We start from the raw sequence: 249983 nt of genomic DNA on the forward strand, positions 1-249983 counted from the left end.
AGAATGACTTAAGCCTCTACTCCTCCCTCTATGACCAAATCTCCAGCATTTTAGCAGCAAGCTCACAGGGGGTAATTGGGTCTTAAAAAAACAACTTGTCCTATCGCTATGAGGAATTGATCTTAATTATGGTGAGATTTATTTGGGCCTATTACCTTATAATGGATTATAGCTCACAAACTTAATGCAGCTGGCTATCAATCATATCGATGTGGAAAGATATACCTTAGGTATTTTATATAGCTTTTAGAAATGTTATTATTCCACTTAGAGTCGAGTCATTTCACAGAAGAATACGAGAGGTTTCATTTCATGGAATTCATTAAGGACAATAACAGGGTTTTATGAAACCATTCATGTTTAAGAGGTCGAATTGCTTTAGTGAGAAGAATCTGCCTACAGAAATTGTCATCAGTTTGTTTAAGAAATTTTGACATAATGAAGTTGGGATTTCTTAGGGTCTAGGTTTTGGTAGATGTGTGATGAGACACTGCTAATAGCTGATAAAAGTATTTTTAAAGTTTTCTGTGTGGGATTCTACAAACATGTGAATATAATTTTACCAATATTTGACCAAAATATTGATATATTTCAATTTAACAATTTCAATAAGTGGGATACTGATTTTCTTCTGATTGTGTACATACAAATTCTACACTTGTTTAACAAAATATTTTTATATTAATTTCCTTCAGCACATCGTCCAAATGTATTTCTCTGTGTTCAACCAAACAAATACACTTATACAGATTTGGAGAGTGATTAATTCATGAAATAACTTTCATTTTTGGGTGAAATATCCCTTTAACTACATGTAGCAGCATAAACTGTGTAATAGTGCTTACTCTAGAAATGTATTCTCTTAAAAGGTTCCCTGCTGGAAAAAACATATGATATCAGGTTAGGGTGGTAAGCCTGTTTATTAAAATAGGATGGCAGGTTTGTCCACAAAGCTGGTCCAACTGATCTATCATCTGTATCAACCTGGCCTGGTTAATAAACATTAAAAATCAGCAAAAAGTTGTGCCACTTTTTATTTATTTATCTTTATTCTAGTTCCAGTTAAAAGCATTTTGTATTTTCTGATTAGAGTGCAATATAATAGACACTCTATAACACACTATCACAGTATAATACATAATGTAAAAATATGTAAAAATGTAAAGGATTTCCAATACTCTATTGCTTTTTTTATTCAAAATGCACACCAATTTTGAGGCAATATGTCTGAAATATTTAATCTTAACAGATGAGGGATGAGAGGACTACTCTCCCATTAAAAGACTATGGGTGCCTCCCTGTGGAGGGTTTTTACATCTTATAATTCGTTGACCTTAATAACAGTTGTATAGCTGTGGCACCTATTAAACTGCCTTATTCACCAAGAGAGAAGCACATTATATTTTTTTGTTTGTTTATATTTTTAAAACATAACTTTGTGTATAATTGCAGACCAATAACCATATGACACATTTGTGACATTTCAATAACATGTCTAGAGCAAAGAAAGGCAGTTTTGACATTCATAAATCAATAACCTCCATTTTTACAAGATAGTATTCTACATTGTGTTGTATTCAATCTTGGTACATTTTTGCATTAAAAGGGCGTTGATACAGAAGATGACCAGCATCATCAAAAGTAAGGGTTTTTCACCCTCTACCGGCCAAATAGAAATACAGCACTTGTTTCTTGGAAGGCAATAATTTGCAAGAATACGGTGAGGCTTTCCAAACATTATCCGATGTAATGACAACTTCTTGCTATTATCATTAAAGTTTGCAATGTTAGCAACCTGTACGGCTTCCTTTAAATATAGGCCTATTTACAAATAAACACTAAATATAACATAAAAATTAAACGGTTTAAGGTAATAAGAACATACAAATTATAAAACATATCTAATACTAAGCATTAAAAGTATTATGTTTTTTTTGAAGAATGTTATATTTTAAAAACCTTTATTTGCATTTACATTTTACGAGAAAAACACTATTGATATATAATGAACTGCGGCTCTCCCAAAATGTCAACCTAATGTATTTCCGCAGAAAAACAATAGTAGTGTTTACTTAACCACTCTCTGTGCGAGCAAAAGCAATGTTTCTCCTGTATAATATTCAGCAAGATGAGAACAGTAATCAAATGCTTTCAGACATTTACTCTCTCGACAAATCTCACGATTTCTTGATTTACACGAAGAGGTGTTTCATTGCGGAAGCACCTCGAAGCGTTTTAATGGGAGTCAGGATCTCATTTAAAATACCACAGTGTTACCTGAGCCTACACAATCCATCCTGTTTCACCTCTACTGTGCTAAAGTCTCGCCCGACCTGTTTGTGAGATGAGTTTAAATCTTCCGTGGCCTCACCCTTCTCTCCACCTGTGAATGTGAAAGCTACGCTTTTGTTCATGGCCACATCCCCTTCTCCAAAGCCGTGACCTTCAGCACGTACATCAACCTATGTCCTCTGCGTCATTCAAATGGTTTCCACGTCGCTTGACTTAATAAATCGATTTTGAGATAATGACTGGTATCTTAGGAAAGTAAAATGTTTGTACCCTAACCATGAGATTGATTAGCATTTTAACAAAGCATCATCATGAAACTGGTGGGACGATGTTAAATGTTTTATGGCGATGATTTTACTTTAAATGTCGAATTTATGTAATGATGCTAGCAAACCCATGTTTAACTTTAACATAACGTTGGTCCACATTGCGTGAATGGTTTCATCATAGGCTATCGTTGGCCTCTAGTGGCGCAATGGCATCATTGTTGAATTAGTTTTCATCAGATCGGCTTCTGACATTTACATGCATGGCATACCTGACACGCTTCAGCTGTTCTTTAACAGGAAGTGACGAAACCGCACTAGAATCCAATGAACTCCGGTCGCTTTTGAGAGGTTGGCAGATTGTTGTAGAACATTAGCGGCAGCCCGATATCGGGGCAACGAGTCTTTATGTTTCACACCGGGAAGTTCAAGAGTAGTTTGTACTGACAGACCTCGGAGCGAACAGTTTGAAACCCTGCAGGAATATAAAACCGACAGAGGAGAGAATCTTTCACCAGTGGGATTCGGAGAGAAGGTCCACATAAAGAAGAGGGAGAAGGACACTTGTCTCAGTTACATATAAGGTTTGTTGCTTAACATCTGAGATTATATATAATACTGGTTATTCGGTTAGCTTTTGTTTTGTTTCAAAACCACGTCAGTCGCCTATACGGGGATTTTGAGCATCGCGTGGGCGTTCTATGATGCCCAAAGAGGCTTCTGTATACGTAGGCTCGTGGGATTTGAGACACGGTATTTGGACGCAGGGGAACTCATAAAAATACAACAGGAGAGAATAAAAAAAACGTAATATTTATATACAATGACAGAAGACAAGCGACTTGACGCATTGTAACCAGCTGTGGCATTTCTTTTGACGTCCGATTCGTGACGAGTGTAAATACGAGCCGTGTTAGTGTAGATTTTGTGACACGTGCAGGTAAAATCCCCGAAAGCATTTCTAGAAATTTCCATGTCTCATCACATCTTCACACCAAGCGCCGCAGTCCGTCTTTTGAGAAGTAATACAAGTAATCACAAGACAAAACGAAGTGTGTTTGCGAGCTTCATATTGGGTATTGTCTCAAAAGTTAATAGAGCTTTCTGGGTTAAATAACAAGATGGGTTGATATTGATTGAATTTACATTAGATTAATTATAGAAGAAATATAGGATATTTTGCATTTCTCCAGCAGTAGAAGTAAATTGGTTAAAGACATTTTTAAAACAAAAAATTGAATTCTGTCATCATTTACTAACCATGTTACTTACCTGTATACATTTATTTGTTCTGATGAACACAGAGAAAGATATTAAGAAGAATTCTTCCGACCAAACAGTTATTTAACCCTATTAACTGTTATAGTAGAAAAATAACTATATATTTTTGGTCTGTTGAACACAAAATAAAATATTTTCAAGTAGGAAGGACAGAGAACAGTTCTGAGGCACTTTTAATACCTTGTAATCTCTCCTACTATGGTTATCAATTGAGCCCAAGAACTGTTTGGTTACAAGCATTCGTCCAAATTTCTTTCTCTGTGTTCAACCAAACAAAGACATTTATACAGATTTGGAATAACTAGAGAGCGAGTAATTCATGACAGAAGTTCATAACTGTTTTATGTTTTAAGTTCATCGAACCCATGACCTCTCTACAGCTAACATAATATTTTGGCAACAGATCTACAGGAACACTAAGTGACTAGAGTAGTGACACAATCACAAGGCACCCGTCACATGGGCTGTGGGGCTTTAATTATGATACAGTTTTTTCATGCTTAACAACAGATGAAACAAAAACTAAATATTTTGTGCAGCTCTTTGTAGATGGTTCTTTTCTAAAATAGAGAGGGCTTGATCATCAGTAAGAAAACAATTTGTTTTTGTTTTATATCTGATACTTCTGGTCAATTGAAGCTATTCAAAATCTTCAGTATAATCAGAAGTGACACTGTGACTATAAAAAGAAAGTTTCAAAGAAAGGCCTTTTGTTAGTTTGTTCTTGGAATTTTTTTCTCTACATTCTTTGGTTGCAGAGAAACCACAACAAGGAAGTGTTCTTCTAACGCGAGCAACCACAGTAAACGTGTCTCTATTTGTTTATAGAATGAAATACTTAATTGTTCTCTTCTTCAATAACAACACCGTCTGATACTTTAATGATTGATGTTCTCCGATAAGTTGCCAAAGCAATGTGCATTAAATCAGTGACAACTCCGCCAAACAATCATGTCTCATCTGGTATTTACACTGAAATGGCTGTAGAATAGTAATGGACTTTTTATCTTTTTCTTATGCTTTTTATGAGAATTTTAACGTTATTTGTCATATAAATAAGCACTCAAACCACTTAACCATAATGACCACCACAAACACTTGTTAAACTTTAGTCATGTTGAGTCTAGGTTTGGAAAGATCAGAAGTGATCTGCTGTGGGTTGGGCCAACAGCCGCTTCTTAATGCCCATGTGTGAAGCCTAGAAACAAGTTCCAGAGACTTCAGCAGCCCTTTCACATCTGTTCACACATGTGTGCGTTTGCCCTGAATGCTATTTCATGACATGTAGGAAAAGAATGTTCAACATACCATTTTAGAGATCGGAGGAAGGCAGACAAGAGGAGTGTTGCATGAATCTGTATTTCATGGATGATTTTAAAAGTCGGAGTCAGGAATGTAGTGGCAGGCAGGTGTGGTGAAAGAAAAGCTGCTTAATGGTTCTCAAAGTTGGCGAAGACTGGGTGTGTCGGTGTAGGTGTATTTTGCAAGAAATTAAAAAGAAAATGAGTAATTAACAGGCAATTTGTTTCGTTGCATTATGCAATAGGAGAGTGACATTTGTGTTTAACAAAGTACTGTACCATATTTAAATACATCCATCAAGCTGCTCTTTTTTAGATTTACTCAAAGAACTGGTTTAAAAATTGTGTCCTGCCTACAGTTTTAAACATTTAAATATTTTGGTTTGAAACCAAATCCTCCGCCTTGTTCTCTCACCCTGAACAGTGGAACACCACAAGGGTGTGTTCTCTGTCCCCTCCTCTACTCACTCTTCACCAGTGACTGCTCCCCCAGTCATCCCACAATCACCTTTGTCAAGTTTGCTGATGATACCTCCATAGTAGGGCCAATATCAGACAACAGTGAAAATACAAGGAGGAGATTCAGAATTTCACAGATTGGTGCTCTTACAATAATCTGGACCTAAACATCAGCAAAACCAGGGAAATCATTTTGGACTTCAGGAAATCAAAAGTAAAGAGCACTGCATACATGGAGAGGAGGTAGAGAGGGATGGGAGCTTTAAATTCCTCCGCCTGCAAACATCGGGTGACCTCACCTGGTCCACACACATCTGGGGAAAGCCCCAGAAAGACTTTACTTTATCTCAGGAAGTTGAAACACGCTCGCCTACCTCAACCTGCTGACCAACTTCGTGTTGCCAAAGAGAGCCTGCTAACTTATGGCTGCGCGGTAGGGTACTGCGGAGGGTAGTGAGGGGAGCTGAGTGTTTGATTGTCATTTCACTGCCAAAAATCCATGACATCTACACTTGCCATCTTCAGAAGAAGGCCAACTGCATTTCAAAAGACCCTGGACATCATCTGTTCTCCCCCTTAGATTCTTGGAGAAGGTATGGACAGATAAAAAACTAAACCAATGGACTGACAACAGTTTCTATCCCCAAGCAGTTAGATGCTGATCTTTACTGCGACACTCGTTCTTTGTTATTGTAGTCACTAACCGAATAAAGTGCTTTATTGCTATAAAACTTTTAAACAACGGTTGGTACGGTAGGGACGGTGGCGCGGTGGGCAAGTGATGTAACCAGTAGGTGGGTTAAACACTGTTTATCACTGGTAACACAAAATATCGCAACAAGCCTACTACAGTGTTGATATCCAGAACATCATTTCTTTATAATAATCTATTTAAATGTGTATACTCTGTAGTACAATAGTTAGATGTTTCTAAAGCAATACCAAACTGCTGTGAACTTTGAGCATGTTGGGGTAGCCAAAGTTTAAATCTTGGAAGTAAGATACATTTTTTCGTAGGGTGGATCAACCTTGGGAACTAACATTTAGACTGTATAGCATATTTTTTTTTGTATAGCACATAGCCTGGGGTCTTTCAGCTCTGTCAACCCTCCATGCAGTCACTGTAAGTGATGGGTAAAATGAAGTAGATGTCCTGGCAGCTACATTTACTAAAGATTTGATTTGCTGTTGTTCAGTTAAAAGCGAATGTATGTAATAATTTAAACAAGAAGTTAAGAACATAAATAGCAATCTGTAGATCCAGAAAAAAAATCAATTCAAATGCTGAGGAAGAATCAGTGTTGTGCCATGATCACCTCTGAGCCTGTCCTGAAGGACAGTGCAGATATAAATAACACACAGATGAGATTCGGCTGGACAGCTACTGCTACTACTCATTTGGTCTCTGTTTGTTTATCATCATAATAATTTGTTCCTTAAAGTAAAAAGTCTAGATCTAATATTATCGAGAAATAGAAAGGTGTTGTTGTAAACTGTGTAATCACTGGGTTAAAGCACAGTATGGATATGATCAAGAAATCCCGGAGTGGACAACAAATACAATACGAGGTGGTACGTTTTTTGTGTACGATATAATAGAACTTGAACTTGCACGTAGTTGGTGGTTTGACTTCCTCACATGGACTACCCACCCGCACAAAAAACAAAACCCGCCCTCTATCAATGACCCTCCCCAGCTCTGTTTTACAGTGTTTGTTACTCTCTTTTCAGGGCCACTTGGTGGTTGCTTTCCTCCTCACTTTTGGGAGTGGAAAACCAAAAAAGTTCCGTGCCATGGAGGATTATTACAAGATCCTGGGTGTGCTGACAAATGCATCCCAGGATGAAATAAAGAAAGCGTAAGTACCCCGTGTTCTGTTATGGGCTGCTATTTTTAGACATGATAGCGGCAATATTGCAACACAGGGGTTAGTTTATACTGGCAACTGGAGACCTATGCTTTTTGCTGCTGGATCTTTGACTCTGTTAGTGTGTGTTTTCACATTATCTCTCCTGTGATATTCACATTCCTGTGTGATTTGATATGGAGGGTGTTTATGGACATTCAGAGAACATTAAGCATTTTGTGGTTTTCAAACACATTGTATCCTTAAGCTCCGCCTTTTTCATTCTGGGTTCATTTACTCTTTGGAAAGCGTTCTTTGTCCTCTTTTGTTTTTCAGGTAAGCAAACTTCTATTGAATCGTGATTGTGTAGGTCATTGAAAGTGCTGATGGTTAATAGGGGAAAATCTAAAGCACATAGCTATGGAGGGCAGACTCTATTAAAAGATGTGCAAAGGACAAATCCCCATGTGTATGGAGTGTTTGGTTAAGGCTATTAACCCTTCTGTATGCTGCTGGGTTTGTATCGCTGATTCAGGCCTAGCGTTCGGAGATGCTGACCTTCTGTCACACCTACTAAAGTCGTATTGTGAGACCTGACCTTTATTGTCAGTGGTTGTTCAGGTGTATGACTTCGGAATGTAACAATGTTTTAAACTGCCCTCTTTCATGATGACAGTGTTTCACAATGAAAATATTTCTGTAGGTTTTTTTTGAGTTATGAATTTATAAAGTGAAGCATTTCGGTTAAACCATCACAAACTGTTTCTTTTTACTTTTAGCAGTTTTCATCCTTATTGAATTCTGATTTCACATCAGTTCTAAATGTTTGCATGTTTGTTAACATGATACCGTTCATGAAGACACGGCTTCATTCAGACTGAAGCATTTGAGTTTTGCCTATTCACTTCCTGTTTGTTAACATAACATTTATGAAGACACAGCTTCATTTAGACTTAAGCATTTGAGTTTGCCTAGTCTGCTTAGAACTAAATCGTATCTTAATTTTATTTTGAAATAGATGTGTGTGTGTTTGTTTCCGACAGGTACAGAAAACAAGCATTAAAGTGGCATCCAGACAAAAATCCAGACAACAAACATGAGGCAGAGATAAAGTTCAAAGAGATCTCAGAGGCATATGAAGTCCTGTCAGATGGTATTGGCTCCTTTTATTGTGTTATTGTGAAATAATTAGAAGTGAATTATGTCAGTGTTACTTTTGCCAATTGTCTTTGCAAGTTGACGTTTTATATTTTAATAAATTTATGTAAAACTGATGCCAAGAAAACATCCACAATATGCAAGTAAAAATGGCTTGAGGTTCTCGTATGCCATTTAAACTGTGAGTGGTCCGGAATGAGCTGTCCTAGTCTAATAAGGCATCATTAGTGTGAGGATTCATGTCAAGAATCAGGAGCAACTGCTTATAGAGTTTCAATAAATGTCTATTTTTATTGCAGACACTTTAAAAATAAATGACAGTAACATATGCGGCCACATAAACATGCACTGGGTCCCAACATCTCCTGGGACTCCCAGGTCAACTAATTGCCAGTTCCGAAATGACCCCATTTTTACCAGTCGGGCAAAAACATTGAATTCATATGGGGGTGCCCACATAATTACCAAACCACACTCTGTTTAAACAAATATATATAAAGAAAATATTTTCCACCTTCATATGAAAGAAATACAAAAGTAATAATAATAATACAACAGTAAAATATAATATGATAATACGAAATACAACCTGTTTAAGAATATCGAAAATATTTTAATTAAATAAAGATTTGAAGTTAAATCTTAACTTTTTTAGTTAAAGGAGTCAAATGATTATTTTGCATATAGTAAACAAAATTAGCCTAAACATGTTACTATCAAAGATTATTTTGTAATTTGACTGGACTTGTTTGGCCAAAATGCATCAGAAAGTTTGCCCAATTTACAAAACAATAAGTTCTAACAAACAATATTGCAAGAGTTTGAGATGCATTACAGCATGTTCAATTCTGAGGTTCTTATTTTTTTTCTTTTAAAGATGAGTGTTTTAGTTGTTGTTGGCATAATTTATGATTTAATATTGTTGTTACTGTTATCTGTTTGGAGTTTTTTAATGAATGATGGTTTTTGATTGTTATCATGGTCGAGGTTTGTGTGTTCAATGTTGAGGAGTAAGTGCATGACACAACAGCAAGACTAGTATAAATACAGTCAACAAAAACTGTGTGAGCAGTTATTTGATCGAAGTTTTGGTCTGTTTGAGCCAGAAAAACATACAATTGTAGTAAAAGACGAACAAATTTGTTTATTTTTAAATAACCAATCTATATTCTCTATTTATGTTCAACCAACAAACATATTTTGTTCTGTTGTTCATTAGGGAAACTTGACTATGTTGTGACATCTAATGACTAAAACATAATGTTTTAAGTTGGGTGCACTTCAATCTCCGTTTATTGAGTTAACTCAAAAACATGCTTGTGATGGGTTGCATTATTATTTAAAGTTGACTCAACATAAACAAGGTTTAAATCTCAGAGCTAAGAATAGGAAAGAATTTTGAGCGAAACCAGAGAGTGACACTCTTCTGGCCTAGATTGTTACTCTTCAAGCCAACATATCTGAACCGTTCAAAATTGATCCACTGTGTTTGTCCTTTGCATGGAATTCTGCTTTTATAGTCTGCTTTTGTGTTAGCATGTATATAGATTCAAAAGAGCAATGTGACCACGTGTTGGAATGTTGTTCACATATGAGTGAATAGATGTTTACACAAGGATCATTGCCTGTACTAAACAGAGTTATGCATTTTGTTAGCATCAGACTGTTTGTGCAATTCCATGTATAACAGGACAAGAAGTTTAGCTAATTTTCCTTTATTTGTTTATATTTAATCTGAACTAAGTAAGTGGGCAATTACAAGTTACATTTTTGACAAAATGGTTAAAGGTGTGGGTTGAGGAGTGTGTCATTAATGTGAATCATATTATCTTACTTGTATAGAACCTGTTTATGTGAATCTAAAAGCCAAAATCTTCTCATTAACAGAAAACAAACGCATACAGTATGACAGATATGGCAAAGAAGGATTATCTAATAGAGGTATGTAAAACAGCATTTCTATTTTGTTTTATCTTTATATTTTGTTGTTTTTATAATTGCTTTTGTTAAATAAAGGAGGCCATTATGACGAGGACTACATGGGCAGATTCTCATTCCGTAATCCAGAGGATGTCTTCAGGGAATTCTTTGGAGGCAGAGATCCATTTGCAGATTTCTTTGGTATGTGTCATTTTATTGTTGATTTAATTGAGAAATATGCGTAGAGAGATGGGACATATACAGTAGGAATTGCATATTGAGAATGGTGAATTGAATGTATTTTAATGTTTAAAAGTCGGACAGTTTAACTTGCGTAATTTCAGCAAAAAGAGGTGAAAAATGTTCTTGAGCTAAGTGTTAAAAATAACAATTTAATTCTCAAGGCGAGAAAATGAAGGTCGTGCTTGGAGTTATAATTAGGTAATTAGGCTTTGTATGAGATTATTGTAACATAGGTTCATTAGCCGATTAACTCTTGACAGCAAAATGTGCTTGTAACTTGAATGTGTTTTATAGCAATATATTTTGATATCAAAACATGATATTACTGCGCTCAATTTAGGGTGCATAGAAACCAGTGGTGGCGTTTTACCAAAACCTAAGGTATGGCAAAATGTCCTCTGGCCATACAACAGCGACATTCCAAAGTAACAGAACCATAAATTATACAACATCATATCTAACGTTAAACCAAACGTGTACAAGAATCCACGAAACTGAATGAATGCACGAACATGCACAAAGACTTGCAGATAACAAACCCTACACCCTCTAAAGTTTAAAATGTGCTCTAATTTCTGCCAGGTCGACTCCAAAATATTTACTAAACCATCTGCCATGACACTGTGTGTGTCAATCGCTTTAGACTCACAACCAGATGTTGTCATAACAACTACTGAAGACCGCATTAATCGAGTGCGAGTCTAAAATATTGACCAAACAAAAAGGATATTAACAGCAAATAAGATTAAATGTAGAACATGTCTTACCTTGTCGCAGTGCAGTTTATTGCATAAGATGTGCAAATTCTGTGAAAAAAAAGTTCATTCAACTGAAAACACAGCTAATCCAAAAGATGCCAATAGTCCAATAAACATGCAACCGCACAACACCGGCACATGGACTACATTTTTATATTATTCACAGATAACATTACAAATAATATTAATCTTGCAATTTTTATACATCTGGCTTGAGCAGATGAGATTGTTATGTGAAATAATAATTGCCAATTTATTGGCATATGTCGATTAATAAAGACCTCCCTACTACCCCTTACCTTACCATACACTTAATTATTAAACACCTGTTCATTTTATTGAGCACCTTCATTTTGTTGAAAATAAATGGCTTTATGATATGTGATTTGAAAATGCAGAGAAGCGAAAGGTGAATTTAAACCTCCAACACGATAGTTAAAAAAGAACTGGTCACATGCCTTACTCGCGACACCATTTAAGCTGTTGTATGTTTTAGAGTGTAAAGGCGGGCGTACACGGTGCGATTTTTGCTGTCGTACGAGTTCGCATGCGATTTTTTTCAATCGTGTGGAAATCGTGTATGCTCGTATGGTCGCGGCTCGTATCAAGTGCGAGGAATTACAATCCGAGCAGAGTGCCTTACGAGCACTTCCCGACCTCCCGAACATTTTTAAACATGTCTAAAAAGTTTGTGAGCTATCGGTTTGAATTCGTGACATGTGTGCGGTTGAACGAGCCGATTTGTTGATCTATCTGAAGTTGACCAATCACGAACTAGGAAACCACAGAAGAAGATAGACAAAGATGGCAGCGCCACAGCGAATGTGGACTATTGAAAAAGAGGATAAACTCGCCGAAGTCTGGCAGGAACAGCGAGCGCTGTATGATGTTTCCAGCAGCGTGTACCATGACAGGGTCATCCGTGATGATATTTTACAGCGGATTTAAACATATAACAAAAGGCCTGAAGGCAGTTTTTTGCATCATGCTGACTCTGCATCACTTTTCTCCCACAATACAATATGTAGGCTATTCCATATCAAACATTTGGCCTGTAAAAACAGTATGTATACAATTATTATACCTAGACTATCCAGCAATAACATTTGTTCAAAAAATATATAAAAACGACGTTGCTATATGCACAAACTTGCGTGACACGCTATCGTTATATACTTTGCCATATCTTCCACGACCACATCAAAGCATGCGCACACAGATACACGGCTGTTTTTGAAGAACTGAAAGTCCATGCTTTTCTCTGCTCTTCAGCCAAACTCTTTGCCATGCCCTTCTTTATCTTTTCTTTTTTATTCTTTCGCAAGCCATTGCTGCCACAAAAAAAGCAAATCTTCCTCTGACTCCATGTTTTTGGCGCGGAACTTTGTGCGATTGCTTCGGAAATCGGCAGGTCGTAAAATCGTGTCGTATATCACCTCGTCCGTATGATTTTCAGATAAACTCACTCGTGACGTGTGCGTGGACATACGATCTTCCGACCATCAGAATTCGCACCGTGTACGCCCGCCTTAAAAATGACACTCACACAACATGTTTCCGACACCCATGCTTAAAATGTACAGCAGTTTAAAATATTTTGATTATCTTTAATGAGCATCAATATGCACACTTCCTTTTCCACTGTTTTGTCTGAATACAAGGGTATGGCAACTGCCGTACACTGCCATAGGCAAACGCCGCCCATGATAAACCAAATGGCGAAACTTTGTTCTGAAAAATGGTGGGGACTGAGCTGACAAAAGCCATACTATTACAATACAATACAATTGTTTCTGTTATAACTTGTTAGGAATATTTATCATATATAGTGGGTACTCCGCTTTTTGACTCCGGCTTTCACAGTATGTGGTTCCCAAACTGTCATTTGAGAAAGGTCACTTGGCTGTTGTGCGGCCTAACACTTAAAAACAGTTCATTCCTATAACTAGAAAAAAATGACTAGAAATGTCACTTGTTCATTGGTTTACTTGTTTTTGTGCTTGGACACTAGATGCACAAGCAAGCGTTGCAAGTGCGGATAATGCACATATTTTTATACTGGCCTGTAGTCACAGCTCTCTGTTTTCTGCAAATATAACTTACAAGTGTGAGAATTTGTATATGTTAATGGCCCCTAAACATTGCCGACCTTCTGCAAGCATTTCTTCCAAAACCCTGTCTCACCTACAAATAACGCCTACGCATGGAAAACAATTTAACTAACACTTTTATTTGTAATTTCATTATACATGCACCAAATTATTTATTTGTTGCAAATTTCCAATTTGTCATAAACAACATGTTTACCTGAGACTCAAACATTACGGGGTGGTTTCCCAGACAGGCCTTAAGCTTAGTGGCAGACTTACTTAAATGTTAGAGGTGTCTTTATAAATAAAAAAAACTTGCACTGACATATCTTAAAAATAATGTGATTGTTTTGTCTGAAGATGCACACAGTACTGTTTCTTTGTAAAGACTGTAACTATATATATATATATATATATATATATATTCAAAATAAGATATTTATACATCATCTGAAAGCTAAAAAAAGATTTCATCGATTTATGGTTTGTTAAGATTGGACAGGATTTGGCAGAGAGACAACTATTTCAAAATCTTGAATCTGAGGCCGCAAATAAATTTAAATACTGAGAAAATCGCCTCTAAAGTTGTCCAAGTGAAGTCCTTAACTTTATTTCTATGGGTAATGTTCTATGCTTTTATATATTTATGATAGGAAATAAAAAAATATCTTCATGGAACATGGAATTACTTTGTGATTTTGAAGGTCCTACTTTGGTTTATTCCACTGCAGCTAAACGTCTTGCAAAGGTTAGATTGTCATTCAATATGAGATCTTGTTGTTTGAACAATTACAGCTTTTTCTTTACGCAAGAAACATTATGTCTAAAATGTTAATTGTTATGTTTTATTTGGTCCAAGACATTTGGGACTGGGGAGGGCTAGTATTGCCTGCAAATCGACCCAAGTCGGGACGCATACCGAGCCTGGAGCCCACTTCCCAGACAAAGGGGCGGGCCCTCCGAGTTCGGGGGAACTAGCAAGCTCGGAGCCCTCTCCCCGGGACGGGACACCAAATACCCATACTATCCGTCCCTTATTATCTGTACTTATTAGCTGCAAGGCGAACTCGTGAAAACCCTGTTACGTTATCTGCATTTGAGTTTGACACAAAGCCACTGTGTATCGTCACTGTGGTCAAATATATCTAAGGAATTTTGTTTTTAATTTATGATTGATGCACATAATTCATTAATCAATAGTATTGTATGGTTGCATGGTTAATTCATGTTCCTGACTTGTAAAAAAGCTTGTTTCAAGCCCCTTCCATGTAATCAAAACTTGTAATATGTTTTCCCCATAAAAATTGAAATTGCTTTCCCGCTCATTCTCCTTCACAACTCTTCCTGGTGAAACATTCTTCCTAACTCTGTCCGGTCAACCACATCTCTCACAACCTTCAAAAAACTACTTAAAACCCAACTCTTCTGTGAATACTTGACAGACAAATGAAAAATAAAATAAAGATGTAATATACACCAACCCTCTCTTTTTCTCTCAAGAGGTTGTGTGGTCTAGCTTTTGTTGAAACTAGTAACTTTGTATTAGCACCTAATGTATTATTGCTCCTGTATGACATTTCGCTTATTGCTCCCTGAACTCTTTGTGTCCCTTTGGATAAAAGCGTCTGCTAAATGTAAATGTGCCCAGCTCTGGTTACCTTACTTCTCCACCGACTCTCAAATGATTCGTTGGGCGATTAATCTGTCTAATCCCCTCCTTTCTGTCAGCCCACTCTGATCTGATTGGTCAGATTATCTAGTCTGCTGTGATTTGTCTACCGCATGCAGTGTCGCAAATGGAACATAGGTCGTCATTATACATTTGACCCGTAACCGAAATAAGAACAACAGACGACTAGTTCGCTTGATTCAGAGTCGACTCCTTTTTTCCCCAAGCCAGTAACTGTGTTATTCGTTCACTTTCAGCTTTACAACTTTGCAGACTGCTTACATTCACACACAGCAACATTACACACTGCATAACATGTAATTTTAAGGACATCTAATAATTTTTGCCATAAAATAAATATCTATACTTTTGACCCATACAAAGTTTTTTTGGCTATTGTCACCAATATATTCCCGTGCTACTTAAGACTGGTTTTGTGGTCCAGGGTCACACATGTTATTTTATTGTGACCTTAACCAGCGATTCCACAAACTTACAGCAGAGATTTCCATCTTTACCATTGACGTAGAAAGGATTTGGTCTCGTATGACTGAAATAGCTGCCTGGAGGTGTTGCAAATTTGTGTGCCAAGTGAAATAACTTCCCTTAAATGGAGTTTGACTAAATTTGTGCGTTTTAGGATAAAATAACATTTTAGCAAAAATAAATTTTTGTTTGTGATGTTTTTAAAACGTTTTTAAAAGAATGCTGATCTCTAATACTAAAATGTATAGTGTTAGGCACAGCAGAACTTAGTCATCGATTGAACACTAATATGCCACCCTGTGCCCACTGGCCCTAATGGCTGGGAGCAGATGGTAGAATGCCATGTGTGTAGAACATACAAGCACTCTAAATATGGAGAGGGTGCTCAGACCAGCAAGTGGGTCGAGAGGGGACCATGCATCATCCATTTGGAATGTTCTCAGAAATAGCTTCAGAATAAAAGAGGAGCAAGAGAAAGGGAATGCTAATAGCTCTAGGGGTGGGAGAGAGAAAGAGAGAGAATGTGTGTATGCATTCTAAAAAGAGGGATAACATGCATGTACGTGCATGTCGGTGCAGAATGTCGGAGGGCTCAGAATGATTTTAATGCGAGTTCAAAAGTACTCTCTCTGAAACCGTTTCTCTGCTGACAGAAGGTCATTGGTGTTTACTTGTGTTTGTGTAGCCATGACAAGGTTGGGGGCGAGTTAGAATAACAGTGTGTGCAAGAACATAGCAGACAGGGCTTAGACTGCCAAATCAAACTACTTAGAGGAGATGGAAAAGGTTCTAGTGCTTAGTGCTGAAAAATGGAGTAACCTTGATCCAGGAGCAGGAATGTATGTCGAATTTCACTGGTGGTGACAACATTATGGGGATCAATTAGAATTTCCCCCACCCACCTAGTATTTCTGTTAAAGGTTAAAACCAACATACTGTACAGCCACGGAAATAAATGAATAGTCCATTTTAAACACCATTTTCAGTTTTTTTATTTACAATTATTATTTTTGTTTCATTCTGAACTACTAACAATATTTCTCCCAAATCTCAATAAAAATAGAATGTTTCTATTTGTATCTATTTGCAGAAAATTAATCCGGTCAAAATAACAGAGAAGATGATCTGTATTTCTTCAGTATTTTTGTGGATCAAGGTTATCAATCACATTTTCCATGTGTCTTGTCATGCTGTCAGTCTTTCACATTGCTGTTAGAATACTTTGTTCTACACTGGAATGGCCACAATACATTTGGAGTGGACTCTTAATTTTTTTCCACGGCTGCATTTATTCAAAATTTGGGAAGGTTTGGTCCCCTCGAGGAGTGATTCATGAACTATTACTGTTGTGACCTTGAGCTATGTGCTTTATTCCCAGGTTGTTCCTGGAGAATGTTCCTTTAGTAAATGTAGTTGAGTAACTTTGAATACAAACATCTGATAAAGTCAGAAAATTCCATTCATACAGTACATAGTCAAGTAGCTTCTTTCTGTCCTGACAAAATACTGATGTTGCCCTCACACTTATGAGGATTATGAAGAAGGGGTTTTTAAGTGTGCCTTTATTACATCAAGCCATGTGTTTAAAGGGGCGAACAAAATCTATTTTCCATCTAATGACTGTAAACAGTTTGTTCACTGGAAAAGGGTGCGAGTTTGTGACAAACAGAAAACTAGTGATCTCTATATGGTAAAGCAAGTTCTTTTTGGTTTTTAACATGAAAAGCTTTTCTTTTTATTCACTTGTCTACAACCATGTCTACTTTATTAGATACACACTTGAAAAAATGAACTTTGTTCTGTCTTTGGATTCAGCTGATGACCCCTTTGAAGATTTCTTTGGTGGGCCGCACAGAGGTGTAAGCAGGAACAGGATGGCAGGTTCATTCTTTCCTGGAATTTCACCATTTGGTCCCTCCTATCCTGCGTTTGACATGGGTATGTTCATGTCTGTGTACTGCTTTTTATTGGCATACGTTTCTATATTTGTGTATCTATGTGTGCCTCAACATCTCTGCAGGTTTCACCCAGTTTGGCCCGGTGGGTGGAGGGGGCTTCACCCCGTTCTCCTCATCTTCATTCGTAGGCGGAAGACAAGGAGGACAAGGAATGGGGGGAATGGGAGGAATGGGAAACTTCCGCTCTGTCTCGACATCCACCAAATTTGTCAACGGACGAAGGATTACCACAAAACGGTACCAAAGAACATCCCGCAGTTGCTTTTCATTTATTGCTTGAATACAATTATTCAACACTTTATGCATGTTAAGGCATTTGCATATAATGTTAAACGTTTCCCACAAAAAACTGCTTGTACGTTGGTTGCTTATTTGGTTAAGATTTTACTACTCCGAAAGCTATTTTATGAAAATAAGACTTCTCTAACTGTACCGATACTGACTATATAACGTGTTATTTCAGCATTGTAGAGAATGGTCAGGAGAGAGTGGAGGTAGAAGAAGATGGTCAGCTTAAATCTCTCACAGTCAATGGTAAGCTTCGTCAACTGGACATCAAGTGATCGCTCAGTTCTTCAGCTGAACATTTGAAATGTGTAATCCAAACATTCCTATACATAACCAACCCTCTCAACCAGGCAGGTGGCAACCAAAATTGCACTCCACTAGTCAACAAGAGTAGGTCACATTAAAGCGCTGTGTGCTTTTAGATGGTGCAGTTACCTTCCGTGACGTGAATCGCACAGAAAAACAGGGTTAAACTTCATTCCAACTTAAGCTGTATATATTTTTATTCTTTGTGGACCATTTACTTCTCACAAGATCTCAGTTTGAACAAGAGCTATTCATTTATTTCTATCTGCTGATGGTCTTTCATTGTTGTTCTTTTACCCATAAGTGCTCATTACCCTTCAAACTGGAACTAAACAAGCTGTATCTGCTTTCTGCTGTTGAGCTGTGCTATTGTTCAGCTAAACTGTTCAAGTCTTAACATCTGCATACTTAATATTTAATATGAGCTAACTGGTGTTAGCAGTTACCATTTGTTCATGATACTGAACTGTTGATAAATTATTAAGAGCTTGTGATTCTCTTTTTGGCTTCTCATCTAACTGTTGCATAACCTGAGACTTTTCACTAGTAAGAATATAATATAATGTGTGAGTTTATATGCTGGATTTTTTGTGTTCTTTGTATGAAAACAAGAAAAGCTGGAAAAAGTTTCAGGTTCAATAAACCTTACTTTCACATGTATGGAATTTTGCATTTCTTTGCATAAACTGACATTTGTGTGTAGATGTAGGTGTGTCCTGTTGCTCTCGCATGCGTTTCATAACAGCACTCACAAAATTAAAAAATACCCCAAAAATAACACATTGCTTTTCAAGATGCATCACCTTGTAAATTCTAACCTAAAAATAATTCACACAGGCATGTGCACACAACCAATGTTTGTGGTTTATTTTTGTCACTTTACATTTAACAACAGAATTGCACCTTTTATTAACAGCAAGTGTGTTTTCGTAAAAGTCACATGCTCCAGCAGCCTTTCAACAGCATTGCGAGTGTTTAGATCAATCAGCAGATGTTCATTTATCAAAATTATAAAGCTCATAGTCATTGACCCTGATGATTAAGTGAAATAGCATTTAGTTAATAGCCAGGATGACAGTGAGATACAAGAGTAGATTTATTGGATATTACCTGAAGTTTAAACCATAAAATAACATTTTCATTTTAACCGTCAGGAAGAAAACATAGAATGCTCCAAAGACCGTTATGAATATGCACAATGTATCATTTTGTTAACACAATAGTGAACTGTTAATTTTGTGTGATTGTAAATCATTCTGCATATACATTGTTTACACCCTCACTGAGTCATACTGTACTCACTCCTATATTGACATCAAATTTTCCACAGACGTCCTCTGTAACATTCTAGGGGAATATTTTTGTAGTTTGTTTGTATGAGTTGTCCTAGTGAGAGCAAATTTAATTTTAAATTTCTTTCCACTGAGCATATTGTGATGACCATTCCAGTGGACGCACGTTCTGAAGGGGTTAATGAAAGACGTTCAAATTAAGAGTTTGGTGCCAAAAACTATGTTTTTTATTATGATATTGTGTTAGTTCGCTATAGTTTTTTGTTATTATGGCTTAAATCAAAACAAGTCAACTGCAGTTTGATTGATATTAATTGGAATGCACAATAAAACATGATTTTGTATTTATGTATTTATCTCGGTTTGGAACCAAACTCTCAAATATACAGTAGGCCTATACAATTCTCCAACAAAGCAAACCAGATATTTAAAAGGAAATCTAATCCGCACGTTTATACATTTTCAGTGGGAATACAGTTAAATTAAACTGAATTTCAAGCAAAGGTGGCCATATCCTATATATCAGGAGTATCAAATCAGAAAACTGATTATGGGATGTGGAATAAAACCTATGGCCAGGGGCTGTTATTTGTAGTACAATGGCGCTCCCTGCAGTCAAAGTGTTACACAAGCATCCTTTTCCTATTTTACATTTACAAATAGACTTCAAACCAACTTGCAAATGAAGCAGCAGCATTTCCCTTGTTCCTATTTTTCTAATAATTAAAGTTATCCTTAAATAGTAATAAAAACCAACAGTTGCTAGTATTAAAGTTGATGTGAAGGGCAAAATGGTGTGTTTTCCAAGTATTGTCGGCAGACAATCGACGATTGGGTAATTATACTCGACCGCGAGGTGGCGCCGTGTCTTTAGTGATATGACATGATGTGGAATAAAGGATCATAATTGTTTACAACAGGTTTAAAGAGACGCATCTATTCGCAAGTTTTTACTATTTGTCATTCTGTGACAAACACAAAAGGAAAATAAATACCAACATTCAAAACTTTTTGTCAAAGCAAATGCGAAGAATTTCTGAAGAAATTTTCAGAAATGGGTTTTGGTAGAAAGGTTCAAAAGTCAAAAATAAATGCCAGTCTTATTATTAGAGTGTGTACTTTGTAACCATTGGGAAACATTTTGTAAGGTAAGTGCACGGCCAAATTGAAGATGCACACTATTGGCTGTTACTGTATTAAAAGAATATTACAGGTTTTAGGACAGTTTGGTCAATAGAAACTATACAGTACCCATGTAACTAGTTATACTAATAAATTGGCTGATTCTCCCACACCTGTGGAAGTAATACATTTCCTGTTCAAAAGCCATGGGTTCCAACTTCCATGCACGTCCTGAGAGCAAAAGTAATATCCAAGTCTTAAAATAATCCATGATTGTGATAAAACCGGAAGGTGAAAGCATCCAAAAGCAGATGAAGATTTTTTATTGCTGTCCTCTCCAGGCTTTATGAAAGATGGTAAAGATAAAAAATAAAAGAATAATGTGTCCAGCTTTGGTGTGATGATATCAGATTGTCAGAATAGTAGGAAGTGTCTAGATGCTGGATGAGGAATATGCTTCCCTGGGTGTGCAAAATGATGCTTGGTGTTAGAAAGGTGGGCTGGAAGAGTTCCAATATTTTTTTCAGATGTCCTGTCTAATCTCTCGGTGACTGCTATCCAATAACCGTATTGTTATATGTCACCTAAACTAGCATAAAACTTTTATCTGGATAGGTAATACATTGTTGAAAAAAACCTAATAGGATCATAGCCAAGACAAAATATATTAGATAGTCTGCACTGAGATCATGATCATACACCCCTGTTGATCTCAGAAAATAGAAACAGAAATTGTAATGGGTTTATTGGTTATAATGAGAATGGTATGTAAATGGAAACTATAATGTGCTGGGCTCCATTGGTGGGATGTTGTCTGGGCAGAAGGAAAACAATAATGGTTTTCATGTGGCTAAAATGAATATTGAAGGCAACGGAAAATAAATAATTAATCAGAAAATTAAACCCTATGTTGGTATTAACAGAATACATTTATTACCATTTTCATTTTTGCCTTATATTTCTTTATTTATCCAATCAAAGTCATTAAATGATAATGGATTAGAGAAACATTCTCTAGATATCATTAGATATCACCCCAGTCTTCGTCATATAATTTAAAAAGAAAAAAAGGACGCTTTTAACAAGGAAAACACCACCTTGAATCATCTCCTTATAGAATGCACCAGGCCAGCCAATGACTATATATTTAAAAAGCTAGACATCATCTCTACTGCTGCCTTTCACAGATGAACACGCTGCTTGTTATTCAAAGCTCGGTGAGAAAGAGAAACCTTAACGCTGAGAGCTTTTACACCATTGAGAACAAATTATTGGGACACTTCTATTTACCACACAGTCCCTTGGATTTAGACGCCAAACTATGATTTGCTTGAATGCATTTAAGGGAAGCATCTGAATGCGTTTGTATGACGGTGTGCAGTTGGTAATACAATAGGAATGGACGGGGACATGGAGACAGTAATAACACGTCCAATCATATGGCTGAAAAATGTAGTCTTGAGCGTGGCGCTTTTGTCTCTGTTTGACCAGGCTTGTTATTCCTTGTGCTCTTTCTCTCATCTGCTGTCCTCCTCCTTTCTTTCATTGATGTGTCTTATATCCCTGCAGAAAAACAGCTGTTTACCGTCGAACCCATTATAAAAATCTTTCTTGCAATATATTTCGAGCTTTATTTCAATACGCTAGACATAATCTCTATGGGTGTTTTATTAGTTTCCATCTGCCAGATAACATCCCACCAACACATTACCAGTAAAGAACCACAGATCATTATAATTTCCATTAAAACAAATACAATTCTCATTAAAACCATTACAGTGAATTCAACAGAACTTCTGTGATGGTTTTGAATGTTGTTGCTTTTAAGCTGGAATGTCTGTTGTTAAAAAAAATGGTATGATGTTATCACTGTAATTGCTACAACCTGTTGATCTTAAAAGGTTTTAGGAGATCCATATTTGTCACGAAATGGTTTTGACAGAACCCAGATGCAGGCAGACGAGGGGTTAAATATAAATGTTTATTAAATCAAACACCCGCAATGGGGAAAAACAAGAACAAAAACACACTAGAAAACAAACACTAGAAACAAAACACTTCACAAAACCGAAACAGGAAACAGGGTAGTCCAACACGACAAGAAACTGTGATACTACCGTGAGACAATAGCCATAAGACAAAAGATAAAGACAATGCACCAACACTCAACAGAGAGAAAACTGAGACCATATAAAGGGAGACACTAACGAGGAGTGATTACATGGGGAGAGTGGTGACAGCTGATGGGAATGAAACCCTAACGAGGTGAATGAAACCCTAATGAAATTACAGGACATAGGAGGGTGGGGCTGAGAGACATAACAGGAAGACACGTGGCATTAAGTAACAACATAAAGCCACATGTCTCCACACATAACACAACAGAAACCCGAAAGACGTGGCAATGTCATGACTCTGCCCAGGGAGCTAGAAAGCTCGAGACAGGAAGGACAGAGTCCTAACATTACCCCCGCCCCCAGAAACGCCCCATGGCGTCTCAAGGGAGAAACTTCAGCGGGCCAAAACACCAAAGCACAAAGACAAACACCACAAGCACAACACAGAACAAACTAAGGGGAACATAAGGGAGGCTATGAAGGGGTTCGGGTGGGTCAACAAAAACAACAAACATGGGAGGGGGGGTGGGGGAATGGGAGGCCAAACCTTGGGGACACCAGAAAAGGGTGGGACAGGTTGAGGAGACTTGAAACAACCGGACGAGACCGGCGGGGACTTGAAGCAACCGGACGAGACCGGCGGGGACTTGAAGCAACCGGACGAGACCGGCGGGGACTTGAAGCAACCGGACGAGACCGGCGGGGACTTGAAGCAACCGGACGAGACCGGCGGGGACTTGAAGCAACCGGACGAGACCGGCGGGGACTTGAAGCAACCGGACGAGACCGGCGGGGACTTGAAGCAACCGGACGAGACCGGCGGGGACTTGAAGCAACCGGACGAGACCGGCGGGGACTTGAAGCAACCGGACGAGACCGGCGGGGACTTGAAAAGGCTAGGGAGAGGTGTGTGTCCAAGGGGGAAAAAAGTTTGAGGCGATGCCGGCCGGGGAACTGGCTGAGGCACCGGCTGGAAGTCCGGCTGAGGCACCGGCTGGAAGTCCGCCTGCGGAAGGACAGGCCTGGACGCCTGCGGATGGGCAGGTCTGGACGCCTGCTGATGGGCAGGTCCTGAAGCCTGCGGAAGGGCAGGTCCTGATGCCTGCGGAAAGGCAGGTCCTGATGCCTGCGGAAAGGCAGGTCCTGATGCCTGCGGAAAGGCAGGTCCTGATGCCTGCGGAAAGGCAGGTCCTGATGCCTGCGGAAAGGCAGGTCCTGATGCCTGCGGAAAGGCAGGTCCTGATGCCTGCGGAAAGGCAGGTCCTGATGCCTGCGGAAAGGCAGGTCCTGATGCCTGCGGAAAGGCAGGTCCTGATGCCTGCGGAAAGGCAGGTCCTGATGCCTGCGGAAAGGCAGGTCCTGATGCCTGCGGAAAGGCAGGTCCTGAAGCCTGCGGAAAGGCAGGTCCTGATGCCTGCGGAAAGGCAGGTCCTGATGCCTGCGGAAAGGCAGGTCCTGATGCCTGCGGAAAGGCAGGTCCTGATGCCTGCGGAAAGGCAGGTCCTGATGCCTGCGGAAAGGCAGGTCCTGAAGCCTGCGGAAGGGCAGGTCCTGACGCCTGCGGAGAGGCAGGTCCTGACGCCTGCGGAGAGGCAGGTCCTGACGCCTGCGGAGAGGCAGGTCTGGACGCCTGCTGGATCGCTGGCTGTGAACCCGGCTGGAGAACCGACAGGAGCGCCGGCTGGGCTGGGTTACGTGCCCCCCTCCGTTGCCTCTTCCTCTTCTGCCGAGCCAATCTCCTGGTAGTCGGCTGGAGGAAGGAGGTGAAGGACGGGGCTGGCTCCGCATTGGAGGCCTCCGAAGAGGACCCCCAGGACTCTCTCCTTCCACGCTTGCCCTGAAGACTGGTAGGTGGTGAAGAGGTTGCAGGGTCCGAGGCTGATGGTGCGGTGGTGGTCACCACCCCAAGCTCCAGGGTGTGATCCTCGGGGATGGGGCCCAACGGAGAAGACAACCTCGGACAGACGGAGACACTGGGCTCCGGTCGGCTCATGGCGAACTGGAGCACACCCTCGAAGCCAAGCGGTCTCAGCCTCATCATCTCCGCAGGCGATAGGGGGACCCTCAGTCCGCTGTTGAATGCCGCCGTCACCTCTTCCTCCCCGAAGAGCTCCTCCACTGCGGCTTCCAGGAACCTGTCCAGGTACTCGTCCCGGTCCAAGTTCCCCTGGCGAATGCTGGAGAGGGGACCAGGCTGGCGAGGCCTTGCAGGGAAAATCGCCGCCTGCTGGGTTCTTATGGGTTGGTGCATTCTGTCACGAAATGGTTTTGACAGAACCCAGATGCAGGCAGACGAGGGGTTAAATATAAATGTTTATTAAATCAAACACCCGCAATGGGGAAAAACAAGAACAAAAACACACTAGAAAACAAACACTAGAAACAAAACACTTCACAAAACCGAAACAGGAAACAGGGTAGTCCAACACGACAAGAAACTGTGATACTACCGTGAGACAATAGCCATAAGACAAAAGATAAAGACAATGCACCAACACTCAACAGAGAGAAAACTGAGACCATATAAAGGGAGACACTAACGAGGAGTGATTACATGGGGAGAGTGGTGACAGCTGATGGGAATGAAACCCTAACGAGGTGAATGAAACCCTAATGAAATTACAGGACATAGGAGGGTGGGGCTGAGAGACATAACAGGAAGACACGTGGCATTAAGTAACAACATAAAGCCACATGTCTCCACACATAACACAACAGAAACCCGAAAGACGTGGCAATGTCATGACTCTGCCCAGGGAGCTAGAAAGCTCGAGACAGGAAGGACAGAGTCCTAACACATATTAAAAAGAACAATAACATCACCGGATGTCACCTTTGCCATCTGCTCATTGGTTCTTATTATATGTTGATTCTTTTTTCAAAGCTTAAGTGTCGCCCAGACAATATGAGATTAGTTAAGGTTTTTCTATGAAATGTATTCTATTTTTCGTCGTTTTAGGGGGGTGGAGGAGGTTTAGCAGCAGACGCACGCCTTTTCCGGAGATGAAAAAAGGTCCGGTAGTTTGAGAAGCAGCATCTGTCCCTTTTCTTCTCCTCTCTCCCCTCTAATTACACAACACAATAGCCACGAGATGTGCCCATAATCTGTTCGCATAATCAGCCTCTCTTGCCTCTCTTCTGAGCCCCTATTCCGTACGCTAATTCAATATAAATGTAAATTAACACGCGAAAAGAATAAAGAAATCTCAATCCATTTACATGACTAATCACAATAAAAGCGTTCCACATGAAATATGAATGAATGCATGACGATTATGTGTGTGTGTGTGTGTGTGTGTGTGTGTGTGTGTGTGTGTGTGAGTGAGTGAGTGCAAGTAGTGTCTTAGGATCGTTTTGAACTTTCTTATTTTAAATGCACACAAAACACCTGTGTTATGATGCTCAAGGTCTGTGAATGGCTGGTTAAGTCTCAACATTTTTTGTACAGGCTGCTTTTCAGGTAAAGGCTCTGTGCAGAATTCACACAATCTAGTGAATGGCATTGTTCCTATTTTGGGATGTGATGCAATTAAAAACTAAATAGGAAGGGCAGTAGAGAGTGCACTCCATCGTTCAGGTACACTATATGACAATGGTAATACTGCCTGTTCCCCTTTTCATGTCACAACGTCAAACTTTTTATTGATTTGATTATTTATATGTTTAAGGAAATGCTGACAAAATATTGCCAGAATCACTGGTTGGACTACCATGGGTGCATGGTTGAAAAAAGAAATCAAGATTTGTCCATATTTTTTAGGTATTCCTCAAGACCTTAAAGGATTTTTTAGTTGAATCACTTGAATAACCCATTCCATTACTTTGGTATCATTGACTTCAGAAAACTGCGGATTGGAAAACAGGCAACCAAAGAAAACACGGCCATTGAAATAATATATATAAAAAGAATCTAAAATACTTCCGAAGCTACGACGTGTAACTTTTTTGTTGTGCAGGATAGTCAAATCTAAAGGAAACTAATTTGTATAAATACAGTCAAATAAACAACCACTTAAACAGACAACTACAACTTAAAATATAAAAACCTAAACTTTTAAGTTTACATAAAAGAATAAAAAAAGTGTTGGGAAAACAAATTTGACTATTATTTACAGTTTTACTTGTATTACTTGACATTATTAAATGTAAAATTTACGCTCAATAGCTCACAGCTTTTGCCTAGTGGCAGTTGGTCTGTTCCTAGAGCCTGTCCAAGAACAGAGCCCACTAAATAACATTTTCTGAATCAAGACGTGAATGTAAACACTACCGACCATAAACTTGAGAGGACTTCAGATGTTTTGGTATGTTTTGCAAGGCATGATCTGTTAATGCAAAACAATGTGTCGGTTATTCAGATTGTGTCATTCTAAATCAAATTCAAAGGATTATGTCTGATGTTTATTTTCAGATGTAGTAAGGGAACACTATTTCATTAATGCAGAGCATGAAATGTTGTAGTTTGCTCTTTTTCTTTATTCATCCTTGGCATATGCAGATTATTATGTTCCAGAAATGCCAACCAACCTTATGTTTCTTCTAGGTGAGCATGTAATGACAGAAAATTCACTTAATTCAACTTAAATCATCAAACCCAATGTTCCAAATCATCTCTCTGTTTATGTGAAAGGTTCAGCGATTAATTAAATTAACATAATTCATGATGGATGACTGAATGTTTGTGTATTTTATATTTTCATCACAGATAATTGTGATTGAGTATGACTTTGCATAGTTTCGCGTCTTTGTGTTTTATATCATACAATGTCATGCATTAGATCCGTATCTGAGCTGTGTTAGGTTCTCCTCACAGGTATCCCTGATGACGATGCATTGGATGAAGGCCGCAGACAAATTGCTCTCCCCGGCCCTGCTCCACACAGCCTTTACCTCAGAAATGTGCCCCAGAACCCTGTGGAAGAAGACGATGAGAGAGGCCTGCCAAATCTGGGATTTGCAAAAGGTTTGTATCCCAACTTGATGTGCCTGTAAGGTAGAGCAGGGGTTTTCAAACTGTGGTTCGGGACTCACTTGTGGGTTGCACAGTGGCATGAGGTGGGTGTTGAAAAATCACTTGGCTGTTTAATTACTGGCTATGACAACAGCTTTGATATTTTACCATTAGATCGTTTGGTATTGCAGCTTTAATTTCATTTATTCTATTTAGGGAAAATACAAACTAATCTTCTAATAGAGACGAAAAAAGTTCTTCGGATAATAAAATGGTAAGAAAGAGATGGTTCGTTAAAGAACCTTTAACTGAATGTTTCTTTGTGGAACCAAAAATCGTTCTTCTAAGGCATCTATTAACTGATGTAAAACAATATAAAGTAAAGCAAAGTCTAGACACACCATGTTTTGGACAGTTGAAAAACATTAGATTATATTACAATAAATACTTTATTGTTAAATGTTTAGGCAGACTATTATGTCATTTTGATTTCTGTTTGAATTGGAAATGGCCCGAGGAAAAACTTAGTTTTTTAGGGACAGCCCTCTTTACTCGTTTCGAAACTTTTTTTGCTGATCGTATCCGTTCGGAATGTGCCCTCTGTGTCCATCAGAACCAAAAAATGGATACAGATCTGGAACAACTTAAGCATAAGTGAAGACAGAATTTTAATTTTTGGATGAACTGCAACTATAATAGGGCCTAATTAGTAATGTGTCATGTAATTATTGTGGTCATATTACAACCAGATTTTCTATTTTCTAGGTTTTTTTGACCCTAGAAGAAAGAAACTCTTGCTAAAGGAGGTGGACACCAAAAAGAAACGGATGCCGAGACTGGCTCCTCGAATTGGAGTTTGGTTTTAAGAGTTTGACAACTTATTGTGTTAAATTTGCATTATTTTTCAAAACACTGAAGTGATATGAGGATATGCCTATTACAAACTCTTACACAGGCTCTTTTTAATAGCACACATACCTTGTTTCTATCACAACATTCTGCTTTTATTACTACACACCTATTGTATTAAATTTAATAGTATTGGTATGCATCACAATGATACAGCATCACACTATTTATAATAACCCCATATCTGCCTATTGCAACAATTTCTTGCACACATTTTATTCATTTACTGTACTCTACATTTTTATTTGGCCGAGAACAATTGAGATCAAAATAAACGTGAATCTGGATGCCTTAGTTCACAACTGATAACTGACTACATACGAGCAGCATGAGTCATTTCAGTTCAGATTAGTTTATTTCTATAGCATGTTTAAAAAAGCAGTAAAGCTGAACCAAAGTGCTGCATCAAAATAATAAAACATGATTGTAAAGCATTTTTGAGGACATTCTCCTTCAATTTGGTATCAGTCATAGGACAGTTAAGGCCACCTGAAATACATTTGTTGATGTTTTAACAATTTAACTGATCTTATCGTTCGGTACAATACTGTATGTTTACTGGCTGATATTACTAGCTGTCTGTTTCCAGTACTCTGATAAAAATGTAACGACGGTCATATATTGATCAATTAATATTATACATATTTAAGTAAGGCACTTTAAAATGTGTATGTTTGCAATACATTTGGTGCTTAATGCTTTTTTTTAAGTAAATAATGGAACAAAAACTTAATATCGACATATGTAAAGGATGTTTGAAAGCAAACTCATGGTTCTGTCCCACCTTGTCTTGCTTTTCTTGACCTAGTGGCAGAACTATGATAGAACCTCATGTTTTACGTGGAGAGAGGCAATTATGGTCCTCATGGCCTTCAATACACTCTCTCTCCGGTCTCATCTCTGTTCCCGCCCTCTCGTCTCCTTGTTATTGCTTGTTATTGATTTAATGCCCTACACCTGTTTGTTCTTGATTTGATCTCTTACTTAATGCCCCTATGTTCTCTGTCTTGTCCTGGTTTATTTCGTTTCATGTGGTGAGTGCCTGTTTGAGTTCAGTGTAGTTTAGGCCAGTTATTGCTAACTGTCAATGGTTATCTTTAGTCCAGTCCAGTCCAGTCTAGTTTAGTCCGTGTTCCTGCCACTCCACCATGTTTTACCTTGCCCTTTGTATTTTATCCCTCATGGGTTTTTGTTGTCTTTTTTGTTAATAAATGTCTTAACCCCTTACCCGCTGTCTGCGTCTGGGTCCTCTGTCCATATCTCACCTCAAGATCCTGACACAAACAATGGAAGTGGCAAATAAAGGACAATGCTGAAGAAAGAACGATGACATGTATTCGAGAACAGGTCGGTAGGCTGAATGTGGAAAGCTAAGAGCACAAGAGAAAAAGAAGGAAAGATTTTTGAATTATTTATTCACCGATGTGAGAGAACACATTTTCAACAGTATGTCTTTTGATTCGGTCTTAAGCACTGTATCAATATTTTAGAGAATACTCCAGATATGGCATGTTCCTTTAGAACTGGGTTTAAATATAACCCCATATGCTGCATGTATATTTTTATACATGAAACAGACACTTAAATCGGCATTGAATCACAATGCATATTTAAAGGAAGCTAATATGAAAAATCTACATGTGATTCAGATGCTTATAAGATGCCTTATCGTCAGATTTTGCCTGTGATTTATGAATATGTTTTACTTGTACATGTTATTGCTTCTTATTGTATCTGTACCTTTCTTACAGATGTGATTTTCTTTTTCAGTATTGGCAGCATCATATTTCTATAACTTGGCAAGTGTTTGTGTTTAATGTTTTTGCTAAAATACACAAATAAAGCTTAATATAATTATTATTTTATTCATTAATTTGTAAATTAGCATTCATTTGGAGAAAGAAAAAAAACCTAAGATATGGTGAAAAAGAAAATTGGTGGTGTATTGTTCATGGAAAAGCATACATGACATCCTGTTCTGTTGATTCAAGTCTCACCGGGTTTAGATATTGTGGTACAGCAGCAGGTGTAATGGTGGCTCACCTTTCTTCCATTGCTCTCAGTTCGCAAGCACAGATTAATATTTGATCATGGAAATGCTGCTCCAAATTCAAGTGCTTAATGATTGAGATAGGGAAATGTCAGTGGTATCCATCCAAAAATTGACACTTTATATCTGTGCTATTCTAATCCAGCAGTATACCAGTGTGCATGTAATAAGCATTGTTATGGAAAGCATTGTGCATGGAGAAACACTAGGTGGAGATGTTTGTCAGTGCACTGTGCAGAGAACCTTACTTACAGTAAACTCTAATATTACTTGTAACTATTATGCAATTTGTTCAATTTTTTAAAAACGTTTACAGTGATCTGTAATGTTGCATTTATTTATCCTTAAATTATGATACCAATAAAAAACATCAGAAGACCAAGAACGTAAATGTAATAACATTTTAACTGTCTTATTCAAAATATAACGTTCATCAAAATATTCCATCTGACAATATGGCAACTTTTTTTCTCATAGACTATGTATTTGTTTAAAACCTATATATTTTAACACTAGAGAACATTTTGTCTACATGTGTGTGTATCTATGTTGATATATGTTCCGTTTCAGCAACTGATTTAATATGCAGCATTCAGAGGTTAGATCATGTAAACATCCAAAACATTTATTTGGAAAAAACAAACCAAAATACCAGGAAGCACCGGTGACAGAAAATGTTCCACATACTTTGAATGACATTGGTTGTTCAATAACTCTTATTTATAATTCCTCATATAAACAGCGGTGAGATGTAGACTAAGCAAAAGGAAGATTTACAGAGAAAGGAACAACTTCAAGACTAGCTACCTGAGAGTGCCATCTAGTATTTTCAATCAAGTAAAAAGCAAGTTGTCCCCCTCTTATCAATGCTACAATCTTTATGTAATATTGAGGATATTTAACCCCTTTTTGACAGATTGAGTTAAATAATGGGTGTTAGAATTCCTTAAAAACAGAAAATATGAGTCTGAAGTGTGCTGTTATAACACTATGGCCGAATAACACCCGTCGTCTAATAACCTTAAAGTTGTTTTTAGGTAATTACTTTAGACTACCTCCTTTATATACATTTATAGTTTAATTAAGAATGAATAAAAATGTATATTTTCATAACTTAATTTTGTCCTAATAACAACACACTTTAATCTATTAAAATGTATTTCATGTGTGTTTAATTTACATATAGTTTTGTTTCCCATAAAGGTATTACAACAGTGCATAAAGACTTTGCATCCTTTTTGTCTGTCTTCTCTTGGCCAGCATCTCTGCTGTGAGAGAACTGGTTCATTTTTATGACGTGAGAAATGTTAACTAATATGGAAACAAATAATGCCCACTTTTGTAACATGGGATTTTTACAGCTCCTACTACCCTGAAAACATCATAGACAGATTAGTTGTGTCTGACATGCAAAACAATCAAACAAGGATAAGCAGGGTCTTTCTCACATCGCACATTTACACAGAACAGATTTACAACACAAGACCGATCCTCAACTAATACGGCAGATCAGACGCCCAAATCATATCAGCCTATCAGAGCCCCAGAGTATAAAAATTATCTATTTAATAAATTGTCTCACTACATCAAAGATCACAGAAAATCTTAGGTATAGCTTTGAGGATGCCTTGAGGATTTATCATAAGCCAAGTCTTGATGGTATTCTGGTGTCAGTTGGACATGATGTCTACTACAGCTACAGTAACTCATTTTGTTGCAGTACTTCACCAACTTCAGTGGAATGAAATTGTCTTAACAACCACGACAATATGATGAGTTCGGGGACCCTTAAACAAGAGAACGACAACTTAAGGTTTGCAAAACTCATTTGGGAAAACATAGCAGTACTGAACAATTACGCAATGCAAGTTGCAGTTTGTGATGCAAAACAATATTGAAGCTATGTGAACACAGTGATGGAACTTTCCAGCTCTTCAGATCAATTACCCTGAATGGTGGTCTTCAACCCCAGCTTCTGTTGCAATATATTTGTGTTTTCCGGCCAGAATTTGCTGAAGCAAAGAGTGATTCCTAATGGGTTTGATGCTAGTCTACAACACTGAAGATGGATGAGCTTGTGCTGGACCCTACATCAAGAAGACCTTCAGTAATTGGAAAGACATGTTTTACTACTCATGTTTTACTGGAGTAAAAAAACTGCAGACATGTAAGACAAATATCAATCCGTTGTAAAATTTGAGAAAATCAAAGATCATCAAGGGGGGTTATGATTATGATACTTATCAGTACAAAACTTACATTGAAATTGTGTGAGGAGTATACGATTCTTTAGGGATCAGACATGATTATATGATGGAAAAAACTATTATATGATGGAGGAGACTTAAACCACAAGACATCACAATAAGCCAATGGCGATGGTATATTTTGCTCATCCATTCTGGCTTTCATTGATTTTTGTGTATTCTAGAATTGATTTTAGTTTAAGTACATTATTTTTACTTTGACTAATGATCAGCTTGCTTAAGTACAAATAATAATTAATCTAAATGTATTTTCATGAAATTATAAATCATCATGTTACCATTCATATAAATCATGGTAATTTTGAATTTAATTGACACATTTAGCTGATAACAATTTATTTGAAATGTTTCTCTTTTGTCTTTTTTTTATGATACCTGGTAGCAGATATATAAGATTCCACAACTGAACAATGAGTAAATCCAAAAAGTCCTCTTTAAGAATTTTAAACTTTACCCAAGAACAGTAAACCTTGTTAAGATCTGTTATGTAAGAATGCTTTGTGTTTCAAAACGTTATGTAACGTCACTGTTCTTGATGTGTGTCGTGCATTTTGTAAAGACATGCCCTTTTCAAAAATAAAACAAACATAAAAGTGTGACTTAGACATGAACACATTCACAATAATATAGTTGTCAATGCAGTAACATTTTGGTTTGTATCTGGCACAGCGTTGGGAAAAATATTTTAACTGTCCATTTAGATTTTTCAAAAGATATAATGTTCAGGCATGTTCACTGAACTTAAGTTGGACAAACATGACACAAACTGAAAATACTGTAGAACAGGGGGATGACTAACACATTCTCAGTCTGTGAAGTTGCTGCCGGAGGCTTGCAAAGTTTAAAAAACAAAACATTTTCTTTGTGAAGAGAATGAGAAAAAGAGAGATATATATCCTGCAGAAAGTGGTATGCCCTTTTTTTTTCAACCCACACACACATACCCATGTCACGAGCTCCCCTGTGAAATATTTTCCTCATTCCTTTGATTTGACCCTTTCTCCTTATCCCCTTCTACTCTTCACAGTCCTTCTCTTTTGTCTTACCTGTTTCAAGTTACCAGTGAGTTTGTAAGTGGTTTACGTCTGACATCTATTCTTACTCTAAAATTACATTGGACTACATTTTATTAAGCTCTCATCTTTCACAACAGGAAAAGATATACCTATTCAATTTTAGCATTTTCTTGCAAAATACAAGGATTTTGGAAATGATTATTTACAGCAAAAGCTGTATTAAGTTAAATGCATCATACAACTAAGATGGATTCAATTTCAAATTTAGCTAACAGTAACAACACACAAAACATACTGGATATACAGTAATTTATGTATTTCTAAATACAGTAAATAAAATCAATTAAAATGAAGCAATTTGGTGTAAATACAGCAGTATACTGTTATTATTAAAAAGTACAGTTTTCCCTGTATTCTTTGATTACAGTAAATGTCTGTAAAATAAATTACAGTACTGTGGCTGTAACATGTACAGTAATTGGCTGTAAACCATGCTGCCAGTGATTTAGTGTAAATTTTACAGTATCCTGCAGAAAGAAAAATTCAAGGTTTGTTAATTTAATCAAGCTTGCATCTTTCACAACAGAAAATATACGCCAGGGACCCGTTTCAGAAAGCAAGGTAAGTGCAAACTCAGAGTAAGTTAACCCCAGAAAACGGATACTCTGGGTTTTCAGTTACAGAACGCGAGGTATATCAAACCTGTGACCGTGGGGTAAGTCAAGCCAGTTTCAGAAATCATGGTATCTTATACTTAGAGTGAGTAACCATAGTAACATACTCTGTGAACCTAACCTGGTCAGGAGCAGGTTTTATTCCACTAACCCGAGGTTTGTTACAATCTCCGCCCCCTTTTCGAAGCGCGAGCGGTGTTGAAATTGCCTACGCCGTTTGTTTTTTCATTCGTTTTCCTTAATCGCGCTCAAGTTTGTAACACAAACATTAAAATGGCATGTCCGTTTATTCAGGAACCCGTAGATGAGGAAGCTGCATTCATTCAGAGAGAGTTCAATTTACGTCGGGAGAGAATATATGGTGAAGCCCCGTTTGGATGTTTTATTATATCCGGAGGATTCTTTATTTGAGCGATACAGTTTTTCTGTTCAGTCCATTAAATATATCCACAATCTGCTTCATCCTTACATCACAAACTTCACTCGTCGGGGTCGCACTCTGACATATGAGCAGATTCTCTGTATGGCTTTACGTTTCTTTGCTAATGGAAGCTTTCTTTATAACACCGGGGATGCAGAACACGTTAGCAAGGCAACTGTATGCAGAGCAGTAAGAAAAGTGTGCATCGCTCTCAAGCACTTTTTGTTTAATTTTGTTAAGTTTCCTGTGAGAGCCATCAAAGAGGAGGTTCATAGGATTGCAGGTGAATGGTGAACGTCTTTCTGAATTAGGCTGATCAAATAAATGTGGTCTTGCTGCCACCTCTAATAATTCAAATACCCTTTAGGATTTCCCATTGTGATTGGGTGCACATTTAAAAGGTCCCACTCGCCCCGATCTGCGCGGGCTTCGAACGGATGTCGGTCTGAATGAGAGACGAGCGTCTGTCGCTAGAGCGTCTCTGTTGGTCAGGGAGTGAGGCTTACACACTGCGCAACTCTTCACTAGCTGGCCTCCGTTACACATAGCTGGAGCAGGGGCAAGCAAGGCCAGTTTTTTATCTTCTATAGCCACAGTGCTCGGTTCTCATATCCTCATAACTTTCAAGGCCAGTTTATTAAATATATCAAACATTTCCCAGTCAGGCATCCTACTAGCAAGAAGATTTAAACTCACCGGACTGAATGATGCTTTTATATTTCATTTTCAGCTGCTGCCATGTTCTTTTTATTGCAGGATTGCACCTACATGACAAACATCGTAGGTATATATGTGTGTATATATATATCTATACATATTTATATGTATGTATATCTTACATGTAAATGTATATATAGCGCTTTTTGTCACGTGGCGTTGCCATGGTGAATCGTGTTGTCTTCGCTCAATTGATGATGGCTTTTTAAAGCCGCGATGAACACGCGTAACCTAGAGTAAACTTACTCAGAGTGGATTGAACTCATTGAAACCTGCTGTTCTGAAACAGAAAACTCAGAGTAGCGATTATCTGAGTAAATCAACTCAGAGTTCATATTTTAACTCAGTGTTGCTTGAATCTCCTTATTGAAACGGGTCCCTGTTCATATGCATTCACCACAACAAACAAAATGAAAAACATACTTAAAGGAAAAAAACAGTAATAATAGAATGAATAAAGAAAGATAGAAATCTGTATTGTCAACAAGTGTGGTTTTAGATGTTTGAACAATCCATGGCTTTAACAGTAACTACATTTGTTACTTCTTGAAGGTTTACATTTACTGCATTTGTTTGTGCACGTTCAGTAGTTTACACTTTTGCAAAAGAAACGTTGACACAGCACCTTCTGGGGCATAAGGCTCAATTTGAGTAGACATGATTTATGAATGGGCTTTACACAGTTATTAGCTTGCTGTTTTATGTATCCACAGGGAAACAGCCCACTGTGGCCAGAACTATATTGATGATGAGGATGGACAGCTACAGTTTCCCTATAGTGTGTTCCGACTTGTGGGAACTTTGATCTGACACATCTCAAAATTTCTCAGTAGTATGCTCGGAAGAAAGTAATTTTTTTTGGAATGATATTTAATACAGTGAAATTAACTCAGACGTTATAAAGCAGTATTGTGGGGATCAGATATAGTTGTGTTTTGGCAGAGTGTGACAGAATTTAAACTAAGGAGCAGAAATACATCTTAAGCCGAGTTCATATTTTCAAAATTCATGTTTTTTATTGTGCATTCCAATTAATATTAATCAAACAGTTAGTTTTTTATTGTTTTTATTAACCAACAGTAACTGAAAAAGAACACAGCTACAATAAAACATAATAAACACATGAAAACACATACAGGATGAAATATTTTAATAAAGGAATTATCTTTTGCAAATAAACTATACTATGTTCATATATATTAAGTACATGTTCAGCTAATTGTAAGCATTTTGCCTGTCTCACTACCAGTTAGCACATAGTCTTCACGGTTAAGCTCGTTGTCATGAAATCTTAAAGCATGAAAAACTTCAGGCAGACTGCCGGTGTTACAGCCATTTTGGGATTGTTGTGAGTTGGTCTTAGCAAGTTAGGAGTCCTCGTTCACGACTCCTAACGTCTCACAGGTTTATAAGCTAGTTTTAGCGCTAAAATGCTTTGTGAAATACTCTTAGCACAAAACCTTTGGACTGATACGCCAATTATCTTTAAGAGTTTCTCCTAAATTGGCAAGATAGGTGCTACTTTTAGCCTCAAGATGTTTGAAGGGCCCTGGTGTGGTAACCATAAGAACTTTGTGAACAGGAGAGTTCACCTGTCATTATTTAGTTTGTTGTAAAATAACACTTTCATGCAGTAGTTTTCCATTTTATCGGCTTGCCAATTTTCATCTGGCACAGGAATGATCTTCATATGTCTCACATGGGTTCCTCAACTCTCATTTTCATTCAACAGTGTAATATGATTGAGCACCTTAATTTACCAAGGTCATGTTTGATCTAACTTTTACTGTGGGACAATAGATCTTAGACCTTATCTATATGGCCTGCTAAAGTCAGAATAACACTGCATGACATTAGACCTGACTCTGAATTGCATTTGGGTTGAATCAACACCAGGGTCTGTAATTTTGAACACACTGCAGTTTTTGGGCAGTTGGATTTGACAGATTTCACTGAAAGTCACAGTTTATGATGGACAGACTCAAACTCTCATGGTTTGATTCTCTTCAAGATGTCAATCATGTTTTGGAGAAAATATCTTAGTGTATGATGAAAAAAGTGCTCCTTATGACTAAAGTGCTTTATGACGCTACTTTCATTAATCTACACACAAATAATTATGGGCTTTTAAACAATGCATGCCAACTAAATATATCCAATAACAAATATATTAAAGTGCCATCCCTTGTGGTCTAGGCAAGGGCAATAAGTTGATGATATATTAAAGGACCTACAGTAACAATTCCACTCTGGTCCACTCCTTTAAATACTAGGATTTTCAGGCTTTTGAAGGTCGATGACAACACACTGTCCAAATTCTATTGCAAGTCTTGTAAATCCGTATCCTCCATCTGCTTCCACCATCTCCATATTAAAAGTACAGTCTCATCCTATTTTCATCTAACTACAAGTTTAACTTGTGTTCATATTGGGCCTCATTTATCCATCTAACATCGAAATAAGCGCCGATCCGTGCCCAGAAATCATTTTATGACAGGGCACACTTATGATTCTTCAAACATTTGTATGCCGCCAATCTCATCGTACGAATAATCGTACCTTGATAAATGTGGCGGCTGAAATCGATTGTTATTTAATTTACATATCACGCCCCGTAAAGTCAGGGTGTAGACGCCTCGCCCCTAGATTTCGCGACATGGAGAAACGTTATCCAGCCAAAAACGTTTACGATGTTAACTTTAACCTTGGAAAGCGAAATCACAATAAGTAAAAATAATTTTGCCAACATTTTCTTACTAGATTAGATTAGATTCAACTTTATTGTCATTACACATATACAAGTACAGTGTAACGAAATGTAGTTTAGGTCTAACCAGAAGTGCAATTAGCAAATGCAGGATATACAGTTAAAATAAATACAGAATACAATATTGATAAAATATCATACAGTTATGAAAATATTTTACAGTAGGTATGTACTTTGAACAATATATAGAGATGACTATATACTATGAACATTAACACTATGAACATTAATGTACAGAGATATGAGCAGATAATAATTTAGACTAAACAATACTGCAAGTGATTTAAGTGTGCATAGATTATTGACATTAGCTGTTACAGTTGCAATGCAATAGGTGAGTTAATGCAGTTGTTGAAGTAAAAGTGCAGTGGATGAGTTATGCAGCTATTAAAGTTATGGTGCAGTATAAGAGTTAATAATAGGTTGCAGTCCAGAAGATGAGTTCATGCAGTTAGTTAGGTTACAGTGCAGTAGATTAGTTAATGCAGTTATTGAGGTTACAGTGCAATAGATGAGTAGGCCTACTCACAGAACAACTAAATTTTTTTAGAGTTAGGGTTTGGCAACATAAAAGTTCTTTGCAGATTTCTGTCAAAAGTCCTCTTAACATTCTGTTAGAACAGTTGGTAAATGCATTTCTTTAATTCGTCTTCACTGGTAAGACTAATTATTGATGTGCATTGGTCTCTTTGTCATCTGGCGTTTTTCAGCAGGTAAAGTGGAGTAGAAAAATATAAATTATCTGAAACAGTTATAAATTCATTATTATTTTTATGTACTGGCCTTTTTGTTCTTTCAAGTTCCTGTAAGATCTAAAAGGGTTCCACTATAATAACGTATCTTTTAAAAACAGTGTGTTTTATTACTGACCTTTTCTCCCAACAGACAATATGTGTTATTGTAATAACCATTTTTTTATTTTGCTTCTAGTGGTGAGTTTCAGAGAAATTATCTTTCCCAGGTGTTCATGTAAATGACAATATTTTGAATGTAAAGAACTGTAAACAATACAATACATACCTATGTTGTCACATGTCTGCCTGTTTTCCTCCATCTTGTTTGTGCAATCCTCATTTGGAACCGTCTCTGTAGCCCCGCCCTGATTCTTTCCCCCTGACGTATCACAGTTTACAGTTTATCCTTAATCTAAAATGATTTGAAAAAGCATTTTACTAATCCTTTTGTAATCATTATGCATTCAGACCTCATCTTAAGGATGAGACTACAATATTTGGACAGTGAAAGAAATAATGTCATAAAAATAAGGAACTTGACTTCTACGAAATAAGACGCATGGGAAAATGTATACTTTTCTTTATACATAAACTTTCTAACTTAAAATGTTGATGTTGATTAGAAAATGTCCACAGACCTGTTATGCATCACCTACTGTACTTATACTGCAGCACCGACTAAGCGTTCACTTTTTACAATTTGGAATCTCACCTAAGATGTCAGAATACCCGTAAAGTTGACTTTTTAGTGGACTGTCAGAAGACTGGAACATACCCTGACTCTGCCAGCCTTGTCTAGCTCAGTGGCAAAGAGAAACCCACAATTCTCCCTTTCCCACTCCTCTCTCTCGCCCTATTGGCTGAATTTGATGAGACCTGAAAGTTCCCTATAGGCTGAAAACCTGATGAGGAGTTGTTGCTGTTGCTAGGTTCCTGTTGCTAGGATGGGCTGTCGTGCTGGAAGAGGGGTGGGACACACACAATGAATTATGGATGAATGGTTTTTTTCACATTTTTTGTGCAACAGAGAGAGGACTCATCTGTGATGCAGATGAGAAATGAGTGAGATAGAGAGAGCGGAGGGGCGGGGGGGTTTGGTTCGGGGGAGGTCTCATCCCCTAGGGTAGGCGTTTGGCAGAGTCCTGGTTGCTGTGGAAACCAGCTGCAGAAAACTGATGCTGATTCTCATGCAAAGGCGAGGTTCAGAGTTCACTATCTGCTATTTGTTCAGCAGGAGCACCAGACAGTTGACCCTCTTGATCTTACCCGACCTCCGGTTACCTACGAGATTAGCAACCGATGAGTGACAAGGCAGTGAGAGAGGAGAGGAAGAGGAGAAAAAGAAGAGAGGTGAAGCGCAAAGGGATACACGTACAGTAGTGGTAAAAAGAGATTGGAAAGAGAAGTTATGAAGTTATGGAGGTGAAATGTGACAATTGTAGGTATGACGAGGCAACAGTGAAATGTGATTTACTGTAACGGTTTCATTATGAGGCTGTTATTTGATCACTTTGACAGAGTTAGACATATGGACATCCTCCACATTAAGGCAAACATCTGGGTTACCACCAGGTATTAAAATGAATGCCAAATCTGAGAGAGCTCCTCATGGCAGCCAGACAGCCAAACGGCCCTTTCGGGTGTCATGTAAAACATGTAAATTTGTCATAATGCAGATTCAATTGTGGCAGCTTATTGTTCTGCATGCCGCATTTTGTTTTTCACTCTTTTATTCACCTTTTCTTGCCGTGGATCACAGTCTCATTAAAATGCGTAATCAGCTCTCCACCTTGGTCGAAACGTGCGGGTCGTCTTTACAATAGCTGCGAGCATTTTTAATAACACGTTATTGAATTTCCACACAATGAACATAGGGAGGGATTTCGCAGCGACAAGTACTTGTGATATTTCATCTTTTATATAAGGAAAAGAAAACACACAAATGATTGATACAACGTTTTTTATTTTACTTTTTTTAACTAGTGCAGCTGTTCCCCTATAAAGCATTTACACCTCTCATATGGAATAGGGGCAACTAGCCTCCTGTGCTGAGAGGATATTAGAGCCGTAATTACCATAAACAGATGAAGGACAATATGGAGCCTGCTGTTTCAATGTTACAAACACAGAAACACATGCACATACATCTACACAGTGTCAGCACAAAAAAGCTTTTTGGGGCGGGCTTTGGTGGGGTAAGTTCAAGTGGCATACTATCAAACCTACCAAGGAAACTGAAAAATGTCATGGGAATGGGAAACTAACCTACACATCATTCTGTTTCTGCTGAGCTTTTGTTTGAAACTAGTTAACCTTGAAACTAGTTAAGTCTAATGTCTAATATTTTGTCTAGCCATACTTAAGTTGTCTGTGTCTAAATGACACCTCTAGAAATGTCCCATGAGCAGAATCCTATTTCTTTAAACACACTGATCTTATCACGTTCTGAATCGTAAGAAATCACTTTAGCACACCCAGTGTCATCGCTGACCTCTGACTTTCAGCTGGAGAATCCGTATCATTTAGTTGCCTAATGTGTCTGTGACACTAATATACCATGACATTCTTGTTAGCATCGCTTTTTATCTTTGATAATTATGCGAGCATGGGGTAACGCCCCTTCAACTCTGAACAGGAAGGGGAGGGAAAAGCCAATCTCAGTATGCAGATGGTTAAAGTCCCCGTGGAGAGGCTGGCCGATTAGATGCGTGTTGATAAACTCACTTACTCTGAGTGACAGTTTGCAATATTGGGGTCGCGGATGTGACCTCCGTCGACGACACTGATGAAAACGAGGAAAAAAGCGAGGACAAAATGCCAGAAGTGTCCCCTGATGCATGATGGGACAGGGATGAAAGCTTGTGAAATGTCACTCTGTCGTTTTTTTCCTCGTTTGTGTTGTCAGTCTCTCCTTGTGCTTCCTGTATGGTAAATAACCATGCAGGAGAATGAGATGAAATGAGAAAAAGTGCCTATTGAGATCAGGAGATGTTCCCATATCTAAGCCTCAGCTCCTCAACATGGGTGTCATTTTGTGTTTTAAATAGTCTCATGTAATCAGATGTGTAGCGTGAAGTCATATATTATTATAAGTATTTCATATAAAAAGTCTTACATTGCACACAAGATTTTTTTTTATTTACTGCAAGACACAATAGTATATTTTTGGTATTTTAATCCCAAAAACTAAAGCTAAATATCCAAAAACCTCCAGCACAAAGTTATATTTTGTTCATTTGTTTCCTTACATAATACCAAATATTTCCAAATAACATAGACTTTTTTTTATGTAAGTGCTTAAACAGATTGATGTAAGTCCCTAACAGATATATACAGTATAATGTATCTGAAGAATATACTGTATATAATTGAAAGGATGTACAATATATACAGTATATTTTAAGTACTGTATATATTATATTTTGAGTATACTTTAAAACTATAAACAATCTCTTTGGCTTAAGATCTCAGAGTATAAATTGGTGAGGACATTGAAAAAAGCTCCATCCATATTACAGCTATTAAGGCATTGAGGGAATGTGTAATTTGTGTGTAAACTTCTATTCATGTTCACTGTATTCACTGGGTCCGCTGTAGTAGAGAACATGGTGAGTGCTCCTGCCTTGTAGCACCATGTTTAAAAAGCTTGTTTGCGTTTTATAGTAGATCAAAGCAAGCAGGGATCTTGGCCAGACATGAGACGCTACTGCTGCAATCTGCTCCCCTCTCATTACAGCCCTGCGCATTCAGATGGGAGAAAACAACCCTAGCTTCAGTCAGCCATCTCAAGGAGACCTGGATCACATCCCACATGCCCCTTCTGGAAGCCGCCCAAGCCAAACATCAAGGTTCATCATTGTTTTTTTATGAGCAAAACTGGCTACCTTTGTGTAGATCTATCATGTAACAAGTACCTTTAAAAGCAGCTATTTTCAGAGATGCTTCATAGGAACGCTGCGGGTAAAGTAAGAAGCATGCTGGATTAGGTTTTAAGATTAAGGGAGATTAAAGATTAATGAATCTTAATTAAAGATTTTTGTCTTAAGGGATGTATTGTATCCTAGAATAGTTCACTATAGCTTGTTTAAATTATCAAATTGACTTAAACAGCATATTTGTACATTTCCTTTGGAATTGATTTTTAATGCAAGATTCTCTGCAATGTTTTTTTCTGGATGGCCTCTGCCTATCTTCAGAGGGATATGGGTGCAAAGACATGATTATGAGCTGGATTGGAACGGAGTTTGAAGTGCTATTGAAAGGATTCTGCTATTGAAAAGGGTCATTTTAAAGAGCCGGGATACTGGGCCAGTGATTGTCAGAAGGGACTTGGACATAATATGGAAAGATAATTGGGTTTCTAAGTGAGCTTCACAACAGGGCTCTGATTGAGTCATACTCTTGAGGACTTTTAATCGTAAGTCTTAGTCCCTGCACTGTGAAAAGTGCGAGCTTGAAAATCTCGGTTTCTTCACATGAGCAAGACGCATCAGAATATTAAGTAATATTATGCAATTTAGCTTTTAAATACTACACTGTAAAAACTTTCTGTAGAAATTACAGTATTACTGGCCGCAATTCGCCAGTTACTTACTGGGGATATAGATTTATGAAATTTACTGGCAACAGTTTGTTAAACGATAAATAAATAGAAAAAAACAGAAAAATACTGTAAAATAAAAGCCTCATGCAAAGCATTCTGGGAACCAAAAAACAGAAAAAGGTTGACGAGGATTTCTGGTTCTCAGAATGTTTTGCATGAGGCTGTTTTTTAGTTTTGTTCCTGTAAGGAAAAATACTTTTTAATGTGTTCATTTATCTTTGAGCAAACGGTTGCCAATAAATTAGATAAATCTACAGTAAGTTACTGGCAACTAGCTACAGCAAACCTTTTCACAGCTTACAAAGCTTGCATACATAGAGTTCAACCATATGACAATAGCATTAAAAAAAAACAAAGAGTACATGCAATCAAATCAAAGTTGTTGCGTGCCATGATACTAAAATGAATATTTCTAAATATTTCTAAAACTAGGAGTGAATTCTTGTCCTATTCCATATCTTTCTTGCTGCATTTCTGATATGCTATATGCAGTTTCTAACCTCTATATCCTTTTTATTCTGCTGTCTAAGTGCCGCATTGGCACCCAAGGTGATTTGCGATTCCTAATAGTGAAATGATTACTTACAGATTCAATCAGAGCTGGATGCAATGGGAACCCTGTATTCACTTCTCCATGGCGGTGTACCTGATAAAAATGACCAAAGCTACTAGCCTGGATCAGTCAGGGAACACCATTTAGTTTAAATCTGTATACATACATATTTGTATCCCTTAATATGCTATTTCACTAAACTTGACCTCAGTTTGTTGGCAGGGATGTGAACTATAAAAAAGAGGCCGATGTGTTTCAAAAAGGTTTGAAAGTACACTTGGCAGAACTGTATAGCACAGCACTATACATTAAACAATATACAAGTCTCCATTATTTAACAGACCTGATTTAAATCAACAGAACTGAATTACGAACCACCAGTAGTTTCAGGCCAGTAGTTCTCAAACCTGTTCCAAGAGTGCAATTAACATTTTAGATGTCTTTTTGACATACGTTCATCTTTCAGGTTTTGGAGAATTGTTCCAACAAGCTGATGAGTTAAATCACGAAGATAAAATATGTTGTCTTAGGGGTCAGGAACAGGGTTGGCAATCACTCATAGGGAAATTGTGGATTTTAGTAAAGGGCAAACACACAGTAAAGCAGAGTAAAAGATATTCTGTGCAACAGCATAGCCAGTAAGTTCTTAGGACTTTTGCTATTGCTGACAATCTGAAGAAAATAACATGCAAATAAATCATTATTTACCGTTCCAGTGTGTCATTGAATGTAATGAAATTTAATAATTTTGTACTAATAGTAATAAAAGACATCTTCATGATAAAAATGAGATATCTGAAGAGAGTAAAGAAAATGGATATTGACATTCTGATTTCAGAAACTTGGAACAGACGATAATAATCACAAGGCCAATCATCACGGACAATCAAAATGGAAGAATTTTAAAGAAAGACGGTGAAACTAAGTAAAAAAATAAGTAAACTAAGTAAACAAATCTGCTCGAGTTAAACTAGTTGTCACCAAACGCTATGATTAATCACGTTAGCAGTGCTGAACGATACCAAGAAATATGAATTCGCCGAAAGGGAGAAGACAACATATCACAATCCTGCATAATAGTCTAGTTGCTACAGGAAGCAATTAGATTCTTTAATGTTTTTTAATAAACTTGTATCCCTCTGATGACGACCAATTAAATGTGCACAATTATGGTTAGCATATAGTTATTCATAAGATGATTAACATGTCCCCCTTACATTCAGATTGGCTGCATACTGATAAGATGCAGGTTAAGCGGCAGATACATATGCAAATCACATGCAAATCAACATACAGAAATAGCAGGAAGACACATCAACGTCTTAACGCTGTTAATAACGGCAAAGCAGATAGAAAACCAAAGCGTTACTTTTGACTCATGCGCCTACATAAAATATGTTTCTATAATATTAAATTTTTTATTATTTGAATATAAATGATTTGTTTTTCATAATATAAACCTTATTCAGTAGCTTAAAAGAGAGAGAGCGCATTAAAATAAACTGTCCATTTTGTTCAGCTCCAGATATTCCAAATGAAGCATGTCTGAACAGATTCGAGAGAATTAAGTGACAATTCATGTGAGAATAACTGTTGCTACGCTTCCTCCTTCTGTCTTCTTTCAATACACAACACGAATCGTGGATGCAATTAGTACTCAACCATCAACACTTGGAGATGTTGCTTCAATTTGTTCACACAAAAATACATTTTGGCACACCATTATTAATCACATGTGTAATCAGTTTCATCTATATGTAATATAATCTTTTTATTAGTCAAGAAACACAATATATCATAATAACGAATGTGGATTTCAAATGAGATCACAATTGTTAGAGCTGTAATATAGTATTCTCTTCATCGCATTTATATTGGTCATCACAATCCATAACTTAAACATTGAACTTTATGTTAACGTAATTGCAGCAGACTAATACAGTGTCAATCAACACTGCATAAATCACATCTGCTTCATAGAACACATATATCTGAGATATTTTATACGCACAACTAGTTGGTACGCAAACACCAATCCGAGTAGCAAATACAATCTACTGTATGATTGCATGCCTAGTTTAGTATCTTCTAAACAATCATTTCAAGGCTAAATCATTTCACACACACTTAGGACAAATAAATGTCTTATGCAATACGACACATCAGAATTTGGATAGAGCTGGAAATATACATTTGTCCAGATTTCATATTTACGTTTTCTACTTTGCTCATTGCTTTCTTTCACTTTTTTTGCAAAGAAAGGAGAACCACAGGCCAAGTCACACAGAAAAGGTATGAAGAAAATATGTTGGAAGTGTTTGTGAATGTTATCCTTCACTGAGGCAGAGCTTTGAGAATGGCGTTCACCTCCTCTGCTACAGCAGTCAATGCAAACTCAAACTGTTCCTAAAGACAGACAGAGAGAAAGCTGTTTTTAAAAACGTACAAACATCACTTTGCAAATTCAGTCGGCTAAGCACTCTTGAACACTGCTTAGGAACACAAACTCAAGAGAGTGGATTCCAGTCATGCAGAATAAAGGGAAAATGTGAAAATCTAAAATGTGGGGTTGTGGATGAGAAATAATAGTTGGAGATGTAACTTTAAAACTATACGCACGTTGTCTTTTTGTATAAATTTGTGTGTGTTGCAGACCCAGCTCTCTGTTTAAACTATGACTCAAAACCTGCTTCTTCCCTATAGGGAGTCACCCCATGAAGATCGATCATTGTCTAAAGAACAAGCCTCAAAACTAAAGCTGGAAATTGACGTTTCTCACTGCAGGCCATGGTAGAAAACAAACCGATGTTGGCGTTTATCTGAAAGCAACGCTTTACAAAACCACAAAAAGCATTAAAAATATCTTTTGAATTTGAGAGATTAGTCTTAAAAAGCAAATAAGTCAAAAATGACTTCGTTTTTTACAAACAAGTTTGTGATATTGGTGAAATAAAACCCTGTATAATAATAACACACGTTATATAACGACTTGAAATCATATTTGACTTGTAAAGCAAAGATTCCTAAGACGATCATCTGGAGAAATATACTCATTTAATTCATAAGAGGGAATCTGTCATTTGTAAAAACAATATGCACTGTCATGTGCAAGGCGTTTTGGAGACAGAAAGGCAACATTAAAGCTGTGCAGCGTAACATTTGCCACTAGGTGGAGTCACATTATGGAACATGCCTCAGTGTTATCCAGACTGGAAGAGATTCGGCTGTGGATATTTATCTGATCAGTCAAGCTGTTTATGAGGTTCTCTTCCAAAGTAAACAAAAGCCGGAAAGCTCATGTAGCCTCTAATGCACAAAACATTCCCATTCTGGACTAGAAATAGAGAGGGTAGAATGGATTTTTAGGAGCCAGATCAATTTCACACACGAGTACCTGCTTTAAGTGCGTTCTAAAAGCAGAGCTGCACTTACTGACTATCTAACATTTCACGAAAAGGTGGAATTTTTGTCCAAATATTCACAAAAAAATGAACAGAACAGATTTTAAGAAGCAATTTAACTCAAATTGACAGTTCGTAAAACCCCGCCACCCTCAGCCATGCGCTCCCAGTGTAAATTTGTACACTTCCTGGGGAAATGGAATTTCTGGAAAAATGACACGCTGATTTCAGACATAAAAAGGCCTTCAATATGAATTCGAGGGATACATTCAGGATTTGAGATAACTGTAACAACAATTACACCTATATTTGTAACTGCAATCCACTGCAAATGCTCCTCTCGCACTCACCACATCACAGGGATGCAAAGATAATACTTGTAATATGCAAGTAATATATCAATAAGTATTATATTCCACCTTAAAACACAGCTTCCTGAAAGCTTCTGACTGTAAATTATACATTAATGATTCCAACAATCTTGTGTCATGTATCTGTATTGGTATAGTTGTGATGTGAACTCCGTTATTCTACTTCATTTATAATGATTTTTAAAAGTTATAACTTAGTTATCGTTTATCATTATAGTGTGAACGTATATTAGATCTGGGTTTATTTCTCTCTGGTTTCTATCACATTAATTAAAAAGCGATTTTTTTCATATAATTCACCAAAGCTCTACTATGGCAGGTTTGTCGCTCGGACAAAATGGCGGCCAGTCACAGGGGCACATAATATTGGCTTTATGAGTGGTCAGATCGCCCGTCAATCAAACTGCTTGCGAAGGATCAATTACATGTTCTCAGAATGAAATGAAAAACCTGTGAAGTACATAATTATAGATCACAAAATATACAGTTAGTCATAGATTTACTCATGTGCCAGCTTCAGAGACCTATTTTGCTAAGAAATATGACTAAAATAAATGTTGCCAGCATCATTTTGTACAGACTATTTTTGATAGTCGTTTGCACATTTTGTTAACTTCCAGTTTCTATAGGGACCCTTCAACAGCTCTGCTCTTCATTTGTATATTATGAAATTAACCAATGCATGACACTACATTTGACCCAAGAAGCTCTTTTTATACAGGTTGCTCTTTGTTTGTACAAATAAATTAATGTGTAAAAATAAAAGAATTAAAATACAGTATGATGAATGCCCCTACATTTACTAACCTGAACAAATCTGACAAACATTAAGCTAATATATACTGTCTATATCAGTGGTTCTCAAACTATTTCATTGTTAGGTCCACTTTGTGTAAGGTGCATTGCTTTGCAGCCCTCCATAATCTTAAACCAAAAATTTTAATTAAACCAATAACATATTCAGTTACACAATGCTGAAACATCAGTTATTTTGGTAGGTGGGCTTATTTTTCTGATGTTTGATTGCATAAAATCTATGATAAATGTCTATATTTTATAAAATGCCACAAGTTCTGTGGGCCCCTAGTTTGAGAACCACTGGTCAAACTATTTTCAGTGTGGTTTAAAGAGATTTGCTCCGGTAAATATTTGTAATACTTCAACTGAAGGTTTCATATCCTAGTTTATATGCTCTGAATGGTTAACTGGCTGGGGTAGCAAGTCTCGTATAGTGTTATATGTAAACAGCAGCTTTGTCATCTGCTTTGTCATTTGTCATCAGGATTGTCATCTGCTCTTGTTATCTCTGAACAGAAGTCTTTTAAATATGTCACTTTAGGAGAGTTTCTAAGATCGTATCAGTCAACATCATAATTGTGCAAAACATTGATGGTTGTGGCATCAACCGAGCATTTATTAGTTTATATTCTGAGCCTGGCTCTGGTGCTATATAGACTGATTTGTTTATTGGGGCAGTGTGGTTTGGAGTTTAATGTACAGGATGCTCTATATTAGAGGTTATGGCAAAGCAAAGAAGTGCCATTAACAACGCATTCAAAATTTAAATTTTCTCAAATATATATTATATTAACTGCATATTAATCTTTATTCAGACAAAAATATGTAGTTTTATTCTCGTTAAAGAACAAGAGTCTCCTCTTGCACTTCACACAGTTCTTTAAGGAAATAGTTTTGATGGTGTCTTACCTTAGTCTGTACCATGCTTGATCTCTGGTCCCTCAGGTGCTCCAGGGTAGCAGCAATATCAATCTCCTTCGCACCTGTAACATAGTCACATAGCACTAGTTCAAAGCACTCAGCTTAATCCCAGATACATCAAGTCTTTCTAGCTCTCTCTGGAATTACATTCACCCTTCAATGCTGTATAAAGCTTATAGACTGTGTCCCTACCTTGTTTTAGCTGACATGAAAGTCAGGGGCGGGGAAGAGAAATGGAAAAAAGAAATGGCAATCGAACCGTGGCTAAAACTAAAACAACTCCAGCGCTAAAAAAAAATTGGAGATTAATTCTAGTATTTGGGGCTGGGTATTGCGACTAATTTGGCGATTCGATTCCATTGTTATTTATATGGTTTTAAATCAGTTTGATTCCATATCACATTTCATTAAAAGTGTTAATATAAAGCCTCCAACTTCGTTATATTACTGAAATACACATTCACATTAACAAAAGGCCCAAATAATAATGGCCAATTACTTTATAGCATAACTAAGAAAATAAATCATAAATATGCACATAAAATTCACACAATGAGCAATTTTAGTACTTAAAATATGACAACTAACAACGGATCTATTCCATGTACTGTATTTACTTAATGCATTTGATGATGTACAGGTAAATATATTTTTCTTGTCTATATTAATGTACATATACTTTCATATTTATCAGATGTTACTAGCATCGACTACAGGTCATTTGAATACATAGAGATTCTGGCTAGTAACCACCTCTCATGAGAACACACTTGATGTTGTTGTGCACCCTGCAAACTCACAATGGAGCAACTGAATGAACCACAACTGTATAGTGAATATGAAATTTTTCACATGGCGAGAAAGGCTGATTAGGACAAATATGCCTTTCACCTTTAGCTTGAATGACTTCTACAGAACCCTTGTTGCTTCCCCTCATAAATAAGAGGAGAGCAGGAGAGGTCTAACAAGACCTTATTTCTCCTTCATTCATTCTTCAAAAAGAAAAGAAAAACCACCCCTCCCTTCTCTACAGACTGATAGAGAGAGAGCGAGTTTAAGAATGAAGGAGTAAGAAAAGCGGGAATCCTTATAGATGCATTCTGAAAGGGAGTGAGTGCAGCTGGGGTTCCAGCCTCAAAAGTGCTCCAACACTTTCATGTCTTAAGAAGTGCAAGATTCCTAAGTTTAGGGGATAAGAGAGAGAGCGAGAGAGCGAGAGAGCGCGAAGGAGGGGGAATCTCACAAGAAAAGGCTTTGGAATTAAAACAGCATTCTTCACTAATTTACAATTCATTCCTAGAGATGAAGAAAAGAAAAAGAAAAATACGACAGGGGTGTTTGAGAAAAAAAGCGAGCGAGAGAGCAAGAAATGAAGAACGGTAGAGACAGAGCGAGAGAGGAATGGAAGAGTGAGATTTCCGTTGTTTAGGACTTTCTGGGGCTTTGATCAAAAGAGCGAACGCTGGAAAGTGGGCAACCTGGGAGCCCCTCCTTCAGAGAGAAGACAAAAGGGAGAAGGAGGGGGCCCGTGAGGACCGGGGCTCTGGGTCTATGACAGCATGGGAACGAAGCACAAATGCGGTGAAGCTCTCCCCTGCATCTGGCCTTTGATCCCCCATGGAGAAATCTATGGACTATCAGGTCCAGATTTGGGATGGACTGCCGATGAGAAAAGTGAGAAAAATGGGGGGAGATGCTGCTGAGGGGAAATGCATGGGTGACCTCACCAGATGGAGTCAGAATAAATGGTGCTGGTGGCGCAACGGTTAGGCCAGGTTATAAAGGTAGCATCTGTCTCCAGTACTGAACAACATGCATTGTCGATATTTTTTATTCTTCGCAGTGTTGAAATCTTTTGAATGAGAAATGTGAATTGTATATGGCAGTTTCAAACTGTCACATTCGCTTACAGGATCAAACGCAAGACCGCATTTCATAAGTCTAAACGGAAAACAAAAAACGAGATGGATATCTGATTCTGTCTTCCATCTTTTCTTTCACTCTTGTTCACATTAAATCTTGAGATCTTTGGCTGTTCATTACAGTTCTCACTCATCTCCTGATACATTTACCTGCAAACATTTCAACTCCTCATTCGTTCTGGGCGCACTTACCTTTGGCCATTTTATTAAGAACCATGTCGATCAGAATGTAAGTTCCACTTCTTCCAGCACCATCACTGCAAATTAAGAGAGAAACCTGTTATCATTTGAGAAAAGAGCATATGTGTGTGAAATAGCAAAACAAAGCATTTGAATAGAAAACAAAGTGCTCATTTCTGTGTTGGGTTACTGCCTTATTGTTTGCTGTTGCATCATTCTTCCGCATTCACAATAAGTCTGTCACAGTGGACTGTACTGATAATAACTGATGTAATTAAATTGAATTTGTAAAAATGTATACATTACAATATAACACAACACAGCTCTTTTAAGAGAATAAACAAAAACCTGAATTCAAACATGCAAAACATACGTTTTATGAGGTCTACTATAAATGAAACAAATGCGGTAGCTATGCTCAGACACATTTTGAAATTCATGGTACATGCATTTAAACATTATAAATGTATCCTTGAATGAGCGTTTTTTAGCTCACTCAGGTTGAATTCTCAGATTTAAGTGGACACAGGCAAATACCTAGAATTAAGGTCATGGGGAGAACTATTAAGGTCTAACTCTTTTCACATCTCTGATAACATAATTATTCAAATATGCATGACAGCTGTGAAGCCTGTCTCACCCCACAACGGAAAACTTCTGGATGATGGGTTGGTCATTAACCCTTGGTCTTAAAGATCATTAGGGCATTATTATAGCACACGCAAACTCTTGAATCCTTCCAGTTCACACTGAGGATAAAGGTAACCAATTTTTACCATAGTCATATACAGCATTTATTGAATACTTAATTCAAGTGGATAAATTACACCAGAGAATCAGTGCATTTAGACAACTCGGCTGGATACCGCTGTAATGTTTTGATCTTGTATAAAGGCCCAAATAAGTATTAATAATAATAACAGCTGGGTTGGGCCAGAACTGGACAAACCAAATGGTTGGGTTAAACTTACCTAGAAATACTTGACCCACCAATGGGTTAAAATAACCTAGCACAGGTTACAACCCAACGACTGTAAGTTACATGAGATCAGAAGTAATAAATTGAATAATAAACTGAACCAATTCATAGCCCTTTGCTTTTTTACATTACATTACATTACATTTAGCATACGCTTTTATCCAAAGCTACTTACAATAGCTAATACAAAGTTACTAGTTTCAACAAAAGCTAGACCACTACCTTTTGAGAGAAGACGTTAGTGTTTTTAACCTGTGTAACTAGCTAGCTTACAGTATATGCCGTTTTTTATTGTGGTACTTGCCTGCAATGAACAATTATCGGACAAGACCTTCCCCGGTAGCACTTGTTAACCTTTCTGTAATGAAAGAAAAAAGAAACTGTTACTGATGGAAGAATAAAAAAAATTTGAATTCACTATGTGATTTGAGATGTCATAAACTGCAGTGTTGCGATCAAGGTGTGCATACACATATGGCATTACTTGATAACACATCAGTAAAGAAAAAAACAGGTCTATGCTTTATACCTGTCTATGAAAATAGTTTACAGACAAAACAAGTCCATGTCCAACAATTAAAATCATTGGAGAGGCCTGTGCATTGTTACAAGCCATTAAGGAAATGATGGATGCTGTGGTTAGGTGTCATCATCCAAAACACATTAACCTTGCACAATTATCATGCCTGCAAAACCATGAGGGCTTACAAGATTTTAACACACACACTGGTCTTGTTGCCATGGAAACCTACTGTGTTAACTCATATTGTTCCTCTCATCCCACAAATCTACTTTGTGCATACCTCAAGGTTGATTTTTCAAGAGACACAGTACTAAAAGAGCATTTTAGGAGATTAAACCGATTGCAGGTGTTCAGATTAGTTATTTTCTGGAGTTTTCTGATAGTTCAAAGACAAAGGATATACTATGCAAATTCTGTAAAGAAAGTGTGCAGTTCCCTACACAAGAGATGTGCAATAAATCAAATGGCTAGATGTGTTTTAGATGGGGCAGATCTGCATCTGCATGCATTCGGGGCATCAGTGTGTGTTTTTGTGTAACAGAGAGGGGTAGAGAAATGGGTACGGATCTGGTGAGTGTGAGACGAGGGTGGGGAGGCAAGGAAAAATCAAGGGCCTGGAAGAGGAGATACAGTTTCCAATGATCACTTTTGTGACTATGCAACTGGGCTCATATAACTAGCTGCAACATCACAAAAATGACACTGGCAACCGCTAATAAGCTGGCCAACCAAAAACTAGAGAGGTGAGTGAGGAGCGTGTAACAGATTCAGTGTGATTCAAGACAGCTTCTATGAGACAAGACTGTGTCACAGGCCTTTAGGGAAAAAATTCTGAATGGCAACAAATACCAGCGCACAAGGGTTAGATGCATCTCACCAAAGCCTCAATGTCTAATGGGTCACTGAAACTTTGGGACAATGTTCCTTGAAATGTGCTAAAGGAACTGTAACAGGTGTGCGGAAGAACATTGGCTCTTCAGCAGGTGCATCAAGTGGTTTGTGTTATATTATTAAACACACATTTCAAGAAATGGAATCAGGGATCATATATAAATGATCAGTCGACAGCTGATGGAGGATCCGATCCACCTTAACCACTTTTGTATCAATGCATAATATCCAACTTCAGCTGTTAGAATTTAAACTGCTTTGTACATATGATCCAACATGATTCCAAGCCAAATGTCAAAAACATCAGCCTTCTATACATTTCACATCAAAATAACAAGTCATTTTTAAGGCATTCACCTTTACATTTAAAAGAAACATAAGGTATTTCCCCTTCATATAAGTAGGTGAACAATTTTCTGAATAACTGTTCCCCTGTACTTGTATAAAAGGTTAGCCATAATCCATTAATGTTGCACAAGGTTTCATTTGTAAGCAATTCAGTGCGATCTGTACAAAGTAAGAGTCAACAACAGAAAATTCTACACCAGATTACACAAAAAAAACAAAGAGCGGACAGTCAACTGTCACTCAATTGTCAGAAAAAAACATGTCATACATTTTTATAGTAAGAGCACACATGGGGAAAACAATAAATAAAAGGAATATCAAAGCACTTCATGTGTTTTCACACTAATATGTGTTTTCAAACGAACAATAAAAAGGAAAGACTTAAAAGAATTTCTTATACGGTTATACTCTAGAAGCCGATTACGTTTGTCCAGAATCCTTACAACTCGTGAAAAATATGAGGGATTTTGCTGCAATTGGCTTTGTTTCAAATCTAATTGAAGTGTCAGGATTATGGAAGGACCACCACTATAAACACAACATTATAGGGAGCTATACAGCAGTATTTGAGATAAAGGGTTCTTTTTCATTTTACACCATGAAAGGATATTAACCCCACAAATGTTTAGTGTCAAAAAGGTCAACAAACCAAAACTCATTCGAAAGAGGAGAACCATATAGAGACTGACATTCTGGCAGTTTCATGATGGTGAAATTTAGCAAGATGAAACATACCTGCGGAAGTCCAGCAAAGTTCTAGCGGACTCTGGAACGTTCTGGTCCATCCATGACAGGAAGTGGAACTGAGTAACTGTGCGGGTCTCATTAGTCTGAACGTTCTTTAGGTAGAAACTGCGCACCAGGAAATCATCGCACCATATATGCTCGGAGACCAGGTTCACCTTCAAGAACAAAGGGAGAGTGTGATTATACACTCACAGTAACACAGAGCTTCACTTCAATTTTTAAAGTCTAGGCATCAGTCAATCGCAGTATAAGGGCATATGTAATATAACCTAAATTAAGATTCACGTATAAATTTATATATTGGGGAATATATCATCAGCTGCTCTTTTAACGTTCAACTCATGTACAGTAGCATGTAAGCAACCAACATACTTTAATTATAGTAAAGAAGAAAGATGGTTAGACAATGGTTAAGTCTTATACATACATCTATATGTTTAACAGAAGAAACACACTTACATTATAAATTATTCTTTCAAAATAACTAAATTAATAAATAATTTATGAATATGTTAATATATCAAAGATAGCATACGACACAAGTGATTACCTCGTATATATGGTAAAGATCAGACCCTTCATCTGGCCAGTACTGATGACACTGTTTGATACCATTTTCAGCGAGAGGTGTCAGCATGACAATCACCACACAGCCACTCTCCCAAACCATCTGAAAAACAGAGCAAACATGCAAGAGAAACATTACAGTAGAGACGGGGAAGACTAAGGCAGAATGAGGCAAAAAAAATATTAAAAACAAGGCATCTCCCCCTCTACAGTATAAGGGAGTTAAGCTTTTTAACAAAGCTTTCTCTTCAAAGATAATTGGTATGAAAATCCACTCGTCACAGAGGTTTAGTTTAGCCTTCCCACCTCTCTCCTCCTTTATCTCTCGATCTCACCTTCCCCTGATATACTGAACTTCCTCAGCCTTGCTCCATTTCCTCTAATCACACTTTTGCTGTGTCCTTCAATCACGGAACGGCCCACAGTGGCCATTAGGAAAATGAGGGAAAACACTGACTTTTATGGGGGCAATAAAATACAATGGTCTTGCTCATAAAATAATCAAACTCGTGTGCCACACGTCCCCAGAGAGTCATTAACAGAGAAATGTAGAGACATTATACTGTGGTAATAGTGATTCAGAAAGCAATATTAAGTTAGCATTATGAATATGTTATCATGTTTAATCTGAAAAAGATTGAGATGAATCTGATGACATGTGCCATGATCTAAAGATGATGACAAAATAGCTTTCATTGACATGAAGTTTTAATAGAATTAGAATTTTGTAAGATGCTTAACCATAACATAATTTATGCCACTCCTATGCATAGAAATATTAAAAGTTTAGACGTATTCACTGGGCACATTTCCTGTGTGATTTAAAACAAAGATCACAAGGCTTCATTCTTCTACACAGAAAAGTCTAGGAATTGAAGGTCATTAGAGAAGCTCACTCTTATGTTCCAGACCAGGTGATCAAATATTGTGTTTAAGCTTTGCAGTGCAATATGCTGAAAAGGTCAAACAAAACCAACAAACAAATATGTTTCTGAAACAAAACAAACAGCCTCCTCCACAGTGAACGGCACTTTAGGGTGCAGTGTGGAGCGCTCTGTGCTTGGTCAGAAATTTGAATGAAATATTGTATGAATAAAGACGACGAAGACCTTCCATTCTTTCAAAAGCACAAAAGTACAAATGTTAGATTCAGACATTTATGCTAAAACATCGGATTCATTACAATTTGAATGATCACTATTACAGATTGCTAATCCAATAGAGTAAAATCAATATATTTATTATCTTATAGTACAGCAAAATAGCCTAAATCTGCATTATTAGTACATTAGAAATCATTTGTACCAAAGAAATCAGCAAAACCTAAGCTGTGAATATTTTGTTTGTCTTTTCTCAAATCTGAATCTTCAAAGCTTCTTGCTTTGGCACATATTATAAAAGTCCTAAAGTTAATGACAAAACAAGTTAAGAGATTCTTGTTTATTTCATGAAAAATATTGCACTTAAAATTTTATACTTTTTCATTCGGTGTTGAGAAATCACAACTCTGTAAACCTTTAAAAGCTCAGTTTTGTTATACAAATAATTTTCTCTTTAATAAAAGGAACACTGAGACAATGGAATGTTAATTGACATGGATTAATGCACTCGGAAAATTTTACCTTCTATAATTCATCTGTATGAAATTAACTTAATTTAGACTATTAATTTTTCTGCCGGTAATTCACAAAATACAAACAACCAATAACTTCAATTAGTGCACACCCACATCTGTTAGTAAACACAGCTTTGTGATTATAGAGGGTCAAGTGACAGCAACACATTACCGCAGCCAATTTATTAAAGTGCAGATTCTATCTGAGGTTTCCTTTTAACACCATCTACTTTTCCAACCTTCAATAAACCAATAAATACAAACAGACTAAAACTTTCAAAGTTGTTGCTACATATGCAGACTATTAAACTCTGGAGCAAACATTTAATTTACTTTAAAACATTCTAACCCTCGATGAATAACAGCATTTTGGTGTTGCCTGGAACCATTAAAGCCATTAACGCAAACCTTAAAATAAAACAAACAAGTGACACAAATCCATTTGCTGTTGTAGACATTGAAACTAACTTACACTGTAAATGAAAAGTAACTGTATGTCTATACTTAATTCAATTAAATACATCTTATATGTTTAAAAGGAACTCTTGAACAGTGGTGGAAAGAGTACTGGAAATTTGTACTTAAGTACAAATAAAAGTACTGGTGTTAAAAAAGTAATTGGTTAAAAGTAAAAATTACTCTTTTCAAAAACAACCCAGAGTATTAGTTTCTCGTTACTTTTCAAGCGGTGTAATTTAATGAATTATAAATCATTATTAAAAATACAATTTTGAGATTTATATAGAAAATAGCTACTTTTAACAAAACACATCTTTACCTTACTGATAAAGCATCTAACTGGCTACAACTCAGACAAAATAACCATTCAATGTGTGAATATAAAAATAATCCCTGCAGCTTCTTTAGATGTATCAATGACGTCTTCTTTAAGCGAATCGATCGATCTGCGCAATAAATTGAGCGTTATTTACAACTTTATAACTGGTAATGCACACTTTGTCACTTATAATGGCAGATCGCTTGATGTAGAGACTTTGGAGAGAGATGGACAATTTTACCACATGATATGGCCGTTTGGATGACCCTTGGCGAACGGAGTGATACAGGAACTCAATATTTCTCCATATCTTGGACGAGCCTTCGTATCGTGTCCCTTTCCCGCAGGGACTTTCAAGCGCGCAAAACCGCCGTTTGATATGCACCCTGCCTGCCGCACACTTTCGTTCTCCTCCATGATTCAATTGGCGCAGTCTGGATATCCGTGTGACGCAAGTTTTCTATGCGCGAGTGGATGGGGTCACGTGACGGGACTGATTATTCTCCTTAGCCAATCATATGAAAACTAAACATATAAAGTAGCGACAACAATGTTTGGAAAAATAGCGCAGTAAAAGTAGCGATACAGCACTACATTTCCTGAAAAAACTACTCAATTACAGTAATTTGAGTATTTGTAATTCGTTACTTTACACCACTGCTCTTGAATATGAATTATTATTTAAAAATGCAAAGAAAACTAGTACCTAATTAGCTCTTAAAGGTGCCGCGTTCTTAAACGTGCTGAATGTTAATCAACGAACAAAAAATAAAAGAAGAAATCATTGTGATTTTGTAGCTCTAATGAGGATTCTTCTGTATTTCATGTATTTATCAGTACAGACTTAGACAGGTAAGAACTAAGAAGGGCACACTTATTATAATGAATTGGATTAGTAGAAGAAATATATTTAATAAAGTCATCAGTTGCAAAGCCAACAATGTTAGAATGTTGGCTTTCATTCATAAAATGATGTTGTTAACGAAATGTGTTGTTTCTACATTAATTTGGAGATAAAATGTGAAATTATTATAATGTAAAAGCATATTTAAAAACATAAAAGCTGTGTGTGATAATATAGTCAATTTTTTAAATCGATTGACAGTACTAAGATAAACATGTTAAATAAAATAAACAGTGTATGTTTAATTTCACTATATGTGTGATAAATCGCAGTTAATCGCACGAAAAAGGGTGCCATTAATCATGATTAAAATGAATCTATTGACAGTGTTATGTACTCTTTATGTTGTTCATTCTTATACTTGTGTTTTCCAGGAGATGTGAACACTGAATATCTTACCTGCCAGAAGTCCGCGACAGTGGCGGGAAGAGGACCTTGAGCACAGATATAGGCTGGGTTTCGGGGATCGTGGTCCATCTAAAAGTGAAAAGATAGTCCATTAATATTCGTATTAACAACTCTATAATAAAATTTAAACACCACGGAAGAAAGACATACAGTATACAAGTTTGTGTCTCTTGGGACTATTCTTGAATAAAAACATTATAGCTGAATGCAATGTCGGTTGGAATTCAAGTTCCAAACACGTTTCAAATGCCAGTGTCTAGACCCAAAACCGTTGAGCTATAATATGTCAAGTTACTATGGTGCTCCCTTTGAGACGAAGCATCTATATAGCCGCACAGTTTCGGTTTTGTTGTTTATTTGGTTTCTGAACGTCCCTCCAATCTTTGGGGAAGGGGTAAACAAACACGCTGCCAAGAGAAACAGAACGTCCACGACATTCTGGACATGTTTGCAGTTAAAAGCTTGAGAGGAAAAAAACGCAAAAGGAAAAGCAAATCTAATAAAGAGATGGCACAGAGGCATGTCACTAATGAGAGCAGAGTCTTCTCTCTCACGATCACCTCCCCTCTACCGACCTCTCTCTCTGCCTGTCCTTCTCTTTCTCATTTCTATCTACTCCACATCCTCCCTGTGTTCCATTTCTATATCGTTCCATCAGCTTCACTCGCCCCTTCTTCCTCTCTCTCTGCTCTCCTTCCACTCCGAGCATGTACATTCTTTAATACCTCTGATTAAAGCTGGCTCGGGGAGTAAAGCAAGGCATCTCTCTAATCAAACACATTTATTGATGAGCAGCTCAGTGGCTAGAGGAGGGTGTCTGTGTAATTGTGTGTCAGTCTGAGTGAAAGCTGTCCCGACGGAAAAAAAGCTAATGATGCGGAAAAAAACTTGATATGGATATGGACATTGATGCGCTAGCCACAATTAAATAATAACAGACAAGATCTTTACCAGCACTTTAGTCAATCACCAGCAAAACTGTGACAAGCAAAAGTAGATTTTTAACATCTTTAATCAAATAGCTTTGCCAAATATCTATACCATACAGGCAAGCGGGTCATGGAACATCCATTAGAACACTGATTCATGCGCAATGCTTTACTCTTTTTTTTAAGCTTAGAAAAATGGATTATCCATGCACAGTCTGAAAAATAAAGGTTCTTTGTCAAGCTGTCTGGTTTCACATAGAACCTTTAACATTCTCATGGCCAACGAAATGTCAACCTTAAGATGAAAAAAAAACTTGTCTTTTTATCACATCCATAACGCATTAATTACCCCCCCCCTAAAATAGAAATCTTGTATATAGACTGATATTTTTCTGATGTCTGGACTATATCATCAGGGGTTTGGTAAAGTATAAACAGGTGATTCATATATTGGTAATAAATACATTCTCAGAGAATTTATATTTCAGGTTTGACCAAAAATATCACATCCATAATACTAGAATTGCCCACCTCCAGAATCTTTCTGGTGCACCAAGTATTGTACAGTATTAGTCAAGTTCTATAGAAAATATAAAAAGTTAAGAAGTATTTATTTTAACTGAAAGGTTCTCTGAGTCCTTCTCTGGAATTGCTGTAAAAAACATCGATTTTCTGTTAGAGTGATCACAAGTTATGACTACTACTGAGTTTGCGCTGCTATACTGTCTCTGTGTGTGTATAGCATCTGGTCTTTCACCCTGACCATTAGTCCAGTACACAGCACACAGCACACAGCAACCAACAGCCCACTCTCTATCTGTCATCAAGTCTAAAAAATCCCAAGCAAATAACCAAACTGTTTACCGACACATCTTGTCCATGCCGATGTTACAGCAAGCATATTGTCTCGATGCATTACAGGTGAACATCCATATGACCCGAAATGCCATGATATAAAAGAGGAAAAGGCATCATGAGGTTGGAATGTGCCCATTTTGAGCTGTAACAAAAGCTTGTTTTCTGTAAGGAAGTATGGTATGCGGTCTTGTTAGGATGTCAGACCTGCAGCTAATAATACAAAGGAAAGGTTTGAGAGGGGATGAGACTATAACACTTCAAACATTTCTGCTGCTCTTTCATGTGTGTTGTGTGCCCACGTGTCCTTGAAGCTTCAAGCTAAGAACATTAAAAAGGCACAGCACTGCTGATAAATACCGGTTTAGGCCATTTTTTGCATGTCCAAAATGCTGTAATTTGACGAATGCTGGTCGTGCCTTGTTATACTGATCAGATGCTACAGCTGCCTGTGTGATATGGCAACGTGTATGTCTTTCTTTGAGAAAGTGTTTCAGAGTATGTATGTCTTTAAAGAACAAAAGCTAATCACAAAGCCTTTCAAAACTTTTGCTAAAGTAATTGCACGGTTCAGTACTTCTGCACTAATTTCTCTATAGCTTCACAAAAAGATCAAACACCACTGCATGAGAAAGACAGATACAAACCCCATGGTTACAGTGAATGACACGCACACCCATTAGCATGGCAGAAAATGGATATAATTGCTTTGCACAACCTTAATTGTTGGCAAGAGCAATTTAAGGGGAGAACAATTATATATACACAAGACGACTAATGCCGGCAGTCTATATGAAACTGCTTTTGACTGCCCGCTCTCTATAAAGGGAGTTTTTATAGTCGAACTGTCATTTCATGCTCTTTAATTCAGATTACCTAAACTTTTGCATTTAACAGAAAACCCTTCAAAGGAGGAAAAAATCAGAGAAGATCAAGAAAGATAATATTTTATAAATATGTTTGTGAGATATTTTATTTTTTGTCAGTATACAACTTCTTGATATGTGGATTATTCACAATAGCAAAACTAAATTCTTAGGAGTTAAAGTTATTCACCAAAAAATGAACATACTTTCATCATTTACACACTCTTGTCTTTTTAAACCTGTGAGACTTTCCTTCTTCTGCAGAACACAGAAGATATTCTGAAGAATGTTGGAAAACTGGTGACCAAAAACGGTTATTCCACATTCACTTCTATTGTATGGACACAAAACCACTGCATGTCAATGGGTACCAGAGGTTTTCTGATACCAACGTTCTTCAAAATATGTTCTGTTGTGTTCTGCAGGATAAAGAAAGTGAGGCAGATTTGAAATGACAAGACGGTGAGTAAATGCTTACAGAATTTTCCTTTCTGTATGAACTATTCCTTTAAGATCAATCTACATTTAAATGCTCCAAGTTACTACAAAATAACTGTATTGTTACCTGTTTGCTAATCCCTGAATCTTCTGCCCAACATTATATATAAGGCTTTGTACCAACTCAACAAGGTTTTGTGTGTGTGAACGAAAAGTGGAAATAGAGAACATGACCAAACCACAAACAGTCACGAACACTGGGTGTGGGTATGAGGAGGTTAAGGAAAAATATCACGAATTATTTACTTTGAGGCCATTTTGCTTTCTTGCAGCTAATGAGAAAGAAGCTACAAACATTGACAGACATAATTATCACAGTTTTTGAAACGCACATTGCCAAATCCCTGCTGCGCATTAATTACCGCGCCTCCATGCATTTTCCTCCGCACCAGCGGATCAGTGCACCCAACCCCGACTGCAGCGCCAAGCCCTCAGGGAGGGGGGAGGGGGCGGTTGCTTGTGCCTTTTGTTTCTCTTTTTGATGATTTGGAGTCCAAAAATAACAGCATGTAAAATGTCTCAGTTTGACTTTCTCGATGTGATGTTGCTTTACAGGTATTAAACTGATTAACATTATGTGTACGTACTGATTAAGAGGGAAAAATAAAAATTACAGGTCTCGTATTGTCTCTGTGTTGCCGATGACATCACACAGTTGTCCCGGTGTTCTTGCAAGAAATGCTCTTAAGTTTCCTGCATCATTTGTGGATATGATTCAGTCTTTGGCGTGGACTTTCTTACATAATACATTTCCCCCAAAGAAAAGTTCATTTATATTTGAAAGAAAACACAGCTTTCCTGTGGCTCAGTGGTTAGAGCATGGCACTAGCAATGCCAAGGTCATGGGTTCGAGGCGATTGAACATAGTCAGAATCAAATGTATAATACAATGCAATGTAAGTAGCTTTGGATAAAAGCGTCTGCCAAAAGCATGAATGTAATGTTAAATGTAAATAATTATTGCATATTTGAACTTTTTCTTAGTCTGTCATAATTGTACCCAGCGTGTGTGCTTCTGCATATACAGTACATGAAAGAGCATATTTAACAGTCTTGAAAACAGTCAACCATAACTGTGAATGAACAGTATATAAAAGCAAATTCTCATCTAATTATAAATAAGAAAGTCTTATGGAGTCGTTTTAATGAACAAACTGAGCATGTGTACTTACGATGGGACTGGCGTTGATGTAATCAGATCTGGATTGGTTATTCTCTGCCTTCAGAATGACTCTGGAGTGATCATCTACAATATTCACAGACAGACACTAATGTAGCATTAAATTCTACAATACAAAACCTCTTATTATTCTTTCAGTACAGTCAAATAACAATATTAAAACCCATACACCATTTTAATCAGTCTGTTATTGAAGAGGAAAGCCTGGTTTACTTTGCATTAATGCCATTTTTTTCTTAATTGATCAAACCAGAATGCATTAGCCTGTGACAGGCTGTGCTGCTGGGTTTACACCAGGAAAACAAATCTTCACTCGAGGCTGATACAGTAGAATTTGTGAAACACTCACACACAAGGACACCATGTGGGCGGTTGCGCTGGACGTTCCGTTCCTGCTGACCCACCGTACATGCTGCTGGCTCAGCCTGGTAACTACAGAGAGCCTCCCACTCCTTATCCAGACGATCTTTTTTCTGCAGGTGATCCTCCATATACGACTGCGTGAGAGACAAAGACAGAGTGGGGGCTTGAAAAGTTAGCCTGCTGGTTTCTAATAATGATATGGTTAAAAGAACAATCATGTAAAAGTATGTGATGTATTTACAATACAATACGACTTACGCAGGATAATAATTGTTCTGTTAAAACAAGGAAACAAGCGTGTGTGTACCATGTTTACGTGCATATACGTTTCATGAGCTATCTGCTTTCTCATGTAAACGTTTTTGTATTAAGTCTCCTTCCCTCCTTAAATCTGGCGAGTAAAAAAGCTCTGCAGCAAGTTTCCATTCGTCTGCTATAATCCAGCTTTGCCTCCAAGGCCAACCTATCGCTTTCTGTGCTTTCTTTCTCCCCAACAATGCAATCGCTCACCTATCCACCTTCAGACAGACAAGAGCTCAAACCCGCTCAGCACGGGAATCGCAGACAGTAATCCTAAACACGCCCAACAAAAGTGGAGAGGGACAGAAAGAGAGAGAAAGCGAGGGAGAGAAGGGAGGGGGCTTGTCCTGACAATCACACATGCAATTAAGACTCCTGAAAGGGCCGGGCACGTCAGTGCCTCTTCAGACTGCTTCAATCACTCCTTTTCACTGCTTGCAAAAATGCTGATAAGATTGTCTGCGCTTAAGCCGCCTTCCCAAGAAGCCCAAATTGAATTCAACTGAGACAAAGGGGAGAGAGAGAGAGCTCCTAGGACTGTGTAGCTGGCCAGAGTACGAGAGTGTAAGTGTTGTTTGGCTGCTTAGTTCTGGCCTTTCATTGTTAACCTAGAAGATGGCTTTACCTTGTGGCCATGTGTTTGTGGTATTGTGCATGTGTTTATGAGTTTATTGTGTGAAAACAAATGACACACTCATACCTTAGTGTCAAGAATCATCTTGGCCCTTTAAAGTGAAAGCAGTCATCTTCTCATAGGGCATCACTGTCTGACAAAAGCTTTCTTTGCAAATATATCTTTAAATGTGTAATTGAGGCAATAAGTGACATCAATCAAACATGTGAATAGAATATTGCATCTGGACAATGGCCAGTAGGCAGTTGGTCACCCAAAAATAAAAGTTCTGTCATCATTTATTCACCCCCACATTGTTCCAAATCTGTATGACTTCCTTTCTACTGCAGAACAAAAAATAATATATTTTGAAGTACGTTGGCAAACATACAACAGTGACCCCCATTGACTTCTGTTGTATAGACACAAAACCAATATATATACAGGTTATGAACAATGTGAGGGTGAACAAAGGATATTTGTTTTTGGGTGAAATATACCTTTAACATAATATATTGAGGTTCATGTTCATCTACAGTTCAAATTCATTAGTTACAAGAGAAAATACTTTGAGTAAATGTCACTGTAATTGGGTTAAATTAAAGAGATTTGTCCTAGAATGTTTAGTATTTCAGGACACATTCACCCTTGCTTCAATTTCAGAACGTCACCCAAGCTTTCCAAAACACCCCCATACTTGCATTTACAGATCTTAGTGACAATATCTTAAATTACCACCTCACTTGAACAACTGAATAATATATATCAAAGCACCTTACCACAAAACCCCTGCCATTTTTCCCAGCATAAATCATGACAGACAGCTGCACTCATCAATATATCACAAGAGAAATAAATAACCCTGCAATCAGTTTACTTCTCTTTCTGAGTGCTGTAATTCCAAATGCCAACTGCAAGTGGCCATATATGGCTGTCATGAGGGTAGTTTGTTCTTCTGGAATATATTTGACCTTCTGCTTGCTGCATGCTGGGCATGTTTTTTCTTCTAGTTTCTCTAATGTCACGAGACAGGAGCAAAAGGTGTGTGTGTGTGTTTCTGAGCCATGTGTAACTGTAACTCTCTCTATTTGCCTTCTCTAATATCACCTCTATTAGCAAGATGATGCGTGATTTAATCAGAGACAGAGGGATTTGGCAACCAGCCAACCATTTAATCACCAAGGTACTTCTCTTTCTGACAGAGAACTGCATATTCTATGATTTTACACTGAAAAGAAATCACAAAATTTCGTCTTTAAGCAGGTACAGCGATATACAATAACGCACTAAATGCATCCTTCATAATAGGAATATCAAAGATCTGTTGGTTTACTCAGACTGCAAAAAGGTTCAGATGATGCCTTTGTCTATCTCTGCTTTAACTTTCACACTGTCCACGTTAAAGATACGTACACTAAAGAGAACAGTGGAGCTGTCCAAGGTTCTGAAATGGTTTCTCACAATCCTGCAACTGCTTTATGCGTATAGACGGTTTCAAAACAACATAAACAAACGTTACTGAGCATGCACGCGTTCCTGGACTGCCCTTAACTTCCGGTAGACATTCGCAGTAATAGAGTGCCTGTAGATTATTTCTTATAATAAGCTAAAGAGACTGAGAAGAACCGTTACTTCGCTAAACTTGTCTCTCCAATATTTAGAATGTAGACTGTGATACCAAGCTCAACCACTAGATGTCAATGTCTCGAACGGTTTCTTAAAACGCCACAAAACTACAGAACCCCTTCTACAAATTGTTTATTTAATCAAATTAATATAAAACAAAATTCAACAAATTGTTTATTTATTACAATTATTATACAATAAAATAAGAATATAAATTAATATTAACATAAATTAAGCTGAATTAAATCTAAACAGTCAAATTATTTGAAAGAGCCAGACGAAGTTAACTGCAGTCCAGGCGCGTGCGTCCAATGAAATGGTCTATGGGGTCAGATATTCCTAAATACCTTACACCAATGTATTTAAGAATGCAAAATGTGTCAAAATATGTGATGCAACTCTCCCATTCGTATGCACACAAACACTCCCCTACATTAGACCCATATAAATGCATTAAACCTAAAAGAAACCCATCTATCATGAACTGTAATAATTCATAGATGCATATAAATATTTGGCTGAAAAGCTATATTTTTATGTGATGAAACGTACAGCCTCTGAAAGAGAAATAGCTGTTTTGGGAATTGAACAGACCTTATCGTACAGCGTGCCGGTGGACGGAAATCAAATAAACAGTATATATTAAACCAAAGATGGAAAAAATTGTATAGCTGTCAATCAAAATAAGATGGGAAAACAGAAGGCCATTAGAATGCTGGGCAGCTCCACTGCAGATGAGACTGGGCTATGGAGAATGCATTCTTTTGCTTTGCTCTTATCTTTGAAGAAGGATGAAAAAAGATGCCGTATAGCAACCTGACATACTGAGAGATTACGCTATCAGAATAGTTATTATTTCATAACCTGCTTTTGATTGCACCCATTGCGAGATGGATAGTGTACAAGCAGTAACCTCTGACAGTACATTGCACGAGCTTGTAGTGCAGCCACTGTCTAGAGATCAAGACAGAGTGTAATTTTGAAAGTTTTTGGTAGCACAAAGCTTTATTACACTGAACACTGGGAAATCATAAGAGTGGTAGTGTATTGAAAATAGATCCTACGGATGTTCTCAGGGTGCACTAAATAACACAAAGTGAATTGTTGATTTAACACTGGTGGTAAATGTAAATGTCTATAACACAGCCTCTGGCATGAAACTGCCAAATGTTTAACTATCCTTGCTGTGTGTCTATGACAAGTTACATGAAAAACATTAAATTACTGGAGGCCATCACAACACTTTCCAAACTTTTGGTTAAACAGTGGTTTTATAATTGTGCCAACTTCAGCACATGCCGCTCTACCTAACACGCACATGGTTTTATTAGCTGCCGAGAAAACTTCAACAATCTCAATAAGAGCCATCCATTACAGGAAAACACAATCCACTAAATGAATCAACTCAGTGGCTGTCTTTGGCTCCACTGTTGGATGTATGATAGATTCCCTGCTCGGTAATGAACACAGCGCTACCAGGCACCTATCAGTCTTTCCTGTCGAAGCTGTGCTGAGATGAATAAAACAAAAGTTGGGACAAAATTAAAACGATCCATTGTGTCAGAAAAGCCAGAGCCCATGGGGCCTTCCAGACCCTTTCAGAGCAAAAACAAGCACAAAAGTCTGCAATAAGTGACTGATGTGAAATAAAGGGAAAGGAAAATAGAGAGAAGCAGGGTGAAAAGCAAGTGTAAAAGAGAGTGCGTTTTGATGTACGGAGAGGATATTTAGGTTATTGCTCTGTACCAACAGCATGACAGGTTCAGTATATGATTCAAAGTGTGTTATATGTTTGCATATATAACTTATTATGTAAATCAGTACTCAGTTTACCAGTATCATGTGTCCAGTGGAGATGTCCATGTTGGTTTGTGTAGGTTCCTCACTCCAGGAAGATGTACTGCTGCGGGCCGATGGACTCTGCATTGGTCCATCACTAAACTGTGAGGATACGCTGTTAATGCGTGACGTGTGCGATGGGTGGAACACCTCAGATTTCTCTCCCCGCTCTGATGTCTGTACCGCCATACGCTGGCGACAGAGATCCTATCGAGGCAGTGGAAAAACAGTCTTATCAGCAAAGATATTATCTGTGGTAAATCATAAAGCCGTTCAAAACACAATCAATAAACTACAGCATCAGAGCTTTGCTGATTATGCAAGTGCTAAAAAGCAGGCATTTACTGTTTATAGAAAATCCTCTCTTAATATAAACGCACATAGATGTTACATCAGGGTTTTTGATGGAATAAACTCTAGAGGCAAGATCAGACTTGGGATTGCATTTATTTCCACTTCGCACAAGATGTCTGTTAGATAATCTCCATTTCAAGAGACACAACCATCAACACATCTCGGTCTACTCGAGAATACCGGCAGACAGAGGGAAGATCAGGAATTAGTAGTGTGAAACAACATTCCAATATAACATCAACCCTTACAGCTGAAAAACATCATCTGTAACATTCCACACCCAGCAGACTCACCACAATGAATGTATAATTTTCAAAATGATGATGAAACACTATAAGCATTATATTCATAATATAAAAAGTGAATAAAACTATCTAAAATAAGTAATAATACTGATTTCCTGGTTGTTTTAATGTCAGCTCAGATTTAGCATGTCAGTGGTCTAGATGTATAACTTTGACATTCTCGGTAGATTCTGTTAAGGGTCAGAATAATAGTTTGATCATAATCAAAGTTAAAAGAGATCTGTTGAAGCAGCAACAGTGGAGTAATACTAATTTGTTTTTAAAATGTCATTAGAAACATCCCCAAGTTAGCAATTTATTTACAAAAGCAATAGGACTGAGCTGAAAATAATTGCTCTCTCTCCCACTCTCTCTCAGGATGTAGGCCTATCCAGATAATTTGTCATGCAATTGCAAATACTGTATTTGCGGCTATAAGTGCTTCTTTAGCCCTTAATGGTGCCTTCACTGACATCATGTCTTCCCAAGCTTGCATCAGTTTGGAATTATAATTTCTAAGCTTCATTCTACTAAAATCTAGCAAAAACATGGAGGGAAAGAGAAAAAAACAGTCCTTTGCTTTTCGATGGCTTTGATTACATCTTCCTTGGTAGTGATGGTTGCATCAAAGGAAGATATTTTTTCAAATGATCTTTTCAAGGATCAGTGACAGTGAGAATATCAGATGATTTTACAAGCTGAATTCTGAAAATGATCTTCATCTGTGATTAGGAAGCATATTATACTTTCACAGAGATACAGGTGTCATTAGATCCCGGCCAACTTGACTCAAAACGAAATGTCCTGTACGTAAAAATGTCCTTACAAACCAACAGATATTGCTGAAATATAACTGCTAAGATACCATTCTGTGACAGGTCTAGACTTGTACACTGCAAAAAAGAATTTTACCATGTGACACTTTTGTTTAGCTAATCAGAACACCATGAAAGCCAATTTACAAGTTCAGGTGTGCTGACATCAGACTTGTTGCCATAGCTCTGTGGAGGGTGGGGGTGGAGTTTTGAACAGAGGTGGTGGTCTATGTGTGGTACAAGTTAACGGAACGACCAACACTTTTTTACGAGACTTTTAAATTAATATATCTAAAATACTCAATAATTTATATAAAGGTCATTAAGAGCTGTTTGAATTTAAACTCAATTTCACTGTGTTCACCTTAAGCTTACTGTGTAATCAATGGTGATAGTTTTCCTTTTCTGTTTTATTTACATACCCAAAAAAACGTGTTTATAGCGATGCTGACAGGCAGGTCAGTGAAGGGGTGTGGAGGTGGAAGTTTAGTGCATCTGACTAACAGAGCCCCCCCAGTCAGAGAAACTAGGAAGGAAAGTGGTGGGTGACAAAGAGGCCAAGGCCCTCTAAACACGGTTACAGACAGACAGTAGGTTGGACTTCACTCTTAACATTAATATCTATCTGATGTCTACCAGTGTCTTGCCTTGTAAGTCAGTCTGACTTCAAGTTAAAAACCTGCAAAAACATGTGCCCACGCAAACACCGTCACCCACTTCCTGATAAAATATCTGTTCGTTTCAGCCAGCACAAATGTTTGCATGCATTTAAAAATATTACATTTGCATTTAAATTATTCAGCAGTCACTTTTATGCAAAGCGACTTTCAAATGAAGCATACAACAACAAAAGCAATTCCTCCTAAAGAGGCAGTAACATGAAAAGTTTGAAAATTCCAAAATTACTCGAAAACAGATAAAAAAGAGACAGAGAGGCAACAATGAAAGTTAAGTGTCTTGAGAGTGACAAGGAACTGGAAAAATCATTCCTTTCTTTGAGGTACAGTTAAAAGTAATTGTAATGACGACTATAAATTGAAAGTAAACTCATAAATGTAATGAATCACATAAATAAACCACATAAATTACTATTCACTGTACCTTAAAAACGTGTAGCAGGACGAAAAGCTATTTTAGAGGGTGGTCACACCAAATATTGATTTAATTGAAGGTAACTCATAAACAATATCCATTATTGGCAGTATTTTCAATGAATAGCATTTTTCACAAATGCATAGATAGACAGATATACATAGATACTTTGTTTTTTATGCTATTAATTGGAAATTAAAAAAATAAATACTTGTAATAAAGGTCAAAGAATACAAGTTTAAAGGTGTGTGTTTGAGGGTGTGTAAGCGTTTAAGGGGGTGATGGTTGTGTGTGTTTTGATCTGGTACAGAACCATATCGGCAGAACTGATTCTAATTGCACGTTTCACTGTAAGAGTCCCAGTGCACAACACTGCATTCATTCCAGCTACAGCAGTTTGGAAATCCCTTACAACTAAACAGTTAAAGCTTTGTCTGCGCCTTTAATCTTATTCACTTAAAAAAAATCTAAGCAACCTGGCAGATGTGAAGGGCCGAAAGCACCCACAATATACCACAACACAGCAACATCACAGGCAAATTAAAATCAATGCAAAGTAATTAAAAGCTGAAATGAAAACATAACAAAGGTGTCAGAATATAATGTGCAACCGAACCGTAATAACATTGACAAACATGGCTTATTTTGCTGCGCTGATAGGGCCAGTGTTCACGGAAGAGACTTCTCGACAAAGTGTGAAAGGTTTATTAAATATTGAAGGCGGGGGAGGAAGCCAAGCGCTTGCACCCTGCGATCCAGGCTCGTTGAGTACAGCTGAGCCCAACACAAAATCAATAAGCCTTCACCACAAGCCCTCCCTCCAGGAGCCACGAAAGAAAGGTCATACAACAAACTCATTTCCCTGCTAAAAAGGGCTCTGCCTCAATTAGGATTCATATTAAACAACGCTGTCGTGAAAGGACATCTGCACCTGCTCCAATGGGTCATAATTAAGCAAAAGAAGCTTTAAATAAATTCCATTGCCTTTTGATAATGAGCTAAAACCATTTTGGAGAAATTAAGATTACACCTGTTTATTACATACATGGACTGTGTTGCTCTGGATATGGCTCACTGCATGACAGTAAAACGGATGATAAAATAATCGTTCAGGACATTGAAAACATCTTTAAACCAGGGAACATAAAAAAATATGAATAAACTGATTGAAGTATTGTTACACATTCCATTTAAATACGAATGCGGTTACAAGGTTAAATAACAAGAACAGAAAAAAAACAGCTTGCTCTTACCTGATAGGCCGTTGTGGCATCGTGGCCATTGTCATTTCCCAAACCGACAAGCTTCTCCTTCAGCCTATGGTGGGAGCGATGGCGCAAGCAGTACAGTGCCCCCGACATCCCCAATACCATGACAATAAAAACCATGGAGACCACCACCAGAATCAAAAAGTTGCTTGGCTCTACTTGACTTTGTTTGACAACTGGGATTTGGTTCAACTTGACCCTCTGGAATCAGAACAGATAAGAAACACGGATAAACATAATGAATTAAAAACACAGGCACATGCTGCATATTCAACATATCATTCAATGACATCATCCTACTGACCATGATGTGACCACAACATCCAGTTGTTGGCAGCAATCAATATTGAATCAATATACAAAGTCCAATCACTCGAATTACTTTCCATTTTATATGAAGGCAAACACATATTACATAGAACTCAGGCTGACACTCGGTAAGTGAAGGCCCGCTCCACTCTTGTCTTGGCAGGTTAAAACATGCCACCACAGAGCAATTAGGGTCGGTCCTCACTGTACCAGCTTGTTGCTAATTAGCCTCCGAGTCTTGGGTTTGGTTGGGATGGGGGAATTGGCTCAGACCTCCAAGTTAATAAAATGGGAGAGGGGCTAAGCTATGGGGGAGCACCTAAAAGGTCCAAGCCCCACTAACGTTCCAGTGTAGAGGGGGTTGTCAGGCTTGTTAGCCCCACGGGGGGAGGGCTGACAGCCTGGGCTAAGCTGCTGGAGGATTGGAGGCGTATTGTTTCCAAATGCCTTGCGAGGCTGAATAGACTGAGGTCTTTAGAATGCGTTCTGATTTTTTAAATCTGGTTTTATTCGTATTCAGTGCTATCATACCAACTGACTGATCACAGAACTTCAAGCTATGTAAGCAAGCGAGATGCCGTCTTGTTAGCGATTTTTCAGAACAACTTTTATACATTTTCCTGAAAGCTAATAATCTACTTTAAATTCATTTCCAAACTCTTTACTGCACAAAAATGATTACCTTATTATACATTGCATAACAAAATGCAAATTCCCAAAGCATAGAATCTCTAAATAAAACTCAGGTTACATTTAATTCCATACAGAAATCCCTGACGTACAAGTTGCACGTAGCAAAAATATCAGGACCTAATTGAGTTTCCAAGGATTAGTTTCTACTCTGATTGTGAGGTTTTGTTGTTGCAGAAATGGTTTGCTTTCCACCCATCAAACATTGCATGGAGAGTGTGTGGAGAAGAGGGTGTATTCAGCTGGAATAGAATCTCCCCCCTCTCTCATTCCCTCCATCTCTCTATAGGCTTAGCGCTCTCAATCGAATTACATGAAAAGATCTCCAACATAAAAGCTGGTTCTGAAAAGAAAATTGTACTGGCTAAATAATGTCTGCAATTAATTATAACTAAATAGAATACATGCATTAGGCATTTGAGCAAGGGACTGGAAAACGGACAAAAAAGGGAGGGAAGTTATAAAAGAAAGATTGAAAAATGTTGTCCTGATATGACTTCGTCTGTTTTTTTCCCATTTCAAATGCAGATTACAGTTATTATAGATTATAGACATTGTGTGTAGTTCTAAATAAAACATATTAACCATAGACCCTCTTATTCGACAAGATATATGAGAAATTAACATTGTATGCAAAGCCGTGATCAATAAATGTGATAAAAACAAAATAAAAAAATCTTCTGTCATTGAGGGGTTAATATAAAATAATAAATAAACATAATAATTTAGAGTGCGCTTCAATTTAAACCACAAATCTGTGGTATGCCTGCTATTATGAGGACAAAGAAAACAAAGGTTTAAAATGCACATTTTATAGTAAAGATTACATTTCCAAATTTTAAAAAGTCAAAATAAAAATAAAAAATGTCAATTTAAAAAAGCTCCAATAAAATTTAAATAATCCAGTCTTTTCCACAACACATTGGTGTTATAGTGTTTAGCTAATATAAACCTGGAAAGATACACTTTCTTTGAAATATGAGAAAAATGTGACAAAACGAAAAGAAAAAGAGAAGGCAAAAGAAGAGAAAAAAGAAACGCAGAAAAAGGCAGAATTCTTCAAGCTTTTGTGGTTTTGCTCATCTGTGGGGAATAAAATTGGATTTGCAAATTTCTGATTCACAGGAGAAGGAAGACAGACAGGTACAAATCAAGCTTTCTTTCGAAAAAATAAAGGCTCTCGAAGTACTAGAAATTCTACAAGCATAAATCTAAATGTAAAATGTCATATACTGTATATGTTTCTTCAAAGAAATATTTATTTATATGTATAATAAAAAATATATAAAAATAAGTACATAAAATATGTATATAAATAGTAAAAATTAAAAAACCTTTAGTGAAACTTGTCAAGTTAATAGTTTTAATATACCCATAATGAGATTATGACATGAGAATAAAAACAATAAAGAAAGAAAGAAAACTATATAAATGATAGAGTAAAAACAACAAAGCATCGTGAAAAAATATGTTGCTAGATAAAATGTCTTTCTGGATTAATAGGTGTGTATACAGGGTCATCAGATATGGTACATTTCCAAAGTTTTCACCTGATGTAACTTTGCAACACTGACCCTTTTTTTCTATATTAATTTACTTTTCTGTTTTTATTAAACGACCAATAAACAACATTTAGATCTGCAGATCTGTGTTTACAAAACTACTGAAACCCAGGACTACTGCACATGCCAAAACCAAAGCAACACCCACACAAAAACCCCTGGTCAATGTAATACCAGAAAAATTTTAGCAACAGTAATTTTAAATAAGTTATTTAATCAGTCTGTATTGACTTGAAAATATTTTTTCACTTTTCTCACTCTGCTAGATAGAAGACAAACGAAGAAAATGGAAATCTGAGGAAGGACAAAGGCAGATGGATTTGGGATGCACTGGCTGATTTAAATCATTGAAGGAAGAGATGGGTGGAGGAAACTGTGACGGGTAAAAGGTTGAGACAAGGCCGCCCAAATATCCTTTCACTTGTACACACAATAATGGCTCAATCTTAAAAACCATTCACCCTTATTATAATCTACCTATATAAAAAATACACTAAACCTAAAAGCTGACACATAATAAAATAACTTATTGATAAATAATGCTCATGATATCAGTTTTTTTGTTTTCTCATGTACTCCTATAGTCCCACAAATTTTCTCTTTGTGGGGATATTTGTTTAGTTTTTAAATTGCAACAGCCAGTCAATTAAATAAATAAAAATATATTCATCCATGTTCAATTTCAAAATTGCATTTCCATGAACTTATGTGCTTTCCTGTTGGTCTAATATCGACAATACATTAGCAGTGAATACATGTCATTTTTATGACTTTAATTCACATCTCAAACTTCACGTTAAACATTTCACTTTCGATAACTTTTGCTTGTAATAACAAATAATTAAAATACTAACGCCATAGTTTGTAAACTCAATAAAGTTTTAGAACTTTAGAAAATTGTAGAAAGAAAATTTTAGAATATTATTGCAAACATTTTCAAAGCATATACATAAAAAATATTTAGTAAAAAAGCAATAAAATACGTAGGCCTATATCGTTTAAAATTGTCCCTTAAATACGTGGCGGTAAAATGAAACGTCATACGTTTTTTCTCCCGGTCTAAGCATGTGTTTTCCTTTTTCAAAATTGATTCTTTTTTATTTTAGTATAAGGTCAATTGATTTTCGGCAGGACCCTAAATATAAATTCCAGTGCCATCTATTTTACTTTGTAATCCCTAACAGAACAACAGCTAAACACATCCTAACGATTACTCCTCTAAAATGAACGGTGCTTTATCAGCCGGTGTTTAAAATAACGCACTCTCTACACAGCTCTTGCCACACTCTTCTACACTGAATCACGACCCATATTAATAACGTAACGATCTGCAGCCCACATTGCCCATCGCATTTCACACAATGGCTGAGTTTCTAACAACAGATTCATCTTATACAAGAAGAATTTTAAATAAAACGGGTCACGTTATAGCCCAACCGCCATTTATGTCTTGCAGGACCGTTCACTCTCATTATCAGTCCAGATGCATCCGGATGCGCATAAGTTTTAGGTGACGCTTAACGGAGCTTTCAAAGCCGATCACAGCCTCGTTACTTTTATTTCACACCATAAAACATGTACACCAAAATAACTGCTTGTCCATTCAGATAGTTACCTAGTCCCATTTTCGGGCAGCCCGCGAGGGATGCTTTTCTCATCTGGAAGCAAGATCCTATTCCGCCTTTCTCCATCAGATGTCCGACCGCAGCCTCCTCTCGCAATCCCGCTATACCTAATAAAAGTTTTTAGCCTCCACTTCGCTTTGAGAAAATAAATCGCAAGCTTGGGGTGTATTTTTAAGTATTTATTACAGAATCGGAGAAAAATAAATAAGAGAGTTTGAACGAGGGCTGAAGTAAAAGTGGGAGAAAAACGAGCTAAACCGTCCGTCACGTTTCCCAGAGACTTAAAGAAAAGCTGCAGTGGGCTGTCTTGTCCTTTGAATGATCATGTGCGACTGAAAAGCAAGGGTTTTTTCACGGAGCCCCTCCTTATATTCAGCGAGAGTCGAAGCGCTGTCTGTAGCACATGTCACATCCACTGGTTGCTATAGCGATGCCTCCACATGTTGCCCACAGCGCGCGGGGTAGACGGCCAGCTATGGACAGAGCACTTGTCACTCATTTGTTCAACTATTCGGGATTTCTGTATCTGCTGAATTGGATTTTCCTGGTTTTTCACCCTTTGTGTCGGACTACTTGTGGTTGCAATATCAATTTTGATTCTAGTTTTGATGATGAGCACAGAGCAAAGATACGTAGTTTGCATCATATATTGTGAATCTATGATTGTCTCGAAAAATATAACTCAAAAGGAAATTGTTTTGTTTTTCATACAAATTTTGGGAAGACTATTGTTTGGTTTGAGGAGGGCAACAGCTGCAGCAAGCAGAGAGGGATTACCCAGTCTACGGAAGAAAAGAGAGAGAAAACGTAGAGGGGGTGTTGGTGGTGGGGGGGGGTCTTGTTTGAGTGTTTGTGTGTGTGAGAGAGAAAGCAAAAGCAGAGTGTGTAAGAGCTATACAACATGTGCCCGTGAGGTGTAAGTGGATGTGTGTCTACGGGCTGGAGGGGCTTGGGGGTGGGGTCCCGTCAAACGCAGATGACGAGTCCACGGAAGGGGTCTTCAGTTTATCTTTGGTTTCAGCTGCACTCCTCCCTCCAATGTCCCCTGCGTACCCCTCTTTGTCCTACAGCGTGACAGCTGGACTTGGCAGAAATGAGAGAGGAACAAATAAAGTGCTTTGCCCGTTCCAGGGTCTCTATATCAGATAAACACACCTCAGTGTGAGTGCCGGCCAGATGTACTCGCACCTTTAACCTCATCTTCTCTTTATTTTCCGTTCTTTTCCTAGGTTATCGACTAGCCAGTCAAACCACTGCTGAAATAAATGAAATGTGGGTTTGGGATAAATGCCTGCAAGTATCAAAATTACAATGTGTGTCCTGAATCAGGATTTTACAGTTTATGATGCATCAACCTTTTGTGCCATTTCCAACGAACAGAGTCTAGATGACAAAATATCTTAGACTGAAAGGTAATCATAAGAGACATTGCAAAACATTACGCCAAACAAACCAGAATCTAAGCCAAGAGTGCCTTGTTGCAGTGCCACTCAGTGCTATATAAAGAAAGCATTGCACGCCTTCTTGCTGCAGGGAATCTTGTAGTGACTGACAAACGACAGTACCATCATTTAATGTTTTCACCAACTCTACTGATCAATCTAAAATCACAGACAAAAGAAAAAAAAGTGTTAAACAAGCATCTATATGCAGGAAGCAGTCATAGGCTGAGCAACTTGTAAACAGTGCCTGTGACCACAGTGACACGCTGAGCCATCTGTCTATATCTTTAATCAAGTAAAGCCATGTGTTTATTACCAAGACAACATATAGGTAACATAGGATTTACACAAGGCCAACTCAGAACTGAAAAACGATTTGCCGAACTGCTAATAGAAATGTTATTAAAAATTGTCCGATGCTGAAGTGTCATAACATGTTCTGTGTGTTCTTGCTCTACAGAAATCCAAATTTTTCTAAATGCATTTCTGATATCTGTGCAGTATTCTGTGCTATCAGTTTGGATAAAGTTTTTTTTATTTTTCTATATATTAATCTGTTCTACATGGTTAACACTAGACAGCTAGAAAATAAATGTAAGTTCAGAACCACATTTCCACAGTAGCCAGAAGATAATTATTATTTTTTGACCCAGCGCTCATATACAAAAATGATTACAGTTAAAAACAAACATATGTCTAATAAACACCCAGCCCGCCAGTTCATTCTAACACTTTCAGCTTTTTGCTATTTTAGAACATGAATCAAATTTACTATTGATGAGCCAACATCAGGATGTTGTGTGACATTTTCAGGGCATTTTAGAGTGAATTACCTTTACATTTCCTTCATGGATGAAAGATATTTGGTGGAGGGGAGAAGATGAGGGGGGGATGAAACCAGTCTCTAATCCACGCTGAACACTGCAGCACTAATTGGCGAGCGCTAACATTTGGCTCGCTATGTCTCATACATATATAAGGCTTAAAGGACTAATTTAGGGAGAGATATGTGTCGGCCATGTCGCTGCAGTCTTTGCCATAGATTAGCTTGTTAAAATAAGCTCCCTCATTGTCTGAATCTAGGCTAGAGCTAGACCCATGCCAGGCAGTTCAAAGCTATGAACAAGCTAGCGATCAAGGTAAATGCTACGCTTGTCATCTTGTGTACACAGACTCAGCATGATCAAAACCCAACACACATCATACACAGCTGAGCTAGCTGCAAAATAATATTGAAAAAGGAAACAAATAAAGAAAATCAAACCATGAGCAGGCACAGTTACTAAGAATAAAAACTGAAAATGGAGAGTGAGCTCTAAAACGAATTTTTGTGCTGCTTGAGATGTTTAAAATACAGTATGTGTACATATCCCATTTAAAAATGTTCTAAACAGAATGTTGGATTTTTACTCATGACTGAAAATCATGGTGAAAAATGTTACAACATCATGTTAAAATCTGCAACAGCAGGCTGAATATGTCTCCTTAAATCTGTTTTCGGAATTTTCGACTGTCCTTCACAGTCAAGGTGGAAATATCCCAATAATATATGCATGCATTTAAGAACAGTCCAAGCTGTGACTGCTGCAGTGCTGTTAAGAAATTTCACAAGCAGAGATTTTAGAAGTTCACCGTGACACGGAATTGACATGTCCTGCTGTGAAAACATTTATCGAACAAGTCATAAAAACCAGCTAAAATGTGCAATTACTGTTACACTGTGTAGCTGTTGTGTAAAGTGCTGACTCACAGTTCAGTCCACCATACTTGGAGCTGTTCAGGCCGGAGCCCACAATTAAAGACTTCCCTTAATGCCCACATCAATACTTCTGATAGGCTCCCTTTTGAGTGTAAGAGTAATGGATTTCATTAGAAGCTGTGCACTCTTAGGGCATTCAGCCATAGTTACTATGTTTGACTCTACTAGCACATCTTGCTCTTTTAAGGAAATATTTGGAAGTCTTTGTCAAATTAAATGTGATGAAATCTAATGATGAAATTGCAGCACATTTTGACATTTTAAAAATCACATGGAATGCTATGATAAATGTGCTAAGATTCTGTTTTCTTATATATTTGTTATTGCTCCTTTTGTGTGGATGTGAAACGTGAACGACTGAGTTCATGTCAAATGTGAACAGCCGAGACTAAAAAAAAAACGGATGTGGCTTAATTAGATGGCTACTATAAATATTGCACTAGTAAGGTTAAAAGGTTTCATGTCTTCATTATCGTAGAAACAGAAATAAACAAAACAATTATAATCTATCCTCTAAGAAGAATTTTACAGATTATGTATCTGGAGCATGGAAATCCCTTCAGTTTTAAACATACTCCCACACAGAGTAACAAAATCTCAGATTTGTGCCCTACTTTTAACTTAAAGCCCAGTCTATAATAATAAAATAGCATTTCAAAGCCGTGAAGTTGATTTTATGCAATATACACGAGGAGAGATAGGTTAGAAGTTTATTGTTGCATCTTTTTATGAAGCACAGTCCCTGTCTAAATGTTTCAAATGCCACCACTGGCTGATGCAATAATTACAGACTGCTACTTTCCTTTCTCCCAAAGACCAGTGACCCGGGTGCTATGATCTGTTTGAAAAGTTTTGATATGTTCTTTTTGCAGAACGTATTTATGTTTCATCAGATTAGATGTCTTCAATTTATTGCCCTAGATTCGTTTAAAGGCAATAGCTGAACGTGCAATGGTTAAGTGCGATTACAGTGATGTCATTGTTGATCTGTAATAAATGTGTGTGGCTGGCTGTGGCTCACGATTCATCTATGGTTACAAGAAAATGAAAGAATAAAGAAAATTGTATTGCCCTGAAGAGGCTACTTCAACTCACAATAAGACCCTGGTACATTGTGGATTCCACATTATATTGCTTTTAAAAAATATTTCTAAGTATCCAAAGAAGATATTAAATGCAGAACCCTTTAATTCATTAAAAGAGATGATTATAGGTATAAAATAACAAACATGAGTTGGTCATTCAGATAATTAGTTGAGATAATTGTGCTAATTTATATTTGCATGAATTGTTATGAGTTACCGTATGGAGTTATCTTGTTTGGTTCTACCACCAGACATGATATGAGACCAGTCAGATTGACTGCAGGTGTCGGTTGTGAAGATACACTTTATGGAAACTGAATCTTTGATTGTTCAGGTGTTAGCAATTAAAAAAAAAGCTTAAACGCATTATCAACATATCTGATTAATATAATATGATTTATTTTAGTCATTTAAAAATGCCATGACTAGTTGTCAATATGTAATGTCTGTAAAGTCTGACAGATCTTCTATTGTAACTCCATCACTGCAGACATCATTACTCACTATTAATACATCACAGTCAGATGTGCCACCTTGTTCCTGTATGAAGTCTCATTACTACTGATTAGGACTCTCATTCACACATGACATCTTGGTTTTCCCTTGATCTAAGGGCAATTTTAAAAGCAGCCTGTGACTGTAATGAAAGACACTGTGAGGTCAAAATTAGCTCAAAAAAGCGTGTTTTTCTGAGGAGAAATTATGAAGGAAAATATGAGGTATTACCCCATTCCACTGCTTGACTAGAAACTTTGATGAGAATATCTTCAGAAAGTCCATCTTGAAAAAGATAAAGACGTTTTTTTCTTCTTTTATTGTTGTTTCATGCATTTGAATCCACACCCCTACGTCATACGTTAATTTGTTTGAAATGCTGTTTAAAGATTTTTTCCAGGATACAGTATATAGTGTTCTTGTATAGTCATCTGTCTAGGAATCTCATAGGATGGTGAGATCTTTTAATCTATTATGCATGGCTATGATAAATTATGACTTTTGATTATGGCTATGACCGGATTTTTGTTCAAATATGGCATTCTACACCATTTATATAGATCATAATGTCCAGATAGTATTCTTATTTGAAGCATTAGATGAATCCTATAATACACGATATTCAGACATTGCTCCATTTAAACTATAATGTAGGTACAATATTATGTGACAAAATTAAGCTAAACAAATGAAGAAAATGTCTTTCAAATGATACTTGTAAAACTCTCTTGGATTTTAAGCACATTTTGTAAATAATAAATAATTTGAATATAAAAGACAATGTTGTCTAGTCTAGCTTCAATTATAGAAAGAAACTAAATTGATAATTAGAAGCTAAACTGATATATTACCACATACAACACAAATGTTGATGAATGCAGGATAGGTTTGTCATTCAAGAAAAGAGTCAATGTGCCAATTCAGACAAAAGAAATACAAAAAAGAAAAAGACAAAATAATGGTCACATAAATTTTCATTAGCATCTTCATTACGACCGCCCAACCAGTGGGAGAAGATGTTCCCTGGCCCAGTCATCGCCATGACAACATGACTGAAACACAGCTTGACAAGAACCCTCTGTGTGTGTGCCTGTCTGTCTATCTGCGAGTTTCTCTGGAAGCGGGATCTCTAGCTGGACACATGCATCACCTGCTCTGTCTATTTTTTATTCCCCTTGAGTCTGGAGAACAGGACATGGTCAAGAGTGTGGAATGAAGCCAGGCAGGCTTGATCCGTCCCCCACAATTCCTCCTGACAGGCTGAAACACTGAGACCTGACTCCATGCCAATCACTCTGATTTCAACGCTTAATTACTGCTAATCTTACACAGTGTCACAACCGCTAATGATGCTATGGAGCCTGTGTTTCTCCCTGAGTTCACTCCAGCAGACCTCGACCAGAGCTAACGGTGTCTTAAGTTCACTTGAAAGCCGTTCTCTCTGTACCCCGAGGCAAAAGACAGAGCACAACTCAAGCTCTTGTGAATCTGTAATGAAGCCCATGCAGCTTGTATGTTGGCATGAATTGCTATGAGGAATCGTCTGGAGTTATTTTTCCTCCGTTTGGTTCTAACACCAGATACGATATGAGATGAGTCAGATTGACTGCAGGTGTCGGTTGTGGAGGTACTGTACACTTTATTGAAACTGAATCTTCGACTGTTCAAGAGTTAGCACATTTTTAAAAAGCTTCAAGTGATAGTTCACGCATTACTGAAAATTCTGTCATCATTTACTCACCCTTTAGTCATTTCAAACCTCCCCAGAACACAATAGATGATATTTTGAAGAAAGTTGATAACCGAACAGCACTGGTCCTCATTCACTTCATTGAATGGACACGAAAACAATGCAAGTGAATGGGAGCCAGTCTTCTTTTGTGTTCTGCAGAAAACATACAGGTTTGAAATGACAAGAGGGTGAGCAAATTATGATTGAATTTTCATTTTCGGGTGAACTTTCACTTCAACAAAAATAACGGTATATATTCTGAGACAATCCATTTGCAATTAACAACATATCTTATTACACAGTAATATCAATTCATTTCTTTTAGTCATTTAAAAAGCCTTGATTTACAGCGTTTCCAAAGTCTGCATTTCTATTAGCCCTTCATTCAAGCTGAAAAAACTTAATGAAACACACACTGTGCAGAAAAACACAGCATCAATCATTCACAAAACCATGAATTGGACAGACATGCATTAAATTAAGAAAGGTAAAGATATGCCTTCAACAGTCCAGACATATGACAAAAACAAATGTGAAATGGCGTACTCTATATTTTAACACGTCAACATTAAAAAGGAAAGGAACATGCATATTAAAGCAATGATTATGAAAATAATGAAACTGATTTGACATATAAAGAGTCTCTGATTAATCATAATATGTACACAGAGATCTATTCATAACGTGCATGCAATATCTTGTTTGTGACTCATTTGAAATGGCCGATTCAACTTGATCAGAAAGACGAAAGCATTACTCTCAATGTCTAGAATAAGGCACTTTATGGATAGGCTTGTATATAAAAGCATACAACTAAATTAATAACACAAATTGGCACACCAGTGATAAGTGTTCAATATCATAATGAGATACGCATGATGCAAAATCATTGAGATGCAAAGTTCAGGTGAGTGTTCATTGCATAGTATTTGCAAAGAAAAGAAAATCATAATTTTAGGTTCAGATTTGAATTATGCTTATTGAAAAAAAAGAAAAGATAGAAAATATTTTCATGTTTCACATAGAAAAGGTTAAAAAAAATGTACTACAGTATTTAATCTTTAATTACATCAACAGAAAAAGGTCAAATTACAAAGAGAATTATAATTAAGACATATTTGCATATAGTGTTATTTGTTAGGAAACAAATATTCTTTCCACAAACAATTTGCATAAATTAAATGCTCAAATTCCTCCATCATCAGCACTAGCAACAGTAAACTGAATTTTCCTGTCTAAACTTACATTTTGATGTACTACCGCACGGAAATGCTAATATATGTGCTGCTTGGCTTGTTTTGCTGCTCTAACCCAAACGCAAGCAGCAGAAGTTTTCTGTACCATGGACAGCTCTCTTTGAAATCACTCTCTTTGAAATGAGCTTTACACAACACGCTATGATATAACTGTCCTGTCTGAACTGATCAGTCTAGTTTTAATACTCTCGGTATTACAGAGTCCCTAAAAGTGTTGGGCTGACAGACTCACAAAGCGATTCCTGCAGTGAGAAACAGCGGTTGCCCATTCACTGAGCTCCAGACCTGCTCTGCCTCTGACCCCACCAGAGCTTTACCAAGCGACACGTTCCACAAAATGGTACTGAGAGGGAGACCCTGCCAGGCTGACATTTAAACCCCAGCATTGTACCCAGCTGTGACCCTGAACCGCCCTCACTCAATGCCTGAGGGTGCTTGCTCAGTCTGTCTCGCTTCCCTCTCGCTTCCTCCTTTCTATACAAGCCTTACCACACACACATACACACATAACACGAATGAGACGATGTGCAGAGCTTCGAAGAAATGTAGGCTTGGTATTTAGTGATTAATTCAGACTCTCTCTGATGGCAATAAGTTATCAGTTTTAATTTCACTGCTGAAAAGGACTCAAAGCACAGAGAGTTAAAAACTATAAACCAATTGTAGGGTCCAAAAGAAAGCAGAAAGGTGTTTTAGAGGTCAGAATCAATAAAGAAACAATCCTTTATCGATTACACACCACTACTTACACTCAAAGAAATTGTCTTTTTCTCTTGAAAAATGTATGTGGGAGGAATGTTTCGTTTGAAGCACTTGTTGTGCACTAGCCATACAGTAATGGTATGACAACCGCACTGTTTACTGTACTTTAAATTCACGTTTTAAAATAAAGGCTGCAATTTTCATAACACTAACAGTCTCTTATGTCAGAGACAGATGATGTTAAATGGCTACTGGGTGGAGGGTCAAAAAAGCTAGTTTGAATCCCGTCAGCTTAAGGCCAACCAGCCCCCTCCGATAAACACCCGTCACCTTGTAAAAGGGAAAAGGCAGGAAGGGAGGCGTAATGAGGGATGGATATAGGTGCCTACACTTCACACGCTATTTGCTTTTCAGCACTCATAAATGAAATAAAAAACTGCCTCTCGGAAGGCTTTGGAGAGCTGCTTCGGGGGTTGATTGGTGGGGGGTTGCCTGTGCAGACCGGCATCAAACGCTCTTTAACTGACCAAAAGGTCAGACCACGGTAAAAGGTTGCCAGAGTCGCAAGTCTGTCTCTTTTATCCGTCCTCAGGAGCCCTTGCTCCAGTGAAAGAGGAGAGAGAGAGTCAGGCTGAGCGAAGTTTGCTCTGTGGCGGCCACTCCGATATGACATTTCACACCGGGATCCTACACAGTAACTACTGGCATTTAAGTTACTTTAAAAGCAGGCAGACTGGGCTTGCTAACAGCATGGCTGTTATAAATGGTGGTTGATGTGCATGCTGAAACTGTTTTTGAGGGCTCTGATTCCCGGGATCTATTAAAATTATACTTAAAAATGAGGTGAATACACTCCGCTCTCACAGAAAACACTAGCATATGGACACCTTTATCCCTCAGGTTGACACGATCTGAATACTGTACACCACATTAGCACGCCAGCACCTCATTAACACACAGCTGTTTTGCACAGGAAGTTAGGATGCCCTCCATCTGTTGCAAGCATGGGAGGATCACAGACGTCATGTCTGTTAATGTTGCAAATAATAGCAAAGCACTTTGAAGAGAGGCAACAGGATTTGTTGACCCTTTATCTGCAATGTTACAGTATAAAACACATGTAGTAAATGTTTTAGCCATGGATTTTGGCAAGGACACAAAATAACCTATAAATAGTAAAACAAATGTATTTATTGTTTAATTGTTGGTTTTGATCTTGTGCCTATACTAGTAGAGGCAATTACTGATATTGTGTTAATAATAATATTATATTAATAATAGAAAAATATCATGTCATCATGAATCATTTATAACCAAATATAAAAATATATATATGCAACAGGATATATAAATACAAAACCGCTTCCACTAAAAAGCAATGACTTTCATCTCCCGACCGTTAAAAGACCCTTGGAAAACAGGACACAGAGAGAGAAAGTGAGAGACATAGACGACACAGGGTTAAGCTTTGAAGTTGTGTGCAGCACTCTTGGTATTTCAGTATCAATTTATTATCTGTGATTTCATTTAATTTTTTCCCTCTTGTGTTATTCCGTCTTTCCCCTGCATTAGGAGAACAACATCATTTGCTTAGATGTCTGAGGCAGAAGTATCATGGCTTTGCAAAGAAGAGGTAAAGAATCTCTCCAGACTGACTCACAAAACCAAAGTATGCCCAGACCAGCTGAAAGTGGGCAGCGCAGCTCTGTAAAGTCCACTCTGCCAAAGTGTTTCATGAATCATGATCAATTTGTCTGGAACAGCAGCCTACAAAAAACATTAAGAGTCAACTCAAAGTAAGCATCACACGGACAGCACTTGCATTCACATCTTCAACATTTAAGAGCTGGAACAGTATTCTAGACATACATAATAATGTATTAAAATAATAATGACATATGGCCTTAAATTATAATAAATTTCCAATTTTATTTGATTGCCCCTTTTTGATTCACATTGTAGTCATTGAATGAGATAATCAAAGGTAAACATATGTATTTGGGCTTGGGCATGAGGCTCGATTCTAAGTGATGTTCTTACCCCTCCCCAAATGATTCCCATATAATGAAAACTATTCGTCATTCATTAAATATGATTCAATAATGATTAATATGATTAACATGTATTATATACTGTAACAGAAATGAATAGAACTAGAGGTGAAGTTGGGGTGGCGGTGACAGAAGAGTTGTCACCGCAAGCAGTTGTTTTTACATTATTGCCTTGTGATTGACAGGATTTGGAAAACAAGCTTGTAGAAAGCCCTTTTCACATTACATACTGTTCCAAAATTAAAAAAAAAAATCTTACAAATCACCAAGTGAGCAAGCCAACTGTGGCAGTGGAAAACCTCACTATGATTTTCAAGTGCATGGTGAAGCCTTGGAAGGATCATTGTTTAAAATTTTTTGAACAAACAAATACATTTAAGAGAAACCCCAAAATGGTAAACAACAATTACCAAAAGTCATATGATTATTTCTTGATGAAAACTTCAAATCAAGCATTTGTCATAAATTCACACACAACGAAAACAGCCATGTAAATACTGACACACACACTCCTTGCACAATAGAAACCCAAAGAGGCCTGTTGTGCATGCTTTTGACCTTCTGTTACTGAATCAATAATAATCTGATCATACAACTGATTAGATTGAGGTGATCTTTAAGGCTAGCTTTAATCTCGGCAGTTGTGATCATCCTCACACAGAATAGTGTACACTGCAAACTGATGTTCGATCTAACCACAAATGAATCTCCACATTATAGTGCAGCGTTGGCTGAGCCACAGCTGAAAGCCACCATTAGGGCTAAAGTGGATCTTCATTTGTGCCACCGTGTAGTGGACATCAAGGCCATATTTGTTGGCCTCCAGTATTACAAATATTTGTGTTGCCATGGTGATCCTTACTTATCTGTTCTGTTCTATCTGGCCGATGAATACCTTCAAGGTCATTCTAATGAGGCTGTGGAACACGGTGGAATGTATTGAATATTTCTTTGATATATACACATTTACATTTCATTACGTTCAGGCATTTGGCAGATGCTTTTATCCAAAGAGACTTACAATGCCCTAACGGTACACATATTATCTGTCCATGCATTCAAGTTTTATCTGCTTTAAAAAAATGTAAGTAAACATTTTTAAATCAAATGTTTCTGATGAACACCATGACATGAAAAAAACATTTCGCAATACAATGTATTGATGAACGACACAGAATAACATTTTTATCATAATGTACACACTAAAATATGCAGCAAAAGAGAAAGAATAAGTAAAAACGAGTCTACAATGTTTTGTGAATGTCTAGGGCAGGGGTCGGCAGCATTTTTGACATGCTGTGCTGTTCAATTATTTTCTTGGTAATCACTGTGCCGTAACAACTAATTTATCTCAAACCCTCAAAACCCTGCTGCACCACAGAGCACCACGCACATAAATACATATAGGTTAATCTGTCAAAATTGTATTTTTTGTACAACTTAACTTCTTCATAGAGACTGCAAGATATATTTATCTGATTGGGAACAAAAAAAAACAGTCCATTAATACAAAAAGTCTTTGTTGTTACTCAATTCTACCACATTAATAGCAGACACAGAATAACAATAAAGGATTTACCAACATGATATAAAGCCTATTGCTCTAATAACGTTAAAATATCACATATTGTTTTGTAAAAATAGTGTAAAACATTAAAACATTTGTCCAACTTGCACCATTTTGAACTTGAGCTCGCACATACTGTATTGTACTCTTAATGTACTGTACGTGTCCGGTGTGCGATACCTGTGATCTGTTCTAGATGGGATGCGCCACGGTGCATGTGTCTCGTGTGCGACCCTCAGAGTATTCCTGACACTGTAAAATATCAGATACACGTGCGACTCTGAAAAGATTCTCAATGAGTGTAAGTGTGAACAGGGAATTTTACAGAAACCTCCATTTACATATCACAACAGAAATCCCAATATGTCTCCCAAAAGATTTCTCAACTGCTGCAGTAAAAGATCAGCTTACAGGCCAACTGTAGATCTGTTATATTAACTGCTACCTGTGTTAAGAAAGTTCACTCCAGAACTCATCCAAAAGGTTTCAACAAAAATCTTGAACAAAAACATTATTTACTATATGTATGCCTATACAGCACTTATTTACTACAATTTGTAATTTATGTTTGTAATTTACCATGCTAACTTTTTAAACAAGAATGAACATTTAAATAACATTAAAATGAATAAGCCTAATTTTACTTTTACTTTTGTAAAAAGACTTTAAAAAATTGTTTATCAAGTTTATAAAAACATCTGTGTCAAAGCCTGTCTTCTTACATACAATGGTGAGCATAACAATCATTATTAAATCAAATCCGTGGTTAGTTTCCAGCCTTACCCTTAAAATCATTTCACTTAAATATATATCACAATACGGAAAGAAACCCATTGCAATATATGTTTCTGGCTGACTTCAACTTTTTGTTTACTGAAATGTTCACGTGTAGTCCAACACTACAGCAGGCAGAAAGATGCAAGGAAGGCCTGGTTAAGAATATCATCTGTGATCTGTTCGAGAATGGGCGCTTCCTATTCTTACACCCGCATGCTCGGTCTTGACAACAGATTCCTCTCTATGACATGCCGTAGTATCATATGCTAATGTTTATTTCAGTGCATCAAATTCTATTCTCTTGTGGGGTGGGGGCTGGGAGAGATAGAAAGGGAGAATATCAGAGGTTTTGCTCAATTTGGGAAAGCCTATGATGCATATGAACTACACACATATTATTTTGCCATCTGTGATGTTTCTTTGAAAAGCTACTGTAGCATGTGCACCTAAAACACGATACATATCCCTATATATGCAATATTTTATGCAATTTACAATAGCTGAAAGTCCTTTTAATTACAGACGTTTTACGTTAATTTTGCTCCCGATTTCTTTCTTTCCTATTTTCCTGTTTGTTATTATTTATGGTTAAAGTATCCCTTGTTATCAGCTCCCACAACACAAAATTTGCATTTAAATAGCCTATATACAGTAGTTAAATTAATGTAAAATAAATGAAAGTAAATGAGCAGAGAGAGTTTACAAGCATCTTCACAAGACCCTTCTATTAAAAACACACTTAATTATCTCAATATAAGTACATAGAAAGATATACCCTCTTTCTCTCACTCACAGACACAGACACGTGCGCGAGCGCGAGCATGAAGAAATCGCAGTAGAGATTGGTGCCTGTCATAGATGATTTTCTGCTCTTTCCGACGTTATCTGTTGAAGTCTTCTTGGAAAATTTAACTGCTAATGGCTGCTACCATGCGTAAACAGTCTAAAACAATTCCTCAGAAATGTGCACATTTATTCACAAACTCAGTCAGTTGGACCATTTGACAGCGTACGCTTCCTGCTAATTTGACATTAAAGTGGTCAATTGCAGTGGCTCATTCACAATTTCACACACAATCATTCCTCTACCTGCTCTTGTATCCATCACAACTCATCTCATCCAGAACTGCTCTCCTGCCCATCAAACTACTACCTTACCCCAACATTCAAGATATTTCACTTCCTCTTCCTCCCCTGCGTGTCTTATATTCCATCTATCATCAACAATGTCAAGAGCACCGCATTCAATGTTGCATCAGATTCAAAGCAGCTTGGATATTATTCACTACTACAAAACTTCAACTTTGACCCATCTAATAACACTAATTATAAGCCTGTCTCTCGCTTCTATTCATGTCACAGGAACTGGAACACACTGATTCTACTAAATGTCAACCTTTCACACCTGAAGCAGTCGGTTGTTTTAGTTTGTTTTACATACTAAGGCCTGTTTTTTAAATAAATGTATTTACTGTGTTATGACATACAGTATTCATCAGCAGTTCAGAACATTTGGTTTTATCAACTCACAATAGCAAAATTATTTTGTTCTCCTTGCTTTTTTATTTTTACTTCAAACACTTTCCATTTACATAAATTGCTGATAATACAATGCTGTTATTTTTCTGCAATCCAACACACCACAGGAGCAAAAGTATCATCCTACGGTATTTGAATGAAATCTCCACAGAGTGACACAAAATGCATACCAGTTTTGGCTGATGATGGACTGGGCTCTTTTTTTGGACAGTCCTTAAATCTCTCACCTCTCTACACCTGGATGACTCCAACTCTTCCCACCAACTACTAGGAAAGGACTGTTACCGAGTTACAAATAGGCCGGTGCAGCTGACATAGAGTGTCTGGGATTTTGTCGCTATGGAAACCCCCTTCATAGCTGACTTGGGGTGGCAGTCACTGTCGCTATGACAACTGGGCCAGCTGACATACAGGTGGTCAGAGGCGGGTGATATCACCAGGTGTTGGATGTCCTCCTTGACCCCTGGCAGTGATCGGAGGAGGAAAAAAGGTCAGGCTTTTCCTATTCCTTTTTCACTTTCCCTCTCATGCAATCTTCATCTCTTCCTATTTTCCTTTTCCTTTTCCTTTTTCATTCTTTTGTATGTAACTCTGTGTTTCCACACACAGTCTTTCTTCCAATCTCTTTCTCTGTCCTTTAATCAGGGAGCGAGCTATAAAGAGGTTCATCTTTTTACAGAGAGAAGGATATGATAAACTGGCCAGAAAATGAGTTCATTAAAACATTAATCAACACATTTATCAACTATCAACTGAAGAAAAAAAATCCCCTCTCTCTCCCTCGTGCCTGCTTCCAACTCGAACTCTTCTTGTCTCTCTCACCATCCAACCCTTGCACCCTCCTCTCAATTTCACACATATCCAAAATATTAATATAAAACATTTTACAGTCACTTTCTAATGGGTTTTGTGTGGTTTAAAAAACATACCTAGCTTTAAATATGCCTGGACTAAAAACACAAAATGCACTTTGCTTTTTCAGTAGCCTACCCAGTACACTAGTACAAAACTAGAGCTCTACATGCACGTACAGTATGACATTCAGACATCACATCAAATAATCATGTCTTCATATTAAATGTTGCATGTGCCCCCATGGAGGTACGACCTGTGGAAGGCTTATCGATCCTCCCTCCTTATCTCTCTGACACTTAACAATCACATTTACTACTGTCACATCAGATTTCTACGATTCTGTCCATAGTTTAGGAGAAATGTAGCGAAAGTGAGAGAGAGAGAGAGAGAGAGAGAGAGAGAGTGAGAGAGAGTGAGAGAGAGAGAGAGAGAGAGAGAGAGAAAGCATTTCAGTCATGCATGAGGTGAAAGCAGAAGAATCCTGTGACTTGATTGGCCCCCATGGGAAGGCTTTTCTATTCTTTTCTTTCCCATGCCTTTTCCTATTCATATCCTTTCCCCCGTCTTATCCTTTATGTTTGATTCGTTCATTCCTTTTCTTCTTTATACCTCCTCTCTATTGTTTATTCCAGATATGTCCTCCTTTACTCCTTTTTATCTCTCCATCATGTATATCCATCTTTTTCAACTTATCCCTCTCACAACCCGCATCAATCCACCTACTCGCACACACCTCTGTGCAAAACACGCACATTCCTATCCACAGCTCTGCATGCCCTTTTTATTTCGTGCAGGAGCTGTGATTTCAGCTTCATCTGATCACATTCACACAGCCGAGATAATTTCTCTTTCCCATCCTGCTGAGAGTCTTGCTCCCCCACCGACCCCTGCCGAGCAGTCGTGATTAAGGCTAATTACCAACAAAACGGGCCAACATGACAAACTTTAGACAGCAGCCCAGAAGTGAGCCGACAACTAGAGGTGTGTTTAGAGAGCGCGAGAGAGAGGGAGGAAATTAGGAAGAGAGGACTACAAAATGAGTAGAATCATCTTCATTGTGTTGTAATGAGTGTTCTGGGTTTAACAGGCTGGGCCACTTTACTTGCACTTCAACACAAATCCTTGCTGATAAATGTGATGAAGAAGGGTCAACGTGAATGTTAAACACAACCAGAATCTCAAATTCATTCTTAATTACTCTTCAATTCATTGTGATATGTTTTCAGAACTGCAGAAAATATTTCGACTGGTGATCATATTTAACCAACATTTTCTTGACCGTCAAATGACAATAATGCAGCAACCGAAGGTTCACTCTGCACGCTTTTGACTTTAACAGTGGATTAAATGATAATAAATTAGTACAAAAAAGCTAGGCTTATTTTGTAATGTCGTGCTAGATGTTTTCTCCTCTTTTCTTGTTTGTGACAGACACACTGAGGTCTCGTGGTCACATTTTCTATTGGAAAGCTCATTTAGACCAGGTTCATAAAAGCTGCCGGCACATCAATACCCTACTTGATTACATTCTCACCTCCACTGAGAGGCTTCGTTGAATATTTATCAATGCGAATGCACGCTCACCCTCCCCTTTCATCGCATCCATCCACCGCCCCTCAAAACCTTCTTCACTTAATTTCTTTATGAATATTAAAGGTTGCATTATGTTAGCACACAGACTGACAGCACTCGAGCTAATCCTGTTATTGTCTTAGCGAGATCACTGCATCTTGGCTTAATGTGTCAAAAAACATGCGTCCTTTAATTTATTTAGTTACCATCTCTTTCTATTGTTGTGTTTGTCTTAGGTTGGCATGGAGACAACTCTAAGTGGCTCGGAAAACAATTTGTGGAGGTGGGAGGACGGGTTATCAAAGTGCTGCTTTCAATAGGAATGTCTAACATTAATTCTTAGCAAACAATCAATGCATGCGTTTTCATGTAATGGGAACATCATGGAAAACAGCAGAGGGAAGGAAACTTGAAAATGAAAAAGATCCGTCTCAGGCATTGTTTAAAGACACGAGAAGCGAACGATTGCTCACGTTTGGCATAGTATGCATTCGAATCATCCCAAATTTACACGGACTACATGATTACATATAAGTCACAATGTCACTTAAAATATGTCGCTACAATATAGCCTAGTGTCAAGTGCATCATGCAAATGGTTTACCGTGATGTTCTGAGAAAATTTCAAATACATAATTTCACTCAGAATAATGTACATAAAATCAACGACAAATGCAGACTACATTAGCATTGTCATTATGAAAACGCATTGTCTATCTAAAAGCTAATTAAAACCAATTAATCCCATTGTATTAATGCAATATGCTTTTCGTCATTTACAGACGTGAACTTTCTTTGACTCGCTTCTGTAGGCAAAGCAGTCATGTGATAGATCATCAGTCTTCAACAACGTTCAAACGTTAAACATATTAAAACACATTGCCACACCATTGTCTTTCAAAAATCTAAAATAATGCGATTCTGAAGCTGTGCTTGTGTGCTGGAGTCCCTGTATATCGTACTAGCACACATTTACTTGTTAAGGAAAGAGACCTTAGATATTAAATATTGCTTTAAGCAAGCAAAAACATCTTCAGGTGAGTTAAGTAAAAAAATACTTTAGTAAAGCTTATTCAGGTTTCTTTTTATTACCCCACAGGCAGATATTTTTAGGTCACTTTTCTTGTCGAGGGAATGTATCTTGATTCAAGAATTTGTAGGTATTTGGAAGGCAAAACAAGACAAAATACTAAAAAAAGGTCCTTTTTTTTGCAGTACAGAAAAAATTTGGTCTGGCCATCCAGACTAATAGATTTTTTTTCCATGTGACTAATTTTAATCTTTGGCCAGCACAGTACCAATAAAACAACATGTATCAAATGTCCCTACCTAAGAACAGTCTTAACACTAAGCGTTCCCTTAAAATCTCAAATCAATGCAAGCCTATCTCTGATTTGTCAGATTACCCCAAATAAAAGCAAAACAAAGTGAACAGTTTTCAATCTAAGTTATTAAACCACCCTGATTTATATCACCAGGAAGTACTGCTTATGTAAACTGATTTTGTGTTTCATGTGGAACAGCACTTTTAATAATTTCAGTTGAAACTATCAAGTGAAATTACCAAATGTCTCTGTGTTAGGCAATAGTCTCAAAACATCTCTGTCCATGTATTTGATTGAGATAACTAATAACCGTCTGTCTCTCTCTCTCTCTCTCTCTCTCTCTCTCTCTCTCTCTCTCTCTCTCTCTCTCTCTCTCTCTCTCTCTCTCTCTCTCTCTCTCTCTCTCTCTCTGCTGTGTAGCCATTTTGATTGACAGAGACTACTTGGCATGTAGCCTATGCAGCAGACAGAGAATTGAATCAGTGACAGAAAGAGCCGCTTAGCTCTATTTAATGGCAATCACAGACACATAGGCTCATTTACAGGTCTACAAACACGCATGCACGCACCCACTCACACACAAACACACATGTATAAAGAGTAGTGCACAATTACTGTAAGAGTTACAATAATAAAACCTCATTCATTTGGGTGAAATGGGAGAAAAGCTCTTTAAGATGGTATTTTTTACCATATTTAAGAGTTAATATTTGCCATTTAAGAGTTGATTTAACATGTTTATCCATTCAAATATTCTAAAAGTATAAAGCATGGCACACTAACAAAAGTGTAAAAAGAATTATGCTATTATTATGTGTTTTGGATATTTACTACTGAAATGCCAAAACATTTATTAAAGTACCTTGGAGTATCATATTATTCTAGTATATACCATAAAAATCATAGTATATAAATATGGTAATAATTCTGTAACACGTTTTATATCAATTTAGAGGACACACTTACTCATCTTTTTATATATTTTCACTAATTCGAGACGAATTGTAATCTTAGCAAGACAATGGAATACCATTGGAATTATGTTATGACTTGAAAAAATTACACCTAAATTATACTACGATATATTTTGACATCTTTAAGTAGCCACATTTTGCCCACAATTTGTAAAAATGTACTCTAACAGTATTTTAAAAGAGAGCTTCTTTAGGTCTCACCTGGGGGATGTTTTTTATGGAATGATCTTTTCTTGGCTCTTATTGCCTGACATTATTCAACATTCAGTCCAAGTCATGTATTTTAAAAACATTTTTAAATGTATTCTAATGAATCATGTATTTGTCTACAAAATAACTGATCCGTACACTTCAGATTAAACGATTATTAAGATCATAAGAAACATTTCAGTTAAGTGACCCATAACTTGAACGGAAGTCCCTCTGTACAGTATCTACAGTATGTATCATTATCAAAAATATTCAATTAAAAAACTACAAGAGCTATATAATGTTATGAGCTTGGCTGTCATGGCTAGTGGAAGAAGTCATTCTATTTTAGCAATTTAATGATATTCTGTAGTTCTTAGCTCATTTCCATCTCCCATCAGACCTGTGATTATGTGGGAGACCAGACTTTTAACAACTACTTATAAGTGAGCTGTGCTGTATTTACCTTGACAACCACAAATGAACCACTAGCACATCAAAGTACATTTACGTGAAGAGAATAAGACTCCATATTTATAATCTGAACATTCTTCAAAATCTGATTTTAGTTAAAAAGTTTTTCATACTGTACTTGAGCATTTAGAAATGACCGCTTAGTTAGGGGGCTGATCTTCCAGTGAAAACATGTTAAGTATGGAGTTGCACTGTGGTGAAGAAGAATGTCATCATTGGTGAGAGGAAGAGAGAATAGAAAGACTCCTTTCCTCTGACTTACATCACTCAGTCCAGCCTCAAGAATCTGTAGGCCGCTTTCCTTCTGCAGCTGCCCTTTCTGCTCAACTGTAGAGAAAAAGGGAGGAGTGTGTAAGAGGACATCACAGTGTACAGCTGTGTAGATGTGTGTGACATGAACAATTGAGTTCATCAGAATGAGTGCTGAGTTTCCTGTTGTGGGACATTTAAAATGACTTCTTATTTCAAGAGCTGTGCCAGAAATATAATGATTAAAGGTATTTTTAACCTACGATATAAACTGTAACAAACACATATCCTTGAAGCTTTTTGTTAACATAAACTCTATCTTATAAATTAGACCCAATGAAATAACTAATAAAAAATTAACTAATAATGGTCTATAAGACTGGCACTGTATGAAGATTTTAGTCTAACAGTAAATGGCTAGGATGATGTCCCTTTGGAGAGGATTTTCAATCTGTTTATGCAGATTATATGAATTAATGACTTTGGCAAATGTAAACTATAAAAGAAGACATAAAGAAAGTTGTGTATAGCGGATTTGCAGTTTGGAATAATCCTCAGATCCTAATGAAAGTAAATATACCTTTGTTATCCTTGTTCATTTTGGTTTATGGGGTTTCAGAGAGCCCTACTTCAGTTGCCTTTTATAACACAATTTACACCTGACGGTTGAAGCACTAAACTAAACAATATATTATTCAGACTGCACACACTAAGTATATCTATTTCCTCTGTAAAGTTTAGTGCGGTAAGTAAAACAACTGAATTGTGTGGTTCAAAATTATTCAATGTCATCATGTTTCAGACTAATAGATGAAAATTCTGCAGCTGTTTTAAAAATGTCATTGAATCGGACGTTCAGAAAACTGAGCCTTTTTTTGAAACCTTGAGACATTTATTTATGATTATTAAAAGGTCCAAAATGCAGAACCCTTTGTGTGTGAGTCTTGCAATGTGCTGTGTTAGTGTGCTTTAAACATGTCAACGTGTCGCAGCTAAAACAAATAACAGTCAATAAGTCATGTGTGGGGTGTATTTAAATGGCTCATGCAAAAAATAACGAAACATTCATTTGCCGAAAACAATTTGTTTGTGACGGAGCAATCTTTTCAAGAGGATCAGAGATCGGGGTTCAGGTGACATCATTTTTCTTTGAAAATGTCTCTGAACAATAAAATCAATGGTACTTTTCGTTGAATGTTATGACATGTTTATGCAAATTGTCCTACAGGGACGGGAGGTTTGTTATTGTTTTTAAATGTGAAGTTTCTGTTTTGGAAGCATTAGTGAATTCATCTCCGTCTAATCAAGTATTTCCAGTTCATGGGGTGATGTTTTAAATTGACACCTACTCGTGTGTGCAAATTCTCTTAACTTTATTCTCTCAACAATTGCCATCTGCAAAGCATGGCGAAAACAGTGGACAAGCATAATGTGTTAATTATTATTGGCTATATTGAAATTTGGCCTGCTAATGTTTGTTTGCTAACAGCCCAAAAAAACTTTTCAAGCAATACCTGACCCACTAAATTGCCTGTTCGTCTGCAACAGCTTGCTGTCTCCTCCACACAAACCCACTACAAATCAACATGAAGGTCAGCAGTAGCTGTATTAAGGTTAGATTTAACATAACTGAAAACAAACAAACACCAGTTCAAACCATCCAACAGCAAAGCTCACCAGTCTTTATACTTTATACCGGAAAACATGCATAGTTAACTGTTATATAATGATTACGAATTACAGGTAGTGTTGCAAAATGCTGGAACGCATGTACGGGATGCAGGAATCGCCTGTCCCGAACGATAGCGACCTATCAACGGCAAGACTTCAGGTTTGTGAAGGTAAAGATTCTGAGGCAATGCCGCTATGATGGCGCATTATACAGTGGCGGCAGGGCCAGCCCCTTTTTGTCATCTCGAGCAGCATTGGCTCGCACTGGCGTGATTCAAGGCTTCAGAAAAGGTAGAGTTTTACCCCAGTTACGCAATTTCAAGATACCGTTCTCGAAAGGGAACTACATATTTTTCCTTTAAAACATTAAATGAAGATGTTTCTTTTAATATTGCATCTATTTTTTAGATGTTACAGGTTTTATTACAGTCTGTCTGGAGCTGTTATCAGCTTGTTTGGATGTTTAACATGTCATTTTTCCTAACAATGTCTTTGATGTCATGAAGCTTTTTGAAGTAATTCAAATGTAGCAATTCTAAATTCTTAAATAATTACTCAAAGCGTGCCAAATTTAATAATTATAATAATATAAGAAATTTCGTGTTAGCTCGCTACATTCATAAACATTAGCGTCTTTAGTGCTCTTTTCTGGTTGCGTCAAAAATAACTTCTTCACAGTTTTCACTAACAAATACTGTAATCAGACATGTTAATTATGGTAGGTGAGAATAATCTCCCCCAGCAACTGATCTTAACGTTATTAATAATGAACCTGCCACATTCTACGAGCGATACATTTAACAACAAAACATAGAAGTATGCAAAGTCAAGCATGTTCAATAACATTAAGAAAGCCTAATAACTGGACGATTTCAAACCAATTTCTAAGCAAGTTGTTCTTTTCACGCACAGCTTTGATAGAACATTTGGAGTAAGTGAAAGGCTTTTTACAGATTACACAGAAGGGAAAATAATTATACAGTGTGAAACTATAATTGACTTTGTTTACTTTGCTGGAGCAGGCACGACAGGAGGGGGAGTGAGGTTAAGAGGCAGAGAAAGATAGTTGAGAGAAAAACAAATATAGTATATGAAAAAACTGAATGACAAGCACGAGGAAGATAAGGAATGTGTGAAAAGAAACCAAGGGGAAGAAATTGGACTGAATAGAAATACAGGAAAAGAAAACATTAAGGCGAATGAGACACGCAAAGAGAGAGAGTGAGAAGTCTGAGGAGATGCAGAACAAAATGAGTTGAGAGAGAGAGAGGAGAGTTCTGTAAGTGCCCCCAGATGACGTCTATGCTAATGATACCAGCTGAGTTGGTCTCCAGTGTTGGTCTTGTCTGGTGGAGTCTCTTTAATTAGGATTTAATCTATCAAAGCCCATTCCTATCCTCTAACACGCTTAATGCTACATTGCATATGATTGAGCACGATGTCTCTGACCAATCAATGAGTGGCTCATCTCTCCTTACATCACTGTATGTTTGCTTGTCTCTCTGTCACTCTTGAGAATTGCTGCGGCCTTCTGCATTAAAGTCTAGTCTATATAAATAGGTGCGCATGTGATAATCTACCTACGGCTCCGAGGCAGGTAGAAGTGTGGGAACTAAACTGTATATCAGATGAGTTAAAACTAAATGAGTTGAGTCAATGGGTTTAAAAAACCCTGAACAATTCTCATTTGGAGATTTTTCAAAAATGTTTTATTGCCATTGTCACACATGTTCATAAAATAAGAGGCAAATATGGCCTCTAATGTTCTTCAAAAATCAGATGAAAACTTTGTATTTGTAACAAGACAAACAAACTATATTCATTTAAATGGACTATAACTGGATAATAATAATTTAATCAAATGTAAGCATCAATATTTTAAGGCATGAGCAACGACCATTAAAGGTTCTGAGGAACACAGAGAAAGATATTTGGAAGAATGCTTGTAACCAAACAGTTCTGTGCCACCATTGAGTACCATAGGACAAATTACAACGGTAGTCAAAAGTGTCCGGTTTGCTTTCCTATATTCATCAAAATATCTTTCTTTGTGTTCAACAGAACAATTACATTTATATGGCAATTTTTCCTACAATGGTAGTCAATGGTGGCCAAGAACTATTTGGTTTCATTTTTAGGTGAACCGTTTGTGGTGAGGAAGGCGGAACGAGAGCCGTGAGCGGGGCCGGTGGCGTGAGTGATAGTTGGAATCAGCTGTGCGCACACCGGTCCTGCATATCTCAGGGAGGAGATCGGGAGCTTAAGAGGACAAGCGGCAGGACTATTGACGAGAGAGGACCAGGCCCGGACATGTGTTAAGTTTGTGTTTATGTTCTTGGGGCATGCAGTCTACCGTGAGGTGGCTGCCGGTCCTTAACTTCCGTTTTACTGTTTATTTGATTTGATAAAAAATTTGTAAAATGTTCGCCAGTTCCCGCCTCCTTCCCTCCCTTTTATGGTTCTTCATTACACCGTTCCTTTAAAGGGATATTTCACAGACAAAACAACATTTCCCCATGTTTTCCTCGCCATCAAGGCATCATGACTGAATATGACTTTCTTCTTGAAGAATAATGCTGTCAAAGTTACAGCACATATCATTTTACTTCCAAATGGTAGGATCCGAGTGAAGGGCCGTCAACTTTTTGAAGCTCCAAAAAGTGCACCAATCGATGAAAGAACTGCTCGACACAGCTTTGTGGTCTAAACAAAGGTCTTCTGAAGCAAATCCATTTGCGTTGTTTAAGAGAAATTGACAGTGCTATTACTGTGATGTCTTGGGGGTTGTCCCCCAAAATCATTAAAAATCGCACTGTCTATTGCGAAAAATATACAGTTGAGTTCCCCCTCCCCCTAGTGGTGTGGCCCACTGCCTGATTTCCCCATTCAACTCACCTACACAGTTATCGACTGAAACTCAGGATACTCATCAACGTGTACAACACAGAATTTAATACACGAACATGAACATAGTACTGTACATCTATGCACATAGTTTGTTGGCGGAGGCAGTGCACAACGTGGGAAAATAACCACCACTCTTTAATGTAGATATATGTTGACTTTGTTAGACGATGTTGCAGTGTAAATCAGCATACAATTTAAAAAGTATTTTCTTTCTGCCATGTGCACAAAGACATGCTCCACAGCTTTAACATAAACAACATATGCCAAGAGTTTGTGTGGCCCAGTCATACCAGGAAAAACACATTTGGTACTTTTGTTTACTGTCCATTCATTCAAGTAAGTTTGCTTTAAATTGCAGCTGTTTTTTATTAATGCATATAGAGCCGTTGCTATAAATTAATTATTTAATAATTTTATTTGTCACAAAACGTAATTTCCTTTATATATCTTTTTCACAATAACAGTCATTGCGTTTCTATTTAATTGTATGTTGATGGCTTGATTGTAAACAACTTAAAAAACATTGCAATAAATAGTTTTAAAGAAAAACTGCTTTTTCAGAACCAAAAAGAAACTTTGAAAATAACCCTGATGAGGTAGTCTCCATCCCACAATAATAATAATAGCAAGGCTTTGCTCTGTGTTCACATATCTTTATAAGTACAATGTTGACTGTATTATGTGTGTCCCATTCAAAAATTGCAGTCAGGATGAAAGACGGAACATTCAAACTATCACAAAAACACGTTTTAACCCCTTTTGAAAAAAACATATAACTTGAATTATCACAATAATATTCCTGCATCGTTTGCTTTTCGGTTTGTTTTTCTACCGAGTGCCTGAGAAATAGTAAAGCAGAGTAAACCACGTTAGCACATATCACATCACATATTCGCAGATGAGGGAGTAAATCTCACTCTCTCCTTCGCTGAGCCTTGACCCAGTCTTGCGAATGAAACTGCACCCAGGTTAACCTTGTGTCATAGCCAATCCCCAGAACCCCTCAGAGTCTCCATTTATTAGTGCTCAAAGACTGTGGAGGCCTCCTCCATCCACTTTGCACTCAGGCCTGTCTGCAGCCACTTTAAATGTAAATGAAAGGCTGGGGACAGAGTCGGAGAGCCTGAGCGTTTCTCTGGGGAACAGCATTGCGTGAGGATAAGACGGCCTGCTTTTAAAAAAAATGCATCATGAAGGTTTGTGTTTTGTTGCGTTTAGAACTGTTCATTGGATTTGGATGCGGTTCAAAGGTAATGAAAGATAAATAGAGATAGGATCTGTCCACAGATGATAAAAGAAGATAGGAGACCGAGAATGGTTGGCGTGGTGGCCTTGCATTGCTGCCACAGAGTGGAAAAATATGGACTTTAAGTCGAATAAATTAAAGAATAAAAATATAATAAGAAGTTGATACAAATATCATAGAAGTACGGTAAGTGGCATAAGCACTCAGCATATATTTTAGCATATGTTTTAGAGCAGAGTATAAATGACAATCTGTTTTGCAAATACACAGTCATGCTGGATGCTGCATTCGCTGATTTTGTTAGATAAAAATTGTCCTGACTTTTCAAATGATTCAAAACAGACCATGAAAACATGTGTCAAATCTGATTTTCAAGACTTGTCTCAGCTGGCTTTAATTGGGTATTGTATAATCATTACAATTTTATTGCAGATATGCTCTTCTCCGTGTGCCAGCTGCTCCAATGGCTGCTTCACTTATGTTTCAATGGTCTAAATTTAACCCCTCCTCACATATATAATTTAAATTTATTTAGTTTGGAAAAAACTGACAATAATCATGAACTTACAAAGAGCAATATAGTATTTTAGCATGTATTAATCCTTGTTAAAGTTAGTGTAATATCAATACAATTATTCAAGTTACAACGTTTGATTTTAAAAAAATTAGTAAATGTTGACATTTACAAGAACTCAAATGAATAAAGGCTGTAGAAGTATTGCTCATTGTTAGTTCATGTTAGCTAATGCATTAACTAATTTTTAACAAATACTAAAATGTTATTATTTCATGTCTAAAAATAGTCTATATTGAAAGGTTTGGCTTCATTATCCTCTTTGACATTCAACACCAACATCAGAGAAAATGTTTACTATTATTTAAAGCTCATTTAAATGTTTCTATAAAGGTAACCTGAAGCAGGTCAAATATTGAGATAATTTGCTTGATTTCTCAAGAGTTTGAATCCAATATTATATTTCCAAACAATCACTGGAAAAAGAACAAGGGCAACCTGTTGTGAGTCAAGGCAGATTTGGATGTTGGGTTTATTAAGCCACACTACTCGTCAGAAACAAGTGCTACTTCTGTCTCTTGGGCTCTCAATGCTTGTCCTGCAAATGTCAAGATGTCTGGAGGACTTTTGAAAAATGTGGCCCAATTTAAACAAAGTCGAGCATGACAGTAAAAAGGTAAACAAATCAATACAGATGTACGACCTGATAAAGCTTGTGTGGATATTTACAGTGTGTCTTGAAGATAAATGTAACTTTGCCAACACTTCTCAAACTGTATCAGCATTCTTTGCTGCTGGTGATGTTTTTTTAACAAAACATCTGGACCAGAAATGTCCCTTTAACTAGTAAACATTAATTGATCTATTGTATACATGCGTCTATACAGTCTATACATGTAAGTCACTTGGATATAACATTGGTTTAAGGGATAGTTCACCAAAAAATGAACATTTTATCAACATGTATTCATCCTCTTGTCCTTTTAAACCTCAGTGAGTTTCTGTCCTCTGCAGAAAACAAAAGAAGACATTTAGAAGAATGTTGGTAACTGAACAATGCCCGCAACCATACACTTCTTTTGTATGGACACAAAATGGGTACCAAGTCAATGGGTACCGCCGTTGTTTGGTTACCGTTAAAATATATTTGTGTACTACTGTAAGATTAAAAAAGATCAGAAAATGCTGTAGAAATATATTGTATATATTAAAAATATGATTTTATTGTTTACGTTAGCTAATGCATAAATGAATAGAACATTACGGTAAAGTGTTACCAATGCATTTAATGCAACAAATTATTTGTCTTGTACCGAAAAAAGGCTCAGATGGAGCTCCACCATGTGCATTTATATCGTTTTGTTTGCGAGAGCATTTAGAGTGATTGAGAGATCGTGTTTGAAATGAGGGCCATCCCATCTTGCCTTTTCCCCAATCTGTTTGCAAAAACATAATGCCGTTTCAGGATGACAGAAAAAAAGCCTTTTCCAGAAAGTGCTCATGGATCTTTTAATATCACATCTTCATCTCCACCTCCCACGTTCCTCTGCTCACCTATTCACCCAATCAATCCATCCCTCTCCATGGCTGCCAATGAAAACGTCTGCAAGCAAAGAGATGATGACAAGTGCCTGCCTGATGTGGCTATAACCGTTATCGAGCAATCACTCCAGAATTAGAGCAGACATCATGACAGAAACCAAACCCGCTGCATATGAAGCCTGTCTATACGTATCTATCACAGAGAGTGTGAGAATAACAAAAAGAGTGGTAATAAATAAGATGGGTGGTGATCTAAGAACCACGTTTGTTTATCAGAAACTGAAAATTTCATTCTATTAGCATAAAATCATTTTGGAGTTTATATGCTAATAATTTTGAATATGAATAAGCAAAATAAAGCAAAATCTTTAAACAGTAAACTGTGAGTTTGCCATTAAAACAATTTACTTGCAGGTTTTACAAGCAACATAACAACAGGTGTATCAACTATTGTCAGGGGGCGGCCCCAGGACCTTTTTCTTGGGGCTTAACAGTTTAGAGGGTGGGCTCATAAATTATTAAATTAATAAATGCAGAGATGGGGGACACGAGTCATATGACTTGACTTGAGTCAGACTTATGTCGCAAGTTGTAGGACATGACACTTGCTTAACAAATATTAATAAAAGACTTGACTTGACTTTAACTTGATATTCATGACTTAAGACGTGACTCAGACTTTAGTTAAATGACTCGAATTAACTTTTGTTGAAAATATCCTTTTTTTTAAGCGGCACAACCTAACCTAAGCAGGCAAGCAGAAAGAGCTAACAAATAAGCATTGACAGTTGTGACTAGAGAAGCACCGATACCATTTTTTAAAGATCGAGTACGAGTGCCGATATTCTTTCTGGTAGTTGCCGATAACGATATCAATGCCAATATAATGTGCAATTATGTTAATAAACCAGTATCTTACTGGTACATTTTCTTTTTTTCTTTAGTTCTTAGGTCTACGTAAGTACCCTTTTAAATTAAGTTCTATTTCTTTATGATAAGTAGCACAATTTTACTAGCGTATTAACTTCAATTTACTAAGGTAAACAAGATAAAATTAAATGGGGTTGGTGTGGTAAAATGTGAGTGTGTCATAGCTCGTTCAAGTTAACCGGACTTGAAATTTGACGGGACGTCGCATAGAGCGTTTTTTTAAGTTAACTGGATGTGTTCGTGTCCTCATACAGTGAAACGCTGGCGCTAAAAGCTCCGCTAGCATCATGAGTTCAGTAGGCTACACGCAACCGCCCCACACTTTCACAAACAGACACGCAAAACAAGCAGAATACCTATTTAAACAGTATCTGAATATTTAGTTAGCTGTTACGTTAACAATAGCTGTTCAGTGCAAATTTCTTGGTAGAAAATAATACATTTGCCAGATTTCGTGCCATTCCGTGGTAGGCGCTAGGTCAAGAATAATTAACTCCAGGTACCAGGATTATGTGTGAGACTGTGAAGACAGAGAAGATATACAACCACCACTACTTCGAATTTCATTCAACACTTCAATTCAAAAAATTGTAAGTGACGAAGTCAGTCCCACTGTTTTCAGCTAGGCTAACGCTAGCATCTTGGACATGTTAAGAGTTGATACATATTCAACTGACTTGGATTTTTGAATTTATTGAAATATAAAAAGCCTATATTTCATCATGGGTTTAATATTTTAAAAACAGGTGACACAGTACTGCACACGCGTTGCAGCTAATGAGCCTTCCTCAGGGTGTGAGCAGCCTGGTCACGTTGTAAGTTACAGGACAAGCAGGAGAGAGAAGATTAAAATACAAAGAGAATGTATCTCACCCAATATGATATGCCTTTTTGTTGAGTGGATCTTGATTTGTATTCTGTATATCTCTTCATTTATGATTTGTTCGTTGTTCATTTTGATTTGTATATAGTTATTTATTTATTTTCGATTGAATTCTATATTGGGCGAGATTCATATTGAAACTGCTGTACCTAAATACTTTTCACGCTTTTATGTTGGCATAATTTCAGTTACATTAAAGTTTAATTTAGTTTAAATGTATTTATTTATTTTTACAACTACTCACCTGTATGTAGACACCTTTTGAGTAGACATGCATACTGCATTTTGGCAAATAAAACTCCCATACTTAATTGGGATTTACGTATGACTTAGTCCCATCTCTGAATAAATGCCTTAGCTAGACAACATGCAATTTTGCCGTTTAAATACAGAACAGCTTCTTTAAAATATTGTTTTGTTGCATTAGCCTACACTTCTCCCATGGTTGAACTTAGTTATAGTTATTGTTAATTGATTAAGATTTTGTGAACATTTTAGAACAAGCTTACATTATATGCTGTGATTTTTTGTTGAAAACATTATGTAATGTGTGAAGTAGCCTACGAAACAAACATATTAATGAACTAAATAAAAAAACCTCAAAAAGCAAATGAAGCAGAATGCAGCAATGAACATAACACACAGAAGCGTACAGTCGCCGAATGATTTTGTTATTACTTCACATGTTTCTGTTTAGAAAAAATAGCATATTCATAAGCATAATTGTTTGAGTCCTTTCACTACGGGTCCTTCACTAGCTTATTTACTCCTTCTATAACCAAAAGCAAACTAATCAATTCTATTATCGTCTGTTCTTCGTATTGAAATTTGCGGTAAAGGCGCTTATGTCAGCAAAGACCACATCGTGTTCCTATAAAGTGCCGACTAATCAAAACGTTTGATATTTTCACAACTGGCCAGAACTCCATATACTCGTATTTCCATATACTAGTTTTACAAATCTGTAACTATAACATAAACTCAGAGAGCACCCACGCTCCAGGTAAAAAAACAACACCTGATTTGCCACGGCGGGCACAACAATACGGTTAACATGCTCTTGAGCTGCTCTCTGCGTTAAGGTGGAGAGCTTCATTGTCATTGCAATTTGTTTTAAGTGTTGTTTTATTGAGTTCACTGCTATCCAAAAGTCCCATTTTCTTACAGTACTGGTAAAGTTTGACTGGGCAGCCAACCACAAACTCACAGGCTGAGTCTTGATAAGAACATTTTCCAAAAATAAATTTTAATAATTTTTTATTGATTTCAGATGTTATCAGCTTATAGTTTGTAATTTTATAACATTTTTAATTATATAAAATATCAGTTTTCTGACGGGGTTATAGCGCCAGCAATCCACCCAGCCATTCAGCCTTCTAAATCAGCTCTTTCATTCAACAGGAAGTGAAAGATTTTCTTCATTTGTAGCCTAGTCACACAGCTTTTTGTTTCAGGAGGGAAAACAAGCTCAAATCCACCCGCTTTCTCTCCTCACTCCTTTTAAAGAGAGTGAGGAATAATTTCTCCTCCTGCTGTAATGCATCTCATCCTTGTAAATTTCTATGGTTATATGACATTGTGCTGGCCTGCCTTTGATAAGTCTTTGAGATGGAATCAAAGCATGAAACCTTCTGCTGCTCCGAGTCTAGAAATAAATATCAGAAGAAAACATTTTATGTGATAGTGGAGGTAAGCAAAACAATGAACGCTCGAAAAAGAGATGCTGAATGGAGACGGAAGGGCAGAAGGACGGACGGAGAGACATAGATGAAAGGGGGAGAGAGAATAAAAGAAAGGGTAAGATGAAGAGGTACAGCAACAAAAAGCTGGTGTTTGAGAAAACAGCTGAGCAGTTTAACAACAAACCACTAAGAGAAATCTCAGACGACAGACCTGTGAAGACTGTTTTAATCACAAATCTGCATAGAATTTAGGAAAATGTATGCTCCAGGTGAGAAAAAAATCATAATTTAAAACAAATGATCAAAATAATAAAAGAATAAAAAAACATCTAAAACAAGGGATGATACCAGACGCGACTCGTCCATAAAGGCAATTGTGACGACGCACCCCTAAAGTGCGAAAACAAGGGATTTTGCTTGCTCTCGCCATTCTAAACTGTGTGTTCTGCCTAAAGAAGTATAGCCCAATCAGTGTCAACTCGCGTTCTGTGGAGTACCGCCCCATTTTGGGGCAATTTCACTATCGCCGAGGTTTGCCCCGAATCCTCCCATTGACTTCCATACAAAGAGCTTTTTTTCTAACTTCAGGTCCTGCAATGCATTCTCTATGGCTTCCGAAGGGCTAGCCCTTGCATCATCATAAGCAACCTTAACTTGTACCGCGATTGGACGATTCTGGACCTCCCCAGTCCTGTGAGAGATTATGAACCCATAAATAGGACATTGGCTTGAATATACTGTGTTTCCACTAATAAACAACCATAAATACTCAAGTGGTTGCGGCCATGACATATTGCAATGCATTGTAGAAATTGCATTACTCTTCTCTTGCTATGGTATGGGTAAAAAACACTATACATCAACACTATAGCATCTAAGAAGTACTACAGTTTACTTTAGTAAGTAATAAAATTAGGCTACCACAGTGTTTTCTCATGTGGGCTGGCAGTTTATTACTGCAATAAATCCAAAATAAACTAAAATCCACTTATAAATGCTACAAGTACATGCTTTGAGAGTTTAATGTTTCATTGTAAGCTAAGAGGTAATGTCCTGTCAAATGCCTGTAATTTTAAGGGTTATTGTTACTGGATGATACCAATGCTTTGATCTTTCAAAGACATTCAGGAACTATCATGTTAATAAGATTATATAAATATTTTCTAGTATTTCTAATGTTTTGTGCACAACAGATTTAATATTGCGGTTTCTTATGCTGCCTCTTGAATAACACAAACACAACAAGTGGTTTACCAATCTTATACACCAGGGGACTGTTCCATAAAACAAGATTAGGAAATAAGACAGGCTTATTTTGGTAAATCAGATTTATAGTCGGTCGATTCGGTTTCATAAAGCAAACTTAAAATAGTTCCAATTCAGTTACTACGGCAACTAATGATGGGAAACTAGCATGGTCCGGGGCAGGCTAACTGTCAGGCGAAGCCTTAGTTGTTGCTTAACTAGAGGTCAGTTAACACTGACCCACCGTAATGTGATGATATTACCACTGATTCTCTATCATGATGTAATATTATATTACTTTATTCAACATTGTAAATACAAATCAAGTAAAGAAATCAATTAAATCAATGAATAAATGTACTGTCTGTCGTCATATATTTGTTAGATTATATCGATTTGATATAAATGTTTAAACAATGAAGTTTGAAATTAAACATTGCTCAATGCATTGATAACAGCTAGAAATACCAATTTCAAACAATTATACCGGCCAAAAAGATCTAGTGTCTAAATCCAAATTATTTATAATGACCTACAGTTTCTAAAAATGTCAAGGTAAAATGGGATGCCAGTTATGGTTGCGGAGAAGGATTTATGGGGCAAAAATAAGCTGATTTTTGATGACAATTAAACAGGAATCATTTTTTGAAGCTTTAATTTTTCCTTCAGTTTAAATACAATTCTTTTATTTTATGTTGAAGCTGCTTTCTGGGAGAGAAAGCATTCTATTAAATAGTGTACCATGTCACTGTCGTTTGGCGTTTTTGACCTTGCATCTTTTTCTAGTTGCTGGATTTTCAGCTGTAACTTTCAACTGTATTATTGTTCCTTCATTTTTATATCACATGTCTAGATCCAGAGCATCCCTTTGTATGAGAAGGTAGAGCTTGTACACAGTCTTTTATCTTTTTTGCATTATTCTTTAGGAAAAGAAATAATTATTTGATGGAATGGTCTTGGCATTTTGTTGTAATGACTTAATATTCCCTTTGTCACAGTTTAAGTGGGGCTAATCAGTATCTGGCTGACAATAATATTAAGAAAATACACAATTTGAGCACCTCACCACACAAGTGGGCCTTCAATCTAATGTGCAAACAGTGACTACTGTCCCTTAGAACTCAGTACCTTGTGAACATTGACAGACACATTTTTCTGAATTCAAATGTCAAAGTTTGTTTACTGACAATAAACTCTCTTATATATATATATCAAGGCTAAGATACAGTATAGTTATATGTGCACATTATAGGCCTACCATTGATGAAACCTTATGGTAACATTAAGACATTTACACAGCACTGATTATTATTTAATATTCATTTTTATTTGTATAAAAATAGGCTGTATGAATACATTTGAACTCTTTATATTTACTGCATGCATTGAGTCATTTAGCAATTTCTTGCCAATCTCTCCCTCTGGTTTGTGTATTTGCAGCGGTATTACATTTGACAAGTTTCGTAACTTTGACTTTTAAATTCTTCACACGTTTTGCAGAAGGTGGCGGTAATGCACCAATACGCTGGATGTCAACCGCCATTAAACACATAAAAAGAAGAGCACCAATCGCTGAAAAATAGCTTGCTCGAGCTTTTATCTTGACCTTGTTCGAATTAGTAGGATCGAATGAACTAAAGCTAAGCTTTATGAAACCCATTTAAGCCTAACTGCTTAGTTCAGTTAATTCAAGTCTGGTTTCGGACCTTCATTCCTGATTTTTTAACCTACTTTTATTTTATCTTGATAGCTTGCCCGAAATGATGTATGACAAAGTCTGCTAGACTTTTATTGTGTTCATTTTATGTGGTTCTTTCTACAGATACTATAGATATACATTTGTAAGAGTGTGGTTTTAATGAACAATATTTGAACAAACATAACAAAGTATCGCAAATATTGCGTATTTCAGTCAGGAGGACTAACTGTTCATGCTGTGGTTGACAATTTATACACTCCTGAAAACTTTAGTAAAATGAACAAAAAACAGGAATACCTTAAAAATGATTCTTGAATTTCAGAGTGTACAACTGTAGTAAATATAAAGAAATGTCGGCATCGAATGCATTACTCATATGTGAGCACAATTTGACACCAGCGGGAAAATACAGAGAAGAAAAGAGAGAGAAAGAAAAGGAAAAAAGCCAGTCAGACATTGTGCTGTTTAAACCTGAATCAGTCCTGTGTGTGTGTGTTATACACGTGAACTGTCAACTCTCATTTCCACCATACACTAATGGTTGTCAAGATCTGTTTATTACCAACCAAACGCCTGTGCAGAAAATCTTTGAAATCTATTTCACGCATCGCCCAACCGGATTATTTATTAGCTTTTCCACTTTCTTATCATCAGTCTTGATCAATACCTGATTGGTCTACCTGGGAGGTAAGGTAAGAACGAATTACCTGATTGGCCTAGAAATTGCCTGGCAACCTCTGAAATAGAATGAAATTATTCTGGTTCACTCTTAATGATTCTAGAGCCAGAGGCTGCTTTAAAACCAGGTGTATGTGTTTATTGTGATGGGAATAGTCTCAAATAAAGGCCTGGTACATTTCACCCTTTTCCAGTTGTTACCATCCAAATTCAGCAGTCACACAAATACACTTGAATACAGCCATGCACCCACCCACCTACCAGCAGACACCCAGATACCCATAATGATCCTCACTTCACTTCATCAGTCTTTTTGTGTTCAGACTCGAAATGACATTTAAATAGAGAAACTCTGAACACAGAGATAAAACTGACACGTTGGAAAAAGCTTGAACACTGAACTCACAGACACACACACACACACACACATTGATTAATAGGTTGTGACTTCTGTAATACTGTGTACATAGGCATGTCAAATGAGAGGAGATGGTGATGCTAATCTTTCACACTGATTAAGGCAGCTGGAACCCCAGGTTTTTTCACCTTTTTTATTTTTCCCGATATTATACCCATTTTCAAACTGAATAAGTTACTATTTTGGATACTGTTTTGCTATCTATTTATTGTTCGTCAACCAAAACGATTTATTTAGACACTACCTAACTGTAATTGTAAAACAACGAGTAGTTTATTTACATTCCTTAAAGTGATAGTTCACCCAAAAATACAAATTCTGTCATCATTTACTCACCCTGTTGCCATTTCAAACTTTCTTTCTTTCTTTTTTCCTCCGCAGAACACAAAGGAAGATATTTTTTAAATATTGGTAAAAGAACAATGGCAGAACCCATTCACTTCTAATGTATAGACATAAGCCTACTGTATAACCGATGCAAGTCAATGGTTACCACTGTTGTTCAGTTACCAACATTCTTCCAAATATCTTTTGAATATCTCATATATTTGTGTTATGCAGAAGAAATAAGTCACACATGTTTGAAATGATATGATAGTGAGTAAATTAATTTCTATTTTGGGGTGAACTATCACATTTTTAGTTCTCTAGATGTATAAATGTATACTGTAGCAGATATACAAAGACCTTTAGAACAGTAGTTCAAAAGTAATATGCATATCATTTTAATCGACTAATACCTTTTTAGTCAGTGTGACAGCTTCCCATCTGTAGAAGATTAAGTACATTTATCTAATAGGGTTAAGCTTGCCAGCAGATCGATATGCTACCTGATAAAGAGTTAAATGTTTTTATTAATACATTTATATTACTGTCATTTTAACATTTCCACTGTATGTCAATTATTTCAAATTCCTCCAACTCGAAGTTAATGTTTTAAAAAGAATACATTTTGCAATAAAATTATAATCAACACGTTGTGATAAACTCGCTCTCATGTGTTCATCAATGTAAATCCCTGAAAGCATATTCATATTTCCACAGCTCCTCTGTCACTAAGCCAAATGTATAGACATCCACTAAGTGAGCCCTGGTAGCCAGCTGCAGCTTTTTTCCCTACGGGAGCCTGGGACACAGCAGGAGAATGTCCATTTTGGCTAAAACCAAGACAGTAGGAGGTAAAGGGTGCGAAAAAATCTTGCACATGGGATTTACATGAGTTCTGCTTAGACAGATAAGCAGATTTATTGGCACAGACAGTGCATAAAACTTTCCAATCAATAAACATTTATACAGCAAACATGTTATCTAAATAAATGTTTAAACTGATGCCAATAGAGAACAAATGTGGAAAATGTAGGAAAAGATCAGGAAAAGATGCAAACTATCTTTTAGTCGCTATACTGTCTGTATGCCCAGCACTAAACATCCACTTGGAGAAAAACTATGGAAGGAAGAGAAACACAACACAGCGCTCTTTAACGGCCAAAACAGTCGGTTGGTTCAGGCTAGCCACGCTACCAAAAGCTTCATTACCTGCCCCTGCAGCTGGTTTATCCTCACACTGCTTCATATGCATGGTCCATGGCCCTCTGGCCAGAGAGAGAAGGAGCGAATGCGAGAAACTGGTGAGGCAAACCGACTACACTGCAAGGTCACCTCATTACAAGCCATTTGTTCCAGCTGTCATTAAAAATCACACACAGCGTCACTCAAATCACGAACGAGAGAGGAGAAAAAAAGAGAGAGGTGTAGTTGAAAATGACACCTATCAGATATACTACATAACACCCACCCACGTCCACACATACACACACCACAGAATGCATTAATCGCTGAACCCCTTTATGACCTTGTGGATCACAAACACATCTCACCTCAGCCTCCATAACACATGCCTCCCTCCATTTTGGCCTCTGTCGCTGCCTCCTCTCAGCTGATTCTCCTTAATAATGAGGAATTGTAATAGCGGGAGAATTTTTTTTAATAATATATTATCGTATACGCCACAGTGATAAGACTAGCTGGAGGGAGAGACAGCTTTGGAAAGCTCCGCATGGTTAGTCATTAGTTAGACTGAAGTTCGAAAATGGCCGCCCCAGAGCTTAATTTCCCCTTTTGTTTCTCAGGAGAGATAAAAGCTCAGGGGCAACACACAGCATTGCAGAGCAGATGTGATGGTTTTATTAATAAAGAAAGACCTGGTTAACACAAATAACTTCTACTTGTTCGCTTTATAATGAGAGGAAAGGAAGACAATTGAATCCGGAAAGCTGCTAGGTTTGGGAAGCACAGTCGGAATAACACTCACTCTCGAACAATTCACACACAGGCACTAACACCACCTACATTTGGTCTAAAGGTAAAAGTTTTAATGGCTTAGGATTTCAATTCTAGTTAAAGTAGCTCTAGAGAAAGTCTTGGTTATGGATTTAGGGAACGAGACGTTGTGTCGACAGAATGGGGTTTGACTTGAGAACCTGATTGTACTTTTAAAAGGCCAATGAACTTGGTGAATGGGATGGCATGCCATCTTCCTTTAATACCATTCACCTTTTGGGCTGAGGAACCTGAGAAGCATTCTCGATCGCTGCAGCAAACGGCGAAGCGTTGTGGCATGATGGACACAACGTCTTGTTCCCTCCATCAGAGAACTGAAGTTACATCCATAACCAAAACATTCCCTTTCTGTCTGTTTCTCGACGTTGTGTCGACAGAATTGGGTCCTTACACGAAACATCACGGCGCTGAGTAACATCACAAGTTCCAGCGGAGAGACACTGACTAGCCTGGGCGAGTCACAAGTGAACGTAACAGCGAATCTTAACCCTCCAGTGGTGTAGTAAGACATCAGTTGTGTGAGTCATGACACTCGGGCTCCTTAAGGAACACTGGGAAGTGCTACCCCCTCGCCTGAGGGGGGACACTACGGAGACCACAACTATTCGCAAACCGAATTCATTGCAAGCTCACCTCATTACAAGCCATTTGATCCAGCTGTCATTAAAATTCACATACAGCGTCACCCAAAGCACGAACAAGAGATGAGGAAAAAAGGGAGAGATGTATTTGAAAATGACACCTATCAGATATCACACAATTCTGTGGGTCTTCACCGCGGGAAGAACACCAGGACGAGAAGCGTCGCCACTTGTAGGAGTACAGTTGCCTTGCGACTGGGGCTGATAGGTGTCAAGCTCATGACCGCGGGAGGCAAGTGATCTCTTTGTCCTGTCCAGGAGCCAGACGTGGAGGTTCCAGATGTCTGGTCTCTGGTTCCAGACTGTGCCCTTCCCCTGAGAAAGATTAAGGTCCTTCATCAGGGGAATCGGCCAGGGGGGAGTTGTTGTCAGAAACGTTTGCTCTGAGAATCAAGTCTGGTTGGGCCAATAGGGCTCAACTAACAGAACTTGATGTTCCTATTCCCTGACATTGGACAGGCTCACTGGGGGGAAGGCGTACATCCCCTTGTCCTGCGGCCAGCTGTGCAAAAAGGATCTGTGCCGAGGGGGGCCTCGGTCAGAGAGTACCAAAGAGGACAATGGGAGGTGTCCATGCAGGCAAACAGGTACACCTGCGCCTGCCCGATCTGCTCCCAAATGAGCTGGAAGCGCAGAGGTGGAGTTGCCACTCTCTGTGGAGCTTGACCTGTCAAGAGAGCGCTCCGGCTCTCTGGTTGAGATCGCCCGGAATATGAGTCGCCTGCAGGGATTCCACCAGCTGCTGACTCCAAAGGAGGAGGCATCGGGTGAGTTGCGACATCTGCCGTGAGGTCATGCCAACCTGGTGGTTGATGTACGCCACGGCAACCTTGCTGTCCTGAATGAGAGGAAGGAACCTCTTCAGAGCAAGCCAAGCAGGTAGCAACTTCAGGCAATTGATATGCCACTCCAGGCGGGGGCACGTCCAACGCCCTGACACTGAATGCCCGTTGCACATATAACCCCAGCCGAGAAGGTTCATCACCAAGACATGCGTTGACCCATAGGCCCTGTCGGTCGAGGTGCCAAAACACAAGGTCCCTGTGCGTACACAACAGATCACACGAGGGTGCCAAGATGAGACAGTCGCCAAGATAGTTGAGAATATGCACCCCCTGATCCCTGAGAGGAGGGAGAGCAGCCTCCGCGACCTTGGTAAAGTCAAGGGGAGACAGCGCAAGACCGAAGGGCAGGACCTTGTACTGGTATGCTCGCCCTTCAAAGGCAAACCAAAGAAACGGTCTGTGCCGCAGGGGAATCCAGACATGTAAGTACGCGTCCTTCAGGTCGATAGCCACAAACCAATCCTGATGTCGGACAGACCTCAGGATGTACTTCTGCATCAAATTTCTGAACGGGAGCCTGTGAAAGGTCTTGTTCAGAGTGTGCAGGTCCATTATGGGTCCAAACTGAGTAGACCAGAGTAGACATCGTTCAACCCAGCGCGCGCGCCCTCACCTTTGTGAGGTGGTGGCGCGCAGTTCCTGCATAACCACTGGGTTGCACTTTCCCTCGTTCAGCTGCTTCAATGCCTTGGCCTGGTGGACCTGCAGGATGGCCATGGTATGAAGTGCGGAGGCAGCCTGACCCACAGCAGTGTAAGATTTCAACACCAGAGACAAAGAAAGCTTACACGCTCTGGAAGGAAGCCTTGGTCGGTCCCTCCAGGTGGCGGCTGTCTGAGAGCACAAATGTACCGTGACAGCACGCTCAACCTGGGGTACATCGACGTAGCCCTTAGCTGCTCTGGAGCAAGGGGAATTGAGGGCAACCAGGGTTGTTTGCCGTGAACAGTTGCCGAAAAGAGGGCGTTCTAGGTCTTTTGACACCGGCAAAAAGGGTTACAGGGCGGAATGCGGTTTGCCACCACACTCCGTATCCAGGTACCAAGAGTCCAACCATGATAGCTGCGGGTAAGGCAGTGTGGTACACTGCAACCCGATGATCGCGGCGGCCTGGGCAAGCATGGCTGACATCTCTGCGTCAGACTCTTCATGGGCTCAACATCCATGGGAACCCCCATATCACCATCGCCACTGCAGACGGCTTGGCAGCAGACAATGTTGTGGCTGTGTTCAAAAAGAACCGTGACCACAATAACTTGATAGGCATGTAGTGCAGTGCGGACATGCCGTATCCAAGAACACAACTTCAGCGTGCTGGTGACCCAGACATGTGATGCAGGTATCGTGCTTGTCAGACTCGAGTATGAGGCAGTCACATCCAAAATTGCAGCGGCAACAAGTATGCTCTAGTAGACACCCTCAGCTCGCTACCGCTGCTCTGCGTCTTAGAATTTAGTAGTAATCAGCATTAGCTTCACAGATTCCAAAGAACAAAAGATGAATTACTGTGCACGTCATCTTCCTTGTATACCGGTATGTACGTAGCAGAGACTGTCCCATTCACAGAGTTAGTTGGCCTTTTAAAAGTACAAATTCTAGAAAGATGTATATTAATGGGCACAAGAGAAAGGTAGTAACACACAGACATATGGAGAGCTTTGTGAAGGTACACCCCAACTAAAACGAAAGAAGTCTTTAGGCAGAATATGTTGGATAACCTTGTGAAGGTGTTTGCCTGGCTCTTGGAACAGTCTTGCCCTCCAGACAGGAGGATGGCAATTTGGGGAAACATGAAGCTCAGTATGTTCTGGCAGTCACTTCAGACTTAAATCAAGATCTCAGCACAACCACACTTCTTCATTTGAGAAACAACTGTAAACATAAACCAAAACATCTAGTCTGGATCAAACTTCTTAACTTTTATAAATCGTAGTCTTGTTCCATTTAGTCATTTAGCAGACGATTACCAGGGCCTGGACAAGGAGTTGTGCCGCATGCTTTTGGAGATAGTGAGATAGGGTCTAACCTTTCGAAAGTTGATTAGGCATACTGACAGGATCGCGTTGTCTTTGCAATGTGATCATTGAAGGACAGTTGTTCATCAAATATGACTCAGATGTTTCTGGTTGATTCGGAGGGAGTGATTGTGTAATTGCCAAGTTGGTTAATATTTAATTGTGGCACTATGGCACAGAAATAATGACCTATAAACACAAGGTTCAAATAATTGCCACATAAGTGCTATAAACCAGGTAGGCCAAGCACCCTCCAAAAACTCACAAACCAATCATCCCCTGTAATCTTTTTTAATAAAGTAACATTCACGGGACAACCTGAATTTAAAGGGATAATAGACGATAAACATTGCTTCAAAAATAAACAATGTGTCATCATTTGTTCACACTCATGTCATTCAAATTCTGTATGTGACTCTTTCTTCTGTGGAACACAAAAGATTATATATTTCACAGTGTACAGTATTTTTTTCAAGTTTCAATTCATATTCATGTCTGGTGAGGAGGGAATGATTCATACTGTCATGATGCAAAGACTGGGGTAAAAAAGTGCTCTTAATGAGGTTGTGGGTGGATGAGAGTTTATGATTCAGGGATTACAGTAAGTGTATGCACTTAACGCTTAAGTACAGTATAAGTGCATTCTTGAAACAGATGCAGAAGACGGTGAGAAAGGATGCTTTTATGGTCATGATAAATGTTGGTCTCAGGATCAAAAGTCAAAACATTGATGGAAATAATTGTATTACACAACAACCTTTTATAAAAATGGATTGGTTTTATGACTGAGTTATGATTAAAGTTGTGCTGTGCTGTAACAGAGATGTTTCAACTTATTCACTTATTTAGTCATTAGCTAGAATATAGTATGCAGCCACTGTTTTTAACTGGAACCAGACCTTTAAAGAACACTCAATAGACCATTTTAATAACATTGGAACAAAATACAACCAAAAGAACATTTAGAACTGTATTAAAAATGTTAAATGGACATATTTAAGAATGAATTATATACTGTGTGTGAAATATATTAATGTGAAATGAAAACAAACGGATACAGGAAGTGTTATTTTGCAACTATTTGCACATCATTACGCCTTGTAGTCACATTAGGATACTGATGTAACCTTGGCGATGTAACCAACCTTGGCGATGGTCAATAATACTGACAACAAATGTCACTCAATATCACTCATGTTGTGACATGAGGTTGTTTCATTATGTTTCTAATATTTAAAGAAATGTGCATGTGTGCAGTCTAAATATACTTTCCAAGTATATAAATGCTGCAGTGATGCATATTAGACTAAATCTATTACAAAATGCTGTCATGATCAGATTTGGTATTCACCCATAAACTTTCTGTGTATTTATTAAATGTAAATCGTAAACTAATAACAACAACAATAATAATAATTTTACTGTTATTAAGATTGATTTTCTGCATGTACGAGTGGTAATGTTGGCAAGTGTCTCATGGAATGTGTAATGAATGTGGCTAGTGTTCTGTCTGGCTGAGGGCTGCTGGAGTTGGCAGAGTGGCCCTGCCAAAATCCAGCCTTGCTTTAGTGCCAGAGAGTAGAGAAACCACACAGAGCAACTGCAGGAGCTTACACTGTCTGGCAAAGTCCAAATACACCCAGACAAATAAAAACACACACACAATTAAAAACAACAGCAAACACACATGGCCAGCACCCTCCTCTATAACTATGTATACTTACACTCTTGAAAAAAAACGTGCTTCAAAAGGTTCTTTGATGCCATAAAAGGTTCTTCTGATTTTAAAATGTAAGAATGAGATGGTTCTTTAAAGAGCTTTGACTGAATGGTTCTTTGTGGAACCTGTAGTGAACCTTTTAAGCACCTTTATTTTTAGTGTACACTGCATCAAACACATCTCACTCTGTTGTTTAGCATAATCCTCCAAAATAGCATTAATTCATTGAGTAATTTATGCCATTACACCTTTTAGGAAAATAACTGAGATGGGATTAATTCAGATATTTTATCTTTTCTTTTTAAAGATATAAGAAAACTGAGTTACTCTTTATTTGATTTTACAGTGCCCGTGTTTACAGTGTAATTATACATTTAAGTACTGAGTAACAACAATTAACTACATGTATTTACTATAGGGTTAGGATTAGGGTGTGGTTTAGGAGTAGTTACATGTAATTATGAATAATGTATAGTAAATACTAAAGTAAATACATGTAACATATGTAACAAGGGCACCGTAAAATAAAGTGTTACCGAAACCTGTTTAACAGTTATCAATATATGTATACTATATACTGCAACAATGAATTTTTTATTCCCTGGTAAAAATTCAATTCAATTCAATTTTATTTATATATCGCTATTCAAAATGTGCATTGTTCCAAAGCAGCTTTACAGGGGAAAATAGAAACCAAAAAACACAAAAAAGGGCAAAACACACTACTTGTTTATTTTTTATAACAAGTTAAATTATTCTAGTGAATAATATCTAATAAATGCAGTCTCCCGGTCGTTTATTTATCATATTTTGCATTAAGTTAATGCTTTGCTGAAAAGATGTGTCTTTAATCTAGATTTAAATTTGGCGAGTGTGTATGATCCTCCAATAGTGTCGGGAAGGCAATTCTAGAGTTTAGGTGCTACGTATGAGAAAGCTCGACCTCGTTTGGTGGATTTAGTTATTCTAGGGGTTAAAGCCTTGTTTGAAAATCAAAAAAATAAACTTTGTGCCACTACAACAAAGTAATGCTTTCAGACACATTGATTTCAGACACATCAGAATGTACAAAGATATGAACATAAAACTGCTGATGCATAAAGTAGTACAAACATTCACACCTTTTGAAAAAACTGTAAAGGAATAGGTATGTGCCATAAAGATTTTGTTAAATTTGCATTATACAAGGTTGATATTTAGGAGGCAAATTTCAGCAGGCTATTTTAACCGCAGAGGACACGGAATGACACAATTTGAGGGTCTCTCACTTCTGTGAGCCATCCATCAGATCAAGAGAAAAATAGATGGACACACAGACACTGTGTGCAAAAGAATGAGAAAATGTGGGGAAAGGGGGCAAAGCGTTGGTAAGCATAAGTAATGATAAACAATAAGAGTAAAGGTATTTTAAAACAACAATTCAAGGGTAAAAGGGGGAAATTTGAGTAAAAACAGTAAAAATAAATACATTGAAAAAGTGAAGTTAAGAGAAAAACATGTAGCTCATCTTGGGATAAGAGACAGTGCCTAAAAGTACATGAGAGCCTGTGTATGTGTGTTGAATGTGTGTAGATGAGAGTGTACGTGAGAAATCGGTGTGGAAAAGGTAATTCTTCGGCTGTTTACACCTCCAGGTGATAATGTGACACCTCCTCGGCCGAAGCGATGGATGGAACGAGCGTCGGAGGGAGAAAGAGAGGGATGTGTCCCCTGTGTGTTGACAGGAAAAGAGATGTGTTGTGTGAAGTAGAAAAATATCCAGAGGGCCTCTCTTTCCAACAGTACCCTTCAGGCAGGTAATTAGTGTGGCGCTTGTGAAAGGCCACCAATATGAACTTCACTATCACAGTATTGTGACAGAATTTACAGTTTTTTATTAACTGTTGTCTGACTGCATAGAATAAAACTCCTTCTTTTTAAACAAGTCGCCTAACTGTGCATGAACTGCTTTAAGCATCTGTTTTTATCCATTACCAACAGAGTTAAAGCGCATCTTCCAACATTGCATGATCATTAGAAAGGGCTCATTTTGATGCGCTGCTGAGGTTATAGATGCAGCACCACATGACACATCTCACTCAAAGCTGGTGTATAATAACATACATTCAATGCATTCCCTATGGCCAAGGGCCCCTACGCAAACCTGAAGAGAGGTGAATATATGAATTCTGCTCAGCTCTGCCTACGCTACTCAATCAGAAACGGATATTGGAGTTAAATTGAAAGAGTCTGTCCTCTTCGAGCTGAGGCTCAGATATGGCAGACTTATCATCATGAGAGCGGCTGGATCGAGGAGTGGGGGACGGCTTACTTTGGAAGCACAGTGGCACCCTGGTGCATGCTGGGTAGTGACCCGTGACAGCGCGCCTGTATTGATTTAAAGAGTGAGATAGAGGGGCCAACCAAGAGGAGCGATAGTCCTCTTAGGAGTGATACATAATTCATTTCTGGCTTTATCTTCTTCGCTCACTGTTCTTTCCTTGCCACTTTTCTCTCTCTTCCTCGCTCATTTTTCTTTTATTGAAGGGTACACACCAGGGCGCCTTCAATTTTAGTGGGGGATTAGTGGTTGGCATTTTTCGATGCATCCCAGAAGAAACCTTGATCTTCATCATGGACAAATATGATGGTTGACCCGTAGTGGCGTTGGAATGATTCACGTTTGCAGTAATGTAAGGTGTATCTTTACAGAGGTATGGTCCCTATAATCAAGCTTGACAGGGAGACACTGGCAGGATATTTGCTGAGGAAGTGGGTAAGTGGTATCTGTTAAAACTTACAGGTCACCAAAGTGTCCCATAAATGGATTACAAAAAGAGATGTTTTATCCTTTGTAAATGACACAAGGAATTCTAATACTAAAGTGCATAGCTATATACTAGAGAGAATGACAAGACCCTGACTGACACACAAAAGCTTCATCTGCAAGTCAGAGCGCAGACTCTGGGTTCACATGAGATAAGTGTCATTTATTTGAATTAATGCGCATTAAATGTACTTTAATTACAATTCAGAGTTCATATCAGTTCAATTAAAGGAACAGTTCACTCAAAAATTAAGATTCAGTCTTTATTTACTCAACCTCAAGTTCTTCCAAATCTGTATAAATGTCTTTGTTCTGATGAACACATATTTTTAAGAATTTTTATTTTTGGATGAACTGTCCATTTTAAAAGTTTTGACTTTGTGTTAAATATATGGAAGGGACAACACAATTTGTGTAAAAAGTAACTCAAAATGTGTTATGCCAGAAATAGCGTAGAGATCTGGTCATTGTTTTAGTGCTGTAACAGTTATACAGTAAACAATACTGGAAGGAGAACAATATAAATCAGATAAAAGCACACAAAAAACAATTCAAAACTGATGTGTTATGTTTTGGAAATACTGAATACATTTGTGTCTGTGAAGGTCAAATAAAGACATTTAACCACAACCCAAAATCCCTGCTGGAGAAATACCATAATTTTGAATTTAAGGAACAAATATCTTGTAACATCCCTTATTACATCCTCATTTATTAATCTTATGAAGTTAGAACAAGTAAAAATGACGTCAGACTTATTTCCAACTTCAGATTTGATGCCACAAGACAAAAGCCACACGAGTTGAGCCTTGTGACAATAAGCCTGATGAGTCAACTTAAAGACAAAAGGAGGGAAATACGGGCTTAAAAAGGAGATAGAAGGCGAAATGACAGCCGAGTTAATGAGAAACCAACGGATAAACTGAGAATCTGATCAAAAAGCTTTTCACAGCAAAACAATGGATGTGAAATCTGTATGAAAAGAATGGACTTTTTTGCAGCTGAATATCAATCCTGTTGTCATCCTGTCAACTGCCTTGAAAATGAAACTCTCCTTCACAGTTTGTCTCTGTGGAAGCTGATATGGTCATAAGCTAACTTGTTTCTAATGAAAACACTGAAAAACAATCAAACAAAGAGACATATTCATGAATTTCTCCTTTAATGCAGCTGCATAATGAAATAAGCAGAGACTGTGTGCAAATCCAACTCCAAGTCCTTTAGAAGAGGAAATATATTAATTATACTCAAAGAGAACTACAAAAGCAAAATGGGGGCTTTGAACACATAGGGCCCTAAATGTCACCCGCTTGCTTTGAAGTGAAGGGTGCCTGTCTTTGTTTTCTCGCTCGTACGCTCTCTCTCTCTGTGCGTTTAGAAAACACAAGTGAGCCAGACAGAACACGACTGCTTTCAAGAGGGCATCTTGGATGCAGACTTTTCCATTATACAGAAAGAAAACATGTGCATGCACACACACACACACACACACTGTCGCAAAGATGCCTGCAGGAACTGGGCCGTGACTATAAAGCAATATCATTTTTATTTATGCAGGTGTACAAACCAGTGAGGTAATGAATATGTAATACGCATAAACAAACGCCTCCTCAAATGTATACGTTTTGGATGCGAAATTAAACAGAACACTATTGGGACACTAAATCATTTAAAGAATGTTTGTTAGCATATACATTACCTTAGTATTTACAAGCTTGACAAGGTAGAGTTAGAGGTACAAACAAATAATAAAGACACATCAACTGAGCCAAACCGCCCTGAAATCCCCCAAATCCCGACATTAAAGTGGTAAAGCCGGTGACTTCCTGCATTTGTCCAGCAGAAGAGCCAAATAGGGCTCTGTGCAATTACAATCAGCATTCACCTTGAAGTACAGAGCAATCAATCCCCTCCACTACTTGTTCCCATCAAGAGTCTGCCATCTGAGGACATCCAGGAGACAGAACGAAGAACATGAAGCAAGAGAAGCCAATGAGTACAGAATGGAAAAGGTGGAGAAGTGGAATAGTGTTGCCATGTTTTTTTAATGCAGAGAGCTGAGGTGAGAAGACTAGAACATTCAGCCAGCATGTAGAGGACCCCCTGTGGCTTTAATCGATTGTTTCGACCTCCTCCAGAGAGACTACCTGAAAGAAACCGCCTCAAAATGTTTTTTGGAGTGAAGAGTGAAATCTAGTCTTTGAAACATACAAACCATTCAAGGCAAACACACTCAGGCATTGGCTTTCCTTGACAGTGAAAGTGATTCTGAATAAAAACATGATTTCTGTGTCAAACTGCCGCAGCAAGTGTAAAAAAGTATACTAAAAATGGATCTTGCAAAATGTACCTGTTCACGTCACAACAATTCCACAAACTGTATAATCTGATATAATCTTTTTAAAATGACCTCCCGCCTTAAGAAAAGTTTTTAGAGAAAATAAAGCATGTTGATTTGTGAATTGGAATGATTTCAAACTGGTATCTGACAACAAAGCTTGTGCCATACTCTTCCAAAGCCCTCCACCTGTCCATTCGCCTGAGTGTTTACCGTTTTAATGTCTCTCATTAATAAAAGCTTGAGTAAACAGGACAGGAACACAAAGATTTCCAAGCTGTCCGCACAACTGGCACATACAGTATATTCGCTGGATACGTCAGTATTCCTCCTGAGAAAAGCAGGACAAATGCATAGCACATGAGCTTTAATGCAGGAATAGCAGGTTTCAATTGCGTAAGTGGAGCTATGATCTTAGCCTGAGGAATTGAGATTGATGCAGGATGAATATTGTGTTTGAACTGGGCTAAAAAAATGTATTATGTTATATTCAAATTCTCATTCAAAACTTAAAATGCTTTGATTGACTCCTCACACTTTTTTTGTCGTTGCAAACATTTGGTTTAGTCCTATTTGCTGACTTTGTCTTCATATTATTAATAAGACAGACATAGATCTTGTTACTGAATAACCTTTTAATTGTGTATTTTGTTGACTTTTTAATAAGGTTTCCTGGAAAACTGCTTTTCTTACTACAAACACCAAACAAAAAATAAAACAAGCAGCAAAACACAATTTAACCAAAATCAAATGTAGTCCGAGATGTACAGTATGTACACTTGTAAACTGTGCAAAATGGATAACAGTAAAAAAATCCCACTTCTCGAATACCTTGTATACACAGAGATTAAAAAAAACGTGAGACAGGTGTAGGTGTAAAGGTGCTCTGTCTCACACACCCACTTGTTTCTCGACCACCTGTGACAGAACTAGTTGTAAACAGGGCCTTTGAGTCTTTTTCCTATTGGTATGGGGTGAAGCATCTTGGGCAAAATCCAACAAAATGCTTCTGTTTTCCTTTGCTTAGTCTCTGTAGAGCAGACTGTAGTCTCTCTCTCTCTCTCTGACAGCTTGTCTCATTTGTCACTTTCCTTAATCTCTCGCACTTGCCAACACTTTCGTCTTCATCAAGCCCAATCACTTGATATTATTCATGCGTGTTTTCCTCAAATACCTCACAAGGGGAATTAGGAAACAAAAACGTAGCCCGCATTCCCTTAATCCTCGTCTATGGGCAGAGCCTATACCAATACACAAGAGCTCAGGCCTGCTGTCGAACTGGCTGCCACTGTTTTGAAGTTCCTCTCGTCAAATCCGTGTTGACACAGCAAACGTCACCTTGCACAGACTGAGGGCTGCCTCGTCTGGACTACCAAGGTTTATGGGGAGATATCAAAAAGCTTGTGAGTACTGTGAAGCAAATGAGCCATGAAGGTGGCAGGTTTTAAAACAACCAAACTACTTTGTAGGACACCTGCTGCATGTTTAAACAGAGATGCTGGTGATGCCTGTTTAACTTCATGGCATTGAAGAAAGTTTGTTAAAACACAACAGTTTGGTGCAGAATAGATCATACAGCTGATAAATCCTTCTCTCATTCACACCTTTAGCTCCCTGAACAAAACCCCAAGCCGTAATGGAGATGCTATACGGTATGCCCAGAGTACGGTGCGTTCTGACATTGCTGTAATCACAGCCAACATTTTACACTCTTTCAAACTCAGGGGTTCTACTGTGAGGAAAGCCTAGGTATATATTAAAGCACACAAAGGACAGCATGCTACCTAATCAAAGTCTTGCATAATGTCTCAAAATCACTGTGAGTGCGATATCGAGCTATAGCCCAGAGAATGGCAACTCAGCCAGACACTGTTCCAAATTAACTAACAGGAACTGATATAAGGAGTATTATATAAGAGGTTTATTCTCTGGAGACTCCAAAATTATTTATTCTGTCAATGTCTCTTATATTACCACAGAGATGCTGTGTGTCTATATTGGAATTAGGTTTTATTATACAGTACATATGCAAATATCCTCTACAGTTTCATCGGATGCACGCGCCTGGCCTGAAGTTAACTTTTCTGTCTGTGTTGGTTGATCTGTATAGCTAGTGGCTAGTAATGTAACTATTTATATTTTATTTTATTTTAGTGATATGAATATTTTATTGCATAATAATTTTATTAAATCAACAATTTGTTAAATGGGTCACGTTTCTTTGTCGTATTTAAATTTAGCCAGGTAACGGTTCTTCTACTGGTAACCCAAATGAATACTGGCAAGACATACTTTAAATTTGCTAGCTAATGAAATTAGCTTTTTTATTTCTTGTTCTCAGAAATAATGTGCAGGGACTCTATTCTTTGCGGGTGTGTACCGGAAGTAAAATTCAGACCAAGCGTATGTTTATGTTGTTGCTTTGGAACCATACAGTTTATACACTTTGTGAAACAGATTTTACCAGGAGCATATACAGTATATTAAATGCACCAACATAAAATAATGAAGTTTGTATTATATTTGGAAGACAAAGTAGGACATGTAAGAGAACATGATCAGAAGCAGAAAAAACACAGAGCACACAGAGCAAAGACAATTGGCAGGAAGCGAAGGAGAAGAATGAAGCAGAGCGCAGAGCCCAGAGTGCTATTTGATTGACAGGTGACATCCAGGCAGAGGCTGAAAGCCTGACAGACTTGCTCAATGAGGAGGAAAATGCCCCCACTTCTCTAACATATACATAAAATACATAAAAATGAATACACACACCAATCCACACGTACAAAAACTTTCAACTTTATTTAGTTAAATATTTGTATTATTTCAAAAAGAAGTAAGATGACAGGAAAGTATAGGGAGAAGAGATACGGGAAGGGGATCAGCAAATTACCTCAAGCCAGGACTTGAACCCGGGTCGCCGTATGTGCATTGGTCCCATATGTCAGAGCACTGCCCACTAGGCCATCGGTTTCGACTTGCATACATTTAACATTTTTTATAAATATTTTATTTAATTATTTTAATGTATATAAGAGTAACCCCTAGTCTTCCCTTAGTAACTTTTCCAATAGTGGGAAACTTCACTGTTTATTTCACTCCACTTTGCACACATGACCTTTTTTTCTCTGTTTCTGTATCTTTCTCACACACAGTCTGTTAAGCAAGAGGAAATGGGGAAACTGTTGATCACAGAAAGTGTGCACACTCAACCAAGCAGCGCAGTCAAGGATGAGAGGGAGAAATCATGGGAAGAGAATGGAGGGAAAAGTGAGTGTGGGAAAGCAGGGGAGGGGGGAATTAGAGAAAGGGAAAATGAGAGATTGAGATAAAATTAAGAAGGGCAGGAATTAACTAAACGCAGAAAGGCTGGAGCGGACAAGAAAAACAAGGTCGTCATTTCACATCTGAGGTTTGTATTGAAGTTAATCATAAATGCGTAAAAATAACTACAGAAATATGGACATTCAAGGCCAGTCAAGACCAAACAACACCGTAATGATTCAGCTATTTAATGAGGACAAAAGACACCTCATGCTCCCAGACGGCCTGTGTAATGATGACAAAGTGCGTGCAGATTTATTACAAATCACACATGTTACATAAACATTAATTTATGTAACTTGCATACAGTTTGCATGTCTTAGTTTTATAACATCATCAGAAATGTCATTGTTTACCTTAAAAACAGGGTTATTCCTACAGAGTTCATCCAAAAATGAAAATTCTGTCATCATTTACTCATCCTCTTCTCATTTCAAACTTTTATGACTTTTTTTCTTCTGCAGAACCCAGAAGAAGAAATTGTGAAAAGTTGGGAACTGAACAGCACTGGCCCCCATTCACTTTTACTGTGTGGACACAACACCACAAGTTAACAACATTCTACTTCTTCAAAAAAAGTTTTTGGTGCGCTATCATTTAAAGCTTTGGCCAAGCTGCGTTTGAGTTCCGGATCTCTCATTTTTTCTCTCTCACATCCCACCATTTCCTGTCTCTCTACACTGTTAAACTCTTCAGAATAAAGCTAAACAAAACTTTTTAAAGTTTTAAATTAATTTTTAAAATAGAAGTCTATTGGACTCTTATGACAATATTTTAGTAACACAATATCAATATTCTCTGAGGATGAAGTGTTAATGATAGAGATCAAGTTTAAGAAATTGAGAAAAAAAATTGAACAAGAAAAAAGTCAAATTAAAGGATTAAAGTTATAACGTTACAAGAACAAACATGCAGTAATATGGCACTGAGTAAAAACACAGTCGGAATACATGTATAGAATAACCACAGCATTAAAATGACCATTTTAATGCAATTTTATGCATTCAGTCATGTATGCATGACTGAACATCACACTTTTTTGTAACATCACACTTTTTCGTATGAAACAAGACATAAAACACCATCTCCAGTCAACAGCTATCAACAGAAAAATACAGCTGGACTGTCAAACGCTGATGAGATATGAATTTCTATCCACTTGTGCTGAATTCCCACACAGACGTATAAACGCTCGGAGAATGAGCAAAGAGAGACGGTCCAGCACACACACACACCTGCACACATGTATTTCACATCCAATTGGTGGCAAAGAGTGAGCCAGGTATATGTAAGCCATTACTTTAGTTGGAGAGGCCAGGGTAATTATGGCTGGCATTTTGACAAGTGTTTGGTGGAGTGAAGGTCAACTGTGTCTGCGTGGGAGATCTATGCTAATCTGCCCAGCTGGAGCGCAGACGAGCAGCCCCTGCACCGCACCACTGCAATTACAGAGAGAGAACGAGAGACAGAGCGAGCCAGAGAGAATAGGGATGAGTGGGTGAGGAAGTAAACACAGCAGAGATGTGGACGGATGTGAAGAAATGTCAGTTGGAAAATAAAGACTACATGAGATTGAAGGAGTTCAAATCGGATGAAGTAACCAGACTCTTAAACAGACACTGGCTTAGTTTAACTTCCCAAACAGAGGCAAGAGGAAGATAAAGGAAGAATAAATGAGGCTGTCACAAACAGTCACCCTGCCAGAGTACCGCCAATGTTGTTCTATGAGGTTGTGACCTATGATATGACACTAAATCCTGTGATTTAGTGTATTTTGGCACAGTGTTGTTGCACTTGCATTTTTTGATCTTTACTTTAACTCACTCTGTGCTGTGTGTAGATTTTTCACAGTTTTCTGGTGTGGTAGCAGGTGTTGATGCCCTTGACTGTGGCTCTGATTGTTCTCCCAGTGGGTGCGACCATAAGGGTTCAATGTTCCATCTGCCCTAACCTGTCCAGACTCTGACACATCCAGGGTTCTCACGGCCTAGGCAACAGGGTCACCCCCTTAGGGACCCAAGAAAACAAGAGGGCTAAGACAAAGAACGGTCATCTCTCCACCCACTAGCTTGACACACCCTGATACCTTCTCACACAGGCACACACACACAGACAATGGCTGAAACTGACACTGGTGATATGTAAATGTACATACCACAAAACAAAATCTTTACTATTTATAGACCTCTTTGGATTACATAAACAAAGCTGGTCCAGAAGAACTTCCTGTTTGTTACACAAACATTTGAACGAAATACAACTAACAGAATATTTATAACCAATTTAAAATGTTAAACAAATATCTTTAATATTTAATTATTTATGTGAGATTAATAATAAATAATATAGTATAAATAATGAAACCAGAAGTGCTTCTGGACCAGCGATTACATCTTGGAAAGTGGTCTACAGGTGCATGTTTATGTATAGGGTCGTAATGGTCATTTTTGTTTAATTCTGTGAACTTGTGAGATTTCACACAAATTCCAAATAAAAAGTACTTTTTTATTTGCAGGAATTTTAAATGGGACAAATTGGTCTACAAAGACAACAAGTTTGCATTCATGTTTACACAACACAATAATGATTTTACATATTGTAACAAAGTTCAATAAAAGGAAGGAAGGAGGGGGGAAACGGCGAACGTAAAATAATTTTTTATATAATAAATAAACAATAAACCGAAAGTAAAATGACAGCAGCTCCCTCGCGTTTGACTGCCGGCAATACAAACACACTTGAACACAACATAAAGTCCAGGCCCTTCCCTGTTGTCCTTCCTCTCTAATGCATCTGGAGCTCCTCCGTGAGAGATGCGAGACCGTTGCATTGTCAGTCGCGTCACCGGCCTCCTGGCCCAGTTCCCAGACACACTGCCGATCGGTCCTCAGCCAGCCGAAAAGCTCTTCTGCCGATCGGTCCTCAGCCAGCCGAAAAGCTCTTCCTCCAGGTGCCATGCGGTGGTACTGGACGCTCGGTGGACGGCTCGATCCTCCTCGGTGATGGCTCCTCTGGCTGAGGGCAGCCGGCAGCTAGTCCTGCATTCCTTGCTCCTCCCCTTCATGCCGGACGCCAGCAGGCTCCGGCATGAACATTCAAACACACTAAAACACAACATAAAGTCCAGGCCTGGTCCTCTCTCGCCCTTGCCTTTTGTCGCTCCTCTCTTATGCCTCCAGAGGGTCCTGTCTTTATGATGCCTTTAAATTCACAGATCGTTTTGCTAATTATTTCTTACTCAGGGTGCATAATATGAAAAAGCAGTTTTCACCAGTTCTGTACAAACTAGGGATATGTTAAAAAGCAAACACTTGGAAGAGCATAGCCTGTAATTGTCAGAACAAAGACAAAGAAGAGAACAGAGATAAGCTGGAAGTTTACCTAACGTTGCTTTATAGATAGAAATGTACCAGTGCTGCTTTCTACGTATAGCTGTGATGTCCAACCCACCATATCATATAAAATGCAATGATGAGTACAGGATTTTGCATTTGTAATAAAACGTAGTGAGGCATGGTATACCGAATCAAGGCTTGTTAAGATGGAAGAGGCCACTTGCATATATAATATATCACCATAATCAAGCACAGTTAGAAAAGTAGCTTCTACAAGTTTCTTTTTGGCATTACATGTAAAATTAGATTTATTTCTAAATTAAAGCCAAGTTTCAGTTTGAGCTTCCTGATTAGATTAGCAATATGTACATTTAACAAAAGCTTATCATCAATCCAAATGCCCAAGTACTTGTAAAAAGGTATTCTTTCAATAATCTTTCCAGCAGAGTTAAAAATACTAGGATTATCAAGCACTTGTGCCTAAGCTTTAGAAAAAAACATAACCTTTATTTTCTGCTAATTTGAAACTAATTTGAAACTAACCAGAGCATCTTCCTGTAACTGAAATGCAATTTGAAGCTCTTTCACCGCCTGTATTATAGATGGAGCAAGTGTATAAATAATCATATCATCAGCATAAGTGGTTCTGTTTTGCTTAAATGTCCTTACCCAAATCATTTATACAAATAGAAAACAAAATAGGTCCCAAAATGGAACCCTGGGGACCTCTTTAGATATATCAAGAAAATCAGATTAGAGATCCTCCACATGAACACACTTGACCACATGAGTCCCCGGTCCGAAACCAGCACTGCTAAGTTTCTTTAGCAGTAATTCATGATTTACTGAATCAGCATGTATAAAGTGTTTTTTAACTGGTTGATCATGGTAACTTCATGTTACAGCCTTATTCCAAAATTGATTCAATTAATTATTTTCCTCAAAATTCTACAAAAAAACCATAATGACAACGTGAAAGAAGTTTGTTTGAAATCTTTGCAAATTTGTTAAAAATAAAAACAAAAAATGCACATGTACATAAGTATTCACAGCCTTTGCTCAGTTCTTTGTTGAAGCACCGTTGACACCAATTATAGCCTCATGTCTTTTGAGTATGATGCTACAAGCTTGTCACACCTATTTTTGGGCAGTTTATTCCATTCGGCTTTGCAAGATCTCTCAAGCTCCATTAGGTTGGATGGGGAGCGTCGGTGCACAGCCATTTTCAGAACTCTCCAGAGATGTTCAATTGGGTTCAAGTCTGGGCTCTGGCTGGGCCACTCAAGGACATTCACAGAGTTGTCCTGTAGCCCCTCCTTTGTTATCTTGGCTGTGTGCTTAGGGTCATTGTCCTGTTGGAAGATGAACCTTCGCCCCAGTCTGAGGTCCAGAGCGCTCTGGCGCAGGTTTTCATCGAGGATGTCTCTGTACATTGCTGCATTCATCTTTCCATCAATCCTGACTAGTCTCCCAGTTCCTGCCGCTGAAAAACATCACCACAGCATGATGCTGCCACCACCATGCTTCACTGTAGGGATGGTATTGACCAGGTTATGAGCGTTCCTCCAGGCATGACCCTTGCAATTCAGGCCAAGATGTTCAATCTTTGTTTCATCAGACCAGAGAATTTTGTTTCTCATGATCTGAGAGTCCTAAAGGTGCCTTTTGGCAAACTCCAGGCGGGCTGTTATGTGCCTTTTACTGAGGAGTGGCTTCCGTCTGCCATACAGGCCTGATCGGTGGAGTGCTGCAGAGATAGTTGTTCTTCTGGAAGGTTCTCCTCTCTCCACAGAGACATGCTGGAGCTCTGTCAGGGTGACCTTCGGGTTCTTGGTCAACTCCCTGACTAAGGCCCTTCCCCCCCGATTGCTCAGTTTGGCCGGGCAGGCAGCTCTAGGAAGAGTCCTGATGGTTCCAAACTTCTTTCATTTACAAATGATGTAGGCCACTGTGCTCATTGGGACCTTAAATGCTGCAGAAATCAGATCTGTGCCTCGATACAATCCTGTCTCGGAGGTCTACAGCCAATTCCTTGGGCTTCATGGCTTGTTTTGTGCTCTGACATGCACTGTTAACTGTGGGACCTTATATAGACAGATGTGTGCCTTTCCAAATCTTGTCCAATCAACTGAATTTACCACAGGTAGACTCCAATCAAGTTGTAGAAACATCTCAAGGAAGATCAGTGGAAACAAGATGCACATGAGCTCAATTTTGAGTGTCATGGCAAAGGCTGTGAATACTTATGTACATTCTTATTTTTTTATTTTAAAACATTTTGCTTAGATTTCAAACAAACTTCTTTCACGTTGTCATTATGGGGTATTGTTTATAGAATTAATCAAATCCACTTTGGAATAAGGCTGTAACATGACAAAATGTGGTAAAACTGAAGCGCTGTGAATACTTTCTGGATGCACTGTGTATATACATACAGTATATTTTTGGTAATATTTTTATATAATATTATTTTTTCATAATCATTCATTTACTGCTGTTCGTGGCTATTTTCTATATTTAATTTCATTTAATTTCATTCATTAATTTGACAGATATAGTTTTAAAAGGTACATTAAGCAAGTAGGAATATGCTTCAAAACAGACAGCTGTCTGTGCCATATAGACATTGAAACAGCAAACCAACAGAATAGCACATCCACTCTAAAAAAACCTCAACGCACACTAACACACCTCCCACACAAACATTCCACTTAAAAGTGGCTGAAGCACAATGCATTCTGTTCTATCAAAATGACTTTGCTCCTCTATCAGACAAAAATCTACAGTGTTGCATGTTCCCTTTCAGCATATGAATTTAGATGAGACCATTTTTTATGAGGGGCCGTTTAGGCCATAATTATTGAAATGACTCTTACAAACACTAGTGAAATAAAAACATCGATCGAACTCAGTGAAATTCATTCAGACATATTAATGAAATGATTCTTACAAACACTAGTGAAATAAAAACATCGATCGAACTCAGTGAAATTCATTCAGACATATTAATGAAATGATTCTTACAAACACTAGTGAAATAAAAACATCGATCGAACTTAGTGAAATTCATTCATACATATTAATGAAATGACTCTTACAAACACTAGTGAAATAAAAACATAGATCGAACTTAGTGAAATTCATTCATACATATTAATGAAATGACTCTTACAAACACTAGTGAAACCATACATATGTATTACTGTAATCTTTTACAGACACATTTCAGTGTAGTCGATGAAAGATTTCAGTGTAGTCGATGAAAGATTTCAGTGTAGTCGATGAAAGATTTCAGTGTAGTTGATGAGAGCATATTTCACTGGAAAAGGAAGCTGCATCCTCACTTCCGTTTAGTTTGGCGCGCGTTGATGACGTGCAGATATGCCGCAAACAGGAACCTGTCAGATGCAATTAATTTACTGAGCAATATTTTACAATCGCCCGCGCTACCTTCGGTTTTTCCTTATACAGTTTCGTTGTCAATGCAATTTTTTTATTGTCTAAAAATATATTTTGGCTATAAAACTATAAAACTGTCCCAAAAAGCTGAAGCGTGCGTTTCCGTAATTCTTGGCGTCTGCAATTCCAATAGGAACTAGGCCTACACATTCGAATGAAGCTTTACTCCCACTTTACCAGGATTTAAAGAGTGTGTCGAGGAAATAAAACTCTGGTTTTAAGATTTCAAAATGACGCCACGGCGATGTTTTTTGTTTTAGCAAGTGTTTTGCGCTATTTTCATACACGAGTAACAATGAAGATGATATTACAGCTTTTCTAAGAAGTGCACTTAAGTGTTTAGAGGACATTCAAACAGCGAATGGTGCTACGAATATGTTGAGCCTTCACAGAGAGCTAGAGGACCAAACGAGAACCTTGCATTCATTGTTGCAATCTGTAAGAGCTGTGGATGAGGAGAACCCTTGTTTACTAGAACTGCAGTCCTTACGTTTTGTAATGTTGTTTTGTATACAAATAATTATTTTTTAAAATTTTATTTAACAATTATTTGTATACAAAACAACATGGCATTTCAAAACGTTATAATAGAAAATACAGTCCATGTGCATGACATAAATACAATTATAATAAAAACATAACAAAATAATAATAATATATATTTTTTAATACAAATAAAATAAACAAATAATAAATAATTTAAGGGGCTATGGTTTTTCTTGTAAGTCATATTCTAGAATGTTTCATACCATATATAAAAGGCCATATTCCATTTCCGGATCCAAATGATCTGATTGCATAGGCAAACAACAAAATAATGGGAATATAGATTTATTGTTTGCTGTAAAAGTACGATCATAACCTTTATCTCCATAACGAAATGTCCAGACAGTGGTTACTTTTCACAATTCGACTTTTCAAGAGGATCGCTACCGTACAACCCTGTGTAGATGCGCAATTAAGCGTATAGCGTGACCGCACTTATCTCAACCGCAGATTGCGTGACTCCTGCGAGACGTTGTCTGTGTGCGGCGGCTTATGCCCAAGCAGCTTAAAGTTCGCTGCCAGTTCATACCTAAGCCAAGGCAATATGAGATCTGTGCATATGAGATCTTCCTGGCAAGTGGGTCGGAGTTGTTGGAGGAACTAATAAGTAATTAATTCAGTAAATTAATTGCATCTGACAGGTTCCTGTTCGCGGCATATCTGCACGTCATCAACGCGCGCCAAACTAAACGGAAGTGAGGATGCAGCTTCCTTTTCCAGTGAAATATGCTCTCATCAACTACACTGAAATCTTTCATCGACTACACTGAAATGTGTCTGTAAAAGATTACAGTAATACATATGTATGGTTTCACTAGTGTTTGTAAGAGTCATTTCATTAATATGTATGAATGAATTTCACTAAGTTCGATCAATGTTTTTATTTCACTAGTGTTTGTAAGAGTCATTTCATTAATATGTATGAATGAATTTCACTAAGTTCGATCGATGTTTTTATTTCACTAGTGTTTGTAAGAGTCATTTCATTAATATGTATGAATGAATTTCACTAAGTTCGATCGATGTTTTTATTTCACTAGTGTTTGTAAGAGTCATTTCATTAATATGTATGAATGAATTTCACTAAGTTCGATCGATGTTTTTATTTCACTAGTGTTTGTAAGAGTCATTTCATTAATATGTATGAATGAATTTCACTAAGTTCGATCGATGTTTTTATTTCACTAGTGTTTGTAAGAGTCATTTCATTAATATGTATGAATGAATTTCACTAAGTTCGATCGATGTTTTTATTTCACTAGTGTTTGTAAGAGTCATTTCATTAATATGTATGAATGAATTTCACTAAGTTCGATCGATGTTTTTATTTCACTAGTGTTTGTAAGAGTCATTTCAATAATTATGGCCTAAACGGCCCCTCATAATTTTTTCTTATGATTGATATGCAGCATTATGAGTTTAATATCGTCTGATCAGAGCATCATAAAAAATGCACCAGTGTACAACAGACTTTAATCTCAACCAAAAGACAAATGATGACGCAGAATGCTCCTTTTTGAAAATGTAGCGGGCAGTTTTTTTTTACAGCGTGTTCTTAAGAAAGGCATAACAAACTAACAGAATATATATAAAGTTTGTCAATATGCACTGCTGCAGTAAGCCTGTTGGAACATCTGTGAACCAGTGCCACAGTAGGAAAGCAAACAATTAAACTGAAAAGAATAAGCAAAATTAAAAATCGGAAATTTCCTAGCAACGACTGTGGTTGGTTATCAGTACATATTAAACAGTAAAGAGGGCAGAGCACAACGAAATAAAAGACAAAAAAGGTGACACAATTAAACTTAAATAATGCAAAAGGTGAGAATGGGCAGAACTAGGAGACGCGCAGAAATAAAATGTGACAGGCAGACAGAGGAAAGAAAGCGTTTCACAAAAATAACAAAGAGAGAGAGATGAAGAGAGAGATGACACAATGTAAGATTACACTGTGCAGTTCAGGGTGCCATTTCATCAACACTTGGATGAATCAATGGCCCGGTAAATGATTGTGAAGGACACAAACACGCGTACACACACACACACACACACACACACACACGCACACACACACACACAGATAAAGCAGGGGGTTCATCTTTTGTTTTGAGAGCAGGCAGGGATTACCATATCCAGCTCTTTTGTCCAAATCTTTCTTTCCAGATGAATAGAGTACAACAGCAAATTCCTCAATCCTAATGAAAGTACCCCGGACCCCCCATAAAGCCCTTCAGTTAGTTGCTGTGTTGCTAGCAGCTTGAAAGACTTGAGCAAAGCTTTGCATTAGAATACCAAACCCCTGCCCATATACATAGACTCTACAGGATATAAGCCTACCCATCTATACTGCCGTTTCTCCACTGGAAATAGCTTGGCAGGAAGTGATTATGTTTTGTCAGGGAAAATTAATGGTTACATGTTTGTGAAGCCATGGCTGCAGAAATGAGTTGTCGCAAACTGCTCTGACAGGCTGTACACTTCAAAACCACTTTTGAGAGAGTGCATCAGAGCAATAAAGATAACTCTTTAAAGCATGAATCATTATGAGTGTACAATTTAAATACCATATAGAGAATATGCAAATGTAGATATTACATAATATAGTACATTGTCCAAATTTGTTATCACTTTCCTCTTCTGAACTTGTATCAGTACATCCTGTGATTGTTTTCAGTACACCCGATGATTGTTTTTATTCAATATATACAAAAAAACTTATATAGACGGATTATATATATTATATCATGACAGAACATTTTGTGCTTTCTCGCTGTGTGAATATTTTACTCAGTGTTTTGAGGTATTTCTGTAAGCAATAGCTCAACAACCAATGGATGAATGATTTATATGGCATAGATCGTTTTTAAATAAATCATTTGCAACTGTAATTATGAAATAAATTTTTAGACATATATAATGTATGAACAACTGGTTAATAAATAATAGAATAACTATTAATTTATAGATTACAAATGCACTACACACAGAATAAATGTAAAGCGAGTGTTACCCAAGAGTGTAATGTCTGAATATATAATAGTTGGTACAACTGATTTATTTTTAGAGTTACAATTACACTTTAGTTTGCAAAATACACGTTTTTGTTTACATAAAATATGTGAGTGTACTGTGTATAATAATTGTGTATAAATAAAAGCACACACATGCGTGTATATATATTTAAGAAATATTTACATTTGTATTTACATTTTAATATTTATATATGGTTTATCTTATATATACACACATATACATATTTAATTTATAAATATTTTATTCTTTAATTATAATTTAAAATTTTAAAACATTAAAAAAATTATAAAAAAAACATTTTAAAAACAGCTGGAGAATGACACATTCTCTAAAAAACGAAATATACAATATAAACGCTAAAATATAATTTCACATAGTAGTGTTACTTTTTTCATATTGCACAGTCAAATGCAGACAGAATGACAGACAGAAAGACAGACAGAAAGACACAGTTATTGTTCCCAAAAGAAAAATAGCAGGGAGTTAAATGTAAGAAGGTGCATTTGTGTTTCATGCAACAACAAAAAGACAAAACACATGGGAGCTGCTGTCAGAAACAGATGCTTGTGGCAGCACCAGAGGAATACAGAAGATAAGTGCAATGCGTTCATTTCAGACACCCATGAAACCATCTAAAGCTTCACCATTCTGAGTGTTTTATGAGTGTGGAGGGGGGTATAACACAAAGGAAGACTCTTGCCTAATATGCTGATCTTAGGGACCATAATGTTCTATAATGTGCCTGGGTCAATGCTACACTGGAATACGCAGAATCGTGCCTGTCTGTGTCATTTGGAGCTGTGCAAACACAAAAGCCTTAACCCTTTCAATAGTTTTTTTAAACAACGGCTGTGAGCATATTCACATTGTTCCATTACATTTCAAAAGAAACAAAATGGACTCAGTCAAGCTACTGTATGACAGAAGCTTCTGATGGCGTTGGAAAAAGCAACTTAAAAACGAGGTTAGGTTGATGTTTTAAAAGAAACAAAGCACTGCTTCTGTTAACATTTACATTGTATGTGTGTGCTTTTACCTTAATACATTTGGCAGACGCTTTTATACAAAACCACTTACATTGCATTGTACTATGAATTTTTTTAAGTAAACCCATGACCTTGACATTACTTACGCCATGCTCTAACCACTGAGCCACAGGAAAGCCCAAACTATGTTAACATATTTTAGATTTAGTCATGAAGCTGTCATGTAAGTTATGGACATATGAACAAATATTAACACTTACATACATAATTTCCACTGACTGCAAAAATGGAGAAGTCGCCTTATACCTTGCATGTGGCACAAAAACAGGAATAAATGATTCGGTGTGATCAGCCATGTGTATACAGGAGTAATAAAGTGTGAGGAGAGATCCCCTCTGTTTAAATAAAGTAATAAATTGGTATTCAGGCACCATGGTTTTCATAATTTATCTGCTGTGTGAGAGCGGCTGATCATGTTGACTTAACATTTTGTCTGACATTTGGGTCTGACGAGCCCGGCCATTAACTCTCTCAACATGCTACAAGAGACTCTCAAAGGGAAGAGACTGCCGATACACACAGACATGCTGAAATTCACATCACAGCAATCGCACAAAACTGGAGCGCATTTCCACAGATGTAGAGGCGCTATGTGTGAACACACTCTCAGAAGGATGAGATGTCTAGACTTACACATCCAACCACAAAATGTACAACTGTTGCAAACACACTGGTAGAACTTAACTGCCTACTTCTGCTACCAAGGTCGAAATACTGACTGAATCAAATAAAGAGAAAAAAACACATTAAATGTACTTCATGTACTGGCTTGTCGGATGCATTATTTCAATGAGCAGTAGTGAAAATTACAGCAAAAGATATTTTCTATATTTCAATATTTCATTGCAAGTTCCTTGGAAATCTGTTCCTTGCATACAGTATCACTTATTTTTTTTATCTTATAGCGCCCAGTTGTGGGCTTAGAGGTTTCTTGTTCATGCATTGTTGACTGCCTTCATGAAAAGAAACCACCTGAACTCATTCATATCTGCATGAATCAGTTTTTCCTAGAAGTAATTGTGGATCAAGGGAAAATGGAACCTATGATGTCAGATTCTTTTTCTTTCATTTCTTTCAACCTTTCTTTTTTGCATTAAAGATCAAACATTAAATCCTGAAAAAACTGAAGCACCACTGGGGTCAATTCTGATTTAGTTTAAAAATTAAAAGTTAAAATCCATAATGCACAAAAAAGAACATGAAAACGGCATTAACAGTACAACTAAAACCTAACCAAACCAAAGGTTGGTGCAACAATAGTAGTCTACACAGCCATAGATGAAACGTTTGGTACAAACCACGGGCACAAAACACAAATTAAATACAAGGAGGGGATGATGATTGAATAAAAAATACACTGAATTCTGGTGATGAAAGCATCATTTCTGTTATTTGAAAGTAAATTATAGTAAGATGCCACACAAAATTGAATTCCCATGTTTTACACAAGTTATTTTGTATCCGTACATTATTTGCTTGTGCTTACTGTGCACGTGTTGTGTTTCAGTGTGTGGGGAAAAGGGGGTTTATAACTTGAATTATAACTATAATGCTGCAACCAAGGTCGTACTATGAGAGGATTCTTCCCCAATGTGTTGGGAGATGATCTGAATAGCAACTAGATTGTAATAGTGATGTACGTGATGTGTGTGTGTACCTGCCACTCTGGCTAGTTGGGCCGTGCTGATGTTTCGGGCATTGGGACGCACTCGAAAGGTTACTGCCGGACCCAGAACCCTGAGAGACACAGGGAAGACAGACAGAGAGTAAGAGCAGGTGAGCAAAATAACTGCAGTTAGAACGCCATTCACGTAATCTTGTTTTATTAGGGAATAAGTTACCGCACTCAACTGCAGTCTATTGGTTTTGCTATATAGCTAAAAGAGGAGACCACTAAGGAATATTGATTTTTGGTTAATTTTCTTTTCTCTTTGACAGATCTGCCGTCAGCATCCTTATAAGCGTTTGACACATTTCCCCCAATGAAATAAATCCTCACTGGAAACCTGATGTTCTTAGAGATGCCTAAAATGTTTAGTGGATCAAATCAATAGAGCAAATAGAAAGAAATAAACTATGTGAAAACCACCTATGCTATTTGTGTTTGAGCCGACAAGTCGCAGCATTTAAAGATGTCCAATTGTATGATTGCATTTCGTATGCTTTAGGCATTTGTGATTGAGCCCAACATCTGTCTGGGGGAGATCCCAACAACACACCTTATTCATTTATCTATTCTAACAGATGTCTGTGAACTACAATATTTCATGGTAAATTGCTCCTTCAAAGAGGAAGTAAATGATAAAAAAACTGGCCTCTGAATGACTAAACACACCATCAAACAATCCCGCACAAATCTAAAAGTCAGCCCTGGAGTTAAGCAAGACAAGGAAAAGATCAAAAGCAATCATATCCATGGCCACCGTGACTTCAACACAAACCCCAATATTTATCTTAACCATTCCACAATGAGAACATCTATTTATGTGTCATGTTAATTTGCTGGGAGTATACTGTTAAGGGTTTGGTTGTGTCCTAAACGTACAGTGGTCCAACATGGATCTTCTTGGTTCCTGATCCAAAGGTAAATGCATTTATCTGGAACAGGTGCTCTCACTGTGATCTGGGTGAGGTGGAGATCACAACCGGAGAGAAGGAATATGTAAGAAAAGTGAAGAGGGGACAAAATGAACGAGAGAAAGAAAAAGACAGGTGGTAGATTGGAGGAATGGATCTGTCACCAGAACAAAATTCCATTCACACATCAGCAGGAAGCGAGAGCAAGTCAGATGTAACCTCTGGTCATCCTCAGCATAATTAACACACAGACTCACATATCTGCTAGTGGTTACACACACTGGTTATAGATTCATCAAGACACAGAGTTTGACTAATACAGATATAATACAAATATCAGAATGATGATATCAGCAACCAAACATACAATCATGCAATAATATACTGAACACCATAACAGCAACATTGACAAAATCATCTACTTGTATTTTCACCCCATACACCAATTTCCTCTATCTTTTATGCTCCGTGCACATAAGCAGCCACCTCTGGTCAGCTTATATTGCCAGAGAATCAGAAAATGTCTGGAATGAAAACACTGTGCTGTTAAAGCCACATAAACACAATAGCCCAGACCCCCAGCTATAACACCATCAGAGCTGATAAGCTATCAGCAAACCACCAATGTCCACAACACAGAGGGAGGGAAGCCATAAGGTGTGTGTGTGTGTGTGTGTGTTAGCGGGACGTGTATAAGAGAGGTAGACATTGTGATTAAAAAACCAATGAAAGGGTGTTTATCTGCCCCCTACTGTCTGGTCAGAGTACAGCCCTGACGTCATGTCTGGAGTTCAGAAATATTTTACATGCTGTAAACATGCTTAAACATGGCAGCACTGTGTTTGTGTGCATGTCTGTGTGAATTTGTTACCATTTTATTACAAAATGTTGTACAGATTTCTGTGATCATTAACTGCAAGTATATGGGAGACTATAGGGTTAGTTGTCACAGGATGAAGTGAACTTAGCAACTGAAAGGTTTTACAGAAAGTATTTCAAAATACAGAACTATACAAGTATTGGTTTTGTATGTTGTTAAATTATCTTGTTCACCATTGTCTTGAATTTGTCTGCCTTCTAATCTGATACACTAATCTATTTTTGCAAATACATTAAAAAAACAGTTTACTATATGATACATTTAAATGAATCTGGGATTGATCAAATGAATGTTACACGAATGCACATATATTACAAACATCAAAATTACAGCAAATCTTTTGCCCAAAACAATATGATATTAACTTTTTGCAGTTTCATCATTTGAATTTGTGAATTGCTTCATATTGTTAACAGCTTTTTTGTTGTTTATATTTCCTGAAAAGCCCACAATAGGCCAATTCATGCAGTCCGCTTTTACAACCACCTGTACTAACCCCATCGTGTGACAAGATGAATAAAAGGTCATTGAGCGTTTAATGAACTGTATTTCTTCCTCTAAGCAATAACACTGGGAATCTTAGTATGTTTTACCATGTATGTTGCCCTACAGAAACTGACCTTAAAACCTACCCTTTTATTCAATGGACTAAAATAACCATATAACAACAAGTCATGGTCTCCACAAGAGTATAACACCAGTTACATCCCACAAAACTGAAATGACACACAGTGTGGTTCAACCTTATCACCCTTATTTTTAGCTCAAACTAAATTGCATTAAGACATAGTGTTTTACATAAGACCATGCAGCATTCAGTACAGCTTTCCATCAAGATAAAAAGCAAGAGATCACAAAATTTACATTACCAGGAAACTGCTTGAATAAGCCTTTATTTGTGCGAGGAAATTAATAAAAACACAGCTCACCTGGATTATGTCCAACTACAAACAAGCATTTTACAAAGACAGGGTGAGGCTCTTCACCTTAACAAAACATATCTTGTATATTTCACGAATATCTCAGCACATGATACAAATAGTGTTATCATTAAAATCTTCAGATCTGTCTGTCTGATTGCCTGTCTTTCCTTCTGTCTTTCCTTCCTTCCATCCAGAACAGCCGTTATCATTACAAATGTTTTGTAATTGAACTGAATTTTCCGACTGCATACAGGTCAAGATAAAAAACACCTACACTTGCTGAAATGCATTCTCCCACACTGTCTCTCTAAAGCATTTATACAAAACTCAAACTTATGCGCATAATCACTGAGCTGTCACTTGAAAATGACTACTCATTGCAAAACATAAAAACAAAAAAACAACCATGGGTTGAGTGTTCCATTAATGCCATTAATGTGTCAAGCAGCATGAGACTGAATCTTCAGGTATGTTTGTGTGTATGTATGTGTGTGTTTGTGTGCACTTACGAGAGCTGTAGAAAATCTGTCACACGAAGGTTGACTCTCTCAGCTAAGAGCTCCATAAGGTTCAGACCCTGATTGGTGGACAGAGAACTAGGCAAGAACACAAAAGAGCAAAGAAAAAGAGAGTTAAACAGACAGAGGGCATAACTCAGGTTTAATCATATTTTTTACATTTTCAAAGTGTGTTGTGGGAGATTGCAAGGGCATTGTTAAGTGGTTGTTAGGGACTTATGGGTGGTTTCTTACTGGCAGAGCCCACCATCAGGGCTTGAATCTTTCAGTCTTAGAAATGGCTCAGGTCGCTGTGTTTTTCTTAGTTAACACTCTTCTGCTGAAAAGTGTGTTGTGAGTGTGAGAGAGCACACACTGAGAGATCTCGCCCCCACACACCTTTCTGGTGGGCTGTGACTTGCGACTGATTGTTTCGTTACACCATGTTTCACGGTCAGCACGGACGGACAAGGTGCTTGTGGCAAAAATCTTTTTGCCCAGTGGCTGGTTGTATCACGTGTTTTTTAAAATTTCAAATCAGAAATCTTTATAAGGAGGCATGCCTTAACAAACCTTACTAAACAACATCAACCCAAATTTAAAATTGTTACAAATGGTGCACATACATTTAAATACTGTCTCTGAGTACTGTTGGATCAAACCGATGAACAAACTAGCAGTGAAAAATAGCAGTGAAAATAGCACATACTGTAGGATTAACAGAGAGAGCCGGAAGAACATGAAACGCATAGGGACTAGGACACAGGTGGCTTATATTTTTTTATAAATCGCCTGTATTTTCCAGCAACGAGGCAAACAATAAGGTGCAAATGGAATCCCTCTGAAGTGTGATGTCTTTATGATATGGCCACGCCAGCCCAGTTAAACACACACATCATCCACACACACACATCTGCATATATTGCACTAGCCTAAAGAATTACCTGCATTCAAATGGAAGTGAATTCACACACATACGAGGAAGGTGAGAATGAAAAGATACTAAAGGCAACTGTATTCCTGATGTCTTTTTCACACATGCCACACCCTTTTCAATACATACTAGCGTTTAAAATCTTCTTTTGTAGAGAATGATAGATACTTTAAGGTAAATGGGACTGAAGTAGCCAAAAACATTGGAGTGTTTGTGAGATCAATTAAGTTATAGGAAAAAGCCTGTGTAGTAAGAAGTTTCACAGTAGCAAACCATTGATAGCATTAATATTAAATATCAAATAAAACATATTATTCATCAGAAATTACAGCATGTAACATATTAGGTCTTTGACTGACGTCCATGTTTTGTTCCGTACAGTTTTGTAAGGATTTTTATTCATACTTACTCTTCAGTGATAATGTAGCCAAAGTCTCCGTCATGTGGACGTGAATATGCTGCAACATTCACCTCCACTCTCACACCCTTCTTTTGCACAGTCTCATCTTTTTCCAAGGAACTTTTCTGTGTCACTTTCCCTTGTTGAACCTCTGGTTTGATTTCCGGAGAGCCCTCAGAACTGTGGATCCACTGTTCTACCTCAGTGTCTACCAGCGGGTGTAGCTCCAAAGTGTCAGGTTCCATTTTCTTCTTCATTAGGTCCAGTTCTGTTTGTGTTGTCCTGCTCTGGACGTTCTCCAAACTTGCTCTCACTGGGCTTCCAGCATTTGGCTGGTCAATGTAACCCAGAAAAGGCTCTTTGGCTTGGGAGGGTCCAGCAGAATCAGGGCCAGAGTTCTGATCCAGGAACTCCAGCAGCTGGCTGAGAAAACCTTTGTTCTGGAAAAAGAAAGTGACATCAATTCCATCCATTTCAGGTGACTTATCAGAAGTCACATGGACATGTATTTTAACATTTAGTCATTTAGCATACACATTTATCCAAAGCGACTTACAAATGCAAAACAATGTAGAACATTTTACCTTGACATTGGAATCACTTTCTTCAGTTTGTTTTTCTGTAAAGAGAAGTATAAATGATGATGCGTTTTGTGATCAGAATTTCAGTATTTTAAGGACATGATTTGAGGCATGAGGTTATGTAAAGTAGGACAAAAACCAAATGATAACCAGCAATAATGAATCCTACATTATCAAATGCATTCTCTCTAGCAAAATTCTCAAAGAAGTATAACTAGTACCACTTGGTACTTCTTTTTCCACCGGACGTGACTGATCACCAGGTTCCCTCTTCACCTCCATTTCATCCACTGGCCTCTCACCCTGTGTGACCTCTCTACCTTTGACCCCTTCCTCTCCATCCACCACCTGCAGGGCCTGGGTGATGACTTTGGAGAGCTGGTCCAGGTCCTTTGTGTTCAAAACATCCACATTGACACTCTGGCGTCCAAGCTGGTTAACCACTCTGTCAATGAATTTCTCTGAAATGAGTCAGAGACGAAATTATTGATTCGGTGTTAAATGTCCTGCAGGCATAAAATAACAGCCTTTCTCAAATTTTTTACTCTGACCCTGACCTGTAGGGAGTCTGTGTTCAATCCAATAAAAATCCAATACATTTTTCATTCATTCCTTTTCAGTGATTAATCCTTGAAATCTGTAGCAAGTTTTTCTGTTAATTTTCAGTTCTAACTGAACTAGACATCCTACAATGTTCATCTGATCTAGGACAAATAACTTATTTCTGGGAAAAGATAGACTGACTGTTGTTAATGTACATGATAAAATAATGAACAGAGGATGCACTTTACTTGTTTGTGTTTTTTTACAGACTTGAAATAGAAACAGAACAGTATTACTTGTTGTTTGTACTGTATGTTTGTTTAATTTAAAAAAATATGACAACAAAAGATTCAGCTCACCATCTACTGAACTGAGGGCATTCTTGGAAGCAGTGCTGCTTGCTCCAGATTTGAAAAACAGTTTTTCGATTCTGGGCTTTGGTGGTTGTCTGGAAGCTCCTGGCAGTTTTTCTATTTTGGTAGCGGGAGCGCGCTGTAGGCTAAAATAACGCAGCTTTCCCTGTGTTTGACCTTTACTGAGATCTTGTGCTCTCATGGTCCCAGCTTGATACTGCTGAAGCTCAGCGAGAGGGACTCCAGTACGATCTTGTTTAAAACTAGGGAAGGATAATCGACCTGAGGGAGATTGTTCCGCAATCGCCTGGAGATCAAGTCGGGCTTGTGGGAAGGAGATGGGTGGAGGAAGCTTCTCTTTGAGTTGAGTAAAACCCTTACGATTGGGAGGTGCATTTTCTCTATCCTGAGGCAAAAAGTACACATACATTTAATTTGGCAAACAATTAGTTATAAAAACAGACATGTTCATATTGCCAAAATTATACACAAGGTATAAATGTAAAGAAAAATATAATTACAAGTGATACAGTATCATACTAGGTATAACACGATATGACTTTTAAAAGTGCATGACAGTTTAAGCCATAAAATAATTTGAAAATTGATCAGCCTCCCAGCATATATTTCTGCTCTATTTGTGAGATTATATAAAACAATTAGATTTTCTCCACCCCTGCGGAATGGAAGGCCACACTGACTTTAGAACAGCAGGGTGGGCTTCGATGAACAAACCACCACATACGCATGCTGGTTCCAAAAGCACCACGGGGTACTAATGTTCAATAGTGCAGTGAACTTGTCAACTCTCACGACTTCAAGAGCATTTGTTTGGTAATAGTGTTTGGATACTAAGTAGATTCTGCATTGCATTTGATGTCCCCTATACATTTACATGAAAGCAGAGCACTGGTGAAATGAAATGTAAAATCTAAATGCAAAATAGCATGTATGAATCCCCACTGCCATGTTTCCATGCAAAATTTTAAATGCAAATTAGCATTTTCCATATCTTACACTGGTTGTATCACTATTTGGATACGGTCTCCCATTGAAATGGAAATTGAACATGTGTTAATGCAATAAAGGTAAAAAACAATTATTTTAGTTTTCTTGAAGTGCATTTCTAACTGTATATACTGTAGGATGAAAAAATATATTTATGTGATGCATTAGCATCAGCTAGCCACTATAAATCGTTTTTTTCCAGCAATAAACAAATTCATTTTGCCACAATATTTTCAGAGATGACAGATAATAGGTTATAGAATAATTATTAACAGTGATTGTTTTGCCAAAGTCTCAAAATCCCTAATACACAAGGTAAATCATATATTGTTGTTGAATATTGTATACCTTCCAAGGAAGCTGTTGCCATTGAAGACTCTGCTTGTAAGATGCGCCATAAGTAGTCTGGAAGCCCAGTTCTTGTAAGTATCTCTGCAGTATCCTCCTAAGTTCTTCTGTCTGAGCTTTTCTGTTATCATTTGGAATGTCAGTTCTGTTCAAAATACAATTATACTGTATATTCACAAACAGATAAACAGTGGTTGTGTCTGTATCAAATTATTTGTCATGAAGCGACTGCTTAAAGGTGATTATTACCAACGTTAAAGAAAGATTACTATTGAATTGGTTAACAGAACACAACAACAAAGGTTTTTGTCACAATTTATTGTCACATACACTTAACACAGCAGAGACTGTGGGAAACTTACCTAGAGTTGCCAGTGAAATATCTTCCCAAAGGAACCTTAGGTAGCTGTGAAAGCTCTTTTGATATCAATTTCTGAGTTGTGTCATCTTGCCAAGTATAACCTACAAAAAAGGGACAGAAAAAACTACCATCAACATAAACGAACAGGATTAAATTCACTCATATTACTGACATTGAAAGACTCAACAAGAGATAAAGAATAGGATAATCACTGTTAAAGGAATATTGCACTACCAAATCAAAATTTCCTCACGTTTTACTCACCCTCAGGGCATCCTAACTGAATATGGTTTTCTTCTGGAAGAATAATCGTGTCAGTTATAATGCCAAGAATAATTTGCTTCCAAGCAGTAGAATGGGAGTTAACGGGTGTAGATTTTTTGAAGCTCCAAAAAGTGCATCCATCTATCAAAAAACTACTCTACACAGCTCTGTGGTCTTAACAAAGGTCTTCTGAAGCGAATCGATGCAGAGAAATATCCATATTGAGAGATATTAACGTTGACGCATCATCTCTCGAATGCGCGTGAACCAGAGTTTGTCATTGGAACTTACCATACGCCTGCATCATCTGCCTGAAGAACAAGCCTCTGGTTCACGTGCATTCGAGAGATGAGGGAAGCTAGACATCAACCTTAATAGCACTGTCAATATGGATATTTTTCTTAATCAAACGCATTGATTTGCTACAGAAAACCTTTGTTAAGACCACAGAGCCGTGTCAAGCAGTTCTTTGATCGATGGATGCACTTTTTGGAGCTTTAAAAATCAACACCCGTTCACTCCCATTCTACCGCTTGGAAACAAAATGATACATGGTATTATAACTCTGACTGGATTATTCCTCCAGAAGAAAACCATATTCAGTTAGGATGCCTTGAGGGAGAGTAAAACATGGGGAAATGTATATTTGGTAGAGAAATATCCCTTTAAGGCACATTGCTTCTCATGTAGACACAAAGCATTACCTCTCCAGGCAGTAATTCGCTGTTGATATTCTAACTACATCAATTAATTCATATACTTAATAAAGTAATCTATAGAATATGAAGAATGTGTTGTCATTCAGTGTTTATCATTTATCTGAATTTACCCTTGAAAATGCCAGACTCTGAAAAATGTCAAGGGAAAAATAATGATAGCCAACACTTTCAAAATGAATCCCACGGATAAAAATATTAATACTGACACATCAAGTCCCATCTTGCAAGCATATATCATTCATAAATTGCGTTTGTCCACCTTTCATGTAAATGTCACTAAGGGAAACAGGTTTGTGCTGATTGAATGGATGTATGGGCGGACTGGCATTAACCGGCCTCAGAAGCAGAGAAAGGGATGAACTGAGAAGCATCTTCAGCCCCTATAGATATGAACTCATTAGCCCTTTACCAGCCTCCAACCCTCTGTCCTGTTCATTTGTTTTCCTCTAAACCTGATGGGTGGGTGTAGAAAAATGTTAATCTCTTATTTGCATAATGTGTGTCTCAAGTCTCATTTAATTTGTGAAAATGGTTCTACTTTGCATTTTTCTAATTCACTACAATCTTTCATTTTCATCAGTATAATTTGCATAAAATATGTATATATTGAAAAGTTAGCTTGAATGTTCCCTTTTGGCTTATTGACAAGGGTTGACATGGACTCCACAAGCTGCAAAATTTTATCCATGTAATCAAAGCATGGTTTGAGAACGTTCCAAAGCACAAGCAACAAAACCTGACCTTTTCTACAAATGAACTAACTCTGAATTATTTTGCTATTATTTATGGTGTAGATTGGCTTTTTGGTTTCAAACTCTATTTTTTGAATCATAGATTTTCTGTGGAGATTTTTGCACCTGTAAAAAGAAAGAGCAAAAAACTGATCGTGGGTTTACAATGCATGTGGTGCCAGATCTTAGCACAGTTATAGCCTACTATATCATCTGCCACCATCTGTGGATTCTATACAGTACATCACTGCATTGAATGTTGGCTAAAGGAGACCACACATGGTATGCCTTTTTGAGCACCTCGACAATATAACGTTTCAATAATATATGAGTTCAGTAGTATAACATTAAATACAAAAAATTCTAATGTTTATAAAATGGGATCACCATGACAGACAGTAACTGGACAAAACTAAGTATAACCTATGAATCTAGTAAAGACAGCACCAAAAGGCCACAAAGATATCTTCAAAACAGAAGACAGAGATGGGAAACGAACAGTGTACAGGACAAGCAGCCAAAAGGCAGCAATGCATGTACTGTATATGCTATACTTTACACGCACGTTCACACACACGCACTGGGTTTTTCTATGTTTTATGGGGACTTTACATAGACATAATGATTTCTATAATGTACAAACTGTATATTTTATCCCCTAACCCAAAACCTAACCCTCACACAATGTCTGCATTGTTTTTTACAATTTCAAATAAACTTATTTGATTGTGATTTATAAGCTATTTTCCTCATGGGGACCAACAAAAGGTAAAATATAACAGGTATTACTACCATAGGATTTGCCAGGACCACACACACACACGTCCCATCTTCCTGTCAACCATGAGAGCATCATCCCTCTGCCTCAGCAAGGGTCCACCTCATTAGGTCTTGGATGGAGCCTGATATAATGTGCTATCCCTAATTAGCAGCCCAGCCATTGATGTTTCTGCTATTAAAAACTGTGTGTGTAGGGGGTCCTCCCTTGTTTCCTCACAATATCAAATAACAGAGTGACAGAAGAAAAGCGAGTGCCATGATCTATAAAGAATTTTCCTTTCATTCTTGGATTTGATGAGATGTTACTTTGGTTGCACATATCAACAAAAGTTAATGTGGAACCATCTTCCAATTAGAGAACATGACAAACATTGATTTATTCTCTTCAACATGAATTTTTTAATTCACTATGACAACACAATAGAAGAGGCAGGTGGGCTAGTATCTTTATGAACTAATTGATTTAATTTAGTTGTCTTTTTAATTAATTGGGCAACACAGCGTTAAACCGATTTACTTTAACTATATTCATGGCGCAGTTTAAAATAAAGTCAGCAGACTAACCAACAATAGACTATTAATTGCAGAATTATCATTTATTAGCACGTTAAATATACAATTTTGTTGAAATCTGACTCTTAGAACAGCAGATTATTTTGTTAGTTTTTAGATGACTGTCAGATTTTACCTATGCAATTATGACAAATGTTTATCTAATCCTCTGCTTCCTATATACAGTATGCACATCACACAAGCCAGATTTTTTGTACAGTTGAAGCAATCACGGCAGAAAGTGGTAAACACTGATAACGCTGCAGTTAATGGTAGCTGTTTACTACTAGTTGAACATCTGTTTAGCAAAGCATTTAGGAGAGAGAGAGCTTCTGGAGATTGAGACTGTCTGGTTGTCTTAAGCAATGCTCCTACAAAATGGTGTGAACTTTAACGCAGAGGAACAGATGCGGAAAGATAGTGAAATAATTTGATATTCAAAAAGATCCTCTACGGAGCAGCGGACTGCCGAGAGCTCAGTAGAAACTGTTGACATTTGCTTTACTAAACACCAGTTGTGAGGGATTTAAAAAGACGTTCCCTAAAACCTATTGCCTATACGAAACGTGATTGTATGCATGTCAGCAAGCTATGAATTGTGTTCACAGTTTGTTTATCTGTGTAAATACAGTTTTTGTAAATATGCAAACAGACAGTTAAAAACGTGTACAAGGACACATGACCTTTGCTGTGTTAAAGCACTGATGCCACAAATTAGCAACACCATGTAATTGAGTTCTACAGTGTAATGATGCAATTTTTTGCAATGTTGGTTTTACCAGGCATTTTGAAAATACATTTTGTATGTACAAATAAAATTACTTTTGTATATTTTGGAGGGCTTACGCTCTCGTCTAAACTGTTTTTCTCACTCACTGCTCTGATCTCAGTCAGACTGTTTTTCCATAGCCTACATTTGTATTGTACACAAGGTCTTAGAGGTAATCCAATTAGTGTTTTAATACTGATTCCTCTTTGGTTACTATTGTTATGTATGTCATTCAGTTACACTTAGCCCCACGTAACAGTTTCTGTCACTGGCTCAATGGTTAGAGCATGGCTCTAGCAGTGACAAGGTCAAGGGGTTCGTTGCACAGTCAAAAACAAATGTATAGTATATTGTATAGTCCGCCAAATGCGTAAATGTAACATGCAACTCACCAAAGTATTGGCACTGACAACATGTACCATTGACAATATTAAACTTATATACTACATTACTGTGCCAAAATAAATAATAGGCCTATGACCTGTATGTGCAACCACGCAGGTGTCATTGTGACTTTATCAGAGTCTGTGTACTATACTACTTTTAAATACATTGTGTGTTCAGTCCTTTTCCTCTCTTTCCTCTCTGTTGGACATGGGAGTAAGTAGCTGTAACGCACATGTCAGGGTGAATCAGTTTGCTTCACTAAGCTTCTGTTTGAACATGCTGTTTCTACCTGTATGACGGTAAAGACTGAGGTCAATGATAAACCCAGAGGACCGTGTTATACAGCAATATATGCCTCATGTCTGCTCATAAGCCTTGTGTTGCGTTACCTGATCCCCTCCCCACCAGAACACAAATCACGCTCATATTGAATAAATCTGGTGATTTAAACCAGTTCTGGCAAACAAACATTAACCAAAAGATATCAGATTTTGCATCGTGTTTTATTTTGTTTCTAAAATATGAGGGGAAAACAAATCACAATTACATTTTCAAATTCAGAAGTACAGAATAAACAGTATATTATCATAAAACTTAATTGACTCTAAACCTCATTTTGCCTGATGTAACTCCAGTAAACATCCAGCTGAGTATTGTTTTCACAAAACAAATAAATTTTAATTAGCTCTATTATACTTGTCTTTTCATAAAAGTCCAGCCATAAAATCCTTCTTAATTCTTCCCCTACATCTCACTATTTTCAACTAGTTTCCTAGCTGTAAAGGTTCGCGCTGGGAACACTCGAGAAACGCAGATAATCCAATATAGTTTAAAATCCAAGGAGACAGGAAAAAGCACAACACCATACACATACAATACCAGACAAACAACTGACCTAGGGGGAGAATTTAAATGAGACAGATAACAAGGGGTTGACAGGTGATGGGAAATAACAAAATATGTCCAGATGATATGGATCAGGTGAGGCGGGTGGAAAGGATTATGGGAAGTGTAGTCCGGTGGTGAAAGAGTACAGACAGTGGCTTGTGACACTAGCAAACTATCTGTCCTTCTGTATTCATCAATAGCCTCCATCTCTATAGTGATACCTGCCCGGTGGTACATTTACACCAGGGAGAACGATAAGTTCTCCCGATAATTCATGATTTGAAGATTTTGCTTTGTTAAACATTATGATTAAAAATTATGATTTTAAAAATGTCTTTTTTTTAATTGTAAGCGAGCGGCAACCTTTTGGTTTCTCTCGTAAAACCAACACGGAAGTAACTTAAACTGAAATTTATTCACTGGCCGCTAGAGACTGGCTCCAAAACCGAGCAGAATGTTAAAATGGCCAACTTTGTAAGGGGGTGAATGCTTTTATAACTCATCTGTTTAAATTATCTTAATCCAACCAGGCACCTCAGCTCCACCCATGTCACGCCTTTTTGCCCATTTTCTATTAACTGGTAGTGACGTGCTGCCAAGATGTCGACGGCAGCCTTCGCCCATTTTAGGCTTCAGAATTGCTCGTCACAAACCTACGGGTGACGTCACGGACACTACGTCCATGTTTTATACAGTCTATGGTTGTAAGTAAGACACAAGATATTGGACAGTTAAATGGAAAGTCCACCCACAGTAGACGAAAGAAGATATTTTGAAGAATGTTGTTGAGCAAACATCGATGCCATTCATTGGTTTTGTGTCCATATAACAGAAGTAAATGGGTGTCTGCGGTGTTCGGTTATTAACTTTCTTCAAATATCTTCTTTTGCGTTTTGCAGAAGAATGATAGTTAGTGAGTAAATTATGACATAATTTAGATTTTTGGGTGAACTATCTTTTTAAAAATAATGTTTAAACGGTACGTATAATAAGACAAGCTAAATGGTTCTGGTTTGGTATCAAAGAATAGGTTCTAGAGTCTTCCTGATGGAGCTGTCAAACACAGTTGACAAACAGTAGCTCCAAAAAAAAGTCATGTTCATTTTTGGCCGATACACTGACCATTTTTGAAGATAAAAGAGTTGGCCAAGGAACATCTAAAGACAATGAAATAGAGGACAGCTCACAGCAGGGAGGGCTGACAGGTGCCGTGATGGACCTGTATGACAAAGAGGGAGCATTCTTACCATTCCGTCAATGGTATCGATCTAATGACATTGTGCAGGGTGTGCGGCGACTCCACAAATTGCATGATTTCTTCAGCTATTCTAGATGTGTGATAAAGAGAATTCTGAGTCGATGTTATTGATGTTCTCTATCTATCTGCCTATCTACCTCTCTGCCTCACTCTTGCTCGTGTGAGGAGGAATGTGGAAGGTCTGCTAAAGGGTTCTGGAAGACTGACAAAGGGTGCTGTGATGGTTGAGAGGTAGACGGGTTCGTTTATCTCTGATACACACAAACAAAAACATACACTCCAAAATGTTTCATAGACACACACATACAGGGCAAATGGCCAAGGGAACAAGATAAGATGACTGCAGACATTTTATGGTTTACACATTGCTGTCTGTTGAACTGGGCACAAATTCACAGAAAGAAAGAAACACACACTAGGCACACAACATAAACACAACCATTCGCCCTCAGATGAATGCACACAAGGGATCGTGAAAACTGACGGCATTTGAGAGCTCTCCTGCAAACCGCTCTAAAATTTAAATAAAAACACAGCAAACAGCCCGTCACTCAAAAAGCCGAGGTTTCAGACACCATCTGCATCCAAAAAGGAAAAAAACGAAAGCGAGAGGAAGCCGAACACAGCCTCTCATCCGTCTGATCCCTCTTTCTTTATTTGGCTTGGATAATTGGAGTAAGTCGGCCATCTCTTTGGCTCTCTAATATTCATTACCATGTTGGTAATTTACCCAAAGACGGTTGTGTGCCTTCCACGCTTTTCAACTCTAATTTATGCCTGTTTGAAAAGATCAAGCTGGGAGCACGTCTCTACAGCCTATTAAAGGCTCAGATCCTTCAACAACACTGAATGGACCATGCTGCCCCCACATGGCTATGATGGAGAATGATAAAATCAAGCCCTGTCATTTGATTGGTTACTAATAAATTTACAAATTAAAAGTGATAAATATATTTGCTATGGTTATGGAATTAGGTCTTAATGTCTCTTATCTAGTGAAGCGAATTATATTTTTGGAGGCTTTTTGAATTGTTTTATTACTCAATGAATGTGATTTATCTTTATACCACATGCTTTTTTATGAAACACAGCCCAACATTCAAGGCACTTAAAAGCCAAAAAGTTTTCACCATCTGAACCAAATTTAAACGCTCTGAATTATGAATGATTAAATATATAATGTTGATGTAAGGCTTTAAACAAAGCTTATGAAAAAGTATTTGTAATAAACTGACGAACTCTTCCAAACGCATCAACCCAATGTGCATAACACCTTCAACAAATCCACAAATTCAACAATAGCTAATAGTGTCACACAATAATTATACCTTTGAGTTTGTGATGAAAATCTTAGGATAGTTTGCCCAATTTATTTTTTTAAATCATAATTTACTCACCCTCGAGTTGTTCCAAATCCATTGGCATTGGAAAACATTATTGACTAGCATAGTAGGAAATATTGTAATGGTTGTTGTCAAAAGTGGCTAAGAACTGTTTGCGTTCATTCTTCAAAATAAAGAAATTTATGAATACATTTTGTCTACTATGGTAGTTAATGGTGGCCGAGAACTGTTTGGTTACAAGCATTCTTCCAAATATCTTTCTCTGTCTTCATCAGAACAAAGACATTTAGACAAATTTGGAAAACCTGTTAATATTGTAAAGACAGAATTATAATTTTTGGGTGAACTATTACTTTAAGTACCCATGCTAAGTACAAGATACAGAGGACCTTCGCTTAAAGAAAAAACACCATTAGACCCGATTCACATTTTGCGTCTAAACCTGCACAGAAAACGCAAGCCGCGCCTCATTCTCTCTTCAAATGACCCGCGCAGTACTCCGAAAGGTTTAACTATTTCCATCTTGATGCGTTGCGCTATTTGCTACATTTAAAATAACGCCCTTAAATGACGTCAGGTCTAACACGTAAAGACTCACATTGCCGAAGTTCTCTTTCACCAGAGATGGTACATTCAGTTCAGGCCTGCTAACACAGTGTATCACAGCAAAAGCATTCTGTCATAAAAACTCTCAGATGTCCATTTCCAAGCCCCTGAGCAGTGAATGAGTGCTCAATCTCATCCTTTCATCCTGCTCTCTTTCATCTGTCCATATGACAGACAGCAACATGGTACCACAAAAGATGACTGACCGTTTGGCTGCATGTCAACTTAGACTCGACCAGCTCTGGAACTGATTGTGACATGCTTCTGCCGACGAGGAATTTCAATAGCTAGGAACGATGGCAAAAGCAGAAAACCCTGTTTGGGTGATATTTTTAAGTCATGTGTCTCATCAATCTTCAATTAAGCCAGAATCTAATCATGGCAACAACAAGGTAAACAGCAAATTAAGAGTGATAAAGCTAAAAGAGAAGAAATTCAATTGACATGAATTTATTTGTCATTTTGGAATTCAAGACATCTTGCTACATTTCATGTAATGTAAGCTTTCCTGTAGCTAAGTGATAAGAGCATTGGGGTAGCAACACCAATGTCATGGGTTTGATCCCAGGGATTGTACATATGTGCAGTGTAATGCAATTTAAGTCGCTTTGGCTAAAGCTTCTGTAATATGCATTAAAACTTTTTTTAAATGTTCGGTACAATTAAGACAAACAAGAAATTCATGTGATGGAGATGATAACAAAAAACTCTGGTTACAGAGGTGACCAAACAACACAACAGCAAAGAGCTGTATGTAAAGGTGCATTGCAACAATGCAAAACTGTGAAAAGCGCCATATAAATAAAAATTGTAATTATTTATTTAATTATTTAATTAGAAAATAACATCTTTCAAGACCTTTATGACAACTTAAAAACATGCTGTAGCAAAGGCCCATCTGGACAGTTTCATCGGATGCACACACCTGGCCTGAATTTAAATTCCGGTCTGTGTATATTTTAATCTATATTTATATTTAATTGTATATTAATTGTAATAAATGTAATTAAAACTGATCAACAAATATTGATTTATTGAGTCCTGTTGAACACAAAAGAAGACATTTTGAAGATTGTAGGAAAGCAAATGGGTCTGGGGCACTTTTGACTACCATTGTCATTTTTTCTACTATAATAGTCAATGGTGGCCAAGAACTGTTTGGTTATAAGCATTCATTCAAATATCTTTCAAATAAATAAATGATATACAAATGAATGCAAACATATTTGGAACAACTCCAGGGGATGTGAATGATGACAGAATTTTTAGTTTTGGATGAATTTAGAAATATGGGTGAACACAACGATGTGATACCTTTGTGGGCCAGCTTCTGGAGAACATTCCTCAAGCGCTGTAGAGATGCTGGAGACATGTCATCTGTGTAAGAAAGTGTCCCAGAATATCTCTGACATCGCCCGAACACTCCATCTGCAAAATAAACAATAATGAGATATGACAGCCATTGATCACGAATATAAACACTGTCTATAAATAAATGTATAAATAACTATTAAATATAGATTGCTGAGCTTCTAGATCATGGCAGTGACCATATAACAGACAGCATTCAAGAAAACATGGCCACCTATGTTAGACTTGATGAAAACACAACTGTGGCCATCGGTTTGTATTGTATACAAGGCAGAAGTTTGTTATCATAATAGACCTGGGGTCTAGGGGTTTTTCTTTTTCCCCATTCTTTGTTGTGACACTTTCAAGATAAGCACACAGACCGTCAGGAAATGCACCTCAACACAGACGCACAGACACAAACACACATATTATCTGGCCCCTTGTTTATCTCCCCATCACCAGAGATCCAGTGCCACTCAATAGTCCGTTGCTAGGCAACCCAAACCATGGCTCAGGATGGCTTCATAATTCAATGGCTATCTAGGTGAACAGGGAAGATGCAGGGTTCAGCAGCTGTCCTCACGAGGAATACTAATGGCGGCAAGTGTTCCTTCACTATGTAAGAGGAGCTTTCATCTATCATCTCTAAGTGCTCATCAGTATCATGACGGGACTGTCAGACTAATATTCTGTCTAATATATTGTCTGACTATGAAAGTCGATGTAAATGATATACTGACCTCACTAATTCTAATATGCGAGTATGAATGCATTCAAACACAGTAGGGAATAGAGAGAAGGAGAGAGAGACAAAGAGAAATGCATTCGGTGTACCGAGACGACCCAATCAAGAGAATACGAATTTAAAATGAGATCTAAATGAAACAGCAACAAATAAAGCTTTAGTGCCAACCTAATAGCCAACTTCAGATTATGCATAATAAATATCTTTGCTCATTTCGACTTTAAACCTGCCATGTCAAAACTTTTAACATATGTACCAGACACATGACATAACCACCAGCGAGAGGACCATTTGCACTGCCTCCGTGTCGGTTTCCATAGCAACCTCGTTCGCTATCGGCTGCTTTTTTTTCCAGCCGTCTCCGGGAATAATCACACTCTAATAACAGTCATCGTGCTCAAATATAGACTCGGCTGTACTTTTCTCTATCCCTCGAGCTCTACACTGTATGACCATAAAATACAGCCTTAGGGAAATAGACTGAGTGGTAATATAAAATTTATCATGCCGTTTGAATTATCAAACATGACACATTGGCTTCCCACTTGGTGGTAAATGATATGCCTCTACAACTGTGGGCTTTGTCGCTCATTTGCAAACGCTCTTAATACTGACCGCGAAAAAAAGCGTAATAACAGTCATACAACCCTTTTCAGGTCCGCTGTCATGAAAAGCCTGGCTGTGCAATAATCAGTATTGCGGCTGTTCTGTCCTTTGATAGATGAGAGCTAAGGTGAAAGCGGGGAATATAGACCCAAATTTCACAGCTTTTGGTTCTTTTAGACAAGGTCTGGATCTTTCAAACTGAACGTGAATTTCTGCTCCATCAACTGGGAGAATATGCGGTTTCACACAGGGAAGCTGCCGATAAAAGCTGACAGAATGGTTCAAAACTTTTGATAACTGAGATCTACTATTCGTTGATCGATAACCTTAAAATGTATTTTAACATTTAGAAGACTGGCTGATACTGTATAAAAAGGACAGGATCAGTTTCAAATATGCACCCCATAATTATAGATATTAAATAAACAAATAGTAAAATCTAATGTTCCTGTGTTTGAATAGCAAAATAGCACATTTAAGTCTTACGTTTTTTGGTAAACACTGTGTCATCACAGGTTAAACGGCTTCAGTGATGAAAATACAATATCTGCAGTTCTTAATATCTGCCACAAGGGGGAGCCTCGAAAAGAAAAAGGTTGACTGCCAGTCTGGGTACACTCCCACATCAAAAAACAGCTCTTGTTTTGTGAACTCTGGTTGTGTAGATACTTGCTAATCAAAAAGATGAATAAGGACTGAGTGCATCAGAAGGCAGAGAGCAGGAATATACTTTTTTTTGTAATTTGCTTAAACTACTGATGTGAAACAAAACTTCTTCTACTAAATTTTCTGAAAAATGCAAATGCACAACAACTTTAATTCAGCTGTGCATAACATATATTTAGGTAGCAGTGCAAAGACAGATGAGAGAAAATAAGAGGGACACTAAACACCTATATCTAAGACTCTCCTTTACTTGAGTGGACGGCAGAGTACCTGAAACACTTTTAAGACATTATTTCAGCACAATGTGTATTTAAGCTTGTTGTGCAGTCATATCGTGTACTTAAATGGACTCAAATCTTTAATGTGGTAAAATATAATACAATTTGAATGTCTCCTATCCCACTTTCAACTTATGATTCTTAAAGGGATAGGAAAAAACCTGTCATCATTTATTCACCCCTTTATCATTTAAAACCTGAGTGACTTTCTTTCTTCTGCAGAACACAACATGAGATCATTTGAACAATGGCGGTCCCATTCACTTCTATCGTATGAACACAAAACCAATGCAAGTTAATGGGGACCACCGTGGATTGGTTACCAATATTCTTTAAAATATCTTCTTTTGCATTCTGCGAAGAAAGAAAGTCATGCATGTGTGAAATTACATGAGGGTCCTTAAATAATGAAAGAATAATTTTCGGGGGAACTATCACTTTAATACATCAAATTAAAAGACCCACATTCAGCTGAGCTGCCAATAAAGCTGTCAAGGATCCAAAATGAATAGTTGTAATATGGCCAAAAACACAAAATAACAATAACTCTCTTCTCTCGCCTCTCGCCTCTCTTCTCGGTGGCTGTTTAAGTGAGAGAGCAGGTCGTGAGGATGCTGGAAGCTGAACTCTAGGAAATGAGACAGGTGAAGAACTTCCTCCACTGAGGCAATCATGCTAATCAATGAAACAAGTTTAACACCGTGTTACAACCAAATCAATACTGATTCCGATTTTTACTTTTCCTTGTCTACTGGTTCATTACGGTCTTGTAAGAGATGGGCATAGAATTACAGAACAGGAGACTGTTGCTATGTTTGAAACGAAAGGCACGATGAATAACAGAGCTGGAGGATTATTAAGATTCTCAGCCAGCTGTTCCAAGACATTAAAACCATTACTACAATGTGTCTCAAACCACACAGACTGCCGCAGAGAAGTTATTCCACAGTGCAGAGTGAACCACAGAGGGATGCTAATGATGATAAAGAACAGTCAGTGCCTCAGAAAGGGAGTCCATTTTACAGCATTAAGAACCACACATTTGTAGATTATCTGGATATGTTGAGGCTTTTGCTTAATGTGGCAATCGGTTCATCTGCAGATCTTAATAAAATATACGGCAGAGTAAAGGTTGAACACATGACTTTATTAGTAATGAAGCATTTGGATGATTGATATCCACATGTGACAACAAATCAATACTTGGCTTTTGTTTAACAGACATGCTCCAGCATTACACTTCTGTTTCCAAAAGGTAAGAGTTCCCATTCATAGCAGCTGCAACGCAAATGGTTGCAAGCTTATCTAGAAATGGATCACATTTTTCTGTGTTACACAAAACTGCTGGAACACAATTCAGCAAGGTAACAATGACAAAAAGGTTATTAAAAGATTAAATGCAGACATTTTTGCTGAATAGAACTATCTCTTGGTTCTGCAGCATAATGTTACAAAAGGTTACAAAATATTTTATTTCACAAGTCTAACAGTCCATTAATTTCATGGACTTAATTTCCCATCCTCCCCTTCCACCGGACACCATCTTTGATTACACCCGCTGAGACCCATGATCACACGCGCACCTGAACCTCATCCCCATGGACACTATGCAGTATATGCTTTGTGTTTTGTTATGCTTGTGGTCAGAGGCCTGTATCATGAAGTGAGGTGAACAAAACTGAGGTGCAGAGTAAGTTTTGAGACAAGCCCAAGCTGGTTTAGATCAGGTTCAGCTGTAGCACAACGCTTGGTATAAACTTTCTCGGTCAACTACGGTTTGATGCAGAGTTTGCGAGGCACGTGAAGCTGAAAGTGTGACACGTGCGGCAAACAGCCAATCACACAGAACACACAGTATGATTGACTTCTTGCTAGTATCAGCACAATCCACTTTTCTGTTGAAGACGAAGAGATCATTATGAAAAAAAAACTAATTCATTGAAACACATTTACAAGGCAGGAATAAGCACTGCTGCAGTGAAAGTTTGAGAAGGCAGCTACTCACTATATCAATGCAGAATCAACTGAATTTAAATGATTTATATAGGTTAACAAGAAGATCAAAAGATAATATGTATACCTCATTTCTTTAAAATGCTTTATATATTAAAGTTAGTTTTTATACGAATGGATTGCGTGCCTATTTACCTGTGGATTACCTACCTGTTTACCTGTGGATTAGCTACCTGTTTACCTGTAGATTGCGTGTTTGTTTACCTGTGGATTACGTGCTTGTTTACCTATGGATTACGTGCCTGTTTGTCTTGTGGAGCAATTTCCCATTCACTTCTGGATTTTCAATAAATTGTTATACGGTATCTGTGGTGTGGCGCGTCTTGTTGACAACATCAGTGTTTCTTATTAATGATGTCACTGGTCTAAGAACTTTCAGAAAGAAAGCATTGACCCAATCGGCTAAAATAACCCTCACTGAAACAAGAAGTCAAATTTTGGGTTAAAACAAGTACATAAATCAGATCAAATCTATGAGGGTACACACTTTTTTGTAATTTTGCTCTCTAAAACACTTTTTGTCAGTACCCGTTCAGGAAGAGCACATTTGAGTTTTCATGCAAGTTTAAAACACTACAAGAATGTTCATGTCCATCAAATTCTCAAAGATACAAATGTATCACAGAGGATTAAAAGTGTCAGAGAGTGTCTATATGTTAATACAATTATGCCTCCAACACCACTGGTAGAAACCAAAGTCGTAAAGTCCCTGTGAACCGGAAGTTGCAATTTTTTTAACTTCCATGTTCTGACATATTTCAGAGTGAAAAGGAATTTCGAAGATGAAAATGAGTGGGCGTGGCTTGCACTTTTCCACTGCAAATTGATTGGATGTTTAAAAACAGCTGTTGATTTTGAAATGAAACTGGCAGCAGACTGACAGTTAAAAGACACTCCGGCCAAGCCGTCTAATTTATGTAATTTTAAATGGATAGTCATTACAGGGCTTTTCAGATTTTAACTGAAGATTATGAGGGTACGTGAATTTCAAAAAGAAAATGACCCACATTGATAAGCTATTTACTCTAAACGCTTCAACATTTCATGAAAAAATAAGAATTGTTATTTTGAAGTTCACTGGGACTTTAAAGATAAAGTTCAGAACATAAAAATGGTCAAACAGCTTGGTTCTAGTCTATCAGTTCGGTTGAGAGCACACATGAGCTTTTATAAGATATATATTCCATCTAAACATAGAAAAGGTCAGCTTGTCTAAGCAGATAATGACTTGAATGTATGGACTGAGGTATGGAATGCTCTGTGTGGGGTTGTAGCGCTTGTCTGCTACTGTAGACATATACTGTATATTATTTAACTCCAATTTGATTGATCAATCCTCTCTGGGAGAAACTGTTTAATTGGACGAGGCACTAATTGGCAGCAGTTCTCTCGAGGTTTATAGTTTCTGAAAACCCTGGACACCCATGGTCAAACCATCAGTCACTTACCCATTACAAAGACAGTGCTTTTTTAATAGCAAGAGTAAATTATGGTATCTCGTATGTCGTGTTCTTAAACGGACAATCCTGTGTTTTTTTATAGAACTTGTCGACCTCCTCTGAGAAACTTCTTTGCAATTATGTGAGTTTCTCAGAACAATAAAACAACAGGTAATGCAATACCGACATAATGCAATTGGCACGTAATGCGTGGTGAAATAAAGGCAATCAAAATTGCCAGCATGTTCTCAAACACTGATGGAAATATAAATGATGTCGTTATACATTTTATTTGACTTGTGTCTTTATACATGCTCAAAGTGTTAAAATATTATTAATCTCATTCCCTGTATCAATCAGAATGAAAGAGGATCACTTAACTGAAATTAATATTAAAGGACATAATTAGTCTTGTATTCCCGAGCCGTCTCTTTTATAACACCATAAATAGCTGTTGTGGTAGAAGGGAGACAAATCATAAGTCTCTTGAGCAATAAAGCAACCCTTAATATAACCCTTAAAATAACCCATAATAGTGTCCTCTGGAAGCTGAAGCTCACTTGGAAAGAACAATAAATCAATGGCAATACAGGTTTGGTCCGGATTTAGAAATATCAACCATCTAAAAAACCCTTCTCATTATCAGTTTGAGCCACTAATGTTATTCATTTGATCCCAGGTGAGCCGAGGTAAGCTTATGTCAGAAGTCATAGAGATGCATATAATGGCAGTAAGATTGAGTGCTTTCAATCGAAATATTTATTTTCTATCTGTTAGAAACAGCGGATAAGCAGCCCATCCATCAAAGATAAACAAAGCCAGTCACATCAAATCAGTCTCAAGAGAACAGACGATCAACAACATAAGGATGAAGAGAGAAACAGAGGGGGAGAAAAGTCCCCTGACAGTGATGCTATATTTCCTTCATGAGACCTGATATTCGACAGCACTCCCAGAGTACTTAGGTTGTCACTCCTGACTGCATTTGTTTAATTGAAGAGAATTACTTATCGCATATGAGCTCCAAATGTAATCCAGCTCAAAAAAGGTTTCAGACCACATGGGAAAATCCTCACACATGCTTAACTCTGAACACAGCCTTTAAATAATGAAGGATCTTTAAGACAAATCTGAAACTGAAAAAAGAGGAAAGGAATTACTTCTACTAGGAACCCTCAAAGATGAATGCAGAAGCCGAACACAGACCAAATCCATTCAAATCCCTCTGACACCTAAACCGTGATTGGTTCCTATCAACTACAGATAGACCCTGACAGGTGTGATCTTCTTGATCAAGTCCTTCAACCCTTTCAATTCCCTATTTCTCTTTAACGCCACACGGACATTGACTTGAAGTCTGAATAAAAACTCTAACACAAGCCAACTACCCATCTCTGACCATTCTGCAGTTACCGGCTGGCCCTTTTCCATTACACAATTTAACCAGCCTGTCCTATAACCCTGCCTCAACTTGTTTTTGTGTTACAAGAATATGCCATTTGACCTCTTAAGTTCATCCAAAATGCGGCTTGCCCACTGTGTTCATTACCCAGAAATAAGGTTATGCCTCGGGACTCTGTTGGTTTCCAGTGGCTGCCAGAATTGGGTTCAAGACACTGTTTCTATCCTGTGGTGAAACATCTGCCCCGCTGGTTTATCTACAAAATGTGCAGATTCCGACCACAAATGAAAAGCTCCTGCCAGGCTGCTGCAATCAGTCTCATTTATTCAACATGTTCTCCCTCCACTTACACATGAAAGTGTCTGTTGTGCCTGTCTGTGGCATCGTACAACCAAAGAAGTACTAGCTTTGTGGCACAGTGGTTAGAGCATGGCGCTAGCAACGGCAAGGTCATGGGTTTGATCCCAGAGGATTGCATATGGTCAGAAACCAATGTATAGAACAATGCAATGTAGGGTCTCTTTGGATAAAAGCTTCTGCCCAATGCTTAAATGTAAATGTTACGAATGCTTCAAACTAGACTGCATTAAAGAACATTCAATAAGGAAAACATGGTATTTTAAACATTTTCTTTAGTAGCTCTAATGTATTTTTCTATTACCATACTTTCCATTTGATTAGCATTTGTAAGTTTATAAGTTCTTTGCTATGCTAACAGTAAATGTGTGCACAAATGCTAGTATAATTTATACCCCAAAAATAGACAACCAGCTACACATTTTTCTGTTGGGAAAGTACTTCATGTGTGTTAGCATGTTGCAGAAGTATTTGCTTTTTAATAGGTGCTAGTGCATCATTTAAAAACTTACCATTAATGCAGACTTCATATGCCTCGCATACCTCATCCTCAAACAGACAACCTGCAAAAAAACATAAGAAAGATGAAAATATGATGAGAAGCGAAAGACACAGACATGAAATGGGTGAAGGAATTCATTAAAACAGCTTCTAAAGCTCATTAGAGTTCTCTGTTGATCAATATTTTAAAAGCAACCCTAGGATGTACAGAATCAGCCATGTAAAACAGATCTCGAATAAGGGGCCTTGGAGATTAGTGTAGTAAATAAGGTTTGAAATATCCTTCTCTTTGATAAATATTTTTGCCTGCAGATTAGTTTAAAAGCATGACCAGCTTAGGCTGTACAGGGTGGCTAGCTCTTTTAATGCAGGCAATCTTATATAAGATATTATTTTAACTTTAAAATATCACTCAAACTATATTACGTCATCAATTGCATGTTATACTTTTCCAGCTTTTTTTCTTCTTTTAAAGGTTTGGCATGTGGGATTTAATTTCAAGAAATCAGACTATGATTTAATTAGAGGATTTTAGAATAGGAGGGTTTTATATTATAAATTAAGAATTTAAAGGTTCGGTACATAATTTTTTTGGAGAATCTATTGACAGAAATGCAATATAATATAGATAACTATATCTTCAGATGTGTCTAGAGGTGTACCTTACATAATGAGCATTCTGTTTTTATAATCTTAGAATGAGCTATTTCTATCTACATACACGCGGGTCCCCATGCATGGAATTCACCAAGTTGTTTCTACAGTAGCCCTAAATGGACAAACTGCTCTAAGAGCGCGTTTCCGTAAATATGTTATCTACTCATAAAAAAAAAAAACATAATGATAATTTAGCCCTGTGTCGGCCTTCCTAGTGCATCGAAAGGGAGGGGGTGGAGTGAGTTGTTGGTTGCAATTCTCACTACTAGATGCTGTAAATATTTTATACACTGGACCTTAAACACTTCAAACCATCTGTTTAAAAGCTGACACCTAAAACATTGTACACCATTTGTAACAGATTACACACACAAAAAAATTAAGCATCCAACCCACTGTTAAAATATTCATTAAAATTATATAAATTAAACACTTGGTCCTCAATTATTAGTTCAATAGATAAAGATTTGTCTTCTTTCATTTGCGGCTTTTAATTCAGTGCATACTGTATGACGGTCTCCACCAACAGGCTACAGTATAAAGTACAAAGACAAGAGTGACACTACAACTCCTAATGTAATCCACAGAATTCATGTGATTCATGGATTAAATTCAGTCCGAGGAAATATGACCTCTTCATTTCATCCACGGACCTAAATATAGTCATTCATCCCTGAGCACAGACACATCTCCCTGCTGACCACAGTGTGGTGTGATGGAGGCATAAAATAATAAGATTGTGAAAACATTTATGTTATTGTTGGATACATGTATTACAGATGTGGCAGGATTAGATACAAACACACAGACAGAACAGACCAGAGCACAAACATTCACAAAACAGTTTGCCGTCTCCATGGATATGGGACTGAAAGGGAGCTGTTAGGTGACAAGAGGAAAGATTATAGAGCTTTGTAGACGTGCCAGTGTGTGTGTGTCTGTATATAGCCGAGGGACCCTTTAGCAGCTGTCCTTTGATAAAGCACAAGGGAAAGACAAATGTCTCTGAGAGAGAGAGAGAGAGAGAGAGAACCAGAGCTCTCTGCCATTCTCTTTTAGATACTCACTTTTTCATTATCACACACATTTATTGCTTTGTTCGCTTTAGAGAAATGTCTCATTTTTTTCTCCTTTTCCAAGCCTCTGAGATCACTTTATATCTGGTCACACTTCGTTATTATCTGTCTCTCTCTGTCGCTTTCTGTATGCCCTCCAAGAAGCATAAGTCTTATATGTCCTGCTGGCATTACAGCAACAATTCATATCTGATAAGGAACTGTTGCCGACTGTCTTCTCAAAATGTTTAAATTCCATACATTTATGTCTAAATATCCGTTCATAAATAAAATGCTTCTTATATTAATTTCAGGCATGGCCTTAAAGTTGACAACAGAGATCAGACAGCCGATCTGGGGTGCGGTTCCCGAACAACCATATACAGTAACTCGCTGGTTAAACACCTTAGTACGATGCATCGTTGGGTGAATTAACGATGTTATTACGACTGTTTCCGAAACCGCAGTCACTCTGTCGGAGATCAATTGTTTGAACAAAGTTGGTTCAGCAATCTAGTTGATTCCGCAACACGGGAGGTGGAGTAATGACGTCTACTAATAAATACGTTCAGATCTAATTCATGTCAAATTCTAGATGTAGATAACATGCATTGCATTTATGGACTACTTTTGTTATCCTATTTTCTTATCTGTTGTTTTATTTCCCGATTTTGTATTCATTTATAATGTCCTCCTACGTCATTCCGCCCAGGGACTGCCCAGGGTCCTAGGCCACATAGGTCATAAGCACTTTAAAAAAAACAGTGCTTCTATTTTCTTGACAAACTAAAAGATGTAAAATTGAATTGTTTATACTTAGAATGATGGTTATGCAAAGCACTGCATGTTGCTTGCTTGCTTTGATCAAAAGCTAGATACATGAAAGTCTACATGACATAATAATAAAGAACGGTGCTTCTAGCCCCAGCCCTAGACCTGTAGTTCCAACAACGCAACTTTGTGATGCTGCCTGCGATTGATCGCTGGAACGATGGGTTTGGGAAACACGTAAATCGTTGAACTATGCTGGAATGACAGAACTTGCGACCATAGTTGGCTAACAATGCTTTTGGGAAATGCATCGCTGATCAGTTGTAACGAGCGAGACACTGCAGAGAGTAGAGATTCCAAGTGAAGAGTCTGGTTCCGTTTTCACAATTTCAGAATTGCATTCCAATTTATATCAATCAAACTGCAGTTGGTTTGTTTTTATTTGAGCCATAGGAACTCAAAAAACTAACACAATAAAAAAATATAACAATAAAAAACATTATTTTGGAAACTGAGTTCTCATTTTCTAACCAAAGCCAATCGGCAAACAATCCAAAAACAGCAGGCAAATCGTAATCAAGGGTAGCCCGGTAGATCCACAAACCATGAGACAAAACAAGAGGGTAATCCAATAGACAGGCACAATGGTCATGAACCATGAACCATAGCTCGGTATGCAGTAAAACTGACAATAGTTTGCTAAGTAAACTTGAGGTGGTTGGGTTTAAATAGGCAGCACATAACAAGACACTGGTGGGGTGATTAAACAATGAGTCCAGGCAATGACTGGGAAATGTTGTGTGAAGGATAGTCCAGAGCTGCGGCAGATGTCGCCTACTTCAATACTATAGTAGGCGAAAATGAGTATGAGTCATGAATAGTATGTCCAAAACCTCAGTATGCAAAAAAAACAGTAGGCGAAAAATGCCCGGATGGTCTACTGCTTCCGCCGAAATTCATGAGTATGGATCGGATGGACACTTCTCTATCCCATGATGCCATGGGAGCTGAGCAACAGTCACATTTCAAAAGGAAATCAAATAAATATAGCGGAAAACCTTATGGCGGACGTTCGTTTTTTAATGTAAGTGCCATTAAATGAATTTCTTGTGACTAAATTATGTTTTTATCAACCCTCACGTGTAGGTTGTTGTTAATACGTCATAGGTCAAAGAGCATACGGGTCACATAACCATAAAACATGGTGGACGCAGTATGTCCGAAATGTATTCATACTTCTCCCCCTGGTGGAAGGGATGAATGGGAAAATGCCCTTTCCTTACATCAGTCCATGAGTGTAGAGGGTCAGGTTTGGATTCTGTCTCTATTAAGCATGAGGACAGTCTACAAACTCTCCACCACAGTGTTTAAAGCTCTTTAATTACTCCTGAGCACTCAAGTCTTGTCAAACCACTCGGCCTCTTTTATTAGTACTTGTCAGAACTCTAAAAAAGCGTTCTGACTGCCACTAGCTCCTTAATCAGGTTGATAAAACCATTTGTTATCTCTGAAGAGTGTCTCTACACGCTGGCCGGCCTGTGCTTGTTGGCGTAAGAGGTTGATTAAAAAGGAAACATAATTATAAAGTAATAGCTGATGACTATGTTTTTCTCCCATAAGAATGGAAAGACAAGAGAAAGACTCTCAAGGCATTATGCACTATACAGAAACACTTCAGCAAGAGATAATAATGCTCAAATCTTAAAAAAACTTGCAAGACACTGTTACTGACAGTGCAATTTAATGAGAAAAAAATATGCAGCTGTAATTTGGACAATTTGGACTTGATGATAATGCAAAAAAACTAATTTCAGTCTGGATAAATGACAGACCCCGAGATGCAAACAGCCCAATGTCACATAAAAAGATTTTAGAAAGTCTAAAATAACAGATCCTCCATTTTCATTTTCATTCATTTCAAAATGATATTCTGTCTTACAGGTTGACATTTTAATTACGAATCTTTTTGAACCCACCACCATTCAAGTATATATATTATTTCCCAAGACATTCAGTTTGTAAGGATGCACGACAACAGTGCACGTGAAACCGCACCCACAGTGATTTAACCAATGCACACTGAATGATGATGCCATGAATTAGTATTTTATTCAGTTTGGGAGATTTATACCCATCTAGATTCCTCTCTTTAATGATTATCTGTTCCTTATGTGGTAAATAATAGTTTTCATTCATAATCCTGCTAACTCTACTGGCTTAAATACAAGTGGTGTCAAAATGGATTGTGGTGAGGGTAAAAATAGCCAATGCCAAGTGACCTGAAAACTGAATTATGAATTCATTTTGACCATAGAGGGTGGGTGACTGTGTTTACTTAGATTTGTTTAATCGTTGCTGCTCACATATTATTGTATGCTATTTAAAAACGGATGTGAATCAAACTGATACAAAAGTACAGATTTGGTTAAACTGCAACATGTTTACAAAACCTCTTAATGTTGGCATAAACTATGAATGTGATACTCGGCAACCCAGAGCTCAAAAATTCTTGATTTTACTGATAAGATATTTGGCACATACCACTGGAAATACAAATACAGCTGTATTTGTGATGTGTAATTTATCATATGTCAAGGAAAATGCGACTTTCTGCGTATTTATTCGAAAGAGGAAGGAATTAATTTGCTACTCTATTTACATTGTGTGCCCACTCACGCTCGTGAGGTCAACTGTCTTCCAGATTTTTATATCCTATTCTACTGGATTTTACACACTTACAATTGGAATTAACCTCAGCTGAAACGCATGTGCACCCGAGTATAGGCGGCGCCTCAGCCAAACACTTAGCTATTGCACTTCCTACAGGTAGCTTCGGGTTGGGTATCTTGGCAAATGTACATTGAAGCGATATATGCACTTTACAAAAGCAACGACGGGATGTTAGAATATATGAGAGCAACAGTAATGTACCGCCTCTTTGCTACCTTACAATATACACGTGCTTTGTGCAATGTTATATCAATAGAGCATACAGGACACCATAAAGACCTTTAAAGATATATTATTTGATCTTAAACACCGTCCCAGAGAAGCACTACCTTCGCTCATCAACCGGATTGATCTCATTTAATATGCAAATAACATCCACGTCCGACGTTAAATAACATCCTGAATATGTAAATATTTACTTATGTTACAGTGTGACCAGTTATGTTACTTGAAAACACAGGATTAAGAATTTGACAAACATAATGTTGCTCTAAATAAAAGATGACTGTGAACACATTTATGACTATATTTTTTTTTCTCGTCGTTCATCAGCAATGCACACCCAGACCTCTCATCTTTCAGGGTCACTTCGTCTTGTGGATGCATTCCAAATACAGCCAGTGAATACCTGACCTACTCTGGCACCCCACCTATCCTATTTCCCGAGCTGCAGACAGAATCATGGCATGATATTTAGTCCCGTGAATGCAGAGGTCACAGTGATCCTCATCTTCAATTTTCCTCCACTGCCCTGTTTTCTGTATTTGTCTTTTTGTATTCATCAGGGATGAAATGGATGGAAAACCTTCAGCCTTTCAGCACATGTTTTTTCATCTTTTTCAGCACTCCAGATCTTGATTAAATTCCTTATAACACTTAATATGAAGTCAAATTTCTGAAATAACTGCACTGAAACAACACTGAAGGGAAATTATTCTACATATTGGAAATTATTTTACACTTCTATAATGTTTTGTCTCCACTGCTTTTTTATGGCACCAAGGAATATGTTTTTTATTTTGTTTATTTCATTGAAATATTCTTGGGCATTGTTTATCTTAATTGATCCTTAATTGAAAGGGGCTTGATAGTCTCTGGAGCTTTTTAAAAATGTTGGCAGCGAAAGATATGAGAAAAGCTTTTTAGAAAAGGCAATATGAATTAAGACTGAGTGTATGAAGATACAATCTTCATCTCAATGTGGGTGTATAACAGTTATTACAACTAATGTAATTAAAATACTTTCTTCTCTTCCCATTTCCTGCACCATCAATGACAAATTACGTCATGTCTTCGTCTTTCAGCCCTGTTGGCTTGTGTTCAGATTCACACTATCCCTTGGTGCATCTTGCTAAATGGGCTTTTGGCAGGTAAAGCAAAAAGGCATGTAAAAAACAAAATGTGGGAGAACAAGGCTGGAATGAAAAAGAAGCAGTTTTGTGTGCAGCGGCATACTCTGCCAGACAGACAGGGTACATGACCTGGGTGTAAATTAATGGTGCATCTTGAATCGGAGAGTTTTGTGCTCATTAAAAAGCTACCTTAGTCGAGGTGAAGGCAAAAACACTTTTAATAAACCAGCATTTTGTTTTCCCAGAAGGAGCACACATACAAAACATTTAAATGGTTCAGCTGAAAGGCCTTACATGAGGGTGTGTGTGTCTATTCTGAAAATATAAATGAAACATGCACTTATTTTTTGGCTTTGTTTATCAAATAGAAAATACTATATCTTGTGAAAACTGGTGAATACTTGACAGGCAAATGAAAGAAAAAAACTCTTTCTAGCAACAGGTATTGTTCTGGCTTTTGTGGAAACTAGTAACTTAGCACCTATTGTATCATTGCTCCTGTATGACATATCGCTTTATTGCTTCCTGAACATTCTACAAGTCGCTTTGGATAAAAACCATGCAAAAAGACTAAATGTAAATGTAAATCTTGAAAATCATGCAGAGATGAACATTTGCACAACTAAAAAAGGTTAAACAAGGCAAAGACATGATTAGTTTGTTATGAAATTTAGTAGCCCAAAACATCGGATGCTGAATTTGTTTAGTGGGGTGGGTGGCAACACAAAGCAACCTAATAAGAAGTATACTTTCATATTATAGTTTGTTACGTAAACAGAAAAATCGCACAGACAATCTGTAATAAGGATAATTAAGATATGAAACTGTAAGGTACCGCAAAGAACCAATAAAAAATTGTACACATGAACATGAAAGCAACTGTTCTGAAAATGTCCACATGTAAGCAGTCTTCTCACACCCACATGCATATGTTCATTCAATGTTGCCCTCCTTTTCAGTTAAAACAGAGTATGCAATAATAGTTTTTTTACCATAATTGAAACTATTGTTATATCAGAAGTGTATAGTTTCCAATATCTATTCAACAATCTTGACTTTAATAATTGTAACAGTACTAATCAGGCAATAAAAATATATAAAGCTATTTAAGTACTATTTTCAATTCATTTATAGTAGTTAAAGCTATATAGTCTTAAAAAATATTTTAAAAACCCTTATTGTGACTTTTTGTAGTGATAGAGACTCGGTTGCATTTTGTAGTGATGGAGACTTGGTTGCATATTTTACCTATCAAAAGTACATCCTGAATATGTGGGGCAGGAAAGTCCTATGCACAAGATCATTTTGGAACATTGCTTTTCCGTTGTACAATGCACTGTTTTACAAAACAAATATTACACTCACAATCTGGCTGTGTCCTATTGCTTTATTAATTCGCTGTCTGTTGGCATGGTCACATAGCAGCACTAGGGGTTTTCTAGTCAGTTGAATGGACCCTACTAAACATCAGATTTATTTTAAACTCTGCATGGTGACTGGACTACACAACTGAAATGGGCAACCTTACATACATTGCATTTTTCATCAGGACCTCTGTATATATATATATATATATATATATATATATACAATAAAAAGTCATGGATGAACCACAAGTCAGGTGAAGGAAGACCATGTCACATGGGTCCAGCTAAAAGCAATTACCCACTAGGGGGCTCCAGGCACAACCTATCGGTATGAATTAAAAATGTAAGAGACATGGTGGGATTCTGGGAGTTGGGAAAAGACAGCTTGACCTTTCCCTCTGTCCTACTGAATGATTTAGATGTGTCCACACACACAAGACAGGGAAAAGCATGAGATATTGAAGGGATAGAGAGAGACAGTATGATTTTCATCTTATATTGATGTGATTAAGTGTGATTTCTCTTGGGAAACATGCCTGCAAACATTACCATTGATATCCCTTTCATCCTGAAGACATTTAGTTGACTTTTAAGGGTTTTATACTGAGCTGAGGATGTGCTGCACTACAATTGAGATAATACTCCCATTGATCCAAAGGTTCAGCACGTCTGTTTATCCTCATAGCTGAAACATCGAAGCACACACGTTACCCTCAAAACACGACAGAACGGTGAAATGATGTCAACAAGCAGCTGAATGTGAGAGAGAGACCTGCCATTCTAATAAACCAAACCAATTTACATGTTTGGACATGAGTGGCCAGCATTAAGGACACAAGAGATACCAACTCTTCAATGTGAAAAGGGCCCACTTGATGTGTATGTGAGATATAAAAAGGCTTTTAATCAGTTCAGCAGGTTCTTGCCCGCTGGTGTATTTAATCAACTCTCGATGTAAAAATAAAGTCAAGTGTTCGTTGCAGCATTGGTCTGAATGCTCATTAGCAAATATTTATGTCACTTTAAGCCACACTATTTCAAAACACTGACATCCTGGAGCCAAACACACACACATACACACACAGGCATGTGTTGTTAATAAAACCCATTAATCAGATTCATTTAGGAGAGGAAACGAAGCGGCATGATGAGAAAGGATGTGAGAAAATAAGCATGCACATTTATAGAAAATCATGTGCATTGTGTTGTTGAATGAACATATATTTATTGACTAACAGTGAATGTGGAGAAAATAGACTACGACACAGTCAGTCTGTAGAACAGAACATCTTCTTGGCTCCGAAATAATGATTTATTGCTTTTGAAAGAATGCGTTGGGAATACAGACCCATTAAAACACCCTAAACCGATCTTTAGTTTAGTGCGATGCTGTTTACATGGTCAATTGCAGATTGTTTAGATATAAGTTATTGAAAAACCTAAATTCTGAAAATTTTACCCTTAAGACTGGTTTTGTTGTCCAGGGTCACATGCTGTATATCATTTCATAAAATATAATAACACAAATAACTATACATACAGTAAAAAGAAGGTATGATATCTTATAAAGTCTGCAGAAACTCTGAATCCAAAACAACTCCTTTTCTAAATGGTGAAATTACAGCTATAACTTGCCTTTGAATGATCAATGGGGAATCCAATATGCATTGCCAAATCAACTAGGACAGTTAATAACACTTTCATATCTAGGTCATCAGGGAAATAAATGGAGAATTTACATAATAACTTAATCAGATGGGAATTCCAGGAATATGTGATGATACTTAAGCTGGAAATACATCGTTTCATTGGTGTTACATAAAGAGTTTCTTTAGTATTATCCAGAGTCATTCAGAGAGCATTTAAAGTTCAACATTTCCGTGTGTTACATGATTCATGGAGCCTTCAGATAGTCCTAGGAAGTCCCTTTAAATATCTTATTTCTTTTAATTTTGTTATTCATTAAAAGACTTACGTCTTTAAATGGGTTAAAAGTTGACCTCAGTTGGTCAGCTCCATGCGTTACTAGTAGCTTCCGGGAACTATTGAGAACCTTGATGAACCGCCATTGCAGTGAAAAAACTGTTCCTTCGAAGATTTCATGGTAACAGTGTTATTACGATATATATTTCAAATGTTTTTAATAAGCAAATGCTATCATTCAAATTCATGTTAAATTATTTCCTTTTTTACCCAAATATTCACATTTAAAATTAAGTGTAAGGATTGGAGAGAGATTTTGTAACAATTGTGCTCAAGACAAAATTTGCTGGATTAACTGCTGAATTATTTCTATATGATCATATTAACAAGATATCATTAATCATGGTTTGGCAATAACCGGTTCCATTTTAGAACTGATTCCAAATTTCAAAGAACCAGGGATTCGGTTCCATTTATCGATACTCAGATACAAAATACAAATAGAGATAAAAAGATACAAAATACAGATAGAGATTAGAAGACAATCAGATTAGTTTAAATTACTTTTTTTTAAATAGTAATTAAAAACATTCGGGAAAGCTACATGACAACATGTTGTAGTAGTTTATTTTAAATTATATTATACTTCATAAATAATTGTTTAGATAATGGACGATCTAGCAACTGCATGTTATATATTTAATGTTGTATTTTTGTGTTATACTTAAACGTTTTGCTTTGTAATTGCTTCTGATAATTCCTTAATGGAAGTGTTATTTATTTAATTATTTGACGAATTGTCACAGTTACAGTTACAGCCTACTGGTTATAGCCTTAATGTGGCAAGAATAAAAGGTAAAAACTTTAAGAATTTGCTATATATTCTCTCGGAAAAGGGAATCTATAAGAATCTGAATCACAATTGCTAAAATTAAAGCCCCCGGTTCTTTCACTTTCTTATCAAACGAAATAAGTAACTGTACATATCAAAACAATAAAAGCAGTGGAGCATTATTCTCCCAAGATGGCGGCGCAACTGCAACATGCAAGTCATGCATCAGCTTCACATTCTCTATACACAGTAGCCTGCATCTAATTTAACATGTAAATGGGGGGGGGGGGGGGGGTGTTGAACGCAGCAGGACATAGTCGAGTGAGTAAATTTTAAGGAGGGACTTAGTGACCTAGTCATGTTTTATACTGTATATAATATAAGAATTTAGTAAGTTTATGTTCAGAAGAAGCGACAACAAAAAAGATGATGCTGGGGTAAGAAATATGAACTTAAATTAGGTACTGTAAGAAAAAGTTAAAACTTAGTTTTATTTTTCTTATACCATTGGCAGATTGTGCATGTTTAAAATCTGATTTTCTAATATTTTCTTTCACAAAATAAGACTAAATATCTTAGATCACTTTACTTAAATGTATCCTTTTTTCCAGTGTACCTGTATGGTTTAAAAATCTTACATTTGTTTCCACCTAAAGTCACCTCAGTGATTCTAAGCCATCTCCACCACTGTGTTTTTTTGATAACCAAACACAGACTGTCGACTGGCTGTTGCCCTTTCATTACGGTATGGCCTTTTCTTCCTTTCTGTTAATATCTGTACAGAACATTTTACTTAAAATACTACTCTGAGCTGGCTTTATAAGATATTGTGTAGGTAGGATATAGTGAGATCCCTGTAGGAGACCATCTGTTAACTAGTTTTACATTTGGTCCCCACCAATCATGATTCGGTGCTGTGACCTTCTTTTTATGAAACCCTTAGGCTTGAGAAAATGTGATTTGGACATAGAACTCTATCGTAACCCTTTATCATAGGCTGCTGTGTGCAGCGAGTACACACATTATATAACAGCAGGTGACGGGTGAGGTGACAACATCACACAATGGATGAGACTTGAGTAATTCACTCTTCAAATGAAAATCACATTGCTTGCCAAGGTTCCAAATGCTACTGATTGTTTACACAGTCAGTAAAATGGGTAATGATACCTTACAGTAGATGACACAAGGATATGCAGACATATGGACACACAGACGCACTAAGCGCATTCACTGAGGTTGAGCGTGGGCATAAAGCCAATCTGCGTTACCTGCGTGTGCCAGAACGCCAGACACTGCAGGGAGCTAAAAGGATGCTGGGATACACTCACAGATAACAGCTTGTGTCTGTACACATAGGCAGAAGGACTCTCTCTCTCTGCATCCCTCACTCTCATTTCACACTCCCACAAAGACAGATGACAAGACCGCACAACGATCCACAGGCTCATCTACCAAAACACAACAGGGATGACAGGCAACATTCAACTCAAGCAGTGCCTCACAAACAATCAAATTTCATACTGAGATGATTAGCAACGGCACTCTGAGCTTCACGAAGCTCCTATGACAGATTCATTGAGAAACAGCCAACAAATCTATATATAGAAACAGCATACATGACACAACTGGGTTTTAGACATTACTGTGATGAATGTTACGTTAAAGCAATAGTTCACCCAAAAATCATTCTCTCACCCTCTTGACATTCCAAACCTGTATACATTTCTTTCTTCTGCAGAACACAACACACTCTTAAAAAAGGTGCATCAAACGTTTTTTTTGATGCCATAGATAGAAGAACAACCTTATGGTTCTGAAGAGAAAATGGGTTCTTTGTGGCAAAAAAGGAATTCTTCAGATTATAAAAAAGCAAGAAAGAGATGTTTTTAAAGAACCTTTGACTGAATGCTTCTTTGTGGAACCCGCATTTTTTATTCCATGGCATCGCTGTGAAGAACCTTTTATGCACCTTTACGTTTAAGAGCGCAGACGATATTTTCATGAACTCCGTAAACCAAACAACAATGGCTCCCATTGACTTCCATTGTATGGACACAAAACAGTCATTTCTCAAAATGTCTTATTTTGTGTTCCACAGATGAAAGAAAGTCATACGGGTTTGGAATGACATGTGGGTGAGTAAATGATGACAGAATTTTTCTTTCTTCTTTAAAGTGTGTGAAATAGTAAGCAATGGTTCTAACTGGCAAAATTAAGTCATTGCAAAAGTAAAATCTTTATTTTCTAATGTGTCTGTTACACAGAAGACGGTTTCAGTGAGGACATATTACACCTGAGCTTTCACTCAGTCAAGATAATCAGACATTAAACTTTATGAGAAACAGATGTTAACTTTAAACTGAGCAATGTTAGTTAAACTCATTACTTAGATTTAGAATTTAACATTGAAATTATGTTTAGGTTACCATTAAACCTCTTTTAATGTAGTTATAAAATCAAACTTTGATTGATGTTGTTTTGGTAATCTTAGCTAATTACAATTTTAATATCAACTAATGCAGTTTAATGACTTGTGGCTTGCAAGGATGTCACTGACAAATAAACCAGATGAGCCGCACTCTGTCCACTTATAGGGAAACTTCACTCAAAAATATAAATTCTGTCATCATTTAGAATTTGCTAAATTAAAATTATGATTTTCATTTTTGGGTGAAGTATCCTTTTCAATCAACCTTCCTGACAGCAGCTTTATTATATGCACAGATTAGTTTGACCACAAAGACCTCAAAGAAATAATCTATTTCTTAAAAAGACCCCCATGAACGCTTTGGGTCTGATATTGAAACAGAAATAGTGAACTATGATAAGCTAACCGACTAAAGACCAATGAGAGGGTTTCAGGTCTATATCAAACTGTGCCTGTTTATTCATGCATATTTAAATGACACTACTTTGTCTTACATTAGCGTATATAAAGCTCCAATCGTACTTAAAGGAAGCAACATGAAAACATTTAAGTGTTGTTTGCAAACTACAGTATGGCTGGTTTGTGAACAGCGGAAGAGGATCTCTCTTCTCTACGCCTCTGAAAGCTAGGTGTGTCAGGAGAGAGCGTGGGAAACATTGTTCACCTCAAGTATACAAGAAGCATCAGAGTTTCTAACTGAGCCAAAAATAACCTCTTTCAGTCAAAACAGCGGAAGATCGGAGATCTTTCCAGTGCATTTGAGATGAGCCGCATCTCCCACGCTACATCTCCCGACAGCAAACTCAGAGAGGAAAGCGCTGTGAAATTACCTTCATTTCTTATATGATGTTCGTTTGATGACGTGAACGTAATACACAGAGGGACTTATTAAAACAACAAGTATAATCTTCCCAGGCACACATGTAGACAATTAATTCCACCTTCAGGACATTCCAGAAAAAATATGATGACTAATTCTAAACTACTGGCAATTTGCATATCTCACAGGACAAAGTCTGATTCACTATCTGTTTTTCTAGCACTGAAATCTCCGATTCCCATCCAACAAATTCAGCGTAGCACATTCTGTAGCCATTGTTCATACAGGGCTGGGTCTTTGTCTTGTGCTACTAACTTATCAGAAAATTCCATTCATCTGAAAGAGCAGGGATATTATTGTTCGTACAACCTGAAAACCTTCAAATGTAACAGCGATAGAGAAAAAAAGACCCAGAAATCAGTCACAATGTGCATTAGTATATAAGCCTCCAATAGACTGTTTGGAGATGGTTAATGGTTTTATTTATCAGTGCTTCACAGAACACATTCATTCAAGCCTCTGAGAGTCGCAGAATGAATTCTTCTCCATCTTTAGCTAAAAAAATCCTGAGCAAAGTGTTATGAAGTTACTAAGCAATGCATTACGACAAAATACACCATGATGGTTTGAGCTTATATTAAGCATGGTGTCCTTTAGCTTTTGGGTTGTAAACATTAAATTCTACTATGATAAATGTAGTTAGTGAATCAGCCCTAAGTAAACGTTAAAGTTTTAATTACCAAATATAATGAATGATCGCTGTACCACCTGTGATGTAAACAAATCAATAAAACAAACTTATAGTATGACTTTTGCATTAAATTGTAGGCCTATCTGTAATTTGGCTTCATCAGAGGAATACAGAAAAGAAAAATTAGGATCTGGATATGAGCAGGCCATAGTTAAGCCTGCTTCACAATGCCATAGGACAACTATTTTTGGCAAAAATAACCTTTCTGATCACAAAACGTTCTTTGTAGTGGAAAGAGCTTCTTTAAATGGCAAAATCTTTTGAGTTATTAAAGAGGGTTTTGAGTTATTGCTCTTTGGGGAACCAATAATATATCCTTGTATGCCATTGCTGTGAAGAACCTTCTGTAGCTTTAGGAAAATTGTTTTGTGTGTGTGTGTGTGTCATCAGCACATGCCCTACCAACCATGTAACAGCTCCGACCGAGATTGTAATAAACAAGGCGGTTACACTGAAATATGACCATCCCAAAGTCTTCATATAAGCTCAAGGCATTTCAAAATGTTCGCAGTCATTTGTGTCCTAAATGGTAAAAGCTCTCTCAAAACCCATGTGGTAATTCACAGATGGAACTGTATCTGTTATACTGTTTGAATCGGGCCGTTCCCAGCTGAGACCAGTTCGCTCTTGGCCTATGGTTTGAAAGATGAAGGCTGCCAAGACGCTTTAACGAACCGAAACGCGATTATGTAATGCACGGTACATGTATCTGCTGTTTGTTTGACGGTATGCTTGAAACAATCATCCATGCTCAAGGAAACAAACCTCTGAAGTAAATGTAAGGAAACAGTACATTTTCCATATTGTAGCTTCACTGATATAATATACTGTATAGACTGAGGGGTTTATGCAAGCATGCTGTACAGATTCATAAACGGAGCCCTCTTTTGCATAAAGCAGAACGTGTTTTTTTATAATCACAAACCGCTTGATTATATTATTTAATCACGCTCACGTCATTTAACACAAGTTGTTTTACCCCAAAGTAAGAACGACAAACATCGCGCACTTGGTGGGACGTCACGTTTAACTAACTTACCGAATTTCCTGTCCGCGATGGCAACGGCGAGCGCGCGGAGAGACAGAACGGCGAAGAGCAACGCGCGCACGGAACCCATCCTGCCCGTCGGGTCCGAGGAGCTTCCGTTAATTCGGCATAGCCGCTCTCATGTTTCACGGGTGATGTGATTAAGAGAAGTGGGTTAAAGCAGAATGCGATATAAACGTCGGAGATGGAGGATAGTGAGATGTGTCCTGTACTCAACTCTGAGGCGCGTTCAGCACCACGGTCAGCGCCCCTCCTCAGCTGCTGACGTCACTGCTCCACAGACGCTTTGAGATGTGTTTGTCTGTAGGGGATCTGGCCACGTGTATGGTGTTTGTGAAAACGGACCTCTCTTCTCTTATTAGACATTTAAGGTTATCTGTGTTCCTCTAAAGAGCAGTCGGTTTGCTCAAAGGTTGTGCCCCCTGTCGAAAACGTGAAATGATTCTGCTCGTTTCTGGTGCGCTGTACCTGCCAAATAGCCCACTTTAAGAATAAATAATCTCCCACTTGTTCTAATAGATCAGCAGGTCAAAGTTGTGTTAGAATCTAAACATGAAAATCTAATAGATATTTTCACTAATCAGAATCTCACATGCTTACATTTTATTTCACTTCATGATTTTAGACGTAAAACTAAATATTTAATCATATACCTTTGTTTACATATGATCTTGAGTACTTTGTGTTTTGTTATTATTCGTCAAATATTTAGATTGAAAAGGTTCACATATAACCTGTGACAATATAGAGATCATCACCACCAATCTGCAGCATAATAAATCCACTGTGGCATTTAACACTGTATTAACAATAAAAAGAGTATCAAGAGATTGACGGTGTCAGCACTTTGGTATAAGAGAACAAGGATAAAATATATTCGAACCAACAGGTTTTGGTGGGTGTATGTAAAATGTTAGCTATGAGCTGTCCTGTTTAAGTGTTTGATTGTTGGCATGGAGTTAGGATATCATTCAGCATCCTGACAGTGGATTCATAGATGGTCCTGAGAACAAAACCAACATAACATTAACAGACGCACAGCGCATTGCCAGTCGCACAGCTATCAAGGGTGTATTGTTTTTTGTGAAAACAAAACTGTGAAGAATAGATGTAAAGTCAATCTTTCATTCATAACAAAATATGTTTTACTCTACTAGGTGACTGCAGTACTCAACATACTACCAAATTTTCAACAGCAAAAGTATGCCAAATCTATTACCTCTGTATATTTTCAGCATTTTCTGCCGTGATGTTGTAATGGCTCTGTATTTGTCTTCGTACCGACACACCAATTTCTTTTAACTCCACATTAAATGCATCAGCTGCAATAGACAGAGCAGAAAGGTTACAAAAGTAAATCCTACATTTTCCCGTTTTATCTCAGTTTATTACTACGGAGTCATCTTTTAACTGCTTTAAGTATTAATGGAGAGTTTTTACAATTCTGAAATTTTGTTTACTTTCTCGAATGTTTTTCAAAACCACAGAAACCATATGGGTTTCAAAGGACACAACTGTAATTCTTAAACAAACAAATTATTTACCCGTACAGGAAATACAATGTAAAAAGATAATTGATTAGATGATTACAACTCACTTTGTTTGATGACGGTGAGAATGTGTGTAACTGCGGCCCACTGCGGGATGCTATCGATGGCCTCTGAATCTATAGAGCAGCTCATTTCAGCCAGAAAAAAACTAAAACATAATGAGAAAATGGTCAGAAGTGCTTCAAAGTAAAGAGAGATTTTAAATGAAGTAAACATACATGCTTTGGAATATATAGCTGTTTGTTTTTCTTACCTGGTAACTGCAGGTGATCTGAGGATAACTTTGAGGATAGTGTTTGACAGAGATGGAAGGTCATCGACTGTTTCTGGTGTCGACAATTCTTCCACATGAGAGATCTGCATCAAGGAACATGCATACGTTTCTTAATACTTTATACTTTATTTAGAATTCTTTACACATTTAAATTGAATGATCCTTAATTTATATTTATACATAACTATAACAGACCTGCCACACTATTTGGTGTCTCAGTAATAGATATTTATTAATTATATCAGTTGGTTTTTCATTAAATGTCAATTACTCACATTATCATTTATGATTTGTATATGAAACAAATAATGAATATGCACTCAAACATGACAGCAATTTTGTTAGCTTCTTAATCAGGAAAACATAACCATCAATCTGCTTTAATATAACTGCTCATGTACCTTCTGTAGTGTGCGGCTGATATCAATAATAACTGCTGCACAGAGTGATGAGAAGACTCCTGTAATGAACTCTGACCTCTCCGTTGCTAAAGTAGTCACCAGCAGAAAGTCATTAAGATCATCCTCAGAAGAGCAACACAGCTAGAGACATAAAAGAGACACAGCCTTAAACAGAAGACAACTGTATGAAAGAAAGACATAACTACAGTACATTCAAATGTTAACAAAAGTAAATCCACGATCTGGGCACATATTTTTTTATTTGTCTTTGACTTTTTAAAGGCCTCACCTCCTGACCCTCTTCTTTGTCTTTACGTAGTCTGTGTGCTATAATCTCTACAACTTTCTGGAAGATGTTGGTCAAAATGCGGACAGTGAGGGACAGCTGATCATCCTCCCCATCAGTTTTATGAGAAAGGCAAGAATGCGCCACCTCAGTAAGCAAAGCGAGCACATGAGGGATGCACATGTATCCTTTTTCTGAATGAACACATACACATCCTTGTTTATTTTAATGCAAGCATTCTGGTTTAATAATATTTAATTTATATTATAATACTCAACAAACTGTTGAATTTTACATTTTATAAAAAAAAACATTGAATGGGTCATGTAACTGTCGCATTTAAATTTAGCCAAGTAATGTATCTTCTGCTGGTAACCCAAAATAATACTGACATACTTTTAACTTTGCGGATGTGAACCGGAAGTTAAGTTTGGGCCACACAAGCTCTCATGCGCAATAACTTTTGTTTATGTTGTTGATTCGAAAGCGTGTATGTTTTTGTACTTTATCTAAATACAAAACTAAAGAAATCATTAAGCTACCAAAACAGCACAAACACAAAAAGCACCAGATCTCACCGGACTGCAGCACAGACGCAACGTGCTGTAATAAGTGGTCTCTGAAATCGCTGTCACCTACAGAGACTCGTAGCACATTCATGCACACTGTTAAACAACTCTGACGATGAAAAAGAAGAAGGAAAACAATAATGAGAATAAAAATGCACTTGTACCTCTACATATTATAAAGAACATTTAAAACATGAATGTAAAGGGTTATTTATGTGAAACATATGAGCAACGCTTTGATCTTCAAGTTAACATCTTTACAACCTAGTTAACATTGATCGAGCTACTTACTTCGACTATCTTTCTACTGAAAGACAACTGCTGCTCATTGCTGGAGCTGGTCATTAAAGGAAGGACTTTCTTCTCCACCCAGGACACAGAATGCTCTAGTGATCTCAGGAACTCTCGCTCCTCTGGGTACTAAGATCCCAAAGAGGTGCAAAGTATGAGAAAAACATGCCAACTTGTCAACAGAAACATGTCACTATTTAGTTACACAGCATAATAAAGGTAAACCTCAGGTGTAATGGCATCTTTAAAATGTTCTTTGCTTGAGTTTGTTCGGTCACTGTTTGCTTTGTTTGGAGTGTGAAGAACTCAGTGGCTGCACACAGTGTGTTTGCAGTAGACTCACTTTGTGTTGAAGGTGGATGCTGAGTCGGCCATGGAAAACAAAAGCTCTAAGGGCGGATTCAGTGATGGCCGTACTGACCTCTGATCCATTTAGAGAGGACAACAGCAGTGACTGGAAACACGTACACCAAACATACACAACAAAAAGAAATGAAAAACAGTTAATAATTGAGCTTACTTTTTGCAATGTCAAAAATACGAGAACGCAAGAGAAAGGACAAATTAAATTTTCATCAGATAACAGCACACTAGCACTCATTTTCCTTATGACTCATGCTAGAACAAACTATTTTACAATGATGCTCATCATTGAGAAAAAACATCCCATCCCAATTACCGCATTGACTTATTAACTAATGACAGCATTATATCCCTAAATAAAGGAGTGGTCATGTACAAATTCTCTGTAATATCACTTATCATCATTAAGATTTATTGCATGCATCTACGGTACCTTCCATTTGTAGAGGGCATTATGGAGCTGTTTGATCTGTTCCAGTTGCATCGTAAGCAGACTGTCTCGTGTTTTAGGGTGCAACAGCAGGTAATCCAGATAGTCCAGGCCCAGATCTGGCTTTGACTCCTCCAGTCCTTCAAAACGCACTTTGCCTGTTGAGTTTTCCCCACCCTGCTAATGACAGAAAGGTGCATTTATAGGAATATATAACGTTTTATCAGAACAGCCAATTGCCATAGGTTAATGATTTAGGATATTTCAATTGGTGAGTACTGGCACAAGCTCTCAGCTCACTTCTACTTTGCTTTAGTCACAGTGTCAATTATTGGATTGGATTCAATTTATTGTCATTACACACATACAAGTACAGTGCAACGAAATGTATTTTTAGAAGAAGATAAAGCATAACATGGGGAAGGTGAGGATAAAAACATGTACACAATACACCATAGACAAGACTTGCAACAGGGATAAGTAATCCAGTTCCGACAAGCAGCCATCTGATCCTGCTGCCATGGTGGCGCCGTTATAGTTTAACATACAAAGCTAATAAACTTGGATGACACAGAAAGTGACAGCATTTTTCCAACTTCTAAAACATTATGCGGAATGTACTGTAAAAAGCGCACAAAGCAACCCTGTATGATTTGCTGCATTTATTTAGTGCTTACACAGGCTAAACGGAATGAAGCTATAATGTTTGATAAAATACATTACTCCCACTGTTTTGGCCTCTAGCAGGCGAAAAGACTGTTTTAAAGGGGCAGACAGATAGCAGCAGAAGTGGAATTGGAGAGAAGTATCGCACAAAAAGCTGGCACAGACACTGCCCTCTGAAACATTAACTTCTAAGACACCAATTATTAACCCTTAATACCAGTGATGTACATTTAGCACAGACCTGTGCTTTCTTCTAAAAGCCAAAAGCGACATAAAAGACGAGTCTGCTACTTATATTTAGTGACACCTAGAGAACAAAGCAAAACATCTGGCAAAAACAGATAAATGAAGATGGCAATTAAAAGGAAGATCTACATTTTACCAAGCCGCAAATATTTACCCAATTCACAGGTGCGGCTTCTGTGAGCCAGTTCTCTATCAGTTCCACAATATGGCTGATCTGCCCCCAGCTACAGAGACACTCCAGCGACTGACTGTACACCATCACAGCAGAGCCCGCTTTCAGACTCTTCAAGTGAGACATCACTTTACTCCTGCAGAGAAGGACACACAGTAGTCATGAATACACCCAGACTGTCCAACAGATCGCTCTAAAGCCTTCAAGACACATTCAATCCCACCAGCATTAAAGTATGCCACTCGGATCAAAAGGAAATCAGTTGGCTTTGAGAATTGGCATTTCTTTTCTAAGCCATACTGCTATTTTGGGGGAGACAGCTAAGACACCATGTGGAGCATGTTAAGCACCCAGCAGGAAAGAAGTCTATTTGTCATTGATTTGTCCTTTTAAGGAACAGTTCACCTAAAAATGACAATTCTGAAATATTACCTCTAGAGATGAGGATGGGTAGATGTGAAAAGATGACAGAATTGTCATTTCTGGGTGAATGATTTCTTTATATGGGGTTTTTAATAATGGGAGCTCCAGGGAAAGGTTGGTGAATGAGAGTCATACTGACCTCAGAGCTGGTACAGCAGAATCAGGAAGCAGAGAGGCTAGAAGAATGAGTGGGGCTTTACACCGCTCCTCCTGCGCGCACATACACACACACTTTAATGTTGCACTCACATTGCATCAGCCGTGAAGATAATTACAGTTTCACAATCCTCAGGTTTACCCATGTGTGACGGAGCATTTTACCTGAAAAACTTTGAGATACTGTGGCAGTACAGAGGAAAACTTTGATGTGGTGTACTTGAAGGCCTCTTGGTTGGACTGGAGAGATTTCTGGACACTTTTCCACAAAATGACCAAAATCTCCAGTAAGCTGGCCATGGAGGAAGTGTCTTGTACTGAGAGAACATCCTCTAGCAACTAGAGATAATGACAAAAATAAACACAATACTATGAATTATGATCTCTCAACACTTAATTGTCCAAAACTGTGAGGGACACATAAACTAAATGTTTTCAGACCTTAAAATACATCTCGTCTATTCAGTGACAAGGTAACTATGCAACTAAAAAATACATACATTTACAAAGTCTCACCGTGCTGTTTTCTTTATTGCTGGAAGCAAATTCATCATCTCCTGAATTTTGAATGCACACATTCAGACACTTTCGGATCACGAGCTTCAGTTTAACTACAAACATAAAGCACATTGAGTTTTCATTGAGGTATGTCAAAAAATTTTACCGTACTGGAAATGATTAAAGCTTAACTTCACTAGATTAACACATAATGAAAAAGATCTAGTAGACTGCAGTGGCATTGAATTAGGTTTATCTCTATAGGTAGTCTAATCCTAACTTGCGTAATCGAAAGTAATCCAACCTATATTAGCAGGAGCGGTGTACAGATAGGCGTATTGGTAAAACTTGCGAGCTGCTCCGGGATTTGTCTGAATCAGGGTGACACATCGCTCACACCAGACAGTCTCTGGTTGGTTGACAGGAAAGAATGAGTTGAAGAGAAGATTGACAATTCGCTTGGATACGGGAGGTGAGTCTATCTCTAAACGAGCCAGCAGGTGTTCCAGGGAACAAACTTTCCAAAACTTGACACAGAGAGAAAAAAAATATCAATATAATATAACAAATCCGTATGCAAATAATTTTGCAAAAAGGATAAGGATTGCCTTAATTAGGACCTAGGCAAATAAAGATAAAGCTTAAACTCAAACTTTTACCTTGGCTGCCCGGACACCCTTGATCTTTAGGAGCATTCCCACAAACGCAACTCGCACCTTTTCAGAGCTGTCATGGAGGCTGCTCTTCACTGCAGGCAATAGTTTTTCCATGAGTGGATGGCTCAAACTGTTATCCAGAATTATAGACATACACTACAGAGAGCAGACAAACAGGTCAACATTAATTAAGGCTTAGCCATGCACGAGAAAAAGAAAGACCACAATAATTTCTGTGTAATTACACAGAGGCGTCAGATACTAACCTCAGCTTCACGAAAGCACAAGCTATAATTGTGTCTCTAAATATTATGCCCACAAAAGTTCAAATTAATTATGAACATGTTAAACAACATTTTGTGTTTTGCCTTTGTTTTTTTCACAAAAAACATTTGTGTTTACAACAATTTTGAAATCTGTGAAATTACTCAGCAGACAGTGTCCTTGCTCGAGCTGTAAATGACTTTAAATTGTATTCTGTTCCAAAACGTTAAAGGTGCTAAGCTCTTACCCTACATGTCCATCTGATCTACACTTTTGTCTAGTGGCCGACAGACAGGTAAATGTCATTTTACCATGAAAACAGAACAGCGGACATCTGGAGAGCTGGTGTCATTTGCCAGCTGCAGGATGAGCTTCTGCAGAAGGTCTGTGATGACTGTGGAGGGGATGACCTCCCAGCAACGGGCCAGGACAGAACACACACCCAGCACTGCAGATGAGCGCACAAGAGGCTGGGGGTCATCAAGAAGACCCTACAGGGACACCAAGGGTAAGCTTGTGTAAGTTACTGATTTCCTAAAATATTAAGGAAAATTGTTGACTTGTACATGCTCATAATTAGTCATGTATGAAAACACAAAACATCAATAAATAAGACAGGGCTTCACAGGTAGTGAGTCAATGGAACCAGCTGTCAACATACAAACAATAAATCCAGTTGTTTCTGAACTGCCTGGTCTACCATCTCACTGTTCATGCTGGGGTCATGAATGGGAAAGGCCTCCGTAAACAGCAGTGTGGCGTTGGCGCGGACTTCAGAATTAGTGGCCTGTTTGAAACAGTGACATTACAAAATGACACTAAAACACAAGTACCAAATATGGCTTTATGTCACTGAGGCATTAAATCATGTAAAAGTATTACCAAATTAAACAATGACACTGTTAATAAATGATCTACCTTTAGTGCTTTCCACAGAATTGGTTTGTATAGTCTGTGCAGCATCTCATCTACTCCCTCTCGAAACTTCTGCTTGTGGAAATAAGTGAGGATCTACAGGCACAGATCAGGACAATCTTTAAAATGTTTGCATAATTGGATACAGGTTGTTAACAATATGAATTTAATGTCGCTATTTTAGTTTACATTAACTTCTACCCAAGAAATACCAATAAAATAAATGTTTTATTTTCTGAACCATTTCTTCATGGTGCAAACAACTGTACCACAACACATGCATTCAAACCAATTCATGTTCAAATAAAAATATGATTTACTGAAATAACAAACAACTTCCACTTCACTGCAGTCTAATTTGAAGGGGATTATTGACCTGTCTGACTTTGCTGTGTACAGGTGAGTTTCTGTGCAGCAACATAGCTTGCTGCATTAAATCCTGGATGCAGGTGGATTCAATCTCCTCCAGGAAAGTGCTGGATGCTTTTCTCCATGCTCTGAAGTAAATCTCAGCCACGTGTACAGACAGAGTTCTGGGGTTACAGAGAGGGAAAAAAGAATAACTGTGAAGATCAAAAGGAATAGTACATCAAACATTACCAACAACAACAGTCTATTCAGAAAAAATAAGAGAAAAGCATGCAGTTTACAGCTTGTGTGTCCTTGCTCAATCACATGAACAACATTATAACATTATTAATGCACCAAAGGTCAGAATTAAGATCAGCATCTAATATAAATGATCCCCTGATTGCTATTATACCGATGTGGTGCCATGCATTTTCTACAGAACACGTCTTATATACATAAATAATCTACATTCACATTTAGGTTTTTGGCAGACGCTTTTATCCAAAGCGATTTACATAGCATTATCCTATACATTTATACATAGGTATCTGCAATCCCCTGGGATGGAACCCACAACCTTGCATTGTTAATGCAATGCTCTTACCACTGAACTACAGGAAAGCACATTAAATAAGACGTATATGTAATATCAGTAGGCTAGTGAAAGCCATTTGAATTTACATTAACTACAGCTGTACAGAATAAAGCTGCATCTGTGCAGTTAGGTGTCAGAATTAGAGATGCACCGATTCCGGTTTCTGATTTGAATCTAATTACGATGTTCTATCCACAAACTAAAATTGAAAGTTCATTGAAGAGTTTGGTTCCAAAATAAGATTTTTTTTAAAGAAGAAAATACAGCCAACTAACACAATAAAAACATGATAACATAATAAAAAAAACATGATTTAAAAATTAGGTTCTCTCATTTTGGAACCAAACACTTCATATATAAAATCCTATTTACTTTTCTTCAATGTCTATTTATTTATTCATTAGACAAATTATTGAAAAATAATTGAAATCTCTGTGACTGAAAAGAATTAGAAATAATAAAGTTGATTGACCCTTTTCTCTTTCGAACTCCTCTCACAAAAGTCTAAGATTACAAGCTTAGAAATAAAATAGTACTTTAACTTTATTCTTGACTATTCCTGTTCATGAAACTAACATTTACTTTATCTTGGGTTCAAAGAAGTGGGTTGGTTCACTCGCGTTAACAAGCACCAATTGCCCAATTTTACTTTGATTTCTCAAAACCTGTCGGTGACTGAAAATCGGGCCCAAATCATGCACTGTGAACCGGTCCTGGCCGATCATGCGAAAACTGTCCGACTCTGGTCTCTGGCCGGTCACTCGATGCACCACTAGTCAGAATATCTCCATAAACGAGTGTGCAACATAAACCACAAAATTATTGTGCACAGCTTTTAGCATTAAAGAAGAAAAGGTTGTGAGCATGTAATATACTTTGGGAAGAACTGCAGCTGGTTCTTAATAGTTTCATGAATCATTCGAATGAAGCTTTCATTCCATGAGAAGAGGAAGGCAAGGAAGCGTTTCCCCTGAAAAATAAGCAATAAACAAAGTTACATGGGTAATCTATCTAGAGTAGAAAATATAATCTGCCTCCCATAGACTGCGGACACATACCTCTTCTTGTTTGATATGAGAAGCTTTGAAAAAACACTGGAGCAGAGGATCAATGACCTGTTGGCCCCTTTCAGATGTAAAGTCCACACTGAGAAGCACCTCTCGTAGAGTACACAGCCTTCTGAGCTCACTCACCTAGAAAGATCATGAACATATTCAACACATTCTGAGAACTTCACATCTAACAACACTATTTGACTGTTGATGAAAGTACCCAAACATGAGACTATTAGTACCACATTGCTTGATGCATGAAACATGTATAATGACTGAAATTGTTTTAGTACCGGTTTCTCAAGAGTAACAGTGTTCTCCAAACAAACAAGGAATGCAGTCCATCCAAGCTCCTCTTTCCCTTTAAGATCCCGCTTCCACCAGCATTCAAACATCCAATGAATAGCCTGCTGGAGGGGTGTTTGTGACAGCGGCAAAGAACTCTCTATACCTGCAATAAAAACAATATGTAAGCAAATATATTCTATTTCATTTTCAAGAAAATCCCTTGTATTATGATCGCCTGGCTGAAGTGTGATTGGAATGACTGATGATAAAACCTGCAAACAATGGTAACGCTTTAGATTATGGCCCGCAATGTACCGCATAACAGAATATACAGAGTAACAAATTGTAACAATAATGTACCTCTACAGTACATATCTGTAGGTAACGGAGAACGATTTGCAAAGTTTGGGTAGTAAAGAAGAAATTAAAAAAATATTTATATTGCAAGTATTCTAAAACTAAGGGGTAACTATTTTTATATAATGTGGTATGCATGACCTGCAGTTTGCTATACAACAATCTTAGCAGCTACCTTGATTTCAAATAAGTACGGGGTTCTTATTTAAGTATTATAGCAAACATTAAATAAGGGAAATGATGCGTAAACAAAACAGCACAAATGAAGCACGCAGACTGTGAACTGGACATTTTACAGAGTTTTGACCTTTGATTTTATGATTGCTGGTCAAAAAGAATGGATTTTAGTTTGAAGAGTTTTTTAATGTGTAAATTATGCAAAATCAATGTTGATATTTTGTGACTATAATAAAGTATTTCAAGAGCAGTTTGATTTGAATATCCCTTTACATATTGTTCCCCTTTCCCTACAGATATGTACTGAAGAGGTACATTATTGTAATCCTGTAAACCCGGTTTAATTAATACATTGCGGACCGTAATCTAAAGCGTTAACCAAACAATTTGCTTCTACATTTTTCAAATAATTTATTCAGTTACGTCTTTGTCAGGCATAACAAAAAAATTTAGGTTGTAGTATCACAACACTGAACTGAACGTCAATGCAATATGTTTACATTTGCTATTTGATTAGATGCAAGTACTTACAGTTGAGCATCTGGGCAACATCAAGAAGAGAGGTGTAAGTGTCATTTTCCTGTAAAACATCTATAGAGACTGTAGAAACAATAGTGACACCCTCTATAATGGCCATGGCCTGCATCTGAAAAAAAAGAAAAACGTATTTGATATTCTAAGACCGCCCCTGAAGACCAAAGGTGCTTCCTCAAAATCAAAATGCTTCGGTTCGTGCTCACCTGCTCTTCAGAAACCTCCACCTCCATGTCCCCAGGCTCCTCCTCGGCTCCAGTGATCCAGCGCTCTGGAGGGTGAGCAGTGAGGGTGTGCTGCAGTAACTTTAGCAGTCGGTCCCCCAGCTCCTGCCTCTGGCTCCTCTGCAGCTCTGACAGAACCTCCACCAGGTCAAATGGGTCCGTTCCATCCTTCTACATCACAAACACCAATAAATAACAGCCGTTTATGTCCAAATATAATAATGGAGAAACAAAGCAGCATGACGACCCGAATTACGTGGTACGTCATTTGTCCTTTATTCCATAAGCAGCTGTGAAACACGGACTTACATGAAGCTTGATAAAGTTCAGAAAATCTTGGACGTGATCATGACGGAGAGAGTCCAAAAACTGCTTTCGTTTCGACATCCTAACAAAGATAACAGACGTGAGAGTCAAATGAATAGCAAGTTAAGTTAACGTTACTAGCTAAACATAGACTCGCTGGTTTTAATTCCCAAGTGGCATCTTAATGTCAGGTTTGTTGTATTAAAGACGTAACTTAAATTCAAGCAAACCAAAAAAACGTTTATAAAACTAACGACTCGTAACCGACAATTACGCATAAGCACCGTTAAACGTTACGACATTTTTATGACTTTTCTACACAAACCTGTCACGTTTGTTTACATGCAGGAACTCTGTCCACTACGCCCGTTTCAATATTTCCCCGCTCAAAATCAAAGACGCGTCATGACGTAACTCGGAACTCTTTATTTACGTCGCATTGGCTGACAGCGCCACCTGCTGTATAGGAGATGGACGAAGCTCTTGAAATAATATTAAACCGTAGTCTTTTACAAACCCTTGTATAGCTACTGCATAAAAAATATTTATGTAATTCAAGACACGCTTAAACGCGTATTGCTATTGAAGAACCTCGGATGTAAAAATAGTCATTTAAACAACACGACAAATAGTACTTAATGAACACCAGATGGCGATAAAGGATAGTTTATATCTATTCCACCAATTTCATTTTCAAAACTGGAAATCAATGAATGATGCTAAGACAGACAATAATTGTTTTTGAGATGTGCGTGTATCGTAAATATGTATAATGATCAGATGGTATAGAACATTGCAAGTTCATTTCTAATTATTAAAACAGAAAGCAAAGGAAACTAATTTTGCATTATATTTTATTAGGTTGCTATAACACTTAAACAAACAACCTTTTATAAAGTATATCATAAAAACATAACCGTATTAAGATAAATAATTATTGTCATAATAATAATTAAACAATATTTTATATAATAAAACATTCAGTTTTGCGATAAAAAGATTGACACATGAAACAGCCTAGAGACAGAAGTTTCTCATGCACATTTCTAAAAGTGTCTCTACGATATGACCTGATTATACTCAGAGGGTCCAAGCTGACTGATGAGTCTCCAGTTTCAAGTCAAATTTCATATTTCAGCAATATCATGAGTAATGCATAGAGAAAAATAAGGCTGAAAATCATATCAACAGCCATTTCACAGTCTTTAAACAATCCTAAACAAAACACTTTGCGAATAGACTTATAACACGCATTGTACACATTTCACATACTATATACATTTTTTGCTTCCTTGCTCGAATACATTCTGATAAAACTCTTGCAAGCAAGATGTGTATTAAAACATTTCTGTACAGGCATTTGTGTGCTGTGCAATAGGAAACACGTTAAATACTTTTAAAATAAAGTATCCAATGGATACTATCCAACGGGTTCTATGTAATCTGCTGCCTTAAACAAATGCTACAGGAACATGTATGGCATTCCAACAAAAAGAAAAACTTGGCATACTATAACTTATTACAAAAATAACAGTGTTATGTATTTAAAATTGATACCGACAAGGAGGGAATGACTGTCGCTTTGTGTCAGTCAAAGGATTATTTAAAATGAGGGTAAACTGAGAAGTGATGGTTTAGGTGGCAATATGAAGCTTAGCTGAGAATAAGATTTTTTTTTAGGCCAGTGTGAATCCCAGTAGATGTAGCCTGGTTTAGTTAGCTAAACACTGGTCTTCTGCTAACTGAATGCTTCTCCAAAGCTGTAAATCCTCAGACATAGTGGTGTCCCAGTTATCCACCATTTCAATGTTTTTGTCCCTGCTTTCAAATATGTACCACTGCATCTAAATTATTTTCTTTGATCCATCCTCAGTCAGATTATACCTGAGAGAGAGTGAAAGACATCAATTAAACAATTCAACGTGGATATTTAAGGTAAAATTGATGAATAAGTAAATAAGAATCCCACCATCGAGTCCATCCCTTAGAAATGTCTTCCCTTCCCAAATCCACAAGTGCCTGTGACATTTGTGAGAGAATGAGGGGAATATATAAAACATATTGAGGAAAAGTGCAATGGTGTGTCACATCATTTGTTACCTTGCCCAGCAGTACTTTGGGTTTGGACAGAAGTCCACCTCCATTCTTTACGGCGACATCCAGAGTTCTCCTGTGCAGTTCCACTATAGACACACTAAACTCAAATCTGGTAAACCCAAATGCACAACAAGAGATTGTTAATATTGAGTTTATTTACTGTAAACATGCTGTTTATTTATTATGCATCTACATTGAGATGTACGAAGGACCGGCATCAATAATGAAACCTTGGGTCTCATTCACTTATAATTGCATAGTTTTTCGTATTTAAACGCACATTTGAACCTCCCAAGAATTAGGATTCACAACACAGGCGTACCCACATGAATGTGTTCTTAACCTCGTCCTAATGTTAGTGAATTCGGAGTATTCTAAATGAAAAGTGTAGTCATTTGCATAAAACACACCCAGTCCATCATCATATTAGGACTTTCCACCTAACCTTTCCTTTACCAGCTGTCGTCACTAAAGGGCAATTCCAATGTTATGGACATGACATTTTGCGTTATGGACGTGACAAAAATGCTCAGAGAATGAATTTGTAACAAATATATTGAACCATCTGTTCAGATTTTACTAAAGCCTTGTTGATAGAATCAAAACCTAAAAGAATGTCAGTCTATGATCACATTTTCTATTTAAAAAAAGGGGAATAAACATGCGTTATGGATTTGACAAAAAAAATGGTTTTAGGGAGACAACAACCATTGTAGGATTTCTGTGAAATAAAATGCACAATCCTGAAGCACTAATACCCAATGAATGGAGAAGGGATGCCTTTTTATAGAACATAAAATTGTGACTTTATTAAAAATTTCTTTTGTCCATTTATGGGGAATATGTAGCGTTATGAATGTGACAATCCTGAAAATAGCACTTACCGGTCTATGAAAAATCATGCACTAAAAATAAAAAAATGCTTTACAAATTTGAAGAGAGATCTCACATGGGTATTTGAACCACCACATGTTAATATCTGTGCTGTTACCATAATAAAAACTGTTGATAAAAACGTAATTTTTTCGTGGTAAGGTTGACATTTTCACGGAATTGCCCTAAAATCAAAGTGAATCCAGGCAACCGCGTGCCGCTGTCTACAGACGTGCTCTCGCAAGTAATTCCAAGTGCGCAGGCCTCAAAGTCAGTTCATACACAATAAAACCTTTTATAAAGACCTGCAGTTTGCAGAGTTCTCGTTGCAGAACGCTGTTATTCAGAGAAACCTCGAAGCTTGAGCTATAGTATAACGCTGCTTTTCTTACTCTTTCACACTATATGGTGAAATAATTTCAAAATTAAATATACATCTACGTGTAATTTTTGATTTTATATCAAATATTTGATTTATATTTTATCTTGATATTTCATAAGGTATAGTATCTTAAGATATGTTTATGGTACTGTGACAACCCTCCTCGAGAGTGAGCAGTTCATGACAGAACTTTCATTATGGGGTAAACGATCCCTTTAAGCACTCTATTCAGCTCTAGCGAGTGTACTCAAGTGTCTTACGATTGGTCATAAACAGGGTTGAGTGTCTTCTTCAACACGTTGGTTTTTCTGCGGCCACTCCGGCTCTTGTCTGGTAACAGGTACAGGCGGATGTATGGATCCGAGCCATCTTTGGTCAGTGGTATGATATTTCTGTCATTGTAATACACAGATGCAAACACACGTTAACATTATTAACACACACATCATCTAGACACAAAGCCAATGGCTACCAGTCATGCACTTGAGAGAGTAAAGGTCTGATCGTATCACCAATACAAGTATTAACTGTAAAAAGTACGAAAATCAAATAAAAAATAGACGCATTTGTGTATTCTCACCGGCAGGCATGAACCACTACAATGAGCTTGTTCCTTTGTAAGCTGTGTCTGACAGTAAGCTGAACTTCACAGAGTGGATACTGACTCAGCCCAGAACCACAGTCATGTCTGAAAAACAGTCAAGTCAAGTCAAGTCAGCTTTATTTATATAGCGCTTTTTACAATTTTCATTGTTACAAAGCAGCTGTACAAGAAAAAATGACTATAAGTAAAACATAAAAGGTTATGGAATTCAAAACACAGGTCAAATATCAGACACACAATAAATTCCTATATGCAGTGTTAATTAAATAAGACTACCAAATTCTAGCAGCCCCCCCGGCCAGGCAAAACAGTGCAAAACAGTATGCAAACGGTGGCGAGGAACCCAAAACTCCATTGGAGGAGAAAAAAAACCTCGGAGGGAAACCAGGCCTAACCAGGGGATTCCAGTTCCCCTCTGGCAAAAACTGCAGCCTCTGCACAAGCTCAACAGTGCTGCACAACAAGGCGAAAATAAAAAAAAAATTAGATTTAAAATTATCATTAATAATCTAATAGTGGCTGAAGTTTTGTAGGGACGTCACTTCCTTCGTCCAGCATTTGTCAGGTCTAGGAATGGATTGCGCCCTGCCCGCTCCGCTCTTGTAACCTTGGAACAATGAGACAGGACTGGCTGAGAGTAGAGTACTGTTCTGCACTCTTTGATGCAACAAATGCATCAGTTGTTATTGGAGTGTGTTAACAGTTGTTACAGAGCTCTGATAATGCACTGTTACTCTACTGTATGTTGTTTGTCTATGTAGTGTTTTTTAATATGCATTAAGATAAACATGCAAATTCGTCAGTCAACACCTCTGCAGCATTTTAAAACTGCAGTTTTAAAAGAAGTCTCAAAAACATGTGGTCAGAGTGGAGGCGTGAACTAATTTGCATATTAATAAAGCTGCATATACTAAATAACACAAGGGTGTAGAGTCACAAAGCGATTTCAGAGCATGAATATTTCTACAAAAAACATTTAAATGTGACATGTTGATGCTCAAAGATGAGGGAAGACTGAGTAGGCAATCCTGTCCAGAAAGTTTTTGTCATGCTGGTGGGAAGTCTCTTCTTAACATTTTGATAGCAAGCAATAAGTAAAGTGATACATTGGTATTTTTATAATTCATCGTCTGTGAAAGGTGTAGGACCAAAAAATGTTTGTCCAATCATTGCCCTCCGGTGCATGTACAATGTACATTTTCAGTCAACATACTTTGCATCCCACTTCACGCAGACACTATACAGGTACGTCCCATACGCTGTGCAGACACAGCGGGAGAATGGCAGGTAAACAGCTGGTACCTAGCTTTCCCCCTTGTTCAATGTGTGCAAGTTTGCAAGTGGGACTTGAAAATAAAGACCATCTTAAAAACTGCCTCGACTAAAAACATCTAAGCAGCAAAGAAGTGAAAGCAGAATTCCATTCGCGAATGCATTCCGGTCTCTAACGGTCAGTTCGCAGGGGTTTCCCGCTCGGTCTGTTCGTGATTTTGTTCCAGAGGTTTCAACAGGAGATGGGTGTGAAAAATGGGCGTTGACAGGTAAGATTGTAATTTTGCTTTTCCACGCTGGGACCAACTACGGGAGTCAAGGGTTTCAAAGATGATGCCATGGTATCTTCTGGACAGGTAGGTACATGTTATGATTAGATTTTGATGGGATTTGATTATGTTATTTATGTAGTTTGTGGACCTTTATGTATTACATCGTTACCCAAAATCTAACGGGAACTATGCTGCATCTAATCCCTTTTTAAAGCTGTTTACGTTAGCGGTTTTCTCTATTGTAGAACGTTAGTTATAATAATAATAATAATTATACTTTGTACTGTAACATGTTCTCACTGGTGAATGAGACATGATTTAATTGGAAATTGAGCTTCTGGTTTGTGAGATTAATGTGTTCGCATGGAGGGTGAAATCAGTGTTGGACCAGAGAAAATGCATTGGGCGGGTGGACAAAATTTGGGCTGCTTATGAAATTCTAAAACACACTCAAGCAGCTTGCCTTTTCTTTGCCTTTATTTAGTAAAGTTATTTCAAAACGTTCGACAATGATGTGAAGTGCAGTCCCATACACTCTTGAACACAGCCCCTTAATGGTTCTGTTTAGGAAGATCTATCAAGCAATCTACCGTTTACAGTCTACCGCATGTTACAGTATACCATATTTTGTATATTGAAGCTATCGCAATGCCAACTACGCCCAAATATGTTGCACGGTAATGGAAGAGTAATCAAATCTCACAACGTTGATTACACATGTGGTGACAGACGACTTGTGGGCTTTGTAAATATAACTATAACTGAATTCAGAGCACAGTTGAATGAGTTAATAAAAATCTAACTGAATATGGGATAATACTTCTTCTGTTCATCATCAGGACACATTTAAACTGTACAGACTGTGCTCTGGCATAGCTACTTCTAGACAGCTGCTGGACTATCAGATGTTGTGGCAACTCTCAAAGGTTAGCGCATTATTGTTGCTGATGTTCTTTGTTGTTCTCTTGTATTAGTATGTTTCAATGAATTGCACATTTTTGGCTGCCATGGTGTGAATGACGTTGCCGGCAGCCATATCACCCTGTAGCCGAAGACTGGTTTCCCACTAAAGCTAAGAGGGGTTGAACCTGGTCAGTACCTGGATGGGAGACCTCCTGGGAAAGCTAGGTTGCAGCTGGAAGAGGTGAGGTCAGCAGGGGGTGCTCGGTCTGTGTGGGTCCTAATGCCCCAGTATAATGATGGGGACACTATACTGTAAAAATGTGGCGTTAAATGAGGTCCTGACTCCCTTTGGTCACTAGTGCTCAGGGTGTTACCACTGGTGTCCTGGACAGATTCCCTCCAATGGCCCTGTCATGGCCTCCTAATAATCCTCACCTCTCCACCTATAGCTGGTGTGGTGAGTGCAATGGCGCTGCTGTCGCATCATCCAAGTGGATGCGGCACACTGGTGGTGGGTGAGGAGAGACCCCTCTCATATGATTGTAAAGATATGGTTGTACAGCAATAGACAATAAATGTGCTATAAAAATGTCTCATTCATTCAACGAGTCATTCACACATCAACTTTTCACACAGAATTTGCATAGTTATGCATGAGGGTTAAAGTCAATGGTTAATTTCTTGATTTCTCGATTGAAATGGCTTCTGGACACATTAGTCATATTTCTTACTCTCTTTAATACATTTGCTAGGTTTGATCTGTTATATCTGTTTTCCTTGTTTTTATTATATTTTGTCATCTTAGTTTTAGGGAGATGAAATGGTCATTATCACATTATTTTGGCAGTTAAAATTTGGGTTAGGGCTGGAAATTTTCCCCCCACAATCTGGCAACGCTGGGTGAGATCTTGATTTCAGTGCTAGCAGGCTAAAGTTAGCATCTATTCCGCCAAATTCACAGTGATCCAACAAATGTCAACAAAATTTGCATTTCGAATTAAACTCACTTTTGCAGTTGCTGTAATCTCTGCTGTAATTCCTGTGTGGCACAGGGCAATGAAATGTCAGAGGCCAGACTGTGTGTCGAGTCTCTGTGAGACTGATGATTTTGAGAGCTGCTTATCCCCAGACTGGAAAAGCTACGACGTGCCTCTGCCAGGCAGACAGGGGAGCCGCCTGATCCCCGTTTCCCCTGAGTAGGGTTGGTTGGAGGTGGCTGGATGACCGTGGGTGTGGAGTCGCTGGTGGTAGTGTTGGCTTTCTGAGGTTGTGAACTGCTATTTTCACTAGTGTGTCGGACTTGGACGGATGATGGTTGACTGGATGTTTCCTCCTTCCCCGAAGAGAGAACCTGAGGACACATATTGAAAAGACCAAATATTTACTTTATTAAACCAACAATCTGAACCAAACATGGTAAAACACCTCACTAACCTACTCTATGTACATAAACACTAGAGGTGAGACAGCAGTATATTCTATCAATATATGTACCACCACAAGATATGAGAAATGTAATTAAAAACATTGATTCTTGGTATTAGAATGTCAATATAATATTTGCTCCCATTTCTGCTCACCCCAAACACAAACTAAAGCTCTTGTTTAAATTCTTGATAAATGACAAGCACAGTTTTTTTTAATCACACACATAGACACAGACACACTAACCCTGAGAGCCATTTTCAGTTTGAGGGTGCTGCTGGGCCCAGAGCTCTCCAGGGGGAAATGCTGATTCAGCGTCATGTCCACCTCCTGCAGCAGAGAGGCAAGTGCTACCCGCATGATACCCAGGGTGCACTTTAGCTTACTGTCCATCACCTGAGACACAAATGTATTTATTTTCTACAAATGCAAAACAGTTTAATGAAGTAGAAATATCTTACATTTGTTTATTTATCTTCTAAGGGTGTGTATGGGGGCAAGGGCCTTTCGATACGATACATATCACAATAGATAAGTTAAAAGTACAATAAATTGAAAACATTGCAATACTTTTCAAAGTAAAAATGTAAAAAAGAAAATAGAGCCAAAAATACAACTTGCTGTTGACCACCTGGGGTATTTTTTAACATCCCACCAATAAAATCCATCATATACCAGTAGACACCATTATAGTTTTAATTAAAACTAATACAATTTACATTACAAATTCTATTGTTTTTTTTCAGCAAGGTTATTTTTGCTGCTTTTCAGTTTGATAGCGCTAATGTCCGTTTGTGCATTCTTTAGATGCATTTTAGGAGACAGAATATATTAAATTTTGCGCAGTTATTGTTTGACAGCGGAGCACAAGGATAGAGTCACTTTCTCTTTTGCAACCTAATAGTCTTGTGTTACAACCTCATTGTCCGTCAATAAAAAAAACCTCTGTCTTTGCTCCATATCGCGCACCACAATGAACACCTTTCATGCGCCCTCTAAACATCAATCTAAAAGCATAATTTAAATCAAAGCGCACCCACGCGTCCACCATCGAAGCTGGAGCACCACGCTCTCTCCCGCTTCAGACAATAGGTGTGTGTATTGTATGTGACGTTAAAACGTGATTTTAATTAATATATCGATAGTAGAGGTTGGACTATCGAGACACTATCATGAACAAAAATAATGCAATAGTTTGCTGTATCGATATTTTTGAACAGCCCTAGTATCTTCTACGGCTGAGCTGTTCTCAAAATGTTTATTATACATGATCAATACTATTTACACTGATGATCTACCCTGAAGAATAATGCACACGGTGGACATATGGTTTGTAATTGACATGACTTTATCTTATTAATTACTTAACATTCCATCTTGTATGGTGTTCTCTTCTAGAATACCTCAACTTCCAGTTCCTGAGTGCATGGGTTGTTGATGAGGAAAGAAAAAGCATCCTCCCACAGTGGCTCACTTGTTTTATATCTGACCTGAAACCACAGAAGCAAAGCGCAGCCCGGAAATGAAAATACTTCATCATTTATCAATTATTTTTATGTTTAGTCTCAGAGTATAGCTGCTAAAAAAACATTACCTTGCTTGTGTGTGTCTTTTGTCCAACAGTCAGTTTGACAAAAGGGTTTGGATCTATGCTCACTTTCTTACCAGACTGTTGAACGAGAAAAACTGTCAGTTGCATTTTATGACACCATCCTTTAAGAAATGGAACTGTGTAAAATGGTAATTCTTACTAAATTAACTATTATTAAGTATGTTTTAATGCCATTTTATTATCATAATGTTTTCTATATCGAAGTAACAGTGCCAGCACGGTTTATGAAAAGCTGACACATATAATGTATGTAATTGTAAATCCCAGTGATATAAATGCAATTTATTTTATTAATAATAAAAAACAACAACAACATGAATGTACTGAATGTGTGTACAAAATAATACCATTTATATATACAGTAGTAATCTATGTATGTATAATGGATTTATCAAGAAACATCAATTAAATTATCAAATAAGATGAAAAAGTATCTAATTGATTTTAAATGCATGCAATGGTGCATTACAGAAAAATCCATTAGAGAAAAGCCTTTTAAAAGATTTACACAAAATAACAAATCACAAGTGATAAGATCGTGCTGAAAATCCATATTTTGAATGCCGTGCCTGTGATGCATGCCACAGTATGAACCACATGCATATTTAATGTACCTTCAGGCCTTTATAAGGGGGTTTGGGGCCATCAGGGTTAAAGTCAAGGGGACTTATCTTTCCAGAAGAATAGTTGAGAAAAATTTAAAACAGGATAGTTAATGTAAGAGGACACGCAGGATAGATACATAGTTACATCGGACTGATCTTGTACTGTACATTCTATCGATAATCCAGATTGTCCATCAGATCTTAACAAGATAAAAGTACAAATCGAATTCTCCCGCAATATAGTTTTCCATAGAGTGAAATTAGAAAGGTCAGAAAGGTTTCACTTTTATTTCCTACTGTAACATATCAAAATCTCGATTAATTGAACATTTGATCCCGATTACGATGATTAGTTTTTTTTGCACTGTAAGTATATATTTTTCTAATTAAACATTTCTTATCTCATATTATTTTAAAATAATCAAAGGAAATACAAACTATTTATGGTTATTTATTAAACATTTCGAACAATTCACATCTTTGTGTTATTTTTTGGAAACATTGCTTTGCTGCAGCTGAAGACAGGAGACTTAAAAAGTGGGAACGAGATGCTGCGTTTCAAACGCTATGGGAGAACGTCTTTGTTCGACCGGTTGTGAAGCACGTGTGTTAAACACGCCAAATTGTTTTGGCTTTTAATAACCTCAGGAGGTGACGTGGCTAATTACACCTGCAGGTTATAAATATGCGTGGCGCGAATGTGTCTTCAGGTTCCAACTTTGTCTGAAAGGACATCCGTCACACCTACAGTGCGGCATTGAGGCGCAGCATCTCGTTCCCGCTTTTTCAGGGAACAGGGTTTCAGCCAAGTTACCCTAGACGTTCCCTATCAAAAGCTACTCTCGCTATGGAAACGAGAATAACAACGCCGCCGCGCTGGAGGAGTCTGGACCCCCCAAGGTTGTGTGATATGTGTGCACAAGCCAAGAGGAGGCATCAGACGTGACTCTGGGATGTAGACTCCAGGAAAAGTGAGCCTGGAGTAGCATGGACATCCAGACTATAAAAGGCAGGGCAGGATCTGCTGGGCCAATTTGTTCAGGTGGCGTGACCGCAGCCCACCCTGGTGATTTATGTACGAGACTACTGATGTGTTGTCCACCCGCACTAGGACATGGTAGCCTCGTAACTGCCGGAGGAAGTATTTCAGGGCCAGAAATATAGCCATCATTCCGAGCCAATCGAGAAGATGACCACTCCAGATCCCTTGGGCTGGACAGCCATTTGAGGCCGCTCCCCAACCCGTGAGGGATGCATCTGTTGTTACTATCTTGCGAGGACAACACCGACCGAGAGTGGGACCTAGAGTCAGAAACCGAGGTCTGAACCACATAGAAAGGGTGCGAAGCCCCTGGCGCGTCACCTTCATATGCCTCTGGGGGTTGGCCAAAACTGAAATGGGCCAAAACTGAAATGGTATCATATGCAGGGGGCCCAGAGTTATTCCTGTAGAAGCCACCGCCATGAGACCTAGAACTCTTTGAAAGTGATGATTTGTCACTTTCTGGCCTTACCTGATGCTCCTCAGGGTGCTCTGGATGGATTCGACACTTGCAGGTGACAGTTGTGCCTGCATTGCAATCGACTCCCATATAACCCCCAGATACTTTGTATTCTGCATAGGGGAAAAAAAGCTCTTTTTGACGTTGATTCTCAACCCGAGAGTCTCGAGATGAACTAGGATGACATCCTAATCTTGAAACGCTAGCTCCTAAAACTGAGCTAAAATCAGCCAGTCGTCTATGTAATTCAAAATGCAGATGCCCTGGAATTGAAGAGGAACCAGAGCTGCATCCATGCAATTTGTGTATGTGCGGGGTGACAAGGCTAGGCCGAATGGAAGAATCCGATACTGGTAAGCTTCGCCCTCGAAAGCGAACCTCAAGAATTTCCAGTGTTGTGTCAAGATCTCTATGTGAGAGTATGCATCTTTGAGATCGATCGTCACAAAAGAACGATCATAGCCTTCGGCTACATTCCTTTCTACCCATGGATGGATACCTGACAGTAGTTTCCACGCTGTCAGCTTCTCTGAAAGGAGTATCAATGTTGAAACCTCGTCTAGTTGGGGGGATGCCAGACATTCGGCGTCCTGAATCATGGCAGGAGATGACCGAATATTTAGCATTTTTGAGCCCGGCGTAGTTCTGCGAATGCCGTTTCGTCAATCACCCCGTCAGTGCTCACGTCGTGCAGCAAATCAGCCTGGAATGCTTGCAAAACCGCTTTGGTGTGCAGGGCAGCACCAGCCTTTTGTCTTCAAGGACCGCTTTGTGTGCATCCTAAAAAAAGGGGAGGGCCCGACTGAACGCTGAGCATGGAGAACTCGAATGTCAAATACATCACAGAGTTCGCACTCTCCCTCTAGCCCCAGGGGAGCATGATCAATCCCCAAGCTCTCAAAACAGAATTCATGTCCGTCCAGCTCGTCAAGGAACCTCTGACAAGGAGGCACACATTTACGCTCTGGACTAGACATTACTCTCTTTATATATATATTTTTTTGTTATATAAGGCTAAGTAGCCATAGTGCTTAGAACCTATATACAACAAGCTCTACTTTGCGTTACACTATGTCTAAACGCTTTCGCTATGTAAAAAACACATGCACACAAAGCGGTCCTTGAAGACAAAAGAACCTGAAGACACGTTCGCGCCACGCATATTTATAACCTGCAAGTGCTGGTGTAATTAGCCACGTCACCATGCCGTGTTAAACACACGTGCTTCACAACCGGTCGAACAAAGACGTTCTCCCATAGCGTTTGAAATGCAGCATCGAGAGTAGCTTTTGATAGTGAACAAATGCAAAACATATCAGCAAATCATCTGTCTGCATGTGTCGTGAGAAATCGGTTGTACTTTAGGACCCTGGAGACACTTCCTACAGTCATAAGAGATGTCGCATGAAAGAAACAGACAGATCTGAACTCAGTTTTTATAGTTGAACGGAGCTTAAAACACTCCAGTCTGTCTATAGAAATATGAAGTAAACGTGTTTCAGTGTATCTATATTTCCCCCAATATGCACATTTTGGACTAAATGTCCAATTAAGGAAGAATATTTCTCAACTGAATCTGTCTTCCTTCCATATTACATAAACATGGAATATTTTATTTCAATCTGAATCAGATAATTTAATAGAAGACATTCTAAGCTTTCTTTAGACATACGTTTCTCGTTTTTGTGATAAGTACTTGCAAAGTTTTGGATCAGTTCAGAGCAGAGTGGAGACAGAGATCGCTGATAACGCGTCCTATTAGTTATTTTACAAAATCATGTTTTGTTGTTATTGTGAGTGTATGCATGTAAAAGTTACTAATACTGTTTCATACTGTATATGTGTACGCATAAAAATAATGCAGTATTTTAAGTCTCTTTTGCTCTGATAAGAATAAAGTGAGATAGTGGCACACGTCGACCTTGATGTTAAAGGTCCTGAATGTTGGTTTCGGTTACTTTTCGATTAATCGCCCAGGCCTAGTCATTCACATGCACCAGTTCAACACTTCAGTGAATTAATGTCTATCCTCACTGTTAGGTACCCAGCTAAAGCAAGGCTTGGAGATCTAGAATGCAGATGACTGGACAACTCACAAGTAAAGATCTACAGAGAGAGTCAGAGTTCTCACAAAAGACCAGACCAGATGCCCTCCTCTCCTTCAGGTTTCCACAGCCAAAGCTGCCCTCAAAGACCCTCTTTTAGTAGAAGAGGAAGGCACAATGAAGAGCATTAATCATGTGTGCACTTTAAGCCAAGACTGAGGGACTTATTAGGCCTGGGGTTCAGATATTATGATTAGATCTTAGGAAATCAGAGAACCGATGTATGAAGACACACACACACACAGAGAAAAACGTCTCAGTTACGTATGTAACCTCCGTTCCCTGATGGAGGGAACGAGACGTTGTGATAAACCGACAGATGGGGTTTGACTTGAGAACCTATCATCTTCTGACTATTTTGAAAAGGCTAATGAAATTGGCGAATTAAATTTGCATGTCGGACTCCGCCCCCGGATATCCGGGTATAAAAGGGAGACGGCGTGCTGCATTCATTCACCTTTTGTGCTGAGGAGCCTGAGAGCATCTCTTGACTGCTGCAGCGGGTGACAAGTGTTGTGGCATGAGGGACAGTTACGTATGTAACCTCCGTACCCTGATGGAGGGAACGAGACGTTCCCTTTCTGTCGGTCTCTCGACGTTGTGTCGAACCGACAGATGGGGTTCCTATGGAAAACGGCACAGCACTATGCCGCGTCACAATCTCTAGCGAAGCGACGGTGACTGGCCTAGGCGTGTCAGACGCGAGCGCTAGCGCGAAATTGTAACCATCCAGTGGGTTTGGCAGGGCATCCCAGAGCTCTGGCAAAGATGAGAGGCACCTGCCCTCCGCCACCACAGACGGAGGCCTTGTATCTCTAATGGCGAGAAGCCGTCCAGTACCTTAGGGCCACTTGGGAAGCGCTGTTCCCTGAAGGGGGATATGCGCTACGGAGACCACTTCATATAGTGGAGACACCAACATGGTCTCGCCCGCAGGGGAGAACTCATGGGAGGTAAGCGCGGACTAAGGTACCACTAGGTGGATGTCCACCTGGAGGAGGTCATGGGTCACCACGAGGGGGACCATCTCATGAGGAAAACATCAGCCGGAACCACCCTGTTGGGGGGTTACTACGTGTGGGGCACTAGGTCCGGTTAGAGCTATGTGATAACTCAGCTGATACCCGGCCATAGGAGGCAGGGCTGCTCCGCACTGTCCACCGCAATGGAGTGCTTAGTGATGGATGGAATGCCTGTTTTCTGCCCGAGGGGAAAGAAGTGAGGCTAAATTAGCGCACTGACCCGCCCGGAAAAGGGAGGGAGGCAAACAGGTCCACCTGCGCCTGCCCGAACTGCACCCAAATGGGCTGAACTGAGCGGGGGTGGAGTCCGAGGCGTCACTCTCTCCGAGGCGTCGATTGACGAGAGAGCGCATTGGCTGTCTGGTTCAGGTCGCCCGGGATGTGTGTGGCACGCAGGGACTTCGTCACCTGTTGACTCCACCCTGGTGGTCGCTACGGCAGTAGTATTGTCCGACCTGACCAGCACCTACTGGCCCTGCACCAGGGGCGCAAGTAGAACAGCTAACAACTCTTGGCAATTGAATGCCAGCGCAGGCGGGGGCCCGTCCACCGACCCGATACTGTGTGCCCGTTGCACACCGCACCCCAACCCTGCGAGGAGGTGTCTGTTGACACCATGACTCGCCTCGAGACCTGCCCGAGAGGGAAAAAAGATCATTGAAGACCAGGGGATTAGGATGCGACGGCAGAGAGGCGTGATGACGATACGCCTGCTGCCTGTGTGCCATGCTCTCCAGGGAACTCGTCTCTGTAGCCAGTGCTGGAGCGGTCTCATGTGCGTCAACCCGAGGGGGACCAACCCCGCCGAGGATGCCATGTGCCCCAGGAGCCTCTGAAATCACTTCAGGGGGACCGCTGCTTGATGTCTGAGAATGCTCAAACAGTTCAGCACTGACTGTGCACGCTCTAGGGTAAGTCGTGCCGTCATGGAGTCGAGTTCCATACCGAGAAAAAAGGGAGCTCTGCGCCGGGGAGAGCTGGCTCTTCTCTTGGTTGACCAGTAATCCCAATCGGTCGAGTGCCGGAGCACCAAGTCCCTGTGTGTACACAACAGATCTCGCAAGCGTGCCAAGATAAGCCAGTCGTCGAGATGGTTGAGCACCCGCACACCGCTCTCCCGGAGGGAAGCTTCCACGACCTTCGTAAAGGCCAGTAGAGACAGGGACAGGCCGAATGGGAGGACCCTGTACTGATATGTCCGTCCCTCGAAAGCGAACCGTAGGAACGGCCGATGACGAGGGAGAATCGAGACATGAAAGTATGCGTCCTTCAGGTCGATGGCTACGAACCAATCCTGACGTCTGCCAGACGTCAAGATACGCCTCTGCGTGAGCATCCTGAATGGCAGCTTCTGCAGGTGCTTGTTCAGGGTACGCAGATCGAGAATAGGGCGCAACCCTCCGCCTTTCTTGGGGACGACAAAGTACGGGCTGTAAAACCCGCTGGACATCTCGGCCGGGGGACGGGCAATCTCGGCCCGTAGTACAGGAGCATCTCTGCCTCTGCTGAGGTGAAGAGGATGCCCCGAAACCTGGGCGGAGGCCTGGCGAATTGGATCGCATAGCCGAGACGGACCGTATTCTGTAGCCACCGTGACGGCTTGGAAAGTGCTACCCAAGCACCCAAAGACCGAAACAGGGGGACTAGAGGTACGATCTGCTTCATCGCCCCCGCGGGGGGTGGTTCGACAGCCAGCAGTGCCGGTCCCCCGCCGGGGGACAACCCCACGGGAAGGGACCAGCTCCGCTGTGTTTCCTGCCTGGCGATGGCGCAGCTCAACGCACCGTCGAGGTGAGAGTGCTGAGGGCTGGCTATGTTAATACTCTGCACTGCGCGTCACCGTGACGCAATGTCAAGTCGCCGAACACAGACCGCAGAGGGTGAGAGCGGCTGTGAGAAAGACCCAGGGAAACGAAAGCTCTTGTGAACATGTGGGCACCAGGCCCCCGAAGGGGCCCAGCAGATGTTGGGATGGGGCAGGAACCATCTCAGTCCGACCCGGCAGCGATGGAATGGCTGGGGTCAGGCCCAATCTCGTTCTCCTTGGGTTCACCTCATCAGGAGCGCTTGTGCTTCCGCGGCGGCTGCTGATGAGACGGCGGACCTTTCCTTGACGTCTTCCTCCGGGGGGAGCCTGAGGAGGGGGTGCCGGAACCGGGGACGACGACAAAGGTGGCCGGGGCTGTTTAGGAGCAGACCCCGAACGGGACCTCGACAGCCGGAAGGCGGCCGCCCCGCGGCGGGGCTCACCAAACAGCCCACCCTGCGAGATGGGAGATCGAGAAAGCGGACCTTCTCGGCGTCCTGCATCTGGGCAAGGTTGAGCCAGAGGTGCCTCTCCTGGACCACCATCGTGGACATCGTCCGACCCAGTGCCCGCGCCACCACCTTCGTCGCCCGGGAGGGCGAGGTCGGTGGTGGAGCAGAGTCCCTGCATTAACTTTGGGTCGGTCTTCCCTCGTGTAACTCTTTCACTGATGGACCTGCAGGACGGCCATGGTGTGAAGAGTGGGAGCAGCCTGGTCCGCGGCACTGCAAGCTCCCGACACCGGGGTGCCGAGAACCCACAAGCCGCGGACGGGAGGCTAGATCGGCCCCCCCAGGTGGCCGGCGTCTGCAGCACAAGTGCACCGCTATATCACGTGCCAGGGGGTACGTCGACGTAGCCCCTAGCTGCCCCCCCATCGAGGGAAGACAAGTGACAGAGTCAGTCTGACGGAAAACGCGCCGAAAAGGGGGCGTTCCCAATCTTACCGAGCTCCTCATGCACCTCGGGGACAAAAAGGCACCGGGGCTGGGTGCGGCTTAGAGTCGCCGACTTTTTGACGTCCGTTTCATCCCGAGCTCAACCTCCCGGGGGAGGGGGCTCCAAGGAATCATCCGGGTCGGAAGCCAGTACGTCACCCTCCGATGCTGCAAGGGACATCTCATTTTCGTCACGCATCGTGTCCGAGTACGTGGGGAAGGAGCAAGACGGCGAGGTGCTGTCTTTTAGGGAGTGGCTAGACGAGCGAGACGAGGCATGAACGCTCCGCGAGCCGGTGGCTGACGGATTAACGCTCACGGAAATCCCCATGTCACCCACGCTACTCGCCGTCGCTGACGGCGTGGCCGGAGCCACCACGGTCACAGGACGGGAAGCAAACGAGGTGGCGGCAGGCTCTTAAAAGAACACAGCCACCCGTGACTGCAACGTCTGAATAGCCATCTGCCCGCAGTGCAGGCAGGATTTATCCACAACGGCTGCGTCAGCGTGTTGGACCCCCAAGCACGCGAGGCAGACATCGCGTCCCTCCCCCTCCTCAATGAGTGTGTTGCACCCGTGAGATCAGCGAGACATGCTGCGCTGTAGAAATTTGTTCTTTTAGAGAGAAAAACACCTCCGGAACTGCTGAGACGCCAGGGGAAGTCACTGATGAGGGACAGTCCGCTGCACCACTTCGAGAAATCAGCTCTTTTAGAAGGATTGTCATCAGATGCGAAGGCTCCGAAGAACGGAGTCCGGCATGCAAATTTAATCCGCCAATTTCATTGGCCTTTTCAAAATAGTCAGAAGATGATAGGTTCTCAAGTCAAACCCCATCTGTCGGTTCGACACAACGTCGAGAGACCGACAGAAAAGGAACACTTCTTAAGAAAACATTTCTTACTGGCAAATTTCTGGCAGAGTCCAGGTAAACAACGAGAAAAGCTGAGGAGAGATTGTCATTCGTCCTTATGGTCCTCAGAACCTAATAAGAAAACAGATAAAGAGAGAGATATTATCAAAGGTTTAGCTAGTGTTTTTATGAAGTCTGCCCGTCAGTCAATGTGCAAGTGTGTGTGTGTGTGTGTGTGTGTGCATACTTGATCCAGTTTCTCAGCACTTGGATACAATGACAGCCACTCTAATCTCAGATGAAGCTTGCCTGTAGCAGCCTCTTCCAAGTCAAACCACTGCAGAAACACAATAAATCATCAGTGTACAGGAACAGCAATTACAGGTACACATTTTAAGAAATTTTAAGAAATACAATATCAAACATTTATTATTTCGTCATTGCTAGCTGTTTTGTTTATTTCAAATTCAACTATGAAATTATACATTTATATGGCCATTTATGACAATGAGGAAATAACATTCTTGGTGACATCAAGGTATGTAAATGAAGCTTATTTGAGACTCTTACCCCATCAACCGTCTGTTCCTTATAAACCTCACTCAAGTTGATCATTAGGCTGGAACAAGAAAACATAAAACATATAAAAGTTATTTAAAGGTATATGATTTAAAATAGGCAATATATATTTCCACTATATAAATGAATTAAGCACCTGCCCAAGAAGTCATCTTTATCCGGGTCTTCATCAAAGAGCTCAATTTCCAGACGTTGTCCTGAATGTTCATAAACTAGTGCCTGACCATGCAACAAATACATACAAATGCTTAGATTTCAGTTTATGTGTATGAGTATTCAAATATTCTATATGTTTTGAGCATGTGTACACTATGTATTCACCTCATACACCTCGTTCCATTTGGGTTGCAGACATTCTTTGATGGTCTTGCTTCTGAAGTGCTGGTTGCAGACCAGCAGCATGCCATATGGATCAGATTTACGCCTTATCAGACCACCCAAATACGTGTCCTTAGCTTCTAGATTTTGTGCTTCGAGGAAATTAATCCTTAGAACACCCTGACGAGAAAGAGTAAATGAAATGCTACAAGGCATATTCCATAAGGCTATTAACAAACATATGTAGGATATGCTGATGACCAGTAGTAAGCACTGAGAAGTGTATAGTATGTATTTCTACCTTTGGCATGGGAAAGCGGAGCTGTTCCAGTTTGACCTCTCCTATCAGTGGTACAGTGATTCTGTTGGGCAGCACCATATAACTGCTGATAATATCCTGAATAATGTGGTCGGAGAAGCCACTGTCAATAAAGTAAAATGATAACAGTGACAATTTTTACTATTAAGATGCTGTCAAAACCACTTTAGCACTGTACATTTACTAGAAACAACATTGGAAATGTTCACTGGAAGTACAAATGGGACTTAAAAACAAAACTGATGCAGTTTACATTCCTGGTCCTATCGTGCACTTCCTTGGTGCATGTGATTCCAAAGTAACTTGCTTTGCCTGTTTCACATTCTAGTTTCACAGACACAAATATCATGTCTCATGCCAGCTCCTGACCTCACAGAGAAATGTGGGGAAAGAGCACATATAAGATCTTCTGTAGATTTTACAAAGGCTAATCTGGTTTGATTTGTCAATCAGTGTAATGACATCAATGTTTCATCAGAACCACCAGATCATTATTTGCAGTGTGCATGTCCAACACAAACAAACTTTAATGCGAAAGGAGCACTAATAAGAAGAGATGCAATAGAGATGAATTACACACCAGCATTTCATCACTGCTCTCTGGTCTCTCGGTAGCTCATTCTTTCTGAAAACACTGCAGTTCTGTCAGCATGGGTTTCTTTAAGTCATCATTATTATTTGATGAAGCACCTCACTCGAAAAGATAAAATTCAAAGATTTTACGCAATACACATACACACACCTCCCTCTTTGTCTGTCGTTTAGAAAACAGAGAATCACCATGAATGGGAATCAAATGCATACAGCTGTACATACACAGGTGCAGCTATTATGAGCGGCTCTAATGAAAACAAACGTGAGACTAAAGATTTAACTCAAAATACATACTCAAAATGCTTCTGCATGGATGTAATTAATCATAAAGCAACTAAATCTGTTTTATGACCTAAAATGCAGCAGCGGCTTTCACATTACATTACATGACATGGTGTAATGGTGTTTTATTTTGAAGGTTATATTGTGATGTCATGTTCTATTTTGTTTAGCCCGGTCCTAGTAGTTCCAGGTGATCCTTGTTTTTCCTCATTATTTTGTCTATATATTCCCTAGTGGTTATCATTGTTCTTGTTGGTTATTATTTGCTGTGGCGTTCATTTCCATGGATTTATGATCATGTCTTGGATTATGTTTTTGTTCTTTTGGATTCATAAAATTGTACCTACATTTAGTTCCAGTGCCATCTTTAGTATGTTATAGAATAACCAACCCGATAATGGATCTAGCAGGTAAACTTTTTTGTTTAAGTCAAGATGGGCGCAGCGTCGAGGAGGATATCCTGGAGTTTCTAGATTAAATTTTTCATGTGTCTTGGGACGATAAAATGTTGATGTTTAATTTTGATAACCATCTAGCTGAACTCTCACAATCTGAGAAAACCCCCTCTCACTTACCCGATACATTGATGAGATTCTGTTTTTGTGTGGATCATCGTTTACAGTGGGTGAGGCAGAGGAATATATTCCTGAGCCCGTTATGATGCACGTGTATACCCCAATAAACCTGGCTGATTAAGTAAATAATTATTCGGGGGGAGCTACAATGCAGGGCGAGTGTGCTGCAGCCAGCGAGGCCAAGAGCGAGGATGTCGCAACCATTAACGCTGGGGGCAAGGGCGTCACAACAATTAACACTGCGAGCGAGCGTGTTGTAGCTGGCATAGCGAGGGCACCGCAACCGTCGAGGCCAGGGGGCAAGTGTGCTGCAGCCGGCGAGGTCGAGAGCGAGGATGCCGAATCGAGCAAGGCAAATCCTCCAAACAATTAAGGTAAATAATAAATAAACGGTTTAATTTATTAATGGTACATGACAGAGTTTCGCAGGGGCTAAATCTCCAACGTATCAATTATCCCTAAGTAAATAAAAGCCTTCTTAAAGGTGCCCCTAAACCCCATCACCATTAGACATAATCTTACCCATTACACAGCTCAGAGTGGGTCTGTACAAAGAAAATACATGATTTAATTTAAAATGATTTTCCTTTAACAAAGTCCCTTTGGATAGTTTTAAAATATTAACGAAAGTGGTCAAAATGCTTTCTGTTTATCCATTATCCATGATCTATTTATTTATATTTTTCACTTTTCTCCAAACAATGTTCATTTCCTTTCTCCCGAGAGATACTTGACTACTATATTGAATAGCTGTGATGAAAATTTATTTCACTGCAAATAATTTCCTGTGCAATTAAACAGCATTAATGATTATCCTTAAAGGGGTCATATGACACAGCTAAAACAAATATTATCTAGCCAAAACAAAAATAGTGCCTAGTGATTGGTCGAGAACTGCAAGCATGTGATGTAAATGTAACGCCTCTAACCATATTTGGAACATCAGGTTCCAAAGCAATTGTAATGACAGGTACGCCCACCTTACTTGCGTATACATTTGTGCGGTCTTAATCAAATCATACCACGAACTGACGTAGATTTGTGGGGGTGTGGTTACGTGAGGTGTTTCAGGCCAATCAGGGTGATCATTTGCTTTAGATAGAATGCTTCTATTGTTTCTTCACTTTCATTTTTGCAATTTACATTATAAAACACAAAAAAACACATATTCGTGCCATATGACCCCTTTAAAACGTTAAACTGAAATTAAAGACACCACAGAAATGTACAGTGCAGGACAATCATAACCTTCATTGATTTGCTTTCCAGGCAGATGCTGTTCCCCAGACATATTTATGTTGAAGGCATAGCGTTCTCTGGAACTACAACAATCATTCACCAACAATAGAATATTACCAATTTTTTTTTTGGTCGCACGGATTTAAAAATCTCAGTCTATGCATTTCTGTGCCTTTTACATTAGCTTTATGATACAAAAAACATGAGTGCTGCTTCTGACACGAGGACCACACTTGCTCACACTAAAAAGCCTAAGAAAAACCAATAAACTTTAATAGCCCAAAACAAAGCATTTGGACACTGCAGTGCAATAACCACTGGCTAATGGTACCTTTGTTTGCTATGGCTCCAACAGAGATTATCAACATGTGCTTCTTCACAACCAGAGGTTATGTAAGGATTCAGTTTTCCTATATTTTATTCTACAAAGAATATCCATCAAATAGGTTAATCGAATTAAAAGAAAACTTCAATATACAGGCAGAACATATTTAAACATTACTTATAGCATTAAAACCTGTTATCTGCAAATGAAAAACTGTGATTTTATATTACCACCACTACAGAGTATCCCTGTCCACAGCAGCCTGTTAGAGAACAACTTAAGCTGTGTAATCATTCACCCGCTTGTGTGTGTCTGCACCATCAGCACAACCCAAGGTTCAACAGTCATGAATCTCCTCTCCGCTTTCTAACACAAACAGTATCTTACAACAACACATTATAGATTCTCCTTGTAATCTGGCACTACACTGGCCATTCCGATATTTAAATTCAAATTAGTTATCTGAAAACAATCGCTTTCGATAATGTGTCTAAACAACCCTAATGTAACTGTGAATTCACTGAAGGGTGATGCAATAAACAGATATTCAAGATGTATTATATTCAAACTGATATTCAAGAGCCTCTACATTTGTGAGGCATATTTATACAAATATGTTTTACAAACGACACAGCATCTTGAACAATTTTTTTTCTCTGAGCACCTGGCTATAGTATAATTTGTTAAGGTGATGTGCCAAGATAAATTTATCATCAGAAAATTCCTCTAAAAGTAGTGAAACAATCCAATTATATTATGCCTAAAAAAAAAGACAAACAAAGTTAATTGCAAACAAAAGTAACCAAAATAATCACCAAAAAGAAAAAAACAAAGCTTTATAGGATTGGAAACAAGTTACAAAGTGTTATTTGAAAATAAAGATAATTTTCTTGGAAAGTAAAAGACAATTTACAATAATAATCTATTGTTTAAAACAAGTTAACTTACTTGAGACCCGGAATGTCCAATATGTTTGTGAGGCCTGTCCAGTTTATGTCTAATAGCTAAATGAGAACAAGAGAGAAATGGACGTTAAAAACTGTGAACATTCTGAAATATCTGAGCAGAGAAAAGATAATATTAGCACAAAAATATCTGAGAGCACAAGTCTACGGTGCCCGTCTGGTCCGTAGCCACAGATTCGATATTTATTCCCTCAGTTTAAAAAAACTTACTCACAGATTCTGTTTTATTCTCAAAGTCCTTTGGAGAAAAACAAATGGACTTCAGAAGATTATGATGCACGGTTATCTGTGCCAAATCTTTTAAATGCCAGGACCCCTTTTTAATAGAAATATAGAAGAAATACACATTTGTTTCTCTCTAGAGCTACACAATGTCAAAAAACCCATAAAGGTTCATTTTAATTATTCCCCTTGATATTATAATTGAATATTAAATTTAACGTTAAGTATTACTTTCTGTAAAGACATTAAATGTCACATTTTACATAAACATCCAAAAATCCTGCTCCTGAAATATTTAATGATGTTGCATTATAGCATCCAACTGGGTCAGTTTTATTTCAAACACATTAATTAAAGCTCATCAGAACTGTACACGAACTAGGTTGTTACAAAAAAATATAAAATAGTATGTTTTAAAAAAAGGTGTTATATTTGCAGCAGACAGATTGTTCTGTTGTGCTTCAGAAACGCGTACTGGCATAAAGTTGGTTTGACGTTGGACGTTCAATATTCATGAATTTAAGGAACTTTAGAGACTAAAGTTACATACACATCAAAATACATGTTTTTATAGATTATTGATGTTTATCAAGAAAAAACGTCAAACCATGTGCAAATGTTCCTAGGTGTTTCACTTTACAGTTTTGTGTCTAGTCATTCCCTTTTAATGCAATTGAGCTGTCAAAAATTGAATACAGCATACAGCAGTGAAACACATATGATTTGACGGTTTAACGTAATAAATATAAATAATCTAAAATGTGTGAATTACAGTTGTTGACACACACATGAACACTGTACAGTTAGTTTTGTGGCTTTAAATGCGATTGAATTTTGAAACATGTGTGTTTTAATGTGTATGTAACTTTAGAGATGGTCCCTAAATTCATGAATATTGAATGTATAATGTCAAACCAACTTTATGCCAGTTAAATGTGGCAATGAACGGGTGTTTTATCTGCACTGTAAACACGCGTGTGTGCAAACACATTAAGACAACTTAAAATATAATCTAAAATAAAACAGTATATAATATTCTTTAATGTTCCTGCAGGAGCTTGTTCTGTTTCCGTAAGGCTTCAATTCCACGAGTACAGTTTGCAAAACTGTGCAAACGGTTTGCGAATAAAGCATGGGCACAGATTATGAATTTGTGGGAACAAATTTCAAAGACTGAGGGGACGGTTTACAAAACCGAGAGCACGGATTGGAAACTCGTGGGTACAGTTTATTAATCCGAGAGCACGTTTTTAAACTGTGGGAACAGATTTAGAATCTGTGAGTACGGGTTTTTAAACTGAGGGAACGAATTACAAAACTGTAGCCCCGGATTTGTGGGTCTTGTTTTTTTTTTCTCTGATGGGTAACCAGACATACAAGTCTGAACTTGCCTGGAGCAGTAATATTATAGGATACCATCAGTCAAATTCCACTGAGAACAGAAGCATCACTCTTACACACTTACACACTCGTAATTAACAAGTGAATTCTTATAGTTTTCATTAGCTGGTTGACACACAATGTTAATGTAACTCTCCAACTGTTGCATATGATAATAAACTCACTGGTTTCTTGAGGAAGAAGAGAGAGAGAGCACCAACAAGTGGCATGTTCCCCAGGAGTGGCTCAAGAATCACCCGCAGCACTCCATGTAGCTAGTCAATGCATGTACAAAAACATTATATGTATTTTAAAATCTAACATGGTGTAATATATATTTAGATTAATATATGTATTTTTTACAGGAATACAAAGGGAAAAACTGAGAAGAAAAGACTAACACCGAGTTCAAACAAACCATTTCTGTCCAACTGATGATTAATGTTTCAGGATTTTGAGATTCAGGCATTTTGCTACTGAAAGCATTCCACACACTCCTTTCCTCTGAGGAAGAGTACTTTGAGCGCTTTTCTACCAACGCGCTGAACCGTTCTATGCAGTCTGAAATGGTTACAGTTATGTTTCCATGTGAGCCTGGTTTGAGACGGCACGATTACAAACTGTTTTCGGCTCAGAATTTTCGGCACAGTTGTCTAACCCTGCTTATTCGTGCAAATCAATGTATGCAAAGGCGTTAGAGCTCAGCGTCTTGTGTTCCAACGCAGCGCGTGACACGTTAGTGTTTACATTCTAAACGTTTTTGTTATCAGCCCTGTGGCAGTAAGTACCGGCTGGCATGGATCGGCACAGAATGGAACGATAAAGCAACGAGAACGATCCGGCGCGATGGTGAAAAAGCGCTTTATAGTGTTTGAAAGCGCTTTCAAACACTATAAACATTCCTTACCAAAAAGTCTCCAATAAGAACACAAAGTTCAGCGAAATGTCATTCTGTAAGCAGTCCATTATGGTTACTTAATGTGGAAAAACCATAACAATGGGGGAAAGTTAAATGGGGTTCTCAGCTTTAATCTACCCAGATTAATTCTGCAAGTAGAACTCAACAGTGAATAATGCAGCCTGAACAGATTGCCTTCATAATGCAGAGAAAGCTTGCCAACTCATCACAGTGATCTATGACACCAACTAAACAAGAAAGTGCAGGCAGAAAGGTCTGTGCCTATTACAATTATTTATTTTTCTTACTTAACACGTGTCTTCTCAAGACCTCTCAAGATCACTGAGTGTGACAGAGAACTGTGAGCTGTATAACCCCAGGTGTCTACACTGTAAAACGGTTACATTTTTATGTACCATCAACATGGTGATGAAGAGCATATACAATTTCATTAGCCAAAAATGTATTTCCTTTCACTGATTTATTACTTACCAAATGTCCAATATGGTGAAAATGACATCATACATAAACACAGCACATTGTCACAGAGATTTTTCTGCTTTTATTGGAACACAATTAAACAATAACTCAAACAGAAACAGCCACTGTGTGAACACGTGCATTTGTCTGTGTGTATCTGATCTTGTACTACAAACAGTACAAGGACATTTCAGTATTTGGTTACATGCCTCCCTATAAATATACGCACACCCTTTCTGTAAAAATAGGCTCGGTTCAGGCGACAAGAATTCCTTCCATGAAACACGTGTTTGCATCACAATATAGGCAAGAGCATCATTGTATCCAAAACATTAACATGTATCCTCGGTTCATGTTGAAAAACTCAATAGAAATAGCAATGCGTCCCAGAGATGCCGTATCGAATGATGATAGCAAACAAAACCCAACAGCTTTTGTGGCAAAACAGCACAGAAAATTACTCTTCAATGTTTAATGGAAAGACATCAATATACCTGTATACTTTTGATCCCTGCTCTACAGTAGTACCTTTTGATATCCACATCAATTTCGGTATTTCCAACATAGCTGAAAGTGAAATGACAAAAACTTTAGCTCAAAAATGAATCTTACGTTAAATTGAGGTTCGAATGGAATCAACACCTTAAGTGATGTCACCTGATCTGGAGGTCCATGATGATTTGCCGTTTGTCCACGTTTTCAGTGTAAACTTTGACCCCATTTATCCTGAGAGGCTGTGAGCACAGACGGCCGTCAGGGGGTGTGACATTTTTTTTTAAGCGACATGCATTCCCCCACAGATGCCCGACAACATAAACTATTTCCATCTGACAGCTGCTCAGCTGTCTTTTCCAACAGCAAAAGGTTTAAAATGCTACGTCAACCTTTTCACTCCTGATGTAACGTTTAGCTTTGAATAGCAATTTGTTAGAAAATGTTTATCCTAATTATTTGTATTACAAGAGTTAAATGTACATTGGCTTTGGTAGCATTTATGTGAATACCGTACCTTATCTCCGAGATCAACCTTGCTGAAGCTGAACGTGCTGAGGTGGGAACTGGCTTCTTTGATGGCTGGCTCAATAGTTTCTTTAAACACCTTCTCCACAAACTGACACAGATAAGGCCACATCTGTTTCACCATCTAAAATGCAAAAAGCATAGCAGGTCAGTACAAGCATGAAACATGAAGAAAAACTGAGGCAGTGTGCCAAGTTATAATACATTATACTAGCTACAACTGGAGAGACAACTATATGTTATCCATTGACAGGTCAATTTCCATAAAAAGTGTAAATTATGTGGCTTTGTGGCCTTTTATGTGGCTTTGTGACATTGCTCTGTTTATTTAAGCTCAGCCCCGGATGGAGGCAAAACCCAGTAACACTCTCCCAACCAATGCTTGTACGGCCAAGGGAAGATATAAGTTATCAGAAATATTCGTATCAATTGCATTAAATTTATATTAAAAGTATTATTCATTAAGATTAGTAACGTCGTTTCTACACCGGAGGTAACACGACAAAACACACTAGAAACGCATTAGAACCTATTATAAATTAAAATTTTGTCCACACTGGTTGCAGCACGACCATCCCATTAGAACAAGCAGTGTGTCGCGTTGCGGTAGTTGTGTCCGGTGTTGATACAGTGTAAGGGTTGTGTATCTGTGTATGATATATCTGCTCCAAACTCAAATTGGATTTCTTTTCGGCCTAGTCTTTAATTATTGCGTATCCTTTAATTTTCTTGATGACACTTTTTAATACCAAGTCCTTCCTAGTGTGTGCGATATATACAGTATACTGTACACTTGGTTGTTTCTAATAACTACAAGACAAGGTGCACTTCTAAGAAAATGCCAGAAGACATGTTGCAACTTGACCAACTGTAAATATTTTCGGCATTTTTTATCTATCCTTCAGACAAACTGACAGATTCATGAATTAAATCTGTCCTACCTTCTATGTTAAACGACTGCAAAGCCATACATGTTTGTTTACATGTAACAGTGTAGACATGTTGTTTATTGTTTTCTAATGTCCTTCCTGACTTGCAATACATATTGCTTGCTATTATAAGAGTATCATGATGCATTTTGTAATTTTACCATGTTTTAAAACATCAGTGATTCTTTAATGTTTCATGAAAATAGTTTTGCATGAGTTTGAATGTTGCACACATACTATGCAGAAGCATGGAACCATTCAGGTACTGGGCAAGTTGCCAATGAAATATTCAAATCAGACATGTTTCATGGGTTCGTGTATCTTTTGGTCATTTGTTTGTCAGCTTGAAATTGAACAAACGGGAATGACAAAACGGCAGCATTTTAGTTTTTTTATTCATTCCAAAAAATGGAAAAACTAGAATTCGGCTTAATTTTTTCGCTTTCAACTTCACGGATAAACCAACGATGAAACAGCTTGAAAACTTGTTTCCCAGGTGGCATGAAACGCCCCATTGCGCTGACTGGCCAATCAAAGATCAGCAAGCGGCGTTCTGTGAATGAACAGAATAAATAGTCCTCCACTGCTGTACAGTGGGAGTTAGGCTTTTTTCTTTTAGACAACACGTTCAGTTTCAGGCAAGGAAAAAGCTGGATTTATATGAGAAGATTAAGTATTATTTTGTCATATCACAATATAAAAATTGGTGATTCATGGGTTTAACATATTTTTGCACAGATTTCTTTCGCATCCAGAGATAACCTCTTTCCCACTAGAATAATCTTTGTGCCATTAATGAGGGTCAGTCATCTCATTTAAGCCTTAATAAAAACTAAGGTTCAGGACAAGTGGATTTTTAACGGTCCATCTCACAGTAAAATTAAAATGTTTGATGCTGCAAATCCCTTAAAATAAATCAAACAATCTATATTAACAATAACAATAGTACACAGAGAAGTATGCATGTGCAACAATAACATGCATAATATTGCTAATGTAATGTCTTAACATAATATTTTTTTGACAATAATATTCCATTTTAATTGCTTTTACACATTTATTATAAGGGGTCCCTGCTCCATGCATCTCTCAACTAAGGGGCCCTCCAAAACGTTGAAGACCCCTTCTGTAGTACATGACACAAATAATCAAGGACTTCAACACAATATAGAGGATTTAAAGCAGATATTTTTCTAAGAGATGAATAAACAGTATCTTAAAGCGTAACTTTATATTCTTACTGGACATAGGTTTAGCAGGTTGTCCGTTTTCAGAAATAACAATCAAAAGATTCTTCACCAAAATGTGTGTTTATATTTTGAATAAAGTAAAGAAAGAATATGAATGATCCGCTAAAGTAATTAGCAGTAAGGTTAAAATAAATGACAGTTAACCTTTAAATGATGCAAGCGCACGGCTCTTTGCAGAACATACCCGCGCACTAAATAAATAGAAACAGTTTTAATTCTGGTATCGAATTAAACTCTTGTTTAATAGCTTTCAGAAGTCGGATTTATAGCACTCGTCTTGATATAACATATTTAACTCTGCTCATAAATTCGACCAGTGTCCAGAGTATCTGAAGACATCATGTCGCAACAACGTTCTCCATGGGATTAATTCATGACGTTATTTGAGGAGCTGGCTCTTATGTTTCTGGAACATTAGCAAAAATGACCAGATTCAAAATAACCAGTGTCCGGGTTATATGAGGCCCGTACATCACGTTGCTACAACGTTTTCCATGGGATTCATTCACGATGTTAACTGAGGATGTGGCTAGGAAGTTTCTGGAATGTAAGCAAACAATTCTAAGAAATGGAACGTTGTTAAGACATCCTCAGAAAATTGCCACAAAGTAATGTCACTGTGACCAAATGAAGAATTGGCGACATCATCAGAAAAAAGTGTTTGCTGGGAAGTGTGTTCCCGGCTTACGGCAAAATCGAAAAGACTGAACGCGAAGGGGTAATCATCAAATGGAAGCCATTTACATTTCCTACTTTGTGGTTGCCTTGTCGCAGTTGTTTGTTTAATGTGGTTTGTGTGGCTGTTGAGCCATGACCAAGCATTGTTTTTACATGCTGTCCTTAGCTGTACTATTCACTACTGTTGCGTCCGTAAGATGCGCTTGCGTGTGTGGTCATCATGCTAATGCTGTTCTTATCCTTATGTTCTCCTAACACTGATTACACACAGGGTTATGTTCTGGTTAAACGGTGGAGTATTCAAGCAGGTGTGGTTGTGTATTTTGTAAACAGATGCATGATTTTAGCCTTGGTCCACCTTATTTTCTCAAGGCCCACCGACCTACATTGTAATTCCTGGGTACGCCACAGCTGCTTACGGCTCCAGGTGTGTGTGTGTGTTTATGACTTGCAGTGCGTGTGTTCACTTTTCACTGGATGGGTTAAATCCAGTGGTCACATTGCAGGTATTGGTCACTTTCACTTTGACTATATGCATCTGTTGCGTGCTGTCCAGTGTCTCGCGGATTTAACCATGGACAGCAAGAATGCCAACTACATAAATATTAGTAAAATATGTATATGAAATGCGATAGGTTGCACAGAAGAAAGTCCAGTCTAGGGCATGCCCTGAATGGTTTGTGTACGTTTTTTTAATGAGAGACATTAAACATACTTTAAGAATCTGTACTGTAATAACAGCAGAGGACTATTTATTTCGCTCATGCATGGAACCAAGGGACAACCGAAGACGCCGCTTGCTTTGGTTGGCAAATCAGCGGAAGGGGGTGTTTTATACCGACCACATGTGAAAAACGAGATTTCAAGCTGTTTATTCGTTTTTTATCTGTGACGTTGAAAACGAAAAATCAAGCTGAATTTTCTTTTTTTCCTTTGTTTTATTTATTTTTTCAATGTCAAACTGAAAAACAAATTACCAAAAGATACACAGACCTTTAATGAAGCCTGTTAGAAAGCCCCAGTGTACAATATTTGGAAATATTTATACATACCATACATAAATACATATTATAAATGGCAATTTGATGGTGAAAAATAGAAGCTTTGCAGAGGGCAAAATAAGTATAGCATATTAGATTATGTCACCAGAGTATAACTATTACTAACTCCCAAATAAAGAAGGAGGTGCCACATCAGATTCAAGCATGCTATTGACTGCAGGTATAAATACAATAAAACTTGTGGAAGAGGATTACGGAGTGCTTAGTCTGTAACGGCAATGAACTCATTATTTCTCACCTTATTTAGCCATTCAACTCTCTCCACATCTGGGTAATGAACCTGGTGGAGAATATATCAAAGCCATTAGATTAAAAAAATCAGATTAAAACACACACAATGACAGAGAGAGAACATGACTACAAAGAACACAAGCAGGTGCTGCAGTGTCTTTCAAGAAACCCTTCAGGCTCTCACACAAACATACACACTCTCATACCCTCTGTGCACATGGAATGAATAATAAACACAGTCAGAGTCTGTCAAAACAAAAGGACCCTCTATAGAATCTGTAGAATAATGACAGGTTCTCTACACAGAAAGTGCTATCCATGTCTATTCTGCTGCTCTCCTTTACTTGTACTGCAGGGGTTTAGCATGTATATGTACAACAATAAGCGTAGCTGCAGTTAAACCTCTGCATGGGTAAAGTGCTTAGACTGCACTGGATTTGCAGCAAAGTACATTTACATTACATTTACGCATTTGACATTGCATTATACTATACATTTGTTTCCAAGTATATGCAATCACTGGGATCTAACACATGACCTTGGCATTGCTAGTGCCATGCTCTGACCACTGAGCTACAGGTTTTTTTGTGTCTTTATTAGTCAATCTGAAATTCTGTATTTAAGAGTAAAATTTATTATTTTGCAATTAAAAAAAAAGAATGAATTTTATTTGATGTGATCGTAATGAATTAGCTTGCAAGAAACGTAGAATGTAATGCTACGTTAGACCGCGAATGATATTGGACTTTGTCAATTGAACTGGTAGCGTAATGCTACACAGTTTTACGTGTTTAAAACAGTCATACATTCGTCGTTAAAAAAGTAAACTGCGTTTATGCTTTTTTGGGTTTCCTTTACTCGCCAAAGAGTAATCGTGATCCATAATGACAGAACAACAGATGCTGCGTCCCAGATGCTGCAGTGCAAGATGATGCACAAGAAAACTCGCTTGCGCGCTGTGAGAAGAGCAGAGGCGGGCACAAGAAAAGCAGCAAATATTGAGTTGTCTTTAAAGTATTGCAGTTAAACTGACAAATTCACCCACGAAGTAGGTCAACATGCCCCTCATGTCGATTACCTTAACAAAAATTGTAGGTAATAACAAAACATGTGTACAGTATCGGTGTACTGGATCTGTTGCATTCCTCTTAAAGCGAAAGCAGCATATTCCTGCTGTCTGTTAAAAGTCAAGGAAATCACTAACTGCTTGTGCCTCAATGTAACTGTAACTTCAATTATGATTCATCTTTATTTAATTTGTACATATGCAATGTTATGTTATATTTAATTACTTCCTTTTCAATACCTTAAAAAGTATATACTCATTTTATTTTCTGCTTTGCCCAGTTGTTTTATTGGTGCTGTTTGTTTTTATTTTTATTTGTCAGTAGTCCCATTTCTCTGAACATAGCACATACCGAACCGAAACCGTGACACAAACCGAACCGTGAGTAATTTTAACCGTTACACCCCTAGGAGAACCGGTGCAAAAATGATGTGTTTGCCTGTGTGACTTCCTTCTAAAGTGTATTCACACAAAAATAGTTTTCAGCCCAAAAACAAGTCTGGTATAGCATGTCTTTGAGAATAGACACAGCTCAGAACTTTTCTCATAGTAACTCTTTGCTGACAAATTAGTATAAGCTCTACATAACCATGAACCATTGTTCCTGCGGAGAGGGCAAGTATCATTGAACAAAGTAAAAGCTACTTACCACAGCGCTATACGTTATGGGATTCACTAAATCATGTACATTAAACATTCTGGTTAATATCAATGTGGGAAAGACACTGAAAGTACCCATGGCAACAGTGTTTCTATGGTCACTAGAGATCTTGTCCTCACTGAATAGATAGTTGTCTGTAAGAATCTTTATTTGAAAGAATACAGTAATCTACAGATGTTTTGTAAAACTACAGATTTGCAGTACAATTTCGTAAAATTGATTGTTAGAGAAGTAAATAATCTGTCATTGAATTTAATAAGCAATAATTAATTATATTCATTACTTATTTTTTAGACTAAAGTCAACTCAAGTGAAAATAGTGCAAGCTAGTACTGTGAATGCAATGTAGTTATTTCAGCAGACAGAAACGCATGTTTGCTTTGTACCAGAGGATGTAACTTTGATATAACAGGTATTCGCTGGTTAAGAGAATCAGATAAACAAGGGAAAACAATTCCCTTAAATCTTCCTCAGGTATCACACACTTTCCAGGAACCAGAAAGAAACAGGACAAACAAGTTATTGAGATAGTTCTTGGTATAGTCCTTTACTCTTATATGTAGTCATTGCAGTTTATGTATTGTGATTAGAACTTGGCATAAGACTACCACTATTTGAGATAAAAATAGAGTGAAATTTGTTAGAGACCCCTGTCCACTACAACACAATTCACCTTCTCAGATGACAGGGCAAGGAGCTTTGCTCTGCCTCTTGGACAAACTGGGTATCAGCTGGTTTCCAGTTGTAATCTAACATGTGTTTGCTTAACAATGTTCAACCCAAGATAACAAGTCTTGGATTACTATTGCTTTTTTTAGCCTGTCTGCCACCTAAAGGCCTAAATAATATACCAATCTGTCATAACATTCTGTTCCTGCGATTATGAAACCCCATTAAAATCGTATTACGCATTAACCAGAGGCTGCTCTTTATTTTCATTAGTGCTGGAAACTTTTTCAACCACTTACCAAGTACACTCCCACTCAGTTCCTATGAAGCCCAAACATGCTGGCCATCCAGTCAACTTACTGACAAGGTTAGCAGACACAGTAATGTATGAACAAGAAGTTATACTCACCCATGGTGGTAACTCAGTTGCTTCCAGCTCTTGTTTAACACTATCCTCTTGCTCAAAAAAGGAGAGCGCCCTGTTTAGTCTCGTATTCTTACACCTCGTGTTTCTCCTCCAAAAGAAAAATATCGTGAGAGCGATCAAAACCCAACTAAAGCTAAACTCAAAGTAACCCACAACGTATATGGGGAAGATGATAACGAAGGTCCTGGCGAACTGCAGCCACGTGCGGATGAATTCGCTGGTACTGGACTGCGAATCTTCGCTGAGCTCTGCCGTTGAAGAAGAAGGGGTCGCCCCGTTTGTTTGTGAAGTATGTCCGCAATCCATTTTCCCCGAGACACTTCACATATGAGAAAGATTTCCGCGCATCGCCGTTATTGTGTCCTCGGTCATACTCCGCACAATCGGTGCTCGTTGACACGTAGCAGGAGTAGCGGTGCAGCTGAAACGCTATTACGCGCAGCAGCTGTCAAACACGCACATTGCGCCCGGTTGGGTATCCATAATGCAGGTTAGGTGACATACCCGGGTAAGTTTAAGGGTTAGTTAGCTGATGACATCAACTTTCGATTTCAAAAACGGAGATAACTATCAGGGTATGTAAGTAACCATAGCAACTTACTCGGTGAATATAACCTGCTCCGGAGCAGGTAATGTTCAAGGCAGAGCCTCCTATAGGCAAACTACGCAAGTTGCGTAGGGCCCCTGCACCACCAGGGGGCCTCATTGAGTACCGTCTCAAAAAACGCTATGTAAACAAGACGCGGATTCAACTTTGTGACTTGGGAGTGTTCTGTTTCAACTTTACAGGAATAATTTGGAAATGTAATTTTTAACACATATTCAATAAATGTGACATACTCGGACATCATGCAGTGCGCGCAGGTCATGACATGCGCATTACGACTTCAAAACGAAAAGCGAAAAACGACAAAAATTGTGAGGCATAAGAACTAGAACTAGAAGGCATGCGTTTTGGTACTTATTCAAAGTTCTATAGTTTTGTCAAATTATGCAAGTATATATTTAGAAATTCAGTATTTGTCCACTGGCATACAGTTGGGTTTGACTTTTGTTCGATTGTCGTGAATATAGGGACCGTCTCCAAAGTTACAGGGAATTACTAATAGTCACAAAACCAGCTGTTCAATTTTCATGTGAGTCTCAGCTCTAATGCACACCACTGTATTTTGTTTGCCAAAGATAATATGTAATTTTTTTGTCATCACATTTAGAGAATGGTTGATGTGTTTTGTTTTCCTATGCTTAGCTTTCTTGAGTAAACTATATTTATCATGTTTTATTTTTAATCACTCATTTGATTAGTAAAAAGCTAGATGGTTCCAGAGCCATTTGCTACGTATTAACATGTGAATCAACGTGTTCGACCGGGCACCAAGAGTTGAAAAATGTTCAGCCTGCAACGAGCGTTTCAGCCGCGTAAAAGCGCATCGGTGGACACAGCCCCTTACTGTCAGTTTAAGGTTTATTGTCTTTCAGTTTTAACTCATGTATAAGTTTATTAATGAATTTATTATTTTATTTCTTATAGTTAACAGTTATGCTCATATCATTTTAACTATTATGACAAGGGCCCCTCACAAAGGTTTGCATATGGCCCCCAGACATCTTGGATCGGCACTGGTTCCAGGTTTGCCAATCTCACCCATCTTAATTCAGCATTCACAACTAAATTTATTATTATTTTTATCATTTACAATTGAACTTTTTAAAATGATCCGGCAGACTTGAACATTTACTCCTCTACATCTCCTGAACAAAATGTATAATTTTACTCTGATACATAACCCCAAAAATGTGCGCTACTATAGAATAAAAGCATAGAAAGAGAACTGAAATAGACAAGTCTGCGATCCTTTCACCATGACAATGCTGAACCATTCATTGGTTAATGCTCAATGTGCAAGTGCAAAAAGCAGTTCTTCGCAGTTATTTCTAACACACGGTTTTAATGTGCTGCTTTTTTTAAAGATAAACCCAATTATCAAATTACTGGGTTATTACTGGGAAATGCAAGGAAAGAAAGAAGTAAGGGCCAGACAGGTTTGTTCAGATTTTATTCTAAGTTGTTCTCTTGGAGGAATAATATTGGGGTGGGTGGGAACTATCCTTTTATAAAGTCATAAATTAGAAAGTAAAGTTACGAAGATGTGGTTTCTGAACTTGTATTTTGATAGGTTAGCAATTTGACATCATGTTGTTCAAGATAAAACTAGCTTGAGACAGAGCTTTTTCCAACACATTGAAGCACCATTTTGTGTCTTTGTTTATCAGTAAAATTAAATACTTAAGTAGATTTAATATAAAAAGTACTTTTTATACGTAAGTAAAATATGTATCTGTTACTTTAAGACTTTTTCTTAAGTCAAATTCTAAAAGGCTACTTTCACTTCTACCAAAGTAATTTTCTGGTAAGATATTTATACTTTTACTCAAGTATTCATTTTAGGTTCTTTATACATCTCTGTGTTCAATTAATAGGCTTTATGTATTTATATTTAGTAATGCATATACTTAGAATTTGGGTTGTTGCAACCTCTCCAAATATCACTGGATGTACAATACATACACACCTTACAATTTCCAAGAGTTAAAGGATGTTAATAGCGAAGTATTTTAACTGCAGACCAACCTATTGAGCAATTGCATATCGTTACTCTTTTTCCACTTATTAGGCAATATTTGATGCATTGGGTCAAGGATAGTTGTGGCCTAATAGGTATAGAGCCAGACTTAAACCACATAGTTTCCAAGTTTGATTCCCAGGCTGGCAAGGCTTTATTAGGTAACTCCCCAATAGGATCACCAATGGCATACTGTTCACAGATTTAGATTCTTATTATAATTTTAAATCCATTTACATAATAAATACATTAAAAAAACGTAGACTTTAGGTTTTTCATACTGACTGTATTTCTAATGTCTTTCTGATCCTCAGCCTCCTCCTAGTACTAAAAGGCCTTTCTCCAAATTACAATTAGCTTTTCAGTATAGCCCATTTCCCCATCTTTTACACTTTGACAGCAATGGCCTTTTAGCTAACAAAGTCAAACCAAAAAAAATTATATATTTGAAATACATTAATTTAAAATGTATATATTACAAGACATATTGGACATGTAACTATGGGCCTTACGTTTCATTTTCTATCTCTGTCACAGCAGACTCAAATTAATTATCATGGTTAGTGTGTTCTGAAGTGTTAAACAAGATTATTTTTATTACATAACTTTATATAAATTATATAACTGTAGCAGTTTTTACGATAAAAAGCGTTCATTGCAAAGTAAGTTTTCACAGTATCAAAATACTTATATACCGTATATAGTGGCCTACATATATCTGAACTATATTTATGTTTAATAGCGTTTATAAATGTATATATAGTAATTCAATTACACAATATTTATGTTTTTTAATTTAGCACCTCATACACTGATGCAGATTTAAGTCTTTTGGACAAAAATCCTTATTTATATCGTTGTTTTACAGTCAAAAACTTAACAAAGCTTCTTAACCGTTTCCATGGTGACTCGTGAAATCTGTGATCCATTGACAATGTCTTCATGTTGTGTCTGTGAGCGCGCGTTGACTCTGGGTATCATTCGTGAGGTGTCGCGAGCAGAGCAAACTCGCCACCCTGATCAGGGCAGCTGTAGGTACACAAAGCAAAACTTAACATCTGTCTAAGTGATACTAGGTATTAACTTTAAATTCAATACCAGTGGGATTAAAAATCGAGAACAAAAGTTAGTTTTATAGTTTAATGAGTTTTAATTTGTGAGCTTTGTTACATTGTCATAATGTGAAATAAATGGGAGAACGGTCTATAAAATATAAAAACGTCCACTAACGTTATATATTAAAAACTTGTATCAAACGTTTAAGTAGTTCGATATTTCGATTATTAGCTAACTTGTACTGTGTTACTATGGCAACCTTGTATTGAGCGATTACTCTTTTCTTGATTCAACAGCCTGTTGTTAACATGGCTTGATAGGTTACCATAGCTGCATTAAACTGCGCATGCGCTGTAGCCATATAGCGGTATGGCGGTGAAAACTGTAAACAAAAACTTGTAATGGTTGGATATATTAAAGAAGAGGATATCTGAAACAATGCACCCTATAAAGGTAAAGCAAAACACATTCTGTATGCAGTAGCTGTCGTGTGACGAACATTTGTTGGTCGCGAACATTTAACACTGTTAGCCAGCCATCGATATCCAACGTAAACTGCTTACATTCTATTTAAATCAGTTTATTGTAATAACATGAATAGACACTTTATTATTTAAACACGTGTTATATAAATAATTGTGTTGTAAACGGTATTTAATCCAGTACATTAGGTAATCCACCAATGAGATTTTGTCTGTAAGGTAATAAAACGTTTACTGTTCATGTCCCTCGTATTTCATAAGAAAATATCAAAGGAAGATACTTGGAGATCTGATGACTTAAAAGTGCACATACAGGTAATATGTGATACGTTTGTGTATAAGAAAAAAAGGGGTAGTTTAAAAACACAACACATGAAATTAATGTTTTTCCCAGGGTCACAATGAGGAGAGCAGAAGAAAAGGGAGATCAAAACGAGATGAAGAATCTCTGGATCGACAACACAGAGATCCTGATCGAGATGCAAGGAGAGAGAAAGAGAAACACAGAGACAGAGAGGGGAGTAAGCACAGAGAGCCAGAAAAGGACAGACACCTAGAAAACAGAACACAAGAAGACAGAGAACATAGATATAAGGAGAAAAGAACAGAGCGAGAGAAGAGAGATGAAGATAAAGAGAGAGAAGAAAAAAAACACAATCGAGGTGAGAAGGAAAGACGGAGGGATAGAGAGAAGGAAAGATATAAGGAACAGGACATAGAGATGTACAAACAGCAGGACAGAGATACAGAGAGGGTCAAAGAAAAAGATAGAGAAAGGAGGAGGACTGAGAGAGATAGAGAACGCAGGAGTGAAAGAGACAAGAGGAACGAGGAGAAAACAGAAATAAAAGATCTTGATGAGAGAGTACGAGACAAAGAACGGGAAAGAGAAGAAAGGACAGAAAGACACAAAGCAAGAGAAAATGATCACAGGCAACATAAATATGAGGAAAAACACAGAGATGGAGAAAGAAGAGAGAGGCACAGAGATAAAGAACATAAAGAAAGAGGTATGATTATGTTTTTTTTTTTGGTAATGCCAAATTGGAGTCATTATTAAATAATATAAGAGCAAAAAAGCATGTCTCTCTTTTATTTCAGAACACAGAAGAGACAGAGAAGATAAAGAGTGGAGAAGAAGGGATAAAGAAAGCAATGTTAGTCGTAACAACAACATAATGTCAATCTGAATCTCAATGCACTAATATCAAATTAATATGAGACAATAATTTGAACAATGTGTTGTGCTGCTAGCATGTTTTCTTAACTTCCCACATTAACACTGTTTTGCTGATGTTACTGTTGGCAACAGGAAGCTGACAGACGTCACTCACAAGAAGCTGGCATCAAAGATGGAGAAAAAGCCAGTGAGAGGGAAGAGAGACACATACGGCAAGACAAAAGGCACAGGGAGACTTCAGAATCTAAAAGGCATGACGGTGAACGCAAACACAAAGAATCATCAGGCCATGAACAGAATGAAAGGACAATTAGAGATAAAGAGGTACAAATACTCTCAAACTAATATTCGTAGGTTCTAATATTCCTTTGCTTAAAATATTTGTTTTGCCTTCTTTGCATAAAATACATATTCTTGATGTTTTATAGGACAATATAAAATAATATAGTGTTTGTGTGTGTGTGTACTGTATGCCTATGTTTTTAAGAATCTACCAATATACATCATCAGTTAACTTTTGGACTGAGTGAGCCAGAGATCCCTCTGTTTTTCTGCATAACTTTCTTTTTGCCTCCTTCTGCATTCAATTCATTCAGACATATTTGTTAATGATTGTATTTCTTTGTGTTTTGAGGTGGAAAATCATAAAACGGAAGAGGACAAAAAGTCAAGCAAGGATTGTCATAATGATTATGAAGAGGATTTTGAGGTGTGGACCAGTCCCATGTTTCCATTACATACAGTACATGACTAAATTATCTTTGTTGAGTACAAATTGCTTTTTTTGTCTTACTGATGCCACGTGTTATCAATGTTTAGCAAAAATGTATTTTAAAAAGAAAGATCTAGGTTAATACATGCAAACAAATAAACATACATTCCGCAAATTTATTTTTTATTATATTCCACTAAATACAAAGTGATGAGATGTTCCTGCTTTTAGGACTATGAGGAGGACTTTGAGGATGTTGATGATGATGAAGAAGAGGAGAAAGAGATAATACATGATGATACAGTAAAAGAAGACACAGAGTTAAGCCCCAGAAGAAGAGAAGAGATAGAAGCCATCCGGAGAGCCATGGATGAGGAGAATGAGAGAATTTACTTTGCAAGATCAAAGCCAACAATCACAGAGTCTTCTGTCACTGAGAGAGGTAGATAACTACACAATATGTTATGTATGTATAATATCAGAGGGAAAAAGGACGTTGGTTTGATTTATGTAGTTTTATACATTTTACAAAACATCACTTACTGGGCAATATGGAAAAAAAAACATGTTTATGTTTGGTTCTGTTTTCACAGAGAGTCTTTTTAACAGCGGCCCAAAACATGGCAAAATTATTGATTTTGTATCTGCAAAACAGCGGGAGATCAGCCTGAAATTGGCCCACAAACAAAAGTAAGTTCTCTTACATTTTTAGCAGATAATAATATTAAACCTTGCAATTTTACAACTGTCACTTTGATAGCATATTTACTTTTTTGTATTTAATAATTTTAACTCTAAAAATTATTTTCAGCTATATTAGAAATGACTAAAACAGATTTGTTGAGTAACTGGTAAATTAATCCATGTGCAAACCATCGATTTGATTAAAGGAAGCGCAGTGAGGAACTTCTGCGTCTGATTGATTTGGACTTCTCCATCACCTTTTCTCTTCTGGACCTGCCTCCTGTTAATGAATATGACATGTACATCAAGAACTTTGGAACAGCCAACACAAAACAGGTTAAAATATGCACAGCCACCCATTTATGTGGACTGCAAGATGGAAAGAATAATGTCAGAGTAGTTGTCAGCATGACAGTAACAAATTAGTTTAGGGCATATATCAGACTTCCAACTCACCATATTTGTCATATAAATAGTTTAAATCCTTTCTGCCCAAATTGACTTATTTGATTTTTGTGTCTCCAGGCTTACGTGCAGTGCAATGAAGACAACACTGACCGAGACATACAAACAGAGGAAGTTGACATGACAGAAAAATGGACACAACATCCACCAGAATCTAAGGCAGCATGTGGAGGTAACCTTTTTAACATAGACTTTGCTATCATAACCAATGGACGTTTAAGTTTAAGAAAGTTTTAGTATTTTCTGTTATGCCCTATAATTGTATTTTCAACTGAATCCAGGATCTGAGGTTTCTCAAGAAACAGCTGATGAGTCTACTGCAAGAATGACTTTTGATTCCCAACGTTTAACAACTTTTCTGCGTTCTGCCACACAGGTAAAGCATGCTTTGTATATTTACCCACCTTAAAAATAAATAATTTAATTTTACTTTTTTATGTCAGGTCATGGCTGTTCTGATAGAGGAGAATAATGCACAGAGTAATTCTCTCAGAAGACTTCGCTCGCAAACAGATGCACTCTCTTTCAGTGATGGCAGCCTTCAACTCAACACCAGACTGCCATTTCTGCATAGTAACAGAATGTCATCAACAAAAATAAACAGTGAAACATAGTGTAATATGTATAAAACATGCAAATCTGAATGTTTACCTGTTTGCAGGTCGGCAGGTGAGTCTGCTGCAGTTTTCACAAGTCCAGAGGCAGACGCTCCTCTCTGTTCATCCTCCTGCCTCCAAAACAAGTGCTGTGCGAATGGACAATGAGACTGTCATATGCGTGTGGAACATGTGGGAACCATCTAGACCTCAGAAAATTCTGCTGAATGAGTCTGAGGTATAGAGAAGCACCCATTGATGTTTGATTACCAGTCTGATACAATCTCAAGCATGTGTAAACAATATTTTGGTAAAGCTTAATACTGAAAGTAAATAAAAAAGCTAAGCAGATATGCCTTTTCAATGTATTCCTTACCGAACTTTTATTTTATGTTCATTTTAGGTGAAATGCTGTTGTTTTAGTCCTGGTAGAGTTACTTCAGTGTTTGCTGGTACAGCAGTGGGCTCAGTCGTGGTCTGGGATCTCAGAGAACATTCTGGTACTCACTATAACCTTGTGGTCGGCACAGAGGAGTGGACACTACGCTTCCCGACCTTCTCAACCGGTAAGTCAATACTCCCTGTTTCTGTCGCAACTACACCATCAAAATAAAAGACAAGCCAGCAACCAATTTTAGTTAAGATTAAATGCACGATTAAAGGTCCAATGTGTGATTTTAGGGGGAACTATCGACAGAAATGCAATATAATATGTAGAACTATGTCTTCAGAGGTGAATAAAATCCTTACATTTAGCAACCACACCGCTAAATGCCACTACATTTAATACACTGGACCTTTAACAAAGAACAACTTTCAGGACCTATTTGATAATCTAAATAGAACTTTTATATTCATCACTTTGGGTTCAGGACAAAGGTCATGTTGCACTAACTCTTTTCATATGCACCACAGATTGTGTGCTTTCAGGCGTGGGTCATCTCTCTCCCGTGGTGTCTGTTGAACCTGTGCTTGCAACTGCTGAAAAAAGTTTAAAGAGCTTTATAACTACAGATATAGAAGGTAATAAAAGCCATGTGTGTTTGACCTTTTCAGTGAATGAATTAATATAGTAAATGTATTTCCCTCTGCAAAATCTAGAATCTTTGGGAATGTCATTCCAGTTAGCATCTCTGGATGAAAATGGGTTGTTAACTCTCTGGGTAAGATGCATTTCACTAGGAGCTTTAGAAATCTTTAATCTTCCCTGTGTCATTTTTTATAAGAGACTGATCAAACCAAATCGTATACCGTAATTGTTCCATGATTTAGCTTTACTTAAACTGAAAATGTGTGTTTTTGTTGTTGTTACAATTTCCAACAGGTAGTGGTTGAGCTGCCTAAAGGAAATTATTCTGGATCTCAAACAAACCTAGGTAAGTCTAATAAAAAAATTAAGTTATACAAATATCCAACAACTCTTAGCTCTCACTTGTTATACTGTTCTGTCTGTTTTGACAGGTCTTAGGCCTGGTGGTAAAGTTAAACTACTTCACAGCTCCTCTACACAAACTACTGAAAGATTATCTCAAGACATAATGACATATGGACCTCCTGCGAGCCTTCAGCTCAAGTTCCTGCCTTCTGACTCTAGCCATTACTTCATCGGTACTAACATGGTGGGTGTTGTGTAGCATGAAGCTTTTAAATAAATGCGTAGCTAGTGGGTATTTAGATGGGGTGTCTGGAAATGCTTCCGAAATAGTACATGGATTTATTTTCTTTGAAGGGTCTGGTTAGGCATGGCACGAGACATAGCTTGAAAGTTCTTCCAAAGTACTACAGGTCCCAGTTTCACAGCTGTAGACCAGTTGAGGTCACAACACTTGACTTTAGTCCTTCAGGCGAGCCCCTTTTCTTGGTAAGCACAAATTTGCATGTTTTTTATTGCTTTTACACATTGTATTTCACGCATTATTTTATAAGATTTTGTTGAATGTTCTCAGTAATTAAATCTCTTCTTTTACTTGCTTTGATCTGATCAACTGTCTTTGTGTGAACATTCTGTAATAATACAAATAAATAAAATAAATAAATAATTTTTTTAGGTTGGCTGCAGTGATGGTACACTTCGTTTACATTCCGTCCTAAAAGACGATCCTTTGATGGAGTGGACATGTTCTGATGGTTCCCCTATTCTCTCGGTGCAGTGGTCCCTGACGCGGCCAGCCGTGTTCTTTGTTCTGGACGCTGCATCTAATCTACACATCTGGGACTTAACACTAAATGATTATGTGCCAGTCATCACTGAGAATATACAGAATGATCGGTAATATCAGACATCACTCACTTGGTGCTTATAAAATAATGCAAAAAGAAAATATTTCCTTAATGTATCATTTAAAAAGTACATTTTATAATCTACTGTTTCTTTCCTATTTTTCATAGGGTGACAGTCATGGCTGTGTTTGGTGAGCCTGCCAAACAAAACAGATTTTCTGGGGTTGCGCTTGCCAAGCAGTCAGGCACGGTGGAGATTCAGTATTTCACAAGGTCACTCACAGTGCCTGGTGACTCTGACAAAGAAAAGCTTCATTCTGTTTGGCAAGATCTTTTTTTGACGTGATACTGTAAAATTTTATGATTTTCCAAATCAAGTTGATACTTGCTATCTAAGCCAAGATTCAAATTAATATTCAGATAAATGCATAATGTCGACATAAACTAATGAGGAAAAGAAGAAAGAGAAGTAAAGCTACATACATGTAGAGGATTAAAGTTAGATAATTTGTAATGACACATTTTGTTGTTCTGTACAAAGAATGGTAAAATAACGTAAATGTAGCACATCTGAAACTCTGAAACACTAAAGAACGCATGTAAATATAACCTGTCCTCAGGGATATAAAATATATAATTTCTCTTTTACAGCATTTTACAATAGATATTTACACTGTAGAATTACACATGTATTTAATATGTATGGTCTGAATAATTTCTTTATTTTATTAAAAGATGACATTTTGACATGGTTTCTCATTCTTTTTATTTATCACCAATAAATAATTCTTAACTATATTGAGAACTGTACATAAGAGTATTCACCTAACAATGTGTGACATCACAATACAAAAACAATAGGTTGGACACCACTTCTCTTAAGGTTATTTTAGCCATTCTTTTAAAGAATACATACATCACAACACAGAATATTGCGGATTTGGTTCAAAGATCTTATATTTGTGGCCAATATTATAAATTTATAAGCGTATAAACTGTCGTTGTAGCTATTTTTAATGGAGGAAGCTATGTAACATTATAAACAGATGAGAAATATTCTCCAGTAGTAGTATTGACTGGATTAGGCTCATAGCAACTTCTCCAGTTTACAATGGAACTACTGTGAAGGACAATGTTGTCTGTCGTTTTCTCTATGGTTACTGTTGTTGCTCAATAGCTTAATTCAGACAGACTCCTCTCTGTCGATGACCTTCAGCTTTTTTGTTAGGACGGAGTAAACGAAACACAGTTACAAATTAGAAATGTGTATATATGTGTATATGCCTATACATTTAAGCGTCACTTAAGGAAATTAAGAAAAAAAATGATCTCCTACACCTATAAATTTGGAACGCTCAAGACTGATCTCAGTGAAGTGAAATGGTAAAAAAAGATTGTCAAATAGTTCGTATAAAAGATGGAAAACTTACAAGTGGATTGTCTAGAAAGTTCGTCTTTACCTAGACCAGGCAAAGGAGAAGAAAAAGGCAATGAAATATATACGGAGTCGGAGGATAAAGTAAGTAATGCGCCTTCTTTGTTTGTTACTTCAAATAACGTCGCTTAATATGTCATGTGAGTAGGCCTACGCAAACATAATGGTGAGTGAATATCTTTGATCAGTAATGCAACGATGCGGACACTATAGTCATATAACTTCTGTGCAATTTAAAATTAATTTAAGTAATTAACATAATCTTATGATGATGTGTACAAATTTGTATTCACTCTAATGCATGAAGAGAGACCCTGAAATCCCAGCACACTGAAGGCCTTGTAATCACCTTGTAATCACTGAATCACCTTGTATTTTTTGCATGCCGCCCCAATCATATCACTTCCTTTACATTAACAACCAATTGTCTATTCTATTGAATATCCTGCCTCTCTGTAGATGAGTGACGATGATGTAAAGCTCAGCATTCTTACACACGGCCTTCTTCACATCCATCACTTCTCCTGGGAAGACAATGTTTGTGATATGACCTGCGGTGAGGGTGCAGCAGGTTTCGCTAGTCTCCATAGCAGCGGTCGTGTGCAGTTCTATTATCCTGATGGCCGTCTTCGGGAATCATCTTTTAGCCCGTCCATCACCATTCACTATGTTGGCCTTACCTCCACTCAAATCCCAGGCAGACTTGTTGGTTGGGGACCTGGAGCCATTCTCACTTTACTAGATGCTGAACTGAAACCCCTTGTTCGTGCAGTGGAGCCCATGGATGTCAGGGTTTGCAAGGTGCTTCATAAAAACTTCTGATTCTTATAAAAACAAATGGTGCAAACGGGACAGACATCAGTAATCTAGTATTCCTTTTATAAAGCATGTTAGCAATGCCAAGATCTTCGGGCTCCACAGAATGCAGACAAAATGTCTGCTTTAGATTAAAAAAAATTGTAATTCAAATATTTACTTGAACAGAATGTGATGTTTTTTCCATTTGTCTGTGTCAGGTTTGGGAGCAGTCGAATGAGCTAGTCTCAGGTGGGATGGGAAATGTATGTGTGTGGTGTCTCACACACTTGGTGTGTCGCAAACGGGTGGTGGAAGGTTTAGGGACTCACATGGTAATTACACAACTAGCTCTGGTCCCTAGCAGGACTCAATGTTACCCTACAGTACTGGCTGCATATGGAGGATCTGTGGTAGTGGTTGACCTTATAGAAGGACGTGTTGTGGAGCACAGAAAGAACCTCCATTTAAGGTTTGGATGTTTTGGAGTACTTTAATCAGCTATTGAGGTTTATTTACAATTAACTGTAATCCATTCTAATCCATTTTAAAACTGACGTTTTGCTATTTTTGTCTACTGTCAGGAAAACGTAATAAATAAGTTATGTGAAACCTGTTCACTAAATCATCATCTCACTTCTCAAATCTTTTAATTTCAGAGAAATCACAGGGCTGGTCTACTGCCCCTTTACAGACAGTGTAGTTACTGCATCAGAAACGACAATCAGAGTGTGGGGACCTGACTGGGAGCTTCAATTGTCTTTTGTGGGACACACCGGTCAGAAAATGAGTTGACGTTACTGACAATAAAGCCATTAAAATTGTACAACCTCATTATTGACATTTTGGGATAGTTAACCCAAATTATTTTTATTATTTATTCACCCTCATGTTGTTCAAAACCAATGGAGTCAATGGAGGCCAAAGTTGTTGGTACGAGCATTCTTCAAAATATCTTATTTTGTGTTCTACCAAAGTAAATCATTCAGGTTTGGAATCACATGAAGAATGATGAAATTATTTTAGTTTTTTGGGTGAACTATACCTTAAAAATTGATTCAAAGGTACTAAATACACTGCAATCAAATTGCTCGAAGGGATAGTTCACCCTAAAATGCTGTTATCATGTGGTCACCCTCTTTCTTTCTTCGGCAGAAAACAAAAGAAGATATTTTGAAGAATGTAAGTAACCGAACAACGGCAGTACCCATTGACTTCTATTGTAAGAAAACAAAACCAATGCAAGTCAATGGACTGTTCTGCGGTTACCGACGTTCTTTAAAATACTTTATTTCGTTTTCTGCCGAAGAATGCTGGTTTCATATTACAAGAGGGTGTGTAATTGATGACAGAATTTAGATTTTTGAGTGAACAATCACTTTAACCAACTATCCTATCCCATTGAGGTAAATTAGCACTTTGTCATTTTATTGGTCATTTATTGGATCAAGTCTTGCTATTAACGTTGACAAAAGACTCAAAAGGTGTTTATTTGTATCTGTTTGTGTGTTTGTAGCTCTTATCACCTCTATAGTTCTGTGTCCCGTCTCTGGCCTGCTGTTATCATCTTCTCTTGATAGTACTTTAAGATGCTGGAGGCTAGACATTGGAGACCAGGTCCAGGTTGTGTCTGTTCCTAATGGCTACATGCCTCCTCTGGCCATGGGGGGTCCTGACAGTTCTGGTGCCTTCTTTTCATACTCCTCGAACAGTGTGGATCTCTGGACCTTAAACAGTCTTTATAATCTGCACTGCAGACTGGACGGAGCCCTAGGAGGACCAGTCCGTCAAATCTCGACCCCACCATGCCCTCCTTCCCTCCCAGCATGTGTACTTTGTATTCAAGGAAACAGCAATGTTACAATTGTCGCAACCGAGACAGGTGAAGTGCTCACAAGATTCCAAGCCAAGGGACGAATAAGGTGTGCTGATTACTGTGTTCCTAAGGAAATATTATTGGTCCTCACTGAGGACAGGGTCGTAAGTATTTTTAGTACCGTAACCAATCCAGTAACTCCGCTTGATGAGTGGCACAGGATAGAGCAATGGGATGGGCCAGGTATGCAAGTGAAGGCAAATATAGGCAAGGTATGCTGCATGGTATTATACAGTAAGATAATAGATACACAAAGTGCACTGGAAGAATGGAAATCCCTGCAAATGCAGAAAGCACAGGAGCCAAAGAAAATCAAATTTAATGCAAAAAACAGGTTAGTGTCTGTGCTGTAGACGTTGTCACATTTACAGGCTTTTGTAGTGTGGCTAGATCTGTAATGTCATGTTTTATAGAATTCTGGTTATACTGGGACATTGTGGTGGCTGTGTATCTGTGCTGAATATGCATTCGGCGAAAGTCTTGTACAGAATCCATGCTCACAACAAGCAAGATATCACCAGCATACAGGCATATCCTGACAGTGGCTACCTACTGACAACAGGTAACTACATGACATTTACATTTAGTAATTTAGCAGACGCTTTTATTCAAAGCGACTTACAAAGAGTTCAGGGAGCAATAAGCGAACACACAACTGTATGCCATAAGACTGAATAGACTACCTACTAAAATGCTGATTGTTTTATGTTGTAGGTGAAGATAAAACTCTACTGGTCTGGAGTGTGTCTCCATCTCTACAATATTTAAGTCTCTATTTTAGTGTGTGCTGTGATCTGCCTCCTGTTCGGTCGGCACTGATGGGAACCCAGCTTATTCTTGCTTTACAAAATCCAGAGAATGACATCTATAGCCTGGTGCAATACAGCCTGGAGAGCCAGAGGCGATGTGACCACCAACCCAATGAAGGCCATTATCACAAAAATACAGGTGAAAGACTGCTGCCTCATATTTTTTACGTGCTAGGCACCATACTTTAAATTATTTACATAAATTCTCGAGATATACTGTATCTCATCTCAATTAAACATAGAAAGTAACTCTATTTAATAAAAATATGATCACATATATATATATATATATATATATATATATATCACTTTGACCCTCTCAGGATAATACACTGGTCAATTTACGCATTTGGGAGTGCATTAAATCTAAATTTTTGGGCTAATGTGTTCTCAGGTCTTTGTGCATGTCAACAGCTAAACGTGTTTGCGTCAAGCAGTCAGGATGGGACTGTGCAGATCTGGGATAAAGAACCTCGCCTTCTCAGGTCAGGACAGGAGCTACTGTTTGTTTTTAGTTCTGCTTTTTAGCCCTGTGTATATTTCAAATATCTTTTCATGTCCTATTGAAAAACTTGAATATAGGTTTTCCTGGGGTATTATTCAATAAGGAGGTTCAACCAACTCTAAGTTAAACCTTGAACTCTGAGTTGATTTACTCAGAGAATCGAGAGTTTTTAGTTTCAGAACAGGTGATTTGTGTCAGTTCTATCAACCTTGGATATGCTTACCCTAAGCTAAACACGAGCACCAGGACTCAAAAGGATATGATCTTGGAACTCCGATATTACGATTCACCATGGCAACGGCACAAAAAAGCAACACGGCGGCAGAAAGGATTGAGAACGATGCACACTTTCCTCACCGCTGTGCGTACAGTGGCTTTACTAATGTGATCTACATACATCAACGGTGTTATATAGAAAACTACGGACGGGGAAAAAATACTTGAGTACAGATACGTTTTAATCAATAATAGAGAGCATGAAGTAATAAATTCCATTTATTTCACATCAATTTGTGAGGATTGCTAAAAGTTATGGTGTGTAGAATATAGAACACTTTTTAGAGCTGTCTCTTGTAGAACTCTTGTGCCATAGCTGGGGCCAGCTGCATAAACTGTGTCTTAACAACTATTGCAATTATACAGCAATTATTTAAGACCAATCAGTCTTACTTTTCAGATTTAAATTTGACCAATCTTCCTTTTTAGGGAACTTTAAGAAGTTATGACCAGTCTTGAAGAAAAAAATTGGATGACTAATTTGTAAGACTAGTCTAAGTATCCAACCGGCCCCTAGACTAATCGCTGTTTTAAGTCCCACTTAAGACGGGTTTGGGAACAATTGGTTGCTTCAAAATTTGTTGTTTATAACTTTTTTATCTGGTTGCTTCTAAATTAGTTGTTTATTACTTTTTTATCTGTTCATTCATGTGTGTCTTTATTGATTTCTTCTTAGATTATTTCTCGTCTTCCATATAAATCTGCCCTTTGTTACAAAAATTAATTTGGGTCCTAAAATCCTCTCCTGAAATAAATGTATTTCATTATGAATTAATGATGCCTCTTCATATACAGGATCCTCTATAAAAGCACATATGACATTTTAATCACTTAGATGGTCTCTGTGTGATCAAAATGTGCAATGAATGAATGTATTCAATGAATTAATGAAAAAGGTACACAACTTGCACTTTAAAAATGGGTAGGAGATTGTAAGAAACCCTGGGTTTATCAATGTAAACCTCCTCCTAACCAGGATAGGTTCACAGAGGAAGTTACCTCTCTTTCAGAAACGGGCTTGACTTACCGTGCATTCTCGGGTTTGATATACCTCCCACTTGAAATTTCAGGGTTAACATGCTGTGAGGTTTCACTAAACGTTTTTTTCTGAAACGGGCTCCTGGTACGTTTCTTTCAGAATTCTTCAGCTGAATGCAGAGCCTGAGTGTTTGGCATACTGTGAAGAGACTGGAGATCTGCTGTTAGGGATAACTGGAGATCTCTATAGAATATCCTACACGCAGCTACGTTCTCAGGTCTGCAGGCTATGAGTACAAATGTTGTGAGCAGACTGCTCCAATTGCATTTTAGTCTTACTTTCTCAAAAGGGCCCATGCAGGCCCTTTTTTTCACTGATGCATGCAGAACAGAAGATATTAGTAAGAAAGTTAATGAGGTACACTGTTAAATATGTCATTCATTTTTAATGTATTAACTTTATTATCCAGGGAAAGGACAAATGGGATTCAGACTCTGACCTACCCACGTCCTGGATCCCAACCAAGAGCTATAAATGCAGGTAACTTTCTACACAATATAAATATACAAGCACACTCCCAAATCTTTATTCTTTGTTTTTAACATTTAATTCTAGGAAAGAGAATTGTGTTGCTAAAAGGGACAGTCCTGAAAGGCTAAAAAACACAGTAAGTGTATTTGTTTGTGAGTGTGTTTGTCACAGCTCATCCAAATGTCTGTCTACTCTGTTAAAAAATGAAATTTTCTAGCAGCTGGGAAGCCAGAAATATTCCGTAAAATATAGTTTTTCCTATAAAATTACATGTTTTTCCAGACTTTCTTGTATATTTGTAGTCTTACTTTAGTAATTTGACAGATTTTTTACGTATTTCAAAAACATGTGAAAGACCATGTGAATCTGTAAAAAATAAAAGTACTTTTTTTACAATGTGTGCAGGACTTTGGAGCACTGATGGCAAGACATAAAGATCTGGAATCCTTGCGAAAAGGAGAGGTTGAATGCTGGAAGAGAAAACCAGCCACCATACAAACCAAACAAGAGGCGTTCAATAACTACATGCGTCTAATGTACATGAAGCCTCCTGATAATAAAGTATGATCGTATGAAGTCTTCAAACCTGGTTGAATTTACTGGCTTATTTACATTAACTGATATTCACAGTAAACTTGAAAATTACACGTGACCGCTAATATATTGATTTCTAACATTAGCTTCCAGAAGAAGATATGTTTGATGTGAATGCTGTTCTTTTCCCACCTAAACTTCCTGAGCTTTGTCCCCTGACTCCTCCATCAATTCCAGAGGGCTTCTTCCCCAACTACAGAATGGCCAAGAGACTGAATTCCCCTAATAAACAGGTTAGAGAGTTCATATGTAACTCTATGTTTAATACCTGTGAAGTTGTTCATTTGTCAGTGTAAAGACACAATTTTAAATTGCATACTCATTTCTAGCCTGCTGTATATTTTAGCACTGGCACAAATACAGTGTTATTATATAATCCTGCTCTTGTTTTCAGACCACACAGGCTTCACTTGGTTTCATTCCTAACTCTGTGCTGATAGGAAAACTATGGCCAGATATCAAGGTGGAGAAAGTCATTCCACACACAAACAGGTGGAGACTTCGTCTTGACCTGGGATGTGATGGAGAAGAGGTGAGAAAACTACTTTACAATAATACATAAAAAATATTTTATCAATACTTTTATCCATTTCTTTTTTAGATACAGTGATAATACCGTTATGGGAATTATTCTGGCCATGATTATCACGTAGTGAAAATTTTATTATTTGAAAGATGAATAACTATTTTGCATTATTTGATAAGTTCTTTGTGTTTTATTGGTCTTTTAATTTGAAGATGTCTGCTTTGGCAAAAATGTTCAAAAGAATATATATCAATTACCTCTCATTAATCTCGATGTATGTACAAAGTATGCAAACGGACGATATAATTAATCACCATAACATTAATTAACCAACAAGCTAATTGTTAATTGTTAATTGTTATATACAGAGCAAACCTGCTGAAGTGCAAATCTTGCATAATGAAGAGGATGAGAAGGAGGAGGAAGAGCCTGACATGCCTTATCTTACACCCATCACTGTAACTCCACCTGAGAAGGAGAACCTTCATCCACCCCCACCAGGGGTAAAGAAAGTCATATACCCTGTAAAGGTATGTTCACTAGTAATCACATAGTTCCAAGCATTCATGTAAAGTTCTATTAACATTTTTATTTCAATCTAACAGTATACTCATCTCCTCACAGCCACCAAAACCCCTTGCTCCAATAAAGCATCCTACACACCCTCCTACCCCTCCCTCAATCACTCCTGTTTCACATTCACCCAACCCTATCCCACAGCCCACTCCCTCACCCCCTCCACCTACCTCCTCACATCTACCCGAGTTCCTGCGACAGTTTGCGGATGAACAGTGGTTTCAGAGGATGTTTCCTGATCTGAGTGTAAGATTAATACGAATCCACTCCATTCATGCATATCTTACCTACTGCCTGAAATAAAAGCATCAAGCTAGTTTCAAAAAGCCCTCTCAGATTTCCGTCAAGTGGATTTTAAATTCTTAAAACATTGTGGCAGTAATCATCCATTTAAATGAATCAACTAGTCATCATCTACTTATCATCAGGCTGTTCGAGAGCTTTATGACTTTCTTGAGAAACACAAAAATTAATTGCGATCACTGACTCTCAAGTTCAACTCCAATTCTTCTGAACTATATCAATTATGTCTACAAATTATAAGTGCATGATGCTCTAACAGTAAACTAGTATAGACAGTTTCATCTTAATAACATAAACAAACGTTACTGTGCATGCTCACTTTTGTGACTCCAGCTTAATTTACGGTACACATTCACAAACAATAGAGAGCCTGTAATTATTTCTGATAACAATCAAAAGAAACTGAGAAGAACGTTACAGTACTTGGCTAAACCTTATTATTATATATCTCCAATATTTTGAATTTAGATTGCAATACCGTACGTATCAAGGTATCATACGTTTCTTTAAATGCGACCAGGAATACAGGACCCATTCAACAAATTGTTTATTTAATGAAATGAACATACAACCAAATCCAGCAAATCGTTTTTTTAATACAAGTACTATACAGTAAAATTATAATACAAATTAATATTAACATAAATTAAATAAAAAATAGATGAATAGTTATATTATTAGACACAAGCCAAACACAAACCGGATGTTAACTGGGGGTCAGGCGTGTGCGCATCCGATGAATTATGAAACGGTCTATAAACAAACCAATATATACTGCATGCATACACTGGTTTAAAGGTTTCACCTAATATTAACATTTTGAATTATGATTGTGAACATTATGAACATTTCTCTTCTATTCCAGTAATTTTATCCTGTTATGTCTGTTATTTATCTTCATAAATTGATATTTGGGTGTGTTTTACAGTGCATTTCAAGTTCACTAAACCCCAAGGATTTCTGCTTGCATTTGCTGGACTTCTTGATCCGTTCCAACATGGCTCAGAAGCAAAGCATTCTTAACGCACTACTTTTACTAATTCAACAGCAAGTGTTAAGCAAAGAATTTCTTGGCAGAGCATTGTTGGTTTGCCTGCAAAACTGCATTCACACAAACATGGTAAATGAAGCAATGAATTCATAAAGTTCTTTTAGCAAACACTACTTTATGTGTATTTGATAATAAACATTTGTTTGCAGTCAAGGGAGGAACAGCATTTTGTTGGTGAGCTGTTGAATTTGATGGTGCATGTGAGTTCTGGCAGCTTCGACACAATTGTGGAGCTACTCGCCATATTAGCAGACAAAAATGTTAACCTTCAGTAAGGAAAACTGCAAAGTCTTTACACAATGATTGCATCATTTGCGTTACATTATGTGAAGCACGCAAAACATTCTAGTACTGTATAAATAATGTGCTTATTTATGAAGAAGTTGATGGTTTTTACAGTATATAGGAATGAAGTTCTCTCTCTCTGGCAGGGGTTTAGTTCTGTGTGTGCTGCAGAGGTTGGGTGTAGATGATGCTGAGCTGTTGTTATGTCCAGAACTAGAGCACTGGAACACTCTGACAAAAGATGAGCCTAATCAGCACCAGAGTCTTCGAGACATGGCCGCCCACTGGCTGTCTACA

At 37.9% G+C, this 249983-nt stretch overlaps 5 protein-coding genes across 11 annotated transcripts; 2 read left to right on the top strand and 3 right to left on the bottom strand.

Annotated features, from left to right (window-relative positions):
* The first annotated feature begins 2867 nt into the window (after positions 1-2867).
* dnajb6b (DnaJ heat shock protein family (Hsp40) member B6b) lies at positions 2868-30572 on the top strand. 2 transcript variants are annotated; one of them, XM_079464862.1, is made up of 10 exons: positions 2868-3142; positions 7331-7458; positions 8490-8599; positions 10492-10545; positions 10621-10725; positions 17586-17708; positions 17791-17965; positions 18192-18262; positions 27667-27816; positions 28570-30572. In XM_079464862.1, exons 2-10 carry the CDS (start codon positions 7394-7396, stop codon positions 28668-28670), a joined length of 954 nt encoding a protein of 317 aa, XP_079320988.1. In that variant the 5' UTR covers positions 2868-3142; positions 7331-7393; the 3' UTR covers positions 28671-30572. The 2 variants fall into 2 exon arrangements, with proteins under 2 accessions (XP_079320988.1, XP_079320989.1); XM_079464863.1 differs by lacking the exons at positions 27667-27816; positions 28570-30572 and adding an exon at positions 18627-18981.
* A 15686-nt stretch (positions 30573-46258) lies between these two features.
* Positions 46259-182929, bottom strand: ptprn2 (protein tyrosine phosphatase receptor type N2). Its single transcript, XM_079456389.1, has 23 exons — positions 182633-182929; positions 166916-166966; positions 158859-158972; positions 149249-149348; positions 148887-149031; positions 147537-147936; positions 146856-147095; positions 146638-146672; positions 146063-146493; positions 144732-144818; positions 141500-141579; positions 96993-97057; positions 72736-72951; positions 68932-69144; positions 64546-64693; positions 64189-64262; positions 59860-59937; positions 56147-56266; positions 55585-55751; positions 53392-53445; positions 52121-52185; positions 49995-50068; positions 46259-46921 (listed from the first exon to the last, which is right to left on the bottom strand). The coding sequence occupies exons 1-23, from the start codon at positions 182709-182711 to the stop codon at positions 46850-46852; spliced, it is 3108 nt and encodes a 1035-aa protein (XP_079312515.1). The 5' UTR covers positions 182712-182929; the 3' UTR covers positions 46259-46849.
* A 293-nt stretch (positions 182930-183222) lies between these two features.
* ncapg2 (non-SMC condensin II complex, subunit G2) lies at positions 183223-195118 on the bottom strand. The gene is made up of 27 exons (XM_079449484.1): positions 195011-195118; positions 194689-194767; positions 194362-194550; positions 194153-194267; positions 193093-193250; positions 192806-192940; positions 192623-192717; positions 191178-191334; positions 190805-190897; positions 190548-190673; positions 190198-190377; positions 189626-189778; positions 189271-189493; positions 188985-189079; positions 188634-188807; positions 188452-188522; positions 187872-188025; positions 186809-186985; positions 186356-186466; positions 186013-186141; positions 185731-185830; positions 185156-185346; positions 184867-185007; positions 184445-184548; positions 184239-184339; positions 183861-183963; positions 183223-183644 (listed from the first exon to the last, which is right to left on the bottom strand). The coding sequence occupies exons 2-27, from the start codon at positions 194764-194766 to the stop codon at positions 183575-183577; spliced, it is 3423 nt and encodes a 1140-aa protein (XP_079305610.1). The 5' UTR covers position 194767; positions 195011-195118; the 3' UTR covers positions 183223-183574.
* Positions 195119-195524: 406 nt separating this feature from the next.
* On the bottom strand, positions 195525-229790 carry esyt2b (extended synaptotagmin-like protein 2b). Of its 4 annotated transcripts, XM_079467404.1 has the most exons (23): positions 229109-229751; positions 226311-226352; positions 222144-222278; positions 221792-221868; positions 221629-221701; positions 219942-220031; positions 218138-218193; positions 214157-214277; positions 213859-214035; positions 213674-213756; positions 213529-213577; positions 213206-213295; positions 213010-213090; positions 208329-208430; positions 204108-204182; positions 203917-204003; positions 202760-202909; positions 202096-202439; positions 198618-198725; positions 198298-198429; positions 196786-196891; positions 196655-196704; positions 195525-196569 (listed from the first exon to the last, which is right to left on the bottom strand). In XM_079467404.1, exons 1-23 carry the CDS (start codon positions 229430-229432, stop codon positions 196530-196532), a joined length of 2592 nt encoding a protein of 863 aa, XP_079323530.1. In that variant the 5' UTR covers positions 229433-229751; the 3' UTR covers positions 195525-196529. The 4 variants fall into 4 exon arrangements, with proteins under 4 accessions (XP_079323530.1, XP_079323532.1, XP_079323529.1 ...); XM_079467406.1 differs by lacking the exon at positions 208329-208430 and having other exon boundaries at positions 229109-229790; XM_079467403.1 differs by having other exon boundaries at positions 196503-196704.
* A 3358-nt stretch (positions 229791-233148) lies between these two features.
* On the top strand, positions 233149-239897 carry dync2i1 (dynein 2 intermediate chain 1). Of its 3 annotated transcripts, XM_079473821.1 has the most exons (21): positions 233149-233259; positions 233550-233603; positions 233683-234298; positions 234390-234445; positions 234601-234792; positions 235103-235177; positions 235412-235622; positions 235774-235870; positions 236071-236200; positions 236390-236501; positions 236611-236705; positions 236773-236902; positions 236991-237163; positions 237329-237491; positions 237841-237948; positions 238027-238088; positions 238250-238301; positions 238387-238544; positions 238655-238786; positions 238974-239194; positions 239314-239896. In XM_079473821.1, the coding sequence occupies exons 1-21, from the start codon at positions 233245-233247 to the stop codon at positions 239489-239491; spliced, it is 3030 nt and encodes a 1009-aa protein (XP_079329947.1). In that variant the 5' UTR covers positions 233149-233244; the 3' UTR covers positions 239492-239896. The 3 variants fall into 3 exon arrangements, with proteins under 3 accessions (XP_079329947.1, XP_079329948.1, XP_079329949.1); XM_079473822.1 differs by lacking the exon at positions 233550-233603 and having other exon boundaries at positions 239314-239897; XM_079473823.1 differs by lacking the exons at positions 238974-239194; positions 239314-239896 and having other exon boundaries at positions 238666-238747.
* Positions 239898-249983: the final 10086 nt, after the last annotated feature.

Source organism: Barbatula barbatula (genome assembly GCF_947034865.1).
Source record: "Barbatula barbatula genome assembly, chromosome: 1".
Lineage (NCBI taxonomy): Eukaryota > Metazoa > Chordata > Actinopteri > Cypriniformes > Nemacheilidae > Barbatula > Barbatula barbatula.

What these genes read in the sequence shown, in the direction of transcription:
- dnajb6b (XM_079464862.1), top strand. Translation starts at nt 7,394, where the DNA reads ATGGAGGATTATTACAAGATCCTGGGTGTGCTGACAAATGCATCCCAG. An exon ending in CGAAGGATTACCACAAAACG is followed by an intron (nt 17,966 to 18,191) that starts GTACCAAAGAAC and finishes GTGTTATTTCAG; the next exon opens with CATTGTAGAGAATGGTCAGG. An exon ending in TAAATCTCTCACAGTCAATG is followed by an intron (nt 18,263 to 27,666) that starts GTAAGCTTCGTC and finishes TTCTCCTCACAG; the next exon opens with GTATCCCTGATGACGATGCA.
- ptprn2 (XM_079456389.1), bottom strand. Translation starts at nt 182,711, where the DNA reads ATGGGTTCCGTGCGCGCGTTGCTCTTCGCCGTTCTGTCTCTCCGCGCG. An exon ending in CATCGCGGACAGGAAATTCG is followed by an intron (nt 166,967 to 182,632) that starts GTAAGTTAGTTA and finishes GTTTTTTTGCAG; the next exon opens with GTTGTCTGTTTGAGGATGAG. An exon ending in TGCCCTCAGTTCAGTAGATG is followed by an intron (nt 147,096 to 147,536) that starts GTGAGCTGAATC and finishes GACTCATTTCAG; the next exon opens with AGAAATTCATTGACAGAGTG.
- ncapg2 (XM_079449484.1), bottom strand. Translation starts at nt 194,766, where the DNA reads ATGTCGAAACGAAAGCAGTTTTTGGACTCTCTCCGTCATGATCACGTC. An exon ending in CACCGCTCCTGCTAATATAG is followed by an intron (nt 189,080 to 189,270) that starts GTTGGATTACTT and finishes TTATGTTTGTAG; the next exon opens with TTAAACTGAAGCTCGTGATC. An exon ending in TCTCACCGTCATCAAACAAA is followed by an intron (nt 183,964 to 184,238) that starts GTGAGTTGTAAT and finishes TGTCTATTGCAG; the next exon opens with CTGATGCATTTAATGTGGAG.
- esyt2b (XM_079467403.1), bottom strand. Translation starts at nt 229,432, where the DNA reads ATGGATTGCGGACATACTTCACAAACAAACGGGGCGACCCCTTCTTCT. An exon ending in ACTCTGCCAGAAATTTGCCA is followed by an intron (nt 208,431 to 213,009) that starts GTAAGAAATGTT and finishes TTCTACTAAAAG; the next exon opens with AGGGTCTTTGAGGGCAGCTT. An exon ending in GTAGTGGTTCATGCCTGCCG is followed by an intron (nt 198,430 to 198,617) that starts GTGAGAATACAC and finishes TTACAATGACAG; the next exon opens with AAATATCATACCACTGACCA.
- dync2i1 (XM_079473821.1), top strand. An exon ending in TAAAGAACATAAAGAAAGAG is followed by an intron (nt 234,299 to 234,389) that starts GTATGATTATGT and finishes CTTTTATTTCAG; the next exon opens with AACACAGAAGAGACAGAGAA. An exon ending in GAGAATATACAGAATGATCG is followed by an intron (nt 239,195 to 239,313) that starts GTAATATCAGAC and finishes TATTTTTCATAG; the next exon opens with GGTGACAGTCATGGCTGTGT.